This window comes from Notolabrus celidotus, chromosome 20, assembly GCF_009762535.1.
Source record: "Notolabrus celidotus isolate fNotCel1 chromosome 20, fNotCel1.pri, whole genome shotgun sequence".
Lineage (NCBI taxonomy): Eukaryota > Metazoa > Chordata > Actinopteri > Labriformes > Labridae > Notolabrus > Notolabrus celidotus.
The window spans coordinates 12,756,907-13,024,013 of record NC_048291.1 but is presented as its reverse complement, the minus strand read 5'-3'; the positions used below and the strand labels follow the sequence as shown (position 1 = coordinate 13,024,013).

The following is a 267,107-nucleotide window of genomic DNA, read 5'->3' as shown; positions in this document are numbered from 1 at the left end:
TGGGCATTGATGTTTGCCAGGGGGTGAAAGCCCACCTCAGTACCTCTTTCGTCTGTGTCTAGCTTGACCGAGCCTTACGATGAGTCAGCACTTCCGATACGGCGCTACACAACAGTTTAGGGAAACAATAATAAGTTATTTTCTCCTATTTCTCTGCATAAAGACCAGATGACAAAAAAAAATATTGCCAGTCTCGCACATTGATGGGAATATACAGAATAGTTGATATAGGGATTTCTCCATGGCAGAGAGCAGCAGATCCCTTGTCTGTTTTGGTCATTGGTCAATCCTTTCCTCTACTGCCATCCTGTGACCAACTTTGTGAACTCCCTTCCATCTCTTCCTGACGTCTTTCTTTCTTGAGGTTTACCTTGTTTGCTCCCTTTCAAAGGCTGGGCGTGATCTCCAGGCACTGGACTCTCTGTTCACTCATCTGTTCCCGATTACCTGCCTCACTTAAGCTCTGGTCTTCTCCTCATAAGGTGCCAGGTTGTTTCTGTGTATGAATTGGTGTAGTCGGCTCACTTTCAGTGATTTTTTTCCTTAACCTGTGTTTTCTGTGGATTTTGCTGTTTAAGTTGTCACAATATTACAGGAGCAAATGTAATTTGTTTCTGAGAGTTTTTCAAATGAAACAGCTTCACTAAATCCAAACCGATCATATTTACAGACCGTATTTTTTTGCCACCATTCGGGATACACCCAACTTATATCAGGTTAACTGTGTCTGCAGCCACTCCCTTTGCAACACATTCTTCTCATCAGAACAACTGAAATAAAATCTCTCTCATGCAATGGTATATAATGACTTCCAACAAACTGGTTGATTAGCTTGTGAAAATCTCCCTCATCGGTTTAAATTCCATTCTTTATATGTGCCCTGACAAGAACTGACTGAACTCCTGTTGAGGGAAACAATGCACAGACAGGGATGATTGACACTTGAGGTCAAAGTAGGTCACCTGTAGAAAAAGGTAAAATATTAATTCTGCCTTTTTCCAGCTCAAGATGAAGAGGGATGAAGTTAACAGTCTATTGATAGTTAAAACAATCACTCACAAACTATTGTTTTAAAACAATTTTGAAGGAAAGAGTATGAACAGTAAGTTGTATTTATTATTTCATTTAAAAAACACAGGAACCACACAACAAAACCAGTAGATAAATGTAGTTTGTTATCATTTTTGATGTAAAGAAAGTAGAAGATATGGGGTGGAGCTATAATTTTATTATCAGCAATTGCTACTTTTAACAAATTAGATTTCAATTTGACATTTAGATTTAACATCTTGAGTTAACATTTAACATTTAGATTTAACATTTTGTATTCACAGAGACATTAGCTTTAATATATTCAAATCCAGAAGTAATGCTCTAACTGTGATATGAAAAAGTTAATTTCAAACCATGTTTTTAAACATTTAAGAGCTAGATTTGAAAAAATGTTGCTGTTATTTTCAGTAAGTTCAACTCTACAATGTGCGTCTCAGAAGGAGGAAGTGCAAAAATGAATTTCAAACATTACAATTGTTGTATTTTGCTGTAATATGAGAAATTAAACAATTTTTTAATTATAAACAACACAACCAAGTTCACCTTATAATGAATATGATCTATAGTTGATCAATAGGCAAATTTATTTATTTTAATGTAGAAGGCTTAATAGTAAAAAACACTTATTTTGATTGTTTTTACATCCAGACTGATCTCCTGAACTTATATGAACAGTTTACAAAAATCATTAATCCTAAACCGTGTCCTCACCAATGTACAAAATCATCCACCTCACACAAGACCATTACAGGTAACTATTTAGACGGACTAAGAGGAACCGTCTGCTGATGGTATCCAGCAGTTGTTTACTAACCCTGGCAGTTATCATCATCTACAGATCTCAGCATCATTGGTGACTGACAGCACAAAGCTCATGAAGTGAAGGTCTAAGTACCAGGCCCACAGCTGGTATCAGATCTAGGTCATCTTCTGTAACTCCAGGTGGAGGAGTGAACCGGAATCGCTGGAGGACAGAGGTGAAGAAGAGGAAGAGCTCCATCTTAGCCAGACCCTCTCCGAGACACATCCTGCGACCTGAAAAGAGAAGAAATGAAGATATTTGGAGGGATTTCAGCTGGGTCATGATGGGTACAAGATCTCACAACTCAACAGCAAAGGTGTACCTGCGGAAAATGGCATGAAGGCGTCTCGCTTCATAAATTTACCCTCCTCATCAAGAAAGTGGGAAGGGTTAAAAGTGTAGGGGGTTTTCCATTCACTCTCATCTTGGAGAACAGAAGTAAGCAGAGGAAACACAATAGTCCCCTGTAGAAATAAGCAGAAAGTAAGACTTCTGTATGAGATAAAGGTAGATGAACATTACAAAAATAATGTGGATAAGTACTGAAACATATGTGATCACCTGACCTTTTTGATAAAGTATCCCTGGAAGGTGATGTCTTGGCTGGTTTGGTGAGGTAAACTAGTGGGGACAATGTTGGCCAGTCTCTGTGTCTCATGTATGACAGCATCAATGTATGGCAGATTTTTCCGATCATCTACCCGGACCTCACGGCTTCCCATCTCCTTGCTCAGCTCCTCGTGGACCTTTTCTGGGAACACACAAAATGAACATTCATTTTCGGCATTTATTCAAATAGGATTTAAGAATCGACAGCAATGTTAGTGGCACAAATTTGGCATATTGTGGTTGGAGTTAAATAGAATTCAGTTGTTAAAAATGACAATTTAAGCTTACAGATACTAAAAATATTTTCTGGGGGCTTAAAATCATTCCATACCAAAAAGGATGCTGGCTTTTGAACTATGTGCTGAAAGGAAGCCGAGTGGTCCTTCTTCACTTTGGGGCATAGGGCTATGGGCCCACGATTTCCAAAAGGAATGTAAAATTTTGTTTGGTCAGACCACAGGACAGTTTCTATATACAGAGCCTGTCATGGCTGAGCTTCTTGGGGCTTGCAAAAAATCAACTGAAAGTCAGGTGGAGTTTTTAATGCATCTACATGGGTCTCATATAAGGGGTTGACAGATTTAGAGGACATATCTTATCTTGATATAAAAATATTGCTTTTATAGAAAAAGCAATGAGCGGAAATAACAGTCAAGGGGCTCTATAAAGGGTTAAGAGAAATAAAATGAAGAGACCGAGAGCAGAACCCTGAGTGATCCCAATTGTGAGAAAAACAAGGCTGGTGCACAAATTCTATCCATGTAGTTTGTCCTGGAACATGGAGATTTAACTTAAACTTAAACCTACATCCACATAAATATGGCTAATTTTGAAAAAGTGTTTTAAGATGAAAATTGCTGTCTATGTTAAGACCTCCTTAAAGACACAATGCTATTTGAACCCAACTTCAACTTTTAAACAATTGCCATTCAAGTATGACCTAACATCTGGGTCTATACAAGGCCAGCATCAATATCTAATAATACATATTCAATATCTAATAGCACATATAATCTGCTTTTTTGCTACCCTTTTTCCAATGTATCTTCCCGCACGTATGGTAAAAACATGAATTCACCAATCTTCTGGCTGTCCTTACGTTGTATGTGGGGATATTTGGCCATATACAGAAATGCCCATGACAGTGTGGTGGCTGTGGTATCAGTACCAGCAGCAAACAAGTTGGTGATTGTAAATATCAAGTTATTCTCATTGTAGAAGGAGTCCATATTGCAGGAGTCCTGAGAGAGAGAAATACAAATTACATCTATGGAATGTTCTTTTTTGATTAAACAAAAAAAAGCAGCTTTGATGTTGTCGCACCTCGTCTTTCTGCTTGCGAATCAGAAAACAGTCCACAAGCCCTCTGCATATTTGGAGGTTCAGTGTTTCTTTCAGAGTTTTGGTTATCTCTTTGACACTTTTAACAAGTGTCTCAGTATTTCTTAATATGTGCTGCCGGTTTTTGATCCAACAAAACAGCCTGGGAAACATGTTGAAAATCTGTAAAACAACAGTAAAAACTAGGGATGACAGAGATTCAAACAACAACCCAAATCAACTACACCATCTGGGACTTTTTTATTTTTCACTGGTATATGGGAAGGACCCAGCCACTTATTAACATTCTGCACTGCTGTACGAATTGATTTTAACACTTCACATTTTTCCCTGGAGCTCTGCATTTAGGCACCTTTGCTCTAATAAAGTTAGCACTAAAACAGCAACGATTTCCACAGAAAACAAGCGAAAAAAGGAGTACCTGGATTTGTGCGGTACCAACAACGCTTATGGTATCACAGGCGGTTTTTACCATGCATTGGAATCTGGGGTCGTCATATTCAAACCTGCTACCATACACTATGGAGGAAATGACATTCGATGTAGCATGATTCACCGGACGTGATGAATCAAAGGGTTTTCCTGTTAAACAGTAAGGAAGAGGAGATAAATGATTAAGACTTAAGTACAACACAATCAATTTAATGCAATGTTTTATGTATTTGTATACTTGAAATAAGCTAAAGCAAGTCTTTTAAATGACTGGGGTTTGGCCCACTCCGCTATATAAACGCCCTTTGGTATACAGTTGAATACCAAAGTTCAGGTTGAATAAAATCACAATAAAACATTATGGCTGACCTTAAGGTCAAGAAAGCTTTTTTTTGTACAGGAGAATGGGTGGATTGACCTTAAATATTAAGTCCATACCTTCATGATGTTCAAATACTTGGATCAGATGTTGGCATTCCTCTAAGATTCTTTCCTCAGCTATTCTTTTGCCCATCCCAAAATCTTTCAGGGTTGTCAGGGCAAAACGTCTCAACTCCTTCCATGATTCTCCGTTAGCAAACAAGATCCCTTTTAGACGTGACACAACATTTATTCACAAAGCTGCTTGTCATGTTATTTGCTAAAATAGTAAACTCATCAGGGAACTGACTTTGTGAAACAAAGTAGAAATTATAAGTTTGAACATGAAACAGAGATAGACATCTGTATTATGTCAAACTGATAGCAAAGACAATGTTAATTGTTGTTTAACTTTTGTTATAACAGCCAATGTGTAAAATTTGGTTTAATGCTGGTACTCAAGCTTTGAAAAAGAGGGACATACCATGGCCTTGATTCACATCATAGAATATGGGGAAGATGTGTCGCTCTCCAAACTCTTCTGCATATCCAACCAGAGCCTCTTTGACTGCCTTGTACCCGGCCAGGACCACCACTTTATTCGGTCCAATGTGCACCGTAAACACAGACCCATATTTCTTTGATAGCTAAATAAAGCCAATAAAGCACATTTCAACAAGCTACAACCATATGGGGTGCCGTTCGTAAAGTTTTGCACACTGAAAATAACAGCTACAGTTTTCCACATTTAGCTCCAAATCGTCATAAAAATGTAGAGTGAAAAAAGTCACTTTGTTATCACATTAAGAGGAATATTTTTGATCTTCCATCCATCCATTATCCTGACCGCTTATCCCATTGGGGGTCACGGGGGGCTGGAGCCTATCCCAGCTGGCTTCGGGCGGAAGGCAGGGTACACCCTGGACTGGTCGCCAACCTATCACAAGGCATATTTTTGATCTTCTTCACATTTAATTTTGTTGTGAAAAATATGTTAATTTAAAATCACTGTTAAATCCAAATGCTAAATCTAAATGTTAAATCTAAATGTTAAATATAAATATAAATGTTAAATATAAATGTTATATATAAATATAAATGTTAAATGTTAAAACTAAATGTTGATTGTTAAATGTACATGATTTTTTTTGTTGATTGTTAAATGTAAATGTAAAATTTTAAATGTTAAATATAATTGTTCAATTTTGCTCTGCGATCCTAAATATTTAGCTAACATGCAAATTCACACTGCTGCCTAGCGGAAATACCAAAATAAAAGCATAAAGAGATACAGACTTAGCACTAGCAACTTTGACTCCTACGGGTTATTAGACTGCCCGCTTTAAATGTTTTAAAGGCAGCTTTAGAGGATACAAAGAGATTTTAAAACGCTCAGAGACAGTACTGACCCAGTCTATGGTACGAACCATAGGTACGGACAAGCTAGTTGCTATTGCTAAGTCTATATCGCTTTATGAAGCTTTTATTTTGGTATTCCCATTAGTGTGAATTTGCATATTGGCTAAATATTTACATCAACAATCAACATTTAGTTTTAACATTGAACATTTATATTTATATTTAACATTTATATTTAACATTTAAAATTTAGATTTATATATATATAACATTTATATTTAACATTTATATTAAACATTTAACATTTATATTTATAGTTAACACATGGATTTAACATTGATTTTAACTTAAAATATTTTTCACAACAAAATTAAATGTGAAGAAGATCACAAATATTCCTCTTAATGATAAAAAAAAAGGAATTTAAAAATTCACTACATTTTTATGACGATTTGGAGCTAAATGTAGAGCTAAACTGTTATTTTCAGTGTGCACAACTTTACAAAGTGCGCCCCATACATTAGATTTGTTTTAGTTAATCCCTAAACTCACCTCACAGAGGGTTCTGTAGGGTCTCTTGAGGTCTAGCTGCAGCAGGTTGCCAAGCAGGGGAAGTGGTTTTGGTCCTGGAGGCTCTTTCCGCCCTTCATCTGAGTTTAAACTACCAGATAAAAGAACCCAGAGAAACAGCAGGAGAGCAGCAGCCCCCAGAACAGTGGTGGGACTGTAGAAGAGGAAGGAAACAAAATCCTCCAGAAGAGACATCGTTTCTGCTCTTGTGGATTTCCTCTATATGAATGAGCCTTGCTGCTTGAACACAGACGTGTTTACGCTTAAGCAAGCATTACCCCAAGTGGCCGTACAGCAGTAAGTATGGTGTTACCTGGGTGTTACTAACTGCCTCTCCTCCTAGCTCTGCATTGTTGTGACATGTAAGGTAAAAGAAGTAGGCCAAAAATGTGAGGCATAAGAACTGGTTGGGCCAGGGTTTGGTTCCTCACATTACAACAGGCAGCATTTTCTGGGATCAGGTACATTTGACTGTAGATTAAGATATAGGGCAAAAATGTGACTAAAACAAATTATTTATAAATGTCAATTGTACTGCAATTAAAAAGACCCTACTGTTTACTATTTTTATAGTAAATGTTTCCTTTAAAGCTCCTGTCAGGAACTTTTGGTTTGTGGCAATGTTGGCGCCCCCGTGGACAAAGTTGTATCCCTTCTCACTTTGCTTATTTAGCCCTGTACTGTAGATTTATACATAAAAAGTACTGTTTTATTTATTTCAAATGCCTTTTCTTTTTAAAGTCATTTGTATGACTCATTGGAAATCTGTAATGTGTAAAACATAAAAGGCCTGTTTCCGCAGTGTGCAGTTCCTCTCTACGACTGGCACCTACCCCCTGTCAGTAGTCTGAGACAATAAAATGTGGTTATAGAAATGATCATTCTCCTGTCTTGTTTGCTTTAATAGTTTATATGGAGACATCACCATCTATTTCAGTGTTTCACAACCAGCTAACAGGAGCTTTAAAGAACTGCAAAGGTGCGTCAGCCATCCTCCATGCACTGCAAATATAAAAAAGGTTCAAAAGGGAATTGTTGTTTCAGTTTTCTATTTCCATTTGGTTCATATTTTTTCCTGGTTGGTTTTAAGATTTTACCTTCTGTTTCTGCTTCTTTGTGCATAAATCTTCAATCGGTTTAGTACGGTGGCCCTGAGAGCTCACAGCACTGCGACTTAAGAAAACACATGCAAAAAGACAAAACACAAGCAAATTAAGAAAACATCTTCATCAATTTGACAACACATACGCAGCATTTAGAAAATGCGCTGCAAAGACCACAACACACACATTAGAAAAACGAGCTGCAAAGACTACAACACAACACATTAGAAAATCGCTGTGCAAAGACCACAACACAACACATTAGAAAAACGCAATGCAAAGACCACAACACAACACATTAGAAAAACGCAATGCAAAGACCACAACACAACACATTAGAAAAACGCAATGCAAAGACCACAACACAACACATTGGAAAAACGCGATGCAAAGACCACAACACAACACATTAGAAAAACGCAATGCAAAGACCACAACACAACACATTAGAAAACGCAATGCAAAGACCACAACACAACACATTAGAAAAACGCGATGCAAAGACCACAACACAACACATTAGAAAAATACAATGCAAAGACCGCAACACAACACATTAGAAAAATGCACTGCAAATAGACCACAACACAATGGAAATGTTTCCAGAGGACACTAAAAAGTGATGCACACGTCCGGACACACTTGTTGTTGACACAGATTTTGAGTCACAGCGCTATTAAGGTTCTCTTACCGTCAATGGTGTTGAGAAATTTGATAAAAAAGTAAGTGTTTTTTATTTATTTTATCATTTTCGGGACGTGTGCATCACTTTTAAGTGTCCTCTGGAAACACTTCCGTTGTGTTGCGGTCTCTTTGCATCGTGTTTTTCTAATGTGTTGTGTTGTGGTCTTTGCAGCGTGTTTTCTAAATGCTGCGCATGTGTTGTAAAATTGATGAACATGTTTTCTTAATTTGCTTGTGTTTTGTCTTTTTGCATGTGTTTTCTTAAGTTGCAGTGCTGTGAGCTCTCAGGGCCACCGTAGGTTAGCCTGTCAAACATATCTATCTCCCATTCTCTTTTCTTTTCACATTTATACATTGTTTAGTCTAGCTTTGCAATTAGATTTCACAATGTGTGAATATCTGCTCGCAGAAAAAAAACACACCATGCCCAGAGTTTTTGCTACCACTTGCATAGAGCATTATTTAATTTAAAAAGAAGAGCGATACATATACATTTGACAAGGTCAGTTCCATGGTATAGTACACATTTAGCCTGGTGTCGCCAGACCAATTCACCTGCAAGCAAAAGTTAATTAGCTGGCTGATGGATCTGGGGACGCCAGACTAGTATACATTCACAATGATGTAAATTTCCCTTTTTTTATATATGATACACTGTATTTCAGCATTAAATCAATCCTTCGATATCAGCAGCATGACCCTTTTCCATATTCCCGCAAACTATGTACCTGACAATGCAGTTGATTCAAGTCAAACATGTAATGCAACAAAAATTGTGCAAATAAACAGAACAAATGTAACAAAAGTCAAAATGAATGGTTTAGTCCTTTAAAGTTCAAAATGCAAGGCATCTGTGCCTTTCTGGAATGTCAGTCTCTTTTTTTCACACACATCTGGTGACATTGAGAAACTATATATCATAAGAAGCTGTAAAAAAAACAAACTGAGTGCTTTTTGCTTCATTTAAAACAGTAAATACATTCATGTCACTGCTGTGAAGTCCAGGGTGATTTTAAGAGAAGAAATGTGATATCACACTCAAATCAATGCTTAATCATCCAAGGTTATAACACTGATCTTTCACATGGATGACAAGAAGACAACTGAAGATATATTTCTTAATCAGTTTGGGTCAGTTAGATATTCAAAATATTCCTAAGGAGCACAAAGGTTTTTAGTCATTTAAACAGCAAGGAACAAACATTGCACTGATTAGTCTTCCTCTGAACAAGATAAACTGTTTCTGGGCTTTCTTATTACATTTCCCGGTGTTCCCTAAAGGAGCTGCTTTAGACTCTTAAGATGACACAGCAGTTACATTTCTCCACTGCACAAAACAATCTTTTAGTTTTATATTCATGGACTATCAGTCCTGTTTTAGTCTCGATTAAGTCAGGAATCATGTGCTGCCATACTTTCTGCATTTCTCACAAACATTCACAAGTGAAATGTGTGAAATGCATAGCTGCTAGAATACAAATGTACAAAAACACCTCATAAGTCATTGCAGTCTTTCTTTTCCAGGTCCAGATCAATCCCATGCAGTTTAAAACAACTTCAAAGTAAAGTTGTCTTGTTTTCCTGCACCAGCAGCAACATTGTAAAAGCATCCCTTCACTCACTTCCATGTAAACTGTAATGGCTGGATAATCCACATGGAAACACACTGCCGTAACTTATTTAGCAGAAAAATTGAACAATTGGCTCACATCATCTGAAATATGGAGGCTTAATTATTTTACCAAGACTGGACTGTACTTGAGGATTATTCCTCAGCGAGGACGGCTGTTTTGTTTTTGCTAGCGGCTTTCTGATCTCTCAGCATCATGCACTCAGCAAATCGTATTTTACACATGCATTCATTAATGTGCCCAAAACAGTCTTTGAATGAGTAAATGTTCTGCTCTGGCCTGAATGAGTAAGTGGTTTTTAGTACCATGAAAACATCACATTATTTACATCTGGCAACAACATTAAGAGGCTCCTAACCAGGCATTTTCGTTCAGGGCAATAAAAAGAAACAAGAACCCTCATTAAGTTAGATAAGGCGCAAAGGTGTGCAACGATTTCATAAACGTATCAAATGGAGTGGTTCATTCTCTAGTGATGAGATTTAGAATCACAAAAAAGCACAAATTCTTGGAAACAAAATCAAGTTATGAAATAAAATCATAAATAACAAAAAAAGACAAGCAGTTCACACAAAAGTGCACACGCAAATAAACCCTGTCACACAGCTCAGAGTAGTGAGAGTATCTAATGAGTGCTGTCATTGTCTTAGCGCTCACTATAAAGGTGCTAAGTTCAGCATTCATTACTTGGTATAATCAACATCCCCATGTCATAATCATGTTTCTCTGACTTTCTCAACACACAACACTAACAACGGCATGAACGTCCTGACAAAGACACAGCGACGTGATACAGTAGTAGAAATGCTGAAGTTTGTTTTTTGGCGACTGGCCCAGTCTGAGTGTGTGTATATAAGTGTGTTTGTGTGTGTAAGTGTGTGTTTGTGGTCAAGGTAAAAATGGAGCTGGAGCTGGAGAGAATGGTCCTCCAGTCTGTGTGCACGGCTGCTGTGACTGAGGCGAGTCACAGAGGTCCTACGTGCACACTCCGTAGAAAATGGACGATGGATGTACTGATTCCTCGCTCCACTTACTTCCTCCCACTCTCTGTGCAGTGCTGGAACTGAGCGAAGCTGAGGAACACCTGCTCCAGTGAATCTGGCTTACACAGTAGTCTTCAATGCGGTATTTCTCTTTGGCTGCCTCTAAAGTGCCAAACACCTGGGAAGGAGCAGAGAACAGAGAGGAAGAAATAAGAACATGTTTAAAAATAAGTTTCTGTGGAAACTTAATGTAATGAGATGAAAAAGGCTAGACTCAAACACACCTCCATTACCAACTCTATCACTAACACCATTGTACCATTTGTCCCTTGCTGCTATGCATCTATTTTCCCCTAGAGGGGGCTCTAACACAGCACAAGTGTAGAAATGTAACTATGAAGCTGAATCTATAATGTTACCTGGGCCCAGGTTAGTGCTTTGTCAGTCAAATGATAGTGTACCATTCCCTGATGCTCATCCTTCAGTTGACTTCCTGCAGTAGGATACAAATCCACATGGTTATACTTTATTTACTGTTTTAAAGTTTAGTACATGCAGGAAAGCCCGTCCAAATGCTAAGCACAAAAAACATCTGAAATCTGTCACTTCTGACCTGGAAAGGTGCTTTCAATAAAGTCTTTAAATAGCAGGAGGTCGCTGTCCTCCAGCTCAGCCTCCATGTGTACTTTAGCCAGCAGCGTGTAACCACTGCCGAACTTGCTCTTTAGGTGTTGTGGACTCCCGAGGCACTTGAACTGACCATTGACCATCACTGCCAGCCTGGTGCACAGGGCCTCACACTCCTCCATACTGGTGAGGGAACAAATCAGAGAAACAGGTTAAGCAGCTTTTTAAAGTGAAACCCTGTGGGTCAAGATGTTTTAGGACCTTTACTAGTAATCAAATGAACTAGATTTTAAAAAGTCTTATTTATGACTCAGAGGGAGAGGGAGAGCTACAGAAGTATGGGTAGAAGAATACATTTGACATGTACCAATTACTTGTAAATAATTAAAACTGAACAGGAAGTGTGTAATATCATTGCATATTACATTACTTTATTACCATTAATGATGCATGAGTGAGAGTGTTTTTCTGTACTAAGAAAGTTATCTTTTGAGTTTTATAAGGTGGTCAGGAGAACAGGGTGAAACAACAAATTATTTGCAAAAAACTTAGATAAGAGTTTACTTTAATAAACCCTTAAAAGACATCCAATTCCTAAATGGGTCCATTCCAACCAGCTATAGCAGTAAAGGGGAAGCATAAGCAGAAACGCATCTGTTTTAACAGGTAATTAATTAAAACAGTATCAGCCACAGGGGTCTTTTTATGGCACTATGAGTACTTTTTTTGTGATACTTTGAGTATATTTTGCCAAAGCACGATATATATTATATTGAATATAGGTCTTTGATAAAATTAATTTCCCTGTGTATCAGGGAGGATCTAAATACAAAAAATATGTGGTTCAGAAATGTCACTGAGTCCGGTACAAGGTAGCAGAAATTAAAATACTGAAATACTGAAGGACCAGGGCTTTTAAAAGACTGTGCCACCCCGGCCCCCTAATAAATACTATGAAACTCACCTATGAGAAGTGATGATTATAGCCTTTCCAGACTCTCTTGTGCGTGTAACAGCATCCCACAGCAGCCTCCGGGCCACAGGGTCCATCCCTGTTGAAGGCTCATCCAGGAAGATGACGGGAGGTCCACCAATCAGAGCCATGCCTGCACTCAGCTTCCGCTTATTACCCCCACTGCATAAGATAATTGAAGAAATAACGTAACAACACTTGCCAGACAAAATGTGCTGATTTGTTAATTCCATTAGAGGAGTCTACACACCTGTAGCTGCGGACAAGTTTGTCAGCATGAGGCTCCAGCAGCAGTGACCTCAGCACATTTTCCACACAACCAGACACGTACTTCTCTGGTATCCCTCGGAGTCTGGCATACATACACAGAGTTTCTCTTCCTGTCATGTGATCCAACACAGCGTCAAACTGAGGGCAGTAACCAATGCGCTGCTGCACCTGCAATCCAGAGATAAGATTCAGCTAACTTCTATCCAAATGTCATCTACTGACATCAAATTATCTTTGAATAGCAGGAGTGTCATTTCCTTTTTCCCCTTCTCCTACCTTTTTAATGTCCCTCAAGATACTGTATCCATCAATGTAGGCATCCCCAGAGGTAACGCTCTCATCACCTGTCAGCATCTTAAAGGTTGTAGTCTTGCCTGCTCCATTGAAGCCCAGGAGGCCGAAACACTCTCCTTTCCCTACAGCTAGAGAAAGCCTGTCAACAGCCAGGAGATTCTGCCCGCTGCTGTACACCTAAGAAGAAGTGATAACACTGAGTCTGGGAGACATTGTTATATCTCTGACAGACATGCACATATCAAAACTGAGGCAGGGTTTTAAATCTAATGCACAAGGGGAAAAAGATGGTCGTGTGCTACACACCTTGCTGAGCTCCTGCATTACGAGCGGGCTACCAACCATGGACTCTACCATCGGCTGGCACTCCAGGACCCTCTTCCTCTCTTCCGCTACATCCCTGTCCTCTGGAAGCATTGCTGCATCCTGTATTAAAGGTAACTGAACAAAGACTCACACACATTAATGAGGGAAAAGTGGAAGACATTGGTCACTAGTCTCAGAAGTTGGGATTGATATGACGCATTCAAATTTCACTAAGTGTTTCATAAATTGATTGGAGCCAAAAATCCCTTTGACAAGATTTATGAGCTTATGAATACAGAGACTTATTCTATTCTACAGTTTTAATACATCATAACATCTTTTTAATACTTTCCCAGTGAGACATCAGACATGCTGCAAGGTAATATTGGATGAAACTGGGGACCCTCCATGTACAAACAACAAACCACAAATACTCTTCCTTTACCTGTTTCCCTCTTCGGCCCAGAGAGGTGAGGAGTCGCCGCAGAGTGCGGACACACTGCAGCTCGATGACGAACAGTAGAATGATGTAGACTACACCTTGAACTGAGAAGGCCACGAGGAAACGTCCTACACCAGGCTCTGACATGGAGAAGTAGTTTTTCTGGTACGTGATGTCTACAATAAAACAAAACACACAGAGATGTGTTGAGAAAATTAAAGGGAACATACACAGAACTAAAGACAAGAAATCTGGTAAGTTCATTGGTGCTTATTTTAGTGTTTCACAAGACAAGGAAACTGGATTATGAAAACACTTTCACAAAAAACTTGAGTCTAAAAAACTAAATTAGCAGCTTCGACCCATCATTAATCATTGCTATCACTATAGAAACAAACCAGTTCATGGTTCTATAAGTAATACTGTCAACCATTATATGACTCAGTATTACAAGTGTATCTCGTACATCATGGAGCCATCATGAATTTACATTCAGTAGATAGAAAACCACTTCTGAAACTCTGTTGTGCACCCACCCAAAGGAAGAAGAAATGGCCTCCTCTTTCTTAAAGGATCTCTTTAGCTAGCACTTACTTAAGTACTTGCAGAAATCCTCAGTGAGTTTACTGGTGCTGCAAAAGGAGATAAATTGGTAGTTCTGGTAGAACTGGCTGAAGGACATGCCAAGGCAGTAGTTAGGGAAGATCAGGAACACCTTATCCAGCAGACGCGACAGGTCCTGCAGGTTCAACTCTGGGAAAGGAATTAATAAGACAGTCATTAAAAACATTTTCCCCACATAGAAATGAGAACTATAATTTATACTGGAGCCTTTCAACCACCATGTCATCTTTCTGTTATATTAGGATTGATTTGACTTTTATGTATGAAAACTCTTCATTTATCAGGAAGTTGACATTTTAGTTAAACAAGGGTCAGTCTGAAAGCAAGGAGGTGGCAGTCTCATTCTACCTGGGATTGTCATGATGGAGACAGCCAGAAAGGTGGCCGTGCCAGAGATCACGTTGAAGATGGTGAGGCGTGTGTAGGCAGTAGCTGCGGTGGAGAAGAAGAAGCTGAGCAGGTACATGAGCGGCACGACAGCCCAGCCATACAGCAGCAGCAACAACAACACATCCACCAGATGGTTGTTGTCCACAAAGGCCTTCACTCCGAACGCTTTAAATACCACCTAAGAGCAAAGAAGAAGTGAGATTGTAAAATGTTTTTTTACAACAGCTGTTCAGAGTCAGTTTCTTATTCTAGCAGGTGATATTGGGTGTTTTACTGACCAGCATGAGGAGACAGGGCATGAGGAAGTTGACAAGGTCCCACAGAAGCGCGGAAAACCAGAAGTTAGACAGGTAGACTCCGCTGACCTGCTGCACATGCTTAGACTTTATGGCAGACTCTGTTACGAGCAGCAGGGCAAAGGTGCTTGACAAAGATGCCATACCATACATCAGGTTGATGGCCACAACGAAGCCGGTCTTTCCCCTAAAGATGGAGGAAAAGAGAGTTACACACTACTGAACCTCTGCAGAATCACGCTTTACTTTCCTTCATCTGCCCCTTTTCTTATCCTCCTATTAATCAATTATAACCAAGCCAGTTTACAAGGTTACTAAAGATTACCTCCAAGCATTCCTGCCCCTTTTTCAAGCAGTAATTGCACCATATAAAATTCATAATCACATATATTTTCTCTCTCTCCTGTTCATGCTAACTCTTCTTACTCTGTGAGCTGACTCTTTGCAGATTCAGTCAGGTTGCGTGGCATTGGGTAATTTCCAGTCTCGATGGAAGCATTTGGCCCTGCTATAAGTTTGAAAAGTGCATTGTCCACCATCATGAGGGCCGTAGCTGGAGTATGGTAGCCTTCATTGTTGAAGTAGGCTGTAGCCTCTGGATATTGGTTCCTGCTTCCACGGAAAGCAGCACCCACCACACAGCGCTCATTAAAGCTGCCGCCTTCTTTCTCTGCCTGAGTCAAGATGTAATCTGCGAAGTCTGATGGAGAGCGGAAGAAACCAGGCATATGATGAGTAAATACTCAGCTAACAAGCATAGCCGAGCCTCTGTCTCTGTCATTGTACCTACCTGTGAGGTTGACGAGCTGGCCCAGCTGGGCAGAGAGTTGTGAGCTGTATGTTTTTGCCAAGGCAGCAGCCAGGGGACCCGGCTCAGACTGCAGAGCCACAGGGACCTTCGTGGTACCGTATCGGCTGAGGGCCAGCCTCAGAAAAGGAGCGTTCTCATGATCAGGAATGGTGCGTGCAACAACTAAGGCCACAACAGTGAAGACCAAAGGCACCAGGAACTGAGCTACCATCACCTTCCAGTTTCTCCAGCTGTACAGCGCCCTCTTGAGGAACATGGCATAGAACTGCTGCAGGTGAAGTCTGGCCTGATAGGAGAGAACAGGGAAATTAAAATGTGATGAATGATTTGCAGAAATCCTTCATCAGGATTAGTTTGCTTTCTGCTCATCTTACTCCTATGTTCAGCTTGATGTTGGAGCAGTCCTCTGAGATGAGAGTGCCGCTATCTGTGAAGTCAGTGACATCAGTCATGCCGCTGATGCTGCTTGCATCATCTGTGGTCCAGTCGTGGGAGCGTCTCTCATGCTGGTACTGCAGAGCAGGCAGCTGGATTGCCTGGATGTCCAAACTAGAATCCACCAACTTTCCAACCCTAAACACACAAATTCAAATCTTGTAATCAACCAAATAACAGGGAATATGTACCTCTAATAACAGCAACTCATAATAAAAGGAAATAGATCTTTAAGAATTAATTTGTATGATGAGAGTCTACTTTCTTTCCTTTCAGCAGCTCAGTGAGGAAAAAGAAAGACAAGGCTAATAGTTAAATAAGCTCTTTTGGGCCTTACAATTCCTAATCAGGAAGACAACACCAGCTTATCAATGCTCTAACATTGAGAGGATCATCCAAGTATCAGATACCCTCATCTCATCACCAGACACATTGTGCATTTCTGAGCCTGGATGTATTTTTTTTATAAGTCCATCAGTGTATTCTTTCAATGTTTCTTTCTGGAGGAATAAAAAAAACAAACCTATTAGTAAAGTATGCATGTAAGATTTTAGGAAAAGTAGGTGTTTCATCAATATTTGTACACCTGAGACTCCTAAAGTGTGCTTTTTTTAATGTTTAACTGCAGAAACATGATTTTTAAACTGTTGATTATTGGATGTTTGAGCCTCTGGAGAAGAAGATCTTACAGTTTGTTTTTATTTCTACAAAGAAATCCAGAATTTAATATTTGAAGGGAGCAGTGTTACTATCCAACTGATAAGTTGTTTATTTGGCAGCAAAATACAAAGTGCCAGAAGGGAGCCAAACTACCAAATGTTCAAACAGCAGTTCTTCTTGGTGTCGTGTCTGATGTTTGGTGACTTGTGTTTATGGCCAGAAAACACTGGTGGACTCTCAGTATGACTTGTAAATAATGAGACAAGCATTCTTGGCAGTCCTAATTACGGTACTATACACTCATGCTAGTTGAAGCAGTGTGCATTGATAGGGATCAACTGAGATGTGTGAGCAAAGGCAACATGTCAGTCATGGCAATGGCTACATTAAAAGAAAAGAAAGTTGCTTGTTTGAACTCTTATCTATGGTAAGCAGAATGTCCTAAACAGTTGTATGACAGAGTTTCTGTAACAGTCATTTTCGAAACAAAGCACTATTTGAAATCCACTACATTTAGCTTTATAGTGTGTCCTCTTATATGGCATATACACCAATCAGCCACAATGTTATGACCATATATATATATAAAATACTGCATAGGTGTGCTACAGAGTCCCATAGACAGCAAACTGTGATGCACTCAAGCATCAACCTCTGGTTACAAATGTTCAAGTACATTCAACTGAAGTTCCTTGAGTGTCCACTTGAGGCTGACTGCAAAAGCCAAAGAATTCCTACTAAGTCCAATGTTAAAATGCTTTTTTATTTTTAAAGAGGAATTAAACATGTTTCCAGCTCAGTTGATAAACAGCAATGGATATTAGGGGTGCAACAATATGTGTATCTGTATCGAACAGTTCGATACAGTGGTCACGGTTCGGTACGCCCTATGAACCGAACAATACGCAAGTTTATATGTATTTCATCAACTTCTGACGAGGCGCTCTGTGCTGAAAGTTCACTGGATCTGCACTGATTCTTCCGGGCTGCATTGTCGAGCGCAGGTCCACTGAACTGAGAGCTCCTCCCACATTCATTCAGTCAAAGCTGGTCACGTTTGTTTTAACTGTGCTTCATCTGGAAATATATATTTCACCATACGACGGTGTGCTTGGTTCATATGTTCATGTATGTGTGTGTGAGCGCGTGCCCGTACGAGAGGGACCCACAAGTGGTTGCAGAGCAGAGTTGTCCCGTGGTCCTGTAGTGATGCTAGACTGGGTAATGTGTTTTTAAAGTGCGTATATGCATTACTTGCGGTCTTATACTGCATGCTGTGTAAGACTTCAGCCTGATACCGGACAGCGTTTTCTCTGCCGTTATATCAGAAGCACACCCGCCGGGTCCTGCCCCCCCTTGGAAGTCAAAGCAGAAGTGATTTAAGGTTACCTCTCCCATAGATCAGGTCTATACCTTGTTCTTTTATTTGACAGAATAAATAGCCTTCTGTTATTTATCTTATTTACATGACGGGATGTCATTTCTGTCTCTACATGGTCGCACGTGCACAATTCTCCTCTGCTCTCTGTATCGCGCACAGCAGATGCCCATACATGGGCACCCCTAATGGATATGGAGCTGCTATATTTATTGATACTGAACAGGGGGGGAATTTTTATAATCCAACAAGGTGATACAGGGGTTAAGAGTTCTGCATAAATAAGCATAATTAGGGACACGGCTGAGTTGACCAAAAGGTGGTGCATTGTAGCTGTTTGCCAGGAGCCTAAAAAATCACCTCAGCTTCACCTCTTTGCCTGTGTTTAGGTTGATCCAAAGTTTGGTTGAGTCAGCATTTCCATTACTGGGCATGTTGTCTTTAGGCTTCAAAAGATCTCTTCATTCCCATGTCAAATTTATTCACATCCTGACGCTTCCCCATTTTTCCAGCTTCCAACACATCAACGTCAAGGACAACACATTCACTTGCTGCATAACATATCCCAATTAATAACGAGTGCTTCTGCATTGAGGTATGAGTGTTACTCACTTGACCTGTTAGTGGTCATTATCTTCTACATGATAAGTGTATTGTATAATTTCACTGGCTTAAAATCAAATCCAAAATTTGAGTCATACCCAGAGTCAAATCCTGCTGGTATGGAAACAATTGAAATTACAACCTGAATCATCCATGTCGTCTGCTGCCTACCTGAGGAAAACCTCTTCCATTGTAGTTACTGAAGCTCCGTAGCTGGCAATGCCAAGCTCCTCTCTGTTCATCTCCAGCTCAGCGAATAGTAGCTCAAACCTGAGAGAAAACGCAAAGAGCAAAAAAAAATCATAAAATGAATCATATATTGTGCCTGAAGCTATACTTGATAACATAACAGTAGTAAGTGCCACTGTTTGTGAGAGGTATGATATTGATTTTCAGTGCTAAAAAACAACAAACTGGGTGAAAGGAGAGATGGCTATTATAAAAACATTTTTAAGGAGGAGAGAAATTAAAAGGTCAAAGTGAAGAGATGGATAATTCTACTAAATTCAAAAAGAAATATTCCAGTGTTTGAATATTTCACTAATGAAAAGATGAGTTTAACAGACCCATAGAGAGAAGAGCCAAACATTGACATAATTACTAAAGGTTGATGTCAGATATTCTTCATTTCTTAATCCATTTTGCAACTTTCTACCCCACGAACCCCTTTCACACAGATTATTGTTATTATATACTCTTCAGCAGCAGTCCTTTCAAACTAGCAATCTTTCACCCACTTCACACATTCCACTGTCAGTGTGAGTGTACCATGAACAAAGACCAGGCTGACTCACTTGCTGGTGCTTTCTTTAGGCAAGATGTAAGCGAGCTCGGCCCCAGCGCTGCTCTCCAGTGTGGCATTAGGAACATACATGTGAACAAGGCGGGTGATCTCAGACACGTTACAAAGAGCATCTTTCACAATCACCATGTGGTAGCCAGCACCTGAGGATCAGAGGAAATGACTCATTGTAACAATGGAGTATGTTTCCACCTTTAATTATACTGTGTAGGGAGACTTACTCTTAAGTTAGCATAGAGAATGGTTGATTTTTAATGACTATATTTCTGGAGATTCTGCAGCTGTTTTTCTTCACCATATTTCACTCACCATATTTGTTTTTAAGGAAGAGTGGTGACCCGCAGCACTGCAGCTCCCCCCCTGCCATGATGGCGATGCGGTCGCCAAGAAGGTCGGCCTCGTCCATAAAGTGTGTGGTGAGCAGGATGGTGCGGCCACGTTTCTCCCCTTGTAGAAGGTCCCATGTGGCACGACGAGCCGATGGGTCCATACCTGAAGTGGGCTCATCTAACATCACAACCTGAGGATAGATAGAGCAAGGATGAGACGTGGAAGAAAGATGGGACAAATCAAGTGATTTTTAACAACTCTCATCAACTTCATTACCTTGGAGTCACCAATGAGGGCAATGCCTATGGAGAGTTTTCTCTTCATGCCCCCAGAGAGAGTCTTGGAGCGAGCATTTCTCTTGTCTTCCAAGTTCAGGATTCGGATGGTCCGGTCCACCTCATCTGGGATCTTCTCTTTAGAGAAGCCTTTCAGCTACATAGCAAACAGATAACACACACATTTACACCAAACTGTTCCCCAAACTAAAAAGAAATGGCTGCATCTATCTGCCTTTGTGTATTTTGAGATAATCCTCTAAGTATTTAGTGTAGAATCATGTAGGTACCTGTGTGTAGAAGAGAAGGTGTTCTCTGACAGTAAGATTATCAAACAGTACATCATGCTGGGGACAGAGTCCCAGACTGCGGCGGATCAGAGCCATATCCTGACAGATGTCATAGCCGTTAATATAAGCTCTGCCACTGGTTGGGGGGAACAGACCTGCAGACAAAAACACAAAGGCTCTCACTTGAGGTAGGAGTATTTGAGTGGTAGTATGTTTGATAGGGTGGAGGTGTAAACTGGCTTGCATGTGTCAAGGTGTGTTTAAGCTGGTCACCTGTCAACATGGACAGTGTTGTAGTCTTCCCTGCACCATTGTGCCCAAGCAGCACTGCAATCTGCCCCTCAAACATGTTCAGAGTAAGATCCCGCACAGCCTGCCGGGTCTTGTTGCCCAGTCTGAACTCCTGTCGAGCAGATGATCCCATACATTTCAATTCACTACAGGACCAAAGTATTCATGGGAGTAAAGTGACCTATTTGTTTGTGTACTCTCATTTTAGGACACTAACACAATCTGTGCCGTTGTACAGCACTAGGACATGTTGACCCTCTGGGTCATGGTGTCTATTTTTCTGCTCACCTTAGCAAGATGTTTTATCTTGATCCCAGAGACTAGCCCAGCTGGTTCTTCCTCGATAAACTCCCCTTTAAGAGCCTTTTCAGCATCTTCCTCTTCTTCCTTCTCATTTACCAAAGCCATGCGAGGACTGCTGCACCAGTATGAAGGCTGAGGAGGAGAGGATGTAGACAGAGTGAGTGACGCACTGAGCTAGGAAGTGCAGTAAGGTGTATTTTGTCGGTAAAAACTTTTGATAGATATTTGCAAAACAACAAGCCATATATCATAACGTCATATATTGCACGCAGAGTATATTTCTCACGCTTCACTTAAATGCTGAGTTGTAACAGGATGCAGCAAGGGAAGCAGAGGAACACAATCATTCATTAATACACAAGAAAAAGAAAGTGAGCAGATTATCATTGTTCTTACGCACTTTACTAAGACGGTGATTGTTTCCTGACCTCCTTGCACTTCCTGAGGACCAGAGTCAAAACTCACTTTCTACGTTGCAGCAATAGCTTCACACACCCACACACGCAAACACAGACACATAATAGATGAATGTGCGTCAATATCTAAACCACACCCTGCTGACAGACTAAGAATTCTGGGACTGGGAAATGGGTTTGCATGCATTTATTTTCGTATGTGAATGAAGGCACGTCACTTATTGCTCATGGTCAGTTGTTAGAAAGAGAAAGTTTATTTTTGTTGGCTTGACAGACTCAGACGCTTCCTGTTATTGAAGCTCGCCGAACCCAAGGCCGTCCTCTGGCCAAAAAACTGTGACCTTGCATTCACAATCCCCTTCACTATCAGAACCACTGTCGCTGAATGCAGCTGTTTCTTCAGATGTATGCAACTTTAATTTTACCAGAGACAACCAGAGATATTTCAGCGTAGCTCTGTGCAGAGCACCACCCACTGGCAGTGTTTGTTGACATGTTAATAGGTCTCAAACTGTATACCACAATGTAAAAGCTGCGTCAGACCCTGCATTTCCTGGAATAAGTCATTTGAGTTTGTTCATGCATTTAAATAAACGCAATTTGCAGTGTTTATGTTTGAAAGCTGTTAAGCTTTTTTCATTATTTAGCACAACATCCCTTATGTGAGTTAGTGAGCAAGTTTGTGTCATGCCTAAGATGAAACGACACTATCATATCTGTGTCTGCATCTTGAACTAATTAAACAGTCTAATAACTCAGTACAGTTTTAGATTATGAATAACAAACACCATTTTTGCTCTAAAGTTTCACAACATAATATAAGTAGCAGTGGGAATGCTTCTGAAATTATGTTTATGGACCAAGTAATGACAGTAAAATTGAAGAAATTTGACAATATTTCTTGGCTATACAAAATATAATGAATATATTTTGCTTTCGGTGAGGAGTTTTATGCAGTTATATAGCTTGAAATTGACAGTGATGCCTCTTTATGACCTACAAAAGCAAACAAGATCATCAGCAACGAGGCTGATCATTTCTACATTGTAAACTTTTATCAGAGAGCTCAACACATACCGCTCATTTAGTTTTCATTTGAAGCAGTGGCTCATAAGCAACCAAATCTGTTAGCACTAAACCTACATTCCCCTGCTACTGCCACCCTGTGTCAGCCATCTGTGGATTTGTCCTGTGTTTTTTTAACTTACTGTTGCTTCCATGCTTGAGTTGTCTATTTGTTGTGTGCATCTGTTGCTTCATTTGAATTGTATGCTGTAAGTTTAATGATTGATATTCACTGTCTGATGCAAATGTGTACAGCACTGTTAAATGTTGTCCTGTTGTGTCTGCATTTGTCTTCCTTAACATTTCCTTATTACTGCTTCCTGATTGTCTTGCTCCATGTATTTGATGTCCATGGCCACTTTCTCAAAGACTGTCATGTCATCTCCTTATGTAGCTCTTAGTCATTTTTAATGGTTTTATTTGTACTTTTCAGTTTTTTTTTGTGTGTGTTTTGGTTTCTCCTCTCCTTTTTTAAATTTTTTTATTTAACAATACTTTATTTGTATTTTTTTTGTTTAATCTTGATCATTTTAGGGAGCCCTTTTAACATCTGGCAAGGGACTACGGATATAAACTAGCCTTTTGGCTAATTCTGGCATATTTACAAAAATGTTAATTAAAATGCATGGTCCTATTAAATGAAAAATAAATCAATAAACAAATATTTAATACCTGAAACCGCTGCAAGGGGGTAGGTGGCAGACCAGACAATCAACAGCAAACTGAAATCTTTTTTTTTTACTTTTCCACAGAAATACTCACAGTGAGTGGAATTTTTGGATTTTCAAAGATAGCAGGGTGGGACTTTTTGTCAGAAAACATGGAATACACATGTCCTGTACCATACATGTCTAAGTCATGTAGACTTAGACATGTATGGTACAGGACTGAATCAGCCAAGTGAGATAGGTACCACTTTTTCCAAAGGGGGCGCCAAAATCAACACAAACACAAAGATCTTCACAGTTGTGCCACTGAAATATTGCAGTATTGAACTCTGACAATATATCAGTTTTTTAGCAGATTATAACAGACAAAAAAACACTTTCAGGTAAAATTAAAAAAAAAAAGTGATATCGATAACCAACCTGTGGATTTGCCAATATTTAAGTGAAACACAACTTCACAGTTTGTTTTGTTTACTACTTTTTTAAGATTCAAGGACCTTTATGACACCGCAGAAAAGACTTAAGGCACAATGGGAAGGAAGCAAGTTTTCAGAAAACATTCACTCAGTATATCGAAAGTAAATGTGACAAATACCAGCACAAAGAAGTAGGATGGTAAAGGCACTCCGTACTCCCCAGGAAAAACTGCCTCCATGTACCAGGCGACCAACCCATAGAGTACAGCGTCAAACAGCAGCAAGCCCAACACCTGGGCCATGGAGAAGTCATCATCCACTGTCACAGAGTCAAACATGTTGGACCACTGGATACCCGTACCTACAGAGAGGAGAGGAAGGAAGAGAGAAATTCACCTTGATTTTTTTAACAGCCAAACAGTTAAAGTAAAAGACTGTAGATGAAAAAACTTCCTTTCACAACAACCTCTTACCTTTGCCTTCAAACATTCCCATTAGCTGCGCTCCCATGGCCATGGCCACGTTGGATATGAGACAAGCAGACACCTTTTGGGCATGGCTCAGCAGATCGTAGCGTGGCCAGAGGAACAAATACGGCAGGTAGCTCATGAAGTAGATGAAGCCACCTGCTGCTGCTGCCACATTGGCTAAAGGAAGGTAAAGAAGAGAGAATTGTAGGCTCAGGGAAGGTTTGAAAATAGCCACACTTCATAGCCTTAAATAACAAACTGACAGAAAAATGAAGTGCAATGACAGCTCTTGTCATGCGGTTATAGTAGCTGAAAGTGCCCTGCATTCATTGACCTATGGAACAGCTAACAGTACATTTCGTTGTAATGAGAACATTTTTTTCCAGCAAGACCCATTTCTCTGATTGACAGAGAAAGAGTGTGAGTGCTGTTCACATGAAGCATGAAGGAGGACAATTGAAAGACGAGGGAGAAATTGGGAGGAGGAGGACTGTGAATGAGGTAAAAGAAAGACTTTCAGGGCTGTTATTTTTCTAATTCAGAGCAGCATGACAAGAACCCTCAAAAGAGCACTTGTGGCAGACAATGTGACATTTTGAGCACACGGGGAACATGCATTGATTAAGTGCTATCACAAGTATCCAGGGAGCCTGGTGGAATAATACTGCACAAGAGAAACACTCTGTCTTTCAAAATTGACCAGAAAGGACACCGTAGGATCCTCTCTATGAGTTCACTATATTTTCTTTGGACGCCTTCTTCATAGCCTACTTCCTCCATCTTCACATGGAGTTCATTATTTAACCATCCTTCTGTTTAGCAATGTTATATTCATGTACATGGGAGCTGAGAGTCTTGTTTCAACAGTCTTGTTTCTTCCGCTTGTGTTTTTAGCAGGTTCAGCAGCAGTTGACGCAATTCTAATGGCAAGTTGGGTTGTAAAATGTTACAGCTTGGATAATAATTAATAGACCCAAACAGGCCAAGCTGAGGGTGGCCAGAAGGAAAAAGGATAACAGTGCAGGTTGAACCTTATTTAACGATGCCTTAAGAACTATCTGTGCAGGTGACAAAGCAAACTAGGTTACTCAGAGGAGAGGCTATTAATATGAATAATGCAAAGAGCAATTCAGCACCACATAGTGAACAAATAAACGTCTAAATATCTGCTCTTTAACAGAGCCTCTGAGGATGTAGGCTTTTAAGCTTTAAATGTTACCAATCATAATCAGTTAATGTTTGCTATGATTTTCAGCAGAACATAAATTACTGCATGCCTGGCATATAAGTGTTATGTGCATTTCCTCTGCAAAAGGCTGCATTAGACTGAGACGGAGGAGGACAGAAGTCAGAATTAGGAAGTTCTGAATAAAAGAGAGAGAATGAAAGAGAGGAAGATACTGTAAAAAAAGAGGTGGATTTTAATACTACTCTATAACATTTATTTTGTTATTGAGTATAATAGAGCATTCTTTAACATCATGTGGCTAAAGACAGAAAGAGCTCAGGGCCACTTAATTCACAAAATGTGCTACCTTTTAACCTGAAACATTCATCTTCACTGAGAGGAGGCACCTCACAAACACCAGCAGTCTGAATAGATGTATGAATCAGTAAGTGCTGGACTAAGATAGATCAACGCATACTGTGTTTTGTTAATTTTAAGAACTCCCCTGCTTGTGAAGAAAAACATGGTTTTAAAAGCTGCTTTTCCGCTTTGGTGCAGCTCAGAGGAGAGCAAAGTAAACAGCAGGAATTTTGACCTCAGAGGCAAACAGAGTGGTATGAAGGTTCAACTGACACCACAGAAAGCACAACACAAAGCTGAAAAACTGACAGACATAGTTGTTCAGGTACAAAAAAAAGAGTGGGCTGAAACAGAAACACACACCTCGTGAGAAGAAGGTACTGATCATGAAGCTGAAGTTGATGGTGGCCACAGCAAAGACAAGCAGGAAGACAAAGACCAGCGTGGGGTCACTGTAGGACAGTACTGCTCCGTTCGGGCTTACCTGAAACAACATTTTATTGTCAAGCAGTTGTTCAGTGATGTCACTGCTTTATGAAAAACAAGTTTTATTGTTTTTATAATAAAACAGAAGTGCTGTTTCCTATTTCATCATTTTCTCTTCAGCTAATATCTGCAAAATCATAAAGTGCTGCCAATCATGGCTTAGAGTACACATTCTTCTGCTAAACAAGTGTATAGTGCAGGTTTCACTGCTGTGTTGTAGATAATGACATTGTGTTACAGTTTCCTTATCCCAGAAGCAGCTTAAAGCATTACGTGCTGGAATGTGGCTTATTTAACAATGATTTAGTCAAATAAACGTACATGGATACACAGGAGCAGAGTGACCAAAAAGACTGAAATGGAGAGGAAGAGGAAGAACATGAGGAACCAGGCGCTCCAGTGTAGCCAGTTGCTGAGACCCATCATCCTCATGTACTCCTGAAATGCACAAAAAAAAATTCAGATTAAGGAAATGATTATTCCTAGCTCAAAGAACAGCCCACATAGAGACACCTTCACACACCTTGAGCTTCCTTTCCTTCTCTTGCACCACAGCTCGAACTATGTTGAGTGCGGTGTAGGTGAAACTGAGCACCAGTAGTAAAGGCAGTTGGTTCTGAATAGCCAGGATGAAGACGTCATATATAAAAGCAGGGTAAGGAAACCGGGACAGGACCACTCTGATCTGTCGCAGTAGGGGGGAAGCAGTGGTCCTGTTGTAGGAGATCATGATGGCTCGGTCTACTGCATGCTGGACAGCTAGAAACCCCTCTCGATAGTAACCTTTACAGATGAAAAAGAATATTTAAATTCAAGCAGGTCTGCATAATAAATTGCAACTTCATGGTTAAAGCGATGTGAGCATTCACAGTTAACACACAAAACATGAAGAACAGAAGAAAGAGTTTCTCAGTTTTGCTTTCATGCATTCTTTGATATTTGTTTACTTATCCCTGTATGTGTCGTTACTCCAATAATGAATAAGTGGTGCTGTCGAGGGCCCTCGGATGTGGAGCAGCCTTCTAACCTCAATCAGGTCTGCTCTCTCTGCAGACTCCTTCAAGTCTCACCTCAACACATACTTTATATGTTAGAGTCTGAGTCTCCTATTCTGAATTGGATGTGTGTTTTCCATTTCACACTCTGTTTTCAGTGCTGTTTGTTCGGTCTCATTTTCTATTTTATCACTTTGGCTTTTATGCATTGTTTATTCCATCGATCATCTCTTTGGTCATCACACATTGCATTTTTGCTCTCATATCATGTAGGCCTAAATATCAACACTTGTATCAGCATTAATAAAAATCTAAAAGTGACTAAAGGGAAAAACCCCACTCTCTAAATCAGAGGTTCCCAAACTTTTCAGCCAGTGACCCCCCAAAATACAGGACTCGCAAGCCCCACTGTCCCTCGAAGTGATTAATTGTGGCTTCATTTAGCTGGTCTGCAGAAACTTTTCCTACCTATATGAGCATGTTCAATGCTCAATCCTGGACCCTGTGGAGGTAGTGGCTGACAGGAGAATTATGGCCAAGCTGTTGTCTTCGATGAACATTTTATTTCTATATATTCTTGTTGAAAATCTTATACTGTTTCCCCCTTTTTGTTTGCTGCTGTAGCTCCATGAATTTCCCCATTGTGGGACGAATAAAGGAGTATCTTATCTTATCTTATCTTATCTTATGTGGCTGTGTTTCCTGTGCTGTTATGGATTAACCTACTGCTACTGATGCTTTTGATAAATAACTGGTCAGTAACCCTAAACTTAGGAGTCATCTGGCAACAAAGAAAGGCAGAATACTCATTACAATTTCTATTTTCAAGGTTTTATTTCAAACTAGCTACTATTTTTTCTATAATTTTTTACTATAATGAGTAAAATGTACTACTTTCAGATAACTTTAAAAAAAAAAAAAACATTCTGGGGGACATCTCACAACCCCCCATTTGTGTTTTGCGACCCCCCAGGGGGTCCCGACCAACACATTTTGGGAACCCCTGCTCTAGATAACCTTTTCAGCAAAGTTCTTCTGACTCCTCTCTAAAACTTCTAAAGAGGCCTAGAGAAACTGATGTGGAGCAGCAGGCTTTACTAATTATGAATGTGGAAGTTGGAAATCCATATTCAGTAGACTGTTAAAGCTTCAATTATGCTGTGAGGACGACTTTATCTTTTGAAGCACGCCTCCTCTTTGTCTTGCTATAGATGCTTCAACTTTGGAACCTCATTATGAAGGGACAGATCAGGTCGATTGGGGACACCAGAACCGTGTCTTATCTAATACTGGATCCCTCATCATCACATAATTTAAACTTGACAAGCAGAGGGTCAAAAGTGAAGACAAAGTTAACAGTATCTGATGCCACCATAACACTGCCTGACACCTCACAAAAACCCAACAAAGGATGCGAGGGCAGAAGGCATTATGCTGCTGCCAAAACTAGATTACACAGATCAAGCCCAAGATGCGTAGGGCAATTGTTGCCATGGAAACAGCCTGAAGAGAGGCCTCACGCTTGGGACTTGTGTGAAAATAAGTGCTTTTCATCAATCATACACTCTCTATGTGGCTTTTTATGGACCAATGCGGACAGCTCCACCAGGAAATGTTTTGATTTGAAGGACCATAAAAGCACCAGAAATAAATGAGATAGAAAGCTTTGAGGGGATCAAAGCTCGGGGACGAGGAGGGTCAGATCCAAAGAGTGTGGGAGTTCTCACCAGGTGTGCCCCCTTCCTTATCGTACTGCTCCCTCGGCCCTGGCAGCTGAAAGAGGGGGAAGAGGCTGAGAGTGTGCCAGTCCAGGTCACTGTTGGGGTTCAGCTCCGACTTCTCCTTGGGCGGGGCGTTGCGTGGGGTGAAAGTGAAACGCAGGTGGTATCTCACCTGTTCAAAATAGTGCAGCAATGGAACAAAGTTAATCCGGAGGAGTCTGGAGGTGTGAACCTGACCCACATCTGAGAGGTGTCTTTATCAATTCAGCTTCAAAGTATCAGTTGTGTAGTCTGTGGAACAAACCAACAAAGCAGTGAATTTGCCCATATGCTTTACATTGAATCAAAGAACTAGGCAGGTTTTTTTAAATTAGATACACCATAAGTAGATTTATGCTTCTCATATAAAACTTTCTGGGCCTCCTGTTGCTATTTTATATTTTATAAGCCAATCAGGGGGGCTCTAATATTTTTGTCTTTACTTCAGGGGAAGTGTTGCGCCATCCATGTTTTCATACAGTCTATAGTTGAGACCAAACCATTATCACTTTAATTGCCTACAGAAAGGCATTCTTTTGATGCAGTAGCTCAAATGAGGATTTTATACCAAAGAGAGGAAAAACCAAAAATTAAGGAAATGAGAAAACAAACATCCTCTGTTTCTTCATATCATATCTGTCAGGTGCCATGTTTCTGACAACAAGGAGAATTTAACTGATTTGAGAGAGACTGAGAGAGACAAGCAATCAGAATAGGACTGAGTAGAAATTTGGTTCGATGTATGAGCAGAGAAGATGATTCAGCCAAACATTTGGGAATATATTTCTCATTCTCTCTGCTGTGAGATGTCTGAAGCTTTCAAGTCAGTATAGTGTGTAAGACTTTCATTCACACCCAGACACAGCTGTCTCTCAAGGGATCGAACTGTTAAAACATGAATCCATCCATCCCTTGTCTGGAAGAAAAGCTTCACTACCAAATGTTATAGTTATATTGTAATATTGTGTTTTGTTTACTTAGCTTAAGACTCACTCAGATCACACCATGACAATGACAAACTGTTTTTCAGTGAGTGCCTGAACCTGTAATACTGGTAACACGTACCATACATGCAAACTTAGTATTCATTTCTCTTTTTGCTAAGCTCGGTTTAACAGAGGCAGAATGTTGGAATGTGCTTTGCAACTCTGGTGCAAGAATAAACCATTCATCTGCTATATTGTGTGACAGTGTATGTATTCAGCATCTCACCTTAGCAGGCAGGGGTTCATCATCATGGGTGAACGGGTGCTCGAACACCACAGCTGCGAGTATCTTTCCTGACAGAGGGTCGTTTCTCACAAAGTCCTCAAACTGCTCCTCTGTTTCAAAGCCACGTACTGGGAAACACACACATACACACAAACACACACATAAATTACATTATGTGTGGTGTGGTATTCATCTCACGTACATCTGTTTTCAGGGCTGTCTCACTGCCCAGCCTTGGTGCTCCTTTTGCTCACCAACTGCCAGGAAGTTCAACGTGCTAGAAGCTTACTGAATCAGATATTATATTATCAATGCAACAAGTCAAACCTGAATACACCTATCTGTATGCACTTTTTGAAACAGATGCTCCATCACAAAGGGAAGAGATGAACAGAAGAACACACAAAAGATGTCACAGCAGCAACAATATCACAGACAGCTTGAGAAAACCGGAGCCGTCTAAATGAACCTTAATGAAAACACAGAGAAGAACAATGAAAGATAAAACAGTTCAGGTCTATTCACTGTTGATTAAAAAATCCCACTTCTGCAAAACTGGATTTCTTAAAGCAACATTTTATGACCCTTATCAGGCAGACATGAAGGTATTCTGAGTCTGGCAAACAACGCCAGTTTTGCACACTGGTGTAAAGGGTAAAGCTGGGTCAGGCTCATAAAGTAAACAAAAGCATGGAAACACACAGAGGGCAGGGAAGGAGATCAACCAGCTTCCTAACACCAACATGGAGCACTTTTCCTGCATACTTCTAAATTAGTTAGCAGTTTAATGCTGTGTTAATGCAGAAATTCTATCCCTGCAGTTAGTGTCAAAGGGGTTACCTAAGGATGCATGTTGATGTTAGAAGAAAAGGGATTATAAACATTTGAAATCATTCATCCTAGTTAAAACGGTGATTGTTTTAAAATAGCAGTCAAGTAATGGACTAATGGTTCAAGTTACAGATAACACAAGTTATCTCAGGGCACTGAAAAAGCAGTTCCTGAGGCAAAGTCATTCCTTGCTCTCTCCTATCGTTTCCTTCTCTTTTCACTGTCCTATCCTCTAAAAGAAGGTATAAAAGCCCCAAATACACTAAAAAAAGGTGGAAATAAAGAGCATGTTCAGACCTTATGCTTTACTACTCAATTCTATCATTATTTTCATTGTATTTGTATTCATATCTTATTAATTCCTTCCTTCTATTAATATTATTTGATATTCTTATTCTTATTGTGTATAGGAGCAACTGTAATGACTGAATCCCCCCCCCGGGATAAATAAAGTATTTCTGCTTCTGATTCTGTATGTAGCTTCAATGAGTTCATTTTACGATTGTGGTTAAATTTGGGCTGAACTGCACGACCATGACCCCACCCTTTTACATCCCCAACGACAAACACTTTAAAGTGAATACCTGCAGCTTCAGACAATAAAGGCTGGGAGCCATGGGTTTGATTGCGAGCCGTATAATGAACCTGGTTATACAATAGCTCGAGATTCTCAGATTGGACTTTTATAAGCTCATTTATTGAGCTCTATGGTGACCATTGAAGGGTTACTGTGCTTAACAGCAGGCGTATATGTGTACTGCTGTACTACAAAGACAACACAGCATCTAAAACTTGTTTAGCAGCCAACATTTGAGATTACACAACCTAAGCCCTCTTATTTCACAATTCACTATTTCACAATTCACTATATGAAACATAAATAGGCAGTTTCAACACCAAATGCCATCACACCAAACACCCACCCAATTTGTTGCCTTTTTCATCCCAGGGTTGTTTAACTGTGTATGACTATGACATTTGAAATACCAAAGGGGCTTTATCTCTACCGCTACAGAATCCATTATTTCAGTCAGAACACTGAGGTCACATTCTTTGTTGTCTTTCGTGTGCATGACATACTAAAACTCTGCCTCGTTCATCCCCCTCCACCTTTCCCTCCCAGCGTTGAGGCCAGCTAAATTATTCATTAACAGCTGAGCTGAGATCTCACAAGGCAAGACAACCTGCAGTCACACATTCTGGTCTTCTTACTGCTCCATTCTTGCCTTCAGTCTCACAGTGCTGCGATTCATCTATCCTGCCGACTGACTCTCAGCGTACAAGCAAATATGTAAACACACCGTTTACACACCTCTCAGCCACACTGCATCGGGTTTATTTGGATAACTCTTCCTGCAGAGGTGTGTGTGTGTGTGTGTTTCAGTGAATGAAACAGACTTTTGTGTAAGAGCTTTCTTTTTTTTCTCCTATCTAAACTCCAGGCTGATACAGTCTGACACCAGAGTAGGGTGTGGCCTGTTTGCTCTTCTGAGAGATGTTTCAAGAAGAACCAGTATTCCCTGTGGTGTCCAAGTTTACCCCTGGCACTGAGGCTGTAGTATTTGTTTGACTGGTTATAATGGCCCATCTAAGAGCTGGACTCGGGTTGTAAGCATTAAGCTTTCCACCAAATGGATCCGGATTTTTAATGCTTACATCAGGAGCTGATCACAGACATTTGTAGGATTTAAAGTGAAATGAAATTAGCAGTAAACACTCTTTCCTAATTCGCTGTACAACTTAATGTGCATGTGTAGTGTATTTTCTACAATCTCAAACTATTTCTCCATAAACTCATAAAGGCAGACAGATGGTTGATTACACTTTAGAAAATGTGCTTGACAGTTAAAGTCTAAGAGCAGTGTCCTACTTAAAAAGCTACTATGTTTGCATCAGCATTTTTTCACATTCACTTCAATGACCTGTTACCCACCTGAGGAGAGGAACAGGCTGCCTCGCACATACTCGGCCACCTGACGCACCACACTGGAGTTACCTGGCACATAGGCCAGCTGTAAGAGTTGGTGGGGCATCCTTGGGGGCAGTCTGTCCACAGAGTAGCTCTCGTAGACGGTTGCATTTGGGTAGTCCTTGAAGGGAACTTTTTGACGTAGGACGATGAGGATGCCGGAAAATAGCAGAGGCAGTAGTATCTCCACCAGAGTGACCAGAATCTGTCGTTTCTGGAGGGCAGAAAGAGATCATCTGTCATTTAGATTAAACTTCTAGGGAAACTAGAGAGAGTACTTGTGAATTGAGATGACTTAACCTTGATGAAAATGAATCAATGCTGTCGTAAATTAGCAATTTACAAGAAGAATCCTGATAGGCTCCTCAAGCTATTATAGATTGACTGAGAGGCATCTAATTTCAAAAGACTCAGTATCCTTTGAATATACTTACTACAAGTAATTTTCAACCCAGATGGGTCCTGGGCATCAGTCTATCATTATTACACTACCCAGAATTGAAAGTACTTGATTTGACAGACAGCTGAAACACAGCATAATTCATGTGATGTCCTCCTCATGTTGAGGGATTGGAGTATGAAGTGACTTGGACAGGTCCATAGTCGATCTCAAAGAGCCTCCCCCCCTTCATCACAGAACCAAAGGAATACTTTAGAGGAATTAGCCACCAATAGATGTATTCCCTGTGCGTCCATGTTTTTAAATGTGTTATAATGAGAAAATAAGTTTCATCTTATGACCAAATCTGAACAAAAGTGTTTTTGTCCAAGACTGCTTATTACCCCGAATACCACTCGGGTATTAACCCAGTTATATAACTTTGATCACATATTACCCAAATGAAATAACAGTATTAGAAGCATGCGCTATTTAATTTAAATAAACTCCCCCTGCTTGCTAACTTACTTCTCACTGCCAAACTTTACCAGCAGAGTTCTAATCAAAGAAAAATTCTGGATGAGTTCTGAATATAGACTCAGCTTTTTTATTGAAAATCCGACTAGAACAGAGGCACTACAATTCAGGCTAACGAAATAACCAATATGGTAGCTGATGATCTAATTTTACTACATGGATCATGAAGAGGCACCAATAGAAGAGTGACACAATTTCAAAATCAGTTAAAACTCATGCAGTGCCTTTAAACAAATCCTCTGAAGTCCACTGAAAGAGTACAATGCAATGATCTTGAAAAACATAAATAAATTGTAAGAGTGGTGACGTTTATTAGGCAGGCAGTTTGGACTTGGCGCTGTTGTGTAAAGAGTTGTTCTTTATTCATTTAATGAGTGTTACAGCCTGATGTTATTGCCTCAATAAACTGGACAGTCAGGGCAGCCATGGCAACTTTGAACCCGTGGGACAATGTCCATGCGGACTCATGTGACATGCAGGAAGAAGACAGTGTAGGCAACTTGATGCAACACTTCAATGAGGAACAAAAGTCTTTAACATGCGCAGACAGATTATAATTAAACTTAAGCTGTCATCATTTATTTGGTCACTTACATGATGTGGCTTCTTATGTTGAGGACATGAACAGTTTGGCTGAATAGATTTCAGAACTATATTTCCTTTTACATGATTCCCTGTACATAATGACACCCCTACAATAGCTATTGATCTTCTAAATTAATTGTATAAAAATGACAAGATAATGATAACATTCACCAGGATGATTATTTCTAAAGGGGTCCAGTTTTCCATGAGGATACAGAAAGAAACAAACAACAGAAAAGCCCAGAAACACAAGGACTTTGCCAACTGCTGCTTCTTTACAGCAATTTTTACAAGCCGTATGATGTCAGTGCTTTGCTACAGAGGGTAAAACGTAGCAATACATCACATTTGGAAATTGAGTTTAAGTGATAAATATGCAGACTGTGTTAGTGTTCTGCGGCCAAGTTGGCCCAGCAACACCAAGACAGTATTTTCCCCTGCCTGGTCTTAATGGAGTCTCTGTAGTCTCTGGACAAGCAGCAGCAGTGATTGGATAAAGAATATTGGACTGACTGCCACAAACCAGGCGTGCTCTGAATCTGATAGCAGATCTTTTACCTGAATAGTTGCAGGATTGTGCAACCATCAACTGATATCAAAGTTCAAAACTGTGCAGGCTGCCATGCGGTGCAATGCAATACCATGGTCTGAATTAAAAAAAACATATCTTTCCTATCTTTTGTAAACTGAAGTCACTGAAGTTGAAAATGTTATTTTACATGGAGAACATAATAGTGAAAGCCTTTCGGCGAACTGTTACTGTACGATGCCTTGTCTTTCTAGGAGGTTCTGAGTTATGATAAAGTGTATTAACCAGTCTGACATGTTTACCAAGTAACGAGGAAGTTGAAAAAAAAAAACCTATCAGGAATCTGAAAGTGATTCAAGAAAGAATATAATGAGGAAAAATCTATTTACTTGTTTTCCTTCATTTTATGTTGTATACATTAATAGTACATAACCTTAATTCTCTTCTATTAGGGATGCGCAATGTTAATACTGTAATAATTTGTATCAACAGATAAAGTCTGAAAGGTTAATTAATGGTATCAGCAATATGAAAGTTTCCACTAATATGTATGGGCAAAAAAAACTCTTTTAACAGTACCAATGTACATCTCAAGAATCGTCACTCTGAACAGCACAAAGAGTTTCTGAAAAGTAGAAACAAAAAAGTGTTCGCACCAGCGAAAACCTGTCAGCACCCTCTACTTCAGTCATTACACGGAGCTAGAAATATAACAGCGATATAATATAACAGCATGTTTCTGAGTGTCTATGTTTGAAAACGAATACATGTGTCAAGTATGGTTGAATCAAAGGCTTGTTTTTGTATGTTTCTGAAACTAAGACTGTCACAATAAGAGTAACAGGTCAATTCTAGTACAAGAGAGACTTGGTGGATTTTACAATGGAAACACAAAGGTCTGTAAAATGTATTGGTATCACAAAATCCTATATCCTAGACCACTAACTTTTATATTCTGGTACATGTGTTGTATTTCTCCTCTATTTCAGTGTTGTTGTTTTTCACAAGTAGTTTAACTGTGTATATAAAGGTATGCACTGCATACAGAACGTGGGTGGCTGCACTCAGATTCAATAAATATACAGTATATAATATATAAATATGCTGAATGTACTTATTCATTTATTATTACAGAAAAAGTATCATTTCTTACAAGTTACATCTGTTAAGAATGTGAATCTTTACGTTGTCAATACAAATTCTGATTGTATTAGTGACTAATTTGTGACAATAATTACAGAACAATACAGCAACTAAAGACACCAGCAGTGATTTCCACTTCAGATAGCCATATAAGGCTGGGAAAGCATGTGACAGTAGTGTTGTCCTATCTGGAACCTGTGACACAACAACACAGCAGCCATGCGGTATATTATTGACATCAATAACTTTCAAAGCAGCTGGGTAACATCATAAGCAGCTAAAAACAAAATGTTAGTCAGTTTGCTGTATTTATGGTGTCCCATTAGACAATAACTTAACAAGCACTGTCATACCGGTGCCTGCTCTGTAAACATTATGAACATCCACAGTTTTAAACAATATCAGCACCTAATAAGGAATCATACATGCTTGGTGAAGGTTAATATCCCTCTAACTCACCTGCTGAAGATAGTTTTTCCACACCAGTAATCTGAATTGTCGCACGATAGCCATTTTGATCAGTACACAGAACACAGTCCAGTCAGCCCTTTACAGTGGCTGGAAATAGGAAAGAAGAATAACAATGTTAGTTTAATGTTGAAGCTTTGTGTAGAATTGTCTTTCTGAAAAGTTTATACAGTCTGTCTGAGGTTAGTTGTGTCATTGAAAAGTTGTGATCCCCTGAAAGGTTTCAGCTCTTGGTTTCTATTTGGCAGAAACCCCATACCACAAGAAAACGAGAAGTGAAATCGAGCAACATGCTGTATCATTATCATTTTTTATTAGTAACCAGAAGTTTTGAGCAATGAGGAAAATTTACAGAAAAAAAATATACGAATGGAGTAGAGGAAAGTCTCACCATCACTCTTGGACAAGGGGGTGATATCGGCTTGCAAATTACTTTAGTGGGAAAAGAAAACCCCAGGCAAATGAGCATGAGATTAAAAAAAAACAGGTCAATGCCATCCACATGATGAACCAGTTGGATAAGCCAATGGATTTCATTTATTTTTTGTTAAATAGGGAATGTTGTATGGAGACATTTATGGGTGATAAAGCCGCTTTATAAACTTGCATGGAAACAGAATATGACATTATCATTCTTTTAGGGTTATATCTTTTATTTTGCTTGTCATGCATTTTAATGTTTCTTTTATTTACTCGTCGTCATTGTAAATGAGGGCTTGCCCTCAATGATTTTCGAGTTTAAATAAAGAGAAATATATTATTTAATTGACACGGACCTCTACAGATACAGTCATATGAAAATTGGGTACAGTCCACAGATAAAGTCAATGAATATGAACAATCAATACACTTTTAAAGCAACAGTAGGCATGTTTGTCTCAGAGCAGTTGCATTTCCCAGCACATAAGTTCATAACGCTGGCACTGCCTGCCTCACACTAGTGTCATTCATGTCTGATTAGCTTTCATACTAAACTGTGGATGAAACGGACTTATCATTCGTCTATTTATATCCTGAAGGCAACTTAATATACAAACAATAACTCTTCTGCTAGCTTGTAAGAAAAACAAAAATAAAACACACGCCAGCCATTAAGGGACGTGAACCTTTTCCTTATTACTAAGAACTGCCTTGCTCTTCTCTGATTGGTCCAACGCGGCATTCTGAACCTTCTGATTGGACAGTTAAGCTGCCCGTCAATCCCCAAGGATTCTGATGAATGCTAATGATGAAGCTGATGGAGAAAGCTAGGTATTCCTGAAATATAATGTGCACACTCATCGAAATTGTTTCAATTTACACACCATCTAACATAAAATGTCTCCATCGAAGTAACTTCCGTGTGATGTATGACAACATTTTGACAAATTACCTCAGGAAAAAGCAGGTTTCGTCATATGAACTTCACGAACGGTGGTCCCTCTTCCTGGGTGGTGAAAACAATTCCTCCTTTTTTTGTATCAAACTAACAACATAACCATCACATCGGGGCTTGTTCTCCCTTCGCCAACACTGTCAAGATTCGGTTAGCATTTGTGAAGCTAAGGACGTCTGCTGCCAGCCTGGTTTCGTCCACCTCCAGTGTGCTGCCTTCCTCTAGCTAGGCGATGACATTGCAGCAGCAGCAGCCCGATAAGCCCGAGAATTCATCGTGCAAAACGCAACGACAACCGTCAACAAAACATCTCACGTGACCTCAGTGGGGCAGAGTGTCACGTGATCTCAACAGCTGGGCTTTGGGGCTTTTTATGCTTTTTTGGCACAGTCTGATGAAAATAACAAATTAAGCATTACTTCTGAGCGGTGGTTCATTTACACGTAGTCTTTATGACATCTATCATGTGTATTGCTCTTTCACATTATTTCCGACACTTCTGTGTTGTAGTCTTTGCCCTCAGGGTTGTGTTATTTTTCTTTCTTTTTTTTAAAAAAACATTTTATTAATTTTCAAGGTGAAACAATAGCTCAGTACAGCTTGATTCGATTTGATTTGATGTATTTATTTCGAACATGTAAAAGTAAAATAGAAAACAAACAAACATTCAAGTAAAAAATAAGAAATAGTTATACAAAAACCCTAAATCAATCAGTTCCATTAGCAAGCACTGAAACATTTGACCTTACATGTGCAAAAAGGAGTAGGAAGAAGTTAAAACTTATCTAATCCTACCCCTTTATTCACTTTTTTTCTGGCATTATACGAGAGCATTCCCACAAAACAAATCTTCATCTCCTATCTTTATATTTACACCTACACTTACAAAAGCAAACCCCTCATGATTCTCAACACTTGTCTTCCTCCTTGTACCTCATGAAACTTACTTCTTTATACCCCTTCCTGAACTGGATTATGTTCTGACATTGCTGTAGCTCCATGTTGAGTCTGTTCCAAAGTTTTACACCACAGATTCTTATTATTTAGAAGATTCAGAGGTTTCTCCCATTTTCTTTTACAAAGATGAGCTCTTCCTCCAATACAGTATCTCAACTTATCTAAATTGACAACATCAGATATCAGAGATTTTCACAATATAATAGATGGAGATTCATCTCCCACCCATTTTGTCATTATAGCCTTCTTTGCCAACATTAAAAGAAATTGAATTATTTCATTTTACTCATTCAAAAAGTCTGGTACACTTCCAAGTAGGCACAAAAGTGGTCTAGGAGGCAAATTTTGCCCTATCACCGTACTTATTTCGTCACATACTGACTTCCAGAATAATTGAATCTTTTCACACTCCCAGAGACAGTGTATTCTAGTTCCAGTATATGTTTTGCACTTGGGACAGATTGGGGAGGCTCCTGCTATAAATGTACTGTAAATATATCAAGAGATATAAACATAATGTAATATATTGTATTGCATTTCCCTATATCTATTGCATATTGAAATCCTGGAGGGCGTTATTTTTCATTTTGAGGGGTAAATACTCTAACATTTTAGTTTATTTCTTAAACCAAAATGCACAGCGACAGTTGGACCATGGGCCAGAATACAGAGCTTAATATACTGTCCCATGAATTATTGAGAAATGTTTCATTGTGTAAGTTTGCCTATATTTCCAAAGGTAATGGTTGTGTTATTACTCTAGGTATACATGTAAAATTGTGTGAAATTCTTTAGCACCTAGGCTTCATTAAAAAAAAAAAAAAAAGGGGGGGGGGGGGGGGTAAAGCAAAATAAAATAAAAGGAGCCATAATTAAAAAAAAGCAATAGCTATATTTGAGAAAGTGTGTATATAATAATATTTATTGCACTTGTGTGTTTCCTTGTATGTAGTTGTGCTTATCCTGCTCTTGTTATTTTGTTTGTTTGTTTGTATCCCCATTATCTTCAGCTCAGCAGCAACTGTTTTTCCTTGGGACTTTATAAGGTCCCTATTATCAGGCTGGTTTTGGTTCCAACCCTGCGGCTTAACTGAGTCTTTTAATTATCGAATATAATCAAAAGACTCAATTTGAACTCTCCAAATGTCCAGTTTCTACAGTAGCATCTGTGTCTAAAAGGAAAGTTCAAACAATTAATTATTTTCACACTCTAGAAATCTTCCTGCAGTGCTATAGGACATTCTGAACATTTTCTTCTATGGCTAATAATGATTGACTCCTCATAACAAGTGCACTTCTCTCTTAGTATAAATTAGTCACCATTGTTGGCAATGTGGGCAAGTCCTGTATATCTCTTTGTCGACATATGAGGGTTTTATGTGTATCCCTCAAATAACAATGCCCTTCTAAAAAATACTATTATTGAACATTAACTAATGATAAATCTAATAGATCAAATATTGAGACTGCATGTCGTGGTTGCAAATCGTAAATGTTACTCAAAGTAAAAACAAGATTACTTATTTTGGTAAAGAGTACAGCCTAAAAATTGAAGTGTGCGTAGGGGTGATGTGGTCACCAAAGCACCACAAAAACGAAACTAGCATGATGGCTTGTTTTATTTAAACTCAGTACAAAATTACATATTCACATAACAGGTCTATTTAGAAAACACTGCACTTTAGAAAAAATGACATTTCACAAAGAAAACTGCCTTTTTGGAATGAAGCTAAAACAATTTCAAGTAGAAGTGGCATGTTTCTTAGTCTCTCCATTTATACATATAATACTATGTACATTTATATAAAAAACCCCCCACAAAACACAGGTGATAACCAGCATGGTGTAACAGTTTTAAATGTGAAATTACTGACAGTCACAGTCATTGTATACCCTCTGTACTGAATTCCAAACCCCATCCAGGGATTATTTTCCTTTAGTGTCTAAACTTCCCTTTAAATCTTAAGAAGGAAAAGCAAATCCATTCAAAAATACTTAAGCATTGATTGTGCTAGCATGAAATTGTTAAACTGTATTGAATGGCCCTCCTTCTGTGATGATAAAAGTGCTAGACCTAATTAAGAGAGGAAAAGTTGGTATAGTTTGATTTAGTGACTGTGCCTGGATGAAAGGAGTTTTTTTTTAAATGATACTCAGCCAGCCTGGGATTCTTTTTAGTACCATTATCAGCTCATTTAAAAGTCTTTCTGCTGCTCCTGGTGAGATTAGTGTGCTAGAGGTGTTTTATGTCAAATTGATAAGAAATAAACACCCTAAGTGTTGGGAGTATGTAATACTGCAGACACATTTCACAGCTCTTTTCTATTCCATCAGATGCTCTTGAAAACACAACCAGCACCACAGTACCTTTGGCAAACACTTGGAACTAAGGACAAACTGAACACAAGGAGATCAATACAATCATATGTTTTCAGGCTTCAGATGCAGATACTTCCATCAACTATATGACAGCAGTCACTGATGACTTTCACCATATACAAGAGAGGTTCTTGTAAAAACAGTGCTTAACAGAAACTATGATAACCAAGTAAATCACAATAACACAACAGCTCTGTTCAAAAGTATTTCCAAAATATGATTTTAACAATGAACACTTTAACAAAACAACCTCATGAAGTTTTGTTTCTTTATCAACTCTCTAATATCATCTGAGATAGGTTGTTGTAAAAAGGCAGAAAAAAGAACCCAGAAATTGAACCATGGTCCTGAGGGAAGTCCGGTCATGTTCCAGTGGTTTCATATCTGACAGTGAGTCTGTGCTTATTGGAGGTATTTTAATTCATATTTATTTTCCCTTACTTTTTTTTTTTAAGCTCAAAGTCTCAGAATCTTTTGGCAATTGGTGGTTCAGTGCAGAGTGACAGGAGTGAGGAACAGCATCAAGAACAAAGTGCTGGAGGACAACAGCTGAGCAGGTGGTCTGTGAGCAGCCTGAAGGTGGTCTCTGTCTATAGGCTCAAAAACCCTGCGTTGGCAGAATCCTCGTCTCCTTCTCTTCCTACTTCACCTCCACTATGAGCTGCCGAGTTCTTCCTCTTCACTTGTTTGCTGGAGGTGCCCCGGGGCCTCTGCATGGGCACCAGAAGGCGGAAGCCTGGCTGGGCACTGGCGGAGGCTGCACCCAGGGTAGTGGTAAAGGTCTCAAATGTGCAAGGCATGAGGGAGGAGGAGCACGTGGACGAGGGACTGACACTCTGGATGGAAGAGTATCCTGAAGTGTGGAGATCTGAAGGGATGGAAACTGGATCCTGACCTTGTCCATCCTTGCTCGCATCTTTTTCTGCTTCACAGAAGCTGTCTTCATCACTGGACAGGGCTCTGCAGTGCTCCAGTCTTTTGTCCTCATCAGTCAGCGGGGACAGTTTGATGGAGATCATGGAAGCTATTGAAAAACAAGGAGGTGTAATAGTTTCATTAAGGAGTCGGCCACGTTTGGCAAAGTTTACAGAAAATGCAGACCCTAACTAACTCTGTACATCTACCATCATCAATCTACATTTGTTCATGATAGTAAGTCTGCATAATATGAAGGCCTAGTACTGATTTATTATGCGAGATATTGAAACTGCTGAGTCATCTCTAGCCACATAATTTCCTACTGGAAGAGTGACTCATGCATTATTCTCCTCTATATATAGATTACTTCATTTATATGCTTGAGACTCTGCTTAGAATCGGACCGGACTCACGATCAACACTCACCATCACCATCTTTCTCCCCCTCGCTCTCCTCCTCCTGGTCCCCCTCATAACCTGAGCAGGATGTGTCCAGGCTCCAGTCCATGATATCCCCAAGGAGCATCTCCTCCTGGTTGGAGAGCTCTGCTGTGGGTGTGGCCACGAAACTGGCTCTGTGGGCTTGCATGGCGTCATCCCGTCTCCTAAGGAGAAAGTGGAAAATCAGTGAGTTATGGTGAGTCACCGGAGCGTCTCACAGATGGCATAAACAAACGGCTCCTGAGCAGGACTGTTCACAAGTCACGGAGCACAGGAGAGGCAGAACTGATAGGAACCGCTAAATGAGCTCATTTTATTTCATTGATATTACATTTCATTCTAAATTAAAGCAAACACTTTTGGAAAGCACTAAAAAGAATAACAATAAAATAAATATACCAGCCAAATTACCGACCAGTACTGATGATGCTTCTCTTCAAAAAAGGCTGTTGATGTAAATACTGCAGCCCTGATTTCAGAGCAACCCTTGTACCAAAAATGGTGCATGCTCAGATTATGCAAAGTTAATGATGATATTGGATTAAACTATAAAACAGTGGCCCATTGCCTTCAGAAAGCATGAAACAGCACTCAACAGGAATTATATTAATAGTAAAACCACATCAATCACTTCATTGTGGCTAATTAAATGTTTAGGACCACCAGCAGTCGAAATAAAATAATTCAGTATACCTTTATTTACGCATAATGTGATTTTATAAATACTTGCTTCATATTCAAACATTTCTGTACAGTCATGCTCAGTTTTTAATGTCACACAGAGCTAAGTTTGATGTAATGTGGCTATTTTTGTGGACTAGCTTACCTCTTGCTGGTGCTTGATGGAGAGGCGAGGAAGGTGTGGATGTCTGCTGGTTGACTGGTGGGACTGGGAGGTTCCATCTGAGGCTCCACCTCAGGAATCTCCAAGATCTGACACAACTCTGTGTAGTCCATCACCTTTTGAATGACATCAAATAATATCAGTGACAAGTTACAAAGATTGACACTTTTCCCCAAAGCTTGCTATAAAAATTGAAAAATCAGGTACCCTTTCTTTGCTGATGCTCTGGTAGGCCTCGTCTTCAAACCGCTGTTTAACTCCAGTGAGAGACACATGCCTGTAATCTTTGGGAACATCTTGACTGAAACTGAGAGAGAGAGAGAGACGAGAGAGAGAGGAGAGAGACAGAGAGAGAGAAGAGAGAGAGAGAGAGGAGAGAGAGAGGAAGAGAGAGAGGAGAGGAGAGAGGAGAGAGAGAAACGAGAGAGAGAGAGAGAGAGAGAGGAGAGAGAGAGAGAGAGAGAGAGAGAGAGAGAGAGAGAGTTACTAGAGAGAGAGAGAGAGAGAGAGAGAAAAGAGAGAGAGAGAGAGAGAGAAGAGAGAGAGAGAGAGAGAGAAATGTAAAGAAATGCGAAAACACTTAAGACAGCTATCAAACCAGAAACACAGAAACCAACATGACCCAACACTATTACATGAATACTCTGAACACCTTCAACAGTACAAACAGACCATCAGACAAAAGAAATCCCACTACACCAACAAAACACTGGAGGAGATTGAAAATGCAGTAGATCAGGGTCAGTTCTGGAACATGTTGAACAGTTTAGAGACCACAAAGCCTCAACAATTAGCAATACAAGATGGAGATATCTGGGAAAAACATTTTCATGACCTCTACAAAAGTATCCCACCTGAAGATCTAAACATTAATCAAACTGAAATTAAAACAAAATTAGACAACCTTGAATCAGCCATCAAGAATAACCAAAACCCATTAGATTACCCAATTACACAGAAAGAGCTAACGGACAAACTGAAAACTCTTCAAATTCAAAAAGGCTCATGGCACAGATTGCATCAAGAATGAGATGCTGAAGAACAGTACTCCTGAATTTCAAACTGCAATTATTAAACTGTTCAACATGGTGCTGACTGCAGGCTGCTTTCCTGATGTCTGGAACCAGGGGCTGATCACCCCCATCTATAAAGGTGGTAATAAAACAGACCCCAATAACTACAGAGGGATCTATGTCAACAGCAACCTGGGAAAAATATTCTGTAGTATCCTAAACTCCAGGATACAAGCTTTTGTTGAAGAAAAATATACTTAGTAAATGTCAAATTGGCTTTCTCCCAAATCACCGAACATCTGATCATATATACACCTTACACACTTTAATTGACCAACACGTCCACCAAAAAAAGGGGGGAAAAATATTTGCTTGCTTCATTGACTTTAAAAAAGCCTTCGATTCCATTTGGCATGAAGGACTTGTCTTCAAAATCCTTCAAAGTGGAATAGGTGGTAAGGTTTATGATCTTATTAAATATATGTACGAGCACAACCAATGTGCAGTGAAAATCAACAATCAGAGAACAGAATATTTCACTCAAGGGCGTGGTGTGAAGCAAGGATGCTGTTTAAGTCCCAAATTATTCAATCTGTATATAAATGAACTTGCAGAGCAGCTGGATGGTTCAGCAGCTCCAGGCCTCACACTCTTAGACACAGAAGTTAGATACCTGCTTTATGCAGATGACCTTATTCTGTTGTCTCCAACCAGAGATGGTCTCCAGCATAACCTGACCATCCTGGAACAATACTGCCAGAACTGGGCATTGGAGGTCAATTTTAGGAAGACACAAATAATGATCTTTCAAAAAAAGCCCAGATGTCTTGAAAATAAATATATTTTGACTCTGAATAACACTCAAATTTTAATTCAAGATTAACATTCCAATTAGAATCTGGACAAAAATATTTGATAGTGTAATTGTACCTATAGCTCTGTATGGAAGTGAGATCTGGGGCCCCCTCAGTAGACTGGAGCATGGCTCATGGGACAAACACCCAATAGAAGCTCTCCATACTGAATTCTGTAGAAGAATCCTAAATGTTCAAAGAAAAACTCCAAATAACGCCTGCCGAGCAGAACTGGGACGTTTCCCATTACTATTAAACATTCAGAAACGGGCAATCAAATTTTGGACCCATCTAAATTTAAGCCCAAAAGACTCACTTCAATATAAAGCACTAAAAACCCAAGAGCTGAACCCTGAAAACTGTCCCCTTAGTCAGCTGGTGAGGAAGCTAATCAGCCAGACTCCAATCAGCACTGATCCAAAACACAACCAAATTAAACTCATCATGAAGCACTCCAAAGATCTGTACTTAGATCACTGGAGAAACGAAACAAAGACCCAAAGTAGAATGAATTGTTATTTGACCCTAAACCGTGATTATAAATTATCTGAATATCTGTACAGTGTCAGAGATACAAAACAAAGATGTATCCTGACCAAATATAGGCTGAGTGACCACCAGCTGGCTATAGAGACAGGGAGACACAGACAGACATGGCTGCCCAGAGAGGAGTGTCTATGTGCTCACTGCTCTACAGGGGACATAGAGACAGAGATGCACTTCCTCCTCCACTGCAGCAAGTTCTCTTTTCTAAGAGATGCCTTCTACAGGGAAATTACTAAAATGGTACCAAACTTCCCAACATTGACCCCAGAAGAGAAACTGTCAGTTATCCTGGGGGAAGGGTCAGCAGCTCCTCTGGCTGCTAAATATGTGTCTGCCTGTCACAGCCTGAGGGACGCACCATCCCATGGTGTTTGATTTTGGGTGGAGGTTTTGTGAGCGTGCCGCATCGGGTGAGGACATTGAGATATGCTGTATAGGTGACACCATCGTTCATTAATGCATATAAAATATGTAACATATGGTTGATATGTATGTGATGAATATAATATGTAATGAATATGGTGTGTGATTAATGTATATATGGTGAGTGTAGTGTGTTGTGAATATATATAATGTACTGTATGAATTTATGTGCTTTGGCAATAATATCTCGTTGTTCATGCCAATAAAGCCAAATTGAATTGAATTGAGGGGGGGGGGGGGGGGGGGGGGGGGAAGAGAGAGAGAGAGAGATGAGAGAGGAGAGAGAGAGAGAGAGAGAGATAAGAAAATGACTGACTTTGATCCACTTTTCCTGGCTACATCCTTCTAATCAACTCTTGTGGACAAATCCTGTTACATGTCCATTTGAGAATTACAGTTTATCGATACAATGCTCACCTATCAAAGTGACTCACCCTGAGGCACATTTCCGTGACTCAGCTGGTGATTCACTGATCACACACGCACGCACGCACGCACGCACGCACGCACGCACGCACGCACGCACGCACGCACGCACGCACGCACGCACGCACACCCCCTACTCCCCAAGATCTACAGCTTGAAAGCATCCTTCATTCTTTTATGACTCTGCAGCTGTCTCTGCGCTTCACGTTTGTAATGTCTAGTGACCAAGAAAATGGATGACCATAAAGTAGAGAGTCTTATATCTAATTAATGGGGCTACGAGCATGCTGGAAGCAGCCAGACACGTCACCGATCAATTGTTATCATTTCTTTTCATAAGCGGAAGCACAGACAGGCAAAAAAATCCTGTGTGAGCCAAGGTAAAGAAAGCAATTTGAAAATGGGCTGGAGCGTTTTCAGGGGCATTTTATAAAGTAAGAGTAGAAATACATTTGTGCTCCCCTTTATGAATTCAAGCGATGAAGCACTGCTGTAAAGTTCATATTACTGGAATAAAGAAAAAGAGGATCCCTGTTATTTGAACAAGATTGGCTATTTTTCTTTTCTTTTTTTTTTTAACATATTGGTGTCATTAGTACGCTCAGGACAAACTGTTAATGATGCAATACTTTAGCCATCACATGCCTTCTGAAAAATGAAAAAGTGAAGCTAAGAAAGGGTTAAATAATGTGAATGCAGTACAATTTTTATAATTCCATCCAAACCCGCTGTAAAACTAACAGCTGTAGAACATACACTACCAGTCAATTGTTTGGAAAGACCTTCTCATTCAAGGGTTTGTATTTATTTTAATTATTTTCAACACTGTAGATTAATACTGAAGGCAATCAAATCAGAATATTTTTCATATTTCAGATTCTGTGAAGTAGCCCCCTTTTCCCTTCATGATAGCTTTGCACACTCTTGGCATTCTCTCAGTCTGCTTCATGAAGTGGTCTCCAAAAATGGTTTCTAATTAACATGAGCCTTGTTAAGAGTCATTTGTAGCATGACTTGCCTTCTTAATGTGTTTGAGACCATCAGTTGTGTTGTTCAGAGGTAGGGTTATTACACAATGGATCGCCCTATTTGACTACTGTTGTAATCCAGATTATGGCAAAACCATAGTATTTCATAGTTTTGATGTCTTCAGTATTAATCTACAATGTGGAAAATAATTAAAATAAATAAGAAACATTGATGAGAAGGTGTGTCCAAACGTTTTGACTGGTAGTGTATGTTGGATTATGTTATTGTTATTCCACTGGTTTCCTGCTTGAGGTAGGGACACTTGCATAGTTGTCAATGGTAATCAAAGGGTCACGAGATGATGAAGTCAGGAAACAAAAGAACAGGAACCGATCAATGAGGTGTGTTAACCCTTACATCTCCTTTATCTATTTAACATGCTAGATAGTCTTTTCTCTAATGGTAGAATCAGAGTGGACTTTGGATTGTACAAAGGCTCACAAAAACGCAATCAGTAGGTAAAACACGCCTTTTGTTGTTGTAATCAAATTTTGGACAAAACATCAATTTTCTTCGTCCTTTGAAAGAAGGAAACAATACATAGAAAGCAATGCAAAACGCAAAGAATGCCTAACAACTGTGCTTGGCAACCATATGAATGGGCTTTTGTACAGCCTGTAGGGTTAAAAATAGAATAGGTTTGATCTGCAGGGGGTTATAGATATTAAAAGCCTTTACAGTACAAAACTTCACTTCAGGAATAATGTGTTTCACAAGTGCCTGTGGATATGTAATTTACGACAGAAATGCAGAGTAGAAGTCAGAACTCCCAGTGGTGTGCAGAGATCGGGTTGCTCTTAAAACGCCTGTGATTTCTGTCAACACTCGTCGGCCTACAGAAATAGAACAAATGTTCAAGATGGATAATTTGAAGGTTATGTGGGGAACTGAAATGAGTAACAATCTAAGATGAATACTGCACAAATCAGAATCCTTCTCTTTTACGAACCGGGCAAATCAAACATGTTGCTAGAGAAGGGCCCACACAATCTGCACTCACTGAAAGGATGAACAGTCCAGAGCCTCTCTTTGTGGATGCACCACTTCAAAAACCAATTTTTTTTGAAGTGATGACATTCATCACAGGTAAAAACTTGCCTTGCAGAGGTCACAGCAAATGAAGTATTTATTAAGGAACCAAGTGGAATTTGCCTTTCAAGAGCTCACACAAGATCATGATAACCTATGTGATTCTATACCCTCTTAGATGCACATGGAGATGGAGAGAGACCCTGAGACAATGTGCACAAAAAAAGGCTTACCACTTGACATAGAGCAGCACAGAAAGGGAGACAAGGTCCCTGCTTAGAGAAGCGGTGTAGGGACCAACTGGCTGGGCCAAAGCGGAGCTGCAGAGAGAGAGACCGCCACGCATAAATTAAGGTGAACGTAAACTCAACACTCCATTATTTGAAAGGAGTTTTGTGAACTATGTGTGTGCAAGTAAGTGTTATTACCCATAGTGATGTAGAGCTCGAGTAAGCAGCAGTGCAGCGCAGGCCAGCTTGGCAGGCGGGGGTGAAGAAAGAGCAGAGTTAGTAGAGCAGTGACAGCTCACAGAATTGTAGCTGAAGAGGTGAAGTGGTCCGCCCTCTCCAGAGGGAGCAGAGACAGCAGACCTCCCCATAGTCAGCAGTGTGGGGCTCTGATGGGAGAGCAGATGCAGGTGAGTATTCTTATTCCAACAAAACCAATATTTGCTCCTAAATTTTAAACGTCTGTATATGAGATGTTTGCTGTGCTGACCTTGATCTTTCCCTCCAGCACAGAGACAACCTCTCCCATCATCGAACCAGGTCTTCATATTTGTAGGTGTTGTCTGTGAGCCATACTGCCTCACGTATTGTCAGGATTTCTTTACTGATATATCTGTAAACAAATTCAAATTGTCCTAAAAGTTCAAAATATAGCATTTTTACTACATCACTATTTTTGTTTCATCAAAACAGACCGCATAAAATTTCTCTTCACGACAAGCCATTAAATACTTTAACCTCTCAAGCAGAGATTTAAAGTCTTTCCACACTCAAAGCTGGTTTCTCGCATTTTCATCAAAACAGAAAACACATGCAAATTCACAGAGTTTGCAGGAGTGCATTCTCACCGTGTACAAACAACCATGCAGGGCAATGCCCAATAACTGGAGGCGAGCTTGGGTGACGGGAGCGCAGAGCCAGGTATCGGTCACCACAACCTACGGTCACATGCAGCGTCAGGCTGGAGAAGTCCTTCATGGTGGTCACCCTCCACAAGCCAGTCCACCAGGATGTACCTGAAGAGGCAAGCAAAAATACATTATTATAATAATTATGTGCATTAAAGAAAGGTAGTAGTTGATCAAAATCAGTGTCTCAAAAGCACAGCTGTACCATGCATTTGCTAAAAAAAAAACAAAATCTTACAGGTTATAACTTTGAAGACCCAGATAGGGATAGGGACCGAAAATTTAAAAGCTATTATCTCTGTGCAGCACACCAGTTTTCTGCCGTGAAACTATGTTAAATTGCTTTGCTCTGCATCAAACAAAATATATTAAAATTTAAACGGCCGAATCTTTGAATCTGCCTGATGGAGATATATGTACCGAGCCCTACAGGGCACACATTAGCTTGATTCTGTGAGCAGTACACAGGTGCTCTTCCTCAATTTGATCAGCTTTTCAGTCATGTGATTACAGACGACAAACCTAATGAGTCATCCTCATGACTAAAGCGGGATCACTTGTCTTTAAAAATAGTATTCACCAATAATGCATGCAATATCATTGGGGACTTTCTGTTCCAGTCTACCTCATGGTGTCCTTGATACCACGTCTGAGGATGCCCTGAGTGCAGTGACGTGATGCTGGGTTGCAGCTGAAGAGCTGAGCCACTAAATCAGAGCAAGCTTTTGACTCCAAACCAAGTGGATTCCCACTGCTGCACACTTTTGCCAGGGAGAGCTGAGAAAGAAAGATTGAAAGACTCAATGAAAAAATACAAACTGGCTTGTGTTTCAAGTAAACTGACAGTTTTTCTCAGCTGGGTTACATTATAAAAGATGGAAGTAAAGAATACGTTTAATTCGCTTCTATGGTTAAAGAGCTTGGGATTCAGGAGAGTCATATTTGTTTTGCTTCTGCGTTGCACAACAGTAAATCTTTCAAAGCAGTAAACAAAAACTGTAAGTCACAAACTGTCAAGCCTGCTTGAAGTGCTAGAATAAAAAATATCCAGCTGTGAACAGATGGAGGAGTGGGGGGAAAAAAACAGAAATGAAACAACAAATCAAGCAACACGAAAAGCTGTCTCACATCCTTTCATTTTGATTGACCCGCTGAGGGAAATAAACCTGCAGGCTGAATACCAAGGTAATCATGAGACTGAAAATGCACTGGAACACGTCAAAATCCACTGCTGGGTCTATATAGTGGCAATTATAGGCTTTCAGTCACACACACCTGTGCCTCCCAGCATCCTTTGCCAGCATAGTCCCTGAGGGTTCGCATACACTGGAGGTACCTGCCTGGATCTGCCATCTGAAGTTCAATGAAGAAAAGAAAGAATTACTCGTTTCATGCTTTTTAGAGTATATTTGACTCACAAAGTATTTCCCTATAGATTTTACATTTCTATAAATAACCTCTATTAAATGGTGCGTAATCTTCACTAAACAAACAGAAACTTGTGATTGTGCTACATATGGAGGGTATGTTCAGTTGCACGTATAGTTGACATACAAGAAAAGCTAGAAAACTGAATGAAAGACTCAGACTCACAGCTGCTTTCCGGTTGTGCTCCCACAGCAGGTAGGAGCTCTGCAGACAACCCGCCTGTGAAGACTCTTTGAGCATAGATATCGCCTCGGAGCGCTTCTCATCCCCCTAGAAAAAGTGAAACAATTCCATGAGTGAACTATGAAGTGAGTCAAACATTGTCTCATCACAAAAATAAAATGCTGACACACACATCAACTCTCTACTAACAGTGTAAAATTAATATGAGGAGGAAACAACAGTTGCCCCATCTTGAAAAGCCCTTGTGCCAGCAGAACAGAGCTGTTCACTTTTTGATTGGGCCAACAGAAACTGGGCAAACCACGCCCAAGCAGGGTAAGTCTCAGTTTCACACTCACTTCAAATAGCTGCAAAACTCTGGCCAAACAGTGCAACAATGGTCCTCTCTTCTCCTGCAGATGAAAAGAGAAAACTCAATTGTTGTACAAAATCTTCCTTATAAACATTGTATTTTCATCAGAACTTTCTTCAATTTCTACATAATAATCCACATACTCATTATTAAGTTTTTCTGTTTCATGTGCCTTGTTTAATTAAGCTTAATTTAAATCTATGACAGCAAACATCTTGAATCTAACAACATGGACACAGTGTTTACAGGCTGGTAACTTAAGTAGGAACAGTTTTTTTACCTTACCATTACACACAAGTGGTATTCCTTTACAGTACCTAATCTTACATAGTTATTAAGAATGGAAAAGACCCATTGTGAGAGTGACACCTACCGCGTTGGTGACACACTCAGCCTTTAGACGGTCAAACACCACAGCCTTGCAACAGCTGCCAGTGGGTGACCATGGCGGACGAATGAACACCCAGATGAAGGGATTTGTCGAAGGAGAGTGAAGGCTCTCTGCAAGGCTGAAAAAGTGTGATGCTTTCCGACCACACACATCAGCTCGCCCCTCGTCGCTCAACAATGCTGGAAAAGAGAAACAAAGCACAGGTTTATTAGTTAAAGCATGGATGCTCTTTGAGATAGATTTCACATATACTTCAACAGAACCAGCAAACACACATAAACATAGGTTAACTTACGTCCTTCATTGTACAAATAAGCAATCCCTAGCTTGACAGCAGCTTCAAAGTTCCCTTTTTCAGCAGCTCTGAAAACAGAAGTGTTTTAGGTAAAAACTCAGAAGAAGAAAACCAATATTGGTGAAACACGTTCTTTTTTATCACAGAAGTGACTCTACCTCTCAAAGAGCCATAAGGTGCTGGGGGATGGCCAAGTGTCTCTGAAACTGACCCTGGCCCATACACTGGAGTGGTTGTCAACAATGTCCCGCAGCTGGGAGTGAACCTGTAACAGTCACCAAGTAAATCAGTGCATTAACCAATCAGAGATATCTAATCAAACCAATCAAAAGGTTACAGAGGGCCTGAGCCAGAACAAATCTGAATGGCACATACATGCTAAAGGTTTCGTATTAGTGTTACAGTGTGTTTACTCACTGCTCTGACAGACAGCAGGTCCTCTGCAGAGAGGCACTGGAACACGCAGAGGAGGACCTCCTCAGGTAGAGACAGCAAGGTTAGGGGTGGGACCCGCTTACGGACCCGCTTACGAGCTGGAACCGAGTAGCATTTTGAACAACGGCAGTGGACTACTGAAAGAAAATTCAAGTTTAAAGTTAGACATTTAACATGTCAATATGAAGTCTGCCACTCTTTGGATTTGGTTCCCTTCTTCAGTGCAGGACACAGCTCAGACACTAAGAGTGCACACTCACACAAAACCCAAAAGCATTTCCCATCTTAGTGCAGGGTGCACAAACTAATTCTCACATTGATGCCAAACAAATATTCACACTTCACTTCAAGCAGGCAGGTGGCCACTAATAACGTTAGCTGGTAAGACATATTAAAGCAAAGGGTATGGCTCCATATTCAAAACTTCTAACGTAAGGAATCTCCAGGAGGTCTGGTCAAACCCTCTATTAGCGCGTGAAAACTTTTGAATTCAGGAGAATTCGTAAACTATTTGAGAAAGGACTAACATTGCATCATCAAGCATCATTACCTATTTTATATCAATGATGAACTCATAGCTTCACTGAAAAGTCAGACTGGGTGAGCGCCCAAATTTCCCTCCCGGTACTAATACAACTAATGTAACGTTACAACAAGGTTTCCTGAAGTTTTAAAGTCTATTTAAGTTTTTTAAAATCACCACAGATGTGTACACTGACCTGAGGAGACGGGTTTTATACAGATCATCGACCAATTTTAAATACAGTAATGGCCCATAGTAAAGTAGCCATGGCTACCCTGGTTAACGTTTGTGTTGGCCAGGAGCTAGCCAGTTAGCGGTGCTAACTCTTAATAATTGCCGTCATTTAACCCACAATAAAACGATAGTCTTACTTTAATACATGCCATGGTTTCAAGGAAAGGTTTAAGATCATTTAAGTTACTTACCGCCCGCTTTCATTGCAAGTGAAGTGATATCTCCCCAAACAGCGATGCTTGTAGCTTCAACACTAGGCAGGTATTTAAACGTTGCAATATAAGCTGATATAAACATACAAATGTACAGACTATTTCGGCAGTAATTAAGGTACACAGTGTTATAATACTGCTCTCTTCCCCTGTTATGCTGCAGTAGATGACTAATATCTTTACAAGTTGTTGGCTCTTGCCTGGATTCAAATTCAAGCACGCGTCTTCCCTTGGATAGGCCCGCCCCAAAGCTGCTCTAGGACCGCCCGCGTTCACCGTTTAAACTCTCTTTACGATCTGATTGGCCAGAGGAGAGGAAGCCCACCTCTCAGATAGGAGCCATTTGATTGGCTAGTGCAAAGTAGGGTTGCAACTATTGGTCCGATTTTAAAAACAGTAAAAGTTTAGAAGATCATTGGACAATGTGACGCTATTTCGAAGTACGCGCTCGGCTGTGAGTGGATATGATTGGTTGACCTGATTATGAAGAAAGTTTACAGACCCTCCTTTTTCCGGTAGATTGTGGGAATGTAGTGAGGGAGAAGACCCCGTTTAAAGGTACCAGTTTAAAGGGATAGGCGCCCTGTCAGATGAATAAACTGTAGTTTGTATCATGTTAGTAGTAACAGATTGCTTAATTCAACAATTTTCCCCGATGTATTGGCTGTAAGTGTGAAGTTATAAATATACAATGGTAAGAAAATATCTAAATGAATATACCTTTTGTTTATAAGCAATCGAAGACACAATTTGTATAATACAAAAACCTCAAAATGTCTTGACGTCAGTGCCCTTATCTTGCTGTCTGTCCAGAAGCAACAGAAAATTATATAAATATTTACTCAGTAATCTGCATATTATACGTTATTAAAAATACTACAATTAGAACCAATACGACTCATTTTGCTTTATCCACTTTTTATTTATGAATGTTAAATAATTTTCCTTTTTTTTTTGGTTTTTCGTTTATTGGTTAGCAATGATAATTGTGCCTGACAATCAATATTTGTATTTATTCATTTGATGTGTGATTCAAACTGTAGTATCTATCAGGGTTCCCACTCTTTTCCAGAGATCATTTTCTAGGACATTTCCAGGACATTTTCAGTGATGATCAAGCTGGTATGACAGTCTAAAACGAGTTTCTTAGTTAGTTCCTAAATAGTCTAATATGTTCCTCTCAGTGGAAGTCTACACTGAAAGACATGCAGTCTATGGCTATCCATGAAATCATCTCTTACATGCTTAAAAATTATGGCAAATTAATTATAGAACAATGCAACCACAGATGTACAGCACTTTATTAGTGCCACCAAGTAACAGTGATGGCCAACTCTCATCTCAGCTTTCTCTTTTCTCAAAAAATATAAAATTAGCTAAGTAAAAAACTAAAGAGCCAGCAAAAGACTCTGGAAGTCTCTGCCTTACTGAAATAAATAAATATTAATAATCAGAGGATCAGTGCATAAATTGACCTAAATAGAACTGAATGACAAAAATGGCCACAAATGTTGAATGGGGATGTGTTTTTTTTTTTAACCTCGTCAGGTCGCACGCAGTCATGTTTGAATAATTTTCCAGGACAATCTGTGATTTTCCTGGACATTTTACTTTTTCTCCCATTTTCCAGGTGTTTTCAAGTACTGGAAAACTGGTCAACTGTATTTTCAGGTTTTGTAGGTTTCCCGGACGCTTGGGAACCCTGATCTAGGAACCTCAGGAAATCAGTCAGCAAAATCCAGAAAATGCAATGTCAGTCACAAAGCAAAAATATGATGCTTTAACTGCAAAATAATAAAATGTAACGATAAATGCTAAATTTCTAAATGTATATATTTGCATATTGCATTTGTTACACATCAACCTTTTATTGAAAACAAATGTCCAAAGGTCTGTCTGCATTGCTTCTATAATAATATATATTTTTTGAAGTATAGTTGTGATATTGTGCTTTGGCACATCAGTATTTGCAGACTGAGCCACAGGATACAATACTCGGGGAGTGCATATCTGTTTGCTACACTGGTTTAGTTAATCACTTCAATCAATAGAGGCCACAGGTAAACACTTCGATCTAAAGGTTAAGCACAAATAATGCCATTTTGATTACCAGGGTTTTCTTGTATTCCTTATTTTGAAGCACAATAGGAAATCATTATGTCAGTTGCCTTGTTCTTTTTCACATCACACATGCACACACAAGTATGCACACTCAATAATGTCTGTGGGGCTGAGCAGAGAGATGCCAGTGAAAAAAAAACTGGTTCAGAGCCTGTCACTGCTGCCTCTGAGAAAATTACATAATGATTAAGATAATTGTTTAGGGTTCCCATTGTGAGTAAAATGACTTCTCATCTGGCTGAATAGTGCCTCTTGATTACTGGTCCTTTGAGGAGAGTCATAAAGGCGTAGAGTGCACTACCAATACTGTTTGTTCCTTTCAGACTCCCTATTGATCTGCACATCACCTGCTCATCCAATCTCATCATCAACAACAAAAGCTCGTGTTGCCTCTACTTCTCCATGGCTGTCTTTAAAATTAGAAGAAAATGCTATTGTACTTTTATTTTCTATGATTGCATACATCTAAAAACCGTTAAGCAGGTGAGTTCAGAAGAACTCAAAAAAAAATTATCTTCTATAACTTCACGACTTGTGTAATGTTGAATTTAGAAAATGTATTTCTGCTTTTTTATGTTTTCACTTGGGCTTCTAATTTAAGCTGCATTTTATATTGCAGGTGTTGTATGATCTAATTATGTTGTAGCTTGGTAACCTCAGAGCGTGCAAGGGCCTGATCCACCCTCAATTGGATGCAGTCCCTGTTTCCATAGAAACTTAAACCCATTGCAACCATTTTCTCGGTTAAACACAAAGTGACCAGTAATGGCTGGGGAAAAGCTATCTGTTTGTGCGTTTAACCTTGATTGCAAATGATAACAGAAAAAAAAACCTTTTACAATGCCACCTGTGCCATCCTAGTTTCTAATTATTTTCAAGTGTCCATTATTTTTTAGTATAACTTCACTAGTATTATAAAGACACTGTCTCCCAGAGGAAGAAAATACAATTGATCAGAGAGGTAGATGGTGAAGGCTGACATTTGTTGACTGACATTTGAGGGACAGGAGAAGACAATTCAGAGAAGATGGGCAGAAAGAGTACAGCTGACCGATTGGAATTAGGAAAAAAAAAAAAGCCTTTGCCTGTTAATATACAGTTAACAGTTTTTCCTATTCCTGCTCCAGAAACAATGAATGAAAAATCTTTTTTTCAGTTTGTACGTCAGTTTGTGTAATTGCTATAGTGCTAAGTCTGTGGGGTATTTAATTCTAAGGCTCCTCGTCACATTTGTTTGTATTCTAATACCTAGGGAGACTGAGTTTAATCTTATTTGCATGTAATTCAGTTTGTCTGACTGGGCATGTGTGATTATTTTCTACACCTGTCTCAAAAACAGCCGTCATGTCTGAAGCAGAATTTAAATATAACTCCATCCTCAAACAAAGATATCATCTGGAGCTAACAGCAGGCAGAATCTGATTAAATATTCATGCAGTTGATCAAGAATCAAGACATAGGTATGTTTGGCTCAAAACCAAATGTTTTAATGTCACATTATGCAGTCCTTTGCATCTATCTGGCTTTGCAATGTTACACTGATATCAGGTTTGGATGGCTGTATACATAGGTTTGATGCAAAGTCCTGGATGGGTTGCTCCCATCTGGTTTCCTGTAATCTGCCCTGACCCCAGCATCCAACAGACAGCCTCCACTCCATCTGCACTTTGCCCCTGTTGGCCTCCCCACCCTTTATACTAGCGTAAGCACTGTCTACTCCACACCCACAGCAGATTCCCAGTGACCACAGTGACCACAGACTGCAGTTATGAAATATGCTGATGCTTATGAAATACAAAATACACTCTTGTTGATCTAAGCAGTTTTATCACTCACCCACACATATCTTTATATCATTAACACACAGCGTTTTCAACACTCTGAGGGTGGTATGCCTGTTTTATTATTTACCAGCAGAGGGTGTTGTTTTTTCTGGTTGATTACTTAGCATAATATTTTCATATAAAAAAAATCTCACTTGCATCTGGCACTATTTGGGAAATTTGTCAACGAAGAACAGTTTTTATTATCTATATAAATATTTAAGCTCAGTGACAGAAATGCAATGTTCAAAATAGATAGTGTAGGCAATGTTCTCCATGCAAACCCCTCTCCTACGTTTTCCCTATTTAGTATTAAGTCCAGATACCCTTTCACATCTATCAGAATACATCTTATTGCCCCTTTACTGTTTGGATAGCTCTGAATGTTGTCTCAAAGCAAAATACATGAAGCTATGTTTTATAAACACCTGGTGAGTGAGTGACTTGAGCTACAAACCAAATCATTACAGGTCAATGTGCTCACTTACCATTTATTTTACAACAATCAAACTTTACATTTCAGTAGAAATATACAGTCGAAATATAAAATTATTATATTTACAGCACCAAATATTAAAGGGCACACAATACACATATGTAGTGTCGCTCATGGGAAAAACACACAGCATACAGCAGACAGCATGGCTATCTACTTGGTTAGGGACACATTTCCCCTGCAGCACAGAGAGGTAGACTTTCCCCTTAATTTTTTCACAAGGCAGAAGAGAAATCTATTTTCATGTCTTACAAACAAAAATCTGGTCACCTGTTATCCATTTATAGTGTCAACACAGTGGCACGATATAGCTTGAAATCTGGCAAAAACAACTATGTAACCACAAGGTACTACATAATAAATGAGTACTATGGGTGTGAAATGGCATTGACACACAAGCCAAAGTTCAGGGCAGAGTAAAATGTGTGGATGTTGTAATTGTTGTAACTTTCTCTTGACTGGATCATGTTGGTTCAGTTTTTGTCAGCTAGTAAAGGTTCAGAGAAAACTAACTTCAATCTGTTAACTTGGCATTTTCACTGCCGCTGCCAGTAATGCATGACATCCCCCAAGAATAATGCTGCTTTGTTGAGGATGGCTGATCCCAATCTAGCTGCAGGCACAGCTCCCCAGTTGCACATCAAACTGGAACCAATGACTTTCCAGCTTGCTTTTGTCTTCCACCATTACCTCCTCATTTCCCCCAAACTTCACTTTGCTTAAACTATCAACCTTTGGCAGGCATTCATAATGTGACAGAAGATGTAAATGTAATGTTAACTGCAAAAATGTTTAAGAAAGAGCTGATCCATTGCTTGTCTATTAAAGCAGGCAAGCAGGTGTAGGCTTGAAATTAGCAGGCTGGCCCTTAGGACAGTCTTTGGCACTGTGTGTTAGCTGCTACTTCTAGATGCATAGACACATTTTACTCAGCAACAATGGTCACTAATCAGGTAACCGTAATCAATAAAACAGTGATCAATGATAGCGCTCAAGGGTAAAGGACTGCTACTAAACTGCCCTTCACATGGAGACAAAAGCTCTGGACTCCTTTACATATCTATACATTCTGTACAAGCACTTACTCCTCCAACGATTTGCAGCTCTGTCTGGTGTTACATTCAGTGACAGATATTTAAGACAAGAGTAAAAAGTCATTGTGTGTCTCCTCCTGTGAGACCACACACCAACAGAAAGCACCTATACACAGACGTAGAGCCGTTGCGCAGCTCCATTCATTAATTCTCTCAGAAAGCATAAGTGTGGGAAAGGGAAACCCCGGAGCCACTTAGAGCACAAACCTTAGTCACTATTCATGAGAGAATGGCCTTGTACCCTATTTTTAACCCGACAAAGGGATTTGCCATTCACGCTGCGTCAATATTCTTTCCACTATGAGAGCAAAAATAATCTACGTTCTTTGGCACGGATGGATAACGACAAATGCCTGGACTAAGTGTGTGTGTGTCCCAACTTGTGTGTCAAATAGCCGTACACACTCTCTCAAAGGCTTTATGAAAATTAGGGAAATAAGTAGGAGCAAGTCAGAAATTGGAGGATGAAGGATAGTGTTTTGGATGGATGAGGACAGTCTTGGTGGGGTTAAGAGCGAGAGAAAACAAGGGGGAAATTCTTAGGGGTTCAAATGGAAATGGGGGAATGCAACAGAGCCTTTTTCCATGAGTGCTTGCTCAAGGCACAAAGCGGGAGGGGCCCTAGGGGAGCAGGATCAGTCAAAGTGTCCCTGCAGTGGCATGACCCTCATGCAGTGTCCTTCAATAATCCTGGCCTGCCCCATGGTGCCCCACAAAGACACTAGGCTTGATGTAAATGCTCGCATAACGACAGAAGGGCAATCAGTCAGAAAGTCAGTGCCCCCCTTCTTTGAAATGTGAAGATGAAGCTACAGAAGGCCTTTCAGAGCTTGACTAAAAGTCTCTCATGCTTGGCATGGACATTTCCAAATGTGCAAATCGTTTGTTCCTCAGTAGTGAAGTCCCAGATCCAACAATCTTGCAGTTCACCAGAATCTTCACATGTGTACAGACAACACTGTCCATTTCCCCAACAGGTCCTTTACCCCCTCCACTTCATCATCCACACAGATGCCAGTGAGATCCTGTTGGACTCAAGTTCCACTCTCCCATTGCGTAAAAAAAGCCCCCAACACATTGCTGCGGTGTCACAGGACGAGTGAATGACGCTGGCCGCTGACGTGGGTGAGCCGCTCTTTCGGATGGGTATCGAGTTGCCGTCTTTGGCCCACTTCTGGCCTCTTGGAGAGTCACCTGTCCTGGCAGAAGGAATGCTGTGACTGACGTGCCTAGTGACGCCAGCATTGACTCCAGCAGCAGCTCCGCATAGCGTGTTAGGTGTCTGTGCAGGCTTCCACTGGGGCATATGTGACTGAGGACTGCAAGGGCCATGTATCCATGCGTGTAAATATGCATGCAGTGCGCAGCGCATATTTGTGCGTCTCCTTGGAAGTTGTTTTGACACTGGACACCTGCTGTCTGATGATAAAAGAGTGAGAGGCGTTAGTGATCCCTCCTTGCCAATCCAAATGGTCCAAAGCTTACAGACTAAACAGATCCTTGGAGTCCTGTCTGTCCTTCCACTCTATGATTTCTCAGCCCAAGTTCTTCCAGGTATGAGCTGAGGCAAACTCTGTGATAAAGAATAGAGGGGATTTGGCAGTGGGAGGTGAAGTGGCAGCTTCTTTAGCTCACCCTGAGCTCCCACCCCAGGTATGTATCTGCTACCAAGTTCCTTTCATAGTTTTCTCCACGCACTTCAGAGGGGGCACTGTTCAGAGTTGAACGATCCCCCCTCTTTCTTTTTCCTTCTCTTTTTCTTGTGGACAGTCCAGCAGGCAGTGGCCATCAGCAACAGCAAAAGACCCATGACAAGCAGAACCACTGACACCACTTTAGTCTGAGGCAGGTCGTTATAGGTGTAGGTCACCCCCGTTCCTGCTACGCCAATCACCAGGGAGATGATTCCAAAAGGAAAGATGCAGCGGTACCAGGACTTCTCCATGCCACCAGTGGCCTGAGACAGGCGCTCCAGAGAAGAGAGCACCTCAGGGACCTTAGCGCCACCAGCCTCCAAAGACTGACCCTCCTGTCCTGAGCTTGTCTGGGGCTGCGTTTGGCAAGCTAAGTGGCCAGTTGTACAGCCCATCCTTATGACGTGGGCTGGCAGATCCTGAAATGAGTTTGCAGTGTTCTCCCGTTGGTTTGTGTTCGTTGTCAGCTGGAGCCTAGAGAAACAGAGAGAAATAGAGAAAGGCAGAAAAAGAGAGGGAGGAGGTCTTGATGAGACTGGAGAAATAACAGGAGAAGGCTGTAGTATGAAGATGAAGGCTTCTAAATCAGCGTTGAAATCCACTCACACTTTCCCCTTCTCTGCCTCGCTCTCAGGCTCTTTCTCTGTACAGTGCTTGCTGGTTCTCTGGCAGCACATTGTATACTCTGCTGTGAGTAGTGGAGGGGGATATATAAAGGACCACTGGAAGGGGCGGAGCAAGGGAAGAAAATGGGGAAGTCTAAATGCTCTGATTGGTCTTTGTGTGTGTGACGTCAAACTTTGAAGCATGGAGAATAGGGATAGAGGAAGCTCGGGGAGGGGGAGGGGGAGGGGGAGGGGAGTGAACTGCTCCCTCTTTTCTCCATCTCCCCATCACTGCCTCTCAACTGCAGTCTTTTTTATTTTCCTGCAGAAAGCCTCCCCTTGGGAATACGTAAACCAATTGCTGACTGGAAATCAGAAGAGAGAGGGGAATCCCTCATCACATTAGACTGGAAAGCTTTTCCCACCATCCTCACCCTCTGCTCCAACAGCACAGATGTGTCACCTCCATGTGACAATTATACAGTAATGGTGTTTCTATTGCACACCATCCTTTTTTGTAGAGACATCAGCAGCTCACAGAAATCCACCGACCACCTACACACTCCATTTAAATGCATGCAGGCACCTGAGAACACTGATTTGTAGGAGGATATCAAATACACTGCACTCCTGTTATAAGAGTGTAAATACTGTCATGAGCATGCCCACACGTGACAGAAAGACACTCATGAAATCCAAAAAGCAGCCCCCACTCATTTCTCACCCACCCACCCACCCATCCACACACACACACACACACACACACACACACACACACACACACACACACACACACACACACACACACACACACACGCACACACACACACACACACACACACACACACACACACATACACACTGATGGTGCCCGTCCTTTCTGAATGGAATGCAACCTACTAGCAGTGAATCCCCCGCTTTAGTGCTCCCTCTCATCCATGAAAAGAAAAATCAATGCGGACAGCTCTCCTCCTCTAAACTTGCTAATATCACTCCCTCGCATCTTAAGAGCTAGGTGGACAATAAATGTGTGTGCACTGCTGAATATCTGTGTTTCTTCATCTGGAGGCGTTACAGGATGTACTATAGCGTTGTGTGTTGTGTTGTGTTACTCTGTACATCCAAGATTTTAAAAATTAAGCGGGAACTTTAGAAGAACCCATGCAGTGTGCAGTTGAACATCTTGGGAAATTTTAAAGCTAAATTTGATCATAAACTTTTGTGTATTGTATTGTACAAGTGTACTTAAGTATATCCGTGTCAATGCATCAGACTCAGCACAGGTCTACAATAATCTAAACCTTTGCAGGTATAAAAAAACAGCATGTTACTGTACCTTAACTTCTACAGGGAAGAACAGTGAGTAAGCAGCAACCACTAATATGTAATTATGGGTTAAAAAGAAACGTCCATGCATCTGTAAAAACCCAGCATGACTTCAGCTTAGCAACAGGTTCTCTCCTCATAATAAGGTAAAAGGATTGCTGCTCTTTCATTCTCACAAGGCACACATTATCATATTAAGAGATGCCTAATATTCCCTTTTAAAAATCAAACACGCCTCCCTCTCGACATGACAACTGCTTTGCAGCTTAGGGACTGTTATTTTTTGCCTACGCTGGAAAATAAAATCTGGGGGAGGAAGAATTAAAATTCTCTTATAGAGCTCAACATGCTAGATAAACAGAGTTTTAGACGAGAAAAGAGAGACAGGAAAGAATGTGTTAATAAGAGGTGGGGTCCAGGAGAAAAGAGATGTTAATAAGCAGTGAGTATTTAAAACAGAGAAGTGGATTCTTGGTAGCACTGTTTGGTTTCTGTGGATTTCCACTTGGACTCACAGTCTACTGTGGACTCTGGCTACAAAAGGTAAAAAAGAAAGAGTAAAACAAGTTCACAAGTAGAAAGGCATTTGTGCCGCAAAGAGAGGACTTTTCATCTCCCTGTGACACACAGCAATGCTGACATGGGAAAGAAAAAGCAGCCCGTCCATGGAAAGAAAAAAAAATCCTTGGATCTTCCATTATGTGACAAATAGAGGCGTGAGAAAAACGGTACAAAGGCGTGAGACCTGGTTAACCTGGGCAGGGCCAGGGCCATGTTGGTGGGAGTGGATGAAATCTGCCAGAGACGGTCAGAGCCAGGCAGCAGCTGATGTATGCAGGTCACAGGAAGGCTGAATTGCGTAGGCGACACTCCCACTGGGACGATTGTGTAGTGTTGACTTGATCTCAAGGATGCTCCCCTGCCTCCTCCTCCTCCCTTTACACACTCTAATCCAAGAGTGTATGAGAAAAGAAGCTTGCAGCACGCTTCTAATCTCACAGAGATGATATGCTTGAATAATAGAGATCTCTCAAACATTTGAGTGTTTTTCTGATTTAACCCCAGGGCATTTTCTCCAACCACTCTGCTCCTGTTGTTTTGTACACAGCTACCAATGTGAAGCTGAAATAGTCCTTCTATAACCCCTTCATTACTCTCCCAGGGGAACATGCCATTTCTAGCTTGAAGCATGCAAAGGGTCAGACTCCTATAGCATCATCTTTGTGACTCAGCCAGCTTTGGGTGCGCATGTCCCCACGTTTGTGTGGAGAAGAGGTTTGGTGCAGCAGGGATCAAACACCCACGTCCTGCTGTGTGAACCCAGCGCCACCTGTCGCCCAGTCTGGCAGAGTACGTGCCATCCGCACGTCATCTGTGGGCAAAGGCCTTTTAGGCTTCTCCAAGCCCTTCTACAACTCACATACGCTTTCACATCACATATATGTGACTTGGAAAAAAACAAGATTAACAGTTCCCTCTGATCACAGAGGCATATATCAGCCCCATACGTGTGATCTCTCATTCAGCGTATGCCAGATGATAAAAGCCCAGAGGGAATATCAAACACATCATATGGAGAAACAGCGTGCTAATGTATGGATTTTCCCTCTTTTTCCTTTACTTTTTTCTTCCTCATTCTTGTTTCATGTTAAGCCCACACACGCTACAATGAAACACTCACACTGTGAGCTTTCAGAACTTCTGATTTCACTGACAGCAGGAGGACACTGGTTCACATGGAGGACAAGCATGGATTCATAGCCTCCCTGCTGCTTCCAGTGAAAAACAGATTAAAAATATGACGAAACATTGCCTTTGTTCCTTAGAATCACTTAAAGCCACAGACAAGCAGCCACAAAAAACACTTATTGGTAACCATGACTTTTCATATTTGATGAAAAAGTCATGCTTCTTCATGTATTTTAACACCAACGATTTAACCCAACCAAAAATGTTTACATTTCCTCAAATTGATTTTCATTAGTCACCTGCTGCTGTTTACTGTGGTCACTTGTTCTGTTGGTTGAGTGCCACCTGTTGGTGAAGTCAGTGTTTTGAGAGCTTCAGACGTCAGGGTTGTTACAGCACAACTGTCATTTATCTGCAACAGATCATTAAACTAGTATAGAAATAAGAAAAGCTGTGGACACATTTACATATTTATGGGAAGGCTGACTGGAGTTACACACTTTTACTGTGTTATCACTTGAAATTGTGGGATTTTATGCAGATGTATGTCATTTATAAATGAATTGTCAGTGAAAACATGTCCCAAGATTTGGGTGAAAAGTTGGATTTTTAATTAATAAAAATGCAAACATTTTCTTAATTTCACAATTTTCACAGGAAACCATTTCACAAATATGTACCAACAGCATGCTACAGTCAGAATGGAGAAATGCTTGATCGACGTTTAAAAAATCCCACACAGGTTATTAGACAGTTTAAATAAATAGCATTCTGTCACAATAGCCACAGCATTCTGAAACAATTACTTATCACAAATTCATCTTGATTTGGATGAATAGAAACTAACCAGTTTATTCAATTCGCATATTCAGTCCATACTCAGTTTCCCTTTTATTGTTGTTGCTACTTTATTTATATTCATATTACTAATGTTGTTAATATCACCATTTACCTCCTTTATTACTTGGAATACATATTCTCTATTGAAATCATACAGAGATCTATTTTGAGGTGGGGTGGGTGTCTCCATACCTTCTTTTATTTATTATGTTGTTTGTTTTGCTCTATGATATGCCTTGTCCTATCTTATACAGCTGATATTTCATCGTGCAGCATATCTTTGAAAACAATAAAAATGAAATCCCACAAAATACACATACTCAGTTCAGATTAAATTTAAAGGTCTCTCAGAATTCACAATATTCATGTTGTGTTGAAGGTGACAGGGGGGTCGGAGACTGGGTTGGAGACTGCACAATGTTGCGCTGGATTGCATTTACTTAGAAGTGTTTGTAATATCTTATTTCTCTTCTCTGTGCAAATGGAAGCAGAAGCAGCACTTAGTAAACTGTAAGTAAACTAGTAAACTGGTGAATCAATGTCAGTCAGGCTCCGAGTCGAGCACTATTGAAGGGAAACGCTCCCCTCCCTCCCCCAGCAGGGAGTACATGTCTCTTAGCATGCTGATGTTTGGACATCCAGGCCCAGGTACTGTGGACAATAGCCGAGGGTTTATAGTGTCCAACAGACCCTGTCACATAGAAAAGTAGACTTAAGCACATCATTCCATTGTAGTCACAACTTTTTTTAAAGGAACAGTCACGCATTTAGGTATCTGCAACGGTTATTTCATCAGACAGTTAAAGCACACATCTCTTACCTGCTCTAGTTTAATGTCTTGTTGTAGCAGAGCAACTCTGATTCTCAGCTGCTCCAACTCTTTGAGCTCAGCCTCTGATGTGTAGGTTACAGTCAGGGGCAGGGGTGCAATTATCACATCTCCCAACACACCATTTGCCCCAGTGGGGCAAAGACAACCTCCCTCCGGCCTCCATCGATCCCATGCTTCCCACTCTGATGGAAAACGGTTATTTTTAGAGCGTGAGCGTGAGCTACCGTACCCTAAAACGTTTTCCTGCTCTGCTGCCTCAGCTTTAAATAGCTAGGACCTTGCCTAGCCACGTCAGGAAAGACAGCTTTAAACCCCATCGTCACAGGGCGGGGGATATGTCGAGGCAAAGGAAAGTACTGATCTGGCACTGAGGTGTCACTGCAGCTCTGTTTTCATTTTCCATGCGCTGAGACGGAGAGGCTGCATTAGCTCGTTAGCGCGCCACATTCATCACAATCATTTTTAAAATGCTGTTAAAACTCAACAAACAATTTATTCCCATCTGAAAAGCAACGTACTCTGAAATGAAACACTTGTTGAGCTGTGGATGTGAGAAGTAAGATGGGATGTAACTGTCATAAAAATGTGAAGACTGGGAACGGGGCTACAAAAGACCGGATTGTTTTCTCTCACACTGGATTTAGCAACATACTTGAGCTGCACTGGAGCTAGAAGTGGTAAACATAAACAAAACGCTCTACTGTCATTTGAGTGGTTTGAATGGAAAATCTCTAGGCATTCAGTTTCATTATAATTCTATCATTGGAGGCAATGGAAATAATACCCTGTTACATACTGTAGGTACTAAGTGAGTGATACCTCGACACCCAGACATCTTAATTCAAACACGGCTGAGTCCAAAATGGGGTCGTGATTTCTCACATGGTATCTTCTTCATAAAGCAAGTCTTAACTGCTGAATAGAAACCATTTCATTATGTAATTATTATTACTTTCTTTGCTTATTACCACATATAATTTTTTCATTTGTCTAGTCGAAAATTGTTTACAACTCAAAGTAAAGTTATGGTGAAGCTGGGTACCTTTTTTTGTTTGGTCTGCACAATTGTGGAGCTCTGCTGCTGTCATCTGCATCTGTTCCTGAGGAAGACTGGAGACATACTTCTTTCTCTTATCACCTGTTTTCAAATAGACAACAAAAAAAACATTGACAACATTTTCACAGGAGATTAGGGATTGGAATGGATAGCCGGTTCCAGATGAGGCACTATTCCAACTAGTTCACACCATCAACAGTGTTTGCCATGATGCTTAATGGTTTCCTTATCCATGCCCTACACTTAGTTCCGTGTGCCTTGCAAAACAATGACCTGACGCATCGCGAGAGGCAGTCAGCGCAACAACAACCAAGGAGTCGAGGAAGTAATCATGGTGGACAGGTGACAGAAGTTGTCGAAAGTGTGGCTTTACTCAAATTGTTTGTGCCTGTTGCTGTCCTATTTCAAGCAAGGGTGGAAACCATAGACTGTATAAATAATGGACGTAGTATCTGTGACGTCACCCATCTGTTTCTGAAGCGCTGTTTTGAAGCCAATCGTCGGCAGGAGCCATATTGGAAATGTTGAATGTAAAGAGGCAGGCCTTTAGCCTCCTAGCCAACAGCTACAGTGTTCCCGCCTGTCAACCAAGTCAGCTCTGCCTCTCATAATGGAAAACTCGTAATCATAATATCTTCGAAATTGCTGTGTACAGTGTGTGCCGATCGAGAAATAATCGAGAAATAAGCAATCCAAACTACAGTACTACATTTATGTACCAGCCTGTAAACATGTTTATATTTGTTGTAAAGATCGGCTTTTTTGAATTTGTGTGTATGTGGTTTCCGGTACTTCCAGAGCCAACCTCAAGCGGACACTCCATGAACTGCAGTTTTTAACACTTCCGCATTGGCTCCAATTCTCGCGGCCGGAGGTTGCCACTTGGCGGAAACACCAGCAACGAGTTGAACCACTTGTCAACACAGTATGGCATTCAATATCAGGAATGCCATGTGTTTGACGCTCTACAGAAGTTTTCAATAGCTGTTGAAATTACGACAACCAAACATGCATTTAGGTGAAAGTCACAAGTTAACAGGGTCAACTCTTTAGATTGAAACACCGGTCAACAAGTGCTCCCTCATCTCAGCAGAGCAGTGGAGATACATATATCCTAACCTATGTTAATATTAGCACAAAGCTTGAATGCTGTGCAAATCCACATGAACTGATGAGGGACTCCATAATGAATTGGTATCAATAAAATTGTATCAAGTCCCATCCCTACTGGAGATAAGTGCAAATTAGTCTCATATCTGCATTCATTATGATGACTGTTCATTCAGCATCTTGACATAGAGAAAGGTTGAACATTCATAAACATTCAAAATAACTCTCACAAAGTCACTCCCTACCAACACCACGTGAAGATTCCTCCCAAACTATCATTTGCACACCCACACACTTGTTTCATCAATCTTCTTCTTTCTTCAAAATTCCCCCAGTCCTAAATGTATGTTATTGTGTCATGGGTATTTACCCAAATCTGTTGTTGCTGCTTCAGGGGTCTGTTTGGCCTGAATCTCCTTCATATAGCATTGCTGGGTCAGTTCAAGCCCTTGGTGTGTCAGTCTGTTGAGCCGAGCCCTGGTCTGATCTGGGCAGCTGCGTGGCCAGTCCTCGGGGAACTAGAGAGAGGTCAGAAAGACAGGGTCAAGGACAGCATGCTGGGTACAAGACTGTGAAAAATGAAAGTGTGACAATTGAAATTTTTTCATAGTTGGGCAATGGAAATCAGTGGAAAGCCTTCTCCAAATTCAACATTACACAGCATGGAAAACATGTGTGAGGCTTTCCAATGGGCTTTACTAGGAAAAGGAAGGATACCGTAGCTCTCATTCTCTCCATGAAGTGACTCCTCCCAGGCACAGGTTTCCTCTGTACAGCTGTAACTTTGTCCCACAACCTAAAGATAATGTAGAAAATGAAACTCAGTGCTCAAAGAGACGCTTTAGAATCAGTTGCAGAGTTAACAGACTCCTTTAAGCCACCTGTTTTGTTTGCCCCGTAGGGACTTCCACTTTGCAGCTTGATCACAAGCTATCCTACAAAAGAAGCAAAAGTACAAAGAAAGATTACAACGGTACAGAAAACAAAAGTGTGTCAATAAACATTTCTGTGAAACAAAAAAGAAAACAAAAGTGCAAAGTATGGTTTTTGTCATGGTCATACCAATTCTGTGGTGGCATCCTGGGAGTTATAGACTCCCCTGTATGTGAAACAGACACTGTGTCATTTGAAGAGGGAGTGGACATGGCTTCAGCTTGCCAATGTTGCTGCCACTCAGCACGTTGCTTATAGTTTGTTTTTTATAGGGGAGAGACGAAGTATTTAACTGACCCTGACAAAGAGAGCCAGACGCTGTGGCACCTTGCTGCAATTGCCTCGATGCCTTGCTTGTGGACAGTGACATGCCAGGCTTTTTGTACTCTTTCCTGTCAAGACTGGCAGATTTAGAGGTTGATCTGGTGGTTTGATTTACTTTGGAGGCTGCAGATGTCTGCTTTCTCTCCTTAAATGTGACAACAGTAGTGGCTGGTTCCTTTAGATGTGCGGGTACTTGGTTTCTGTTGGAGTCCTTTTTAGACGATCCAGTGCCAGTGCGGACCTGAAGGGCTTTTTCCAGGGCTCTCTCCAGCAATTCTATGTCTTCTCTCTCCCCTGGTGAGGTATCTGTGTCTGAAGATAGCAGTGTGCAAAAATGCAGTTACATCCTTGATACTTCGATATTTAGCATTTAACTTGAATGTTCCTTCAGAAACATCATCCCCAGGCCACATTAGCACACAGACTTAAACAAGACAGTAGGAAGAACACTCCCAATTCATTTACAACATTCAGAAGTAGTACAACTAAAAAAGACCTGGGAGGCATCAAACAAAAAAAGGTGAACTACTAAAAAAGGAGAAGTCAGATTATTGCATTTCTGTTCTTATCGCTATACCCATAGCTGCATTATCCGAAAAAAACACCCACAAATTAAACTTGTTAATACTTATTTGTTTACCAGGAGCAACATCCTCTGCACAGACTGACTCCTCCATGTTTGGTTGTGGTGTTCTGCAAAGAATACATGTCACATGAATAAACTTTAAAATAACCAAGAGCATCACAATTACACAAAAAGTGACACAGTAATGTTTAATAATACATTCATTTTCAAAATCTGTGAAATTTTCATTTATAAATTTAAGTTGCACTATTGTATTAAAGTGCAGTGGGATTTTTCATTTTCCTGCTAATGAAGACCAAGTTCTACAATCAAGATACATTCTGCCATTGAATGAAAGAACATGCTGTCTGTTTTTGAGGCTAATGTTATTTGTGCCATGCATGTGATCATACATTTTCCTGTGCTGGAAAATGAAAATTATATTTAAATAGCACCTCACATAAAGGTCCTGCAACTTTGGTAACTAAGAAATGCTAACAAAAAGGCACTGCTGGGATTCGAACCCAGGATCTCCTGTTTACTAGACAGGCGCTTTAACCAACTAAGCCACAGCGCCGGATGGGGGCCATGTGGTACTGATACACAACTTAATCATACGGATTTAAAGCACGGCATAGCCCAAAAACAAGTTTTCAAGCAAATTTATGTGACAGCAAATACTAGCAGTATGTAATAATTCATTTCTCGTGTAGTTCTTGGTCCATAACATGTAACAATATCCCATTAACAAGACACGATTGACCCAAATGAATAATGATAACTTCACCGTAGAAACAGCCTCAACAGCTCGTGTACAGTACTTACAGGGTCTGCAATAACTCTCTGTAGAGTTGAATGGTGTTATTGATCTTCGCTTGTTCGGCTTTGCAGAACTTGATACTTTGCTCGACTACAGACAGCAGGGACATGCTTACGTGTGGTGCTGGAAGTCGCACCGCCATTACAACTTCTAACATGCAGTACAACTCGTGTTATAAACAATTAGTTAACGTGAACATAAGTTTAAAACGATGACAATTTTCCACAAATACGCAGTGAGTTGAGCTGGTTGGCATATTCGTTTTAAAATATCCTTTTCGTGCTGACCCGCGAAACACAATTTAACGGATGCGGAAGTCACATTTCCCCTTTCTGGTAAAAATAAAATAAAAAGGTCACTGTAGAGCAGTGACGTGAGGGTATACGTGAATTTAGCATCGAACAGAAACACGTCTAAAATGGGTCAGCAAAGTACTACCGTATCTGATGAGTTAATTAGCTTAACAAGATTGAAAATGTTTTAACTTATCACCACTGCAGTTCTTACTTCTCGCGAGAATTGTCATCGCTACCAAGGACGCTGCTTTCCTGCTTCATGTTGCCACCATGGACTGTGCTATATTTACACATTATGCACAACATGGCCTAAAGAAAAAACAGATTAAGCCGTTAAATCTTATTAAATGTCATCAAGTATAATTTTAAAATCCTTTATAAACATGCACTTATGAGAGAAAGGAATCACTAAACCTTGACGTGATAATCAGATTAAAAGGAAAGAAAAAGGGCTTAGTTTTTTTGTTCTGTAGCCTTTGTGTATCTACTAAAGAGAGACTGTGAAACATTTGAGAGTAAATGTTTCATAGCCTTTGTGTATTTCCCTCTTTCTTAACCTAATTATTTTTTGGCTATGTTTGCTACCAGGAAAAGCCAATACCCAGCATGTTGTGCACATGAGTTTAGTTTCCATACAGTAGGTCAGAGCCTCCTGTTGTCTATGCGCAGGCAAAAGAATGGCATCAGATATGCCTTTGTTGTGCCATTATCTGGAGTGACATCAAGCAGCAATGCGATAGATTCCATAACATTTATCAGTTTTATTCTGAATTTTCTATAATGTGTGACCTAACTGTAACCTCTGTTTTCATGTTTATTAAGAGACAAATGGAAGAATTTATGATTATTTTACATGAAATGTCTCACAACTTTGTTATGAAGCACAGTTGTGATGAAGAACATGATGATGATTATATTACCTTCCGCTGTGCCAGATCCCAGATATTGTGCAGTAGCTTACTGGTACATCAAACTGGAACAATACCCCATCAATAATATTAATACATCAATTTTTGTGCTGTACATGTTTTGTCCCAGATTAGATAGGGCCAAACTATGTTTGCAGGAATCCAGTAATAGCTATTATGAGGATCAGTTATTTAAACTGCTTTGTCTATACCTGAGATAGGTGTAGCATTTTATCAGTAAGTAATGATACCTAGGATAGCTACAAAGGAACCATTTCAACTATTTTCTTACTGTCAAAAGCCTGAATATCTTTTTTCAACATGACAATCTGCTTTTGAATTAGTCTTGCTTATCTGAGTCTGGATGGCCTCACTTTTATTGGAACATTTTCTTTTCTTTTCTATTTTCATCTAAAATTAATCTGATTCATAAACCTTCAACACTCCAGACAATTTGACGTGCAGCAGAAAGCCAAAGTGGAACAAATTACATAAACAATCTTGCAGTCCATTGTAATGCGAATTAGACACAGGTGATATTGCTTTGTTCCAACTGTATAACAGGCTAAAAAAAATTTCTTTTTGATAGTTATTTTGAATTCTTATCGATGTAAAACAGATATGGAGATTTGTTCTGAGGTTATTTGAGCAACAATTTCCATTGTGCTGAGCTGTTGCGAAGACTGCTGACCTCATGCTGCATTTCTTTTAACGTGAGTTTATTCAAGCTTTACCTTTAATAGTTGACATTTGTCAAGGCCTTGATAATTCTGAATCACACAAGGGTACCCTCAACATATCAGAATACTAAACAAAACAAAATGCCTGCATAATGAAGTAAAAAGATAATTTGCTGAGCATGTATCTCAATTCTGAAGTGTCGTTTTAATCTCTTAAATGTAAAATAAGAAACCAAGACGAATAAACTGAGTTTGCCTTGTTCCGTCTGAGTTTTTTTTTACCATAGCCCCCCCCCCCCCCCCCCCCCCCCCCCTTTATTATTGAACAGCACTGATGCCACAGAAGCATCTCCAAAAACATTTTAATGTAATGGCAACAGCTTGCTGGCACCATTGGAGACAAGTGAATCATCATGTTAGCTCACCCCCCTCAATCAGCCTCCTGTGGCTTAGTAGCAGAGCAAGAGGAGGTACTCAGCTGCCCCGCCAACCAAGCATCTGACACTGCAGTAGGCTGCCAGACAATAATGACAGGCTCTGACAGTCACACATACACACACATGCAATTTCCCTCTCTCCATATGCATACACAGACAGACAAATTCGTCACACGCAGAGATCAAACAGGCTGACAAATACATCCTAAAAACAATCATACACTGATGGATAAATCTGCTCATGTCCAAACAACCATCTCATACGCATTTCATAAACAACACGCATGAATCACGCGGCAAAAACACCTGCAAAAATCATGACAAACTCCTGTTTAAGCATTTACTGCAATTGCACAGCTTTTTCTGTAAACATTGTAGACTGTCAGCCTGTTTTAAATCAGATGCTTAACACCTCACTTTGTCTGCACTGTCATCTTTCAATGACAAATTGGTATTAATAAAATCGTATTAAGTCCCATCCCTATCCAGGAGATTAGTACTAATTAGTCTCATATCTGCATTTAATGTAACGGTTCAAAATTTCAGCTGTTCATTCAGCATCTTGAGCCGGACTGGCATAGAGAAAGGTTCAACATTCATAAAACATTCAAAATAACTCTCATAAAGTCACTCCCTGCCAACACCTCATGCATATTCCTTACACCAATCATATTTCATGACCTTAAGATTACAAGTAGCTTAAACTTGTTATTAATTGGCTTAAAAATCACAAAAAATTGCAAGTATATGTTGTGTATGAGCCTTGTGTTGACAGATGTGTCTGCTGAGGTTTCCATGAGCAACAGAGTCTGTCCGTTAGAGCTTCAGATTTGTTGATGTTGTGCTCAGGTAGCCCTGTGGAAAGGAGATTAGTGAGGGCAGACTGACCCTGGGTCACTTTATATTCCTCTAAAAAGGACCAGGTTGCCACAATAATGACATGATTATCCTGAATCAAACATAATTGCACAGTTTTGTTTGGTGCTTGAAAAAGAGCAACACATTTCCAGTAATTCCAGGGAGGCCGTAAAGAGCAGGAGGTGGTCATTTTATGGGATAACAAAGAGTAAGACAAATGATCACAGAGTAAATATTAAGGCTTTAAGACTTTAAGATTACATTTCTGAGATAAAATCGATGTTCAAAATTTAACACAAAAAAACAAAATTATGGATTCCCTTTCGAGAATATGAAGGGCAAAACACAACATTACAGAAAACACATTACAGAAAACACAAGAACAATTAAGAAAACAAAATAACATTTTTACAAAAAAAGACGACATTACAGAAAACACAAGAACAATTCGGAAAACACAACATTTCACAAAACAGGACATTACAGAAAACACAACATCATGTCGCCTATCCTCAACACCACAGGGCTGCTTCAATTAACTTACCTTTGTAGGTCTTTTCATTAAACCCAGGATCCTTACATAGAAAGGCAGCAGTTATATCCACAACACCACAGAGCTGCCTGACAGTGATTGCATTTTTCGGTCTTTTCATTCCACCAATTTGTTTTAGTTGTTTAAAAGAATAGCTCAACCACATTGAGGAAACTGTTTTGTTTTAATCTCACATTTGAAGCCACTAGTGGGATTTGAACCCCACCCCCTGAAACTGTTTCTTTTTCATCTCACATTTGAAGCTCCTATAATAATAATAATTCATAGGATTTATATAGCGCTTTTCTTAATACTCAAAGTCGCTATGGGATTTGAACTCGAACCATCAGACTGTACAGCAACAGTCATGTTTTGTGACATGAGGGGAGTTCAGTCAAAGCTGAGGAAATGTGTGTGCTGAGATCTATAATTGTGTATTCAAACGGTTTTGCTGGATTTACCTGCTCTGATGGAAGGTCACCCATGATTTGCTTACACTTCCTTGCTCTGGCTTTTCTGCATGTCACACAGCTGTCAAGAACTTTTTGGGCCAATCTCTGGACTCTCACTACCCAGGCCTTTTCCCTCATCCGTAACAGCGTTCCGGCTATTTCCTCATGGTTTGAGCTGTGGGCCTCCTAAGCAAGAAGTGTGGATATCCATGACTCGTAAGGTAGGATTGGTACTGCTGTTTTGTCCTCATTGAAGATCTGAATCCTTCCTCCACATACCAAGACCCCTGATTTATTCTCCTTATACACAGCATGTGAACCGAAGAGTGGAGAATATCATTGTGGTAACTATCAGCCTGGAGGGAAGGATATGACTCTGATTGAGGAGAAAGAGCTGAAAATCATTAAATGAGGCCTTACCTATGTGCAGGCAGATGCTCACAGTAACACTCCACATTGGGACACAAAAAAATCCTTGGATTGTGGATCCAACCTCTTTCCAAAAAAACAGCATTGGAGTAGAGGCCACTTTCCTTAGGACTTGAAATTCTACTCCATTCCATTCCGTTCCATTCTACTCCATTCCATTCCGTTCCATTCTACTCCATTCCATTCAATTCCACTCCATTCCACTCCATTCCACTCCATTCCATTCCCTTACACTCCATTCCATTTAATTCCACTCCATTCCATTCCCTTCCACTCCATTCCATTTAATTCCACTCCACTCCACTCCATTCCATTCCATCCCGTTTCATTCTAATCCATTCCATTCCTTTCCATTCCATTCCGTTTCATTCTAATCCATTTCATTCCTTTCCATTCCATTCCTTTCCATTCCATTCCGTTTCATTCTAATCCATTCCATTCCGTTTCATTCTAATCCTTTCCATTCCTTTCCATTCCAATGCATTCCACTCCATTCCACTCCATTCCACTCCATTCCACTCCATTCCACTCCATTCCAATGTATTACACTCCATTACACTCAATTCCGTTCCATTCCATTCCATTTCATTCTAATCCATTCCATTTCTTTCCATCCCAATGCATTGCACTCCATTCCATTCCATTCCATTCCACTCCATTCCATTCCAATCCATTCAACCACATTCCATTCCATTCTAGTCTACTCCATTCCATTCCATTCCAATCTATTCTACTCCATTCGAGTCCATTCTGTTCCATTCCAATCTATTATACTCCATTCCATTATATCTCATTCTACTCCATTCTATTCCATTCCAATCTATTCTACTCCATTCCATTCAATTCAATTCTACTCCATTCTATTCCAATCCAATCCATTCTACTCAATTCCATTCCATTCTATTCCAATCCATTCCACTCCATTCTATTCTATTCTATTCTACTCCATTCTATTCCATCCATTCCATTCTATTCCAATCAATTCCATTTTGTTCCATTTCATTCAATTCTACTCCAATGAATTCTACTCCGTTCCATTTAATTCCATTCCATTCTACTCCATTCCACTCTACTCCATTCCATTCCATTCTACTCCATTCCAATGCATTCCACTCCACTCCATTCCATTCCACTCCATTCCATTCCATTCCATTCCTTTCCTTTCCATTCTATTCCATTCCAATCTATTCAATTCATTTCTATTCCATTCTACACCATTCCATTCCATTCTACTGCATTCAGTTCCGTTCCATTCCATTCCATTCTACTCCATTCCATTCTACTCAATTCCATTCCCTTCCATTCCATTCTACTCAATTCCATTCAATTGTACTCTATTCCATTCCATTCCATTCTACTCCATTCCATTCTGTTCTACTCCATTCAATTCCAGTCTTCTACTCCATTCCATTCTATTCCATTCCATTCTACTCAATTCCATTCTACTTCATTCCATTCCATTCTGCTCCGTTCCATTCCATTCTACTCCATTCCATTCCATTAGTAGCATTTTTGTGTGTTGATATCACTGATATCGTTGATATCGAGGATATCTGGTATATCAGTGATACAAACGATATCAAGTGCAAAAACGCTTATACATTGCTGTCTACTCGTCAACTAGAAAGGGTTCAACATTCAACTTGTTAACTAGTTTAACTAGACCTTACTAGTGCAGGAAACTGACCCTTGATATCAAAGATATTGAATAAATGCTCAAACGGCTTTCCATAATTGTTGTTTGATATGCGTCAACTACCTCCTGACTACTTCACCCACTTCACCACTGTCTTCTCAGCACTTCCTGTGGGGAAACATCTGACTAACTGCATGTGTATTCAAATGGTGTCAGAATAATCGGAAAATATCGACACTGATCGGAAAAAAGGGTGAAGGGGGCAAGGAGTTGAAAAAACAAGAAAAGCCAGAGAAAATGCTGGAACCTGACTTGCTGAGTTGGAAGGATTTACATTATGTGACACTTAAACATGGAGTGCTGAGGTTAATGTTGGCTTGTTGATATGTAATTAAATTATTATTACTACTAATTACTGATGTTAGGTTATTTTCTCCATAAGTCATTGATTGAAAATTATTCTGTCAATTTTCCAATACTTATCTTAATATGCCAATAATAATTCTTAACAATTGTATTTGTCATAATATAATATAAGTTGTATTACAGAAGAGGATTAGGGCCACTGGGGGAAAAAACAAGGTCAAATTTGTATTATTATTACTATTATTCTTCTGAGAAAAAAAGTCAGAATTCTGAGATTAAAGTCAGAATTCTGACTTTTTTCTCAGAATAATAATAATTCAAAAAAATTTGACCTTAATATTTTTTTCAGTGGCCCTAGTCCTCTTCCGTATTCCTTGAATTAGATAAGATCAGTTCTGAGAAACAAAAGACAACACGTTTCAGCAGAGTCCTAATTGTTTTAAAGAAGTCGGAATAACAACTCTTGAAATGGAACGATCCGAGGGCACTTGAATGCAGCATGCGAGAAGCCGATTGGGGGCGGAGTTGTACGTGCAGCTCTGTCCTCGTCCTATGATTGTTTGTAGTTAACAAGCACAGCAGCGGACTGAAGGTTTGTCTTGTCAACATAATACCAAAGCTTTGTATCCCGTGAAGGTGAACTAGCTAGAAGAATAAACGTGTTGACCCTACAACGTACTGTACTGCTGCTCGCCAAATGTTAGGTTTGTTAGCTTGTTGAAATGCTAGCTAGCTATTAGCAAACTCAGCTAGTTAGCGTTATCCAGCAAAGTTAGCTCTTGTTGTCAAAGTGTTGCTCCCAGCAAGTTTAATGGTGCTAAACAGTCTATGGGTGCTAATGACAGATGTAGTAAGCAGTTGGTTTATTCGTCTCCCGATGAGAGGTCAATTATTGATCAGAGTGTTACATTGAAGGGAATTGTATCCCCTTAAACAACATCCTCTATCAATCTTCCAGTTACTTTATCGGACTCCTGGTAAACGCCAGAAGGCCTGTGATTTGTTGTTGCAGGTGCTTTTTGTTTGGCTGCGTCTGTGCACCGCTGACAGCAGGCAGGCCATCTCTTGTCTGGTTGTATCAGCTTTCAATCTCACGTTGCCCATCTTCTCTTCGCAACAAACCAGGTCGAAGTCTTCAATGAGCTGTAATAACACGAAGAAGTCATCTTACCTTTGACCATCATCTCAGGGACAACAACTACACTGAATAAGAGAGTGGTGATATCAGCTTCCCCTTTTCCAGACCTCTGCTGTTTCTTGGGTAAGGCTAAATAGGAGCTATACACTGCTTGCTTACCTGTAATGTGTTGCTAGAAGTATAAAACTATCATAACATCATTAGAGGAATTTTAAATGACTGCTGTATTTTGAATGGTTGAATAATGCAGAGACTAAATTGATGACTTTGAAAGCCAACAAACTCTGACACATTATATTCTGCAATGGACTCTCTTTCACACTATACAAGTTATATACACTTGTCCTCAGAATTATTCATACCCTTGTTAATTTTGTGATTTTTTTATTTTTGTGATGAAACTAATGCATTTTTTTCAAGTTTGTTTATGAATTATATGTGACCAACAAGTGAAAGAATGACAACAATACACAGTTCATGAACAACTTCATTTCATGGGTATTTTATTGATGGATTACCAAAAAATGCTATGTTCAAAATTATTCATACCCCTGACAATATCTCAACAAAATGTCCCAAATGTGTTAATCTTTGTCCTAAAGTTATTTCATGATGTCACAATGGAATAAATACCTTTTTTGTTGACAAAATGTTAAACAATGATAAAAAAAAATTAGCATCTTTCCAGAAGAGTATAAATAGAGGAAGAGTGTTTTGGTCATACTCAATTTTTGGTCATCATGGTCAAGAAGAAGGAGCTCAGTGAGGACCTGCGTCAATGTCTCGTGTGTGTCCACAGTAAAGGAAAGGGTTACAAGGCCATTTCAAAGCAGTTTGATGTCCCTGTGGCAACAGTCCCGAGCATAATCAACAAGCACAAGAGGTTTAACACTGTTAAAAACCTCAGCGGGCGTGGCAGGAAGCGTAAGGTGTCCCCCAAACTTGCCAGAAAAATATGTCGAGAGGTCAACAACAACCCCCGGACCACAACTAAGACCCTAATGGAAACGCTTGACCAGGCAGGGACGAAGGTGTCACGGTCCACCTTCGAGCGAGTCTTGCACAGAGGAGGTCTCCATGGACGTAGGCCTCGGAAGACACCGCTGCTCAGGAAAAAACATGTGGAGGCTCACCTGGCCTTTGCTAGAGGTCATCTGAAGCAAGATCCTAACTTTTGGTCAACCATCCTGTGGTCTGATGAGACAAAGTTGGAGTTATTTGGCCATATGGATGCCCAATATGTCTGGAGGAAGAAAGGAGAGGCATACAAGCCGAAGAACACTGTCCCCACCATCAAGCATGGTGGTGGAAGCATAATGTTATGGGGATGCTTCTCTTCCAGTGGCACAGGGAACTTTGTCAAGGTCCAAGGAATCATGAAAAAGGAGGATTACATCAGGATCCTTGATGAAAACGTGAAGGAATCTGCTGAGAAACTCCAGCTCGGCCACAACTGGACGTACCAGCATGACAATGATCCTAAACACACTGCCAAGTTAGTGAAGAAATGGTTCAAGGACAATGATGTCAACGTCCTAGAATGGCCAAGTCAGAGTCCTGACCTGAATCTGATCGAGAACTTGTGGCGAGACTTGAAGACCAGAGTGATGGCTAGGAAACCGACCAACCTGACCCAGCTTGAGGCCTTTGCCAATGAAGAGTGGGCCAACATTCCACAGAAGACATGCAGGAAGCTTGTGGACACGTACAAGGCTATGCTATTGACTATTAAAGAAAGACATTTGATTAGGGTATGAATAATTTTGAACATAGCATTTTTTGGTAATCCATCAATAAAATACCCATGAAATGAAGATGTTCTTGAATTGTATATTGTTGTCATTCTTTCACTTGTTGGTCACATATAATTCATAAACAAACTTGAAAAAAATGCATTAGTTTCATCACAAAAATAAAAAATCACAAGGGTATGAATAATTCTGAGGACAAGTGTATATGATATGATTATAAACCATAGTATACATGACACTCCTGTGTGTGATAAGGTTGTTGTACAGCCACTAGAAACACAGGGGACACTGAAGCCTGACATTGTTCCCTTGTTCAATTACCAATATGAAGAAAGAAGATAAGTTATCAGCTCAAATGACACCTTTATACAGCTGTTAAAGATATAGGTAATAGACATGGATCTTTCAAGGCTAAGCAACATACATGTGATTTGGTGAATCTCAAGTATGACTCATGGTCTACAATGTAAATATAAAACCCACTGTGATGTCTCTCACTGACTCTAGGCCAACCTTGCTGACCAACAGGAACAAAAATGTCAGCAGAGAAGATAGAGACAACAGCCACTGTGTCCAATGGATCTGGGCCTGTGTATGTGGAAAAAGAAGAAAAACTCAGGTAACTCTTCCAACATCACTATCTTGATGTTAATCTTGTTTTTGTGGTTCAGGTGAGCACACTTTTTTTCCTTCTCAGTCCTGAGGATCTGTCAGAGATGCTGGCAGCAGGGACGAAAGAGGTTCATGAGAAGGCTGAGAACACCCAGTTTGTGAAAGATTTTCTCAGGGGACGTATCCGAAAAGAGCTCTTCAAGGTCAGTCTGCAGTTAAGGAATACATATTAAACAATTCACTGTTGCATACAATTACAATAGGTACCTGGAAAAAGGAGCAGAGCATGTTATTTTCATCTTCTCATTCTTGTTTTTTCAGCTTGGTGCTGTTGCTCTCTATTATACTTATGCCGCCATGGAGGAGGAGATTGAAAGAAACAAAGACCACCCCCACTTTGCCCCTCTGTATTTTCCCACAGAGCTGCACCGCCATGAGGCCCTGGCTCGTGACCTCGAGTACTTTTACGGCCCTGACTGGCAGAGCCAGGTTAAATGCTCCCAGGCCACCCAGCAGTATGTGGACCGTATTCATCAGGTCGGGCAAGAGGACCCAGTGCTTCTGGTAGCCCATGCCTACACCCGCTACATGGGGGACCTTTCAGGGGGCCAGGTGCTGAAAAAAGTGGCCCAGAGAGCCTTGAAGCTGCCGCCCACAGGCGAGGGCCTGGAGTTCTATCAGTTTGATGCCATTCATAGTGCCAAAGCATTTAAGCAGCTGTACCGCAGTCGGATGAACGAGCTTGAACTGGACACGGAAACAAGGAAGAAGCTGGTGGACGAGGCTGTCAAGGCTTTTCATTTCAACATGGAGGTAAGATTCCAGAGGTAATATTAAAGGTCTGTTGTACTGAGGGCTAACACATCTGGGGAAAGAGGTTTGTACATTGACTTGATAAAGGTTTGAGCATTATGATACTGTATAATGGTCTGACAATAGGAATGTGTCTCATGGAATACCCTTTGTGCTATCATCAATGGGTGTGCTAATGAACCCTTGTGAACAATGTGAAACATCACAGCCCCTGTGATTTGGATCAAAAGTGTGAGATTTTAGTCATCAACTTTGCTTGATTGGCCAGGAAAGGACATAACTGTCTGGTTGCACAATACAGTAACAATATCCAGGACACTGACTAAGTGACGACTTGATTTCCTCTTGTGTTCTGTTTTTAGGTGTTTGATGAGCTAGAGGAGATGGGTAAATCCATCAAGGAGGAGGTTTTGGATGCTGGTATGCCTGTCCATGGAGAAATGGGCGGAGACATCAACAAGTGTCCCTACTATAATGCCAAAATGGGTATGCTTTTACTCTGCAATTATAATAAACTAAGAGATAAGCAATTTTAATCTTATGGTGGAAGTTTTAAGTGTTTGCATTTTCTGCCGGTTTTGTGTCACAGCTGCATCCGGTGGATCAGCATACGCCTGTCAGCTCGCCATGGCTGTACTCCGACACCCAACGGGACAGGTCCTGTTTGCCACATGGTTTGCTGCTCTGGCCGGATTGGCTGCTTGGTATCTGATGTGATTCAGCTGTCACTGTGTCACCCTGCTGCTGTAAGAGAGAGGGGGGAAGAAGAAGAATGTAGAGGAAAGGACAGCAAAGAGGCTAAAAAGTCCCTCAAACTGTGCACGTAATCTCATAATTTCACACAAACTTTCTGAAGGGGTCCAAGTTTATTGTTGTCACACGTTTGTTAATAAGCGTAGCTATAAGGACAGATAATAAACAATGGAATTACAATGAAATTATCGATAGGACCATAAGGTTTTCAATTCGTCCATCCAGCCATCCAGCCATCCACCTAGCCAACCATCCGTCCATCCAGCCATCCAGCTTTACATTATCACAAGTACTCCCCATGGTCACTTCAGTTTTCTACCTCCTTTTCTCTGTCCTTCCATTTTTCACCTTCTTCAGCAGTTTGCTGATTTTGCCACTGAGGTTCACCGAGTGAATAGCTAATAAGTTGTGAAATAACATTAACTGCCAGATTGACACAGCTAGGTGACTTTCAGATTTTCTCCATGCATCAACTACAAAATCACCAAATCCATCAGTATTCAAACAAGTTAACTTAGAGCTCTGATCATCTATGTTGAAATTCTTCAAATACTATGCGCATGTTATGCATGGGTACAATAGCACAGTGAATTATTGCTGGGCAGACTGCTGTGTTCATTTTTAATAAGGCCTTGGTGTTTTGACATAAAACATCTCAATCTTAGCAGCAACAAGAGGTAATATATGAGGTAAAATGCAAAGTGGTTTCTCGTAATTTTGAACTTAGGAAGTGTCTCCATTAAACTGTAACATAGAACGCATTGTGAAATACAGTGCGGTGCACTTTAGGATGTCAAGTGTTTCCGAAAAACGGTGTCCCTGTGTACAGTGAAACGGGGAAGGAGTTAATTGCTTTCTTTTTTTTCTGAATATAGCACACCTACACTTAAACAAGTGTATGATTTATTACACATCCTTTAGATAGCTGTGAATATACAGGATATATAAATCTCTACAGATGCATGTTAAGTTACTCAGAATTATGTGATATGGCGTCTTGTGCTCCTTAAAAACTGCCTGTTTTTGGTTCAAATGTACAGCTTAATTTTCCATGATAAATGCAGGGGCCTATATCAGGACTAAACAGAGGTGATGCAGCTATTGTAAAAGGAAAATATGTTTTATAATATTGATTATTTGTCCACATGGAGGCTAAATGAGCCTTAGTATTTTTAGTTTACTCTGAACTACTTCAGGTAAGGTAGTTTGTGTTTAGGTTGATCCTTCCTGTATCCACTTGTTATGGATAAACCAGTATGCATCATAACTAAATCTACTTTTCATGCTGTATGTTGGAAAAATGTTCTCAGTAGTGCACAATGCTGTTTTAACAAAGACATGGAGGAATACTTTTTGCTGTGTGAGCTGTATGCAGTGCATTTGCACTGATTGAAGTTTAATATTTATCCTAACACGGTTATGAAAACTAACTTTGCTTTATCTTTCCAAGCAGTTTGTTTTGTTTTTTTCTTTTTGGTTTGTTGGACACAAAATACTAAAGGAAACCTACTGAGAGCAACATGTCGTCCAGGTCCCTGTGCTTTTTGTATTTACACGACAAATTCATACAAAAATGGATGTACAGTATTCTTTTATTCGCAAGATTTCTGTTGGACTTGCAGCTGCAGTGCGGCTGCTAGATCACAGCTGTGACAGCCGGAGAGATGATGTTTGGAGTTAAGAGTCTCAGGGTCAGATGGCAATACAATGTATTGAATATAGAAGACTGATACAGGGGCGGTCCTAATATACTCCTGTTGTTCATTGTCTATGTGCTGTTACATGTTTTTAGTGCCAGAGGCGTGTGTTAAAATTCTAGTGTTTTTTGTCATATGAAGGGACCCTTACTTGAATCCCATAAGTTCAGGTACCTTTAATTATTGAGTAAACCTAAAACCCAAGTGAATGAACCCTTGACTAATCCATGTTGATTTTTGATGGTTTTGCAATTTCATTAACTTAGTTCCTAATCTCTTTGTTTATTGAAGCTGAGAACAGCCATGCTTGTAATTACTTTTTTAAACATGCTGTTACCTCCAGATCACAAGTAAACAAATTTGTTTCTCAAGATTACAAGGCTTTTTTCCCCCGCTTGATTGCAGGCTATTCTATTTTGTTAAATGGAGAAAAACAAATGCTTGATTTCTTGAGGTAATGAGACAATTCATCCCCAGAAAATGGCTTCAACCTTCTAAAGATCACAGGATGAATAAGAACTTTAAATAGTGTCTGGTTCAAGTGATCACATCAGATTTAAAACAGTTGGAGAGGATTCATAACTAAACAGTGATTCAGTCATGCATTGATCATTAATGTGTACTCCTTAATCCAACATGTTTAGCTTGAATCTGTTGCTACAGTTGTTTTATGCATGCTGGCATGGCATTTGATCCCTGATAAACACAAGTAGCAGGACAAACTTGTCTCTTGTAATGATGGCTTGATATTTTTGATAAACGTTAAAAAGCTTATTTTAGAATAGTTCGCTTCTGATCTTGAGATAATGGCAAAGAAAATAATAGCAAGCATGGCCATTTTCCGCCACTTTATAGTTTCTTTATTCAACTGGGCAAAGCTTTATTAGTGACTGAGTAGTTTGCCTTCATAGAGTCAGAGAAAAATCAGGACTATGCTGTGTTGTCTATATTGAAATAAAATATTTTTTCCTGCTCATGCTGAAATAAATGTGATTCATTTTGACTGGTGTTTTTTAATCACTATACAATTCCAAACAGTTGTTTTTCTCTTAGTCATGTGTACTAGCATTCTTCTATCAGGTGGTTGCCATTTATTGTCTTGAATGACAAATATTGAATGCAGTACCATGCAAGTTATAACTAACTTTCATGCTCCACTTTGGGTATACCTTCTTTTTACATCACCATTTGTTTGGTTCTGGAGTTTGTACCCAATTAGCTGCAAACCACTAAAAGTCCCATAAGCCTCAGCCATATCTTGTACCATCATAATGAGCAAATTTGACTTAACTTGCACACCAAATTAAGATTAGAAAGACAACCAGCTATCTAAGGCCTCTGTGCAGAGTTTTCAAATGGCTTTCAAACAGGTTGAAAATGAATACCACTAACTTCCAATGAGACCATCAGCAACAAGATTTAGACTTTTTACATTGTCACTTATAATGCCAGAAACCGAGGGGGTAGATGTTGGACCAGATGACTGATAGGGCACAGAATAAACAGCCTTTCTTGAAATTTTCAACAGCAAATATTCACCAAAGTGATAAACTGTTACTGCTGCGCTGGGTGTTGATGGAACCAAGGCATGAACAGAAGCGATCTGATTGGTGGGGATGCAGGACTGAAAAACTATACTCAAATGTAAAATGTGAAAGATTCCTCAGATCAGTACATTCTGTGTTGATTTGAAGCAGACACTCTAGGTTATGGAAAATTCAATGACTAATGCGTTAGCGTCTTCTTTTACTCTGTGAATGTGCAGCATTTGTCAACAGAGCTGTAAGTCAATCATCTTTATAACATCACATAACTCATCAAAATTTAAACTTCTAAGAAAAATGTACACTTGCACATGAATCAGCATGATATGAACTAACTACAGAGAGGAGAAAGCAAATCTAAGAAAAAAATTGACGTGTACATTTTCATTTTATAGTTTGATCCATGTCCCATCTGTTGTGGAGGAGGAGGCAGGCTTTAAGATCTATACCACAGCCAATCACCAGGGGGAGCTCTAGCAGCTGACGGCAGCATCTTGATATTACTGTAGCTGTGTAGCTGACTTCAACTCTCCAGTAGAGAATCAAAATGTTCAGTACTTGGTTGAAGAAAAATATAAAAAGGATAGAAGATGAAAGTGATTAAAATAAAATAATGCTAATAGATTAATTTTGAGTTAAAAAGTAATCTTATACAAAAGCTCTGGGGCAAAAAAATTCGACCTTTGTGGGTGTTGAATGTTTGAATTTAGTTGACTGCATTTTTCTTTTTAGGTTGCTGAAGGTGAAAAACAATTAGCATAAATACTTCAAGTACCAGATGGAGGAGAAGCGATTTGTTTTTTGTTCAGAGATTTACATAGAAACAAAGTTATTTCCCAGACCATAGCTTTATTATAGATCTACAGTATACCTTTTGTATGACACATTGATAAAGCCATTTTATCCACAGCTGACTATGTACAAATGTAATGAAGGTGCATAATGCAAAGGGCTAAAAGAGGAACAGGTATCAGTGTTTGCCATTCAGGAGAGACTCACTATCCTCTACAGACACAGCTTTTCACTGTCCTACACCTAAACTGAAAGGTTAATGTGTACTTTGAAGATGTTGAACTTTTTGGGACTGTCATTGTGAGGGACATTCTAGCATTACTGGAAGGAAAAACCAAAGCATACAGAACAAAGGGAGGATTAATAACAAGGGGTTCATTTAATCCCAAATAAAGCGTTGGACTATATCTGTAGACTTTATTAATACAATAATTTATGAGTGGTTTATGTTGTTCAGAAAACCACCTCGCACCAACTGCTACGTTCCATGAAAAGTCTCTGTTTCCTCCATTGAAGTTTGACGGAGAGGTGATTGGCACACTGGAACATCCTCTTGTATGTGGGTTCCCAGGGATAGGTTATCTTCTGCCTTTCTGCAGGTCTGGGTAGGTAGATAGGTCCTTACTGATGCCCCAGAACCTCTGTAGGCCTCCTCCAACACCAAATAATCCCAAACCACCTGTCTCTTTAAGTGGTGGCTCTTGTTCTCCTCTGTCCTCCCTACTGCTTGCTGATCTACTAAAGAAGCGTCTCAGTTCCAGGATGACCTTTTACCTGAAGAGTAAGGAGAAAGGAAGCTTTTTAATTAAAAAGGAAACTCGTGGCACACACATTTTTAAATCAGGCTGCCAACCCTAAACAACATACAAAAAGGAGCAGACCAGATGATTGGGGAACTTGAGTGTAAGGGAGTAACTTCTGAATCTCTATGTGACTATCTCTGCAGGGTGTCAGTCCAGCCAACGAGGCAGGTGTATTTCTACTTTCTTTAGCAGTAGCATTTACCATGCTCTTTACAGGGCAGGAGGATGTAGTGCTGGGCGATATGGCCTAAAATAAATCAAAACTTAACCCGTTTAGGATTAATGAACAATAATATGTATTTTTTTGTTGTTTGTTTTTGCCCTCATAGTTCATTGACAAGGTTGACTTCTTATCTCTGCGATTTCAAAACAATTGAAGTAAACACACAGATTAATTATTTATCAAGGATGTGATTGGCATCAGACACAAATGCAAGTTTATATTTGGATCCCTACATTGAAGAACACCAGAAGCACCTGGTGCTAAATTACATTGTAACCTTTCTCACACCTTTTCCTCACCCCTGCAGCACTCCATGCTTCTGTTTTATGAGTTAAATGTTAATAACTCAAAACCCATCACATATTACCATATAAGCCATAAGTTGGTAACTTTATGTCCAAGGACTCACCCCAAATGAACCAAATGATCTCTGGAAACTTCTCAGTGAACGTTGTTACTTTAAGGGGTGGGTCTTGTGCTCTATATGATGTGCTCCATTTGTCTATTTTTATGATGCCCTACTCCTGAGCCAATCATTCAGAGAACTTATAAACACATACTGACAGGGGAAGAAGCATTGGAGGTTTAGAATGACAGCCACAAACCAGAAAATAAAAAGTGATCTGAAAAAGACTTCATTGGTGAAGAACAAAGACAGAAAAAGTGGGACATGTGAAATGAATCAATACTAGTCCTACCTGGTTTGTGGCTGTCATGAAGAACTAAACAATCCCTTTAATTTGGAGAAGAAACCCCCCTCTTGTTTCAACTCTCCTTTAGTCTTGTCATGCTCCCCTTGCCCTGTCTCAAACCGCTTACCACTGCTGCCCCCACCTGGACAGAGACGAACACAGCATCAACTGGGCGTACTATGAGGCACAACTTTCCTTTACTAAAATCCCATCTCAGTATATCAGAGGTGTAGATTGAGCACAGCAAGAAGGCTACAGGGAAAGGAAGTGACTGCGTCCTCTTACCTGTGGTGGTGGCAGTGATCCCATTCACCGTCCCCTCCACGTCTGTCTCGTCCTCAGCGTAGCTCATAAGCAGACTCTTTTGTCTGTCTGTGAGTGTCCTGCACATGGAAGCAATGTATTGTGATGTTTGTGTTTGATTGAATGGTATTAAGCCAGAAGTTTCTTGAATGTGTCAAAAAGGACAAAACACTGGAGCAAAACACAACAACCATGTGCGTTTGTGAGATCTTACTTGGGTATTTTTATTTTCACATGGACATAATGGTCTCCGAAGCCATAGCCAGTGACACGAGCGATTCCTTTCCCGGCCAGACGTATCCTCTGGTCTGTCTGGATGCCTGCAGGGATCTGAAGACAGGAAATTCCAGTCATTTCTCACTTAGTTTGTATTTGAAATGTTTCCTGTAAAAGGTGAGGCCTGAGAATTCACATGTTGACGTACTGATAGGTTAACTGTTTCATAAAGGCCCTGTGTCCTGGCTGTGCCTCCCAGGATGGCTTGTGCCACAGAGATTAAAAGGTCAGAGTGGATGTCTGCACCGTCCCTCCTGTACAGTGGACTTTTCTGGACCTGGAAACAGAAAAAAATGACAATCATTTCCGCAAGGTGTGTGAAAAAAAGAACAACTCCACAGTTTGTCAGAACACGCTTAACATGCTCAGTCAGTTCAGTGTTTTTCGCGAGCCTAGACGAAGACACTAAACAAGACATTGGAATTATAAGAGCTCTGAGAGGAACATGCACTCCATTCACTTCCATAAGTACTAATATTATGAGCTGATGTAGGTACTCACCCTGAATGTGATGAAGACCTCCTTTTTACCAACTGGCATTCTAACTGTCTGACCATCCTCCACGCCTTGAAGCAAAAACAAACAACAGTTAGGTGATAATCATTTACAACAACAACAACAACAAAGTCTAAAACCATGGCACTGTTTCAGACAGGTCCCATCTCTAGTTCAGACAGATATTTCTTACTCTATTCAGGCTAAGCAGAACACAGCTGCTCATGTAATGCAGGGTTGATGTGAGCATTGCTAAGGAAAAATCCTACTGATTGTACTGGCTGAAGAGTAGTTCATGTTGTGTAAAAATGCAAAGAAGTATATCATCTTAATTTTATAACATGAAAAACATTCATTTCAAACTAGCTGTTTGGCCCAGCAGTATTCAGCTACTTTACATCTAGCTGCTCTAATTGGTTACAGCCTTCAGATGCATTTTTGTCATTGATTGTTGATACTGTCCTTAGATATCAGAAATGAGCTGAGAGGTTTCAGCAATATCTTCATTTTTGGATTGTAGCATGATTTAATCCTCAGAAGTTTTACTTTTCTTTCTGTGTCACTCTAATGTTTCCCAGAGGCCGTAAATCTACAGATCTAACTACAGTGAAGAATCAAAGGCAACCTATTCTTCCAACAGGCACGTATCATAAACAGTTCTTATTTTGACTGTGTGAGGTTTTAGGCAATAGAGAGGCAACAAGTTCAGGGAAAACTGTAAATTCACCCTAAAGAGCGCTAAAATGACTGAAATGCTCATTTATAGTAGTCAGAAAAACACTTCCTTGCTAGTAAACAATGCCACAGACAGTTCAGTGACACTAACCCGCAGGTACAGGAACCATCACGGGCTTCCTCTGCTTGGTCTGTCCTGAGCCGCGGCAGGAGTGACATGGGGAGGAGATGACTGTGCCTTTGCCACTACAGCGACGACACGTGGAGCGCATCACAAATGGGCCTGTGTTCACCGTCTCCTGCAGGAAGGGAGGATGAAGTGCAGAGTACAAATGATCAGCACGTAACAAAACAGAGACTGGGGATGATACCAAAACTTGTTTGTCTCGTTGGTACATTGTTTAAGTGAATTGTTTTGAGCTTGTATCAGAAGACGGATGCTGTACAAAGCAAACATCCACTCTGCCTGAGGAGCCTTTCATTTTAGAAGTTTAAAGGTTTTACAGCTAAGCTTTGAAATGTTGGGTTATCAAAACAAGCAAATAACAAAATTAGGCTATACATTTATCATACATCATAAGTCATACAGTGTTAAGACAAATCAGCTGGTTCTAGGAATTTTAGTGATGACATTTCAACCAGAAAAGTCACATAAACATTCACCATACAGTAATGAGACATGTCAAAAAAAAGAAAGCTGTTTGGCCTGCACATTATTATTTTCCTGCAACATAATTCACAATTGAATCCATAATTACTGCTGTATATCTTAACAAAAGATTCTTGATTCTTCACATATGATACCAAAACTTTTGACATCATTAAGTTCTAGTCGCTTACAGGCCCCAGTCACATAGTTTTAAATCTCAGCGATTTTGCAAAGATTGAAACCTAGAAGCATCAAATCTCTCAACACAAATAGAAAGAAATCTACAAGGCTTCATCTGCCCAGCCCCAACTCATAAACAAATTAATGTAAGGCAGTGTGTCAAAGCTCTTACCATGCCGGAGCCATTGCAATAGTGGCAGTGCTGCACCTTGGTACCTGGCTCGTGGCCTTTACCATCACACCGCTGGCAGGCTGCTTCTATATTGACAGACATCTCTTTGTTGACCCCCTTGGCTGCTTGAGTGAAGGTCAGCTCCATGATGTACTGTGTCGGAGAAAAGATGATAAAGGAAATTCAAATGCGGCTCAATAGAAATTGCCAAATGAGAACCAAAAGAGTGCACCACTTACCTCCTGTGGCTGATCAAATATGGCATTAAAGTCTCCAAAGCCTCTTCCTCCAGAGAACTCTCCAAAGATCTTGCGGAAGAGCTCTTCTGGGTCTACATTATGGGCCTGTCCAGACCAGTACTGCTGCCCTCCACCTGCCTGACCAGCGTCAAAGCCTGCTGAGCCATAAGTATCATACTGCTTCCTCTTCACTTCATCACTAAGGATCTGAGAGAAACATAGAACAAAGTATTCTTCAGGTAATTTCACTGCAACCAGAAGTGTCAAAGAAAACACATAGAGGGACACATCAATGGAAGTTTCAATTATTGCAGATACAACACCTCATAAGCTTCAGCCAGCTGAGCAAATTTTTCCTTGGCTTGAGGGTCATCTTTGTTGGTGTCAGGGTGATACTTTTTGGCCATCTGAGGAACAGCAAACACAAACACACTGTTAGCTGCTGTGATGATTGGTTATCGGAGAGCATATCCTAGCTGTTGGGCAGGAGTAGACCTGGTAGTAGGCTTTCTTGATCTCTTTCTGGGTTGCTGCACGAGGTACACCCAGGACCTGGTAGAAGTCCTGCTTGCTGCTAGCAGGGGCACTTGTGTGAAAGGACAGTGTGCTGATGGCATGTGGCGATTTGATACCTGACAAGTGTAAAAACAGGGTACAGGGGTAAGTAAACACAGTGAGAACAGTAGTTATGAGTCATGCAGGTATCACAGGATAACTTTCTGAACTGTTAGGTTATAAATCCAGCTGCTTGTCAACAGCAAACCTGTCTTTGTTTTACATGTTTTGCAGAATTAACATGTTTTTCGAAACCAGCATATATCAGGTTGAGTATTCGATCTGAAAGAAGGTTCTAGAAACAACGCTAGATGTTGTGTACCTGCAAGACAAGCTGTGAACAATAAGCAAGTGGCCAACCAGTAGCATCAAAATCGTTGTTGACAACAAAACAAGCTAAATAATAGAGTTGTCTGTGGGCTGAGGAATAATATTCTTGTAACACCGGGGTCTTCCCTTTGGAAGTTCTACTTTATGGCTGCAAACTTGTTAGCCAAACTGATTGCATCACATTTTTACCAGTCTCTGCAAGCAGAGCCGCAACGGGGTTGTGTTAGAAAGTGACGGTATCTTTAAAGGTGACTTGATCCCTTATTTGGCTATGATACAGTAGTTGTCTTTTATCGAATTACCCCAGTAGAGCTGAAATTACAACTAATGACGCCTAGCTTAGCCTAGCCTAGGCCATATGGGATACACCACCTCACCTGACAGCCCTCTCAATGTCAACCCTTTCCCTGCTCCGTCACACATCATGTTCCCTCCCCGCCACAGCTTCTCCGCTCCCAGTGACGAGAAACCGCGAACACCTCCATGGCCGGCGCCAATAACAGCACCGGGGGCCCTGCGTTGTCCAGAAGACACGATAACTGTAATCCAGCGTGAGGAACAGCGGGCTGCAGAGGACGCCATCATTCCTCCACTGGAAGCTACAGCGAACTCACTGCGCATGTGCGCGTGACGGAATGGGCGTCACTGAAGACGATCCAAGATTATTTGTTTGGGTCAAGATGATGCTATCCGAAGAAAAAAAGAGTTGGAAAATCTTCAACTAAATGCTATTGATTTATCTAACCAACACAAAATTGACATTTACAGAAAAATATAACGCCTAGCTAAAAATATTTAACTATCAGTGTTTTTGCAATTGTCTGTATTCAAAGTCAGTTTACACTCTACCATTTTAATCTCATATGTAATGAAGGACTTTGTGTGGTCTGCTCTTGAAAAGTGCTATATAAATACACTTAACGTACTACATTGCTGAGCAAATGAGCATCAGAAATGTAAACTAAAATACAGGGTGCGCATGTTTTAAAACCCAGGATAGCGCGCGGTGGGCCTGTGCCTTTTACAATATTCTCTCCTCGCAATCGGACAGCTCGGTGGAGCAAAGCGAGCGAACATCGCACGGCCAAATTGAACTGTCAGCTGTAGCAAGACTCCTCTCTCTGCAAAGTACCAACCAACTCGACAGGGACCCGGAAGGCACGAAAGTCAATCTGAGAGGGCAGCATGAATCGCTTTAAGACCTCCAAATTCAAAAACACCACTCCGAAAATTGCCAAGAAAGATGTGAGTAGCTACCGAGCGTCTGCCAGTATCTCTAGCAAGAATCAGCTTCAGATATTAGCTATGCTACTTAGCTGTGTTTGGGGAACGCCTGGCTGCAAGGGATGTTGAACTTCCTGCATCTGGAAGCCTGAATAGTAATAAGTGAACTACGCGAAAATCTGAATCCACACACTCAGTATTCACACTAACTATGGTATTGTTGTAAAACTGACAGCCATGTGGATGAAGAGAGCTGCTAGCACACATTGGATGTTATAGTGACGCCCATCATCATGCTATTATATCATAGCTAACTGAGTTTTTCTATTTCTTCTTAATAATCATGTGGTGTATTGCACATTTTCCCACAGCTGTTTTCCTCAAAGATTTGCAGTTTGCAATAAGTCGGTATGACAATCATGATGTCTCCTGTATTTAAGTGATAGTGGTCCTGCAGGCTGCAATAGACGACATGTCTGGACGGCACTGCAGTGTCTAGCATACAAATCTGTCATTTTTCTCCCCCTCTGGACCCATCTGTTAGAAGTTGCAACGCCTGCAGCCCTTCTTGCTGAGATGGATTATGTAACCCCCCTACTTAGTTTTTACTGAGGCAAGAAAATGCCAGGCATGTGCAGGGATACTGGATGTTATTGGTGTCTCTACAATCTCTGCAATAGATCTGAGACAGCAGGTGGTGCTTTGCTGCTGTGAATGTTAACAGACCAGTGAATGTGTGGTAGTGTGGCTGGAGTCATGTGATGGAAGGAACTGTCATGTCAGACTTTCTTTAAGGGAGAAAATGGGGTGAGAAGCAGGGAGTAAAAGAGAGGAGGGCTCATAGAAAGAAGATATGTGGGTGATGATCTCTAATCGGAAAGTTTGAGTGTTTATGGATTGAGTAGTCAGTCAGGGATTAATATAACCAGCTCTATTTGGCCCCTGGACTGAGTTTTTTTTGGGCACCAAAGCTCTTTTTGAGCATGGATTAACAGCAGAAGGTATTCAGACTGACTCCTTAAACCTGGGAAATATGCTTAGATACAGAAACTGCAGGATAGACCTCAGACATGATGGTCCAAATGGATTTGTTGAGGGAAGAGAAGCCTTTTGTGATATAATGAGCATCCCAGGGAGGGGGATAAGAAGTCCCTGTTTGAAGTCTTAGTGAGATATTGTTTGAGAGAAAAATACAAAGTAGAAGAGGCTCCCATACATATATCCTATGGTGGAGTTAGTGTCTGATAATACTGGGGGTAATAATTCAAAGTACAACCTTGTGGCTGAATCAGAAAAAATCAAGTGTAAGTGGTGGGTGTGAGCTGTCATTTTTGCAAATATATGCAGATGCACATGTAGTAAGTGAGACTTTCAAAAATGGATGCATGCTTTGGAGGGTGCTTTGAAGTGCATGGTTGCATAAAAAAGCCAGCATTGCTGTTAAGTGTCCTCTGTGGCTCCATGGTTGGCCTGTCTCAGTTTGTGTCCCACAGTTTTCAGAGGAGAAGCAGTGCAGCAGTATGTTGCACAGTCTGTCCTCTTGCTGCGCTCGCCTTGTTAATGTTATGAAAGAGGTTTTTAAGAGTGTCCGCTGTGCAACGCAGGGAGCCCTTCCACTTCCTCCACAATTTGCTCATTCAGAAGCACTTATGTGTGTGAGCTCTGAGTAAGATTCTTCCTGTTTATAACCCTGCTGAGTTATTAAGTTATTTAATGTGCTCCCTCTTAACATGCTGATAGGAACTAGACTAACTTTATTTCCATTTACTTTTGTGTAGATCTGTCAAGTTATAGTCAGTTATCAAGGTTCATGAATGATAATATGTTACAATACTCCATACATGGTTTCTTATCCCTCACGTGTGCTCTCCATGTCTTTAAATCCAGGGTTGGATCAACAATGTGCGAGCTGGGTCTTTCTCCTGCCAGGGGAACCACATCAAAGCGAGCTCCAAGATGGTTGTCTTCAACACTGAGCAGGCTGGTAAGGCTGTAAAAAAGAGTCTCATCTGTTTTGATTATATTGAAGGTACAGTGTGTGCAGTTTGAGAAAAGCCACTCCTCTTTGCTGGTTTCTAGATTAATCATACGTTAGTTGGAGTCAGCATTTCGAAGGAGGCCACCACCTTTGGCCTTTAAAATGCCTCCTTAGAACCAGTGGGTAACATCACTTAGACTACGTCTGCTTTTTAAGAGTCTAAAGATTAAACTGCCCTTGGTTTTTATATTAATTAAAACTACAGAGAAAAACACTCAAGCTAGTGGATTATAAAAAGAGTGATAGAACGGCAAAGAGGAGTGCAAGTGACCAGCTCAGATGCATTACATATTTTTCATCAGTATGAGATGGTTGATGTATTTTGTCCGTTGATATTTTTCTTCTGTATGAAATTATTTGAACTATTTACTTTAATGTGTATATACAAAGTGTTTTTTTGTTCATGAAACGTACAACGTATAGACAAAACCAAATACAGACAAAAGTTTTTGGAGAAAATGATATCACTTGATAGATTTATTCTCAGTGCACGTTCAGAGAGCAGAATGATAAAAGAAACTTTGTCTTCCTGTTTCTGCAGGTGGAGGTATGCTGGGACTTTCCTCAGTCAGACCTGGTCCTGATGGTCAGTGGACAGTCACCCAGCTCTCCTGCCATTCAGGTACTTTTCCTTGGTTGCTTTAGCACTTCCTCAGTCTCTTCATTCATTCCCTTGTCACCTTCTCTCTTGCATATGGCACCACTCCAACCTTTAAATACACCCTGGTGTCTTTAAATGTAACGTCAGAAATGCAAGTATGTTTTGATCAGAAATGAAACTACACTTTGACTGGGATCTCATTCTTGTTTTCCACTCCCCTCTGTTAGATCTGGTGACTGATATGGACTTCTCTCCTTTCGATGAAAGTCTCCTGGTCACGTGCTCCAGCGATGAAACGGTGAGCTCTTTCATTGCCCCCTATCATTTTCTAATGTATTCCCTTTATAACTTTGCTTGCTCTTTCTCTTTATTGATCTTTTTTTTTCTTATTTCTCTACACTTATATAAGTCATCTCAGGCTTTATTCATGGCCCAGTTTTTCATACGATATGAACCTGCTGTTTTTTTTTATGTTATTTGAACCTTTTGATGACTCCTTTGTTTCAGCACATTATCCTCAGCCACAGGTGCCTTAGATTACTGGAATCTGCTGAGTTTGGCCCAGCATCTTCAGACTCAGCAGCTTGGTTCACCTCCACAACCTGTGTTAAAACACAAATATTGACACACACACACACACACACAGACCAGAGTGGTCTGCGTGGTCTGCAGCGCCTGGAATGTGCAGCACACGTTCAATTCATCTCATCTGTAGCCAACAGGGCATTTTGTTTCACATACTCAGCTGTGCTGAAAATGCAAATTAGAGTTGAAATGAGTGAACCTGTGAAATATGATCAAGAGAATGTATTTTTACTGACTTAAATGATCTCATTAGATTTAGCAACGCCAGCTTGCTTGTCTGATGTGGCTTCAAAGAACAGCTGTGACAGCAGACAGTTCGTAACTATTTCTTTAAATCTTCAAAGGAGCTGAAATTCACTGCTGAGATTGTAGGAGTAGCTCAGACAAAGTAGGAAGTAAGACTGGCTGAATTTTAAGGTGTAGTAAAGTAATCAGGATATTTCCCTCTGTGTGTGTGCACAGGTGAAGCTGTGGCGTTTGTGTGATCCAGAGCTGCAGCAGACCACAAGTCCAGAGCTGACCCTGCAGCCAGGTCATGGCAGGGTGGAGCTCGTGCTCTTCCACCCCACCTCTTCTGGTTTGCTGGCTGTCGGAGCCAACAAGTCCCCTCTGATTTGGGACAGCAGCCGGCAGGATGCACCTCTGGCAGGTAGCTACTGGAGCCCTACATGTGCAAACACATCTGTTTGCTGCACAGTTAACATTAAGACACTGAAATTAATTTTTTCTGAGTCTTGGTTGTACATCATGCACTGTCTGTTACATCTAACATTTCAGTCTCTGTCAGTTAGTCTGCAGTATTTTTTTGTTGTGGTCGTTTTGTGTCATGAGTTTATAAATCTGGAGTTGAGTGTTTCTTTTTGTTTCCGTCGGGGTCTGTCTCACTGACACTGCCTACGTTTTACAGCCCTGTGGCTCTGCCTATGTGCCGGAGCAGCAGAGGTAATGTTTTGGTTTGCAGTCCTGGTCCCCGTCTGCCGACTGGGCCCCGAATGTAATCACTATCCTCTGGCATCACCCCCCCCCCCCCCCCCCCCCCCCCCCCCCACCATCACATACACTTTGCCCCCCCGTCAAAAAGCCTGTGACAGCTGGCCTGGCTGCTATTCACTGCTGATCCAACTTTTCATGCGCTGTGCCCCCACACACCAGCTTCCATCTCCCCTCTTCCTCATTCACATGTGGCTGAGGAACAGTTTTTTTGAACGAGAAACATGTGCGATTAAGTGAGTGTGTGTTTGAGTTTTGGTTTGAGTTCATGTCTTGTGTGTAACTGTCTTAACAAGTACACCTTTCTTGTTTTTTCACCTGTTTGGTGTCAAACTGAAAAATTCACACAAACTATGCTGTGCTAACTTCTGGCACTGCAGCCAAGTATGTCATGCTCTTCATTTCTCTTATTCATTGTTGGTTGTAAATCCTACATACTTTGTACTCTGTGTGTTTTCTGTCTTCTGTCTGCTTAAATTATGGCTTTATCTCTCCCCTCCATTTCCCCTTCCACTGTTTTCTAACCTGTTCCCTGTCTTGTCTTGTCTTTACATGTGCCGTCACTATGTGTTCATTCTGTGTTGCATCGTTTCCTCTTTTTTTGAACCTTTTCAAGATGTCCCTGCCTAACTGTTCGGCATCTCAAGTTCTTTCTTTCTCTAACCCCTCTCTCTAAATGATATGTGTGTCTGCAGTTCTGGAGCAGCACAGCGACCAGCTGCAGAGTCTGAGCTGGAAACAGGACGGTTCCCTGCTGGCTTCCTCCTGCAAGGTGATGAAAACTTTACACTGCACCCTAGATATACACTGCAATCACGTGCATCGCTCTGCGGTTAATTTTCAAGCAGGAGAGAGTGAAAATTCTGTTCCTCTTTTACAATTTTGTTACTCTATTGAGCAAGATTTGAGTGCTGTAGTTACAAAAAGTGACCACTAGATGTAGCTAGCGTCTCACAATTAGCGCAGCACGCCCCACATTGGAAGCTTCTGCACCTTATTTGTTTAAATGGGATTTAATTCATAAAAACGTCAACTACAGTAATGTGCATAAAAAGGACAGGGATCACATCGCACATTGGAATAAGATTTAGTGAACAGATCTTTAGAGGGACAAAAGAACAACCTCGGAAAGTCCTCTGACATAGATAACAACCGGTTTGTTTTGAAGCAGTAAAAGTGATGACGAAGAAAGAAGTGTTGGCCACAGCTGATGATGGTTTTTGCTCAACGCAGTTCAAACTGTATTCACTTGTTGATTAAGTCACCATCAGGAGCAGAAGGCTGTTTGTGACAGACAAATCTCTGAGCGGTTTTGTTTTGCTTGACCTCACCGGACCCCTGACCCGATGCCCCTTTCAACCTGCATGTCTTCTTGCGCAAATCTAATCAGGAAATAATGACAACCTTTCATTGGACGCACATTAATGCATCCATTGATTCTTTGGTATGCTTTTATTGGTTGTAGTATCTTAAACTTGGCATCTGTCATCACTGTTTCATTTTGAAAGCCAAACAAAGGACAGGGGATGCCATTCTTACAGCTGTCAAGCCATTGCTAGACAGCTGTATGCACGGCATCTACTTTGTATATTTCATGGAGCAATGTTTTTTGTATTTTTCCCGTCAAATAAACAAATAAAAAGATCATTAAGTTGATGCTGTATAATGAAGTAGGCCCAGACAGGAGGAAGTCATATGGATCCATGCCATTGGGAAATAATCCATCAGCTTGAAGGCCTTTCCATTAGGTTGTTAATATTTTTATGTTGTAGGAGGAAGGGTGGTGTTGTGGCTTTATGAGGCGGGGGTAGAGAGAGTTTGGTTTTATGATGGAATTGTTTCATGAATGTATTTGAGCTACAGGAAGAGCTGGAGGTGCTTTTATTGCTGTAGGTTAACACACTCCATCTCTATGAATTTGTCTTTCTAAGGCAATATATATGGACAGGCTGATGCGAAAGTGAGGCTGAGGCCCCCAGCGTATACTTTAGACAATGCATGAAGAGCCCACTCACGCTTAAATAAACTTTGACACCAAAATCTACCTCATGTTCATATGTAGCAGGCATGATTGTCAGTCAAATCCCCTCTGTTTGTCTTTGCCATGACAGGTAACAAATTACTCCACCAATCACAGTCCACGTACCAGCCCTGACATTCACCATGACAGGATAATCATCCTCAGCAGAGCTACCTCCCCTGCCATCAGTTTAAATGTAGCTTAAAAGAACAAGGCACCTGAAAAGAAAGGGAGCATCGAGGGAATTTGAGCCAAGATCAGAGCCAGGGGGCCTCTGGGGTTCTTGCCCTGCTGGTCTCTGGTGTCATTTAACCCAAAAGGCCCCCCTCAATATTTCCAATCCAACTTATTAAAGCAAATAGGGCCCGCCAACATGTGGGTCCAATCCCCCCGGCAATCCCATAGGGTAAACATTGGTGCACATGGCTGAGGGGGGAAGATGAAGGGGAGACCACCACCCCCAAGAGCAGGAATCATGACAGGCCTCGTTTGGAGGCAGAGAGATGTATATTTATGACACACTTGGAGGGAGAAAGGCACCATTCATTTTAAGCAAAACCACTCAGGTAGTATGCACAGAGATGGAGGAAGCCTGTGTTTATCCACACGATGGACAGGATAGGGTGGTACGCCAGTCAGAAATGAGGTGCCATTAGATTTATGGTCTGTGAGTCTACCTTGAATTTTGAGTTACATTGTGGCTTACTCTGTACTGTTTTAACCCTGGACTACCACCTTTGACTTTATTTTCCACGGTGAGAAGAGTGACACAGATGAGGGAATCCCGCAGCTTCAGACTACCAATCACAACAGGCTGTGTCACTGGTAACCGTGGGAGACTGGGAGGCTGGCAGCGCGGTGTGTTTGCTGATGTGTGAGGGGAGAGAGAGTCCCAGTGGTTGAAGAGTCCCAGCGACCGTGTGTGTGTTTGCATACATGTGAAAGTTGTGTGCAGCAAACTCTCAGAGAAAACTCATTAACAGCAGCTTGAGAGTGAAGCTCCGTCACTTTGATTAAACAGCTGCTGCCTCAGCACACACACACATACAAACACAAATACACAAACGCACACATGGCTCTCCTGGCCCTCCATCTGTGCGTTTATGAGTCGAGGTGGTGTGTGTGTATGTGTGTTTGTATTAGTTATTGTCATTGGCTTTTGTGTGTGTTTTTGTGTGTGGTGGACACATCTGTCTGAGCAGCCCATCATCTCTGTGTTTGCACTGACAGATAGTTTCCTCCCTCATGTTGTTGTTTGACCAACAAAACTTTGGTTGAAATATGCCAGAGAATGAAAAGTGGTCACACAGAAGCAAACACAAACTCTACTGAACAAGAGGTAGAGAAAAAGAGCTGTAAAAAAGACTGGCCAGAGCAGAAGAACTGATTTAACATCTTTACTGAAGTTTAAACTCGGCACAATTTCAAATGTTCTCTTTTCTTATAGCAAAATTTAGCCTTATGAAGTTCACTCGTACCAGCTGTTTCTGTGCTACAACAACTATACCTAATGTTGTTTATGGGAGACTATAAAATTTAAGTCTTTTCAAGTACAAATAGAATACAAGAACAGTAAAATACAACAATCCTTTACTTTGCTCCAATTCCCAATTTAGTTGGCATAGCTATGTTTTAGAGTAGAACCTGCAGATATGTGTTAAAATGTTGGAGGTAGAAGCTAAAGTTTGTAAAAAAAAAAGAATACTCAGATAAAGTACAGATAGGGTTGCAAAATTCAGAGAATTTTCAAAGTTGGAAACTTTCCATGGGAAATAAAGGGAATTTATTGGAATAAACCAGGAATTTACTGAATTGAAGGTTGGCTCTTAATAGGGAACTTAAATATAGTTGGGGAAAATATATTTTATCATAATCCTGACTAAAACAACCAGATTTCACGCAAGTGATGTTGAATATCTATGCTATTCCTCAATCACATGCACAAAGCACACGGCTTACTGCAGGGCTATTGAGACCACGCCCCCTACATGCACTGTGCATTCCTCCATCACATGCACAGATTTTGGATGGATGTCTGCTTATAACAAAACAATATTTATGCTTGGATATGATTCCTTTTCATTGAATTACCCTCAATTCCCATTAATTCCCATGGAAAGTTTCCAATTCTGAATATTTCCAAAATTCCCCAGCTTAACTTCCCATGGAAATTTACTGGAAATGTTCCACCCCTTTGCAACCCTAAGTACAGATCAATCAAACAATCAATCTTTAACTGAAGTATAGTAATCAAATATTTGTACTGTTACTTTCCCCCACTGGTCACACATATATTTGTATAGAAGAGAAGAGAGTAGAGAATAACTTTATTTTCTACTTTTTACATGCAAGAGGCAGAAATTTGTCTTGACCTGTGTGTGAAAATATATGCCACCAATGTCCAGTAGCTAAGTGTGTGTTTTAGGGCTTCCTTATTGATTCATTTTCTGATTTTTAAAAAATAAAATGGACTAGTCGCAAATAAAATGTCCCCAAAATTGTAAAGAAAACAACAATCACAATCAGTGTTGCCTGAAGATCAAGGTGACACACTTAGATTTATAATATGTTTTGTCACTCTACCGAAATATATTGAATTTTCTCTTACAAAACTGAAAAATATTCACATGTAAGAAGCTAAAATTGAAAACTTTAAACATTTTTTAGAACAGACATTGAGTTGTCTGCACAAAATAATTAACTTGTCAACACAAGATCATAATGTGCCTGAACAAGATAAGTTGCCTGCACAAGATAATCAACTTTTTAGCACAAGAGAATTAACAATTGAGCAAAATTGCAAAAATGTGACTTTTTTCTCAAATGGTAGGCAAATAAGTCATTGTACAATAATAGAATAATTGTCAAAGTTGAAGTGTTTATGGCCAGGGACCTCAGGCTGCTAGAAGTTAAGCACCTTGAAAAAGATGTGTCATTTAGATGATGTTCAGCTTTCGAGCTGCAACAATTGGTTATAAAGTTCATCAGTTGTGAAGGGAAGTCAACTTTGCACAACAAAATAGTCTGAAAAAATCTGACATCACCCTTTGCAACGTAACAATTTGATGCTTTGTCACAAGTGAAAGTTAAGTTTATATCCTGATTCATGAATTCACCAGGAAAAATCAGCACATTGATCAGAAATGAATGCTTGCAGGTCAGAGGTACTTCCTAGCTAGATACAGGCGTTTTGAGAGCAGGTGTGCTTCGTCCACTGATTTGTGATTCCAAAGCCTGTGTCTCTGTGTGAGTATGTGGGTGTGTTTTTCTTGATCTGGCACTTGAGCCTTTGGCTTAGGCCCAGGTCACAGAGGCCTGAAGATGGAGCCTGTAGGGCATCATACTCGTGGGTGGGCCACACAGGGCTCTTGGGGAAATCCTTCTGTTTGCTATTTAGGCGCTTCAACAGTAAATAAATGCCCTCTTTGATTGCTTCGGAAAGCAGAACGAAGAGGAGCTGAAGCTCTGATTAATCAGCAGATTTACCCTATCATTATATAAAGCTGGTACATATGGCTGGAAGTTTAACAGTGCCTCTTTATGTGTGTGAGCTTGACTGTGTCACTGTCAGACTCCTGATTCCCTTTGACATGTAAATATGTGTGTTCAGTGTGTGTGTGTGCAGCTCTGTCTAAGTCCTCGTACTTATTACCTGCTATCAGCCCTGTGTGTCTGCTGTGATCACAGTCACATAGCCGTATTGAGTGACACGGCTGCAGACACGCATGTCCCGGTCACAGCCTGATCCCATTAGGCCCCATTTCCTCTCAATCATGCTGGAGCCTCTCTGATTGGCTGCTGTGACTGATGTCTAACGCGTGTTTGGGCTGAGCGGTGTCAGGACACGAGGCCACTGAGAGGTCACTGGATTGCATTTACTACAGATGAATCAGTGAGATCAGGTTGATAAAGAATTTCAGAGAGTTTGTGTTATTCTTCATGTGAGTCATGGTGAGGTAGAGGGACCTGTGATTCATGTTTTTAATAACTGGCTTTCATAATTCAGTCCTCCATTTGAGATTCTTTTTGGAGAAATTCAAGCTGACTGGGGGACCTTTAATTATTTCCCTCTTTCTGTGAGAACTTGAAATCTCCACCTTGCAGATGCTCTTTGATCCCCTATCTTTACTCTCCTAAATTTAATTCCCACATTTTTGTCACTAAGTTTTAGATGATATCTGCATACATAAAAGGTTATAAGACACATCTAACTTAAATTATTGCAGTCTAATGAAACTGTCCAGCAATTAATTCTACTTCATAAGAGCAGAGGCGGATCCAGAGGGGTTTCATGGGCCTGACATCTGATTGGCCCACCCTAAAAATCCTAAGCTATGAGTGGCTATTGTCCTTGTCAAAGGCAGGACTTATGTTAAAATCAATGTGGAAAAAAAAGAAATCTGAAATGTTGCCTGTCTGTTGGGTGTAAAGTTCAAAATGATTCCCATGACTATAACATAGTTTAGATTCTTCATTATTAGTATTAAAATTAGATACTGGGATTGAACGGGTAAATAAATGTATGTTTGTGAGCATGCACACAAATTTCATGCAACCCTGGCATAGGTCAGTGCCCCAGTTGGACCACCTTAGTCAAACAATAAGACTCTGTCCCTGCATAAAGGTTATAATGTTTCTCTTTTCTATCTTGCATTAAAACCTCATCTTCTCATCTTTCTAGGACAAGATGTTGCGAGTATTTGACCCTAGAGCCCAGCTGAAACCGGTTCAGGTAAGTCTTCTTAATTAAACCCCTTTACACAGCCCAACTAACAAAATATATAAAATGGCTCCACACCTCTCCATTGCCCATTTCTGTTTTATTTTACTTTCCATGCTACATCTGGTGCTAAACATGTTGACAGAAACCCCATTTGCTAACCACTGGCCACTCTCAGGGATTCATCTACTTCAGATTTATGCATAAGCAACATTTGCTGAGGTTTCTGCTCTTCTTTTCCCACGGGTGCCATCCCACACTGAGCCAGTGCGACCATGAACCTCTCTGCTTGCAGCACTCCTTTCTTTTGGAGATCTTTTACCAATGACAACCAGGTCTGGAGCCCCAGGACCCTGTCAGATTCAGAAGAAATAAAGTGGATTGGGAGAAAAAAAAAACGTTGTGGGAAGATGGAGATGTAGAGTAGGGGTTGGGGGGTTAAGGCGGCAAGTCCATCACTTTTCAGTGGTGGACCTCCCAGGATGTTTTAATTACTGATGTGTGCCTGAAGGCAAAAGGCTCTTGCATTTGTAAAAAAAAGAGATCCTGCAAAAACACTACATGCCACAGCAGATTAAATATTAGGCCACAAAAATACCTGCAAGGCACATCACCCTGTATGGAAATCCAACGAAGGAGGACTGCATATTTGTGTGCTCATTGCTCCATGTCTCTGCATACTTTTGCTCGTGAATGTGTTGCTCAGTGTGTTCTCTTTGAAACTTTTGACACCTTTGTGAAAGGAGTACTGTTTCTCAGGTATGTGATGTCACTGACTCTGACACGGACAGAGACAGCAGCGAAAAAAGGAACGTGCAGATTATTTTCTTTGTGGCACGCTTAGAACTGTATGCTTCCTTCACAATGCAGAGTGTAAGTGCGGTGCTTGCGTGTCTGTGTTTGCTCAAGTAACGTGAGCTCAGACGGCTGGCTCCTCTCCCATGTTTGAACCTGGGTGTTTACATCAGGTGCATTAGTGTTGAAGTCCCTTTCAACACACTGCTTTTCAGCAGGTTTGAATTTTTTTTTCCAATGCAGCCTGTCTCTCTCTCTCACTGTACATTCAATGCTGGCATGAAGTACAGGTTTCAGATTGCACAAGTAAATACAGTTCAATGTCCTTGGCCACACCATGAAGTTTCTCCTAATAGACTGAAGTAATTCAACTAAAACTGCTCTGATGTTACATGTTAATCATATTTTGCAACTTGTGTCTCATTAGTTTAGACTGAATCAGCATTTGAGAGAGATCAGATGTCTGTCTGAAACAGATGAATAAATTATTAGAATCATAGATTGTATAAAACCACAGACAGAAAAACAGCTACTTCAAGTGAAGTCAAAACGTTTATAGCTCCCCCTGGTGGCTGGTTTCAGATTAGGTCATAAAGTCTTTCCCCACCATTACTACAGTTTGAACATGGGTCAAACAAGAAGATTAAAATACAAATCGAATTTGTATCAACAAGCTTTCTTTTAAAGGTGACATATGCAAAATCGACTTTTTAATGGTTCTCTACCTGAAATATGTTTCCCTGGCATGCCTACAAACCCCCCGAAAATGAAAAAAAAAACATTCTGCCCCTGTTTTGATTTCTCCACCTTTCTGTAAATGTGTGCTGAAACGAGCCGTTTCAGTTTTCAGTGTTTTTCATACGTCACAATGCCATCCGGTCTGTAACCGAAGTCAGAGTTGGAACTTGTTCAGCCCATAGACTGTATAAAATACAACTTAACTGCTCCATTTTTCATTACCTGCACACGTGTGCTAACAAGGAGCTTAGGATGGAGGCATGCTAGTTGTTAAACACAAATGTCGGTTTTACTCCCCACGTCTGCAGATTTGAAGATCTAGTGGATGATTTTTATTTTTGGTGGAAAAGTGCTAGCGCTAGTTAGCATAGCCACATAGCTACATGTTCGTAGCTGTGTATCAAGACACGTCGACATACTGACAAATAAAACAACAAGAAACACTAAATCTGTGACCAATCGTTCAGAAAGGTCCTGCTGCCTTTCTGGCAGAGGTCGGTTTTACTCCCCATGTCTGCAGATTTGAAGATCTAGTGGGTGATTTTTTATTTTTCATGGAAAAGTGCTAGCGCTAGTTAGCATAGCAACACAGCTACATGTTCGTAGCTGTGTATCAAGACACACGATGACATACTGACAAATAAAACAACAAGAAACACAAAATCTGTGACCAATCGTTCGGAAAGGTCCTGCTGCAGGCGGCTCTCCGTCAGGATCAGATTCTGGATCAAATTCAGAGGGTTGAAGTAAAGCGGGTCTGTGAGCAGCCGTGTATATTCAGCCAACATGTAAACATTAGATCAACGTGCTGGAGAGCCGAGGCCACATCCACTTCCTGAGGGGGCGTGGTCAGAGAGCTCATTCTCATTTAAAGGCACAGAAACAGAAAACAGCCTGTTCTGAGCAGGGCTGAAAAAGAGGGGTTTACAGGCATACCAAATCTGATTTCAAAGTGGTTTTTTGAGCAATAAAATTTAAAGACATGTTTTGGGGACCTCTTAGACCAATATATTTTGATGAAAAAGAGCATAATATGTCACCTTTAAAATCATGCTGATTTATGTGCAAGTGTTCACTCTTGGAAAGGTTGAGTTGTAATGACTTGTTTGGTGCTAATAAGATAGTTGATTGACAGCCCTGTTGACAAATGTGGATCCTGCAGCATTCTTTATTGGATTAGCAGAGTAGAGGAAGTGAAAAGAAGTCATTGAACTTTCCATAACTGTGAGTGTCTGCTTTAAACCAACACAAGAGTCTCTTACTCACCTCAGGGATCTATCAACTTTTGTCCTTAAATTAAAGGCGGGTTTTGGTGAGCAGTAGGGGTGAAACGTCCGTCCCATGGCTCTACCATCCAGATCACTTCTGATCATGTCGTGGCTCCACCAGCACGAAATGTTAGCTTAGCGCCCATCAACGTTGTGTTTTGGCTTCACCTCTCGCAATTGGAGGAGAGAGAGGCGGGCTGTCCGTGTTAAAATCAACAAGGTAAAGAGAAATGATAATATCTGAAAAAATTCTGATGTATAATAAAATAAAAAGGGGTTAAAAGTAGAAAAAAGTGTCCAGTCCTCCATTATCAGTTTTCAGTATTAAGCAGTATAGACAGGGTTTTAATGTTCACTTAATCTCTCTTCTATACAGTTCCACTTCTTTCTGCCAACAAGAATACTAATCTGCATCAGGATTGTCACTTTGAATATGGATTACAGTTAAATAAAGGCGTCCCTCTTTCTTTTCATCCCTCTCATCAATATCCTCACCATAGAGGGCCTGAGTCAGCTGCTGTCCTCCTCTGCACATGGCTTCCCCACCTCAAACCAAAGAGTTGGGACTCAGATCAAACACATCAAAAGGGTTGCTCTTCCCTATTTGGTTTTGAGTTCTCTTGCTTTCTTGTTCTCTCTCTCTCCTATCTCATTGAAATAACCAGAGCTCCTGCTTTGAGAGGCTGCAGTCTGAAAGCAGAGTGGGCTGAGCGTCACACTGACGGCTTTCAGATGTTAGACTCTCTCTTTCTCTCTCTCTAAAAAACTGGAGAGCTGCTGGTGCTCCTCTTATCACCATCTGCTGAGGGAGGGTTTAATAAGCAAATGATGAATCCTAACACAAGATGAGGCCAGTAATTTGGACGTGAAGCATTCATTTCTACACAGAGCCACAAAACAATATCCAGTGCCATAAAACATGACATAACACAACAGTTCACATTGTTGCAGCGGTTACAAGGAGATTCCACAGATTCGTGTGTTTATGCCTCATGTGAGGGCAAAGTGAACCGCTGCGGCTCTACCCACTTTGCATTTTCATCAGTTTTGTGTTGTAAATGTGATGGGATTGCATGAAAATCCCAGTGTTGCCACCAACTAAACTGAGAGGGACAAAGATGTGTCCAAGTTCTGTGAAATGAAACCTTTCCTAGGTCTGTTTGACCTCTTACATCCTTGGGGATGTCTCAATGAAGCTGCAGATCATTAGAGTGAGGCTTTGTATATTTCTTTGAGTCTTGAGGGTTGCCTTCAATCAGAATTTACCGATTTTATTTCAAAACAGTCACTCTGAGACAAAGAGTGTAATATCTACTTTCACATTTAATATGTACCTTTATTTATTGCAAGGGTTGTTTTCATTTAAAAAAATTCTTGACTGCAAATGTCAAAGTTTACCTTTATAAATCTTTGGTTAAGTTACAGTCAGAGCAGTGATGGCCCCAATTTTGGGGCTGGATTCTACAAAGTCGGAAATTTGGACTAAACATTCCTGTATTGCTTTAAGGCTTTTTCCACACACAGTCAGGCAGAAACCCAAACTGACAGGATATGGAGAAGAAAGTTTATCCATTTTTAAAATCATCTCTATTGCCTTGATCCCTGCTAAAGCCAATCTTTTTTTCTGGCAGGACTGCTAGCATCATGTAACCACTCCCTGATCTTTTTTGTAATTGCATTCAGGGTGGTTGTAGGTTGGTTTTAGACTGCTTGATTTCAAACAAGTGGTATTTTAGTTATCCAGAACCAGATGAATATGATTTGATCAAATCATCCCTTTTATAGAAGAGAAGGATCAGAGTATGCAATCAAGACTCCTGAAAATAGACCCCTCCTCTACCACTGATGTTTACACTTTGTTAACTGGCTTGGAAAGGCTGCCTGCCCCATGATCTTGGAAGCTTCTGCTTCACAAATTGAGCACCTAACCATAGCCTAGATTACTAAAGCTATGTTCAGACTGCAGGCAAAAGTGGCCCAAATCCGATTGTTTTGGGGTCAAGTGACCCGGTCAGATTTTTTAGAGGCAGTGTGAACACTCAAATCTGGCCCAAATCAGATTTTTTCAAATCAGATTTAGACCACACATATGTGGTCCTGAATCAGATACAGATCTGACTGTTTTCAATGCGACCTCAGTGTGAATGGCCAAGGCGGATTTGATGCTTTCACACCGCTTTATAGCGACACACATCACAATTCTGCACGGCGGTAGCCTTGCAAAAATGGAGGATAGCAAACGATGGAGCAATTCAATGGAGGGACAGCAAGGTCATCTTGTCATCACGTCTCTTTTTCTTTATACTTGACCTCCTTTGCACCTGGTCATTCATTCTCCGGCTCCCACTGCACAAAAACTTTGTAACAAAGGCGAAAATGATGACTTCCTCCATGTTTACGTTTCTGAAACAGCTGCATGTGACGTCATTGTTACAGTTCTTTTGCGCATGCGGGGCAGTTCGGAGCCGCAAACAGTTCACACTGGAATCGGATACAGGTCACATTATAGATGGTAATGTGAACAGGCAAACAATAAATTGGATCTGAGCAAAAAATTGGAATTGAGCATTAAGCCTTGCAGTGTGAACGTAGCCTTAGTGTTCAGGTGCTGCATACTACAAAGGATGCATTTCAATACCAATTGCATCATAGCAGTGCAACTATGTTGTCCTGTTGCAAGGCTCTATTAAATAATGTGTCTTTCTTATCATCAGATGCATCCTATGTTGCCCAACCTATACAGAGACTTGATGCGTGACAATTCAAACCAGATGGCAAACTCAACCACTTGAAGAAGTACATTTTTATAACGTTATTGTTTTATTCAAAATGAATCACATTGCTTCAAAACTCATTTTAAAGATATAAAGGGAGCCTTGAAATGTCAAAACAATTGGTAAAGTTAGTGATATTAGTTATGTTACCTCTTGCTAGCAAGCAGGAGTGGGGCTTTGTGAAGGCAGGGTAAGGGTGGGAAGCTGTTACACGATACAAACAGGAAGTCAGTGCAGGCTACAAAAAATGCATCCCTCAAGCCTGTATATTGTTCAAAGGATCCTGGTCCTGTTCAGGCACCATGGGTTACCTGCATAGCCCCTACCCTTCCAGTCTCTGAGCTGGTACACAGCTTCTGTGGGTTCACTGTTTCCAGCTATGGCAGCGTCTTTGTCGACTGGTGCAGGCTCATCCCTGTGGCTAGCACTAACTGTTTTCTCCTCTAGCCAGGTGGGGTAAATTTAGTCCCTAATTACAGCCCTGCCCATGCTGTATTTATGGGAAATAAGACCGTGCAGGGTAATTAAGGTCTTGGACAGAGGCAGCACTATATGCTGCATCTGTAATCAGTGCAAGTGTGTATGGACGTGCACTAGCATACAGAGGGTTGTACTTGGGTAGTTGGCAACATGGGGCAAGAGTGTGTCCGTACTTGTGGCATCCTCTCTCTGCCTGTCCCATCAGATCGGAGCAAAATCTTTTTGTTGTTGTTCTGGTATGTATTTTTTTGCTCTGTTAATTCTTCTTTCTGTCTGAGATTTTTAAAGGGGACTTCATCAAACATTGACCAATATTTTGAATTTTTCAACACAGGTTCGTTTGTGTCAGAGTTGCAGAATTGAAGATTTAAAAAAGCACCTGGAAAAGACCAATGGGGAAGCTGTGGTTAAAAAAAGTGTTATGTAGTTGTTTTATTAGTGTAGCAAAACTCTTCAAATAACCAAGAATGAACCAAAAATGAAAAGCTCTGAATTTTAGTGTAAGGATAGTAACGTGGTGAGTCATCGAGCACCAAAGAAAAAATGATGTGTATCATTAAAGCTGATTTTTCTTGGTTTTGCTGTTCTGGGTTCTGCCCTCCCTGCTATTACATCCCTATACTGGCCTCTTGGTTTCAGATGAGTTCTCTTTGCATCTCTGTGCAGTTATAGGCCTACGCCCTGCTTTCCTCCTCTGCACTTAATACACACAATGAGAACAAGCACACTCACTGACCTGATCTGAAGGAGGATAAGGTGCTCTGTGGATGCAGCAACATGTGCCTCAACAGGCATTTGCATCTCTTTTCCTCCTATACCTGAGATCTTTTCCCAATCTGAGTGCTGAGTGTGTTATTCTGCATGTGAGTTTGTGTGTCTGCCTGTGTGTATACCATGTGCTCTTCAAATTACAGTGCTGAAAATACCCCTCATAGTTTTGGGCCTGTGCTGGCCATAGAGCTGTCGATCTGTGGTCGCTGGAAGAGGAGGGAGACAGGAAAAGGGAATAGTTTGCTGGACTTGGGGGCCAGATTCCTCTTTTTCAGCTCGAGCTTCTGCTGCCTCGGGTGAAATTAGAGAGGACCACGAGCTGGAATGGGTTTGGACTTGAAGAGGGAACGCTGGGCAGAGCCAAGGAAAAGCAAAGTGGTTTCTGGTATAGGTGGCTGAGAGCATACCATCTTTTAAATCCTTCCATAAATTAGACTTGATGAACTCCCTGGAAGGTGTTTGTCTATCTCCATCCTTGTATTTCTCATTACTGACACAAAAACTGTTCTTGTTTGTCTTTGTTAACGAAGTATCTTTAAATATTTGTGTGTGTGTTTTGGAAGTAGGGGGCAGTTGAATGAGTGTATCCTTACTCAGATTTCTCATTACAGACAGGATAAACCACCAGCGGGCATGATGGGCTTAGTATGTGTGTGTGGACTCTGGCAGGCAGCACAATGAGGCTCTTTGACTGTAGCAGCAGACTGTAGTTTGTATCACAGATGTGGACCCAGAGGGAGGTAGAAAACATTCAGAGAAATTATTTGAAAAGAAAGAACTTAAATGTGCTGTCTGTGCCTCTGTGTTCTATTCTGGTTCTGATCGTGTGTGTATGTGCAATATTAAAGGGGCTGACCTGAAGTGAGACCTGCCTTTCCGTCACAGCCCACACTGATGAGTAGGAGTAGGTGACTCAAAATTCGATACCCAGTTTTCAGCCCATGACAATAATACCCTGAGAAAACAATACTGCAATAATGAACATATTGTAAGACAATCATGTAACAATGCATCAAAATATCTGAGTAATTGAAGACTACGATATGTCCTAAAAAAGTCAAAGTGCTTTGATTTATATATTTCCTCGCTGCACTTTTATTTAGTTTTACTGAGATGAACCAATGTACACGTTTTCAGTCTGTAGATTAAATGTATAGAACTATAGATAACATGCAAAATTAGTGTAAGTAATGCACATTTGTTTCGAATAAAAGGGTCTTTTAAAAGAACACATTTTGATGCATAACTGACTTTTGTATGTAAACCTGTTTCCATGTTTTGCTTCACCCTTAAAACATCAAACAACAAACTCATCGTGATGTTAACCTGTATGACTATACCTGTAACAGCTACAGTTGCAAATAACTACAGCCGGGTCATCATTTCCATTTCGCTGAAGCTGAGAGTATCTGCAATATAAGCACTGCTGTAGGTCTTGTGCATAACACAAGCTTATAGCATGTAGGAAGTTGGTAATTGTCTCGTAGTTCTCCATGGCTCTTAAAGAAGACCAAAGTGTAACATTTTCTGCAGACTGGAGTGCATCCTCCACCTTTCCTCCCGCCTCAGCATAAAGAGCTGGAATAGCTTTTTCTTTCTTTTTAATTTTGAAAGAGGATTGAACATCTGTCTGACATTATGTTCCTGTCTCCTTCTGCTATTTTGCTGCTGTCTTCAACTTCTGTTCACACCACCATCATGTCAGTAGTGCCAATACAGGGAGTCATGAAGAAGTGAAGCGGTGATGTAAACTGATGGGGAAATATGTTTAGAGTGCTGTATTTTCAATCAAAAGATTCATACTTTAACTCACGCTATCAAGAGCTGTTTCCTACATGTCATAATGACAACATTTTGCTGTATTTAAATATTGTCCCACCTTTACTTATGAGGCAAGTTAAGTCCATTTCTATGTTTATTTGCTTTTGTTTTTTCAGCTCTGTGGAGTTATGTTATTAAGTTTGGGTCTACAGAAAACATACTCAACACAGTATCAAGGGAAAACTGAGAAAATACAATGTATGTATGCAAGTCTGCTAAGAGCTTCCATAGTGATTCAGTGAGCTGAGTGTTTTTTTTAATAAATTTAAAGGATATTATAGTACCTCCTCAGTGAAGTGATGTGACCATATTTCTTATTCTATTTAATTAAAAACACACATGCATTAATAGTATAATCAATAATTTGTTCCAAGCTTTCGGTTAAGCACCAAACCAGTCCCTATAAAGGTAAGAGCCAGAGGTTGAGCTCTAAGACACTTGATCCTGAAATAGCTACGAACAGTATCATATCAACTTTTAATCAGATGTGATTACAGATCTGTGATTCCTTTCTCAGGCCCCAAAACGCTCATGATTCATTTGACCGACAAATCATTTCTTCTCACAGAACGTCAGCACGTGCCAGAGAATGAGATTTTGTTACTTCCCTCAAACTGAGGCATGTTTAGAGTTTGGAGAATGTGTATTATTAACACCACACAGATCCGGAGTCGACATTGTGAAATATAATGTCTACAAAGATCGGGAGCTCGTTCCAAGAATATGTCAGAGCGATACTCAGCTCCAAATTCCAGCAACACAAGCTGCACAATTTGACTTAAAACTGAGCCCACCGTGCTTCTCTTTTTTAAAAAACCTATGAAAATACTGTATTTACAGAGGATTGACTGATGTCACTTCTCCACCAGAACAACCCCCCAAAGTCGGACTCAGTGACAAAACATCACGTTACGATTGCTGACTTCATTAGGGGGAATGACAAAAAATGGGAGTTGGATGAACAGATATCAGCTTGAATTAAGGGCTGTAGCCTCTGAACATGGGCCTCGTGCTCAAGCCAAACCAGCGCCCCTTGAGCTTCTTACTAATTTGGTCATTTCATAGGTGTCAATCCTTCCAAGGTGCTGTGTGAAGCTTCCTGTCAACAGTCCCCAGGACAAGACTAATAGAAAACATTAAACAGGGTTCCCACCCGTCCTGGAAAACCTGGAAGACAGTTGACCAGTTTTCCAGTACTGGAAAACACCTGGAAAATGGGAGAAAAAGTCAAATGTCCTGGAAAATCAGATATAGTCCTGGAAAATTATTCCAACATGGCTGCGTGCGACCTGACCCGATTAACAAAACACATCCCCATTCATTGAATGTTGAGTGCACGCTGTGCAGGAAAAGACAGCGACACTGCACAACTTTTTTCACATCTTTTCTCCTTCGTTTCATAATCATGCATTCACAGAAAACGGGGGTGTATTGTCTAGTTTTATTGTTTCTCACAATTTTCTCTGCAGGCTGAGAGCTCAATTACTGTACTCCAGCTCAGTTGTTCTCAAAGTGGGGTCCTGAGACCACTGGGGGTCCGCGAACTATAGCATGGGGGTCCGTGAAATAATTTGAATACATTTCTAAAAAATTATAAAATTGTGCTGTGTCATTACAAAACAGCATATACACCATTGTTATGATACCATTTGGTGGCTCGAAGGGATATGTGAGTCTTGCTACTGTTAATTTTCTGAAAGCATTTAAGATTAATTACTTGAAAAGTATAAATGCTGTCATGTTGAGTCCACAAGGAATGAAAAGACCCTCTGTTTTAAAGTATAAGTATATAAGTGGTATTTACTTGATTCAAATTGAAGTGTTATCTGTTTATCACTATGGTACAGGTCTGAAGTATTTACATTGATACGTTTTACAATACAAATAGTTCCAAGGGAAACTAAGAGTGCAAATGGTAGTAAGCATGTGCTTTAGTGATGGGAAGTTCGTCTCTTTTCAGAGAGCTGGCTCTTTTAACTCAGCTCCCGAAGAAGAGTTGGCTCTTTCGACTCCCGAACGGCTCCTAATTTAGGATCTTTTGTAGCCATATATTTTACCTTAACTTTGAAAAAACGAATGGTTTGTGTTGAAAACCCTTTTACGTACAGTGTTTTTATGAGCAGCATTATAATTGACCAATTTGGTGCATTTACTCTGTTACAAAACCATATCATATCAAGGATATGATTAGGATTAGGGTTAGGGTTGTGATTAGGGTTAGGGTTAGGGTTGTGATTAGGGTTAGGGTTAGGGTTAGGGTTGTGATTAGGGTTAGGGTTAGGATTAGGGTTAAGATTAGGGTTAGGGTTAGGGTTAGGGTTGTGATTAGGGTTAGGGTTAGGGTTAGGGTTGTGATTAGGGTTAGGGTTAGGATTAGGGTTAAGATTAGGTTTAGGGTTAGGGTTAGGGTTGTGATTAGGGTTAGGGTTAGGATTAGGGTTAAGATTAGGGTTAGGGTTAGGGTTGTGATTAGGGTAAGGGTTAGGATTAGGGTTAAGATTAGGGTTAGGTTTAGGTTTAGGGTTAGGGTTGTGATTGGGGTTAGGGTTAGGGTTAGGGTTAGGGTTAGGGTTAGGGTTGTGATTAGGGTTAGGGTTAGGATTAGGGTTAGGGTTATGATTAGAGTTAGGGTTAGGGTTGTGATTAGGGTTAGGGTTAGGATTAGGGTTAGGGTTAGGATTAGGGTTAGGGTTAGGGTTAGGGTTAGGGTTGTGATTAGGGTTAGGGTTAGGATTAGGGTTAAGATTAGGGTTAGGTTTAGGTTTAGGGTTAGGGTTGTGATTGGGGTTAGGGTTAGGGTTAGGGTTGTGATTAGGGTTAGGGTTAGAATTAGGGTTAAGATTAGGGTTAGGGTTAGGGTTAGGGTTGTGATTAGGGTTAGGATTAGGGTTAAGATTAGGGTTAGGTTTAGGTTTAGGGTTAGGGTTGTGATTGGGGTTAGGGTTAGGGTTAGGGTTAGGGTTAGGGTTGTGATTAGGGTTAGGGTTAGGGTTGTGATTAGGGTTAGGGTTAGGCTTAGGGTTGTGATTAGGGTTAGGGTTAGGATTAGGGTTAAGATTAGGGTTAGGGTTAGGGTTGTGATTAGGGTTAGGGTTAGTATTAGGGTTAAGATTAGGGTTAGGTTTAGGTTTAGGGTTAGTGTTGTGATTGGGGTTAGGGTTAGGGTTGTGATTAGGGTTAGGGTTAGGGTTAGGGTTGTGATTAGGGTTAGGGTTAGGATTAGGGTTAGGGTTAGGGTTAGGGTTAGGGTTGTGATTAGGGTTAGGGTTAGGATTAGGGTTGTGATTATGGTTAGGGTTAGGGTTAGGATTAGGGTTAGGGTTATGATTAGAGTTAGGGTTAGGGTTAGGGTTAGGATTAGGGTTGTGATTGGGGTTAGGGTTAGGGTTAGGGTTGTGATTGGGGTTAGGGTTAGGGTTGTGATTAGGGTTAGGGTTAGGGTTAGGGTTGTGATTAGGGTTAGGGTTAGGGTTAGGATTAGGGTTAGGGTTAGGGTTAGGGTTAGGTTTGTGATTAGGGTTAGGGTTAGGATTAGGGTTAAGATTAGGGTTAGGTTTAGGTTTAGGGTTAGGGTTGTGATTGGGGTTAGGGTTAGGGTTAGGGTTAGAATGGGTTAGGGTTAGGGTTAGGGTTGTGATTAGGGTTAGGGTTAGGGTTGTGATTAGGGTTAGGGTTAGGGTTAGGGTTGTGATTAGGGTTAGGGTTAGGATTAGGGTTAAGATTAGGGTTAGGATTAGGGTTAAGATTAGGGTTGTGATTAGGGTTAGGGTTAGGATTAGGGTTAAGATTAGGGTTAGGGTTAGGGTTGTGATTAGGGTTAGGGTTAGGATTAGGGTTAAGATTAGGGTTAGGTTTAGGTTTAGGGTTAGGGTTGTGATTGGGGTTAGGGTTAGGGTTGTGATTAGGGTTAGGGTTAGGATTAGGGTTAGGGTTATGATTAGAGTTAGGGTTAGGGTTGTGATTAGGGTTAGGGTTAGGGTTAGGGTTAGGGTTGTGATTAGGGTTAGGGTTAGGATTAGGGTTAAGATTAGGGTTAGGTTTAGGTTTAGGGTTAGGGTTAGGGTTGTGATTGGGGTTAGGGTTAGGGTTAGGGTTGTGATTAGGGTTAGGGTTAGAATTAGGGTTAAGATTAGGGTTAGGGTTAGGGTTAGGGTTAGGGTTGTGATTAGGGTTAGGGTTAGGATTAGGGTTAAGATTAGGGTTAGGTTTAGGTTTAGGGTTAGGGTTGTGATTGGGGTTAGGGTTAGGGTTGTGATTAGGGTTAGGGTTAGGGTTGTGATTAGGGTTAGGGTTAGGCTTAGGGTTGTGATTAGGGTTAGGGTTAGGATTAGGGTTAAGATTAGGGTTAGGGTTAGGGTTGTGATTAGGGTTAGGGTTAGTATTAGGGTTAAGATTAGGGTTAGGTTTAGGTTTAGGGTTAGTGTTGTGATTGGGGTTAGGGTTAGGGTTAGTGTTGTGATTAGGGTTAGGGTTAGGGTTAGGGTTGTGATTAGGGTTAGGGTTAGGATTAGGGTTAGGGTTAGGATTAGGGTTAGGGTTAGGGTTAGGGTTAGGGTTGTGATTAGGGTTAGGGTTAGGATTAGGGTTGTGATTATGGTTAGGGTTAGGGTTAGGATTAGGGTTAGGGTTATGATTAGAGTTAGGGTTAGGGTTAGGGTTAGGATTAGGGTTGTGATTGGGGTTAGGGTTAGGGTTAGGATTAGGGTTAGGGTTAGGATTAGGGTTAGGTTTAGGGTTAGGGTTGTGATTGGGGTTAGGGTTAGGGTTAGGGTTGTGATTATGGTTAGGGTTAGGATTAGGGTTAGGTTTAGGGTTAGGGTTGTGATTGGGGTTAGGGTTAGGGTTGTGATTATGGTTAGGGTTAGGATTAGGGTTAGGGTTATGATTAGAGTTAGGGTTAGGGTTAGGGTTGTGATTAGGGTTAGGGTTAGGGTTAGGATTAGGGTTAGGGTTAGGGTTAGGGTTAGGTTTGTGATTAGGGTTAGGGTTAGGATTAGGGTTAAGATTAGGGTTATGGTTATGATTAGGGTTAGGGTTAGGGTTGTGATTAGGGTTAGGGTTAGGATTAGGGTTAAGATTAGGGTTAGGGTTATGATTAGGGTTAGGGTTAGAATCAGAACTAAACTTAAGCAAACAGAACCAGAATCAAACTCAAGCAAACCCAACCAGAACTTAACCAGACCCAAACCAGAACCGAACCAGAACCGTACCAGAACCGAACCAGAACAGAACCAGAACCGTACCAGAACTGCACCAGAACAGAACCAGAACCCGAACCGAACCGAAACAGAACCGAACCAAAACCAGAACAGAACTGTACCAGAATCGAACTCAAGCAAACAGAACCAGAACCAAACTCAAGGAAATCCAATCAGAACTGAACCTGACCCGAACCAGAACCGAACCAGAAATTATTCAGCACCGAACCAGAAATGTTCCAGTACTGAAACAGAACAGAGCAGAACCAAAACCAGAACTGAACTTAAGCAAAGAGAACCAGAACCAAACTCAAGCAAACCGAACCAGACCCAAACCAGAACCGAACCAGAACCGAACCAGAACCGAACCAGAACCGAACCAGAACTGAACCAGAACCGTATCAGATCTGAACCAGAACTGAAACAGAACCGAACCGAAACAGAACCGAACCAAAACCAGAACAGAACCGTACCAGAACCGAACTCAAGCAAACAGAACCAGAACCAAACTCAAGGAAATCCAACCAGAACTGAACCCGACCCGAACCAGAACCGAACCAGAAATTATTCAGCACCGAACCAGAAATTATCCAGTACTGAAACAGAACAGAACCAGAACCAAACTCAAGCAAACAGAACCAGAACCAGAACTAAACTTAAGCAAAGAGAACCAGAACCAAAATCAAGCAAACCGAACCAGACCCGAACCAGACCCGAACCAGAACCGAACCAGACCCGAACCAGAACCGAACCAGAACCGTATCAGAACCGAACCAGAACTGAACCAGAACCGTACCAGAACAGAACCAGAACCGAACCAGAACCGAACCAGAACCGAACCGAAACAGAACCAGAAAAGAACAGAATCCAACCGAACCAGAACCGAACTCAAGCAAACAGTACCAGAACCAAACTCAAGCAAACCCAACCAGAACCAAACTCAAGCAAACCCAACCAGAACCGAACCAGACCCAAACCAGAACCGAACCAGAACAGAACCAGAACTAAACCAGAACCGAACCAGAACTGAACCAGAACCGAACCAGAACCAGAACCAGAACCGAGCCAGTAATTTTCCAGTACCGAACCAGAAATGTTCCAGTATCGAAACAGAACAGAACCAAAACCAGAACCAAACTCTAGCAAACAGAACCAGAACCACAACCAAACTGAAGCAAACAGAGCCAGAACCAGAACCAAACTGGAGCAAACAGAACCAGAACCAGAACCAAACTGGAGCAAACAGAACCAGAACCAAACTCATGCAAACAGAACCAAACTGGAGCAAACATTATTAATGTCCTCAGGTTGGCATTGAGAAAAATCAGATGCCTCAGCTTGGATGGGCTGATCTGATTTCTCGTCTCAGTGAGTATTTGCCCGGTCTTCAAGAAGACTCTGATGTAGCCAGGATACACAGCCTCCCCTCCATCACCTGAATCCTATATCCTCACATATCCTCAATCTCTGATTGACCTTCAAATACAGAGTGTGTATTTACACCGGTGCGATTTTTTCAGAGTTTAGCGTAACTCAAATAAAAAAACGTGACATTTGCTTTGTTTTATATCGACCACTTAGCAGGATGAATATCATGATTAAGCAGGTATATTTTGAGTTTGAGTTGAGTTGAGAAACATTTGCGGCCATTTTTGTCATTCAGTTCTATTTAGGTCATTATTGCACTGATCCTCTGATCATTATTATTATTTAATTGTTTCAGTAAGGCAGCTTCCTGATTCCTTTGCTGGTTCTTTGTTTTTTTTCTTAGCTCATTTTATATTTTTTGAGAAAAGGGAAAGCTGAGATGTTGCCCATCATTGTTACTTGGTTGCACTAATAAAGTGAAGTGCTGTACATCTGTGGTTGCATTATTCTATTATCAATTTGCCATATTTTTTAAGAATGTAAGAGATGATTTCATTGATAGCCATAGACTACATGTCTTTCAATGTAGAGAGGAACATATTAGACTATTTAGGAACTAAATCAGGAACTAAATTTAGACTGTCATACCAGCTTGATCATCAATGAAAATGTCCTGGAAATGTCCTGGAAAATGATCTCTGGAAAAGAGTGGGAACCCTGATTAAAGTACCAGGTGACATCACTGTCTCTCTCCTTGACTCTCCACAGCAGACATTAATGTAACGTGCATATCTTTATGAGAGGCGAAAAGAAGTCAGAATTTGTCCACCTGTGAATGAGAACAGTGAGTGTTGTGGTGGCTGTGATGGAGGGTGGAGCAGACAGACACAGCACATAGAGGACTTTAGCAGCAAAGAAAGAAATTCCAGCAACTTCCTGCACATTGTGCTAAAGTGTTGACATGTTTTTAAGTTATTTAGAGTGCAACCCCAGTGAAACAAACAGAAATAGCTTCTTATTTTTCTGTTTCTGCACTCTGTTTTCTTTACCTGCACTCTCTCTCTTTACTTAATCCTTATGTTGATCAACCTCTGCTGCTCTCTCTCTCTTTCTCTTTCACTTGTGGCAGCTTTGGCTTGAAAATATGAGTGTAGATTTGTTATTTTCATTCACTTCAGTGCTTTTCAAAACTGTGAAATGTAAAAAATAACGGAGATTGTATCGTTTTAAAGCATGTGGTATTAAAAAGTATTGAAGTATCAAAAGTTTGGATAACCTTAATGTGACGTCACAAGCCTTACCTCTAAAGCCAGTGCATCTCATTGTGAAGAACAAAACACCTGCCGAAAAATATGCCTTCACTTGTTTAAAGGCCAAGCTGCCAATCAGCAGGTTGATCCCCATTTGACCAATATAATCCTTCTGACCTTTGACCTTTTAGTGGCTGATAATAATATACCTCTATGTCACCTCCCATTAGTCTGAACGTGGCTTGATGTTTCAACCATTGTTTATTCATGTGTTCAAACACCTCAGATGAGTTCATTCCGCAGGTTTGCTTTTTCTTTAACACATCTGTCTTTTCGTCCCTCTCTCCTGTGGTTTGTCTCTCTCGATATACTCACTCTACCCCAAACACCCTGATACATGCCGCCTTGTGCCTCCACCCCTCTCCACCCAACCCTGCTGGGTTCAGGACCTGGTAAAAGCCATTAGTTAACTCAGCCCAGATGTTGTGCCCCGACTCTCTCCTTGTCTTCTGTCTTTCTTCTCCTCTCCCTCCATCCCTCAGCTCCCTGTGTTACTGGCTGCCCTCACTGCCAGTGTTAGTTATAGTTGTAGTGAATTTTGGCAGAGCAGATAGAAGTCTTTCCTAATGAGGGAACAGGATTTTTGCAGTTCTGGACAGCTCAGCAAAACAGTGGCATAAAATCTGGATAATCCATAATTTCATTCTATGGAGCCTATCTGGAATACAATTACAGATGCCAAAATTTCTATGATTTAACTCCCTTAGGTGCTTATTTTCACTGTAAACTAAGAGATAATCTAGCCTTAAGTTTGGGTTAGTGTCATGTTTAAATTACGTTTTGTGTGTGTGGGTTCAAACAGAATGATGAGTTAATAATGAATGTTGGTCAGTCTGGTTGCTGGAAAATAAGCTGAGGGGGTCAAGAAGTGCAGCATTGAATGGGAAGGGGATTTGGAGGAAGAGATTTGAAGTTTAAAGGGGTTTTAGCTGCTTTGGCAAACACAGCATTTGTCTTGTGTTAGTGTGTGTGTGTTTGTGGGTGTGAGCGCTGCGAGTTTTCTTTTGCAGAGGAAAGAGGTAAGAGCGGGTGCCAGCTGGCTGTGATGGAGCTCTTTGCTCACATGTGTGTGTTGTTTGTGAGCGGAGGCCTCATTAGTGTGCTGGCTGCTCTGGGACTGTTAGTTTCCAACTAATTAAGGCTCTATACGCACACATGTGGGTGACACCTGGAGCCAGAAATGGATGTCGATTAGCTCTTTTTCCAGCTGATTATAGAAAGAAGAAGAATTGTCCTGGGAATAAGTGTCTTCTTTACCTCCCAGACATGCCTTGTACAAATTCCAGCTCTCAGATTTAAGAGATAATAAGCTGAGCGTATGAAGCTGAGAAACAAGATTAAATAATGACATAATCATGTACTTGATAAATGAGATCAGTTCTCATGGGAATCAACTGTTTTAAGAACTGTGTCATCCTTTTTAATTGGGAGAAAAAGCTGATTGATTCAGGAATTAATCACAACATTGACATCAGCAAGTTTCAACATCTCACAGCCCCTCGGTGACTCTGACTCAGTGTGTCTTCTTTTTCCCCTCTCCCCTATTCAGGATCTACAATGTGGCTTCAATCGACCTCTGCACAGCTTTGCTAATGTTATCCACTTTATTTTACACAACAAATGATTCTGTGTCTTTGCTTTAAACTTGGCAAAAGCCACTCGCTCCTGGAGGTATGAGAGCAGCAGGGGGAATTCATTACTTTCTGTTTTTCTTTTTGCAGCCCGAGCAGCAGAATGAGGTGTGAATTGGCTTGTTGTTGATCTGCAGTAACCTGTGTTGTTTTGCAAATGATCAATTTAGGTGGTTTAAATGTTAAGTGTGTGGTTTTGTTGGCCTACATGTTTGCTGGTTGCAAACATAGTTAGTGGGTGAATGGACGGGCACAGGAGAAACACAGGAGGTCTTGTCTCTTTCTGAACTGGTTCTTCCTCTATGACAACATGCTCACTACATGATCCTGCTACATACCTAGTAAATCAAGTTAACAGGAAACACTTATTCTGAAATGGCTTTATTGATTCAAAGTGAACTAACTTAGTTGTTACAGTCAATTGAAGGTACAACTCCGGTAAGTGACGGATGGTTACTGCTTGAACACAACATATGACTGGCATTTCAGGCCTCAGAAACAAAATAGTAATGTATTTCATAGTAATTCTGGTGCCGACTAATGAGGATGAACATTTTTTTAGTTATATTTATCAACCATTACTTTTTTAAAAATCTCAGTTAACTTATATTCTGAAAAGGACTCATGATAGGTGCTAATGATTATATTTATGACCCAGTCCTGCATTTTATAACATGAAAGTTTAAAGAAACATAGGCGCCGTTAGCCTGGCGGTTTGAGCGTGTACATCATATACAGAGGCTATAGTCCTCATCGCAGCTGTCGCAGGTTCGCCGCCGGGCCTCGACTTTCCCCCGCTCTCTACTCCCCACATTTTCTGCTTCTCTTCAGCTGTCAGATAAAGGCAAAAATGCACAAAAAATAACTTAGAATAAATAAAAATGTTATGAAGGAAAGGAGCCATCATCATGTTTGTATCTCACAAGAGTGTTCTTTTTCTAAATACCCCTTAATGTATAAATTTGAGTTCAAGGAATACAACTTACAGTTTAGACAGTGTAATAATTCCTCCATGTAGTCTTTATGGAGGGGGTTGATTTATGAGAATACACTCACTGTACCTACAGCAGCTATTAAAAAAAGGGACACAGGTGTTCATACCTGTAATAGTGCTGGATGCTTTCCTCTTGAAGGCCAAAGAAGGTATTCAAAATGAGATCATAACAAGAACTGACTTAAGCACCCTCTGAAATAAGTTTCACACATGTCTTATAACCACCACATCCTACTCCAACAAAATCCCACTCAGGTCATCTTTTACTAATTGAGCTTCTTAAGACAACAGGTTCTGCTGCAATTTGTGGTTTCATGCAAGAGCTAAAGAGAAGTTCTCCTTGATTGAAGCTGTGTAGTGTTATGGTAAAGTTAGTGTTAGAGGACGTGCAGCAGTGTGAGCAGCGGCAGGAGATTGAGCTGTTTGTTTGCACAGTGAAGATGAGGTCATTAATCAAGCTGTCAGTCAGATTCTTCAGTGTTCTGCTGCTTCACAAAGTATGCCACAGGTCAACACTTCAACTGTGGGCACTGGAATGATGGAGTGAAAAAGATATAAGCATCAGCGCCAGAGAGAACATTTGATGTCATTGCACACTTATAACCCTTTAGGCGAACACCTGCTGCTGCAATTATAATCTCATTTAACTTGTTTTACTTCCTTTCGATAATTTTGCGAGGATATGAATAATAAAGTTATTGATGTAAATGCAGGAAAGATCCAATATCGTACTCTGATTAATGCAAACAAATAGGTTTTAAAGAGGATTGCAAAATAGAGGAAAAGCCTCCAGTGTTGACATAGGGTAAAGGATTCCATGATTATACACATGACATGCCTTCACCACATGTGCCTCCTGAGCAAATCCCACTCTACACAATCCCTGCCTCTATACAAACGCGTGGGGGTACTTTGAAGATGTGAAGCCTCTGTGATGTGGTTTCAGGGAGGGAGTAGACCCAGCTAACTGTATCCACGGCAGCTATGAAAGAGCTTTAAGTGACAACAGGCACCGGAGGGCTGGGTCAGGCTAAAGACATTCAGGGGCTTCATGGTGTCTCCAGCAGTGTGGGTTTGATTCCCTGCGTGTGGTGTGCTCCCGCTCTGTCCAACACATCCTCTCTTCATAGGAAACCCTCCCAAAGAATCATCTCTTTGTTTTGACAGAGCAGGTCTGGCGTGCAGATTTTCATCAACCCAGGGTGTCAGAGTTTTTGGCTGCCGTCAGCAGCATCATTTCTTCTCTCTGTCATTACTGCCCTGTCCTGCCCCATGGATCTCTGTTTTGATGAAAGGACCAAGCCACTGTGTGCAACTCTAGAATACTCATTGCTGGAACCTCGACCACAATAACCATTGAGAACCCCCCAGATCACCAAACATGCACTTTAAATCTCCTTTGGCTCCCTTGTGCTTCTTTTGGACCGAAATACTGATTCGGCATTTCAATCATCCCGTTAATCATGTCAGTTCCAGGAACCAATTAGCTCTGTGTGGTGCTCTGATCCAAGACCAGCCTCTGCTACCTAGGGTTGTGTTCCCAGGGGGAGGCCCAGGCCAATGTAGGCACAGTGTAGTTAATGCCAGTCCCCTCATAGTGTGGAGTGACTGGGTCCAATTGGTTGTCCCCCTGGCCCCAGAGAGGGGTGACCGCAGCCCAGGCTGGCAGGGTTCGCTGGCTGGATCTCAGACTGCGGCCACACAGCCCAATTAGCACCGTGGCTGAATAATCGCAGTTTCTCTACCACTCCAGTGTTTCATTACATTTAGAAGGGCAGTTAAATGTATTTGTTCTCCTTGCCTGGACCAAAAATCACAATGCAAGTCTGCCTTACTGAACCCAAAATGTAGTTTAAAAAACATCAAGATGGAGTTGGGTTAAGAATTGGAATGAAATATTGATTCAAGATTTATGACTCTCCTAATGATATTTCACAACACTTTGGGATTATGGGATTATTTACCTCCCATAGTTCCATTCTTGAAATAGTTTTGCTGGATATTTTTTCTGGATGCTTAGGGAGTCTGGAAATATTTCTTCCGTTAAGTGCAGATGACCTCTTCCCGTCAGTAACCATCCAAAACAAGCGAAATAAAAACAGTTATTCTTGGATCTTTTTCGCCAATGATTGTTAGATAGAAAGCAACCTGTGCTTGCTCAGGCTGGATAATGGTTTTCAAATCTGCTTAGATTCCTTTATGGATGCAAATGCTGGATAAGATTACTTTCTCATCACTGAAAGGCCATGGGCAGGATGTACAGTAGTTCCAATGTGTGGCTTTTCTTTCTGCCTTTGGCTGTTTCACTTACCTGCATGGATCATGCCACCTAACACAAATTCAAAAAAGTGAATGAAAGTGAAGTGTTATTTCATTGAAGCTCTTTCATTGGGGCGATCTGGAAATATATTAATTGAATTACTAATGTAAGAATAGAGTCTGAAGCAAACAGATGACTACAGCAGCAGTGAAGGTACGTATAGTAACCCAGTGCCAGCTGCTGAAAGCCTAAACTTGTGAGAATGTGAGGCCTCCTGAGCGGCAGCTACCAGAGCACTTACATACAACGTCCACTTCCCCGGCCTGTATTTTTAGCCACTCGTCAAACCACACTTCATATACTCAAACCAGTACAGAATCAACCTCCTCTCCTGTGCCGTAGTTCTTTTTTTAACCATTTGCTCTATGTTTTGCCTTTTCTTCCATCAACATTCCCTTTTCCTCACTCCAGTTAACCGCTATCCTAAAGGGGAACCAATCTATCGTTAGCCCCCTTTTTCATCTACCTCTTTCCCCCTCTTTGATTTATTTTTCCATAGGGCAGAATGATTTGTGGGAATAATGTTTTTCCTGCCCTCTGAAAACACAGGGTGACGTCTTTGTGGCTGGCAGTCAATGGTGATCAGTCTCTGGAAAAGTCTCCATGATGCACTGTGCTGAAGTCATTTTGGCCAGAGCCATGTAATTGCTGATACACATGATTATTTCGTGATACTGCAGAGCTGAAACCAATTGTTCGTTTTCAGGTCATCTTAATAATCAGATATTTGCATGTGGAATCTAGAGGTGAAGGATGAGATTTTGGTGTTGCAACTCCCTGGTTTCTATTTGTAGTAATTGAAGTATTGATCAGTCATAGAGAATTCTTTGGTTGGATGCTATCCAGTGCCCCCAGAGTCTAAGCATCAACAGATTGTGGTGAATAGGTTCCAAGATTGATAAATAGTTGGCTTAGATAAAATTGTTTGCTAACTCTATTGATAATGGATTAAATGTTACAGACAAAAAAAAATGAAATTTTCTTGTTCCAGCTCATTAAACTGCACATTTTATTTGCTTCTCTTACTCATACATACTAATACAATGATGTCTTCAGGCTGTTTGTGAGGCAGAGGTGAAAAAACCTAAAAAAATAGTTACAAAGGTCCAGGTCTAGCTGTTCCAAATAATGTTGGGCTAGTCAAAACGTAAACTGGCAGCCCTGACAGTAGGCAGCCTGGAGGCTACTAAAATTGGATTAGTTCCTCAAACCCCTGATACCCTCAGTGTAGGGTTCATTTAAACAAACAGATGTACAAGTAATAAGAGGGCATTCTGGGGATCCTCACCGAGCATCTAACACTAGCTTGATTCCCTTCATTTTGGTGAATACTCATCATTTGTGATGCAAGTGTTATTATGTAAGGAAAACACACATTTTTGGTAAGTAACTTGCAAAATAATGATTGCTACTCCTGCATGAAACTCACATTCAAGTAAGATTTAATATGATCATTTTCAAATTGTAATACTAAGTAGTTGAATGTAACCAAACATATATATTTGATCCATAGGAAGAGCATTTATGAAGAAACTATACCATGCTTTATCCAGTAGAAGGGCATCCAGAGGGAACCTTTTTTATTAAAATGAATCCCTTGTAAAGGAATCCAGAGAATCCTTTTTTTATTCAATCCACTGGAGGTGTGTTTATTAGGATGCTTCTTACGTTTCAACCATTGGAATGACATCTGGCATTGCATTTTACTACATTTTATCTACTGGAGGGGCATCCAGCGGACACATGTTACGTGTCATCTATTGAAAGAGCATGTATGAGGGAACTTTATCATGTTTTAACCACTGGCTGGGCATCCAGAGGGCACTTGATTATGTTTTACCTACTAGAAAGGCATCTGTGGGGGCATTTTATCATTATTTTCCACTGAAAGGGCTTGTTAACGGGCAATTTAAGGTGTTTTATCACTACAAGGGCATCACAGAGGGCACCCAGAGAGTGACACTTTCCCTGTGCATCATTGTTAGAGTACACACATTCAACAGAAAAAAGCTTAAACTGTTCGAAGACGTCCCTAAGGTTGACTTCAGATCTATTGTAGACCAGCAGTGATTGAGAAATGATTGCTTTTGTTAACAGTTACAGTCACAGCCTCTTTTCACTGTCTGTAGAAATACACGTTTTATTAGCAGGTACAATTTTTCTCCTGGATATGTTGTGATTTCATTTTGTAACTGTTCAAGTGTTCCTGACAACATTGCACCTGCCACCTTTATAATAAAGGCAACACAGGATATATGATATATAGGACAAAGCAGTATTTGTGGAGTGTGTGGGATGAAATTGAGGAAATCCCCCCTGATCCCTGAAGATTTATGTGCTCTATGTGTAAAACCAAAGGTGCAGTTTTCCCTTTTTTCCATCATTCATCTCTTTATTCTCGATCTATCTCAGCGTCATATCTTTATCCCTCCACACTTTTTCCCATGAAGGCTAAGAAGAAGACTGTAGGAGGGATAGAAGGGAAAAAACAAAACAAACAATCCTCTCATGGAAAAGACTTCTGGATATCCCATTCTAGTCGGATACTATATTTAACCGAGGATCAGTTCAGTTTGTATCACTCATGCCTCCCTCAGGGATGCAGGTCTTGCCTGGTGTCTGTAGCTGTGCTCATTGTCCTCTTGGCTCACTGTTCTGCACATCGTTTTTTACTTGCTGACACAAAGGAAATGAGTCGGGGGAAAGAATGACTGCAGGCAAGGCAAATATGAAAAACGGATGATTGCAGTAACAGCCTGTGAGGTGAATCAGTCAGGCTTCGCAGAATTTTTGCGGTTAAATTCTAATTTAATGTGTTTTTTTAATCTGTGTGCTGCTTAAAAACTTGGAAAATAACACATACTGTGGAGGTTACTAGTACCCTCCAGTGTTAAAGGAGTCATTTCTAAGATTTATGCTATTACAGCTCCACCTAAGGATTTGCTCCACGGTGTCACCTCCTTCAATAACACTCCCTGCCCATTTTCTGACCTTGCACATTGATTTTTCGATTCAGGAAAGGGAAAAGGAGAGGAAGGAGCAGTATGGAAAAAAAAAACAGCCTGTGGCTTCTGTACTTCTTGAGAAATGAGCAAAATGTAAAATGGTTCTAATTAGCAGAGAAAACGTGGCGGTAGGCAGCAGAGGAAATGAAAGAATAAAATGGCTTGTTTGATTTCTATCTTCTACACACCAAGTTCTCTTCCTCATTTCCTCCCCTTCTGCCTCGTTTCTTGAAGCTTCTCTACTTTCAGAGTCACTTTCAAAATAGTGAATCCTGACTCATAAACACAACCTAAATGGGCCATGAAGACAGCACAGAATGAAGAAAACCAAGTTATTTCTGAAGAGTAATTAGCCGTGGATAAAAGACTGAGAGAGAGTCTGTTTTAGAGGTGATGAAAGATGCAAAGCAATGGTTATTGATTAGAGGAGGGGAAATTAGAGGAAAGGAATGATGATTCTGGGAGAGGAGTGGAAGGGCATAGAGGGGATAAACGAGGGGCAGGTTGAGGAGATGAGTGACTGCAGCTGCAGATATACACAGTTATTCTTTGTTGTATCAAACTCTGCACAGAAAAGGACAAGAACCAATGAGATGGTGAACAGATCCTCTGTTATCATAAAACTGGTTTACAACAAGTCAGGAAACAAACTGCAGAGTGAAAAGTATTTAAGTTGAGTCTCTTAACTAACTGTTAAACCAGTTACAATATATTTTTGTGTCTAAGTTTGAAGAAGAAACCTTTATCTTGTTTTGTTTAAGTAATGGTTGGAGGTTTTGGAAATAGGTGTACTCAATTTTCATGTAAGAATATGAATTCCACTCTCAAGTTTGTACGAGATTAGCAGCTGGTTAGCCCAGATAACTGGATACATTCTGGCCCTGTCGATTCAGACCGTTGTATTTTTTACAGTTATTTTTCCACAAACTACAGTATGTCCAGAACTCAGCTGCCCGGTTACTCACTCACTCCCGTTCCAGAGCCCACATCAAACTCTGACTCACTTCAATCATTTAAAAACCCCCTCAAGACCTACCTGTTCAAAATAGCATACAATAGAGGTAGGACACAGCTTCATAATGCTTAATCTGTGGGCAAAAACTGTGAATCAGCACATTGTTGTCTGGTCTGCACACAGTTGTCACTGGTATAGCAAGCGCTAGTTAACTTCTTCCATTTAGTTTCATTCACAAGTCTGTGGTGATTTATACACTCCAAGAACAGTGCTCTGGTGATGCGGTCGCCCGCTGACTGCCCTCATTTTTTTTTTAACAAAGCAAACTTTAAAAATACATGTTTTATTTGATGATGAACCTTTTGCATACCGAAAGGCAAGAGAGAATGCCTGTTTAAGAAGCAAAGATGATAAACTGTAATATTTGTATGATTAAATGATTTGGGGAGAGCTCACAGTGCTTTTCAGGGTTTTTTCCCCATTCCTTTGGGTGGCCCTGACTCAGTTAAGGCTATTTTCAAACATAAATATGAGCAAAAACACTATGTCTTCCACCACACCAAATATATTTTCAATATTTATACGGTACCACTATTTAGCTGATACGCAGAGAGGTGAAAAGTCAAACAGAAAGAGAGTCAGTAAAGAAAAGAAGATGCAGAAATTGTGATAGTTCCCATATGTGCAAAGAGACACCTGATATCCATCCCAGTGGGTGAATCAACATTCTCTTCTAGCGACACAGATGTGTAGTCCGTCTGTTGAAATGCGGTTAGTTAAGTAGCTGAGGGAGAAGAACTGACTGAGATGGAGCGATACTCAATTGTTGATATTGGGACAGGATGTTTAATAGACTTATAAATCCATGATTGGTCAGACTGCTGACTGGCACTTTCTTGTGTCTACATCTCTGAATGGTGATTAACCTCAGCATAAAGCCAGCCATTTGAGTTTAATTGGCTTTATCATGGCTGCAGCAGCGCTTTCATTCCTGCTTTTTTCTTCTTCTTAAACTTTCCTCCTTTAAAGTTGTCAGACTTTTACTTTACTATATGGCAGTCTGGAAAATATTTTCCCACATCTTCAAGCACACACCTGTGTTGGTAATATCTGTTTCCCAGATGTGATGTCATCCCCTCTGCTTCCTTTCTCGGGAGTGTGAGCCAGTGGTTAAACAGGTGAAACTGATTCCTTTCACCTCCTGTGTGATTTTTGTCCAGTCATGAGCCGTTTCCTATTCTCTCTGTCCTTCTGTTTGAATACCATCAATGTGTATCCTTTGTTCAGCTGCTAAGAAAAACATTTATCTTGTTTTTCTTCTTTTTTTTTCAACCGCCCCCTGCTTTTCTTTTCATTTTGATGAGTGTCACGATCAATTTGTAGCATGCCGGTGAGGTTCAGCTGGAGAAAGAGGGAAGTTTTAGGTGAATGGGATTTGACTTAAATTTACGACTGCAGAGGAGAGATACTGTTTGGCAACCTTTAGGTACGCACACACAAGGTCCAGATGTTGTGTCCTCTGGCTGCCCCAGGGTGTTAGTAGTAATGTAGCTCTCTGCCGGCTGAGTTACTCTTCCTTAAGCTGAAACACAGCTTACTGGGAAAAAGGTAAGCAGAGGCCTAGCACAGGCTCCTAATCCTCACTTGCACTTCTATCGGTCCAGCAGTCAAGCTCTGATGACATCTTTGTCAAGAGGCTCAAAGCTGCACGTGCCTTCATATCCTGGTGGACATGACATCATGGCGGTCTGATCTATGGAGCATGTATAGCTGTCTGCCCTCAGCCTTGGAGCTGGTTGGCTCAGTCAGTGTAGTGAGAGCCTGAGGGATGCTGTAATGGCAAAAGTAAGCCTGACTGCTCCAGAGTCGGTTCACAGAGAGGTGATATATTTTTAGTGGGGATTTTATTGATCCCATGAAGGAGAGAATTGTGTATTTGTCTTTTTCACTCCATACTCGGGGCTAAAGGCAGGATAACAATGGGTGCCTTTTAAGCTTCTGTTTGGAGACCTTATTGCTGTTTTAGCAATGCTACCTGCATGGCTAAGTTTCGCAATGTTGGCCCATCCATCCACCACCTTACTGAAACATTTCACAAACTATTAGAAAGTTTGCTATGAGTTCATGTTATATAAGACATTTATGGTCCCCAGAAAACCACTTCAGCCTCCCTAAGCTGACACTCCCACTGCGCTGATGGACTGGCTTCTTTCAAATGTGAGAGAAAGTGGTAATTTTTCATGCTGGGTCTTGCAGGTTCATCTATAAGGCTGTGTTTCAGCTCATTACAGAGACGCTCTGATGTTGTATTTGGACATCTTACATCCCTCTGACATCTCATCTGGAGCTCAGCAGCAGAACAGCAGAACTGAATGTGGCAAAATAAGCGACGATGCAGAAACTGTTCTGTTTAATCGTCCATGTAAGATGAACACATTAGAATCACTAGCCAGAAAATGAATCAGATACTTGTTGCTCCTGGAAGTACTTCTAGTGTTAAACAGACTGAGCAGATTAAAATAGGCCAAGCTCAGCTTGTTCCTAGTTTGGTCAGAGGACCATCTCCGCACTGTCTTGCCCCTGGAAGGAAATCAGTGCCGGAGAAGAACCGCTCAGTGACGATGAACTCTCTTTGTGTCTTGTTTATATCATCCTGGCTATAGCCTCTCTCATTCCCCCACTCCTTTTCTGATCTATCACTTTTCTAGAGGTCTTCGTTTACTCTGGTCCTCTCTCATACATCTGGCCTGTTTTCTAACTCACTCACTTGCAAAGACTTATCAAGGCAAGTTTGAGTTTAGTAACTTGCACAAGGCATTCTTTCTAACTGCCAGCTGAAAAATGATCTTGAGTCATAAGCTAAGTGTTTATTCAATCCAGGACTTATTATCAACTCTGTCGGTTCCTTGGTAGCATAACTTCAGAAATGTGTTTAGGAGAAAGGTCAGTATAGTGCTTTCTAATCCCTCTTAGTGACTACAGCTATTTAAGAGCACACACCAGGAGCCAGAAAACATCTGTAGTGCATACACACGTTTGTCAGGTACAGTGCTGTTATGTACAAAGACATATCATCCCTGAGAGAGGTGCAGAGGTGCAGATCGGAGAATTTCCTTTTTAAGGCTTTGATTTAATGTTGGCATGTGTGGTGTCATGTCCTCTCGTAGCTGCTAACAGTAAACCTGCCTTGAACACCCACTGTGGCCTATAAGCACACTTTCAGCACTCTTCTATGCAGGGACTTACATTGTAATCCACTTTCCAGACAGGGATGGTTTCAGCACAGGAGTCTTGGCCTTTGCTTTCATGGAAGAGACAAACAATTTAGGAAAAAAGTCTCTATTTTAGGAAAGGAAGATTTACTGTATGTCTATTTAATCTCTGTCGATGCATACACACACTCTACTGACATGCACTCTTTTTATATCTCCTCTTTATCTCCTCTGAGGGATTTTGGACCTTCTGTTCAATGTCAACTTATACCCCTGTTAAATAAGTGCTACCGTCTGTACCAAGTGTACTTCTGTAACGATACCACACTGGTTTTGGTCCTTTTGATACATCATGTAATTAACTTCACGCTTCCTCCTCAGTCCTCACTCAGCGGCTCAGCTTTCCTTTAAAGCTTAAGTTACCAGATTGCATTTAATTTTATTTCAGGAGGAACTTCCGTTTTTGAAGGCAAGTCAAGGCAACTTTATTTGTATAGTGCATTTAATACATGAGAGCAACTCAATGTGCTTTACATTAAAACATTAAAGGCATTGGAAACATTCAGACAAGCATAAAAGAGCATAATTAAAATGACAAATATAATGAAACATAGAAAATAAAAGGAAACTTTGAAATACATTAAAAATTAAGTTAAAATTTGCATTTAAAGTGAGTTAAAATAAGCTAAAATTGGAAGGCAGTGGCAAATAAAAAATAAAAATAATAATAAATTTATTTATATAGCACCTTTTAAAAACAAATGTTTACAAAGTGCTTTGACAAACAAAGCGTAGTTCACTAGCAGAGTAAACAAATTGAAAGAGGAGAAGATGTGATCAATACGAAACAAAATGCAACGCAAGAGTTTAAAGGGAATACACGTCAATTAAACAGTATGGAGTGGTGTGACAATGGACCAGTAAATCATTTTTGAGAGGTTTTTCAGGGTAAATACATAAAAATAAATAAATACAAATAAATAAAAATGGAGAAGTAAATAAAAGCAATAAAATAAGTTTTCAGAGTAAAAGGATGACATGACATCGGGAAAATTAGAAAAGGTGCAAATGATGAATTAGGAGCATTAGAATGATAAAGAAAAATTAGAATAATAATTTAAAACAATAAATATTCAAATAAAATTTAAGACAATGAATTAGTTGGATAAAAACTAAAATTAGTAATAAAATAGAGGTAAAGGCGGTTAGAAATATAATCACATAAAAGCTAGTTTGTAAAATGTGTTTAAGAAGAGATTTAAAAGATGTCACTGACTCTGCGTGCCTTATCTCCTCAGGGAGGTCGTTCCAAAGTCGAGGAGCTCTGATTGAGCAAGCACGATCCCCTTTGGATTGAGCCTCGACTTTGGAATGACCAAAAATGCTCCAACCGAGGATCTAAGGTCCGCGAGATGGCTCATAATTTATAAGCATTTCTGCAATGTATCCCGGGGCGAGACCCATACTAGCTTTAAAAGTGGTCAGTAAAATCTTAAAATCTATTCTAAAATGCACAGGAAGCCAGTGGAGAAAAGCAAGGACAGGAGTGATGTGATGTCATCTGTTAAAACCAGTTAGAAGGTCTTAGTCTTGGACTTAAAAGAAGTGAGAGTTGGAGTGGACCTACAGCTTTTTTAGGACTCGAGCAGCAGCATTCTGTATGAGCTGCAGTCGTCTGATGGACTTTTTAGGGAGTCCTGTAAAGACACCATTACAGTAGTCTAGTCTGCTAAAGATAAATGCATGGACGAGTTTTTCTGCATCCTGCTGACACATAAGTCCTTAAATCCTTGATACATTCTTAAGGTGATAGTAGGCGGACTTTGTAATTGTCTTAATGTGGCTGCTGAAACTAAGGTCTGAGTCTATGACTACACCAAGGTTTCTGGCTTGGTTTGTACATTTCATTGTTTCAGATTGAAGCAGAGCAGTAACCTTTAACCTTTCCTCCTTGGCTCCAAAAACAATCATTTCAGTTTTTTCTTTGTTTAACTGAAGAAAATTCTGGCACATCCAAGCATTGATTTGTTCGATGCATCTACTCAGTGTTTGTATGGGACTATAATCCCCATTTAAGCAAAACATCTTTTGTTGAAATAGCTTTTTTGGTAATTAGTGACATATTACTATGACACAAAATTCTTGAATTCATAATTCATTTCACTCAAGCACGATAACATAGTTATCTATGCCACGTTCTGATAAATTAAGGTCAAGTTAAAATTACATTTCATTAAGCACTGGTTTTGTAGGGGACGCTGTAAATGTAGTGTGTCTGGTGAGCCGTTGGGGGGCTTAAAAACAAGTTCTACCCTGGGCCCACTTATGCCAGGGGAAGTCCTGAAAAGGCAGCAAAAATCCCTGGTTGGAAAAAAATAAACTGCTGATTGCTCCTGCTTTGTTTTGTTTCAACAGTTCCTTCAAAGACTTACATTTGGGAAAATGCCCAATTGAGCTTTGACTAAATTCATTTTGACTTTTTCAATTTTGTAAGCTAGCAACTTCAGCCCAAATGTCCCTTTGCTGCAACTAAACTGTTGCACAATGGCCTCAAAGACTTGATGCTTCTGCTTTTAGTTGCTGCCCCAAGTGGTTGCTGTTACGTGATGAGTCATCCTAAAATCAGTGCCTCATCGGTACATATTCAGACCGATAAGATGTAATTACAGTGCTCCGATGGGGAAGGGAGTGAGCTGTTAAATTCCTTAACATTGAAATCAACAAAACAAACAGCACCCTTATCCATCCCTCCAGAATGCCTATGCTGCACTGTCTTACATGTGTGTGTCATTTATGTCCGAGTTATACAGGAGTGAGAAGCACCCTGAAGAGGATTTCTTAAGAACAAGCCATGAAATGTTTGATTCGGATAGTTTAAAGAAATGCAAATAAGCAGATGCTCAATCTGTCCCTCTCAAGAGTCGATTCTCAAACCACCAGGTCTCTTGCATGTGGCGAGAGTGACGTCAGGAAGGAGAGAAGAAGAAGCTGGGTTTGAGTTAGGAAGATGGGGCCACATGTGTGTTTGCCTCCAAAGTGGAATGAATATTACTGTGCACATCCCTACTGGTCCAACCATTATCTTTGGTTATAGCTTGGCATGTGCCCATTGCACTATCAAACATGGGCCTGAGTTAATAGAGCTTTTAAGGCACAGAGCCCTGTAACCTTCCTTGTGTGCAAGGTTGCAACATGGCAGCTCAAGTTCTCATTTGCTTTCACAATTTGTCATCTGTGGCTATTTAACAGTGAGACAAGAACGAGGCAGCCCACTCAGCAGAGAGTTTGTGAGTGTTAAGCCCTTGAAAATAAGCCTCTGTCTTCTTAATTTGCTCACATGTCCGGCTAAGCTCCTCAGGGTTAGTGTGCCTATAAAAATGACAACAGTAATTTGGGGAGACAGAGTGTGCTGAGGGGCTGACTGCCGCTGCTCCATGGAAATTTCATGTTTGACCTCCATGGCTTATGGGAAAGCTGAGCGTAACTGTAGCATTACAGATACTAAGGAGTTCAAGGGGTCTGACTGTGGCTGTGAGACATTCAAAGCAGGTTGGATGTGTCAGATGAGCTCTAAATTACATGACTTTAGTGCTGTTTAAAGACCTCAAGCCAGCCTTTTGCATCTTATCTCTTCTTTTGTCCTCATCTTTGTAATTACAGCACATCCATAGCTTGATTCAACAGCAGCACACTGTTTCTGGTGCATTTACTAACTTACACAACACTTTTTGAAGACCACCCATCAGAGTGAGCGTGTTGTTACTGTTTTGACACATATTCCACATTTAAACAGCATCACCCTGTCTCATCACCATGAGTGCAGATGCAGTGTCACAGTTTGGTAATCCAAGCAGTGTAGGAGCAGAGGTCACCTTGTCTGTTACATCAACACAAACAAGCGCTCCTTTCATGGGACAAGTCCTGCTCTGTCCCACCACAGGGATGTGTCATGAAGCACCTGGGCAAAGAGCTGTCTGTCTTCTTTCTATGTCTGCATATCATTCACTCATCATCACCCCTCTCTTTATCTTGAGTTAGGTTATGTTGACAGTCTCATAATAGAGACATTGACTTATAGACGTAGAGATCAATTTATTATCTTAATTCTGTAGTCTTATTTAAAATCTTGTATTGTGTCCCACAGAGTGCCAAGAGCCTGCAGAACAACAAGGACTCAAGGATCCTGTGGGTCAAAGACGATCGTTTACTCACCGCCGGCTTCGATATGGTGAGACACTCTGAACTTGTCACATCTGTTGCATCATCTTGTGATTACTACTTTTTTTCACTTGTGTGTAATTAGAATGTAATTAATCCAGCACTTGTCTGACATGTAAACATGCTGCAGTATTCAGAGAGTGAGGTGACTTTAAATGTTTTTGTTACAATACTCAAATACTAATAATTTTGCAAGAAATTCTCATATTTTTCATGTTATTTTATTTGTATATCAAGACAAAGATCATTTGGCATTTCCTCTTTTAGTAGCATATATTTGCATACACAACTCATCTTATAAGGTGCCCTGTCACAACTTGTGAAAGAAGACATTTGAGGCACACAGTGATCATTGATCAACTTGTTGGCAGGATTTTAAAAGTGGAACAATGTTTGCTGGACTGAAATGACTCTCTTCTTACTAAAATGTTATCACTTGACCCTTAAAAAATATTTACAGTTAAACTTAAGACGTGTCAATATTCAGTTTCCAGGAAGTTGCATTACAGTGAGTAAGTGATTTCATGCACATCGCCCAATTTTTGCACCTTTTTCATGACCTAGCCATTCTTATAAACCCTGCAGCCTCTTTTCAAATTTGATAGATGACCCCATATTCCTCATGGTTGTGACATGTACATCACCAAACTTACTGATTCATATTCAAATCATTGATCCCCTTATGTCCTGCAATGTAAGGTAACTTATTGTGAATATTTATCCATAATTAAAAGTGTTAGCTGTCCACTAGGAACTTTCTGGTGACTTTACTAAGTCCTGACCAATTCTTACTCTAAAACTTCTGAAGCTATTTAGTATTCCTAACTCAAGGCATGCCATCATGTTGCATTATGTAGTTATCCTTCATGCCCATTTACTCTTTTTAAATTCAATTTTTTTACATTTATTTCTCGTCTCGACACTGAAATGTACTAAAAACAGCTGATGTTGATGCTCAATGTGTTACTCAAAAAAAGCCTCAACATGCCTGTAAAGATTCCTGTAAAGTCCTGCATTTGAGTCCACAACAATCACAGGGAAGGACAGCAAAATTTCTGGAGTGACTAAATATTCACTTGTGTACCAAAAATGCTGTGCAACATGATGCTTTCCTTCCAAAATGTCTGGATAAATGAAGTCACAGTTATGCATTACTGAACCTGTAAGTATGGCTGAGAAAGTGTTTATTTTTTATTGAGTGTAACATTCTGAAGAAATTTATTTTGAAAAGCATCTCTACAGCTGTTTGGACTCATACTGGAATACTGACACTGAAATATGAAAATCAGTCCAATAGAATGAGACATTTTTTCAAGTCTTTTCGTTTAAATCCTCCTATCTTCTATTTCATTTTTTGTGCTTTCATACCTTAACAGCATTTTCATGTGGTGTTGTTGTGTGTGTGTAGATGCGTAGCCGTGAGGCAAGGCTTTGGGACAGCAGGAACCTGAGCTCGTCCATCAGCTCTGTGACACTCAGCTCCTCCAGCGGGTGAGTACCTCTTTAATGTGCAGCGATTGACTTCCTAACAGTCACGACAAAGACTGTGTTGCTCTTTAATGTCCATCAGCATGACGGCGGTAGGTCTTGTGTTATAGTACAAAGTGGGATTGTGTGTGTGTATGTATAATTTGACACACTTAGCGTACAGTTTGTGTGTGTGTGGTATGTGGATGCTGGTGTGTGGTATTTACATAAAAGGTATAATGTATGGAGGGCCTCTGCACATTTTGGAACTTCCTTGTGGCTGTATGGCCGGACAGACATGCAGACCTCCCAGAGCTCTGACACTGTCCCTCCACATTCCTGCCATTTCCTGGGTGAGAGCCACACACAGAGACTCCTATCCTCTCTTTCAGTTGAAGAAAGTGTGTATATGTGTGTTCCCTTTTCCTCTATAACCACAACTGCTGCAAAGGGTCAGGCATCAGCAGCAGACACATCAACACTTCTCCCTTCTGCTCACTGCTGCTGCTGCTGCTGCCGCTGACCCGCTCCGTGTATTCCTCCAAACACGGCAGCTGAGGACTGGAGGAGAGCGGGAGTGTGGCCGGGTACCCAAAAAAAGAACAGAGTGGAAGGATGAAGGGAATAAGAGAAAAAGAGAGGGGGTGAGAGGGCGCCTTTGTGGGCTCCAGCTTGTGCATTTTAGTGCTTTCATAAGCAGGATAGTGAGCCAAGTCATTCCAAACTGGAGCAGACCAGACTCTGCCAGGCTATTGAGCATGGAATAAATAAGTGCTTTTATAAATGTTTCTTCAAAAAGTCAACAGGTAGTTTCACAGAGTGATACAGCTTTGCTTCATGTGTTGCATTTCTTTAAGCAGCACAGGTTCCACATCTTTTCCTCGGCCCAGGTATATACGAGTCTGTATGCGGCCATGTTTGGAGAAATTGAAAGTGTGAGGATACACAATGCTGGATTATGTAAAAAGCATGAACAGATTTTATTAGCCAGTAAAATAGGGAAGTGGTTTGTAAGGAATGCCATTGTTTTCCCCCTCCTCTTTGGAATCTGTTTGTGTTTATGTGTGTGTGTTTGTTTGAGAAGTTTAAGAGTTGACACAGCAGGGTCCTGAATAACAACCTCCACCCACCTCCCTCCCCCCTGCTCTCTTGTTCACCACTCATCCTCATTTCCTCCACTTCCTCCTTCATTTAAGATGGATAGATGCCTGTCCGATGGCCTCTTTGGAAACCATCACCTCGTTTAATGACAGTGTACTCTTCATGGAAATGCAGGATGCAAATGACGCCTCCTTTTTTCAGTCTGTAAAAAAAAATCAGGACAAAACACTTTCAGGAACTGTGTGTCAGCTAAAAACCACAGAAGATAGTGTTAATTGGTGAATTTTATTGGTGTCTGTCGTCGTAGACAGAGGAATGTAGAAGTTAACTCATAGTCTGTAGTGGTTGTTTTGTGGGTGTGATGATAATGGTGCAACTTAAAGAGAATGTACCAGCGCTGTGAGGATTTCTACTGAGTACTTCTGCTCATCTGGGAACAAGCTGTTTTCCTGATGACTTCTTACTCAACCACTGTCTGCTTTTCTGAGTGTCTGTCCACACTCTCTTGAATCAGCAGAAGAGCACACCATATTGGACTCATTTAATACATTTACTCAGCTTTGAATTTGCAAAAGGCCCTTTGGTTTCCTGCATTTCAAAATGAGCTAATTTGACAATCTGCAAACTTTCATCCCTCATAATTGCTTGGGTGTGTGCTGACCCATCTGCAGTATGTCCCGTATTAAATCACTTCAATCATGATATCATATGGCGGGATGGTTTGTCAGGGAGCTATCACTCTCAAGGCCACATCCCTCCAGATGCCTGGAGAGCAGCGCTGATATAAACCAGGTAGGCAATCAAAAGATGGATGGGACCTTGCCCTTTACTGCCATGCTGTTTTTTTCCCAGTCCTCCTCATTTCTCACATCTTCTTTGCCACAATATTGCCTTCACCTCTCTTGCCTTTTCATCTGTAATCTATCCTGAGGAGCCTGAAGAATATCAGTTTGTTTCTCTGTGTGTTTAAAATAAGCTTTGGCCTTGACCGAGGCCTTGTCTGAGCATTTGGCTCAAGCTGCTGTTACTCTGTTTTACCTTGTTAAGCATTCCGAACAAACAACAAGAAACAACAAGTGAGCATACTTAAAATGAAGCAGCTTATCACCGTTATATAGCTAATGTTATCAGGAAGCGGAAGACTAGACATGTGTTTTCTGCAGCTCATATGTGGCAAGTTTGTGGACAAATATTCACAAACTGGCCAGATAACTGGCCACCAGATATTTGTCTGGCTTTAAACATTCTGTTGTCTAGACAAAAAATGTCCTAAAGAAGAACTGTCTTCAGAGTCAGCAGATATTTGCTCTGTTGACTGACAGAGGCAATCTGCAAATAATGTGCCATGTTAGCATCTGATATTTATCTTTATTGTATCAATTTAATGCTGGCAGCCAGTTGCTTAACAACAGATTCAGAGTTTTAGACTAACTCTGATTTGTTTTAACGGTCAAATGAGAAAGAAAATGTCTGCATTTTGGGAATGTGACACTATTTCAAAGAAGGATCAGGAGCATGCAGTTGGTAGGACATGTTTCAGTGGCATTTTAAGAGAAGGGGTTTTACTGCAACTGAAAAAAGCTGATCAAAGCTCTTCAAAAAAATTAACAGAAACAAAGAAGTTAAAAATCCTTTTTTGGAATTAACTATCACCTAAATTGTTCTTTCAAACATCAGTATCAATGTCAGCCCTGATTTTCACAAATCAAAGTCGAGAACAAATCAGAATCTCGAGCTCCGGTTTGGCTTTAGTGTGATCCATGTGGCTATAGTCCTCAAAGCGGATGGCCTGCGTTTGATTCCAGCCTGCAGTTCTTTGCTGCATGACATCCCTCTCTCCCTGTCCAGTGTCCCACTTAACCCGCTGTCCTACCTCGCTGATTGAAGGCATAAAAGCCCAGAAAATAACCTAAAAAAAGAAAAATTTGCAAGATAATTTCCATTTAGAAAAAGAACTCGACACAGTCAGAATAAAATAACTGAACATAATATACAGAGGAGAGAAATAGCTTCAATAGATGAGTGAGATAATTAAAGAACCCTAGATTGACTACACTTGTTACAAAGTGTACAATTAAGAACCTTTGATAAAATTACTGAGGGGATCTGATTTCTTTTTTTTTGTTATTTTATTTAACCTCATTTGCTGTCTTCTTTTTTTTTTTTAAAGGACAACTGAATAGAGACTGGGTGGGAGAATTGGGGAGATGAAAGCAGCAGAAGGTCTTAAATGGGAGTTGAAACCAGCTACTGTGAAGAGCATTGCAGCCTCAGTTCATGTGCACACTAAACCCAGAGGCCAACCAGTGCCCCTGCTCTTCTAAACAACATCTTTTGTTGTCTTTGGTTTTGTATGACATTTATTGTAGTGTCGTCTGACGGTAAGCCCCCTTATGTGTAATTTATTTCCCTTTACTAAATAAAAAGAAGAACTAACAAGGCATCACGAATTAAATGAAAGGTCAAATATAACCTCTACTTCTTTTTGCGTCACATTTCAGCTGCAGCCATACACTTAATGAACATAAAGAGCTCAGAGAGGTAGTCTACAACAAACTCTGATAAGAGAAATGGCTGGCCTGTTTTTTAGGTAGTGGATAAGGTCAACATTTTGGCTACTTGTTTAGTTTACCTGATCTTTATTTATCTTTTTTATCATTGTATTTTAATGAAACTGAGGAAAGGCTCATGTCTGGGCCTCCTTCCACCAATGTTAGTCACTATTTAAACAGTATTTTGTGTTGTTTCTTAGACAAAGTCACCATACTTTGCCATCATTCAGCTTCAGTTCAGCACCAGGCTGTCCTCGATTTCCCTTTGTCCCTCTGAGTTTTAATTCCTTGTCTCTGGTTTGTTATCCTGGTTGGTTTTCTTGGGAGGATGATGTCTCAGTGCATTTCCCTTGTGTGACAAACAGCTATGAAAAAGACAAAATGCTGCAATCAAAAGGAACGTTGTCTCCATCTTTCTCCGCACTTGACAAATTGAAGCGTAACATTGTACATGAGCAGCTGAGGAAGCTTAAAGTCAAACATCCGTAGAGGGGCATTTCCTCCATGTCATTTTGTGCCCGAGGTGCACACAAAGATGGATTTCTTCTTTTTTCTTGTCTGTTTTTAATTAAACACGCCGCAGTAAACATGGTGTGTAATCGGAGCAGCGAGCTGGCTTGTATCAGGTTAGCTCTGCTCGTCCACAATATTCAGTAGGACTGTTTTCTTTGGAGTGTCACAACATGAGAGGCCCTGCAGCCTGAGCCAGTGAAACAGGGGTTGTGGGTAGAATATAATTTGGATGGAGAATAACGGAGGGGAAATGTTTATTTTTCGGTTGGGGTTGAAATTGAGAACGAAGAATTGAGGGGCTGAGGGTGAAGAGTCGGAGAGGGGTGCTTTTAACTCTGCAGAGGTTGCTATTACTGCATGCCGGTTTTCCATGCGAGCTGCAGATCTGGACACTGGAGAACAACATGTATCCCTGTTTACCACCCTTCCCTCCATACTCTCCCCTCTATAAACCTGAATTATAATAATGAGTTTAATTGAGCCTCTGAGCCAGCTGCAATCAGTTACCATTACAACAAGGTGCAATTGCAACCAGCTTGCTGTGCAAATGCTTGAGAGGGCACGATAGTAACCATTGCTTGCACACTTTTGCAGTTATCTGCAGACTCAGAATAACGGAGTCCTCCCACAGTGAAGGTCTTGATGATGCAATGCTAATAAATTAGCTTGCAATTGTTTTAAAAGCTGAGTCAGGATTCGGCATAACAAAAATGTAATTTCAGAAAATCTCCGGCTTCAACCCCTATGATTATCCTCTGTCACTTTAATGTTCTACTTATGAGTAGGGCTGGGTGCTGACGTCATGATACAATACATATAATGATACATGGGTCATGATTAAATATGCAACTCTTTAAACACTACAAATTTAATTTGCATATCAAGAACTGTCATTCTGAAAAGCACCAAAAGTAAGACTGAAAGCTTCAGTGAAAACCTGTCTGCAGCCTTTGCTTCAGTCATTCAAGAAAGCTAAGAAATATAACAGTGACCACCCAAAGACAAATCATTGAATTGACTGCTCTCATTAACTAGCCTTTCAGGGTGGTGGAGGGTTTCACAGGCTTATGATGTACTCAGAGCCTCACTAGGTTACTTCTCAAATGTAAAGCCTTATACCTGCAAGCTTTGTCATCAGTCATATAGAAGCTCTTTACTAATGCTAATCATATTAGCTCCACCATAGACTCTGGACGTTGAATGTAAGTCCTATAAACAATGAAAAAAAATGTGTAAATATCACTATCAGATAAAAATCTCAGCTTGTGGCCTGTAAAAAAATGCAGGTACAGAAAAAGTCTATAAAAATAAACCAACTCATTCCATTTACCATGAATAGTTACTAAAGCATAGGGTAGGGATTCTTTTGAAATATTACTCCTTATTTATCCCTTAAAATCTATATGTGGTGTAATCTGCCCACTGTCAGATAATTTTTGGATTTTTATTTGTGCCTTTGTAAAACTTGAAGGGATAAGGTAAGGGTGCTGGTTTGATTTAGTGGTCAACATTGTGCACCCCATGTATAGAAGCTGTAGTCCTCTCAAAGTGAGCAGCTTGGATTTGATTTCAACCTGTGGCCGCATTTCATTCCCCTTGCTATCTCCCAGTTTCCAACTCTATCAACTGTCCTATCCTCTCAGGACAGGCATAGAAGCCCCAAAATAAGAAACCCCAAAGGGACCAGGTGACATTGCTGTCTCTTTAATCCTCTCTTTGTCGGTCTGTAATATACAAAAATGTATTTTGTATCTCTTAATGAGACACAAATACAAACATTCTTGACAGAATGTTTGTATTTGCCGACCTGTGAATTTGAACAGCCTGTCTGTGCTGAGCTGTGAGAGCTGGAAGTGGAACAGAGGGCGGTGCAGAAAGACACACTAACGGGAAAGGATGAAGAGCAGCTGAATCCAAACAAAATCAGGCGTCTTCCTGCATGTTTGTGTGAAAGTTTTGAAGTTCTGTAAAGCAGAACATCTGTGAAACAACGCAAAAATAGCATCTTATTTCTCATATTCAGTGCTTTTTTTCATTAGTGGCACGATGATACTCACACTTTGCTCTCTTCCCCTTGCTAGTGGCAGCTTCAGGAGCTAGCCTACTATCTGAACAGCAATATCTACAGGCGTGGAGGTCTTTGAGAGAAATTAAAGGACACCTTTTATCTCTTCATGTGTCGATGGGAGAGGAAGGCAAAATCAGGATACTCAAGTAAAAGCAAGTATTGCTGTACTGCATTAATACTTTTTTGCACAGCCATGCTTATGGGGAAAAGACACATACATCTTCTATAGATGTTTTTTTTTTTTCGTGAGTCTGATTTAAAGAGATCGCTGTGACCCAGTGCCCACCAGTATCCATCCTGATGATTGCAGAGGACGTAAGCCAGTCCCCAGAGAGCTGACCCAACTGTTTTCCCAACTGAGTCAAGGGTTACACAAAGAGCTCCCCCTCTGAGACAGGCACTGCTGACAGACTGTTCTGTTAGCTGTAAAAGAGGGGTTTGCTGGGGAGTATCCCAGGTGTGTTTTGCGTACTCACACCCTCTTCTAACTGTCCACAATCTATTTCTGTGTGTTTTCTAACCAGGGTCGTGCCTGGGAGCAGGGCCCAGTCATTGGGTGTAATTGAGCCCAACTCTCTTTAATCAGATGGATTGAAGAGAGGCCTGTGCTCCAGAAGGGAACCAGTTTTTTACAGAACAGTCCCCCCTTTCTCCCAACCCCGGCCGGGTCGCTCTAAAATCAGTCCCAGATGAAGGCTTCCCTGTGGGGATTAGGTGCAGCTGCAGCACCGGGAGCCAAACCAGACCAGAAAAAAAAGCACAGAGAGTTTAGAATGATAGTTTGACCTTACTCCTTTTCTTATTTAACTCAGAGCTTTGGGTTTTTTTTTTTTTTTTTGGTCCACCTCAGACAGACAATCATGTTTAAAACAGAGGGAAATGCAAGACTCCACTGCAGTTGATCCTCAGGGTCAAGTCGACAGTTCAGCCGCTGCAACCCCCCCTCTCTAGGATGGCCTTGGGGGGAGGGTAAAGGGTAAAGATGTGACCGCACACGCTCTGTCAAAGAACCTGAACTCTGAGCCCTGACAGTCGAAAAATGGTGTCTGGAATCTGTTAGTCATTTGGGGTTTCAGTTGGTGATTCAGTGGAGGAGAGTGTTTGATCAGGAAAAGTAGGGAGGAAAAAGATGGAGGAGAGAGCCCTGAAATCCCCAGTCTTTGTTTCTTTTAGAGATTTCAACTCTTTGTAAGCTTTTATGGACTTTTCATGGAGGCTTATGTGGCAATCCCAACCTTCTTCACTCCATAACACCTCATTGAAGTCATCTGTTCCTCTTTCATGCCCTGTGATCAGCTAACACAGCAAATGTCCTACGATTCCTGGGTCATATTAACCTGTCAAAAATACAGCCGGTAACCTACAGTAAATCCCCTCTTTATCCTTATTTGGCCACCTATTAGACTTTCTGTCTGTTATTTATCCCCCACTCCTGTTTCTCTCTCTTCTTTGTCTTCATCCTGCATGGATGGAATGAAAAGAGGGAGCAGAGTTTTTAAGTTGCTGCTGTCTGGGATTCAAATTAAGTGTTTTTTTTAGGGCAACTCCTAATGGATCCTTTCAGAACTGGTAAAAACACATGGAAGTATGTGGAGCGTTTGGCAGGGGGATATTTAATATAATTCACAGAGGGTTTTGATTTCATCCCGCAGGTATGTGCGCAGCACTCCAGGGATCAGAGGGACCCTTTTGTGTGAACTCGCCACAGAAGGGAAAATAGAAAAATGTCTCTCCCTCCCTCACTCAGCCACCTCCTTCCTGCCTACCTCCCCTTCTCCTCTTCCATTCACCTTTTGTTTTCCTTTAAGGTATGGACTTAATGTCGAACGAGAGATGGTTTGTCAAAGGAAAGCTGCTCTGTGTTATGTGGCAGTTGAAATGGTCCTAATGCAGTTATGGTAATTGCACAAATGACTCAAACGGGATGGCTTTTTCTGGAACCTCACTCTAATCTGTCTCATCTTTAGAGTCTGAGACAGTGTCAGACTTCACTTTCCATCCTTCTTTAAAAACAGCAGTTAAGTTGCACTTGCAGCTGCAGATTTTTCTCTCTCCAACATCTGGAAAAACATCTTCCCTCTTTATAAAAAAATCCACTGGCAATAACATTTGGGATCTTTGCCCTACCAAAAATCCTTCACACTACTTTGGGCCATCCCAAGTCCATTTCAGCACTTTTCTCCCTCCTCAGTGGGGTACATAATCACAAACTAGGAGTTTGATAGAGACGTAAAGAAGACTGGGTTGGCAGTGCTAGATGTAGAGCTTAACTGGAAACAGAGTGGGACATTATTCTCAATACATCAATGAAATATGAGGACATAAACAAGCACACTGCTGCTGAGCATTAGTGCCGGGTTTCTTTTTCTGGAGGAGCTGCAAGGCCAGGTTGAAGGAGAAACTTGTTTTCTGGTTATCCTTTGAGTATCTGCTGTTTTTCAGATCTCCAGGTGTCTCAATAGCCATGTTTTCATTGATAATCAGAAACGTAGCCTGATCAGAATTAAAAAGCTTAATTCAAACAACTCAATCAGAAGACACTGGTCCAATCAAACCCATTGGGAAAGACATTTAATTTTCTGTTTGTTTTTCTGGTCAGTGAGCATGTAAACACTGGATCTGATTGTTTATTCCTGTTTGGGGTGAAGTTATTCTTTCTATGCAAGACTGCCCAACGTGACGTGATGAGTTTTTACTTTTTTGGCACACATTTTTACCTAAGACTTTAAAAGAACATCTCAACATGGCAAAGTCCAGAAACACCAAGATGTTGTTGGCGTAACGTGAAGATCCTCCTGCACGCTCCCCTTGTTTATCAATTGCACTAGAAGTATGTACGGCTGATCTTTCAGCTGAATTAGGAACAAAAGCAGGAACTAAAGTATTGATTTCTGTTTGCTAAATTATGTATATCCATTTTGAAAAATGAAATACTGACATCCAGAGTATTAAATGTAAAAGAGGTAGAGAATGAAACCTCTGGCGAACAGCAAGGGGACAAGCAGAGGAGCATTGTGTTGAGGTGTGCAGCAGCGGCAGCAGTGTTTATTTACAACACAGGTAGAAGTGACAGCTTTGTCTGCCACAATCAGCAGTTCAGACCAGCAGGACAGCTCTGCTCATCTCAAAATAGTTTTTTTTCTGATTATATGCTTGATGCATGTACATGCACGTCTTAATTGGATCACTTTATTTAGTGTCCATGCAAACACTGAAGTTGGAATCTCTCGTCTAAATGATTTAAATTGGGTTGAAGAAATACTGCAGATGTAAACATAACAAATTGTCGTTTTCTTGCTTTACATTTCCATAACTGTGTCACTTTAAACTTAATAAGTCTTTCTCTCTTTAACTTTCTCCTACACTTTCTTTCAACATATGCATCTGTTTTAAAAGACTAATGATTGTCCCTTTCACGAGAGTCAGGAACCGTGGCATGCCAGAGCTCCTGTTTTTAAATCATGCCGTGCTTTCTGGACACCAGTCCCCTCCTGGATCCCTGCCACTTTTCTCTGCTGTGGTAGAAGGAGCAATTTGAGCGATGGAGAGAAGTGTGTTTCCCATTAGTAGATGGTTTCCTCTGCCCTGCACCCCACCCACCCGCGCCCTGCAGACTGGCCTGCATGCTGCAGATTGGAAGCATGTCACTACACACCTCATAGTCGTACAGCGAATGATGAAGGCACGAAGGGAGTGATAGAGAGACGGTGATTTTGAAGCACACAGACAAGCAAGGGTTTCTCATGCCGACATAATTTATATGTGCTGACACACAGGAGAGGCGGAGATAGGCAGGCCTACTTAAATTTCACACAATGAGATAAGACTGAGATAAAACTTGTGGTTGTCTTTGCCTCTTTAGATTTGTTGAAGTCTATTTGATCAAATATTGGACTCCTTTTTATTAAACATAACCAATAAAACTGAACCAAAAATAGCTCTTAAAATTAAACACTATTGCCTGCTCATATATTGTTAAATGCATTTTTTTCATCTGAGCAGACTGAATGTTTCTGCTTCTCTCAGAAGTGACCACTGCTAAAGGCTATACCTCCCACATGTTTGTTTTAAGAGTTGGTATTTGTTGATTTTCCCTCCACTCTTAAACCTCCCCAACACTTTGGCACTGTTTATTTTGATCTTTGTTGAATCTGTCCTAAACGATTTGCTCCTGAAGTCTGGAGATTGTTGTGCTTGTTGTTTAAACTGTTGCTTTCCTTTTCTTTTCGAGAGACTTAAAAAAGGTTCTCATCCTGTGTTAAACTCTTGGGGGTCATGCTTGTGTAAGCTTCTCTTGAGCACAGTTTTGGCGCCATACCTTCATCCTGGAGAGCGTTGATTGGTTGAAATTTTGGAAAGGAGTTCAGCAGGGTCCTAACCTGTACCAAATAGCTAATTTTGACCCTTTTAGGATCTTTCAACCTCATTTCTGCCTCTTTTTCCTCATATTAGGAAACAACCATAGACCTCAGTACAAATGTTTCACCTAGAATCAACTCTAACCCCTATTCTGTTGTGCATAAGTCCATAATAATGATTGAATCTGAAGCACCTGACTGTGAACTCCATATAATCATTGTGTTATTTAGAGTTTATCCAAAAATAACAACAAAAAGAGTCGAAATACTTACAGATAATCATGACTGCCAAAATTGATGCTAAAGCTAATCTCTTCATATTTCAGCAAGTGACTTTGACCATGTGTGAATGGTCTGTGGAACATCAGCATAGCATGCATCAACATCTGGTTCAATCGCAAATCCAGACCAGCTTTCCTTGTGAGCAGGCTTTTCCTATTGTTTAATAGAGAGAGCAGACAAGGTGGATAGTCTGCTTGTGGTATTCTCTTTTATGATCATGTTTCCATGATAGAAACCAGTGATCCCGGCTCTGTCATCGGAAGACCTGCTGTCCGAAAAGGAAACTCTAAAAACAGAAGGAAATTCTTTTGTCATAGAGGCTCTCTGATTGGTCAGTGGCAGGTGGGCCATATGTGGTCCTGGCTGATGTCACTTCCCATGTGGGCCCTATTTGTCTGCCTACACTGTGGAAACATGTCAGCATCAGTGAGGCAGGAGTAATAAGCCACGCTTAGTTTAATGGGAAAAGTGCTGAGGCATGCTGCTGCCCACTGTGTCAATGTTTGTGTGAGTGTGTGAGCCTCATAAATGTCATAAGACTGGACACTTAATGCCTCTTCATGTTGATACTGATGTTCTAGAGGTGTAGACGCACAAGTGTATCGTTTGTAAAGTGTAAAAAGCATGAACAGGAGTCCATAACCTGTCAGATTTCTTTCGTCTTGATGACAACAAAGGCTGTTCCACACCTGCAAGCCCTCCCTGTTTTTCCCCTGCATGTTGAATGTGCCTCCACATAAGTGCTCTCAGCTTAAGCAAATCTAAAAAAAAAAAAAAAAAAAGAAAAACTAATCAAAATGTAATCGGTGGGAGAGTTGAAGGGGTGATGGTCGCCAGGAAATAATTTCCCCATTGTGCAGAGCCAGAAGAAGAAAAGGTGGAGGACCCTCGGGGGAAACACCAGTCGCTCTTTAGTCTGTGTGCTCTTGAGGAGACCTCTGTGGGCTTTCCTTCTCTAACAGCTGAATGTCGTCTTTTTAAAGCTAGCTAACATTATTTCAGCCAGGTCAATTAGTCAGTCCGTCATTGTATGGAAGCTTTGTGCAAGGTGGGCAGGGGGGAGGGGGCTGAGTGTTGGGGACAAGCAGGAGGTAGAGTCTTGTAAGCTGGGAGGGTAAGCCCTCTATTGTGTGTTTGCTATCTTTTGTCCAATACTTTCTGCCCTCTGGTCTCAAAAGAGGAAAACAGATTTCATCATGACTTATTTAGGATTTTTAGAAACTGGTTTTAAGTCAATTTAAGGTATCTTGAGTACTCATTAAGACTTATTCAGCATCTTAATATGCCATTTCATATTAGTAGCTGTTTAACTGTGATGTTAGGGAGAAAACTGTCCCACTGATGTTGTTGCTGCAACCACTGGTGCAGTTAAATACACCCGCACGGGTGATAGTGAAGGGATGGTGTGCATTAGATCCTTAGATTTTCCCGCCCAATACATCCGATTTAAAAGTCTGCTAAAAAGTGCTTCTTGTCCTGGGCCATTACCAGCCACCATAGAGGCGCTCTTCCAATACACCTTGCATGCTATTGTGAGTGTGGTTTTTTTTGCGTGCATGTGCTGAACGCACAGGTGTCTCTCACACAGCTGCCCAACAATAAGCTGGAGGGGCTGCATTCCTAGCCGCGAGCAGGATAGGAAAGTCTCACATACACACATATATGCATACTACATGCCCGATGTCATACCCACATGCATGCCTGGACAGATCTGCCATTTCTTTACCCCTTTTTCAGCACAGACAGACCATTGCCAAACAGCATTCATCATCACTCTGCTGGATTTGACAGGTGGAGTTACACAGACTTAACCATCCATGTCTTTCTCTAGCAATGCGTTCCACCGCCACATGTGATACTTTAATAAGATAGTACACTTTAAAACAAACAGTTTGGATTCCATGTTTTTCTGTTCTTTGTTCATCTCCAACTCACTTGCTCTTTGTTCAGCGCAATTTAACTAGTCTTGAAAACCTAAGTGAAACAATCGATGCACAATGTTTTTGTCTTGAGATATTTCTGCCTCCCAACTCTTCAGGGGTAGTTTCTATTTTCCTCCCAGGAACTACAAACTGAAAAACAGACATTGTAAAGATGATGTGCATTTTACAGTATCCTGCTGTCCTTTTTCCTTTACAGTGGGTCTTTGTAAGCCAGCTGTGTGGATCGGGTCTTAGTGTGAGGGTGAAAGAGCAGCTCCCTCACAAAGCACCTTCACCAAACATGTTTGACCAAAAGACCAGCCTGGAGAAAGGTTGAGGCCGGGTTACAGGAAAACATTTAAAGGACCACTTGTTCCTTTGCCAAAGGGACAAAGCTGCGTCTTTCACTCTGACCTGCCTGGGTGGTGTTCTCGGGGAGCAAACCTTTCATTGGCACTGGAGTGAAAAAACACAAACTTGATGAACGACTGGGGGTACAAGTTCGTACACACGTGCACTGGTGAGGTGGCCTGTATTGTTCTTAACTTTTTTTTCACACATCCTGGCCATCATGTGCCATCCACGGTCCACTGCTGCTGTGAAGCTGTGGAGACTCACAGCTGTGAGCTGGCCGTCTCTCCACCGTCTTCACGGTCAGTGGTGAGCTAGCTACTGTGCAAACTAACACACGAGCATAAACACATACAGCAAGTTCAGTCAGACATGTCGTCCAAACTTTTTCGCACATTCAACAGCAGTCTTTTGTAAACAGAGGTCATCACACTGTGAAGTGAGTGGTAAACATCTGACCTTCAGAAATGACTCTCACTGCTCTTTTCAGTGTTGGTGAGAGAATGAGGTTGTGTCTTGCTATGTCTGTTTGTGCAATACCTTTGAGTTGTGCTACAGTTTCTATAGGTATTTCACTCTCTGCCTACGCTCTCATTGAAAAGTTGTTGTTTCAAAGTATTTAAATTCTTTATTGCAGTTTCTCGTAAAGTATTACAGCTGATGTTGCTTCCATAGTCAGGCTGGAGATAACTTGTGATACTTGTATTTATGTTTTTATGCAACTGGTATCTGGTACTATGATTTTCCAGGACTAACACCATGTATAATCTGGCTTCGTTTTAAAGCAACATTTTTTCCAGTTTTACCCAGCATGCCCACCTATCCTTGTCTGGTGGATCTGTCAGGTGGTTCAAATACATTTCAACCCTGGACCTACCTGTCTAAAGAGAGACAGTGTTGATAACTGTAAAAAATATCTGTGCTTGTAGGCAGTGTTGAAATCTTACAGTGATGGAGACAGGTGAGATAGCTGGAATCATACAAATGGAGATAACGGCACACACTTTTGGACAGTCTGTGTCAGGTATTTCGTTCTCATTTACACATGAAGAAGCTGTGTGAAAAAAATTACATGAAGGGAGAAGTTTGAAATCCAGACTGATTGTTGGTAGCAGTAGCGAACATTTTCAAACCACCTTCATTTGTTTTATTTTATATAACACTTATTTAACCAGACTAGTCCCAGATTAGAGATTTCTTTCCCAAGGGAGACCTGTCCAAGAGTGACAGTAACACATAGTTTCAACAAAAAACAATCCAACTCATACAGGACAGATAACATTAGAATGATCAGCTAAATGATGTGCAGCCTTTCAAGGTAACTGAGGTTTTCAATTCAGAATCAGTCTCTATATTATTTTAGGTAAAAGGTGCAGAAACCCTCAAAACTTCCAAGAATTCATTGCAGACGTTTGGATCGACAAAGTCCAACAAATGAACGTTGTAAGTTCCATCCATCAAGACTAAAGAGAAAAAGAAGTAGTCCAGATTTTTGCCAAAAATTGATCTAGAAATGACCAATGTCTTAGATGGTGTACCTGAATCTCCTGTAAGTAATTCCCCCACATGACAGTGTACCCACACCTCCAGGTACTCTTAGTTTATCCAACAACCTCTTCCTGTGACATAAACTGTTGCCTTAAAACTCGCTCTTACGTCATTCTTGCTATAAAAACTGTTTAATTCACAACTATGCTTTTATTATCTCTTCAAAAAAAAAGCCTAGAAGCGTTATATCTCTTCCTTCTCTAGCCTTTATGCAACACTGTATCTTCTACAGCTTAACTATCATACAAAGTTCTTCTTTTACTCTTCCTCTCTGTGTTTTGACTATAATCAAGACAAGAATGCAAGCGAGGAAGCTGAAGTTGATCACCGCTGCCTGCCATATTTGAAGCAAAAGCTGAGACAGTACAGTCTTTGAATAACACGCATGACTATCTCCAAACCTTAAAATCCACAGTGATTGGAGTAAGCCCTGTAAAAATAGATGGAAAGGCTGGGATGCTTAGGGAGACAGATCAGTAAAGAAGGGGACAGAGTGAATACGGGCAGAAGGAGAGAGTAGGGAAGAATGTATTGGCTGCTGAGATATAGTTGGCACCACATACTCTGCTCCTGACCTTTTTAGTGGGTTTGTATAAATTATATCCCTTACGAGGGAAAATATGTGGTGGTTGAACTGGAGAGACCCCCCTTCCCTCTACACCCACCCTCTCTCTTCATCCCTGTCTGCAGTTATTTATTCTGTCTTCAGAGTGCTCCATCCATCTTTTAGACTCCTTTCTCTCTCTTCATGTCTCTATCGTTATCACTGCACTTAATATCCATTCCTTTGTTTCATGAAGTTGTTTCCCTTTTTGGTCGCACCATAATAACTCCTGTTTTATTTTGTCAATTCATCACCTCTGCCTCCTCTGTCGCCAACCTCTACTTTTGTGTCTTTATATCAGCCTCCCTCCCCTCTCCAACCTCCCCACAGTTATGCTATTTTCTGCTGTGCATGGAGGATACATTTAGCTTGTGGTTGCTTGGGAAGTGATGGCTACACTTCTTGGGAGGAGGGGTTGGGGGGGGGGTCTGGTGAATCGCTACCTTCTCTAAGCCACAGATGGCTCCTTGTGGGCTGATGCAGACTTTCCACTGGGGTGAACCCATCGACTTGGGGTGCTTACTGGGGTACTCAGCCGCCGTGCGCACACGCCTAGGCCACAGGCCGGGCTGGCAGGCACCCACACAGGCACGCGGCGTCAGCCTGCCCAGCGGGTGTCCCTGTTTATGTTTGTCTTGTGTGGTGGCTGGGCTCTCACTGGGCTGTAGTGACCATAGCACCACCCAGCCCAGCACACCACTCTCTCTCTTTTTGTCTCTCTCTGCCCTCTCCGACCCTGGACAGTTGTGGGCTGTAATTGGGTTTTGGCGTCCGTCACTGTATCTGGACAGGACAGATGTTGGCTGTGGGTGAGCTCAGGCCATACTTAAAGGACCGTACTGGTGGTTTTGCATGTTTTAGCTCATGAAATACAAATTGTGTATACTTAAGATTACTGCCTATCATTTTACGGAGGCATATCATCAATCATTTCGTTGCTTGATCAGTCCAGCATGAAAATGGACATGAGTAAGCTTGAAACTGGAGATAGCCGGACGTTTACAGTTACTTGTTAAAAGATACATTATTGGTAGGGATTTGAGATATGCAGAATTTCTGGCTCATCAAGGGAATATTTAACTATCATTAATATTCCAATAATACATTTTTCTAAGATAAAAACAACTAATAAAAGTTGTTTATTTACTCAACAAGCCCAAGATCCCCCATCTTTTGTTCTCCTCTCCACTAATCGTCATTTCAATCAAGTACAACAATAAGATAACTTAACTCAGCACACATTGTACAAGCAGCCCCTTGCATACAATTTTAAACCCCCATCTCCAGTCCCTGTTGTACCCTGGGCCATCTAAGATGGGGTGATTTCTCTTTGAATAACTCTTAAGTTTTCGTCATTATTTTCCTCATGTTTTTAGAGTTCTCTGATGTTCTAGGGAGTGAAACGGGGTGTGGAAATATATTGTTCATGTACAACTGTATTGCATTACATGTATTGCACTGGACAGTATTTGGGCAGTTGTTTGTATTTAGATAGATTCTTTGCTGTTCCCCTCGTCTTCAGCAGTCTGAAAGTTGTTTTGAAAATTTGTTAATTTTAAAAATGCTCAGTTTCAATTAAGGGTTGCAATTTTTCTCAAGCTAACCTCACAAAGTTGACTTCAAAGATTTCTAAACATCAAAATTGTCTTTGCAAAACTGTTGACTTCAGGTTTATAAAAGGACGTCTGTGTGTCTTTGTCTCAGTTTAGTCCCTGCTCCTCCGGATATGTAAACCGGCACCCTAATCACCAGACAACAGGCTGTAAAAATGAGCCTTATCCTGGTCTGTTACTCATTCTCAGGTTCACTAGTAATCAGCTTCCAGACACTTGTGACTGTCCAGACCCTCCCTACGGACAGGATTAGCAGATCAACATGTTGTGTATTTGAGTGCAATGACTGGTTTCCAAACACAGCCCTCCCTCTGAGTGTTGTTAGGAACAAACAGGTGTTTGTTAGTTGGAAGTATGAAGGTCCATTCCTGTAGAGTTAAAGTTCACATGCAGGGGTCAGAGGTCAGGTGGCCTCAGCCCTGTGGCAAAAGGGTGATTGAGGCGGCCATTATGATCTGCCAGTGAACACTTATGTTTAGGCTGGATGTTGATGTGTGTTTTGGGGAAGTGAAATTAGTTCGACTGATTTGGATTTTTCGTTACATTCACACACAAATGCACATACACACTTTAAGGCGTTAGTAAAAACTCCTGTAGCTACTAGTCAATCCCTTTCTTTTTCGTTGCATACCTTTTCGTTATATTTATGCTATTTTTGTGATACAGCCCGTATAGCTTACTTGTAGTATCAAATCTGTTCATGTGTTTAGGGTTTGCCAGAGTATCTAAGTGATATACATAAATCATGCTGTCTGCAGCAGACACACCATGAGCCCATGCTGTGATGAAAAGGATTACAGACACATAATCCGTGCCTGTCGCCACCTTCCACTCACCACACTCGAAAAGCACACACAGACAGTGTTCTTATGGAGTAGAAATAATTTACAACCACAAGTACAAAAAAGTTTAGGTTGAAAAAAGTGCGAATACAACATATCAAATGTTGAGCCATGGGCACGTACGCATCCCCTTACCATGATGTTGGCCATGGACTGTGAAATGCATTCCCAGTGATTCTGAATCATGGTTATATAAATGTTTTCTATTTGCACTGTACAGTTTTAACCTGCATTTCTGAATACAGCAACAAACTCTATTCACAGACAATGGTTTTTGGTCGTGATTTCGAGCCCATGCAGTGAATTCCACTGCAGAGTCATGCCCTATTTAAATGTTGAGCTACACACACACCCTGATTGTAAATCCCAATTCCAAATAAATAATCAACCTGAGCATCTCTCTAAATCCAGACTATGTAGTATACCTTCTGTATTTGCATTGGTGTTGGTAGAACATCTTTTTTGGCTTTTAACTTCTCTGAACCTGTTACATGCCCCCCAGCATTTCAGCATAGCTGAGCTAAGGTTTGAGATTACCCAGCAGCTCTCGCTACAAACAATGTGGAATCTATTGTGTATACACAGCATCCACGATGTTAGTAGAGTTTGAAAGTTAGTTCAGGATGTGTACACAGCAGTGTGTGATGAATGTCTGCTGGTGTGTTAGGTGAGGATTTATCACAGGCTGAAGCGCTTGACCCCCTGAGGAGGCCTTGGCTGTGTTGGTCTGAGTCACAGTGCTCCTTGAAGTTATGGGCAGTACACTCCTGCTGATTTGTTTGTGCTGCTGGCTTTGACTCTTAAACGTTGCTGTAAGTTTGGGAAAATGAGAGATTGAGTAATAAAAAGACGACTGGAGTGGGAGAGAAAGAGGAAAGAGTAGACCCTGATATCCCAAACAAGACATTTTTGCTAAGTTTTTGCCTCCTTTAAAAAAAATAAAAAATAAAAAAAAAAGCATTTCAAATTCACAAAATTTTCACTGTCATAAGTTTATTGAAAAGAAGGAGTTTCAGGTTTGTAATTTTGTTTCTGTTTATGTCAAAATACTCTCAGGCTAAGCTCAGCATTATTTCCAAAGTATGCTGCAGATGCCACATATGGCCTTTATTTAAATATTTAGATCATTATTAAAAATGGTATTTACAGCTGCGGTTTTAAGAGTTTTTTTCCATTTTGTAATATCTAGCAAGAGAGCCAATTCTACAACAGCAGGGAGCTGCTCAAATTTAATAGGCAGAAATGAAGCCTTAATAGCATACCAGACTCAGCAAGCATTCCTGACCTGAAATCAGTCCTGCAGTGTATTTCACTTCTTATCACAAACAAACTCACATCCTTTCTATAGTTGAAGCTGAAATAATGCGTGTGCAGATCAAATGTTTGCTATCCTGATCTGGCCGAATAAAATAAAGTGTGAGTAATGTTGTTGTGATCAGTCCCCCCCAACACACACACACACACACACACAATGTGTACACGTGTTACCCCTTACAGTGACTTTATTAGATTACAAACCCCATGGTCATTTTAATGCGTCACTGTATCCTGTCATCTGGCGTTAGGGATGGTTTCTGCTCTCTTTCAAACACGTACACATAATTTATCTTGGTGGGTTGCTTTGCAGTCATTATTATGGATTACTTTCAACACGTTTTATTACACACACACACAGCAGGTTTTCATTAAGTATCTGCTGGAAGAGAGACACGGCAGTTCACTGACAGGGTAAAAATTATACTTTGTTATCACTGTATAACTACCTAGCTTTCTTAGGAAATATCCAGCACTGTTAAATACTTAATTCTGATTGGTCAAAACCCCAAAAGAAGTGATATTTAATTATCGATAGAAAAACAATGCTAGGGTCAGCCTGATCACATGTCATATTAAATCCTTTTAGTGTCTGAAACCACTGGTGGGGGGTAGGTAATAAACAAAGTGATTAACTGAACTCTGGTGATGCAGCCTTTTCCCATGTTCCACTGCAAAGATTCTTGATAAGTGGGTCTAGGCCGTAGCATACACGTTATGTATGTATGCGTATACGCTTCTGTAAAATGTAGCTACGCATTAAAACTACTAAGATTAGTACAAAAACAAATGTACAAAAAGTTCCCCCACTTTCTGCCTTCACTGATTCAGCAGCAATGCATTCTATCTCCTCTGTGGTCTCCACTTTTTCTTCTTTACAGTTATTGTAGTACGGTCAACTGCTGCTCAGCATTTAACAGCTCAAACTCCTATTTGCTTAGATTCAGTCTCCATGGTTTCCTGTCCACAAACAAGCAGAGAATGGGAAGGAGTTAGATACGAGCGATATAGAAATCATACTGCCAAAGAAAAGAAAAAAAAAAAGAGAAATCATACTGCCAACTAGCGGAAACAGCTTTGGAGTGAGTATGAAGGATATTTGGCCTGGAAAAGTGGTGCATTAACTGTCATATAGTCAATTTTGGATGATATTTGATATGAATTGAACAACAAGAAAACTGCAACAATGGGATGATTCTCTGTCAACTCAGAGATGATGACAGCTCTCTGTCTCTGTCACTTGTCTTGTTGTCCTGTTTCGATTGTCTGGAGATGGTTCTGGTTGGAGGTGTTGAGGTTTTGGAACCACAACAAAAGAGAGAGCGCTGTCTGAAGCATGAGGCATGCCAGACGCTTGTGACAACTCTAACCATTGGTGACAATCACTGGAAATCACCACTGTTGTTGTTTTTTTTAGATTGAACCCCTCACTTTTGTCTGGTGTTTTTAACCACTAGCTCCATGAACAGCTGCTCAGAACTTCAACACCTCTTCATCACAGCTGTTTTTAGACAAGGGTCATGTGAGGTTAGCAACCTTGCTCTGGGCATCTAGACCTCTGTCACTCATCTGGAGTGCAAGCTGCTGCAGAATTACCACTCATGCCAAGAAATTATGTCATCCATCCAGTAAAATGAGAGAGGGCTTTAAGGTACTTTTACTTTTGTTTACTGTACAACAACTGACTCTGATTAGCTTATATGATAGCTACATGTTTGAGCTGTGAGCTTCATCTGTCTTCAGCTTATTTGGATTCAACAATCTCCTCTAGCATTCTTGATTTTGGAAGACATGTGCAAGTATGTTTCCCCCTCTTGCACTCTTTTCACCCTCCATGACCTCTCCTCAGTCCACTATTCCCTTTCCATGCTCTTATTCAACACACTATCACTCATCTGCTTTTGTTTTTCTGAATGAATGAATTATCCCACCCCCTCCTTTGAATCAAGATACACTCTTGGGTTACTTTCCAGGGGTGACAGGCGGTTCTGTTTTGATGCTTTTTAATTGCACCGCTGTCTGTTTGACACATGCACACACACAATATCTGAAATCTACTGATGTCTACTTGAGTGGCTCTCAGATGTAATAATTGGAGACGGATTAGCCTCTCAGTGCATTTGCTGAGCCTTAACTCTGAAAATGTTCCTCCACCTCCCTCTCCCTTCATATTTCATCATCTCTTCACTCTGTAATTATTGCCATCCTCTCCCTCTTATCTCACAACAGCTTGAATCCTGGCCCTCTGTATCTGGTTTCCACATTTATGTTAAGAATTTTGCCCTCAATATTCTAAATATGTGAAGAAGCAACTTTTTTTTTATTTTTTAAAGTTATATTTTTGGGCTTTTACATCATTATTGATAGAGGAGACAGTGGATAGGGTAGGAAAGTGAGAGAGAGGGGGAATGACATGTGGGAGTCGAACCCGGGCCTCAAGCTATATGGGCGTGCAACTTAACCATTAGGCTAAATCCGCACCTTTGAAGAAGCTACTTTAAAAAATCCCAAGATTAGCTGTGGACTTTTTTCAGCACAAACTAAATGTATTAACAACATGGCTTGTCAACCGAAGCTACATAAAGGGCTACAATGAAGTATCAGAATGACAATAAAATGTCCTTATAGGGAAAGTGGGAGGATAAGTGCTGAGAGGCATATACTGAAATAATTTGAAGAAGTTTTTCTAAAACTGTGCGGATGTCAGTTAAGACGCCTACAGAGATCACTGTTCATAGATGAGATTACACAGCACCTAGCACAATGTCCATTGTTCCACATATGCAGGTAATCTACAGATTTGGATCTCCTTCAATCAACTGCAGTTCATGTTAGGATATCTAAGCTCCAAAAAGAATAACAATTTGTAGACAACAAACATTTGAACAATTTTAATAGCAAGTAAAAATAGAATGAAATAAATAAATAGCATTGAGATCAGGCTGAAATTATTGGCATTTTTAATGAATTAAAGTACGGATGACCTACTTATTTATAACTATCGAATTCTATAATGCATAACTTGCTTGCCTGTTACACATCAGTTATAAAATGATAATAAGTAGTTGGTCTTTGTGTTCTACAGAGGGGGAAATAATAATTGTAAAGAACACATTCAGAAAGAACAACCTCAGAAGTTCAAAAATATCTGCACAAAGAAAATCATACCACCATTTGTTTTTATATCTAATAATCTACCAGACAGCACGTGAAATAAATTGCATGTGTGCCTGATAATACATGCTGCCAAGAACTAACCAATGTTATATTCTTCCTTTTTCTTTCTTGCTCTCTCACTTCTCATCTCTCCCCTCGTTTATTTTGATCGAGCAGCATCTGGGCCATCTGCTGGCACAGAACTGCAGCTCCACTGCATAAGAAGAAGCAGTGGCACACCACCCTTCATCTGTTATTAGTTCTCCAGAAAGATTTAGAGGGAGGGAAGGCGGGATGTGGAGTAGGAGAGCTGGAGTTAGTACTATAGGGAAACAAGCAGAGGGCCAAAAACTGGAGCCAGAGAGGACCAGGTTCCAAAAACAAAGTGGTGCTCGGCTCCTCTTTTTCTTCTCAACTGTTTGACTCTGGTTCTGATAATGCTTTATTAAAACACTCTAGGTGCTGGTTGATTTCTGAATGAATGCAGCTTAACAGCAATTTAATTTCACGCACACGGCTGCAGAGTGTTGGCTGAGTTTGGAGACATTGTATGAGGTTACTGCGAGGTCAGCTGTACTGAGGGAGCAGTAGTACGATTTGGAAGACGGAAAAAATAGGCAAAAAAGACAGAAAAAGTCATTTGAGTAAAAAACTGAGAGGTGCAAAGGAAAAACAAACTGCACTTTCTGCCAACTGACCCGCTCCTTTAACACATTGTCCTTGGCTGCCTTCACGCAGCCCTGAAATTGGAAACAAATTAGAAACGAAAATAGAGAGTGTGGGGGGAAACAGAAACAACGAGAGAAAGAAGGGATTGAAATAGTGGAGCAAACATTTGTCCAAAAGTAATTCCATGTGGAATTTTCTGCTTGATAATTGTGAAAAAGGTCCCTTGAAACTACAATAGAGCCCATTCAGCAGCAAAGGCAGAGTGTGAGCGTCAAAGTTGGCTCCCATCCAGGAACCGGGTTTCTCTTAAAGCCAGGCGAAGAAAAGAAGGACTGTTTTATGGAAGGAAAGGAGAGAAACAGACACACATGGGTGCACACACATACTGTACTACCTCTATTACCCCTCTTATTCTTTTATCCCCATACATGAACATTTGCAGATGCCTGGCCAGAGAGATGGACAGAAACATGCATGCATTCTTTCAGCAGGCATTACTCTTATCTGACATCATCTATGTGTTCTATTCATCCTTGTACCTGAAGGTCCTATAGTAGGCACACATGGTTGCAATTAAGCCCCATCTATTTTACTATGCATCTCTCCTTTTTTATATTGGTGTTATAGAGGCTAAAACCAGCTAAACACCTATGATACATACATGTAAAAAAAATCAGCACACGTGGAGGTTTAAAATGAGGAGGGAGGAAAAATAAGTTAAAGCCTATTGACCTCCAGGGGGTGCATTTTTTCTCCTGTTATTTTACAGGGAAGTTTGCTTTCTCTCTCTCTCTCTCTCTCTCTCTCTTCTCTCTCTCTCTCTCTCTCTCTGTCTCTCTCTCTCTCTCTCTCTCTCTCTCTCTCTCTCTCTCTCTCTCTCTCTGTCTCTCTCTCTCTCTCTCTCTCTCTCTCTCTCTCTCTCTCTCTCTCTCTCTCTCTCTCTCTCTCAGTAATTGATATAATAGGGCCTGCATGACAAGAGTAGTGCTGTTTTATGTGTTTGATTTGTTGTGGGGACCTTGCACAGCAGCTCCAAGCTATGGGCTAGGGTATTTGTGTTTTTGTTGGTAGGCGTTGGTGTGTGTGCGTGCATGTAGCATCAATCCCCTACCAGCATCCTACCTATAAACACATGGGTGGTCAGCCTGTTTATTGTGTGGGATGGCAAACAATTCTCACCTATTAGGCTTGGATGAGTGAGTCATTCAGAAGGGTTAAATCCCCTTACAACCATTACATGAGTGTTTTTAATCATGAACTTTGTTTCCATTTTGCCTCCAGCTAAATGCTGGGAAGGAAGAATTCCAAGACATCTCGCCACTGAAAATATGCGTTTAATGGACTTGTTAGAACATTTCTGGACAGTGGCACACAGTTGAATACAGTGCAGAGAGTTTAATGATTTTGCCTAAAAGTTGAACTTTATTTGTAGGACAATCACATGAAGGGACTGAACATTTTCAGCCAGGCTGGAGGCCTGGCCGTAGGGATGGCATGTTGACCTGTTAGTTGAAATTTTACAACCAACATGTAAAAACATTGTGCTTTAAAGCAGGGTGTTGGCATTTTCATTGTGAGCATCTCAGCATGATTATACCTGTGCTTGTACCTTACTCTCTCTCTTTTCTCTTTCCTGGACCCCCTTCCTGCAGTCCCTGAACTTTCCTTGTTGATTGACAGCATCAAAGAGAGGGAAGTGAATAACAATCACATACCCCCTCCTCCTTTCCTTGTCAGTTTAATCCTTCCTCTCTCAGGAGATAAAAACTACAAAAAAGACAAATTGGCTGATTTCACTTTTGGATATTCATTTAATGATAATATCACTTCTGACTTGCACAAATAAGTTCACAGAAATACAAAAAAACAATGAATAAAAAAAGAAAAAGGCTTCCCAAAACAGGGAAATATTCACAATCACACTGAAAATACTTTTGGTCATCTTCAATGTATCATATTTTACAAACATATATTCCAGTTGCATTGCTTGATTGTTCTTATTGTGTGGGAACTCAAGGCATTCTGTTAGTATGAAACAGTTAATTTTGTGCTAGGCAGGTATCTTTACAGACACTTACAGGTGAGTCTTTGGTGTGTTTGTCTATAAGAAGAGTTGTTTGGGGCTTTCTGTACATCTTGGCATGTGGGCACATAGAGAGGGTAACTGATAGTAACTTGATGTCTGCAGGTCTTTGCACAAGACAGAACATGTACTTGCATTATCACTGCAGTTGACAGCTCTACAGGCATACGCACACTTACACAAACACACTCACAAACACACACAATCACACAAAGTTACTTTGAGTCCTTCTTTGCCCCATGTTCACAGATTTGGATCTCAGCGCTCTGTTTCTTCATAACAGCTTTCCCACTTTGCAAATCTCATTACTGTCCACTCGACGGTATTAAATAAAGTTTTTGTTGCCCTGTGCTCAAACTTTTACACAGTCTGGCTAAGCTAAATTGAGCAAAACTGCTCACTGCTTCTTTGCTAGGGGGAAACTGCACAGCATTATGATGAGTAGGCTTCTTCTACTCAAGGAAAACAATTCACAGCCACCATTAGCTTTGCTTGTTGTGGATCAGACCTTGTGGTATGTAGTAAGTAATTTGTGGTTGATGGATATGACTGAGATCCTCTTGCAGGACATATGAATAATAAATAAACTGAAGATCTCTTTCGATGTGACATAATCTAAGGAGTGCTCATTGAAATTAAGGCAAGCCCAAAACTGGCAGAATCTGAAACAGCACTGAAACAGAAGGGGTTCAGTCAACTGCTTCCCTCCGTACCTTTTGTAATCCTGCTTACCGTCCCCCTTTGTGATGGTAAAGACGGCTGAGGGCTTCAGAATCGAGAGCGGGGGATTTAGTCTTGAGTCTGTCCAGACTCACATCTACTTAGACTGTCTGACATTCTGAGCACAAAGCCCTTTGATTGACTTTGCTGGTACCGAATGAGTTTTAATCTTCAAAGATTTTAATCAGCTGTTTTGTCTGTTAGTCACAAGAAGTTGGGGAGGAGAGTATAGAGGGCTGTTAACACTCACAATGTTGCATATTAAAAAAATAACAGTGACACAAGTATAAAAAGCATACGTAGAAAAGAAAAAAGTCACATGTTGTAGAGCCAAATAAAGCAATACAAGTACCAAATATTTTCTCTGCACAACTTCATTTGGTGTCTTTAAAGGTCATTCACAGCAAGCACTGATCCCTTTGGGGTAGTATTGAAGAGTAACAACATGCAGCAAAAAACTATTACTGATGTTAGTTAGGCTTTGTGATGGGGAAAGTCAGCACAACCTCAAATCAAGTGAGGTGACAATGTCCCTTTGCCCCAGGTTCCAACCAATGACACTCCATCAGTCCCCATATCATTTCATGGTAGGTGAATAGTGTCCAGTCCTGCTATGCAATTAGGAGATATCATTGATGTAGGATGCGTAAAGCTGATGGAGAAGAAGCATATCCATTGCTTCTTAAAGTCAAAGCACAAGTTCTTAACCTTGTTTAATGTCTACTTAGACAACCAGAGTGCAATAAGTTAAATAAATGTCCAGATTTTTCTTTGCTTTTTCTGGCCGATCCTTTAGACCTGACTTTTCAAGACAAGGTGTCAAAAGTAGGAAGGCTTATGTGAAGACATATTGTTATTTGATGTGCAGTGATCTTGTAGTAGCAAGACCTCATATTCCAGGTTGCCGTTCTGAACAGCAGGTTCAGGGATCATAATTTGTGGCTGTTTTTGAGGCAATGCCCCATTGTCTAAGCCGGTCTTAACTCCATCTAACTCTAGATGAGAGGGCTCACAGTCTAGGTCCAGGTGACCCATGGCCCTTTTTCTGCGAAGATGGCAAACCACCCCCACTACTATTGCTATCAGTACCAGAAATGACAAGATAGCAATTGCAGGTACCAGCATAGTGGTCAGCTTGTGATCGCCGTCAAACTGTGCACCGGGAGGCTTGACATCTTCAGCTATCGTTTGAGCCTCAGTGCAGACACTGTCTACACCACTGGGAGCACCTAGTGGACTGGCACACACACTGTAGGTGGAGTTGGGCTTCAGACCTCTTAGTCTGTACTCTGGGAAGGATGCTGGCAGGCTTAGTTGAATTGGCCTGCGGTCTGGACCAGAGAGATTTCGGTAGGTAAGGCGAATTCCACGGATGTAAGGTCGCAACTCAATGTAGCGGTGGAGGTCCAGCAGGATGGAGGTGGTGCTTGCTTGATGTGAGCAGATATCTGGTGCATCTACAGTCACAGTTGCCGTTGGGTTCTTAACCTCAGGTGGTGAATGGGGATGGTTTTGGTTTTCACAATAAAATCCAGAAGTGCCATGTGGGCAGGTACAATCCACCTGACCATGCTGGTCCAAACGACAAGTACCCCCATTCAGACATGTGTGAGGGGGACAGAAATGCTGTTCCTCATCCGTGTCTATCCTGCTGCTGCTACTGGGGGATGCAGGAACAGGTGGCAGAGGGTAGTCATCGTCTTCGTCAGTGGGGCTGTCACTGGGTACTGGAACAGCTCTAGAAGTGCTTGGTGAGGTAGTGACAGGAACAGGCTGAGTAGTAGTTGTTTTGACGGTACTGGTGGTGACTGTAGTTGTGGTGGGACATCCAAAATCCCTATGCTCCAGTCTTTCCAACACTTTTCCTGCATGAATAGGTGGGAAATGGCAGCGAGTCTCCTCTGTTCTCTCCAGAGTGATGCTCTGGGCTCTAAGCCATCTTGGGAACCATGACAAGGTGCAGAGGCAGTTGAAAGGGTTCTCTGCAACTGTGAGTTTTCTGAGGTGGGGGAAGAGCTGGGGGAACTCTTCAGGGAGGCCCTGAAGACTGAGACTGCTAATATCAAATTCTTGAAGCTCTCCAAGATTCTGCAGGTCCTGAACCTTTAGAGGACCCATAGGGTTCCCAGCCAAGCTGAGGTGGATCAGCCCCGGGGTCTCCTTTAAAACTGATGGGAAGGACTCAAGTTGGTTTCCAGAGATGTCCAATTCGTGGAGGTTCAGTAGGCTGCCTATGAGCTCCTTATCCAGAGTGGTCAGTCCCACACCACCTAATTTCAGGGACTCCAAATTTGGGGTCTTGAGGTCTGAAGGACCCAAGGTTGGTAAGACATTAAAGCGAAGATCCAGAAGCAGCAGTCGGGGCATTGAGAGAGCAGGCAGGGATGTCAACCTGTTGCCCTGTAGTTTGAGTTCCAGCAGGTGGTCCAAGCCAATAAAGGCATCAGGATGGATGTCCTCAATATAATTACTATACAAATAAAGACGCTCAAGCAGCGCCATCCCATGAAAACATTCCTCTGAAATGTGGGTGATCTGGTTTGATGACAAGTCCAGGTTTCTCAATGAGGTCAAAGGTTCAAACCCCCTTTCTGGAAGCTCAGTCAGTTTGTTTTGACTCAAGTCCAGCATTTCCAGGTTCTCCATACCATCAAAGTCCTCAGTTTTCAGACCCTCAATGCCATTGGCAAAGAGGTAAAGGCTTCTCGTTGATGACGACACTCCCTTGGGAATGGTGGAGGATCGTCTCTGGTAACATAGGATGGATTCTGGTGTGGAACAAGTGCAGCCCTCTGGGCAGCCACTAGACAAAGTGCCCTCTGGAAGGATGATGAAGAGCAGAAAGGGCATCAGGGGAGTGAGAAAGACCTTCATGGTGCTGACCCTTTCTCTCTCCATGCTCAGCCTGAAATGAGAGAACATACAAACTGTCAATGAACTGCATGATCATTCAGAACAATAAGGATAATGCTGGCAGATTTTACCATGCATTGGCCTAATATTGCTTTTCTCTGTCACGTTAGAGCCGTTGAGTTTAGGAACATACAGCTGTATCTGTCACACCGAGAAGTTAACGCATGCAGCACAATGTTGTATTTCTATTACAAAGCATATTTTCTCCCCGTATAGTTGAGTTTCCAAACCACTGTGTCACTGTGTGGTTCTTTATTGTGCTTCATGAAGGGAGATTATTATCAAAGGTTTAACAATGCATAGCCAGAGATCAAAAGCAGTCTTTTGTCACAAGGTCTCTTAAACAATAGGGCTATAGTTGTGACCTCAGACTTCAGAGCTTTTCTGCCATATTTGGGGGGTGGGGAATGTTGGCATAGTGGCGTCCTAGCACAGTTTTCTAGCTAAAGTAATGCCAGTCTCCCTGCAACGATCTGTGTAATAGATAGTACTGTTGGATGACAGGACCATTACATCCTTCTCTGGCCTTACTACAGATGGGTATGTATGTGTTTGAATGTGCGTGTGCACGTGCACAGGCACACATGTATGTAATATTATGTGTGCTGCTGTTTGTAAACAGAAAGGTTTGTAATTGTAAGCCGCCCACCCACACCGCTGTTTACTTCACTGCTATTTACTGCACTACACACACTCTGTGGTTGCAGTGGGGTCACAGTCGACTATTTTCCTCACATTTATGACAGACTCTGTAGACTCTGAAACACAAAGGCACACAGTGGCAATCAACAAAACCAGCTTTGTTTTGTTTCTGAAATCAAAGTGAAAACATGAGATGACTGGAAGATCACTGAAACAGTAGAAACACTCTGCACACGCCCTCTGATTGATTCACCATAAACACTGCTTTTACCATTTAAATAAAGCCGGACTATTTGTCTGCCATGCTGCACATTGCCAGGCATCTGTAGATCATTTGCTTTGTGGCCTTCTAAACTTGGAGGTGAGCTTCACCAGCAGCCCATAGCTGCTCCCCTGACTATAGCTGTAATATAAACAAGAAAAACACATTATATGTTATTTTTCAGACTGACAGCTAGTTGTATGTGCCAATAGGCTGACTGTCCATAAAACTGTAAGAAGAATTAAAAACTACACAGAAACCCTTCAGAAAGAAGATCTGGAGCCCTTTGCTCTGGTATCAAAGCCTTACACAACAAATCTGTCTGATGGTCATCACAATGCTTGAAAGGGCTGAAGTGATGCGGAAGGATGTTGGAATAGAGAGGGAGAGAAGAGATATAGAAGATACCAGTTTCTGAAATGAGCCTCTTTGGCAGTTCATCTTCCACTGCTATCAAGTGAGATGACCTTGGGAGACGAGGCAAAATCTCTTGACTGTCTTTCTTTAGACAACTCCTCAATATTTCATCCCTCTTTTCTTATCAACTTGAAAAACCCTGGTTCAATTCACTCAAACACACTCCTGTCCTGCAATTACTTTTGTTAGTCTCAAAGTTTTTTTTTGAGTCAGGGCCAAGAGTTTCAGCATCTCCATAAACTTGCATGCATTGCTTGTCGACTTCATTATTAAAGGTAGCTTGTTTGAGGGCCTTAAATGGTGCCGTTGTTGGTGTCTGCATTGCCCAAATTCCAAAATGAGTCGCCAGCTATGTGTGACTTACAGTTTTACAGAGTACATTCTGTTCTTGCATTGCTTACCAAGGGTTGTTGCCTATTGCACCAGAAATGCCCCAAAAAATGCTTTTGACTTTTATCTTTCAAAGGTTCTTTTCTATCTTGAAGCTTTATTCCTTTTTCTGCAGTGACAGTGTTTTTCTTGTAAACTATGAGTTGGAGAAGTCAGCTGAAGCACAGTAGATCTATCAGAATCTTTGAATCATGTTTTGGTCAGCGGTAATACTTGCCGTGAAATTAAGCAGTTTCTGTTTTGCTGTTCTAGATTCTCAAATGTTCAAATGCTACTAAAATCTACTCTAGCCAAGTGCATGATTATGCAGCATCAGAGCTGCTGCCAGCTACTACATTTCTTCACATTCTCTACATAAAATGTAGGATTCATTTACTTTTTTCCTTTTACTCATAAACATGAAAATAAATCTCTCAAATATCAGAGCTTGGAGAGGAAATCAAAGATTTTGAACGGTACATTTGAGTGGACGAGGAAGAGACAGTTTCATCTCATCACACCACAGCAATGGCATTTTTTCCCCTTCTCTTTCAGCATACTTTTTATTCTGCTGCTCCCTGAAATTGCAACTTTGTTATTATTTCTTCTCCTGTACATAAACCAAAAGCAGGCATGGCATTTGCTTTGACCCCACTACCACCATGTTCCTCTGTTTCATCCTGATACCTCTTTCAGAAATGGCAGGAATGCTGCTCTGTGCAGGCAGAAGCCAATAACAACGACTTTGCTCGAACTTTGAGACTTGATCGAACAAAGCAGTTCACCAGTTTTCATAGTTAGCACCTGCTGACAGAGTAGAAAAACTACAAAAACTTAAGCAACTGTGCAGAAAAGTTAGACCTACTTATTACTGCAGTTGTTAATGGAAAATCTGGCCCAGAATCAGTGATAACATCTGATGGAGATAGCTTTTTTTCGGCTACGGCTGACTGGGCAGCAGAGGTGAAGGGTTGCAGTTATCCCATCATTTACACAATGTGCCTGAGGGAGTTCACTTTAACAGGTGAGTAATTATATGTATGGAGGAATAATGAATGCTCTGGTTATGACTCAGGGCTAGTCGAATGTAAAAAGTAATTGTGAAATAAAAGTTCTGATTGTGTTGATAAATAAAAACTGAAGTCATAAGCTTGTTGCATGCGCTCACCACATGGCTCAGAAACAATGAAAGTGCAGGAAAAAGGACAGGAGTGTTGCTACTCTGCTGCATTTGGCGTGCAAAACAACAGGGAAAAAAAGGGATTTACAGAAGACAACAGAAGATGAAGAGGGGATAGAGAGAATTACGCTACAGCTGGAGTGTATGCAGATGGTCTCAGGTTTTCAAATCATGGCTGTGTGTGGGGTGCTGCTCTTCAAATTCAGTGCAGGATACTGCATGCCTGTGTGCCACTGTGAGGGTGTGCACACATACTTAATGTGTAAGGGGGGCTGTACAGAACAAACACTACATGCACTTTAGTGTTTGTCTGAGAAAAGTATCAAATGTATCTAAAGATGTTAAAAAATTCCAATCTCATTCCTTCAGGGGATGGAGGATCTTGACTTTGGCACATTTGATCCGGTCCAGAGACGAGTATGGGGGTCCAGTGCCAGAATGAACAACAACATCAAGGCAGGAATGAGAGGAGAGCGAGCAACACAGATAAAACTGGGGATATTTTTCTTAGAAACTCAACGTGGTGATTCCACCGTAGCTCCCGAGGCAGAATGTTTATTTGAGTGTGCCTCATTCCAAAGTGGGACAAGCACATCTGATAACCCAGAGGAGGAGAAACTCTGGCGGAGGTGGATGGGGAGCGGTTTGCAGCAGATCAAAGATAAACCAAAGCTTGATAGTTTAGATTCCCCTGTTTTCTTTCATTTTGGATACGAGTGACTTGTGCAGGTATTATCAGTGCACCTGATAAGGCATGCTTGTGGCGTCACTATAATGAGGATCCACTGTGGTGCTGGTTCCTGGCTGTGCAGTTTTAATTTAAGCATTTTGAACTGAGTGCAGGTGGAGGGCTTGTAGAGAGATAGTAGAAAGACAAGCTTGTCATCGTGTGCTAGAAAAAAAGCCCCCTCCCCTCCTGTCTACCTCCTTCTCTCTTGAGTTGTAATTTCCTTTTCACTCCCCTGTGCGCTTGTTGAGACATTCCTGAGACAGGCAGCAGCTGAGTTTAAAGAAGTGAGCTTGTCTGTCTCATTGGCTTGGCATTTGGAGATTAACAAGGAGTCTTTCTTGGTTGTAAACAGATGATGGATTCAAATTGAGGTGCTTCTTATATGAATGAGGGATAAAAAATATTTGCGTGTGGATCAGTTATGCAACAATAGTTCCTACATCTGTGTTTTCTTTTTGGTTCAGTCTGGATTTTTGGGTTGTAGTAGAATAAAACGTGTTGGCTGATGAATACGAGGAATAACCTCAGGGCAAGAATCTGTAAGAAAAAATACAAAGAAAAAATGCATGAGAACATATTTGCGCAACACCAAGAGAAACACATGGTTAGACCCTTGAAGAGAGAAATTAAAGAGGCAAAAAGAAGAAAAGCATTTTACCCTCTCCCTCAACTCCCTTATCCCACTCTCTCTGTCTTTTCAACAAGGAGGAGGAAAAGAAAACACAAGCAGGGGAACAGTGGAGACAAAAGCAGGTTTCTGTCAGCAGGGGCACCGGGGTGGAGAGGTGGATAAGGCCCCGGCTTTGGGAGGGTGAAGTGGGCTCCGGCAATTAAATCCCAGCAGGCCAAGCGTCAAGAGCTCTTATCTTCGAAGCTGAAGGCCAACACTGAGGGGCAATGAAGGGTACCAGAGGGGGTCGAAAATTGCACTGTGTGTATGTGTGCAGAGTAGTCTCAGGTCAATGTGCACTAGCATAATTCAGCGGACCGGACTGGAGACTTACAGGGGGGCACCAGGCCAAGTCACAGTAAGGGGATAAGGCTGTGCTCTACAGAGTTCATAGTCCCATTAAAGAGGCCCCTTCTCTTTTTATCTATTAGAGAAACAATGCTTATGGTATGTGAATAAGAGTATGATCTACAGTGTTATAGGTCAAGGGTTCAGTTCACTAAGGTGCACTACTAAAGCAGCTTCTGGTATAGATTTACTACAGTAGCAGAGGGACATGACTTCACCTTCACTGAAGATTATAACTTACTCACTGCTCCAAAACAATGCTCCTGGCGAAAGCTGACGCATGCCCTCTGACCCAGCATTTTTCCCACCCCTCTATATGTTGCCCCTTTTTCATCTCTGTCCCAAGAGAAGAGAAAAGACTACTCCTCTGTACACACAGACACACTCCCTTCCCATCCCTTTCTACAGTCAGTCTTTGCCACAGCTGGACCCTGTTAGCCACAATCCAGCAGAGTTATCTGACAACATGACAAAAGGGTCAAGAGAGAATCAGAAAGGGGAAGCAAGAATATCTCAGGTTGTACTTCAGAAGAGAGCCTGTTGTGCTGACACTGGAGACGTGAAGTAAAACTATGAGTTAAGAAATGTCAGCTATGTTATTGTAAGTCTATCGGTACGCATGTTATGCTGTGAAGTATGTTTTTATTGCAAGAGCTGGAGTGGCTCTTATGTAGTGTGTTACCGCTGGTTGTACCTGTTATATGCAGGATACCTTAAGCATGCAGAATATGTATGGATCAAAATGTAAGGCATGTTTAGAGATGGAAACATGAGGAGTACAAAAGCAACATTTTACAGTTGCATGATCCTTTTTTTTCAGGTTTATCCATCTCAGGGCTCATACGGTGCTTAGAGTTTTGGCAGACAAGAGGGAACTTTATTTTGCTGAATTTCAAAAACGTCATAAAATTTGATGTAATCCTTACAGAGAAGAAAAATGAAACTGATTTTCATAAAACTTAAAATAAATCTGATCATACAAAAGAAGCTAATGGCTGTATCTTTTGTAACATTGCCATGGAAAGCCAGGCAGCAACTGTCTTTCTTTGAGATCTCAGATGCTCAAATTTGACAATGAACTGATAACATGTCCGGAGATCAAAGCTCAGCTGTTTGTTGTTGCAACATTTCAATAAAGAACTGATATTCAAAACCCTGCTCATCTAGCGCTGCACTTGAATCACGATCACTCACGCAGACAGAACCCAAACAAGAAAGATGAGGACATGTGAAATGAAAATGAGATGATAGTTTTACTACGTCTGTCACTGACAATACTCATCATGAAGCCACAGTATCGTCGCTATGCTTTGAGGTGGTATGAAGGAGGATTAGGGGCTGCAGCACTTAATGAATGTGCTGCACAAACAAAGCTTTCCAACAGATTTCAGCCTGACCACAAAAAAGCCTGAAATGCATCCATTGTGCATCAGCTCTGCCAAGACTGACTGATGTCAAAGGTTTATTAAACAACCATTTAACCCACACACAGCTTCTTGATGGTTCCACAATTAAGGTCACTTTCATTTTTTTGTGACTTCTCTGAGTCAACGGTGTTACCCTCCTACATTATGAAGATAAAAATTAGTTGCGAAGCACATTATTATTGGTGTGAAACGTCGCCTTGTTCATGGCAGGATTTACGGCTAGCATGGACAGTATGAAGTATTTCCCTTAGAGCCTGCAGCTGCAGGACTTGAAAGAGAACATAACACACAGTCCAGGGGTGACTGAGAGGGTAGTTAAACTGGAATAGTAAACTCACAAAAACATTGTATATTTGCTTCACTATAGGAGGGAATCAGAGCTGTGGTTACATTTGTGTTTCCGTCTACTTTCATGTGGCAAAGAATATGTTTGATTTTAAAATTTCAAGAATAGAAGAGAGGGGAAACGAAACATAAAAGCCAAAAGATCATACCAGATAGCATCAGTCCAAAGGACAACAATCTCCATGAAGCACTGAGGCAGAGAGCAACTCCTTGAGGTCATAGGTCAGACTCTGGATTAGTGTTTCCACTGTTGCTCAGTATTCTGTGTCCTCTGTTGTAACTGTGATCTACACAACACAGATAACAGGCCTTGTTTGACATGGGCACACACCGAGCTCTGGTTACACACACACACACACACACACACACACACACACGAGTACACCTGAAGCTGCTGGTCCTGGTCTCCACAACAGGTGCTTTCTCTGCTCCTCCAGGGCAGCATGAAACCCAAAACCCTCTGGAGTGTGTCTGAGTGAATGATGCGACCAGCACCAGAGTTCCAGATTTAACTTCCTCTGGGCTCCTTTTTAAAGCACAGCGCAGGCGGAGAGGGGAGAGAGCAGGTAGTGGTGGGCGGACAGGCGGACCAAAACTTGGACTCTGCAACAGCATGTCTGCAATCTCCCTCTGTGTCCTCAAAAGTTTAGAGCATGGAGGTCAGACACAAGAGTTCCAAAAGGAAATGCGCACCATTTCCTTTTGTTTTATTGCTGAAGGATATGACTGATGGTGCTGTAGATGCTAGACTTGATTTTGTTTTCATAAAGGCACACATAAGGGAGACACAGGATGCGCTGGCTGCGTTTGAATCTCTCTTCTTCTCTTCTCTCCCTCACTTAAAACACAATGTGCTATTGTCTTCCTCTATCATAAATGCCCCAACACTGACATGTGTCTTTTATCGCTGCACCCTGCCCTGTGACCTCTCAGGGCGGATAGTCATCACAGGTCACAGCCACAGTTCTTTCAAAATCGTATCTGTCTGAGATCTTCACCACAGGAGTCTTGTGTTACATGAAAACAAAGAATTTCAGTGAACCACAGACAACCTGTGCTTTCATGTGTTTCTTATTTCTCTGCAGTGTTTGCACTTTTCTCCTCTTCTTGTACATAACACCTTTGTTTGCTCCTCACCCTGTAGCTGACCCAAACAGTGTGACCTACTGCTCTGTCAAGTCTATCTTTGACCTGAAAGTCGCAGCTTTGTGGCACAGAAACATTACCAACTACCTTTCTAACTCTCTCTCTCTCTTTCCGACTCTTTTTTTCTTTATTTATCTTCTTTTTTTCAACCAAGCACACAACAGAGAAAACACACAAGTGCAGTAGTCATACTCTCATGAATCCCAACAGACTACCTCACCAGAAAAAACAGCAAATATGACATACCAGTGACACAAAGCTGGACTCTCTCCAGGTCTTGGCTTGTGCAATCATATCCTGTGCCTGACTATCAACACCTCCTCCCAGAATCAAAACTCGATTGTACTGTCTGTCTCACTCACTGACCCCCGGGAGCAGCAGTGTTGTCCAAAGCTCTGTTGTCCTCGCAGGGCCATCCACAGTGAACTGGTCTGAGGTAGCGCAGGAGCGTTTCAGAAAGACCTGTGCTCTTGAGAGTCTTGAAAACACCTGAGAGTACCTGTCTTGAGCGGGGACAGGGAAATGTTTGTGCTGTGTGTGTGTGTGTGTGTGTGTGTGTGTGTGTGTGTGTGTGTGTGTGTGTGTGTGTGTGTGTGTGTGTGTGTGTGTGTGTGTGTGTGTGTGTGTGTGTGTGTGTGTGTGTGTATATGTGTGTGTGTTTGCGGTTAGAAGTGGCTGGATGGACCAGTTTTATCAGTAAGCCACAAGCTCTAAGTAATGTGCACACTCCGACACTCTGCATACCCCTCTGACAATCATTCCAGCTCCAACATGACTGCACAGATATGCTGTCACCTGGCCTTCCTGATTTTTACCTTATATGAAACAGAATATATTTCATTCAGTGAGCTCAGAAATATGCTCCCTGACATTACTGATGAAACATTTCGCATTGTCAGGATGCTTCTAATGCTGCTACAGTCGACCAAAGTGTGCAGGGAGCAGAGAAAGCAACCCACAAGTTCTGGCTTAAGCATGCTATCCTTACTTTCTTTGTATAAAAGATCAAGCAAGGACCACACTCTGTGCAAAGTTTGATGTTGACACAGTTTGTGCCCTAGTCCTTTGTTGCAACAGCACTGTGTAAGAGTTCAAATTGAAGCTCAGTTAAATTAAAGGGTGTGTATGAGTCAGGCAGCAGGCAGGCACACTGACTGACTGTAAGAGCGACCGACGAGCAGGCTGATCATCCCTCTTAAACAAACATTGTCACACGTACTGGCTGAGGAAACTCTTGCACATTATCCGGCTACCTGTCTGCTCATCTGTCTGAACATGTGAATCATCTTTCCATTTATTCTTTGATCATAAAGTGTTTACTCATCTGATTTATGCAGGTCTTGATGGATTCTACACAATAGACTGACTGCATTTCTCTCACAGCACTGATATTAAATGTTCACAAATTCAGGTATGAACACAAGCATTTTGTACAGAAGATAGTGGTTCACACAGGTGACACTCGTGTTCGATACATGGCTCAAATATTCCTTATTTCACAGTCTTGGACTTTCCTTCCTCAGGTTTGTTCATGTTGCCAGCAAGAGTATGACAGGAATCTGACAAATGCATATCTCCTCCACCTGCCACAACAGCCCCTGCAGCGACTCGTGGCAACTATGTAGTTGTCAAAGTATTAATTAGGGCTGGGGGCTTTGTGAGAGCTCGGGGCTACAGTGATGGAACGGTAAACAGAAACCTAGGGCAGCACTAGTGCTAACAGGTAAACATCACATTGTTTACCTTACATGCAGCTCAGCTTAGAAGCGTGTCGATTTGGAAAGGACGGATGCAAACTCAAACCTCATTAGGATACGGAAGTTTCAACTCCACTGTGTTCAAGAATAACTTTTTAGTCAGCCCACATTTTCAATCTGTTCCTTCATGTTACAGCAATAAAAGGCTACATAGCTAGATCTTTCTCTCAGTGAAAGAGTAGTTCTGAGCAGTATCAGCTTTTGAAGGTAGCCTGATACTACCAAACATGTTGTATTGGTGTTTAGAAGTTTGCCTCTCTATGCACTGATCTTTGTACAATAAGCCCCCCAAAAATCACCTGGTTTTAGGTACAATTACATGAAGAACCTTGTAGTGCCAGTAGAGAATGTAAAGTAAGTTAAAGCCAACATAATGTTCAACAAAAAAGGAAAGAGAGTGAAAGGAAGTATTTCAAATTTGAGTTCATCATAGCACCTCCTCTGTGAAGAAGATTTAGCTGCCGTTAATGTCATTAAAAAATGCAAAGGTTGACAGCTGTGTCCGGTAGGGGAAGGAAGAAAGACATTTACAATGACTAACAAATGAGTGATTAATTGTTGGTTGTTTGCATATACTCATCACAAGTTTGCTATTCAGTGTTGTCATGGCTGAAATATGGTGTGAAATACAGGTTGAGTCGCGTTAGTTATGTCGTCAGTGACTGTTAGACTGTTTGTGCAACGACACAAGTGGAACTTTACTCATTTTTTTTCTACAACACAACCTTCGTTTAACGTCAGGCACTGTGCAGTGCTACCTGTTTTTCAGGCCCCCATCCCCATGCCCCCTCCTTTTCCGTTACCGTTTGTGATTTTTCTAGTCATTCTGCCTTGAGGCATTTTTTCTCTGATTAAAAAACACCACAGACATGTGCCACACACACTCAAGATGAATGTGAAATGGAGATCACTGGTGCTGATTAGGATGTCACAGAGGAATTTATTGTGAAACTTCTGCCAGGGCTGAGGAGGCTGGCTGGCAAAGCAGCAGTCAGACAGCACAGTTCCCCGCCCCTGACACTGACATGACTCTCCTCCATGGCCTCGGGTGCCCTGTGTTTACCTCCTGAGTTCATAACCACATAACTAAAAAGTTTTCATGTGTCTCCTGCAACACACGTCAAAATCGATTAATTATCTGTTTTGTGACCTTTGCTGCTGACCAGCTATGGATGTTGTCGTCCTAAACTCTCAAATATGAATAAAAGGATCCCGAGGGCCAACGTTAGTCTTCAATGCCTTGTTTGATTAGTAAAATGAGCTGCACATTCTGTTCAAACAAGTGAGACCTACCGTCTCAGAAAAAGCAAAGACATCAGTCAGCAACAGTCTATTAAGACATCAACAACGGACCTCAGTACCACAATTTGCCTGCAGCAGGTGTGTACAACCACAAGATTCCTCATATCCAGCGCAAACCAGAGCGAGAGGGGAAAGAGGAGGAGGGTAGTGACAGAGGGGAAGGTATAAAAAAGTGAGTCTGTGACATCTTTTTTCCTTTGGGTTGTGAGTTCACGAGGAAGAGGTATGGTCGGACCAGCTATTCAATTAACTGCCTTGAAACCCTGCACATTAGTATCTCCCTATTGTCAAAGCATGATCAGGATCTGGCCGAAGAGGATGTTCCATTAAAAATATACACAATCATACAAATAAGTGCACATTAAAATTTCACCTTGTGCCTAACTTTTTAATCACTTGTTTCTCCAAGCTCAAGCTTTAACCGAACAGCATATGTATGCATTACATTTTTTGCTGACCGGGATTGTCTAACTTTCTTTTCAAATTCAAGAAGATAGGACAGTGGATCATTAAGGAAACTAAGAAGAGAGATTGGGGATGGCATGTGGCAAAGGGACATAGATCATACACAAATCAACACTGCCGCCTTCAATGACCACAGCCTCTGTAAATTGGGCGCGCATTTAAACTGCCAAGCAAAACCGGCGCCTCAGGATCCACCTTTTTTCTGACAGTTGTAAACAGCTTTTGGTTTTTGTCCATTCCAGCACTGTAGGAAATGTATAAGCAGACTTGTTCAACTTGTTGCTAGAGTTGCATAATGCATTACATAGATTGGATTATAATTTGCTCCATTGTTATGATGTAGTAATTTGTCTGAAGTTTACAGGATTTGGAAGTACTGCCCTACATCGACTCAGAACAATAGTTTACTCAGACGGAAATTAATTCACACCTGATGCAAGCAAGATTTAGTCTGGATGCTTAAGTTGTTTCCTGATTTCAAATCAGATCCCCCTTCTACTGTACCCGCACCAGGCATTCATACCTTTATAATGTCTTTATAGCTCATATTGTGCTAACTATCTGTGTTAAGTGTGCAGCCTTAGTGTCATTACAAGAGATAAGAGAACAGTGCATCCGGTAAACAGGATATACTGTTATACTGTCATGTGCAGAGAACCTGAGATGACCTGACTGGCTGCCACAGAGACAGGCAGGGGATGAATGATGCTTTGTTATTGTAGCGGCAAGTAGCAATTTGTCTAAATAAAGAACCATTTGTTTGCTCTCACATCCGTTCATACACGTCATGAGGTGAGTACTGTAGATTCCTGAGCTGACCTGTAAGACACCGAACAATGCATACCTGTGTGTTTGCTTACACATGTGTGATCTGCCAGTTTTGTAACAGTAGACTTAGTGTATAAGAACATCACAGAGCAGCACCTTTGTTTGCTCTTAGTGTTTGCTTTTACATAGAAATATTAACATTATTAACTGATTATTGTGTGGTGTCAGGGAGTTAATGAGCAACTCACTTAGCTGAGGGGGGAGGTTTAGTTTTCACCATCATGGCGAATAGTCCAATACACACAGCTACAGGTTGCATTGATGGGGAAACCAGACTGACATTTGGCTTTGATTCAAAGCCCCGTCACATGCACATGCTCAGATTTTACTACACATCTAAATATATACATTAGGTGTGGTAGAGACGTGCACTCAGCACTCAGGGAAAAAAAAGGCAGGTAAAGCACACAGGATGTCAGAGTGGGCTGTAATTCTTCACAGTGTGTTACAGCTTTGATGTTGAAACTGCAGGATTAAGGCAGAAACAGAGCCGCTGTGTGCGCTGACATTGAAGAACTGCCTGCATAGAAAATAATTTACAGCGAGCAGACACACCAAGCACAAAGTCTTGAACCCGAGGTACACATGCACGTGTAATGGCGGAAAAATGAACCCTGTAATAAGAGGTCTAGACCACTGCTGATCTATTTTCCTTATTCTCTGTTTTCCCTGAGGACGACTGGGCTTCAGAGAGAGTTGGAGGAGCTGTAAGGCAATTAGTGAGAATGGCGGTGTGCGTCCAGAGGCCTGAGGCTATGGACTTGTCCTGTGTGTGTGTGTGTGTGTGTGTGTGTGTGTGTGTGTGTGTGTGTGTGTGTGTGTGTGTGTGTGTGTGTGTGTGTGTGTGTGTGTGTGAGTGTGAGTGTGTGTGCCTTTACAAGCCAACACAGTCCATGTCACAGCTCATTGACGACCAGCACAACGGTGGGATAAGGCAGGACAGAAGGTGAGGGGTCAGGAGGGGTGTGTAAAGTAGAAGTTAGATCAGAGTGACAGTTTTTAGCAGTGACACAACCATTACTGAACTCCAGCACACACTGACAGATCATTACTGTAAGACTTTTTGTTTCAAAACATAGTTCTGGGACTGTGTCTCTTAACACCAGGACGAAAGTTGAAGTGAAGAAAAAGCCTTTTTATTCTTTGAAGCTCCTGTGAGGAACTTGGACTTTGGTGCCACCTTAACAAACAGGGTTTGCTGATTTGCAAATGTGTGTCATATTTTTTAACAATAAATTAATCCTGCTTTATTTTAACAGTCAAATGTATCACTTATTTTCAATCTATGTTTTTTAAAAGGCTGTTACAGTAGTGTGCTGCTTGTCTGAGTTTTACCCCAGGTCAGCAATTAGATCAATCAAAGCAACTACAGTAAAATACAGAATATAAAATGCACCAGTGTATAAGATGTAGTCTGTTTTTGTGGGTTCTCCAAGAAGGAAAAAGGTTTAAACTATGTTCCTATGTGAAGACTTCAAGTTTTTATGCCGATGTGTAGCTTTTTCTGGTATCATCTGTTTTTGCCATCCTGCTAGATACCCATGCGGTAGTTTAGCCTAAGGTAGGGTTCATAGATGTAGGGTATGGACAGACGCCCTGTCCTCAACCAACTTGCAAAGACTGTCAGCACATTCTCCACTGGTCACTAGTTTTCTTAATTTGCTTTGTGTCAAGTATGCTTTTTCATAGTCCCTTGCTTTTTCAAGTTCCTTCTTCTAATGTAAAGTACTGAAACACAGTAGAATTTGCCTACCTCTCATATACAGGTAAATTTAAAAAAAGGTATTAGAAGTGAGTCTTATACACACAATTTCACTGTATTCAATTGCGCTGCTGGTCTCCTTAGCTTTTTTTTTTTTTTTTTTACTTTACTTTACTTGCTGCAATAATCCCCAAAACTTCAAGAAAGTTATCAAAATTGAAAATGAAAAAGAATGATAAAGTTAAACATATTTTTTAAATATTATAGCCACAAAGTTCAAGAAAAAAGAACATTGTGTTTTCCCTTCTCTTAACATAATTTTTCTGCTTGAAATCATCTCTTTCAAAGTAAAGGTAGATAAAATCGACATGATGACTTTTAAAAAGATCTCCTTCAAACCAAGAAATCCATAACTTTATATTAAAGCACACTTGTTAAGCTCTGTGGCAGGACTGGAGCAAGCATTTGTGCTGCTATAGGCGATAAGCAAATACCAACTACAAACGCTGATAGTCAATAGCAAAGCAAGTGTGCTTAAATAGTCAATCAAACTATGTCTGGGTCAACATACAAGCATTTTGCAACTCCTTATACAAATATCTAATATTAAAGGAATAAGTATGTATAACTTCAATGACCTGGACAGTACAAAAGGGGAAACACGTACAGCTATGATAAAGAAACTTGCACCCATGTGACTCCTCACTCCCTCTCTCCTGATTCCAACTCAACCCACTGACCAGTTCCTAAAAAAAGGCATGAAAAAGCCCCAAAAAAATCTAAAAAGACATTTAACATGACGGCAACAAGCCTCTTACATACAGTACATTTGCAGGGTTACTTGAACTGTGCTGTCTACATTCCCCACCTCAACTCCACAACTTGAGCAATCAGACAGGCTCCGTAAACTCCAACTGCCCTGTATTCTCTCTTTCCCCTCAGTCTGTAACCTTACACAGCCTCACTGTATCTGTTAAACGCAGAGTGTGTGTTGAGAAAGCGGCTCTTGTTCTCCTGCCAGTCTTGTTAAGAGGCTCAGAGTTGTGTGAAAGGACCCCATTGAGGAGGCAGGGTGTTACGGTTAACACAATAAGGACCGCCAGCACTGTGTGGTTTGGGCTTCCGGATGCAGATATTCAAAGGAGCATATTATTATGATACGTGTCAAAATTATACCAATGCTGATGTCATTTATCTCACAGCAAACAAAACCCTGATGTTAACAGAATGTTTGTTTTATAGTATTATAGGCTACATCTTATTCCCAATGACACTGATTACTAATAAAACTGTCAGCTTTAATTTCATGCTTCTACTCACCCAAAGCAGACACGTCCTCTTCTACTCTCGCTCCACTTTCAGTACTTCTTTCCCTGGAAAAAAAAACACAACAGTTGTACCTGTTAGCTACTTTATTTTGAAATCGAGCCCCCTGTCATGTATTGTTAATGACCCGCAAGCAAAACAGGAAGTGTTTTTTGTTCTGCTGGTAATTGGTTGGATTCCAGCTGTGTGTGGGAGCGTGCTGAGCGCCGGCAGGCCGTGTGGCAGCAACAAGAGAATGACAGAGCGGGAGAGGAAGAATGCAGGCCGACCACTCTCCTCTCTCTCAGCTCCTTGTCCTGTGGTATCAGTCCATCAGCTGTGAGGCGCGAGTGTGTGTAGAGTTGACTTAAGCATACAGTCGCAGCTTTATTAAACCCCTGTACTGAACGTTGTTGTGTTAATGGCGTAGTTACTGGTTTGATGTGGAAAAGTTTATGAGTTTCACCCTCTTGAGCTGATTATGAATGAGGTGTTGCCTCATGATGACATTAATACAGACATTTTCCAGTATTATAAGTATTTCAAAGATTCTCACTCTTTGTTTCACTTCCAGACCTTTTTTTAGTTAGACTTTATTTACGTTTTTAAAGCTCCATTAAGTAACTTTTGGTTCGTATCAATTTTGGCGCCCTCTATAGACAAATCAGTCTTTGCTGGTTTTGTCTTGTACTTGTGTTATGTTTCCTTACAAACATGATCATTCTGCCCTTTTGTAACAGTCAAATGTATCACTCACTGAGAATTTTCATATTGAGCATGAGAACAAAGGCTGCATGAGCAGCTGTTAATCATTTGGTCTGACACCTACCCCCGCCACTGGTTTCAAAATTAAAATTAGTTATATAGAACTAACCGCTGTTCTTGTTGATGGTCTTGCTTGCATTTTAAGGTCATGAAGAGGAAGGATACTCATTTCAGTCTCTTTCATAATAAGCTAAAAACTCCTCACAGGAGCTTTAAGTTTAAGGCCAATAACAGCTTTTATTTTCTGAAACAGCATTAGTGTTGTTGTTCTGATTAGCGTCTCATTATGGATCACCATGAATGATTTGTGCAGCCTTCATCTGTTTGTTGCTTTTCATAAAAACACTATTAGCTCATGTCAACTTTTATGTCTGAGCGTGGTTATGGGATAGTCATTGTGAGTCAGTTTTGGGAAACCCAACAACAAAGTGACCGCTTGATAGATTTCTTATTAGTGGGCTGCATGTAGCCAAGTTCAGCTTCTATGTTTCTCTGTGATGGTGAATTTTCTTTGTTTTCATTTAGTTGATTTAAAGCATGGTCACAAAAACAAACTCTCATGGCTTATTAGTTAAGAAGCACAGAAGTTTCCTTCATTCCTCCAGCACAGACCGATGTGTAACTTTACACCAATTCACTGCGCTCACTCTTCCTGTACGTTTCCACTGAGCTGTGTTTTCGAGCCAGACTTCATATACCTGAGTTATGAGTCAACAATGTGTGGAGGTGAAAAACCTAACATGCATTCCTTGATTGTGCAACACCTGACACCTCTTTTCACTTTGCATTTGTCATCTCTTGGTCACCCTGCAGCAGCATACATACACACACTCACAAACAGAGTGTTGTGTTTACATCTGAAAATAACCTGTCACAGACAGTCCGGGCTCGGTTTGGCTCTCTGACATGCTGTGAGGCCTTCACTGCACTGTGCATGCATGTGTTTATTTGTCTTTCGGAGTGTTTTTCACACTGCTGCACAGAGACTGTTGATTACCCGGTGAATGTTCTTTTTCTTTGCATGCATTTCACTGGATCTGTGCAGAACAATAATGCTTGCTGGCTGGTGTTGCTGCTAAAAGTGTGGAAACTCTTACAAATGTGCTGTTCTGTTTTCCGAGGTCTCGGTGTCTTCTTGTCAGACCATCCGTTAGCTTTCAAAGTCGACTTTGACACTCAAAATAGACTCACATCATCTTTACCACCAGGCCTCATGCCTGACTGAATAACCTTTACAAAAGACAAGTCTGTGGACTACAAAATTAGCTGACTCACGGCCTTTAACTCGTGTGCATCCAAATCAGTGGTTGTATCTTGTAGCTGCATTCTCCTTTTTTAAAAGTTTACATTTATTCTCTTTGAAGGAGATATTTTTGTAATTTCCATTTTTAGAGGACTGATACTTTCCAGCATTTCTGCCCACTGTAATTTTCTGTCCGTCTCTGTATTCATCTGTTTAACATAAATATCGCCTCACTCTTCGCCCTCTCTCTTCTCTTTTTCTCTCTGGGTCACTCCCTTTTGGCTTCCCCATCTGGTTTTATCTCAAAGCACAACTAGGCTTTGCAGTCTGGCATTTTTGTTAGTGCCTCTTTGTAGTGGTGTCATCTGAAGCATCTAACAATTTGTTCAAATTATAGCTCAAAACATAAATCTAGATCCTAAACCTTCAGGGAGGGTTGTATGGGAAACGGAACAAAGCGTCATGTTTTGCTACAGGTGTGTGAGCTGCTGTGCTTGACATTTATTGTGACACATGCTTTTTGCATACTGAATACATACACCAGTGACAAGCCGTGACTTGTGGCACTGTCGCAACCACTCTGCTGTTGATTAGATCGTTGAGTGATTGGAGTCAGGCTGATACACCGTGGCATTCGGATGCACGCATGCAGGTATTTGCACGTACACATGCACGGATTTTCTCTCTCAGGCTGCCTCCCGCTTTTTCATGGTGCTGAGGAGCAGCAGATAACGACACTATTCAGGTCCTGCGCAGTGACAGAAATAGACTTTAAGCAAAAGGGGACCAGAGGATTTCAACATGCTGCATAATGCTGAAGAGTGCCTCAGCGTGTACGTGTTGTCTGGTACGTACGATGTGACTGCATGAGAGTGTTTGAATGTCGCCACTTTCTGTAAAGGACAAGGTCTTAGACACACACATATGCACACACACACTGACCCTCAGGCACAAACCCTTTAAAAGATTGCAAATTTGCTACACCATCTTATCATTTAATCCATATTTAGTAAAACATTAGGAGTTAATGTTCATCAGGGGTTTAATATTTGGCCGTGTTATCAATGTGAGATCTATCTTTTCCACTTCTGGTTTTGGTCAAACAATAAAAGCATGTGTGCGTGTGTTTGTGTGTGTTTGTGTGTTTTTGCCTCGCTCTTGCAAGATCTGGTTCAAGGCTCATTTCCTAATTACAGTGCCGGCCAGAGGTAATTACAACCTTAGATTAAGAGACGTTTCTCTCTTTTTTTTACGACCCCACTGAAATGCAGCAATTTGTGGTGGCTTTCTGGGATGAACATCCTCCCTCTCATCCTCTCTCTCACTCTCTCTCTCTCTCTCTCTCTCTCTCTCTCTCTCTCTCTCTCTCTCTCTCTCTCTCTCTCTCTCTCTCTCTCTCTCTCTCTCTCTCTCTCTAGTTTTCCATCTGTCTCCCCCTCTGCTCCTCTCCTCAAATGCTTCCCTGGAGTTGTTTTCAGGAATTTGTGGCTTTTTTGCAGATATTTGGGGTTTAATTGAATGTAAAGCTGGAGTGTTCAGTGTCTTTATTCCATCTTTAAATCAGACGATTATCTGCTTCATAAATGGACAAATCACACGAGCATGTGTGTTTGTGTCTGAATGTGGACATGGGAGGACAGCAGTTATTTGGGGTTTGAGCTCAAGCTGGGGCTCTCCAAAGCCTTCAGATCCCTTCACATGTGTGTGTATATTTATGCAAGGTTTTGAAGTGGTTCTTCTGAACGCATCATTTGGCTGCATCGGCAAGCTCTTCTTCAATTTAGCTTGGCAGGCGTACGGGCTGGGGTTTGCCTGCACATACCGTTGGGTCAGCATTGATGTGTGGGACTGAGGCCTTTGAAGCCAGGGATTTTATTTCATACCCTTCTTGGAGAGAGAAGCTCTAGCTCCAGGTTTTAAACTCAAGAACGCACCTCATTGCTTTTCTGTCTGTGCAGCACCTGAGGAGGAACCTTTGATTCTGGTGGAGGAAGAATGTGCACATCTTCTCCCCTCACTCTTTTTGCTAATCATGATGAGCCCCACTCTCACGTGGCCTTGAGAAAAACAAACACACACACACACACACACACACACACACACACACACACACACACACACACACACACACACACACACACACACACACACACACACACTTATTCCAGCTTTCTGCCCTGTCAACTCCCTTCTCTCTGCCTGCTGTGTGACTGATCCACTCTCGCCTTCCTCCTCTACCTCCACCTCCTCTTCTCCCTTCCCCAGGCCTCCTCGTCTTGCCACCTGACTTTTAACCCTCTAATCCCTCAGATGCAGAGGGTAAGATACCTCAGGCTCTGCCCCTAATTGGCATAAAACAGAGCTAGCTTTGGTTTTAAAAAATAAACTCCTGTTGGATGTCGTACAGACTCACAATGGACCATCAGGGCTCTATGACACAGATAACGAAATCCTGGCCTGACACCAAATCTGTGTTGGGTTGTTCTGTTTTCAAAATAATGACACAGTGGTCTGTGCTTAATTGTTTAAATTGGGTTTTATGACAGCAGGCTCATCTTCTTAGTCATGCAGACTGACCTCTAAGGGCAAGAAATATCCTATAATCCTCTCATCGTGCATATGAGTCTCACTTACTGCTCACATCAGCATGCACAATTGCACAGGAAAGTGCTCTCATGTTATGCAACCAATACTTCCAACAAACTGTGACTCCAATTTTACATTACGGGTGAAGAAATACCCTGATTATTCTTTTTTCTTCCCTTTCTTCCCATCACAAACATATTTTACCTCTTAATCCTAAAACTTAATGAGCATGTCAGGGATTGTACAAACACAACAGTCTCTGTGCAGAGCAGCAGCAGAATGCACTCTTTATTCCACAGCTCCACTCAGAACAGAAATACACTGGCACTCTCTTGTACTGTAAGTGTAACAATCTGTGCAGCCCACATTAGTGACGGATAATTGGCCTCCCCGTGGCTGCTCTGCTGTGTCTCGTAGCCTAATACAAACCAATTACAACCATTATACACTGTCAATGACACAGTAGCTTCTCCTGTAGCATAATGACAGCCTGTGAGGAAACACATGGGGAGGAAACAAGCGGAACACCGGTGTAGGGGTTAATAGCGGGGCTATTGTAGCAGTTTACACTGCCTGTTTTGCCCCCAGGAGAGATTAGGCGACTTTCTGTGCCTGTTTGTGGGACTGAGTAAAAGGTAATCTGGCTGAGAGCTGGGGGGATTGTAGTCAGAAGACTGTTCTTATATGAATTAAGCATCTAAGGCAAAAGGCACATGCAGAATTTTTCAACCTGGCTGGATTGGGATCAGTGATTCCAAGCTGGATGTCGGGTTTACGGTTGTCTTAGAGGAGCAATGATTAAATCTAAATGATTAAATCTTCTCACATTTTGTATTCAGTGTTAACGCAGCAGCAGAGTCTTTACGTGGACTTTTTGGTTCATTTCTGCTGGTTCTGACCAAGCAAAGCAGACTAACACTTAAATTATGGTTGTACAAGTTTTAAAACACACCTTCCATCCCTTTAAGAGAATCAAAATCTATATCCACACAATATTAGGAAATATAAGATGATAATCTATTGTTTCTGACCTCACTTTTTGGAGCAGAGGTTGTTGTGAGCATGTTTAGTCCTGTCATTTTATTAGATGTTAGTTTATTGCTGGTGCAGGTCACTCACTCAGAGATTTAATCTTTCAGGAATTTGACCTCATCCTTCAATGCGCTGCTGCTCACATGCTAAAGGAAACTAATTTCTCCCTAATTCTTCATGTGCCCTCTCCCCATATCTGATCCAGTCTTTGATTTGTCTTTCTAATGCATTGCGGCACCTTCAGGGGAAAATTCAAATGATGGAATTGCTTAAATTTAAATCCAGCTCTGGATTTAAAATCAATGGTTCGATCAGATGTTGATATTTGTCCCAACTGTAGAATTTGAAATCTTGTGCAAAGGTTGGCTGGCACAAATCACGTTTGTAACTTGATTAATACTCAATTGCAAAGCTGAGTGGTTTGCTCATCTGGATTATTTGGCAGCCTTATTCATTCCTCAAGATTTGTTTTGGGTGTCAGCACGCATAAACCACATCAAGTCAACCCATCGCTGATAGTCATGCTTTCACTGCAACTTGCCATACCAAAACGATCCCTTAATTTCTCCACAGCCTGATGCGATCAACCACAACTGCAAAATGCATGCCATACTATTCTGAATGCTGATTTTATGACACCACATATCACCATGGACAACATCAGCGCCTCTTTTCTCCATGTATAATGCAGTGAGATAATCTGGCTCGGACCTCATGCTGCTAAAACACAAAATGTTTTGACTGTGCATTGTCTGACCCAAGCGCCCTGTCCCTTGCGTCCTGTTGAACTCTTTGTTGTGGGACGTTCCCCTGTGTGGCTCCAAAAACAGCTGTCCTCTGCGGTGACCACGACTCGGTGCGGTCTAGACACTCGGCGCGGCCCCTGCATGCTGCACGGCGTCCTGCGGTCCAGCACCAACCCGCCTCATTACCGCTCTGACGGCTCCCTCTGCTACGCGCGCACGGCTCGCATTTTACGCGTATCCCAAATACAGATGAACTGTGTGTTATTGTCATGGTTCCCTGATCTGAAGCGCCAACAAAACCTGTTGCACCCAACACGAGTTCATACTGATTACTAATTCCTACAGCAAAGAACTAAAACTTAGTTTTGCATTTTGAAGGACGCTAATGCATTAACAGATGTGACACTAATTCATTAACAAAGTGCACTAAATGCATTACCAGACGTAATGATGCAATTCTCTACGACTTCATATTTCAGAGAAGAACGTTTTCAGTTTTTCTGACGAAATGTGATACTATGGCTTTTATTTAAGGAGAAACTTGATGTAAAGTTTTTGTTTGTTTGTTTGTTTGTTTTTTTTAAATCTGTTTCACTGTGCAGGTCAAGTTTTACGATGTTCACAAAGTTTATCTTATTCCAACCATACGCATTTGTCAACATAAGCCTGTTTACGCGTCTTTACGCATTCCTTGCCCAAAGCGCCACAGCCCCAAAGGTTTGAAATGTTTATCTTTATTTATTTCAAAGCAGGAGACTCTTACCCTTTGCTTCGGAGAAGAGGAATGGTGAGCGCAGTCGCGCTTGTGTCTTTATCCAAGCGGAGCAGTTCACCGATATTACTCCAGTCCTCGTAGTTTTCCGTGTGTGCGCTCCTTCTGTCAAAACAGTTTCTGTGAACGTATTAAACTTAACAAACGGTCTTCATCAAATCCTTGGAGAGCTACACCAACCTCCACGTCGAGGAATGTGCTCAAGTGCCGACTCCCTGGACAAAAAGCGCTTTATTGGTGAGCACAGAGGAGAGTTTAAGCGGAGGAATGGGAGGGGCGAGGAGAGGCGAGGCGAGGCGCACCGCAGCGGAGCGGAGCGGAGCGCGCTCCTGCACATACAGCATACAGAGAACAGCGAGAAAACTCACCTTGCCGCTTGGCTGAGTGCAAGGAGAGAAAATCCAGCCTCCTTTCAGTTCGCTTAATGTTAATGCTTACCTGCACGACCTGTTTTAGCAGGAAACATTACAAGTGTCTGGTTTTTACTGGCTGCATGTCATTTTAGATAACTGCTTCTGTATTGACACCTTGCTTTGTTTAGTTCCTGTGCATACAATTGGCTCCAGCGTTGTGTTCATAGACCCTTGGACCGATCTAATACTTGGGATAGATCACAAATCAAACTGGTTATTCAAAATCTTTTAAAATGAAAAGCATATTTTTTTCATTACTTTGTGCCAGATCACAACAACAGTATCTTCACACCTTCTATAAGGAGCAGGTTTAGAGTTACTATTCTTTTATTGAGTACATGATCCAGTAAACCTTTGTGTTTAAAAAATATTCATGATTAATGAGAAGGAGATGCCAGTAAAGTTGTTTGAAGGATTTATGTATATATCAATTAATCTGATCTTCATTGGCTTATGGAATAAAGCCTCCACTGTGGACATGCTGTGTGTATGAGCACACATTCACAGAGCCATCTTCAAGCTGAGAATGTTATTGAATACTTCCTAACGCAAGTGACAAACTACCCGTCGGCAGCTGGCAGCCTATTTCAACGTCAGGTCCAAACAAGGTACAGTAAGGGGATAGCTCCCAGGAACTGTGTCACCTCCTATGTGTGCTTTTAGCCACATGTCGCAGACTCAACCTGAACACTCGAGCCCCTTGTGTGCACTGCTCAGTTTGAGCTGAAGAACTTCTGTTCACTCCCCTTGTTTACTAGAATAAATTGTTGGAAATTAGTAAAACTAGGTCCTTCTTCTCCAAGACAACAAAAATATCTCTCTGTGGCATCTGAGGCCGTTGCACGTGTCTTCTGAAGCAACTCCAGTATCCTCAGGACAAGGGATATTTGAGTTCCCTATGTCCAGACACTTTTTGGCACAGTTTACTTTTTGACTCCACAAAGTCTGATTGACCCCTCCTGCTCGTTTTCCTTCTGCTCCTACTGTAGGAGATACTACATGAAACACACACTTGCATACACACAGGCAGTGTACCATCTGCAAGGCATTACAGTAAATTGCAGGAATAGAGAAATGATTTCACGCATGTCCTGCAGGGTCCAGATGTGTCTCCTCAGTTTTACACGTTAAGGAGAAATAAAAAGGAGTGAGAGATATAAATCTCACCCTGTTGCACTTTATCCCACATGTATGAGGCTCACAAAATCATTGCTTAAGCTCTGTCGCTGCTTCCCCCCCAAATCTACCTCCTCACTCTCTGCCTAAATAAACACAATACTCAGTGTCCAAACCACCGCACCAGTGCTGAGCTTATCCAGGTAAAACTGAGCACAAGTTATTTTTCTAAGCCGGTCAGCTTGTGTGTATTGGACAGTGAGGAGGACGGGCGTCTCCAGAGCTCAGGTGCCCAAGGACCCAACCTGGAAACTGGCAACTGTGTGTTGTTTTTCCAGCAGGAGCTCATTCTATGCTCAGATTTTACTGTAAACTTCACAGAAAAAAACAAAAAACCTGTAAAATCAAAGTTAGTGTGAGCTGAATTTTGCAACAACTGGATATCAAATTAAAAAAGCTTTCAAATTAAAAAGTAAATCCATTTGAAAGTACAGTGGGGTATTACAAAAATCACCATGGAGTAATACATATGTTCACTTCATCAACAATCAAGGACACAAAGGTCCCCAGGTTATATAAGAATCGATAGTCTCCCGACCAGCTTGGATCATAACTCTACAGGATATGCCGTATACACAATAAAATGTTTCAAACTTCACATATGCTGAAGACAGCTAACATCATGCTGAGTAAATAAACACAGTACTCTACTCTTTAAATGAGTGAGAAAATGCATTAAAACACTTTATCCAACTATCCATATAACACCATTTACACTGTTACATCCATTTTTATCAAGTTTGAAGTCTTGACCGCTCCACTCTGCAGTTAAATGACCATATTTCCAACAGAACAGTGGCAGGCACTCGCTCAGCGTTGTAAATCACAGCCCAGTGGCTGTAACAGCATGACTGCATGTGCCGTCAGCACGTTGGGCTCCTGATCACAGTGACTCAGTAAAAGATGGTGAGGCAGCACACAGCCTGCTCTATAACGCTGCCCAGGGGAACCAGTAAAACCCTGCCTGCTTACAGTTTATGGTTGAGGGCTTGTAGCCACACAGCAGCAGGAGGAGGTGACAGGGATTACTTTTCCTTCTCTACTGTCCTTCACATATTTTTTACCCATAACTTTTCTTGATTTGTACTTTCTGGTTTTGCTTCTTTTCTGTACAGATTAGTCATTCTAAAATATTTCATTAACCTTCAGACATTGATCACTATCTTTTTTCTTCATCTTCATTAGCCCCGTTCCCCCTTCACTTGTTCCTGCTTTACTTTTTTTCACATTTTTTTCATCTTTCCTGACCTCATCAGTCCTCAACTTATTTGAAGCTTGTCTTTGCATAAAACTTAAGTACACCACTGCAGACTTTATTGTATGCATGATCTAACTAAACAGAAATTCACTTATTCTGTCCTTCTGAAAGTTTCATTCATTTATTTTTAACAGTCCAGTTTGCAGATACATGAATATTTAGCGATATCTAGCAGTCAGATTCTAGGTTGAAACGCTCCCTTGCTTATTCCTCCCATTGGTAAAGTCCCAGAAGTGACTGTGGCCTTGAGGACAAGAAGCTGCTGTAATACAAAATAGGTATGATCCTCCATTTGTCATTTTTACAATCAAGAATGTCCATATACAAAATATTTTTCCTCCTCCTCCTACTCTTCTTCTTTCAGTCATTGCATTTTTGGTGGCCACTCACTAAATACCAAAACACAGATGACCCTTACTAGTTTGTCCATTCTGTGCTCCTGTAGAAACATGGTGGTGCTAGATGGCAGCCTCCATGGAAGCAGTCCCGCTCCTATGTAGATGAAACAAAATTATATTTATATTCAGGAGATTGTAATCACTAATGTAATCATAATAATGAATATTAAATTCCATATTTATCAAGACTGTTCTGCTAAATGCAGCTAAATATGACACACTGTACCTTTAAGTGGATGTCTTTTTTTTTATCACACAACAGTCATGGGTGTTCAACTTTGCTCTGGATTATTTTGTCTGTGCTTGCTATGTTGTGTGCTATATATGGGAGCACAGACTTAATATTTACTTAAAGCATAATGCTTTTGGATTGTGCCACACCTGAAGATAAAACCATATTACCTTCTAATAACGGTGAAGTTGTGTTGAAAAGAAGTGAGGATCTTTGAGGATAAACACTGAAAATCCCTAGAATTACATCTGTGGATCCATTCAGAAACATGAGCGCACATCTTGGTTTGAGGTGATCTTTTTTTATTGTTTACAACATGCCTGTGGGTTTTTACATTAGGGAAAACAAGGACCTGGTCAGTTCAGCAAACAACAAACAAGGGCAGCGTCCCTGTGGAAACACAAGGAAGAGTCAGTGAAAATCAGAGCACATTTAAGTGAAACAGTTCACCACAAAATGAATTTTACTTCCTCCAAACACTGTCACTTTTGTCAACAACATGCCGGCCTTCTTTTGAAACATTTAAATGTTTTTCACAGGTCAATAAAAAAAACAAAAACGTCGTCCAAATTTTGGCTTGTGATGTACAATCTGTAGCCAAATATGGCCCTTTTTTCCAAAGTGTTTGTCATTATGCGCCATTTTTCTTCAGCAACAAAGCTGTGGTCCTGTTTACTGGAAGGGGACAAGTTGCTGCTGTGGGGTGCAAAATAATTTCTAGAGCTCAATTTGGAAAGATGTTTTGCATGTTCTTGCTCTAAACAGTATCCAGATTTGGAAAAAATGAGGCAGAGTTTGAGGTTTATGTGTGGTGTTGAAGAAAGTGATTACATTTTAGTATTGTGGTTGGTTGTTTCTTTAGCATGACTTTTTACACAAAGGGTAAAGGAATGTACAGCATTAGTCATATTTGTAATGTTCAGCTCTGAATGCAATTAAAGAGCATAAACACAGAGTGCTGCTTTCCCATTAGGCAAGCCTGGGAATAATCGTCCTGGGTCCCAACTCAACCCCAGCTCATTATTCCCCTCAGCCTCTCTCTGTCCTTAAGAGGCTGAGGTTGGACTGAACTCTTTGTTAGCGCTTAGCATATCTGTATATGTATTGGTATTGGTGTTCATGTGTGTTTTGTGCACATGCATGCAATCCCCCTCTGTCTACAACTACGTCTCTGCCGTCACACGTAAATTCACTCTGACGGCTGTATGTGTGGGCTACCGTGAGACAGGACCCGGTTGCCTTTCTTCAAAACATCCATGGGAAGGAGAAGAAGAAGAAGAAACCTGGAAAGAGAGAGGGGGGAAGGAGGCAAAGAACATCCATGGTTAATTAGAGGCTGCTATGGGAACCTGGATGTGACAAAAGAAATATGGCAGATAAAGCAGGAGGATAATGTGTGTGTTCAAAGCAGAAGTTGTCACTGTTAGTGTGAGAACAAACACACAGTGCCATCATCGAATATAGTGCATCAGATAAAAGACAAATGTTGACTCTTCCCACCTGTCCTGTCTTGCCAGCTTTTACCCATAAGTCAATCAGTTGCTCATAAATCTGTCTCCTGTAGAGGAACCATTCAAATATAACAATTTCAAAACAAGTGGATATTTTATTGTCCTGTTTGCTCACCCAAAGAGGCTCATGGGAGGATGTAGCTGTATTCATTTTTCCCTGAGTTTTACCCATCAGTCCCCTTTCCACAGAAGTCGGGATTAGATGAGAACACAGAAGGAAGTATTTGGGGTAATTCACATAGACTGTATAATAAATGGACATAGTATCCATGACGTCACCCATCTGTTATTCCGAAGATAAGAACGTTGAAGATGTCTGCAAGTTAGGTCACTTATAGGTAGCGTTAAAAGAAAACTGAGATCAATGTGTAGGTCTCTGTTGTAATCATTACACTGTGGCTCATGACAATGTGAGTCATGTGACTAATTTTCTCATAGGCAAAACTTTATGTGTGTATCACAACCAACTTTGGAACATTATGGGGGCTCCTAAAAACTGTTCTGGAGTGCTTATGTTAATGAGGTTGCTGTGTCTTAAATTTAAGTCACATTTGAGAGTGAAGCAGGGCTCAGTGGTACTCACCCAAAATATCATTTGACCTGTGTTAGTCAGCCTGTCATAACATGAAAAATCCCTGGCTCCTGTATGTCGCTTTGTTTATTGTTTTGTTTTTGTGCTTTTTATTATTATCATGATTTTAGGCTTATTTTGTCATTCCCCTGTGGCATTGAGCCCTAATAGGAGCAAGCTGAGAGCCTCATGACACAGCTCTTGACAGAAAGACCTCAAGAATCTGTGAACCAAACTTTTAATGATTGCAGGAGTTTGTTTCACGCAGAGGAGGGCGAGACAGTGAACACACAGAGTCCTGGAGAGGTCAGACCTTAGTTCACTTTGAGGTTTACTATGCTGTTGACTCTGCACACGCTGGCACTTCTCATTAAGGAGGGAGAGTGAAACAGACAGCACAGCTGGGCTGTGCATGCCTCAGAGCTGGACAAGCCATTAGTGAACTTTTTATTGTTGAAAGGATGAAGAATCCAACATGGAAACAATCCTCGGTTTACCAACTTCTATTATCAGGCTGATTGAGAACATGTTCCACTGAGCAACTACGATTTGTATTTGTCATAACTGCTCAGCCTTAGATACATGACGGTGCCTCATCAGCTATGGGATCCTGCTGTTGTGTATTATTGCAGTGAAGATTGGTTGTCAGCTCTCTCTTGAGGTAAAAGTGAGGGATTTCTTCTTATCGCATGGGCTCTGATAAGAGTGATAGAAGAGAGAGAGGAGAGGGCTAAAGGAGAAGGGATCCAAGAGGTTGGGTTTAGGAGGGAGTGTGTGAGCCCCCCCCCCCCCCCCCCCCCCCTTACTCAGGGGTCGGGCAGCAGTGACAGTTTCCCATGATCGCCTTTAACCAAGATGAGACTTTTTCTCTTTCACTCCTTTTATAATTTTTTGATATTCCTCCATTGTTTTTTGCTTCTTTATGTCTCCTTTTTAAAACTTTCACAGTATTGATAAAGTCTCCCTTTGCACTTGAATGTGTTTGTGTGCTTGTTGCAGCTTCAGTTTGTCCTTCATAATGCAAAGTTACACATTTCCAGATATAAGAAGACTTTGTACATTCATGTGCACAGTTTCTCTTTAGATCACCTTTAATCTTAGCCTAAGACTTACACATACAGTGTTAGCGAGTCTGTGACATCACAAGTATTTAGGCCTATCAGACACAACATATAAAACACAAATCTGCATTTAAAACAGGATCATTTGAATGTCTGTCCAGGAGGAAGAATCATTAAAAAAGGAGATCATCAGTATTTTGGATCAGGTTTATTGTTCCAATCGGGCTTGAATGATTTCTGACATCAATGTCTCTGTGCATATTTGCAGAGAAGGGTGTTACTGTATTTTGCAGGCTAGCAGCCAGTGCCCATGAGTTTCCAACAGTAAATCTTGCAGAATCCATATCAATCAAACCTTAGTTTAAAAAAAAAGTGAGTTTGAAAAGAGAAGAGAATGAGACAAAATAAGGCAAATATCTTCTTCCTCATCACAAACTTTCTTCTTCCTTTCCTCACAGTCTTGCTCTCAGCCTGCACTCCGGTGTCAGGTATTGAGTAGCAGCAGCATGCCTGCGGTTTAGTGCAAAGTGGCTACAGCTTAGCTACACTATGTTCACTATGACTGCACTTCTGTATTAGAAATATGACAGAAACTCTATCAGAGGGATGAGAGAAACTATGCACAGCAGCAAGGTTGAATCAGGTCAGACTGGTGCTGCAGACGAGTAATCAGCATGTTGTGGCATAACAGGACAAGCCTTGCGGCAAGTATTGTTTACAAGCATTCATTTGCTCTGACACTTGTTGTTTGCATATTACTTGTTACTTTGCCATTTTTCCCATCGTTAAAGAATTCACACGGTTAAACACTTTTTAGTGCAGATGTAGCCTGTTCATTCCTACACTGTATACTTGAATGCTCATTAGAACACAAAGCAGAGTAAAGACTTTAGGTCAGATTGATTGTATCCAGTTTGCTGGTGCATGGAAAGGTTTGGTCAGTGACTCTGCAGAGTGATCAGTCACTGGGTCACATGATGTGGTTGGAGCATGACAGCCTGTGTGGAGGCACAATACTGAGGTCTTCCTCAAAGAGTAGAAAAAAACACTTATTCAAAAACAAACAAAAGATACATAAACTCACAGCTGCACAGCTCCATTGCTCCTGAACGACCTCTCATGCACACGCAGTACTCCAGGTATTCTCTCCCACTGACTTATTTCCTGTTTTTCAAACTACCTTCTACCGTCAAGCTTACTGTGTGGTCTTGCCTCGATTGATTGTTTCCAAACTAATGTGGCGCTCTCCATTCCTCCACTTATTCATCCAAGTTTTATGTCCTATAATTCTGTCTCTCCGTGTGTTGTGAGGATACCACAACGTCTCTGTTTAAAGACAATCATTGAGTGATTTGGCTCTAAAATGACCTGGCTGGTTAAATAAAGGAGGTTAAACAAAAATAAACACACAGGCTCATGTGGGCACAGATAACAAGTCTTCATTTAGATCATTTGACAAGACGTATGAGGAGGTCTTGACTTTAAGAGAGGTTTAAAAGAAGTTGAATGAAGAAAAGACAAGGCAGCCCAATGCATCTTGTTTTTCTAGCCTACTTTTTTTCAGTCAGCTTTATCGTCCAGAGAAGTGTACATCTTCTGTACTAACAAGTTGCCTCGTCATGCGGCGGTGGAAGGACCTGAGCTGAGGCTGGATGTGGGCTTGTAATTGCTGGTCAGCACTGTTTATTGTTAAGAGTTGGTGGCTGCATCGACAAAACTGAAAGTATCTGTTCCTGTGAAATGCATAAGCTTATACTTTCCCTTAACGCTTTTATTTACAATGTAAAGTTTATACGCTTGAAGGTTTGAGGCATTGTATGACTGGAATACCAAACTCTGCATTAGCGATGGTTACTCTGCATGGGTGGTCACAAACTGTGGTTTCTTTCTACACAAGAAAATGAATGTTTGCTGGTATTGAGGGGGAGTGTTAGAAAAAAGTAGCAGCAGAAGGAGTTGATCTCCGTGTACCAGTTTCAGCCCCTCAAGGTCATCAGTCAAGGCTGCGGTGTCCTCTGTAACAATCCCTGACTTTCTCTTTCTCTCCCTCCTGTCCAAAACTCTTTCAGATGAAGCACGATTAAACTCCAAGCTTACACACACACACTCACACACAGGTATGAAGACAGGTATGATATGTGAGAGTGATCTTATCTCTTACTTCTCTCCGTTTTCCCTCTACATTCTCTCCTCCTCCCCCTGTCTTCCACCATCACTCTTACGGTAAATCTGCTCTGTTCTGTGAGAGTTTTATTGGTTTTGCACTGTACGTATCCTCACTATGGTCATTAAAGCAGATGATTTAGTGTGGGTGCGTTAGACCAGCTCATAGTTAAACAGAGAGTTTTGTGTGTAGCCTGTCCACCCAGGACAAAAGGGGAAGGGTGAGGCAAAGGGCTGAGGCCATGTTCAGGTTGAGGGCATATTGATGAGATAATTTAGAGGTTGTTAAAACAATGGTTCAGTTTGGTTGTATAAAGTACTTGTCAATAGTTATATAATTTTTTCCATATCAAAACAGGTATGCGTGTATTTTTGCATCAAAGTTTGACATCATCTTTAGTAACTAGTGCCTTAGATTATCTGACGGACACAGCATTGGTTCAGAGTTTGTTATTTTAGCTCAGAGTATTTTTGATAAAGTAAACATATCGTGTGCTCTTTAGTTTGATTTTATTTTTGTCTCAGTGCGCTGCAGGCGGAGGAACATACACTACCTCTCAAAAGTTTGGAAACACCTTCTCATTCAAGGGTTTTTATTTATTTAATTATTTAAAAACTGTAGATTATTACTTAAGGCATCACAACTATGAAAGAACATATATGGAATTATTTAATTAACAAAAAAGTGTTAAACAAACCAGAATATGTTTTATATTTTAGATTCCTTAAAGTAGCCCCCTTTTTCCTTCATGACAGCTTTGCACACTCTGGTATTCTCTCAATCTGCTTCATTAGGTTGTCTCCTTGAATGGTTTCTAATTAACATGAACCTTGTCAAGAGTTAATTTGTAGAATTACTTGCCTTCTTAATGTGTTTGAGACCATCAGTTGTGTTGTTTAGAGGTAGGGTTAGCACACAATAGCCCTATTTGACTACTGTTGTAATCCATATTATGGCAAAACCAGATTAATTCATAGTTTCGATGTCTTCATTCTTAATCCACAATGTGGAAAATAATTAAAATAAATAAAAACAATTGAATGAGAAGGTGTGTCCAAACTTTTGACTGGTAGCGTATATGCCGCATACGAGAACAGTGCAAAAACAAATCGGCTTTCTGATCGAAAAGCAAAATGCTGGAAAATGTCTAAATAAAGCGTTTACTTACTTTAAGATAAGTGTAAGTGTAGAGGCACTAAAATTCAATACAATTCAGTACAGAGAAGCAGCCTGTGTCTGATCATGTCATTTAATTATGTAGGTCATGAAGAGGCATCAGTGTAAAAGTGAGACTGTTTCAAAATCAGTTAAAAAGTCCTTGCAGTGACTTTAAACTTTGGAAGTATTATGAAAACTAAAAAAAATAGCATGAAGTCCTCCATGTTTTTGTATGTGGAGCTGCTATTCCAACCAGCAGCCGATTTGTGTCACTTCTGAGGGGTGTAGAGCTAGTGTTAGAAGTTAGTGGATAATTTTTTAGTGTCCCTGAAAAAAAACTGCGTTAAGGTGCGCTCCGTCAGCACTATGGTTTTATGCGACCCCCAGAGGACAAATTTGAAATAGTAGTTTCTTTTATTGAAAAATTGCAGTTAATGTCTTCTCTGTAATTTTATTCCGCGGGCCGGATTGGAACCTCTGGCGGGCCAGTTTTGGTCCACGGGCTGCATGTTTGACATCCCTGATCTATGGTCTTACAACTCCTGCTGAGATTGTGTAAACCTTCATTTTACTTGTGGAAATGACTTGAGCTGAAAGTCACACCAAATGTGGTTTTGCCAAGACTGCAGTTGTCACTGGAAAACAATCCTGGTTTGTTTCCAAGAGTTAAAAATACAAGATTGTAATCCAGGAGTGGAATTTTGGCTTGTGAGATATGAGAGATCATTTGAGGGGATAAAGAGTGATAAAGTGTAAGCTTTGGAATGACCTGAAAGAGCAAGTTTGGACACATAGTCGCAGCCGGCAAGGTGTGTGTCACAGAGAGATGAGTCAGATCACTTGGAGACCTACAGGCTGGCAGACACAGAGGGAGTGATAAACTCTGTTAACAGACCCTGATAAAGCAGTTCTGGAAGACACCACAGAGTCAAAACATGTGCGAGGGTCGATCGATGAAAAGTTCTGTTGAACGCCTCAAGAATGTTTTTGCAACTCTACTCGAGCAGAGATGGAAAAAAAGACAGTCCGAAGATTGTTCTAGGGTTTATGTTTCTCTCTTTATTTTTCTCGTTCCCTCTCTTGAGTCGACCCTCTCACTCATATGCACACACGTACTCAGGCTTGAAGGAAAAACAAATATTAAACAGTTGTGTTTTTTTGTCCGTAAATTGCTGGGTTTTATGGTTCTCGCATATCCAATAATTCTGTCTTGGCAGTCTATGAAGGAAAGTCATACAAACTCAGTCATACGTGTTAAAGCAAGTATGGCCTGCGAATGGCTTGGATGGGTCATCAATGTGAGCTTTAATAAGAGGTTAAGAACCGTCACTGTTTGAGGTTAGTCAATGTCGATCTTGGAAACAAATCTGTATCGATATACGTGCAGCTCTTTCTAAAGTCACAGTTCAGGTTTGGCGTCCTCAAAATCCTCAGGCTCTTGTCTCGTTCTGTTTCTGACTTGGACCACAATCTGTTTAGCTGCTTTTAACAGGGCAGTAAGTCATTCATCCAACTTGTTTTTGGTGGACTGTTTTTTTTTTCAGCGTGTGCATGTATGATCAGCAACAATTTGGACCTGCAGCTTTTCCACAGTTGGAAAATTTGACAACAGTCTATCTAAAACTGACATTATCTTCCATTTATTCAGTGTGGCGAATCAATTCAAAGTCAAAGCCAAACATCTTTTCTTTGAAGTTATAGCTCTGGTATGCAGATAATCACTGTGCAGCTCATGATATGAAGAGCATGAGATTTCTATTTTGCGGTTTGCTCACTGAATATAAATGGATTTATATGGAGGTATTTCAAGGTTGGATGCTGACACAGATTCCCAGTACGCATTTAATCATTTGAATTATGTAATATCATAAAAGCTTTTTCCATTAGTGCTGTTATGGTTACATTGAATCATCAAAGGTCTAATTGTTAAGTTTTATAGTCAGGATTTCTAATCTTGGCTTGATGTTATTTCTTTAAAAAAAAACATTGGATTCTAGCTTGCATGTGAATAAAGGCTGTAATGATGCTGCTAATGAAACTAAACAGCAAAAAAGGAAAAGTCCGACATGTTTTCCTTCTACATTTTTGAAAAAGAAGCTAGGATTGTAATCAATGCAAAAGTCACAGAAAAACAGGGATCTTTTGGCAACTCTGTGTTTCTTAAAGCAAGATTCTTGAGGCAGTTTGTTTACTATGAATCAAAGAAGCATCTAGACCTTCATGGCTTGTATCAGTGTAAAACTTTCTGAATATATCTTTATTTATTTACTAGATTTGGCTGTTTGATGTACATTTGTGAAGTATGAGGATATAAAAGATTATCTATAGTGAGTAGGTGGTTGGGAAATAGTATCCAGACAGGATTAGTCAAGACTTTGACACGAAGCATAGGGTTTTTTTTCTCACCTCAAAGAAATTCTATTTCACATAACCACTATCTAACTATCAGTATCCCGATTATTACCTGGCTACAAACTAAAGATACAAACAAGTTGACACTTAGTGTGGGTTCCACTGAACGAAGCCATAGTTTTGACGCTCTCAAAATCTCCCAAAAAATCCACTCGACAACTTGATGAAAAGTTCAACTGTTTACTTGAGCAAACATAATAGAACAGTACAGAAAGGTGTCAATTATTATTATAAAGAATAAAAGAGCTTCAGAGAGAGCTTCAGAGAGAGGTCAAAAAACTGTGTGGCTCCACTCTATCTGCTTGTCTAACTGCCCATTAATTCGAAAACGAAACTTAACAAAGGGGCGGAGTTACTGCATGCTTTAGCCACCCTTCCAACACATGACAATCTATATCACACATCCACATACCATTTCAATATTATGAGAATTACTTACATCACTATGAACTTTAACTATTTATCAACCTTATATTCGTAGATATTTATCTTAATCCTTATAAATGAACTATTTATGCATATTATTATTTGTACATGAACTTGAATTATTATAACACCATGAATTGTATTTAGGCTCCTACATTACCGGCCCCTAATTGTTATCAATGACCAGGTAACAATTACTCAAACAATATCGTTAAAGAGCCTAAATTATATGTAACTTAAACTTAAATGTCAACAAAATCTTCCTTTTGTCCATTGTCCTGTTGAGACACTTTAGATAAGATCCAGTCCACCATTATAATTGTCCATGGAGAAACAGGATTTCTGCTCACTTATCCTCAGATTCTTGCAAAAGGCAAAGCTTTGTTATAGGACGACAAAGCTCGTTAGACTTAGTCTTGACCTTAACCTGGTGCACAAAACCCTTTTTGTCAGGCAGAGTTTCAACGATTCTCCCAAGTGGCCATGAATTTCTGGGTGAAGTGTCGTCCACAATTAACACCACGTCTCCAACACAGAAATTTCTTCCAGGGGTACACCACCGATGACGTTCTTGCAGCTGCGTCAGGTACTCCTTGCACCAACGTTTCCAGAAGATGTCTGCAAGATACTGGACTTGTTTCCACCTGCGGTTTGCATACTGGTCGTCCTTGCTGAAAACTCCTGGTGGTAACTCTGGTTGTACCTTGAGTAACAACAGGTGGTTGGGCGCTAAGGCCTCTAAATCGTTAAGGTCTGATGAAGCCTTGGTGATGGGCCTGCTGTTTATGATAGCCTCAGCTTCACACAGCAAGGTATGAAGACCTTCTTCATCAAGAACCTGTTCCTTCACTGTGACGTTCAGTATCTTTCTCACCGAACGAATTAGCCGCTCCCAGCTACCTCCATGGTGAGAACCTGCCGGAGGATTGAAGTGCCACTGAATCCCTTTTGTGTTGCAAGGCATCTGTGATCTTGCTGGTGTTCCATTCTTTGATTGATTTCTTCAACTCAGTTTCAGCCGATCTGAAGTTGGTTCTGTTATCTGAGTACATCTCTTTGACTTGTCCTCTTCGAGCAAGGAATCTTCTGATCGCATTGAGGCATGCATCAGTGTCAAGTGAGGATGCAAGCTCGAGGTGTACAGCTCGTATGGCGAGACATGTAAAGATGACACCATACCTCTTAACATTTCCTCTTCCTCTTTTCACCAGGAATGGGCCAAAGTAATCAACGCCAACTCTCGTGAATGGAGGATCGTCAGGCATGACTCTGCATCTTGGTAAATCCGCCATAAGCTGCTTGCCAGCAGTTGCGTGTAGCCTTTTACAAACAACGCACCTAGACAAGAACTTTCTGATTGCTCCGTTAGCTCCTGGAACCCAGAATCTTTGACGCAGTTGAGCCAATATGTGATTCCTCCCAGCGTGAGCTATGATGTCATGAATGTGACTCAGCACAAGCTTTGTGACATGCGAGTCCTTTGGCAGAATGGCTGGCTGCTTGTACTCATCTGGCATCGCCACACGACTCAACCTGCCACCAACCCTCATGACCCCCTCCTGAAGTACAGGGTTCAGCTTGTAGAGTGAGCTGCCTTTCTTCACCCTTTGGTGTTCCTTGAGCATTGCCAAGTCTTCCTTGAATCCTTGACTTTGACAATACTTGACAATTTCATTTTCCGCTTCTTTCAAATCTTCACAGTTCAGGTGTGCTCCTTTGAAAGCTTCCTTTAACTGATTCACTCTGCTGTCTTGGTTCAACACACTAATGTCTTTCTTCTTTGCTATCAGTTCTTTCAGCACATTTTTCAGTTTCAGAAACCAGGCGACAGCACGTTTGAGCTTCATCCATGATGAGTAATGGGTCATCAGCTGTTCCATTAGGTCTTTAGGCTGTTGCACCTGAATGACATGGGCCTGAATGACTCTTTTGACCTCAGGGTCATCTCCTTCCAGCATTCCGGGATCTGGATTCTTTGGCCACTGGTCTTGTTCTCTGAGTAAGAAGCTTGGCCCTGAAAACCAGCTTTCATTCTTCAAGAATGCTTCTGCAGTCTGTCCTCTCGAAACATGATCAGCGGGATTCAGAGTGGTATTGACATATCTCCACTGAGAAGTCAGAGAGTGATCCAAGATTGCTGAGATTCTATTAGCAACAAAAGTCTTGAATCTTGTGCTTTCACTGTTCAAGTACTTCAGGACGGCTGTGCTATCCGTCCAAAAGATTGAGTCATGAAGTTCTAATTCAAGTTCTTTCTTCAGAAGCTTATCCATCTTGATAGCAACTGTGGCCGCAGTAAGTTCCATTCTTGGTATAGTCGGGGACTTCAAAGGCGCGACCCTAGCCTTCGCCATCACCAGGGTGGATTGAACTTCACCACTTGCAGAGTGCAGCAGTAGATAGCTTGTTGTGCCGAAGGCATCTTCGCTTGCATCAGCGAAATGATGCAGCTGCGCAAGGACTGGTCTACCAAACTGCTTTGATTTAACACATCTGTCAACTCCAAAATTCTCCAACTGCTTCAGACCTGACATCCATCTTCTCCAGCTCTCCATGACATCATCAGGTAGTTCTTTATCCCAGTTATATTTTTGCCTGCATAAATCCTGCAGAATTCTTTTGGCAGGAAGTATCACTGGAGCGAGAAAGCCCAACGGGTCGAAGATGGAACTGACAAGAGAAAGCAGCCCTCTCCTAGTGTGTGGTCGATCCTTGATGTTGATCTTGAACTTGAATCGATCTGATTCAGCATACCAATGGATTCCCAATGCCCTCTCCATCGGCAAGTTGACCTCATCCAAATTCAAATCTTGGAATCCTTGAGCTCTTTCCTCTTCAGGGATTGATTTGAGCAACTTCCTGCTGTTGCTTGACCATTTCGTGAGACGGAATCCCCCTTTTTCCAACATGCTCCTCAAGTCAGTGCAAAGGGTTATTGCTGTGTCTTCATCTGTAGTTGACTTAAGACAGTCATCTACGTAAAAATTTCTCTTGACTGTTTTTGCAGCTTCCTGTCCAAATTCACCTTCAAAATCTGTTGCACATTGCTGCAATGCAAAAGTTGCAACACTTGGTGATGATGCTGCACCAAAGATGTGTACCAACATCTTATGTTCAACAAGCTCCTGATTGTAATTCCCTTCAGGCCACCAGAGAAATCTGAAGAGATCTGTGTCTTCGTTTCTGACTCTTATCTGGTGGAACATAGCCTCTACATCAGCCATAACAGCCACTTCCTCTTGACGGAACCTCAAGAGGACTCCTACCAGCAGCGAGCTTGTTAGGTCTGGTCCCTGCAGGAGTTGTTGGTTCAGCGATGTTCCCTGAAAGCTAGCTCCACAGTCAAAGACAATGCACAGTTTTTGCTTAACAGGATGTCTGACTCCGTGATGAGGCAGATACCATGTTCGTCCTTCAGTTGGCTTGTGAACAGCACTGTCAAGTTGCACTGCATAGCCTTTCTTCAGAATATCCTCCATGAATGCTGCGTATTCTGCATGAAACTCACCATCTCTGCAGAATCTTTTCCGTAGGTTCAATGCACGTTGCTCTGCAACTGTTTTGTTGTTTGGCATATGCCCTGAATTGCTCTTCATCGGAAGGCAAACACTGTAATGTCCATCCAGAAGTGCTATTGATTGAGACACCATTTTGATAAACTGGTGATCATCCTTGGACATTTCAATGTCTTCACTTTGTCCAGCATCAGGAAAATCCTGCTTGAACTGAAGTTGCCAGAGCTCCTCTAACCTGTTTACTGAGATGCGATTTGCTGTAACTTCCGTCACTTTGTTTGTCTCAGTTGTTACATTCCCACCTCTCAGCGGCCCGTTTACCGTCCAGCCCAAAATTGTTCTCACAGCGAATGGTCCATCATCCACGCTGTTGACCACTTGCAGTGGCTCCATCGCCTTGGGAACATTTGCTCCAATGAGCAATCCAACATCTGCTTCGATAACGGGAATGTGCACCTCTTGAAGGTGAGGCAAGCTGTTAATATCCTCTTGGCGGGGAATATTATCCTTGGTCACAGGGATGGCGCTTTGTGTATACACCTCGGAAAGTTCAACAAACTCATTGCCATCCAAGCTACAGATTTCCAGTCAAGTAATGATGCTTGTATCCACAACAGCTTCATTTCCCATGGTTCTCAATGAGATGTTTGTGTTCCGTCCATGCATGTTCAGTTGGCTTATCAGTGACTCTGTAACAAAGGTAGCTGAGCTTCCTGGGTCCAGAAATGCGTACGTAGTCACTAACTTGGTTCCCTTTTGTGCCTTGACACACACTGGAATGATTGAAAGAACACAGTCTTCCTTACCGGCCCCAGTGACACACAAAGTTTCCTTAGTTTGTACAAGAGCACTTGATACAGACTGTTGTTCAGTATTTTCCTTTGTTGTTTCTTCGTATGAGTCCTTGTGCAGCAGTGAGGGATGCTGACCGGAGCATTCATGACACTGAACCTTTTCCTTACAGCTGCTACTCATGTGACCATGCTTCAAACATGCGAAACACAGACCTTTGCTTCTCAAAAAGTCAATCTTTTCTTTGTGTAGCTTGCTCTTGAGTTTTCTGCAGCTAGCGAGGCTGTGTTGCTCTCCTTTGCAATAAACGCAAGGCTTGCTGTAAGCATCCACTGTGAAAAACTTTGTTCTTGCTGTTGATTGTTTGTTGTTTTCCACATTTACTTTGTTTCCCGTTTGGGGAGAAACAATAGTAGTTTTGAACACCTTCTTAGGTTTGAATGCCTCCACTGGTTTCAGTTTCTGACGAACTAAGTCTCTTGAACCTGTAGTGGTTTCTCCTACACTTAGTACTGATTTAAGGAATATTTAATTGGTTTCAAAATTATTTATATACACAGATAAAAAAAAATTGTCCTCCAAATAGTGCCCTTAGCATAGTAGTGGTTTTTTTGTCAGTGGTATTCTTATCAGCTTAGTTGTTGGTCAAATCAATATTAGATTTAATGCTTCATTTCAAATTAAAGCCTTAGAAGCCTGCTGTGCTATGATGAATCACATTAAAATTAACATTTTCGTACACGTTAAGGACAAATCATTAGCGTTTTACAGTTATGTATGTTTTCTTCAATTTGGTAGATGTCACTGACTCAACTCCTTGTGTGTTTAAACACAGCCATTAACGAAAATTCCCTCAGTATCCCTCACGATGATATTGAGGCTAACATTTTGTCATTTTGTCAACAGGACAAGGGGAAATCATAAACTTAATAAATACGCTGGACTCCTTTCCATGGATTGATTTGATATGACATGTGTGATCTGGTTGTCCTTGGTGTCGTTTTTGCTATTTAGAATGAAAAACAGTTGTTATGGCGTTTTTACAAATACGAATCAAGTATTTAACACAGCTGGGTGATGAGTAAGAAAGCCAGGAAATAATTTTAAATAATCCATCAGCTACTAGTTGATAGTTCAAAACAGGTTGCTCTTTTCTCACTTCCTCCAAACATGTGTGCTTCTGTCTGTGTTTAGCACTTAAAATACATCTGTGTTGAGAAACAGACTTTTCTCCGGTGGTCTAACAGCATAGAAGGTCGTTGCAGTCTTGACCCTCACCTTTTCTCTCTGCGTCGTCTGTGCCGTTACTTCCTCTCTGTTCTCCTTTCTAAAGGCATTTTAGGCTGCTGATCAGTTCCCAGGCCCCCGCCGACAGGTCATTTAATGGTCATCTAGCCTGGGCCCTTGATGCTGAACCCAGGGGTTAATGCGGAACGCATCTCTTCCTGAGCCTAACAGTCGTCAACAAGCAGACATCAGCACTTCAGAGACACACCGTTACATTGCAGACACAATCCAAAAATCAGACATATGCCAGTTTGTCAGCATCCTCACAGCTGTCTTCCTTTTTTTCTTTTTGGATTTATGTTTCTCAGTGGTACTTGCACAACCTTACCTCCACTTCAGCATCATGCCCACCCACATCCAACAACTAACCAAACCCCCACTACAATCCCTCTTTAACGCTCTGGTTGTCGAGAGTCTTTATGACCTGAAACCTGGCTGCTTTATGGCTCAGCCTGTCTGGACCAGTTTATTACGCATTTATAGGCTGTAGTGGTGCTTTTTGACATGAATGTATGTTTTTTAACATGAGCCTCTATCTTGATGGTAGCATTGTGAATATTTAATTGTTCTTAGATATTATCTGTCTGTGATTGTGTTTTTCATTTTCCCCATCAACATTATACAAAACATCTGTGTGTCCATCGTGTGGTCCGACAGCGTGTGTGTTAAGTTGTCCTGACATTTCCCAGAAGTGTCTCTTACATCGTGAGATTGTTTTTCATGCAAATTCTTGATGTTTTGCATTGATCTGATACGTGGCTGACATTGACGGTCTGTCTTGTTGCGGGTTAAATGTTTCCCTCAGCAAAGAGCGACAAAGTGAAAGTTATACAGCACTGATTTGACGTGCCTGTGTCAATGTGAAGATGAAGCTGTACTGATGACAAGTTGGACAAGTTATGAAGTGTTATCCTCTTTCAGGAGGAGAGGAGGAGAATTACGTCTGAAGCTGTTGCGTTTTTTCACTTTGGCATCATTGCATGTGGTTGTATGTGGAATTGGGTAGTGTGTGGGGTGCCAGAGGGGTCACTCTAGACCTGTTGACATGGAATTTAGTTAGTTTAATTAAATCCTGAGCATGGGTGTATGCACATGTGTGTGTGCCGGTTGTCAGGGGCCAGTGGACGGGGACTGGTGAAGCGAAGAGAGAGGGTAGAGCAGCAGCTTGGCAGCCTATCTGAGAGGCTCGTCACTGGGGCTAAGACTCAGCCACAGCTGGCCCCCTCCACCAACAATCCTGGCTTTTCTTCCCCTCTCAGGAACGCACTGCGTCAACTCTAATTCTCTTCTAATGAACTGGCTACTGAAGGTAGCTAGGCAAGCATACCCAGCACCTTTATTAAATACTTACACACACACACACACACACACACACACACACACACACACACACACACACACACACACACACACACACACACACACACACACACACACACACACACACAAACATCAGCAGCAGCAGCAGCAGAACACAGAGACTTAAACACAGCAGAGAAAGTATGTTGCACATAAGTACATTTCAATGCTCAGTGGGGGAGTTTGCAGCTTGACTTAGAAGCCTGCTGAGGGTCCTTGAACTCATCATGACAAAAAGGTGCATCCAGGAACCCCTCAAACAGAGTCGCTTTTAGCTGTTAAGTCCATATAAGAACCCACAGTACTCTCAGTGTGTGCCTTTTCTCTTCATCATTTAATTCAACCCATAGAATTAAGGATCAGCTCTTCTGCAGGGTGTTTCATAAGACTTACGGCTATCTGGAACTTGATCATATCAAGACTCTTTGAACCAAGACTAATTGAACCATCTGGATAAGAAACTATTCTGTCTAATTTACACTAACAGAGATGTCATTACTATGGTTGTGCATTTTAGTCAACTTAATGGTTAAACATAGTCACTCTTGCTAGTTGGCAACAGAACTACTAGTTGGTTAAACAAAAGATTAGTTTTTTAAAAATTGTATCAAAATGCTGGTCATATGTTGTGTCTAAGCTGTAGCACAGACTCCCAACATTAGCAGGGGCTATTGTGCCGGTTAATGGCCCTACCATAATGCTATAGTGCTCCACTACCCAGATGTAAACAGGCATCTTAGCATACATGTATTTTCACCCCCAAAAGGAAGTTTGGAATGCAAAACTAACAATTTATATCCCTCTTGAATCTTTATTTTAATTAACACTGTCAATTTCAACTTAGAAAGAGGTTTACAAAATGATTTTTAAAATACAGTAAAGAGAAGAAGAGAGAGAGAGAGAGAGAGAGAGAGAGAGAGAGAGAGAGAGAGAGAGAGAGAGAGAGAGAGAGAGAGAGAGAGAGAGAGAGAGAGAGAGAGAGAGAGAGAGAGAGAGAGAGAGAGAGACGCATGTGAATAAAATTACCCCAGACAGTTTTAAATGAAGAAAGTCAAATGAATTTGCAATGCAGCTTTCAACCATTGTGAGCAGAAACCTGATATTTGAGTTGCCCTCAGTGTGACCCTGTGGTTTAGATTCTGTGGTTCCTGCCTTGGAGCTCTGATGCTGCTAATGAAAACATTTGTACACAATGAGACACACACAAGTGCAGAGTTTTAATCCATCTGTGATTATTGTGAGTTTACAAAGGTGACAAAGCTCATCAGCTGTGATATACTGTTTATTTACTAGCTTTTGCCACAATTTGGTCTTTTCGTTTTTTGTTGGATTGTTGATCCTGAAAGCTTGAAAGAACTGATTGTTGCCAAACTATGTGTTTGCTTTTTTTCAAGAGGTCTTTCCAAAATCCTCTGAAATATTCACTTATCTGTCCCTCATGGAAAGTCTTTCTTTTTTTATTTCACATATTTGCAGAACACTAGAAACCAACCCAGGATTTATCATCCTGGAGACAGTTTTACAAGTCCAGTGTTGTTCAGTCATGACTCCTATTTAATCACTAGTGGATTATTCCACATCAGTCCTTCCATTGTCAGGGTAATGCTTACATCCATGGGCATGCAGCGAAAGTGTGAGTAAAACCTGTGTCTAACTCCCTTACACAAGAGTAATAACACTGAAACAGAAACAGTGTGTTCTGTCACAGTGAACAATAAAGACAGGAAGAGATCTTGGTTATCAAAAGAATAAACATATTCTGCAGGTCATATGAACTGTCATCATCAGACAGTGATTAAGGGAATAACTCAATGAAAAGCATGTGCTTATATGGTCTTGCTTTGAAATGGGAGACACAGCTGTTTAGTTACAGCTGACTGTTCATCATACCACATATTTTCACTCATTAATTTTATACTACAGCAGATCAAACAAATGAGTCAACTGCTGCTGATGGTGTGCATGAGTGGAAGCAAAAGTGAAGGCTCATAATGTTATTGGAAATGAATTTATTGTATTAAAATAATTCAATTAGAATGTATAAAGCATAACAGCAGGTTGTTTCTCCACAATTATTGGAAGCATTGTCATTCATTTTATGCAGACTTTGATCATCTAAAGAGGATAAATCCAAAGGCTGTTTATGATCCACAGATTTTTATCTAGTGCCAAAGAAGTAAGAAGTTTTATGTTTTAAGTAGGGCAGTCAAACAATTGATATTTCAATCTCAAGTAATCCCATTTAATCAAATGTTTAAAATTCCATTATTTTGTGTTTCAGATTTTTTTTTAAATCCATATTAACAATGAAAATGTTGTGGGAGTTTTTTCATCACGTGCCTTTTTTGTCCCTTTTGGCACACCACAGTAAAGCAGCTCTGACCATAGCCGTGACACAAAATAATGACACCAACATGCTTTTGAATGGTAACGCTAAAAGTCTGGCTTCACAGGCTCAGGCTGCACAATGGCTGCGCCCAGGAGCGGGATTTTTTGGCTTCAGAACCGTACAACGGGAAGAGGCGGAGCAACGCTGTCCATTTTTATTTACAGTCTATGGTTGCCACCCATTCAGCAAGTAACTTCTTTGATTTAGTTTCAACCACAGGTCTGTGGTGATTTGCACACTCAAAAAGCTCTTCTAGTTTTTGGGATGAGATTACCCACTGACATCAGCTGCACTTGGATGCTTGGCTCTAGGAGGTATCTAAAGCTCAAAGTCCACATTGCTTTTAACTCATCAGCTTTGCTGTCACAGGCGGCAGCAGGAAGCAGAAGACGCTGCAGCAGCTACAGTATGCCGAAAGGGAAAAAACAGCAGTACATTTTTTAAAAAGGTGTCAATTTTGTACCTTAATGGCATTGAGATGAATGCATGTTGTGATGGCAGCCCTAGATTCAACTGAAGTTTCTGGACAACTATTGGATAGATGCCAAAGTTTTCTGAAAATACACCGTCTTAACATTTATATACTCTAAAAAAGAATAGAAACAACCTTTACTTTGTTAAACCTGTGTCATGATATGGACAGAGAGTAATACTTTGGTAGGAACTAAATAATAGCAAAATAGTGCTAGCAAGCACATTTTTAGAATGCTAATGTGCTAGGATAGGCTAGTGGGCATGGTAAATGTTGTGTCTGCAAAACAATGCATTTATTTATTGTCATTATAAGCGTATTCATATAAGCATTTAGCTCCAAGCACCCCTTGTGCTAAGGTGCTACAGTCTTACAGTAGTTGTGTTTTTTATTGCTATGAAAAGTTGAAAAAAACAATAGCGCAATATCTGAAGGAGTAAAAAAGCCTAAGTATTCACATTCACAACAAATATTTGTATAAGCCAGTTTCTGATAAATTGAATTATAAGGAGTCTGACGGAAGCACTCTGTTACAAATTATGAACAATACTAAGAACATTCAACCAAAGATAATACTACTGTAACACACTGATTTTCAACAGCAACAAAAAAAGATAAGAGATTTCACTGTCCTCTAGATGTGATGTCCAAGGGGGTGTGACAAAAGTGTGTGGACCTATTGGAATGACTGCGGTAACTAATGCGAGCTCTCACACTTTAACTCTAATATCAGTGACCCAAGGCCTCCCGACAACACAGCCACTGTTCTGTGTCCCCATGACTCTGTGTGATTATCCAAATATTTTTTATGGCCTCGGCAGCTCCAGTTGCAGTCTGGAGCTCCGGCAGCCAGCAGAAGGTGGCAGGGACAGTTTGACAAGCTGCAGGCTCACAGTCTCTGCAGACAGGAGGGCTGATAAAGTGGACGGTTCACAGTTCAGCAGACCCTTCACACTCAGTGATAATGCAGCACTACTTAGACACTCCCACTGACTGGGATGACATAGGAGCTGATAGAGGGCTCAGAATCAACAGTGCATCAAGCTGTGCTTTTTGTATCTGACCAAAACACAGCACTTTGGTGAGACTGTATTGCTGGGGTTCAAACCCCTCGCTTTCAGTTTGGGATTGTGATTGTGACAACTAAGAGATCTAAATGATTGTGTTTGCACAAAGCTTTCAAGTTAGTTTTATTTATATCACCAAAAATGAATTGTTTTACTTTGTTGTCTTAACAACATGCAAAAAACTCAAAATAATTTGACCCTCAATTCATATCATATTCATATCATAATTTGACCCTCAATTCATATATTTTAAATGCATGATGGTCTAACATGCGGCAGTGTCTAGATGGAAAATCCAAAAGTATGAGGCAGTTAATTGCAGAAAAAAAATCTTGACTGCTGAAAAAAGTGGTTTATGTGGGTTGTTTTATAGCTGCCTCTTTTCATAGAATAACTATGAGAGATCCTGTTTAAGCAAAAATAAACTTCTAAATTGAAGAAGCAGACAACCAGCTGATTCGTTTTAGTTTCATATTCCCAAAAGGCGTCCTGTCTCTTTCTTCTAGACAGCTCCTACCTGTCACCTGTCGCTTATTTTGCTGTCTCATGTGTTTTTAGAAGTGAGGCAGGCTGAGCTAAAGGCCATGATCTCACCGAACAGAGAAAGGCCCCCTTTGACTGATACTGATCTGGTCACAGCTCGACCCATAACCTTATACCTCTGCAGGCTGCTTTCATTAGCTCCACCTATATACTGTATATAATACACTATTGTGTGCTAGTCTGATCCTATCGGTGCATCTGGAAGTACCTATATGTGCTCATGGAAGCATGACTTTGAATATTTGTCATGCTTGTAAGCTCAAACATGTATGTGTGCAATGGTTTCTCATGGTACAGTATGTCTCTGCATGTGGATGAGTTTCTAGGAGGAATTTTAGTAGGATTTTACTACCTGCTTCTGGACATTTTTGCTTAATTGAATTCCACCTTCAGCTTTAGATGTCCAATAAAACACAGAAACACAGTATTTCTGTATCTCTCTGTCATCCACGTAACCATTCTGGCCCTCCATTAGACAGTTATTCCACTGATTAACACTATCTCTGGCATTATCAAACGACAACACATTCTCATAATCATAATATATCTGGTCTGACTCGGACCCTTTCATACTCATACCCAGAGTAGCAGTAATATACCTGTCATATCTGCTGGTGCTGAAGGCTGCTGTCACAGGCAGAAGGTCATTTTCTAATGTGTGTTTGAGTCTGTGTGAGAGAGCGATGGCAGATGAGGCAGGTGGTGTGTTTTCTCTGCGCTCTCTGTTTTGTGTATGCTCCAGATAGTAGCAGAGTGCCAGTGACGGACTGAAACCAGGGGGGTTTATTGATGCATCAGGCAGTGCGGTTGAAAGAGCTGAGAAAGGTGTTGAGATGATAGAGGGTGCAGAGAGGCCTGAGAGTGTGAGACTTGGCTGTTACTCTGTGAAATAAGATATCTCAAGTATATGTTTTTTTAGTTATTGAATGTCGTACAGCTTTTTAAGACCTTTTTGTTTCCTCTAAGATCGTTCAGGTGCCAGCAGAGTTACATTTTTGAGGGGCTAAATGTGCTCCAAAACTCCCAAAACGTTCCTTCATGCATCAGCTGTCGTAAAATTTACATCTCATAAAGGTCAGGGACATGGGTATTTCAAAATTACTCCTTGGCAGACCATTTAGATTTAATAAAACCTACACCAGGCTGTACCTTTCACTGCTGTGCACAAAATTTGAACTGCAGAGGTTTTATGTCCTGAACTAAGAACTGGCTTGTCTTACCCAAACCCAAAACTCTACAGGGAGTCTGCTATTTAGATATAGCTTTGAAACCATATTGTATTTTTGGCCATTTACAAGAGTGATACTTAAATAAACTTCCCCCTAGCCATTCATCAAACTCACATCAAACTTAGTCAGTTTAAAGAAAACACCTTATCCATAAAATATTAAGATTTTGTCCAATTTCAGTGCTCAGAATTTGGATGTTTTGCCTTTAGAACAGAAAGTTGTTATAACTCTCATACACAGTGTTCAATCCGCCTGTAATTTCCTGTTGATAAGAAACGTTTTCTTTACAAATATTCATTCCTTTATTTGTCATAAAGCCACCTACTATGAAAGCATGGGTGGGATTTTTTTACTGCGGTGCCCTAACTGGTGCACTGATTTATGCACAGGTGGCATGAAGTATGTGTGCATACACACAAACGAATAACATATTGACCCTTGCTATCTCTGCTAATGCTTTAACTACTAACATTATGCATCTAAAATATGTCATAATGGTGTGTTATATGTAATTGTTTACAGTTAAAAAATAAATCAAAATGGCAGCACATTAACCTTTTATGCTTATTTCTTTAAGGACTTTAGAAGTAGATGTATGTCTGAGGTCACAGGTCAAAGAAGTAACAGCAGGAAATGTGCTACATTGAAATGCAAAGAAATTCACTTGCTGCCCAATACAACACAGTCCAAATAGTTGATTTTAGTATTGTCAGCAGTGTTTTGGTCTGGCACCAGTCAGATTTAAGGGTTCCAAACTTGTGAAAGTATCACTTTTGATAATACTGAGACAACGCACCATATTTTGGCAACACAACCAGACATGCAAAAGATGTAATAGCCACTTAAGTGGTGCTTGATAATGTGAATGCCTTTCTTTATTTTCTCATCACCTTTAATTAGACATTTAGCATTACAACAGAATCACTTAATGACTAATTAGCTTGTGTGTGGATAAACCTGTTTGAGTCATACAACCCAGCACTGAAACAGACTTGTATCTGAATCAGAGTGTCAGGCTGGGTTTAGTGCTACTCACACTTTTGTTTACAGACTCTCCTCTAAGAGCATGAATGAGTCCTGTAATAGTTTGTCTTTTCATTCATAATCAGCTCATGTGATCCAGATCTGCACAACAGGCCTGCTGGCTGCAACAATCAACCCCTGCTTACTGGTAACTGTGTGCTTGTATTAATGCAAGTGCACATACATCAATAAGCCGCATCATTAGGACATGTATTTACTTGTGCAATTATGTGTGTAAATATGCAGGAGCATGTGTGCATGTGTTTTCCTGTGTGGGAAAATTGACTTGTAGTGAGGTGGAGCATGAAAGCGATAGTAAACAGAGGCCATTATCAGTGATAAAGCTCGGCTCCGACAATGTAACTGATTTGTTGTACTCATACTGTAAGAAAAACAGAGATAAGCTCACAGAGAAAGTGAAGGCAATTTGGGGGAAATGGTCATGGATTGGAAAAAAACAGCGGGGTGCAAGGTTGTGGTGTTGTTGAATGGGAGAGGAAATAGTGGGAGAGGGAGGGAGAGAAAGACAGGCATCAAGAGGGGTGTGGGAATGAAGGTGTTTAGGGACTCCCTGCAGACTGACTCTGACATGGGAACACAAAGTCGATCCTAACAAACCGTGGCCGCCTCTGCTGACTTCACAGACCAGAGATAGAGGGAGGGAGAGAGGGATAAGAAAGAGAAGAGGAGGTACAGTTATGGGACAGGTTTATTTTTGTAATACATGAAAGACAAATGGGCCAGGTAGATGAATATGACAACCCAGAGGAGGCAGTACAATTTGTAAAATGGGGAAAGAGGGCATCCTTAACACAAGAGTACTTTGTTGTATATTTACAAGAATTGACTCGTAACCTTATGAGAGTAAAGCTGATATTTCAGTCCTAATTACAGGTTACAATGAATCTTTGCAAATAATATATAGGAGGATATCAGAAGAGCAGCTAGCCATCTGTACTGAAATGATGAACATGGATCATCTTGTGAAGTCAAACTCAACAGATTAGCAATTGCAGGAGCATGCTCAGGCTGCCAATCAGACTGCACTTCCTCGGATTGGATCTGTTTGTTTTTTGCAGAGTCTTGATTCTTATAATACGAGGCTGATGGCCTTAAAGATTGAGTATTCGATTGAATATTCTGTTTTTTATCAAATCTATTCGAAAGTATAACCTCACAACATGCTCCTTGTTTATCATTTTAATGCAGGCTGCTCTCTGATCCTCCCCTTTAAAATAACATTTAGGTGAACATAGACTAAATTTATGACTTTATTCTAGTAAATGTGTGACTTTTTTCTTTTTTCACTTTATTCTTGTAAAATTCTGACTTAACTCTCATAAATTTACGACTTGGTTCTTGAAATCTCTATTTTTCCCCCTCCTTAACCCAGACCTTATCCTCCATCATGAGTCTTGGATCTGTTGGTCTTGTTTCCTTTTGGTGGTCAGAATCAGTATTAACTTCAGTCTGTTTCATATCCAGTTAAAAAGCCCTCACAGTAGCTTAAGTTACCTATCTTTTCAATACATCTGTTCTTACACTTCAAATTGTGGGAAAACAATAAATGAGACCTTTAGCCCACGTATGCAAAGTAACATTTGATTTTTCCAGACCATTTCCACTTGGCAGATCAGTTTACCAAAATATGTTACGCCTTTGACTCATGACCCGCTTTCACTGGGTTATCCATCTGCTGGTTCTGCAAAACTGCCAAGCACAAAATTACTTTGATAAATAAATAAATAAGACAAATTTACAAGAAAATGAAACAGATTTTTGGTCAACATCTGTGTACACAACAAAAGGATGTTAGTAATTAAAACCACAGACTTGTGGCAGCTAGTTTTCACTGAACGGTGATCCAGAGATTGTGTGGGTTCCTTTGTCAAAATGTGGAAACCTTCTTGTGCTACAAATTCCAACAAACACACTGCTGACACACAGACACACTCTCCTCCCCTGTCAGTCTCACACATGTACACAAACCATCGCGTGTCAATCTCCGCTGTTCCTTAAGATACCCAAACGAAGTCTGTCATTATATTGTCATACTTGGAGCATTACATCACCAGTCTGTCATTCTCAGCCGATGTTGCGGTCGTTCTCTAGAATAGTATCATTACACAAGGTCATCATCATAAACCAATCACTGAAACGGCCTTTCCACTTCAGTAGGCCTATCTGCGGCCTGTGATGTGAAGTGGTTAGATCAGCCAGCACTCGCTCCATTTTTTTTCTGTCTGGAGAAAAAAAAAGCGCAGCATGTTGACTCTGACGTGCTCTCATTGATGAAGAGACAGACCACAATATGAAAGAGCGTAAAGAGGTGGAAGAATTGGGACAAGTTGGCAGCTGTGTTTGTGTTCGTGAAAGAATGCCACTGCCTAAGCCATGATTTCCTGTTTGGTTTGTTTACAACAGCCGACTGTACTTTCCCCATTGAGTTAAAGCTCATTCAGTTTCCTAATTCCTCAATCTTCTTACCTCAAATCATGAGAGAAGGCAGGTGACTGGGGCCTTGTTCAAGCCTGCGTGGGTGGAGGTCTGAGGGTCAAAGCGAATATTTTGTTATAACAGTAATAAGTTTCACAAGCTAAATGCTCTAATTCTGTTGTTGCAGTTTACAATTGGGAGCATTTGGTGTCATTCTTTGTCTGTGTGATTGTGAACAGAATATCTTTGCTTTTTATTTTAAGATAAATCCTCATTCTACCTCTGGCTTTTAGAAACAATTTCCGTTCCCTATGTTAACTACAATCTGATCATATCAGGCATCAGTGTAATGAAATGTTAGTCTTTGACAATGATGGATGTTTTTATCATCCATTTGACAACATATCTACTCTGTCACTCAGTCCTTGTTTGTGTTCTATGCTATTTTTCTTTGATAGTAATCTTATTTTGGCCTTTATTTAGCAGATTGAAAGCACTAAGGAGTATGAATTATTGAATGTAACTGTGTATTTGTTTGACTTAACATATTCAACATAGTTGGATGGAGTTTTTTAAACTATTCTAATCTGCAGAATCAGCAGAGGAATGGAAATACAGCTTGTTTTTACAAACCAATTTTACCTTAAATCAAGTTGACTGCTCCATCTAGTGGCTGCTTTGTAAAACTAAAACTATAGAACATTTTGAATGAATATTTTATAATATGTTAACTCTGTCACTTTGTTGTTTTTGAGCATGATTTTAATCTCTTTTGTTTTTATGTCCCTCTCTTGTCTCTTTACTTTCAGGTCGATGATTCCTCTTTTTGATAATGACACTGGTCTGCTTATTCTGGCTGGCATGGTAAGATTTAGGTTTAATTATTTTGTAAGGAGATAATAAGATATTTAAACGTAAAAAGTTCAGTCTAGTTGTGCTGAAGATGAAACCTAATTATGTTCTTTCTTGCACAGGGAGACACCGTGGTCGATTGCTTTGAGGTGTCTACCTCTGAGCCTTTCCTCTCACAAGGTAAAGCTTGGTCATCTGTAATCTCTCTGTTCAGATTGTTATAGTTCCCTCCTTTTCTCATCACTCTCTTTAATCTTACTCTCCAAAGTGAGCCACTGTCTGACGGACGCTTCAACACGTGGGGTTGCCTTGGTACCAAAGTTTGCGTTGGATGTCTTTTCCTGTGAAGTGATGCGTGTTCTCCAGCTGACAGACAGCTGCATTGTGCCAATCAGCTATCAAGTCCCTCGCAAGGTGCATACATGAGCAGGGATACTGACATGTAAAAGTGTAGATTCATGAAGATGGAAGGTAAATGCATTTGTGTCGTCATATTTTAATGCATGTGTATTTTATATTTCCAGCATTCAAGCCATGAGTTTCATGATGATCTCTACCCTGACACAGTGGGTACAACTCCAGCCATGTCTGCTGAGGAGTGGTGGCAGGGAGGGAACAAGCAGGTGAAGTTATTACTCCACTCTAAACAAGTTTTTCTGATCTTGTGTAGTACAGGCATCTAAAAGAAAATTCACTCTCACAACCGACAACTCATCCTTTTTTCTTTCACAGGTAGAAAAAGTGAGTCTGGATCCAGCCAAGCAGCCCAAAACAAAGGCTTCACCAACAAAACAGACACCTGCAAAGAAGGAGCTGACCAGTGGGGGGAGCAAGGAGGTGAAAGACCTTTCTGTTATATATGTTTGTGACCAACAAGGGTCCACTGAAATAATGGAACTACTGCTTTCTTATGAGGCTTCTATTCTGTCATGTGAAGAGACATTCTTCTACTCTACAGGACACGGCACGTGGCTGCTCCACCTCCAGCAGTCCTTTGAGCACTCCCAGCAGCAGTGCTGCCCCATCCCGCTCTCCCTCTACCACCTCTGGCCTCTCCTCAGGCTTCCTCCCAAGTCCTAGTCCCAGCCAGAGTGCCAAAGCCATCCGGAGCATGCTGGGTACAGACACACAAACACCTAAAATGACCTAAGTATGTTCATTATATAATAAATGTTCCTGTTTTAACAAAGATAGATCTGTGATACAGGGCCGACCTCCAAGTACCGTCACATCCAGGGTTCAGTGATGCATCGGGACACTCACATCACCAACGTGCAAGGCCTCAACTTGACGACACCTGGAGAGTGTGACGGCTTCTCTGTCAACCGCCAACGTGTGGCGGTGCCACTTGCCATCTCTGGGGGTCAGGTTGCTGTTTTTGAGGTATGACAATAACAAATTAAATTCAACATCCTGTGGAGACTTTTTAACTGGTCATGGAACAGACTCAGTGTAACACTGGTGACTCTTTACAACCTACAGAAGCATCAACAGAGTTTGAGTATCTCTGTGTAGTTTGATGTATTTTTGGAAGCCTTACAGTGAGTTACAAGATAGAAGAGCCAGTTACAAGGAAGGAGCACATATTTTTCTTTGTGCATGTACAGGACCAAATCAGGAAACTTAACTATCCCTTTTCTTGCCAAATTTGACACTGATGAAAGTTTCTCTCTGTTGTTTTGAAAACTCTTTATGTTGTGTTGAGTCTCCTTTTTCTCTTATAATTCAGTTACTTGTACAATAAGCTAGTAGAGTATGTGTGTGAGTGACGACTTCCATTCCTCTCCACAGCGCTCTCAGCCAGGTAAACTACCACACACAGCTCTGCCCACCATCCAGAACTCTGTCAACGTGGTCGACTTCTCTTGGGACCCCTTTGACACACATCGGCTAGCTGTTGGTGAGTGAACACAAGTAGTGTATATTTGTAGGCATTTGTAGCTGTATCTGGTTTATGCATGAGTGTGATATGATGTGCATACATCTGTCTCTTTGTCCACGCTAGCTGGTGATGATGCAAAGATCCGGGTGTGGCAGGTACCAGAGGGAGGGCTGACAGAGACCCTGACTGAGCCTGAGCTCATCTTGCAAGGTAGGATCAGGATCCACATCCTGAAACCAGTTTTCGACAACAAAGTAAAACTCAAGTTGTTTGACAGCCACTGTGATCCCTCTGTAGGCCACACAGAGAAGATTTACTCCATCAAGTTCCACCCTCAGGCCAGTGGACTGCTGGTGTCTTCATCCTACGATCTCTCAGTCAGACTGTGGAACCTGGAGAGCGGAGATCAAGTCATGCTCCTCACTGGACACGAGGACCAGGTGTGACAAAGATCTATTCTTAATCAACAATCTGGATGACTACTTACAATAAGAAAAACATTGATGTGGGTCATTTAACAGCAGTGTTGACTTGCTTTCTTGCTCGTACTAGAGTTAATACATCAACTGTGCTTTGCTGAGACTCTGTGCTTTCTTCTTCTTCTTGTTTGTTTTGTTGTGTTTAGATTTTTGCCATGGCATGGAGCCCTGATGGGAAGCTTCTAGCCACAGTCTGCAAAGATGGCAAAGTTCGCATTTATGACCCCCGCAAGTCCACCGCGCCAGCTCAGGTACATGTGACACATTAGACCATCAGGACATCAATCAATACAGAATGACAGTCTCTCCTGTGTGTTGTAAAAATACTAAGTCATACACACATATTAAACCGCACTTTAATCTATATACACATTATGCTTTTTATATCATTACACTCAGTTCCTTTAAAGTCAGGGCTATGTTTTTTTAAAGAAAATAATGAAGTATATTAAAGTTATTTTTGTTCTAATAATATTAAATTATTTTATAAAAGCAAAAAAAAATCAGTTGACAGTGTTAATAGAGAGAAAGCAGGTCCTTTTTGTTCAAAGTGTTTAATTACATTTCTAAACCCCCATTACAAACTTGCTGTTTTCTGTCTTCTAGGAAGGCCCAGGCCCTGATGGCCACAGGGGAGCTCGTGTTGTGTGGGTGTGTGACGGCAAGTACCTGTTGGTGTCAGGATTTGACAGGTACTAAACACGGCTCAGACTTCTTCAAGTAGGCTGAGTGCTCAAATCAATCAGAGGAGGAAAAATAACTAAAATATTCTAATCAAGTAAAAGTGCAGTTACTTTGATGAAATTTTACCCCAAATTATGTAAAAGCATATTTATATAAGTTATTGTTGAAGTTTAAACAACAAGACACCTATAATGTTTGGAGAGATTTGTTGAGGTTGGATAGTTTTGTTGCATCTTCTTTTTTAGTGAGGCACTTTATAGACATTCCCCCTGCATTGAGTCACAGCCTGCTGTTCAAAGTGTTCACTGTAAATAGTCCAGTTCTAGGATGACTTGTATTGATAAAAATCAGGTTGTGGCCCGCTGTCCACCTTACTTTAGTTGTCAGTTTTACAAAAGCAACATTATAGAATGTATTTCCAACTTTACAAGAGTATTTCTTGTTGTGATTTCAGCACAAGCTTGCATGTTCTCTTCTTCATGCTAGCTACATATTAGTTCACCTGACCATCAGGCGGTAGACGTCAACCAATCAGGTGGCCGCCACGCATTTGATGGAAAGCTTGTATCATTTTCCTTTACACTTTTTTAACTAAGTAACAGTGAAATGTTAAATGTTAAGAAATATGATACTTCCCACGGAAATCACTGAAGTAAAAGTGCTGATCATAGGAACTACTCAAAAAACTACACTGAAAATCTACTAAATGATGTGACTGAATGTGAGTGATTGTAGTTAGTTACCTTCCACCCCTGGATATCATGTTTGACCCCACCTGAATTTAAATCATCAAATACACTAAAAATCTGAGCAGCAGTTGGTTGAACAAAGAAAAAGTTTATAGCTGACTCTGTTGTTGTCCTTTTATAGCCGCAGTGAGAGAGGACTCTACCTTTACACTGCCGACTCCCTGTCTTCTGGAGCACTGGCAACCACTTTTCTGGACCTCTCCCCCTCTACACTCATCCCTTTCTACGACCCTGACACCAGTGTGGTCATCCTCACTGGAAAAGTAAGCAAATGAAATAACTGAATGTGCATCACTCAAAAAAAAAAATGAGAAGAACAGATATTTAAATAGCTCCCTTTTGAAACTCTACAAAGTCTTACTTTCAAGTTAGATTTGAACAAAGGTGTATAACAAAAAGATAATGAGATGTTCTTGTGTTTCATTTGTTTTTCAGGGTGATACCAGAGTCCACATCTTTGAGGTGGCCCCTGAAGATCCATACTTCATTGAGTGCAGCAGTTTTAATTCTCCTGAGCCACATAAGGTACTGAGCCGAACTCTCTCACTGTCATTCATTTCCTCGTTTACATTGGATAATTATTCTCTGTACATCTACTTACATAGAACAAGCCAGTGGTCCACAGAACTTTGTGCCTTAAAAACTGTGCTCTCTTTCTGTCTTTAATTCTGTCATTTGTTTGTTTGTTTGTTTGTTTGTTTGTTTGTTTGTTTGTTTGTTTGTTTGTCTGTCTGTTTGTTTGTTTTCTCTCAACTCTGACACTTCCTGGTTGTCTCCTGTCTGCAGGGCTTGGGTTTTCTTCCCAAGACAGAGTGCAATGTGCGGGATGTAGAGGTAGCTGTGGCCCTCATGCTTACCAAAACAACCATAATGCCGGTGGCCTTCAGAGTACCAAGAGTCAAGGTGAGCTGACTACACCACCTAGTGGACACAAAATAACACTGCATACCTGTTTTGATCAATTCCAATAAACAACTTCATTTGTCTCATCTTTGGTCTACAGAAAGAGTTTTTCCAGGATGACGTGTTCCCAAACACGGCAGTCTGCTGGGAACCGACTTTGACTGCGTCTGCTTGGCTGTCTGGCATCAACAGCCAAAACAAGAAGATGAGCCTCAAGCCCAAAGACATGACGCCAGGTACAGACACAGATAACAGTGCAGCCAACTACAAGTCAGTTATGGATAAATCCTGGAGTTTGTCTTAACTGATGTTGTTTATGTCTTGTATTTCAGTGAGTGAGGCGCCTAAAGAGGCACCAGTAAGGAAATACCTACCCTCATCTGTTTACCTGGAAGAGAAGACTGATGAGCAGAAAAAAGAGGAGGTGTGTTTTATCATCCAGGAAATCTCACCTGGACTATTTACAGATCTAAGGCACATGAATACTCCCATGTACGGCCAGTAGCTTCTATGTTTGAGTGATATGTAGTAACACTCAATTTGTGTGTGTGTAAACCAGCTCCTCAGTGCCATGGTGGCTAAGCTGGGAAACATGGACGACCCTCTGCCACAGGAGTCCTTCGAGGGGGTAGATGAGGACGAGTGGGTGAGTGAATATTTAGGATACTGTGTAAATTAAAATCTGCAGTATTCTTTTGTTTGACAACTGTTGAAGCTGATGTGAGGAGCTTTCAGTTTGTATCTATGTTGGTGCCCCCTGTGGGCAAGATGTAAATCTTATCACTGAACTAATCTTGTTAAGTACATATGTACATAGTATTTTCTGTCAAAAAATCTCATTCTCCTTTTTTTCTAACAGCCAAATGTGTCAATCATTGTGAATACTTGCTGTGTAAATGTAAAGAAAGGCTGTTTCTTGAGCATGCTGTTGATCGACTGTTCTGATACCTGCCCCTTGCAGCAGTTAAAACTTGCAATAAAGAAATTGTCAGTCTTGTTGCTGTTCGCTTTTGTAGGTTAAAAAGAGACATCACTGGCTATTTCAATATGTTTCATAACCACAATATAAACTCCTCACAGGGTCTTTAATGTCATTCTTTAAAAAAATTGTTAATTTAGTAAGACTTCACATTTTTAAGGATATACTTTAAGGTATCGATTCAACTTTTTTGGCTTTGTTTAGCTAAGTTCTTTAATGTTTGGGTTCAGTCAGGTTTTTTTCTTCTATCAAACTATAACTTCATTATGATGTAATGACTTCACATTATCAGAATATCCTCACAATAAGATTCAACTCAAAGCCTATGGTTACGTTTTCACTAACTGTGACTGTTATATCCCCCAGGATGACTAAAGAGGAAGCCATCTTGCCTCAGTTTAATCCTGGTGCCAAAAACGGAGAGGAAATGACAAATCAAGTGTCAGGTTTTTGTGCTGCGGTCTGTGTCAGCAAGGCAGCGCAGCTCACCACTCACTCAAAGAATATTGTACAATGTGATCATTTAAACAACTCCTGGGAAAAAAATCTCAAATACTGGAACACCTAATGATATCATATGTATCACTTTATCTGTTAGGGTTTGAAAAATCGAATGTCATGTTGTCTAAGTGGTGTTCATGGTATTGGACTGCATGGAATTTGATATTTGATTATTTTCAGCTGTAATTTGTGGTATTATGAGGAATCATTGTGGGATACAGCCAACATTGTAGATTGCGAAAATTGGTGCAGACTGTTACTGTTATTTACAAAATCCAACTGACAGGATCATGCAACAATCAATTTAGATACTATTTATACAATCATATATTCCAGGTATCACCTTTCTGAGCTGGTGCAAGTTTAATTAAACAGCAGGCAATCATAGCAATAATACTTCTGGTTTATGTCACCTTAACAGTTATACTTCAAATACTTAATTAAATAACTGGATTTTAGCTTCTCTGTACATATGTGGTTTAAGTGTGATAATACACTCTAAAGTGTCCCGATATAAAAGAATAATGGCTTCCTCATATCTCAGTCTGTTATTTCTGATCTCAAGATACTATGTTGTGTATTATTACAAAGTTGTTATCTGTGTACACACTTACCTCCACAGTTGACCACTGCTTGCTTTTTTCCATTTGTCAGCCGTATGAGCACTCTCAGTCACTATGTGTCTTTAAAAGATGGTGAACAAACTGTTAATACTCTCACTGAACATCATGCATCTGATAAGAAATTAAGTCTTCCTGTTTGGTCAGGTATTCACACAAAAACACACATAAGCCTTCAGCAGCAAAAACCGCACTGAGGATACAACAGGGTCACCAGTGTTCATGTTTTTAAATGAACTGGAATTTCTTATTAAAAAAGTAATCCGTTTTCTTTTCATTGTTCACCACTGCTGAAATAAATTACAACCTAACATGATATTGCGCTACTGTATTTGTACAAGTTGGATTGATGAATGTTGTATGATCCAGTAGTCTTATAATAGTCTTATGATTAAGGGTTAATGAATTGTCGCTGATGAAAGCCAAACCACCTTCTTAGTGGACTTTTTTTTTATTGGGGCCTTTATATATCAGAAATTATTGTTTCCTTTCTTTTCTTGTCGGCGGGGGCAGTTGTACTTTGGATCACGGTGGTTTTCAGACTGTTAGGGAACATTCTTCACTTGAATTAGCTATTTTGTTCTTATCTTATGTTAAGTGGTGGTAGGTAAGCATGGCTTCAAAAGAAAATAACAGAGTAGTATTAAGGTTTTTCATACAACAGCATTAAAAACCCTCAATGCTGCCATAACAGGGTTACAGCAGTCTCGCCAATAATCTAGGCTTGAAGTTAGTTTACAATCTCTGATGAACTGAGGTGAATCATTGATTCAGCCATGCATGGTCGTGCACATCAGGTTGTAAACAATAACCTGCAGGTGTCAATTTTTTGTGTTATATACTGAATGTGCTTATGATTCCTCAATGCTATTCCATTCTAATGTTTGAACCGGATTAGCTTGCCTTCCATTGTGTCAAAAAGACCTCCTTTTTATACAGTGAGTAAAACATTGTTTTTTGCTGTCTTACTTGAGTAACGGTTTGTGGATTTTTTTCAATATTGTCTTTCAATAAACACCTTTTGAAATCATTTACTTGTCCTTTTGTCATTAGGTCACCATAATAACCACTGCAAGTCAAAATCATTTATTGAAAGAGCCCATAGTCTAAGTTGGTTTCTAACTTTCCTTGTGTTATGGTCTCTTTGGAAAGTACAAAATGGTTATAGTTAATTTAAAGCTGCTGTTAATCATCTGTTCAGAGAGGGGGACTTCGAATGTCAACACTATCCCTCCCAAGCAGATTTCCTCTTAGCCCCCCAACACAGATTGGGGTGTGCAGTCATGACAGCGCCGGACTCATAACCAATCGGAGGATGTAGTAGGGGCCGCCCCTTAACCAATCAGAAATTGTAATGTAAGTTACACCTTAGTGTATGTGGGAGATTGATTGCAAGAGACTGGACAAGATTCACATTCACGCTTTTACTGTTTGTACTTAATTTGTTGACAGACCATGTCATTGCAATACAGAAAGAAAAAGACAGCACTGTAGAGCACAAAGAAAAAACAAAAAAATTTAAGTAGAAATGTGAACATAGGGGAAACTGTACTGTACATGCAGTGCTGGAGGATTTATAGTGCAGTGCAGTCTTCCTACACCTCCTGATGTTCCTGTCTGATGGGCCTTCGTTAGAAAAAGTCAAGATTCATCTGGGAGCAATTTACCAGCTCAGGAAAGATTTAGAAAAAACAGTCTAATGGAAATGAACAGAAATATGACTGACATATTCTGACAACATGTTTAACCATTTTGCATGTGAATACTTATGCGATGAACTAATGCCTAAATGTTGTGGAGGGTGAGACTATTTAACATAGACCCATTCTAATACATTTTGATCAACATGACATCAGCACTTGATAATGTAGGAAACAGCAGAGCAATTGTACATAATCATCACTGAGAAAAACTGTAATTTTAAAGATAAATCACAAAATCATAAAGTTGCATGAACTTATCTGTAAGTAAAGCCTGTTCAGCACTACTTAGATTAAGATATACTTTATTTGATCCCCCATTTGGGGAGATTGTTTTGTTACAGCAGCTTACAACACAAGACAGGGGAATACAACAATGTATTTACATAGAAAAAAATATAATAACAATAAAGATAGTAATGATAAAGGTAAAATAAAATAGAATATGGCAAATATTACAGATATATACACAATATGTACACTTCTATCTGATGAATAGATAGTGGTGTAAGTTATTGCACAGATCAAATTTCACCAGGTTATTAAGAAAACATACACAGTATGAGAAATATCAGTGCGATTCAGATGTGAGATTGACAGAATAGTTTGTCATTGTGAATCATAAACTGTGACCCGGGAAGACAGAGACACATTTCCAAGTCACACAGTAACTGCCATGTAGTGAAATGAAGATATATTCATAACAGAATATTCCTTCAAATATATTTACTGATCCAGTTGCTTGAAAATAAAGATGCAAATAATAAACATTTTTGGCTTTTACTGTCTTTCATAGTCCTAACAGCTCAGAAGTACGTTTTGCAGGCTTACTAAGGGGGAAAAAGTGCAGTATGGCCTCCTTTCCAGCAGATGTCAGTATCACAAATCTCACCGTCCACCTGGTTCATCTTGAATTTTAAACTCGCGATTCTTCCATGAACTTTGACCCGCAAGTAACCTTCAATTAGTTTACATGTGAGGAAAACATAAGGCTCACACTTTGCGACGGACTTGTTTATAGTTTTACACAATGGTAAGAATTTAATTTATAATGGACTGGTTTGTATTTCCAGATACAATACTGATAATTTGTGCTAGGTAGCATTAGCATGAGTACGTTAGCTACCTTTTTGATAACACCGTTACATAAGACAGCTGCCTCATCTTCATCAGGATCCTGTGAAATTAAGTGATTTACTAAATTTGTATTCGTGGTTTGATAGGTTTGTTATGTACATACGCTGTTATTGTGTTAAAAGCTGTTATAAATGTTCATTACATCCATACAGTAAGACAATCATTCCACCTCAGACTGATCATGGATTCTTAGATTTCACCTTTATTTTGCAATGTCACTCACCCAAACGTGGCCAAACAGCTACTCCTCAAATGACAGTTGTACGTGATTCAATTCATGCAATGCATTCTTCATGTTGCATCTCTTCTCTGCAGGCTAAATATCTTGCACAAATCATTGTGATGGGAGCACAGGTAGTGGGACGTGCCTTTGCTCGTGCTTTACAGCAAGAATATGCAGGTATGACTCGTCAGTTTCCAGTGTTATTGACAATTCCAGCTTAGATGGTAGCTAAAATAGCAATCAGGAGGCAAATATAAGAGTGGATTGCTGCAATGGCTGGGTGACATGTCTGAAGTCTTGATGATGCTATTGGCACAAAGGGTTTCTATCATGGTGTGATAAATGTATGCAACATCACAAGTTTCATGATCTAACTGAGACCAAACAGGGAATAATAATGTTTCAATTGTATGCAATCTACCAGAAATGAGATGAAATTATACTATCAGACAAGAGACATTTATAGAACATTGCTATTATGTGTGGTCCAGGTTTGTTTTCCATGTATTATGATAACTGATAGAGCAGTACCAAGTGAATGTAAAATAGTTTTTGCTTCCACATTAATCTTATTGTCTGAAGAAACTAAATTGTAGATATTTGTGTATGTGCGTGTGTGTTTGTTGCTTTCTCTAACAGCCAGTCAAGCGGCGGCGAAGGCCAGGAGCCGTGCAGGTCAGCAATCTGCTGCAGCCTCTAGCATCACTGGGATGAGCCTGCAAGAGGCGCAGCAAATCCTCAATGTCTCCACACTTAGTCCTGAAGAGATCCAGAAGGTACTAACATACTCTTATAGAGAGTGTTTTCATGGACAGAGTGTTTCAGCTGCAGAACTAAGAAGCCTTTTTGTTATGGGGCCATAGCAAACCTGTTTTAAATATCCAGGATGTTATATGCTGTCACTTACAGTGGGGCAAAAAAGTATTTAGTCAGCCACTGATTTTGCAAGTTCTCCCACTTAGAAAGATGAGAGAGGTCTGTAATTTTCATCAGAGGTACACTTCAACTATGAGAGACAAAATGCGGAAAAAAAATCCAGGAAATCACATTGTAGGATTTTTAAATAATTTATTTGTAAATTATGGTGGAAAATAAGTATTTGGTCACCCACAAACAAGCAAGATTTCTGGCTCTCACAGACCTGTAACTTCTTCTTTTTAAAAGCTCTTCTGTCCTTCACTCGTTACCTGTACTAATGGCACCTGTTTGAACTCGTTATCTGTATAAAAGACACCTGTCCAAAGCCTCAAATAGTCAGACTCAGGCTGGGAAGAGTGAATCTATAATAGGCAAGCAGGTTGGTGTGAATAAATCAACTTTGGGAGCAATTGTAAGAAAATGGAAGACATACAAGACCATTGATAATCTCCCTCGATCCGGGGCCCCACGCAAGATCTCATCCCGTGGGGTCTAAATGATCATGAGAACGGTGAGCAAAAATCCCAGAACTACATGGAGGGACCTGATGAATGACCTGTAGAGAGCTGGGACCAAGGTAACAAAGGCTACCATCAGTAACACACTACGCCGAGAGGGACTCAAATCCTGCAGCGCCAGGCGTGTCCCCCTGCTTAAGCCAGTACATGTCCAGGCCCGTCTGAAGTTTGCCAGAGAGCATATGGATGACCCAGAAGAGGATTGGGAGAATATCATGTGGTCAGATGAATCCAAAATAGAACTTTTTGGTAAAAACTCAACTCGTCGTGTTTGGAGGAAGAAGAATGCTGAGTTGCATCCCAAGAACACCATACCTACTGTGAAGCATGGGGGTGGAAACCTCATGCTTTGGGGCTGTTTTTCTGCAAAGGGGACAGGACGACTGATCCGTGTTAAGGGAAGAATGAACGGGCCATGTATCGTGAGATTTTAAGCCAAAACCTCCTTCCATCAGTGAGAGCTGGAACGTGAAAGATGGAACGTGAAAGATGGAACGTGGCTGGGTTTTCCAGCATGACAATGATCCCAAACACACCGCTTGGGCAACGAAGGAGTGGCTTCGTAAAAAGCATTTCAAGGTCCTGGAGTGGCCTAGCCAGTCTCCAGACCTCAACCCCATAGAAAATTTGTGGAGGGAGTTGAAAGTCCGTGTTGCTCAGCGACAGCCCCAAAACATCACTGCTCTAGAGGAGATCTGCATGGAGGAATGGGCCAAAATACCAGCTACAGTGTGTGCAAACCTGGTGAAGACTTACAGGAAACGTTTGACCTCTGTCATTGCCAACAAAGGTTATGTTACAAAGTATTGAGTTGAACTTTTGTTATTGACCAAATACTTATTTTCCACCATAATTTACAAATAAATTCTTTAAAAATCCTGCAATGTGATTTCCTGGATTTATTTTCCACATTTTGTCTCTCATAGTTGAAGTGTACCTCTGATGAAAATTACAGACCTCTCTCATCTTTCTAAGTGGGAGAACTTGCAAAATCAGTGGCTGACTAAATACTTTTTTTCCCCACTGTACATGTGCTACAGAAACCTATAATGTGCTGCTTTGTGTGCTGGAGTGGAGACCTTGACTTTGATTACTACTTTAAACTTCCCTTACTGTGAATGTCATTATTACCAACTGTGGCAAAGACAGACATATAATAAAGACTTGATACTTGAAACAAATGCTCTGCTGTAGTATTGATCATGAAACCTGTCAGTGTATCACTATGCTGCTGTTTATCACTAACATTGAAGTTTTTATCTCTTACAGAGCTATGAGCATCTTTTTAAAGTCAATGACAAGTCAGTGGGCGGTTCATTGTACCTGCAATCAAAAGTGAGTAATCTAAAATTTGGAGGACATTTGCAAGATGTTTCTCTTTGTTGTTCTTTTAGCTGCATGTAATACAGTTACACTGGTTTTATAAGGATTAGAGAGGACATTTTTTACAGAGTGAACAGTTGGGGGAACTTTATACTCATCTTTTAGCAGAAAAGCTACTATCATTTTATTGGCCAGTATTACAAGAATAGATTTAAGTTTGTGGGGAAAAATCTGAATAATATATCAATTGAATACACTCTCATTTTAGGGTATGAATACGTTATTTTGTTTCTCAATTGTCAAAGTAAGGCTGTACTATGTCAATCTAAATTTAAGTTTCAGCAAGTTAGAAGACACAAACTGTACATCCCAAGACTGTGCCATTAACTGTTTTGTAACATCTCTGAGGAATTTGAAGTCTTCTAGTGTAATGTTTTATGTTTGAATGTTTTGTAGCATAGTATAAGATCATGATAAGTTCCTGGTATTGGAGCATGTGCAACTTGGAAAAATGATACACATCCATGCTTTTAGTCACTCTGTGTTCTTGTTGTGCTCATTTCATCAGAATCAGCTTTATCAGCTTTATTCGCCAAGTATGCTTGAACACACAAGGAATTTGACTTTGGTAAACTGTGCTCTCTTTGTACAAGGCATAAGAATAGGAATAAGAATAAGAACTACAATAAAAAATAAAATGAAAATATAATAACAATAACCTTAGCTATAAATTCATGCAAACAATGAACTGTTGTCTTTGTATCTGTGTTAAATATCAAATAATAATCATGTGATTCTCTGTGTGTCTGGGAGGAATTGACTCCGTGATCTGGATTCAGTTTGAAATCTGTTACCAATTTCATCCATCATCCTTTCACCTCTGAATAACCTCAGTGTGATGAATTATCAAGTGTCTTCCTTTCCTCTCAGCCATCATTAATGTTATTCAATTATTTTCTTTTTGTTTGTGATGCAGGTTGTGAGGGCTAAAGAACGTCTAGACGAGGAACTAAGTATCCAGTCACAAGATACGCAGCCATCAGAGAAAAACACAGAAACATGAAAACAATGCCAACCCCTTCTTTTCCTCTCCCCATCCTTTGTAAATTATAACCCAATAAAAGCCTTTTCTCTATCCTAGAGTTTGATATTTTTTGGACAATGGGTCCAAATGTAAGAGGAATAAGCAGTAGTATAAAACTGTGGCTTTATTGTATGTTTTCCAGATAATACCGAGTCTGATGTTATATGATATTTGTAATTAAGGTAAGTTTTCAGCTCCTGTAGAACAGCAGACACTCAATACACCATTTGGAGCTGAAGCTTGTAGACTATTAATCAGAGTTGTATGATTTTTTTGTTTTGTGTTGTTTTGAAAGTTAAATTCTGGGCTTTTGTGCCTTTATTGAGAGGTAGGACAGTGCACAGAAATGCGGAAAGGGTCTGCAAGTAGAAATCAAACCCAGGCCCTTCCTCTTTGGGGATTACAGACTGCGTACATGGGGCGTGCAACAAGCAAAACCTATGTCCAGATATGATTTTTTTATTCAGGTGTAGCTGTTTGTCACCAACAGAGCAAGCTGTTATATGGCTATGTATTTGTTCATTTCCATAAGTTGTAACAGCATTTTTAGAGTGAGACAAAAATGAAAACACAAGATTTATCAAATACAACTTTATTAAACATTTTCTTTTCATTGACATTATCATCAATATCGTAATAAAATTCCTCTAAAACAGGAGAACACCGCTATGTTGTACCAATTGGAGACTTTTACAACTCTAAAATTCTGCATGTTCAACCACAGAACATGATGCCAGGAAAAATATATTTTCTTATAATCCTTTTTTCATATAGTGTATAACTTCTATATCTTACCCTATAATAAAAAGGCACTTGGAAAAATTAAAATACTGACAATATCTCACAAATGTGCAAAAACAACTTGGAACAGGCCTTGTATGGCCTTAGTCTTATCATTAACCCTTTGTGCAACACTGTGGCACTTCAGTCAATGGCACCCCTTTACATTGACACTGAACTAGCTAGCTAACACGAATTCTGTGCCCAGGATTTCAATTCCACTTTTCATAGCTTTAGGTGAGTGTTGTTTTAAAATCTCCAGGATCAAGTACCGTTTCATAAGATTAAAAATATAAGACTTTAAATTCAGCAATTTTAGCATCTGAGAATGATTTATACAATTATTCTTGGTTCCCGAAACAAGTGATGTATAATCACATATGCAGAGAAAGGATGTGGCAACATCCCAATATCTGCACACGCTATGAGGGGAACAAAAGTGCGTTTTTTTTTTTTACAGACTGAGCTCAAAGGGTTAATGGATCATACAGCTTATTTAATATGGAAAAGTTGTGGACCCTGACAGGATCCGTGTCATATTTTTCAGCTTTCTGCTGTTGTGCTGAGTTTTGTCCCCTGTTCAACCTGCAGAGGAGAGACGTACAGACAGGGAGGGGGAGGAGGAGAGCCGCTGCATCTGTGGGTTTCACTGTTGCCACGGAAACCATGTCTAGCCTACTTAACACCTGTTTCTAATGACATCACAGGCCAGGATGGTCCACTCAGAGCAGGAGATTCTCTTCAATACCCAGCCTGAACCCAGAGAAAGGGACAGTTGTGTGTGTGTGTGTGTGTGTGTGTGTGTGTGTGTGTGTGTGTGTGTGTGTGTGTGTGTGTGTGTGTGTGTGTGTGTGTGTGTGTGTGTGTGTTGAGGGGGGAGGGAGTGTTTCAGATACTAATGACTAAGAATTACTGAGGCAGAAACATACATATGAAGTTCATTCTGCATTGCATCCTATGACACAGAGCTCCTCCTCAGACATGGGAGGGTTGTTTGTGTTTACTGTGGTGCAGCTTGTTAGTTTGCCTGTTTGCTGAATCTCTGGAAAAATGCTTTGTGGCCGGAAGGAGGGGGAGTTGAGCCTTTTGGGTTTAATCTATAAAAAAGAAAAAAAAAAGAAAAACAGAGGGCAGACAGAGTTCAGTGGCCTAGTTTTCTTCAGGCTGGTATGCCTGTGACTGGCTGCCACATTGGGCGCAGCAGAGCCAGTGACTTCAGAGCTGAAAGACCAATTGGCGGGTAGGTGGCCAGATGGAAGGCGGCCGCACAGCGCAGCTCTCTTCTGCCTCTTTTCCTATGCTGGCACACAGCCTCTCCTCTCATCTCTGCATATCCCCCTATCCATTCATTAACTCATCCAGGCAATCCTTTTTCTTCTTGCTATCACTCTCTCCCAATGCTCCCTGCCAATTCACAATCCAATGATATTTCCTCGTGGTTTTTCTTTACTTGACTGTTGGAAAGAGTCAGAACAAAGATAAAGAGAAACCTCATATAGCCTGAGACACTTTTTAGGTGAGGACACTTATCAGACATGTTTCTTATTCATCCTCTATGCACGAGTGTGAATGTCATGTAGGAATGTAATGTCATTTGGTCGACTGAATCATCCTGTCATTAATTTATCTACAGAGCAGTGGTTTCCAACTTTTGTCATATTGTTGTGAGCAATTAAACCAAACTTAATTTATTCTTCATCAAATCATTTCTTATCAAATCATTTTGGGTGTTTTTCTGGCTTGAATGGAAAAAAAATCCAGTTTTACAAGCAACAAGACTGAAAGTTACCAAGAGCTTAGACAATGCTAGAAACGCTGTGAAGCAGTAATAGAAACAGAATACTACCAGGATTGAAAGAAAATGTTAATAGCCGATGGTTGGAAGGTAATATTTACTTGGATGAATATTTTAATGGCGAGGTTGTCTCTGCTTACTATTGATTATTGACGGGGGTGTTAATAGTTTAGCTGTTATTTGGTTGTATAAAAAGTGTTGGATATTTTTCACCTGATAATGCTGCCAGATGAAAAGTTAAGTGGGGCACTAAAGTTGTACCTGAGCATTGGTGTCTGTAAAAGTTGATGAAAAATTTGCACAGATATATAAATGGTCAACTTGTGGTGCAGCTGTCGATATATACAGAATAAAATAGTCATTTGGATTTATCCGCTGGACACATTGATGTACAAAACGTCATGGCAATTTAATTGAGCACCATGACATTGCCATTGCCATCTATTGAGCTAGGATTGTGCAGAGCTTAGAGGTAAAAACTGTAAAGTGGCCCAGGTATCTTAAAAGATTACCTTATCTGAAAAAAATATTTTAATCTGTTATTATAAAAATGATTTGGGTAGAAATGTTTTCTTGTTGTCCATGTGCAAGGCTAGGCTTATATTCATAAATATAATGGACTTTAAAAAAAAACAATATTCACTAATTCAATTATAAAATGAAAATGTAATTCATTACATTCTAGTACTAAAGATATTAAAGCCATCAAAACTGTATGACCTACAAAGGTGCTATATAAATAAACTTTATTATTATTATTATCATTAAAGACCTGTTTTTAATTCTAAGTTTATATGTACCCCTTTTATTGTTACTTTATTTTGTTTGTGTTCATAATTTATATTATCCATAAATGATTGTTAAATAAAGTTCTGGGTAAAGTAACAAGCAGACCTGAATATGTGTGAGACAGATATCCAGCGTCCTGAAGAGTCTGACAGGAAGGGAGAATGAAATTTAACTCCTGTTATTTTAGTTCTCCTAATTCCTTGATCATCCACACCTGTACTAATCACACACCTGCCCTTGATTAGGTAGTTAGTCAACCCTGGTTATGGTTCAACTCTTTTTTCGTTTTTTCTGTTTCCCTTCTAGATAGTCAGTGTTGATTCGATTTGCTGCATCACTTGCCGCTTTTTCCCTGTCCTATTTTGTGGGGGAGAATTTTTCCTATTCTCTGAATGGATTTGCTCTTGCAGACTAAACTTTCAAATTGCATATTAGATTCTGCCTCAGTAACATAACACTTTTCCTCTTTCTAATATTGTGGTAATCTGCGTGTATCTCAACAAAATAATCCCAGATCCCCCAAATTGGAAACCACTGCCCTACGAAGCTGACCAAATCTCTGCCATGTTATCTCCTCCTCATCCCCCCTTATAAAGACTCATCCTCAACAGCAGAAAGCTGAGTGCAGAGCAGCCGTCTCAGAACACAAGAAGCAACTTCAACATCAGAAAAAATGTCTCGTCTGAACAACAGCATCAACAACAAATAAGAAGACAATATAAACAGCAATAACTGATTATTCCTAAGACTGGAGCATGGAAAAGTAGGACCCACAAAATAAGCAGATGGGTAGAGGAGAGATAGAGGGAATAGAAGAGAAAGGCGTGTAGTGTGTGTGACAGTCTCTTGAGGGAATGTTCCTTGTGTTGATAACCCTCTCTTGCACCCTGACCTCTCCTCTGTGCAGTCAACATCATGCATGCATTAGCGTTGAGCAACACAAGCTTAGAGGGACCCTGCAGCAAATTGCAGAAAAATGAAATAAGAGCAAAATACTTACGAAGGATCATTGAGTTGGCAGTAATGTTGCGTAGAACATGTAAGAAATAAAGTGTGTGGCAAGTGCATCTTGACTGCTTTATCGAACCTTGTTTTCCCAGGTGTCAAATGAGTCTTTTTTTTTTTGCCCCTTTGGACAGAGTAACATGAGGCAGTTTGGAATAGTGTGGCTTCCTAGTCAGTCCAGCTGTAAGCGGCAAAGAGTGCATCACACCACCCCCCTCTTTGCCACAACACATTCATCCCTCTTTTCCCTCTCAAAGTATTTTCTGCACTGCATTAGACTTGTTGAACTTGGGGAAAAACTTCAACCCACATGGCTAAGTTGGGCTTCAACTGGATGACCACCTGGTTTTCACAGCTGACTTTGGGTCAGGTCACTTTTTTAAACACAAGACACTAGTGTTTATCACCACAGTGGCCCTTTCATGCACAAACTGGTTGTATTGATTCAGTTACGGGAAAGCAGTTGGACAATCCAAGAGTAAAACAGTGTGAGTTCTGTATATGGTAAGCAGGATGATGTGTATCGTGTTGTACCAGAGGGGGGAGCTATGTGCACCCTTGCCTTAAAATTCACCTAAGTTAAAGGAGAGAGGATTTGTCATTGCCAGGTGATGTAACACCATTTGTCTGTGTGAAGTCCTCAGTTTGCTCTGTGCCCCCAAAAAAGCCCCTAGCACACATTCTTGTTGGTCACCCTCCCCAAACTGGGGACAGATTGTCATAAGTGCTCCCTGCCAGTTTATGTTACACTGGAGGAGCTGAGAGGTTAGCAGCAGGTTTGAGGTTTCATTACTATAACCAGTTGACACTTAAGAGTGTTCTGTTTACTGAACTGTCTCAGAGCTGAGAAGCTAAGACAGTTGGAGTTCACTTGCTTTGGTATGGCAAGCCTGTCTGAATCATATTAATCACAGCGGCCTGTGAAAAATAGGTCATAGTTTTAAAAATCAACCATGGAGAATCTTCCTATTACGTGCACGTTAGCCTAGCGGTGAGAGCGTCATTTAGTTTCATGGTGTGTCTATCTCACTACTAAGCTAGAGGCACACTGTCATTGAAGTACAGGTAGCATATAAATACTATATCATTGAAGACTTTTGTGAGAACACAGAGCACTAAGACCTTCATGGTCCTTGTCCACAGAACCAGCAAAAAGGAATGAGTGAAGTACAAAACATGAGAGCAAAGAGGAGCCTAATGTCAGGCCTTGTGATAGAAATACAGGACCATATAAGGTCTTGAACAGAGTTCTTGGGCCCCGAGTTTTGTTTCCCATCAAACAAGAGGCTTGCGTTGTATACTTAGTTCTTGTGAGGTGTAATGTTAGCTATAATTTTGCTGATTAAGATTGTTTCTCTATAGATTTCCACTTTTCCAACCACTCTCTGAAATGCGTTGCCTGGATTTGATTGTGCGAGCCGATCCTCATCACCTTTAACCATCTATATCCCCTCTATGGCATTTATCCTGTCATCCCAACCCCCTGAGCTCTTCTGGAATGTGTCTGTATGTGTGTCTGTTCATGTGTGAACATGTGTGCGGGTGTGTGTGTGTATCAGTTGACCACAGCTGGCTTAAGCACCACGGTGCCTGGAGGGATGACCACCCAGGACAGAGGATCATGAGACCCTCCTGTGGAGAGGTTAAGGACCCCACCAGTCACCTCGTTCTTGGCCTCATCCCCTCGGCCCTTCTTTCCATGGTGGCTGTGGACCCTTCGCTCAGATGAGGCCCCCATCATGGGAACCATGGACAGGCCGAGGGCCGAGGAGGGGAATGCTGGGGAGAGCAAAGGGGACTTGGCTAGGCCCAGTGGAGATCCGTTGAAGGACAGGATGGACGTGCCCCCCAGGCTGCCTGGAGGTGAGCTGGGACAACCCAGTGTGCTGAGGTCCAGGGGACGAGGACTGAGGGGAGACATAGCCAGACCACCAGCAAGACCTTGCAGAGCATGGCCTCCCAGGAGAGCAGCCGCTGCCCCTGGGATGATAATGTGGGCTGCACTGACATAGGACAGCTCTGAATCCTTTCCCACCTCACTGGCTAGCCCTCCACTCTGACTACCTCTAAGCAGAGAGCCGACCCCACCTGGGGAGCCCTGCTCTTGGGCCACAAAGTGCCCATGGGCCTTGATGTGCTTGCGGAGAGAGCTGGGGTCTGTGTAGCGCTTCAGGCAGCCCACCATCTTGCAGTAGTAGGGCTTGTCCACATAGTGTGTGCGTGTATGCTTGAAGCGGTCGCTGGAGTTGGAGTACCGCTTGTTGCATCCCTCGTATGGACAAATGTAGGGCTTTTCACCTGCAGAGAGAAGGAATGATCAAAGAGTTGAGATTTTCTTTGCATTGGAAAATGTACTTTCTAAAATGAATACATACTCTGGCTTTAGAGTTGACCTGCAAGACATGCATTTCTTGTTATTTCAAGGCTTTGTGATTCTTAATTTCACAGCCACTGACCTGTGTGAGATCTGTTGTGTATCTTGAGGTTCTCTAGGCGTGAGAAGCTTTTGTTACAGGTGGGACAGCGATGGGGCTTCTCATTAGTGTGGGTGCGAATGTGGATGAGCATCTTGTACCTGCAGTCCCGACAATTGAAAATAAAAGGTTAATACAGCAGAGTCCTCTTTAATGCTTCCCTTACATGTACCCTTCATAAAGTGCCTGAGGGTATGATTTTCTCACCTAGCATTGAAACCCCTCCCTTTGCGGGCACAGCCCTCCCAATGACAGCAGTACCCAGAATCCTTTTCAGGTTTCACATGAAAGTCATTGACATGATCCACCAGGTCTTGCAGGGAGTCAAAGAGCAGATGGCACTGAAGGAGGGAAAACATTAAGTATTTTGATTGTAATGTTGTGATGATAGGAGGATCTTTAACAAGGTTTTATATTTTCTGGGTCTTACCTTTTTCCAGTGGCAGGCCAGTTGTTCGTCTGCTGAGAGGTCAGGAGAGGCTCTCTTGTCGCTTGTCTGGCCAATGAACATGGATGACGGCAAGTGAAGTCCTGCACCAGCTCCGATTGGCACGAAAAACTGAAAGGCCTGTGAGATTTGAGAATTCTGATCAACAAAAAAAGACAAACAGAAAGTAGAGCCACAGGGTTACCCATCCAATGCACATAAATACATGAATAAGATTTGCTTTGATTCATGTTTGCTGTCATGTTCTGCATGGAAATACAGATTAGCGTGCTGAAGATAATGTGCCTGGTCCGAGGAAAACAAAGAGGAAACATGAAAATACAACTGTAGATGAATTCCAGTCAATTTACAGGTAATATCTGCCCGTTGTGGATATGGGGCTCCACACCTCACTCTTACATACTCACAATTGTCACTATTTACTCAATCACATTCATTTACTTAATCATATTATATCATATTAATTTTACTCATATAGCCAAATATACTAATCATCACGAGTGTTTAGATACAAATATAGTGTGTACTGAAACCATGCAGCTTGGCACCACGGAGAACTGAGACCTGTACAGTATTGAGGCCTCTGTCACCCTGAACATCTGAGAGAGTGGAAAAGTACTGAGAACCAAAGAACGCCATGACTGCATGTCTGATAGCGGAAAACCATAACAACAAGAAGGACCTGAAGGTCGTAGTCACAACGACATATCAAAAGTAAGACGTAATGTAGCCAAAAACAGGAACCAGGGCCTTGGGAGAATTCCATGCATCAGCAGACATAGGTTCAGTATCCCAGGAATTAAGGGGGGCAGGTGGCAGACCACACGTAGCTGATGTGCATTGGTGAATGATGAGAGAACGTTATCCTTGAGGGTAGACAGGAATGTGTGTGCGCTAACTTTCACGTTTCAGGACAACTTCTCAGGCCTTGAGGAGTATGATGGGAGTCAGAACGAGGAGGACGTGGACGCGCCTCGGGCCAATGAGGGGGAGGCAACGCCCTCAAATTATGCACAATTCAAATTCATCCTATGTGTTAATAAATACTGGGTCAGGGAAAAAGTAGTCAGTTCAGACTTCGCGAACTGAACAGCACTGTTGTTGATCAGGGACACGATAGTCAGACCCAGAGCTCTGTACACTTTGCAATTTCTACTGGTGTTTAGAATAAAGCTGATTTTTGAAACTTCAATACCTCCTCCTATTTTCTTCATCAAACGAACACGCGAGGACCAGGCATTCAGAGAGGTCCTCCAACACCGTGAAGCATGAATAATTGACACACAAGTCTTCCTTTTTGTCAATGGAGTGCAGAACTGCTGATCTCATCTTTCTTTCAAAATTCCACTTCTATTTCTTTTATCTCTCGTAGCCCCCTGCTGAGTGCTAGAAACCTCCCTACATCCCTGAGCTCGGCGTGAGAGCTGTAAGAGTCACTAAACTGCTGCTGGGGCTCAAAGAGGTAATACAACGGCTCACACACACTCTCAAACACACACATTGTAATGGAGCTCATGCAGAAAACAGAAAGGAGTTATGATAAAAAGCAGAATTTAGAACCATTGAGATGTAAGTCTAAGCTGCCTTGCCGGAGTATGGAGGCACAGAGATAGAAAGTAAGGGTGTAAATGGATCACAAAATTGTGACTGTCTCCTCATCTTCAGCTATGTCAGAAATGTGTATCTGACAAATTTCATAAAATGAGACCAATCCCCTGCGCTTGGCTCTGCCTCTACATGCAAAACTATGTAAGCGGCTTTGTGAGATGCTGTAGGCGAGTGAACATGTGAGTGTGAATGTGTGCAGCTGTTCTTCTATAAGAAGTGCTTACTTTTTTGTGTGCATCCACAGTGTATGACAGTGTACCATAACAGGGTCAGCAGCTATCTAGGACTTTGTTAGGGTGTGGGGGGGGGGGCTAAATGGTCCCAGCCAGCATCTCTTTATTCAATTGGGATGGAATTGAATTAGACGGCGTGAGGTCTGCATGGCTGTACCTTGACTTAAATCCGATTACATATGTGCCAAACACTCACACACACGCACACTTGCAGGCACACACGCCATGCCAGTGAGGCCATTGAGTGCAGACAGAGGCACTTGTTGGGGACACAAGAGGTGTTTGATAAGAGTCCCCCCCCCTCTCTCACACACACACACACACACACACACACACACACACACACGCACACACACACACACACACACACACACACACACACACACACACACACACACACACACACACACACACACACACACGCACACACACACACACACACACAGGCCTCTCACCCTGTGCATAGTCTGATTCCCTTATGGAGAATTTGACACAACCCTATGTTGTTCCTGATTTGCTGACCCCAGCAGGCTGAGTCACTCTCTGCTGAGGACAGGGGAGGGTTGGCCAGTTAGAGAGACTGCTATTCTTTCAATGTTTCATGGATGGTGATTGAGAAAGTATGAAAAAGAAAAAAGGCTGGTAATCATGGGCAACATGAGATCTGGTAAAGCTGAAGTAGAACACCTGATGTGGAGTGACGGTTTGTGCAGGTGTGTTTGAGTGTGTGTTTGAACCCAGTCCCACTCACCCCTGAGGGGATGTAGTTGCCGTTCGTCATTTCTGGAGAGCTAGGCGTGTGCCGAGACGAGGGAGACATACTCAGGTCCACTGCAGGGGGAGTTGGGGTGTCTGTTCGATCATGTGGGACCACCTGCACACCTGAGAAAACACAAACATACGAATCAACACGGTGACCCTGACCCTGACATGGAGACACTGGTCTCACTGTGCCCCATTTTCTCATACATACTTGTTTTTTTTTAACGCCAGACGCAGGGCTATGTTGGTCAGTCAGTTAATCCACCGATTTAAATCCCTTAACAACTATTGAATAACCTGCAGAATATGTACAATCTTGCACTGTACACAGAGGATGATCCCTTGTGGCTTTATTTAGCCCAACTGGTAGATGGAATTTAAAAAAAAAAAGTGTAACTATTCTTGTCCTCCTGAAAAAATTAATCAAATAAACTTTTAGAATAATAAAAGTTTTCATCTAGGTATATTTCATCGGGTTACATTTAATTGCTTTTAATTATTTCATGTGTCATCAAGTACCTTCAATCCACAGTCTCAACTGTGCTATCGATTTAGTGCTTTTAGGCAAATGATAAGTACTTTTTAACACTGTACCTACTAAACATCAACATGTTGTATATTGGAATGCTACTACTATGCTGAAGTATAGCCTAACAGAGTCTTTGCTGCTGCTTCATTACCTACCTGTGTGTGGAGATGCTGGTGAGGCGGGCTCAATGACAGCAGTGCCATCATCTGCCATGCGGAGCTGGCGAGCTCGCTTGGGGTGCAGTGGAGAAAGCGGGGGCGAGCGTGCCCCCCTGTCCCGCCCATTAGCCCTTCGAGGGAGCTTCAGGTCCAGGGGTTCATCCAGGGACAGCATGACCGCGACCCGCTGACCTCCCACCTGCACAAACAGCCAAAGAGGGGCAGTGTTAAGATGAGAGGGGCCAAAGAAAAAAGCTTGGTTCTCTCTTAACAACACTTACAATGAGAAGCCACATTCTAAGGTTAAAAAGTGACAAACTGCAGAATTTTCACACCTGCAACATTTCCCATGTGAAAGTTGTTGAAAGTATCTCACATTCCACAACCCCACTGGGTGAGAAATACTCGGCCCAACAATGGAAAACTGTCCACAATCGTAAACTGAAACACTGAGTAAGCCAAAGAAAAATAAACACACACACACACACATACACACACACAGACACACACACACACACACACACACACACACACACACACACACACACACACACACACACACACACACACACACACACACACACACAGTTAAAAGATCTTTGTGACCCCCTCCTCTTTTTCCACACTGACCTTTGCTCACAGTCTCTTCCTGAGGAATGTCTACAATCCAATCCATATGGTCACCTTAACCACCAGCCCTGCTTCACCCCAACCCAAAGCCAGTCACTGATCCTTGCATCCCATCACATCACCTCCACCCCCATAGTCTGCACCTTGGGACCCCATGGACCTTCGAGACCCCACTGGCAGCCCCCCAGGCCTTCAGGACCAGCTGCAATGCTGCACACTCCTCCTCCCTTCTCTAAACACACTGACCTCTGGACTCCGCCTCAGGGCTGTGGGCAGGACACTACAGCTAGTTGTCATTTTCAGTTCCAGACTGAACTACCTAGAGGAGGGAAATAAGAATATTTGGTCCTGTATCTAAGTAGAGTTTTCAGGTTTCTGTACTCTTCTTGAGTATTTATTTTCTTTCATTCCCACACATTCTGTTCTTTGTGGTCCTTGCATTTGTACAGCTTGTTAATTTAGCTTTAATGCATTTGATGGAATTTATTGATCCTATTTTTGGACCAATGTGTGCCCCCTTCCAATCATGAAGAGGGGTTTCAAAGTAAATGGAGGAGACATTAACTTCTTTCTACATTGACCAAAGTCAATACTTTTAGTTTATAAGCCTGGTAGTAATACTCTGAGGTAGTTTGTTTTGCATTTGGTAGGAAAACCCTTTAGAGGACTAATTTTACTTCTATTTCGTGAGTTCATTTCAGAGCCTGTACTGTTTCACCTCAAACTATTGTACCCAAGGCTACTGCTTAACCCTACTCCAAAATGAAATCAGGGGTTAGAATAGCAAAAAAAAAACTGCAGTTCCTTAAGTGTCCACTGGAGGGTAGCTGCAAAAGCCAAGGAATCCCCATTAGATCCTATTGTAAATACCAGCTTCTACAGCAAATTTAAACATGGTTCATGGTTAAAAAATCTGTTTGGATTATACAAACATTAGAGGTTAAGGACATTATTATTGGATTACAAAATTATTTTACCCAGTTTACAAGGGGTGAACTTTTTTAAAACAAATTGGGTTGGATGTGAGGTGTTTGGATCACTCCATTACTAACAAACAGCATGATGGATATTGATAACTTTCTCGTGCTGGACTCCAGCAGCAACAGCTACTACTACTCGTCTCATCACTATCACCACTCCCTCTGTCTCTTGTTCTCCTCTATCCCTCTTTCCAGACCTAACTTGGTCGAGGCAGATGGTTGTCTAACATGAGTCTGATTCTGCTTGAGGTTTCTGCCTGTTAAAAGGAAGTTTTTCCTCGGGGTGAAAGTCTGACTGATTACCACCTCTTTGCCTGTTTCTGGGTTGATAAAAAATTGGGTTGAGTCAGCATTTCCAATATGGCACCCACCACTGAAACCAATGGGTGACGTCGCTAAGACTATGTTTGCGTTTTATACAGTCTATGGTTGAACTATGCAAAGTTTACGGCATATATCTATATAACAAATACCTTGATGAACCCTGTCAGGCACTATACATGTTAAATCATGTTAAAAGCATTAGCAACAACCATGAAATAATGTTAATGGTGAACAAAGCCCCTTTCAGAATTTTTTTTTTTTTTAATACACACATTCTCACAAGTCAGATTCTTTCAGTGAATATATGAATGAAGGTGGAGACTATTGTTCTTAATCCAGCAGGTACTGCTTCCCACATACAGGCGGTGCTAGTACTGTATTGCTGGTTTATTGCCAAGCTCTCCATTCAGCACAATGTGTTAGGGTTCACTGCTCCTTCTCACCAGTTACTCACACACATAAACACACACACATAAACACATACACACACACACACACACACACACACACACACACACACACACACACACACACACACACACACACACGCACGCACACACACACACACACACACACACACACATCAATACTTTAAGGACACACATGCAAAAGTAATAAATCAAACTGTAATTTCAACAACTTTACTCTTCCTCTCTCCCTCACACACATACAGACACACTCATAGGAGCCGTGGTGGGTAGTGAATGGTGGGCTTTGAGAGTAACTGGCCAGGGGCCACATGAGAAGCTCTTGTGTCTGGGAAGCACGGAGCAAAGAGGTCACCAGGTTCACCAGCCCTGCCAGAGAAGGCCACCAGCTCACACATACATACACACTGAGCCAGAGGGGGTGTACTGGGGGTGTAGAGACTCAATCAGCCATAGATAAGACGATGATACACACATGTACTGATGAGAGCAGAGGAACATAGTGTATAAACATGCACACAGAGCAGCATTATGGCATTATCAGTGAGATCTTTCTGTCTTGATGCATATATACACTGATGCTCCTCACATGCACAGAAAGACACATTGTGGGACAAATAACCACCGTTTTTTTTTATCTGATTAAAGACTAAACTGAAAGGCACATGACACACCAGTCCCTCTTGATGGGTAGTATAGAATGGCTTAACACTGAAATGTCAGCAGTAATAAATACAAAGAGCAGGAAAACCCCACAGATGTATCTTCTTCGAAAGACATTTCAACAAATTGCAGTAACTCACTTATAAAAGTAACTACATCCCCATTAAAGGTTTCAAATTACATTAATACCATGCTAAGAAAGGATCTTTCGGGGCTCGGTATCATATGGAGGAGTGATAAAGCAACCAATTACTAATCATTGCAAACATTACATGAGGCATTAGACAAAAGCAAAACCTCTGCTTTAAATTTAATGTCCTTAAGTATTTTTAAGTGCTCATAAAAAGAGTGCACCAAGTTAATCTGTTTTAACTACTCATTGATTTTTATATTTATAACTAAATACATGTATAGGTGGTTGAATGCATGTGAGTAGGTGTTGAATGGTATGCTTTAGAAGACAGCATTTAATGCAAACAAAGTGCTATTACAACAAAGGCAATTTATCCTACTACACATAAGCTGTGTCTCAATTCAGAGGAAGGATCCTTTGAAGGATCCAGCCTTCATAGCCTGGTTGACCATTCAGGCTCAATTAAAATAAGATGGTCTGGTCAACAGAGAATTCCCTGTTTGTGTCACTAGCTGTTACTGCCCCTTACCCTTGCATAAAATTACATTTTGCATCTTTCTACTCCTTGTGTTCGAACTGAAACGGGAAAAAAAGCATTCAGTTTATCTGCCCCCTCTGCTTGGAATGCCCTCCAATCTGAACTGAAACTGTCAGCATTTGTTTCATTAGAAGCTTTCCACTCTATCTTAAGAAAACGACCAAGGAAATCCTTCGAGCAGTGCCTGTGTTCTTAAATTGTTACTGTAGAATAACTTCTGCACTTTATTTTGTCAAATTGCTTGTATTTTATATTTTAATGTTTGTTGTCGTTATCTGTCTGTTTTGTTTACTATGACGTATGTTGTTGCCTCTCTTGGCCAGGTCACCCTTGTGAAAGAGGTCTCAATCTCAATTGGTCTTTTATCTGGTTAAATAAAGGTTAAAAAAAAAAAAAAATCACAAAGTCAACCCCTGTTGCCTAGTAACAGGTAGCTAAATGGCTAACTAGCTAACACAGAAAGCATATTGTAACTTAACCTAGAGAACTATCATTTTAAAGATTTTTTAATGTTCCAATGAGTCTTCTTTTAACATTTGTATTGCTCACTATTTATTTGAGTTGAAACTAGCACTGTTGCAGTACACCAGTATTGACAATAACCTAACCTTTTATATATACATATATATATATTTATATATATATATATATATATATATATATATATATATATAAAATGCATGTTTCTTGAGACGTCAGTCATCAGCCTTATCGCTTCGGTGCAATGCCTCAGCTCCATTTAGTTCACTGTGTCAGCACCAAGCGGCAACCTCCGGTCTAAAAATATGAGTCTAGTTCGGAAGTGCTAAAAACTGCAGTTCATTCAGGATCTGCTTGAGGCTGGCTCCAGAAGTACCAGAAACCACATACACAGCAATTCAAAAAAGCCGATCTTTACAGCAGAAATAAACATGTTTACAGCCTGGTTCAAAAGACAAGTGTAGTCTGAATATTCTCGATTGGCACACACTGTACGGGGGGTGAGTTTTTTGAGATTACGAGTTCTCCAATGTGAGGCACAGCTGACTTGATCGACAGGCAGGGACACTGTAGCTGTTGGCTAGGAGGCTCAAAGCCCGCCTCTTTACATCACAACAGCAGTAATATGGCTCCCGCCGACGATTGGCCTCAAAACAGCGCTTCAGAAACAGATGGGTGACGTCATGGATGCTACGTCAATATTTTATACAGTCTATGGTCAGCACCTATAAAGGCATATTATGGCTTCACGTCTCACAGATGGAGCAGCATCAGTCTGCAGTGTCCATATCAATATACTGTTAATGATCCTACATTATAGCACAATCGACATCAATGGTAAATCCCTCTTTTCTTACACAGGGGAGTTGCTTTTATACTTTCTTATATGTGCCTCCAATTTCATTGAGTTTGCTAAATGTATCAACTTACACCAATGTAAACAGCTAAAAAACATATAACCACATCAATACTTTGACACATAATACATTGAATATTTTCCACCAGTTTAACCTGGGTTAGCTGTGTAAAAATAAAGGAGGAGTTTTATTGTTATTTGCTTAGATGGTCTTTTTGGCCATAGAGTGTGTTATGTGGGCACACACAGCCATTAGCTGTTAAAATAAACATGTTCAGAACGGTAGGAATGGAAGTGATATGAGCTGCGGTTAATACCACGTCTTTTCTCCCTCCCTCTCTCTTGTTTTCCTCTGGACTAACTTGCTGTTACTCCTACCACACAGAGTGCCAAGAGTTTTGACTTTATTGTTTGGCTAAAATAGCAGAAAATCTCCTGTCATCCACTTTAACTGAGTAAAGCCCCTTTACCCCAAGGCACAGACCAGGAATCAGCTTAACCTTTTTTTTACAATCCTTCTCTCATCCATCCAAACAGAAACCTGGCCTTCCATCAGTGCTATAATCCCTGCTATAAAGCCCAAGGAACAGATATAGAACTTTTGGATCCATATATAACTCTGGAATATAAATCAATTTGGCACCTTAAATCACATGATCCTCCATCTCTCACAGTGAGAGATGCAGAGAGACACTAAAGGGGGTCTCCATGCACAAGAGCTCTTCTCAGAGAGCTCCTCCATGTGCAAATCATTACTTATCTCCATAATGGGCAGTTAAGCTCATCTTTTTCAATTTATTAAGCCTCTATAGCTAACTCCCTGCTCCAAACAACAGTTTGTCTCATGAAAAATGTCCTTTCACCCATATTATAAGGAGTACTGATGATATCATTCAGCTTGTTGCATGCTGGAAAAGGGGAAATGGCAATTTAAAAAAGCAGTTTCCTGCAATGAGGTACCATTTTACCAAGTACTCAATCTTAATTCTAATCTTTTATCCTTTAATTACAAACATGGCTGCACATATTTCAGTTGTCTTCAGTGCAGGGAACTTGTTGAAGTTACATGAAGTTACGTTATCATCTCCTTTAACATGGAGCAGAAACTCTCTGTGGTTAAGCTTTACCTGCAATCATTTAAAAAAAACGTTTTAATCCTTCCATTCAATTTTGAAGCATAAGTGGCAAAATACAGTCAATCACTTGTCCCAGCGAATGAAAGTATGTTCTTTTCGGGTTTGTTTAGGACACTGTCAGACAGACCAAGCGATTACTAAGATATAAAAATGGAATCTGATGTATGATGGGAATCACGTCACATTTTTACACATTTTTAGACAAGAAAAACAGTGAATGTAAAAAGTAATTGTTGGATGTTAACAATTATTTCAGCTCTTTAATATATTAAAACCTCTTCTGAAATACTTCACAAGGGATGCTGGTTTCACTCCCTTAATAGAGCAGGCATCCTATGTATAGATGCTGCAGTTCTCGTTGCACCGGTCATTTTTATTGGCAGACAATTTTGATGGTAAAAACTCCTCGGAGGATCATACTTTTCATGCATCACAGGAGCTTCTTGCCCTTGAATGCCACCGTTACTTCACCTGAGAGAGGGGTGAGCAAGGGAGCATGTCAATCTATAATCTGACTGCTAGATAATGCTAAATACTACCATCTCTACACATTGTACCTTTAAATACCACAAATTTACAAACTTTGTGTTAAGGTAGTGATGTTAATTTTGTGTTTCTGCTTTCCATATTGTGCCTATGGTGATCTATTTCTAACACGTACTTTTTCAGAAAACTGAATAAACCACCTTGATGAAGATGTCCGGTGAAGAAAGTGGGTTGTCTGTAAGAAGACTTTTATGTTCTAACTTTAATAGTGATTGAAAACGCGATAAAAAGGTTCTGCATTAAGGCTCGGACTTGTCTGCACTTCAGTGTGTATTCGCTTTCAAATAACTTTCTGCAAAGAAACAGAGATGATGGACAAAAATGTAATTCTCTTGAAACCATCCAAGACTTCTGAGATGCCCTGCAGGCCTTTAATATCTACACTACCCACTCCACCCGAGGCGACCTACACCGCACTAAAGTGTTTCCAGTGGAGTCGGCCAGTGTACCTCCTGCTGAATCAGTCCCCCATGCTGAATTTTACCTCAGCCCACCCTCATGATTCTGTCTTGATGGAGAAACATCAGAGACTTGCTCATGAAGTGACCCACAGAGTGTGTTTCTTGGACTGAAGTTATGGGATCTCGACTTCATCCTCCTAACAGCCATGGTCACTGAGAGAGGGCTTATGAGAAATGTGAGACAAAGAGGAGGGATGACTTAGAGAAGAAATGATACAGAGAAGGTTGGAGTGTGGTGTGTGTGTGTGTGTGTGTGTGTGTGTGCCTGCGTGATAAACGTGTGTGTGTGTAAGGCTCGGTGGCGGATGGCTGTGAAGTTTGTGGAAGGAGTGTTGGCTGGCCCCCATGCAGACTTCCTTGCTCAGGCGTGGGGTCGACGGTCTCTCTGAAAGACGGCATTGTCCCCTCTCTGGGCCCTCTCTCTCTCTCGCAGAGTAAACAGCAGCTGAGCGGGCGAGAGAGTGAGAGAGAAAGAGGAGAGGAGAGGAGGGATGACCAAAGGGGCCACAGTGAGGATATACAAGGGTGAGGATGAAGGGAGGAGGAAGTGGAGGAGGAAGAGGAATCCTGAAAGAGGGGTTTGTGTGTCCTCTTTAGCAGGCCCCCGTCATCTATACCCCTGTGTGACCCTTTCCTGCTCAAGACCAAAATTCACGCCCACTGCTTTAGGACACCATCCTTTGAAGAGGTATGGGTGTATGTGTTGGAGGGTGTGGGAGTGGGTTGACGCAGGTCAAAGGAGGGCTACGTGATTCAACACCTCAAGGCTCACATGGATCAGCGCTGACCTTTTACTCCGCTTCAACCGATTGATCTTTAGCCTGATCTGATCTGAGGAGGATCGGGTTAGTCCACTGAGTTCGATGGTGCAGAAATGTGAGCCAGCAACACGAATCAGAGTATATTAAAACTGTGCGGAATAAGACGATTTTCTTAAAAAGGAATTAAATAGTCCCGTGTAATATTTTGTTTTCTGAGAGGGTTTCAGAGAGCGAAAGAATGTGTGTGTGTGTGTATGTGTGTATATGTGTGTGTGCGTACACGTCTTGTGTGACCCCCTCTGAGGTTGGCTGTAACTTAATCTCCCTCCTGCTGTGACCCTGGGAGGTGGTCTGTAGGAGGCAAGCCATCTCTCCCTGGGGCTCTTTGCTCTCTCTATGTTTCACTCTCACACACAACAGCACTCTCTCTTACACACACACCAAGAGACAGAGAAAGAAAGTGGTGGGAACTTCTCAAAAGAAATGAAAACTTAAAATGACACTGCAATAAAATATACTTGCAAGAGTGGCTATTTGCTGCAGATGTGATGATAAAAATCCCAATTAATAATACAGTTATAATACTTATCAGTTAAAATTAACTAACATTACCTGCTGCTATTTGATTAGAAGAATTTGATTTGATTGAAACCCAGCAACATGACCCAAAATGACTCATTTTTTTATGAAACAGCTCACAAGTGGTTTTATTTTTGCCTGCGTCTTGTCAGATGGATGTTTTCCTTGTTGTGTACAAGGACAGTGTAGAGGCACAGGGTATTTGACTGTCAACATATCAGCAGCAGGGAGAATAATGGTAGAAAGTTTTAAAGACAAGCTGATCCAACAAATTCACAATTATCCACATCTTTAACATGTGTCATTGCCCCTGCACAGTGAAAAACGTGTCTGTCAAATTAGCTAGTATAGATAAGTTTAATTTAAGATGTCCATGACGAAACCTGCCTTAGCCAGCTCCAGGCCACTGCAACCCAGAATTAACATTGACCTCTACAAGTTCTGCCATGTCTCTCGTTTACGTCCAACAAATCTGGTTGTTGCATATGGCCAGAGCTCTCTCGCCTGCCCCCTCGAGGTATCCTCCAGTAAGATACATATTGCACAGCCATATATGTGTACAATTACAATCATGATGCAATGAGTTGTGTACATGAACCTATGGTGTACAGCGAGGGTATCACCTGCCTCACAATGAAAACAGCTGTCATGATGTGGTGCTACTCCATGACATTATTAAACTACATATTTTGTTATTGTTCTGAAAGGGGAAAAACTTAGGCAATAATGTTACCCACTGTGGCTTTAAATTGAGTGGGACCAATTATCACTCAGACAATGGAAAATGTCAACGTTACATAGCAAGGAAATGACAAATATTCTGTCATTTTATATGGCGAAATGTTCTCCATTACACAGCTTATCCCCAAAAGAACATGGATAAGTTGATTTAACATCTTTCAATATGCATTCTTGTTTAAGGTTGGTTATTATTCTTTAACATCAAAATTCAAGTGTCCTTTACAAAAATAATTGTAAGCTCTAGTTTTATGTTAAAATATGAGTATCAATGAAAATACTTTCAAGATGTACTCAAATATCAATATGTGAGACAGAAATCTATTATCAGTCAGGCTGCAGTAGGAAAAGGTTTCAATAACAATCAAGGATGAATATCAGTATGGGTTGCTAAGTGCTTAATTTTCTCTTTGACCTTAATGCCTCTTCCCTCATTAGCTCATCTCAACCTCAGATGTGGAAATGTATTCATTTTTTTTGTCCTGCTATCTTATTGCTGCAGTCCAACACTTCAGCAACCACAGCTCTGTTTGGTGAACAGGTTTCCATCAGGCTTCATGCCGAAGCAGTGATGTGTAAAGACCTGCAGCTGCAGCACAGGTCATGTCTAGACCTGCTGGTTTTTCCATGCACCAGGTGGGCAGGACAGGGTCAAAGGTGACTCTCCGAGGGGTGGGAGTGGTGTGACCTCTGAACCCTTACAGTTGGGTAATACTTCTGTAACCAGGGCTGATAAACAACTCAGAGGAATTAGCAATTCGGTGTGTTAGGATATACCTACACATCACTGTCTGAATAATCTGATTTAAGTGATCAAAGCACTTGCAAATTTTAAACTAAAAAGATTTGCAGTTTATCTTAATCGCCAGGTTTATATAGACTCGTATCAAAGTCAGATAAGATTAGTCAGAGAAGGATGGCTCAGTAGGTTTTGCACATTTTCACAGATCATGACATAGACAATAAAACTAAGTTGGGACAGGTAATTAGCAATTTTACTATATTTGTTACTGATTTGGAGACGTGAGAAAACAGGCCCAAACATGGTCATTTCTTCTTCGTTCCCTCTTCTGTCACAGCTAACGTTTCTTGAGGTAATAGCCAGGAGTGAACCCACCTCCGCTGACACATACGCACCAGAGCCACAGTACACCCTCCACCCCTCACCCCTGATGGAACAGACAAACACACACAGCTGAGATATTTTTTTTCCCAGTCTGCCTCTGTCCTCCTCAGCCAGCCACCTCCTCAGACAGGAAACCTCAGTTTCCACTCCTCCTCCTTCTCCTCCTCCTCCTGCTCTGGGCCTTACATTCCCTCATTCTCTTTAGCCCTTTACCCATTGCTTTTGTTTTTCTGTTACATTCACCAATATTTGAACTCTTTCAGTTTATTTTTCCTCTCTCACTTTCTCCTGCAGCCCTCCCTGGTTTATTAATTACCAAATGATTTACCTAGTTCACACCAATTATTCAAACAAATGAATGTCAGAAAAATATTTTTTCAGGGTTTTCTTTTACTGACAATATACATATATTTTCTTTCCCTCTGATGCAAAAAGCTACGCAGGATTGTACACAAAGTTATGTAATAGCAGCATGCATGAAGCCGTTTGGGATGGGCTACTGAGGAAGAAGCCAGTTGCTGGAGCGCTGGAGTGAAGAAGGCTGCAATACAGACGCAGATGGACACGTGCTTTCAAATGCTTCAACGTAGCACAGGACTTCCTCTTGTTCTACTAGGATCTGAAAAGGGAACAAGACTATATCGCCAGTAATTTAAATGCAAATTTAAAGATCAAATGGAAGAGTAAGGGAGGTTGGGAAAAATCTGATAAGATGGAAAGAAAGGAGTGAGATCAGGAAGGAAAAAGTAGAAGGATAGACAGATTGAAGGCGGGAGAGAGTGCAATAGGAAGCTTCTCAACGAGCTACCGATGGCCTCCAGCCAGAGCGTTCAGACACTGAAGAATTCCAGGCAGAGGGCAGGCAGGCAGGGAGGGATGGTGCCAGGAGGGAGGGAGGGGGGGAAGGAGGCACAGAACGAGGAGGGCGGGGCCCACTTGTGGTTTGTTGTCAAAGAGAACTCTTACATGAGAAAAGAAGGGCACGCGCTAACATTGATCTCTCTAATGTTGTTGTCAAGCATCAGCTGTTGAACCACTTTGTGTTCCTTTGTTTTGAATTACAGAACGTTGGGCTGAACAGTTTTAGTCAGGGGGAGTTTTGACCGTATATCCATTCTGGAATGTGATTTTTCAAAATCTGAATTTAAAGACAAAAAAGAAATAAGTTGTGGCCATCAGAGAAGGACTTTTAGGTATCTGAAAATAAGCTGTGTGATTCCATGCAACCAGAGCTCTAACAGAGAAATTAATCATTACCAATCAACTGATAGAAAATTATTCTGAGGAATTTTTGGCTGGTTATCAAGCAGACTAAAATTAATTCTGCTGTTTCTACATGACTTGAAAAAACAATGAGACAATCAGAAAGAAGACTGATTATTTCTCTGTTGATCATTTTAATGCCCGAGAAGCTGCTGGGGGAAAGGTGCCAGATGAAGCACCCTGCATGTACAGGTCAAGATCAGCAAAGTGTTAAATGCACCACTTTGTCTTCAGGGGCTCATAAAAATCAACACAAACCTACAGTTCCTCACAGGACCTCCTTGTTATCGAAGGTCAGCATCTTTTCTGGAATTTCATTGACGGAAGGGGTGAGTAAGGGAGCGGATTAGTCTTGATATCACTAAGTATTCTCATTTCTACACACTGTACATTTAAACAGCAGAATATGAGAAGATTGTCGACATTTCTGGAATTTATAATGGTCTTGCATTGAAGCCCTTAATGCATACTTGCATAAAATATACATCTTAAAACTACAACACCTGTAGACTGTAGACCGTCATAGACTTAAGCAAAAAAAAAAATCAATCAATAAATAAAGAAGAAGATCAGGCTTAATCCATCAGTGAATGGGAAATGGAGTGAGTGATGTAATATTTTAATATGAGAAAAAAACACTCCGGACACACCAGACAACAGAACAGCAATTTCACTTAGTCTGGCATATAGTGAGATTAGGCTACAAAATGATCTATAAACAGCCATCTGACTGAGATTTCACATTGTGTCAGAGAGCATTACTGGCTGCTAAACCCAGGATTATTGCACGGCACAGTGACCTGACTCGACTTTTGCTTGGTCGGGTGGGGGATTGACGGAGAATGACGTTTGGATTTCAAGGGAAGCCTGCATTGTCAGATCTATAAAATAATGCTTGCCTTTTGGGAATGCAAATTTGACTTAATCTTTCAAATGTCATAAAAATCTTACCCCAGGTACACAGTTGTGCAAATCACATGGGCTTTCTTTTTTAATCCTGTTATTCATTTGACTATGATACAGGGCACACAAATCATTTAAAAATCTGCTCTGAAATCATTTGAAGTTTGACAGAACACATGAAAAGTTAAGCAGCAGGTATAGAAGGGAGACAGCAGATGCATGTTGGCATGCAGCTAGGAAATTTCTCCAGAGCCACAGTCAATTTGTTAAACTCCCTAGAAGCTGCTATATGACATGAACAGGACAAGAATAAAGGCACACGTGCAGGACCATGTGTTTTGAGTCACTGGATATTTTTTCTCCCACTTAGTCTAATTCAAAATCAGACGGGATACATACGTTTTTAATCAACAAGAACAGTTTTAATCTATACTGTGGTATCAGGTCAGCAATCGGGGTGAACAGATAATCTCTTCCAGGGTCAATGACTCAGAGTGTTGAAGCTGTAAAGCGACCCAACACTAATGCTTGAGGCACTTCACACAACAGTACTGTAGGCTTTGAAGAGTGGTGAGTAATCTTACAATAGAGTGGGGCATTTCACAACATAACAGTTTCATAGCAGAGCAAAAGGAGGCAGGAACCAATGAACACAGCAGGAGGCATACCTCCATCCGTGAAAAGAGAGGAGAAGAGAGGAGTAAAAGTATGTGTTTGTCTTTGCACTCCAGAGATTTGATCGACATCCCCACCCTTTCTACTTTGACCTCCCACTAACTCTGCTGGGTCTCTCTACCTCCTTCAGTCCACCGAACACCTCCTCCGATCCTCATCCCTCCTCCGCCATCTTTCTTTCTATCCCCTGTCTACTTCCTCCTCACTTCCTCAGGCTCAACCTCCATCCTCTTTCATCACTCTTTCCTCTTCATCTTCTTCATCAACCCTTCTTATGCCTCCTTCTCTCTCTCTTCTCTGTGCTTTTCTCTCTCCCCCTCTCTTCAGTCCATTCCTGTGGCCTCTCCCCACAGGCAGTGATGCAATCCTCCGACTCCTGCGCGCAATCACAGGGTCTGGAGTCGGCTCACCAGCCAAGCAGGGGCGTCACCACACCACGCTCAGTAGGAAAGCAACAGGAGAGGAAAGAAAAGAGGTGGGGGGAAGAAAGAAAAGAAGGAATGAAGCCAGTGAGAGAGGGAAGAAAAACAGTCTGAGGCTATTGGAGCTTGTGGTGGTGGTGGGTGATAGAGGAAAAGTGCTGTGATAAAAGTGAACAGCTCTGTTTTACAGTTTGGTAACAATCAAAACTGAACTTGGGGTAAGCATTTCTTTGTGGTGAGATGTGTTCGTATTAATCTGATGGAACTTGTGAATGAATCTGTTTATGGAGGATCAAACACACAACATCCCAGCTCAACGTCCTCCCATCAGCCCACTAACCAGCTGTGTCCGTTTTGATAGGGCTGCTGGATGAGGCCTCTGTTTCGGAAGTGATGGTGCTTTGCTACACCCACACTCAATGCTGTCATTCCAGCTGACTCACACCAGCATTAGCATTATTCTTAATGCTTGACTGCCGCTATAAAATTCAAGTATGGGGGTTACATGGTCTGGTGTTTTAACATTTTCTCCACTGGTAGATGCTTTTCCACCAAATTAAAAAAGAAAAAAAAATCTGGTTCTCCATCTTCTTTCACATGTCAGGACTGTAAGCATACTGTACCATAGGTATGCAGTGGTAAGCTAAGCTGTTTTGCATCCATGCAAAGTGTGATCTTATCAGACAGAATGCACTCAAGACACGAAAGATTTAAAGGCGTGATTTTAAAGCAAACACACTCACATGAGACACACCCTTGCTTGCTGGCTCTGTAGAAGCAGACCTCCCCTAAAGGCAGCAGAAATGACCACAAGGTCAGGTTAGGAATGCAAAGGCAGTGGCACCTGCCTAAATCTTTAAAATACCAGCTTGTCCCAGCACACACACAAACAAAAAGTTGCTGGTGGCCACTCCCCAAAACTCTGGGCAGCTTTAAGCCCTTAAAATGACTTAAGCTCCAAATGAGGCATACAGGTGTGCAGCTCGGAATTTTTGAATGGATAGAAGTATGCGACTTAGCTTCATGATCCTTCTAAACACAAAACTGAGCATGCAGAGCAGCTGCGGTTAAACCCAACAGGGGATGTATGTTGTATTGCCTCACTGGCAAAAGCCCAGCTCCGGTTCTGAGCCACTGGGTAGGAGGGAATGGGAGGATGTCCAGAAATCTCTTTTTCTTTTTCTCCACCCTCTCCCACATGCAGTAAAAGGCAGATTAATAGGGGTGACATGGGTATGGAAACTGTGGTACGATAAGCAGCAAACCCAGGCTGTGTTCAGTTTCTAAGCCAATGTGGTCCACGCTCCCAATGACAACTTCAAGGATAGTTGAAAGAAGGTAGGAGTAACATAATAAATTCATACATATACATTCAGACTGTACAGCCTCCTATATACAGCCATACACATACACCAGCAGTGCACAGCATGCTGGCTGTGTTGTGGAGTTCAGACCAGTTCAGAGTGCTGTGGTACCGCTCCAGCTTTGGGAGGGGTGTGCCTGTCTCACAGTCATTTCCTGGACGGGAATATTATGGCACAACACGCCTGAGAAACAAACCCCTTTCGTCTTTGCATACTGACCCCAGCCTCTTTCATTTGCCTGCAACTCAATAAGCCAGCGGCACATAGTGAACTCTCTGGGAAGCAAGTCTCCTTATTCAATAGCCAAGGTAATATGATCCCAACAACAGCTTTATGCAACACAGCCTCCGGGAGGCTGTGGGCAAAGCATGAGGTGGGGCAGGTTGGTGGGTGCTCTCTTTATCCATTGTCGATCATGTCCTAGCTTTTCTTATTCTTCACCCCAGAATTCCTGAATAGCCCCTCCCTGTCCCTGGTGAGGTCTGGGTGACACCTGTGCACCAGCCATGCAGCACAGGACACAGCCAAGTAAAGAGGTGGCCCACACAGAGCCAGATGTGCTCTGGACAGGGAGGGTCTCCATTAGTGTGTGTTTGTTAGCTGTATGTGTGTATAAGAATGTTTATGTACTGAGAGAAGGAACAGGGCAGGGGCTTAGCTTCCAAAACCAAAGGGGAAGAAAACAGGAAGAAGGAGAAATACAAAACAGCAGCGAGCAATTAGCAGACAAAGTGACGTGATGTGTGTTTGTGTGCATGAAGCAGAGCCAGCTCCTGCTTCCTTAAATTTGGGCGTGCCCCCCATACTGTCTCCTATATACCTCCATGTGGGCCCTTCTGCCTCCCTCCACAGTGATCTCACATATACGGACACACAAAGCTTGTGTTGTCTTTTCCTTGTGAGGCTGTGCCAACTTAACGGCAGCCCTGTGTTCTCCATTCTCGCATGGAGCGCCTGTTTTCTCTGAGTAACCCTCCACCCTGTGCCCCCCCCCCCCCCCCCCCCCCCCCCCCCCTCCCACTATGGCTGGCAATAAGACAAGGTCAATATGACAGTCTTTTCTCTCTTTATCTCCCTCCCTCTCCTTTTCTCTCTGTGTTCCTGTGTTCTAGCTCAACTAAGTGACAGGCTCCACCCTACAGCTTTTATCTTTTTGCGGCTCCATCCAAGAGAGAGACGCAGAAAAAAAGAGAGCAGAGAGACAGATGCAAAGGGACAGATGGAGGGCGACTGAGATGGCGACAGACAGAGTTGAGCATAATGCTGTAAAATGGAGAAGCACTCAACTCTTGATTTAAATTTGCTGGCACGTCCAGTGTGCGCGATCTGTCGGAATGAAGCTTCAGAAAGATCTGGAGCTGGTTCCTCTTTTTCATTTGGCAAAACTCACTGCAAAGCAAGGGCTAATAAATGTGCTTTGGACAAATGCAAATGTACAATATCTATCTGCAGCTTGGAAAGAATGAGTCGAACAGAGGATCTCAATTAATACAGAAGGTCGGGGCAGTATTCCTGCTCCTACAAACTCTTCTGTCCTGAATCAATACTGACATTTAAAATCAATTAAGAAATAGTCATCACTCTCATGGTGACTGACAGTCATTCAGAGCTGGGAAACAACGAGCAAGGACACCCAGAAGCATCAGTTAAAGACAGGTTTGAAGATAGCGAATGCTCATTATTCAAGGTTAAGTCAATCAGTATGCCTTCTCACAACCAAATAAAGTGTAGCAGCATGATAGAAGAAGACACGGTCAGAATAAGTCTTAGTTCACCACATGTAATCTCAGACTTATGACATATCCATATACATAAGGCTTACACGTAAGAAAAAAACAACCACACTACACATGTGGTGAATTAGTGCTGGCAAAGTTTCTACAACATCACAGAAAAGGTAAACACTTAAGCAGCCAAACTTTCCCCCCACTCTCTCCCTGTTTTACTGCATGGATAAGACGGAGAAGGTCTTATATAATGTAAGCGTCACATATGAGGCTGGGGGCTCATGGAAAGTGGGAGACGAAAGACGCAATGAGGGAGGGATGAAGGGGAACAGAAGCAGAAGAGGAGATGTAGTCCCAGAGAGTCAAGGATGGAGAGGAGGAGGGGAAGGGGGGTTGAAGGGGGCAAAGTCTGGAAGCTAGCTGACAGGACTGGATATGCCCAGACAGGGAGCCAGGCCCAGGCCCAGACATGAGAGCCTTATGTGAGTTTCAGAAATGCCTCACCCGTCTCTCCTTTAACTCCTTCTTTAAATAAAAAACAACACACCATCGATCCCTCTCCCCTGTCTATTCCTCCCCAGCATGTTTTCCCTCATCCTCAACCCCTCTTATCCAACTCCTCCCTTTCTTTTCTCTTCAAACGAGCAAACACACACACATACGTCAGTACTGAGCTGTTGTAGTTCTATTGAGTGTAGACTGGGGAATTCAGGGTGTTGGCCAAGCAAGTAAATAATAATACAAACCAGCTGTGTCTTTACTTAAACTGAATTGCTGTGAGCATATTACTGTACAACTCACAGCTCCTTGAAATGAGACCCTAGACATGTAAAAGCTCCAACTGGATCCAAGTTTTGAATTATTTATAAGTGAAATATTGGAGTATGTTGGCAGATATGAACCCAAACAGTCTTTCCTTTATTCCCTCCGCTCCTTCTGTGACAGCCTCTTTACATTGCTGTTATTCTTTCAAGTCTTGGCTTTACTCCTGTGTTCTTTCTTTAACTTTTCCTCATCAAGTGTGCCCTGCCCCAGACACGGTCTGCGTATTGTCTGCAGGGCTCTGCAAGCTGAAATTCTCTCACGATAGAAATAGTTAGCAGAAAGAGCAAACAGCATTAAAAAGAATGAGAAGAGGTAGGGTGGGGTATAGTTGGAGTGAGGCACTGAGTTGTCTGTGTTTATTTTGGAAATGCAGGCCTGCAGACTTGCAGCAGAGGAACTGACCCCTAAACTTCACCAAGGCAGATACTTGCAGGAAGAGCTTGAGTCCTGTGCTCATTTAGGGAGTCCCACACAGGTGATTTAAACAAGGATAGACCATATATATTCTCGTAGGGGGCATTTTAACCTACACTAGGGACTCAGGAATGGTCTGCTTCAGGAGGAAACAGTGAGGCCCGGAGGTGATTAGTGGTTACAGTTTAACTGGAGAAAAATGCACGGCCCCTGAGCCCAGCCAGCCAGGGAGCAGGGCGGTATGCACCGGTCCCCTTCAGTTAGCAAACTGGGGTGAGTCAAAATCTGTAACCGCTTCATCTATTCTTAACATACAGATCCAAGAGCCTGGCTGTCACTCAGCATGGACACATCACACTGTAGCACTCCAGAGTATGAATGTGTCACTTCCACTGCTGCACACATGGCAATGATTAGTGATAATATTCTTCATGAAATAAAAAGTACACAGCCGGAATGTAATGATATGAGTGGAGGGAGTCTTTTACAAGTTGGGCCATTATATCAGTGCTGTTCTTAGTTAGATTCTAACAATTCATAACAATGTGTGTCAACATGTACCCCTCACAATTTCCACCTGTGCACCTCACAAAAGATCTGCAAAATAACAAAGAATTTGCCAAAAACTATCTTGAAGTAGTTTGCAAAAGCAGGTGGATATTGAACCCCGAATACTGATTGTAGAAGAGATTGGTTCAAAGGCAAATCATTGACATCGCTCCAGAATTTGAGAAACAGTGGTGTATTTGGGATTAAGTAAATCTAGCCAACTATGGGCAAGACTGCAACAACACATGGGTTTTTCTGTTTTGCTACATCATACTTCTCCTCTGGTATTTTAAAGGTCAATCTAAGGTCATGAGCTGGGATGTGTACTTGTGTACACAGCCCCCCCTTAAGCAGACCACATTTCATTGGTAAGCAGCCTTAATGGATAAGCCCACCACTGTTTGATTTAAAATGTGATTAACTGCTTCAGGGTTCCCCCTTGATAGTGTAACCAGAGAGGGAGTATCATATCTGTCATAGGAACCTATAATAAAGTGGCTCTTATCCCCATGGAGATAAATTTAAGTGTGTATCAGGTGCCTTGTCTTCCCTGCATGCTGCCTCATTCACTGACCACTATTATCCTCTGTCCCCTGCTGCTCAGTTGCCTTTCAGCTTGACTGTAATCCCCAGCAGCGATGAAACCCCACTGTGATATCAATTCAGACTCTCAAACTGGCTCTCCAAGGGTAGATTGTGCCACTTATATCCCACCCACTTACTGAAAGCGGCCCTACTCCTCCAAGTTTTTTCCTTGAGTGGCAGGCATATTTTAGCAACCCTGCAGCAGCCAAAAAAAAGAAACGTACTCCTGTGATCCTGGATTTCAGAACTTCTTTGTTGCATCATGCACACAAAGCAAGAATCAAGTGACCTCTTCCCTCTTTGAATCAAATGTGGTACACTTTTATTATCCTGGTTTAAGGCATTAAGTACAAGTGCACTGTGGGTTCCCGCCATCCCTCAACCACATGCCTAGTGGTTGCTCTCTGACGCAGGAATAAGCCATTAGGGTCCACCTTTTCCACCATTAAAGCAGCTGCTTTTCCTTCAGTTTGGGACTTCATGGGCATGATGTCACACAGTTGTGGTCATGTGGTGCAAAATCTCAAGTCACAGGGAAATTTAAGGAGATGAGGTGACAAGAATGCCTGTGATGTGATTTCAGTGATCAGCATGGGAAGCTTTTATGCTTTACCCACTTCTTGGGAACTAGTTGCAGCAGGTGAAGCAAGTTGGTGTCAAAACTGTGCACAAGCTGTTGCTCCCTGCAGCTGTCTTCAAGTCCACATCTGGCCAAGCATGTAGTCAGGATGAGAAAATGTACAGCTAAAAAAGGCTGCGTACACAAAACACATCCTGTGAGTGTGGAATGCCACCACAGGGCTGCACAGCTGGACCCCAGCAGACATCTGGCTTTATGGTGGAGCTGAGAGCCTTTTCTTTGCAGCGACTGAGTGCTGTGTAAGACAATCTCTACATAATAACAAGTGCGCGGATGGTGATGGATGCCTCTCTGTCTGGCCCCTGTCTTTCTGTCAGATAGATTTTATGGTTGACCTCAAGCTGAACTGATCATCAGCTGATTGAATAAACAATGCAGGCGGTGGATGTGGGGAGCACCTGTGCTCACAGTTCAGAGAGGGGTTATGGATTAAATAGCGGGGGCCTGGAAGAGGGAGGAAGGAAAGAGAGTCAAAGTCCTCCCTCCGCTCAAAGCCGGTGCAGCCTCTCTCACTGCCCCCCTTCTCCACATACTTTGAGAGAGGTCCAGTGGGAGCATGGCCAGACCTCCTCCAGTCTCCTATGATATCTGTGTGACAGCATGACACTCTCATGCACCCAAATGTCATATTGTTCAAACTGTACCACTCACAGTCACCTCTGAAATGTACAGACATCTTACTCTGACCCGAAATACAACTGCAGCCCCCTGAGTGTGCCTCGATGTGCATTGCGGCCTAATGCTTTTTAATGATCAGGCCTTATTCCACTCCAGCACAGGGGCTTGTTAGGTCTGCCTTGGCAGGGCTCTGCTCTTTCCCCTGGCATCTTCTGGAACAATGGGCCCATGGGAGGCAGCCAATGGGGAGAAGGTCCTTCCCAAACTGAGTCCCAGTGTGCGCACAATTAGGCTTAGGGACAGTGGAATTGCTTAATTGGAGGAAAATAGCTCTTTATCCAGGCCTCTGTGCCTGTGCTCATCCTTGCCCCCTGCGCTACATACTTGGCCCCAACTCCCTTAGAGCCGGTCAAAACAAAATGTATTATGAAATGGCAAGACAAAGATGTCACTGGTTCCAACAGTTCCTCAGTAAATGAACCATGCTGAGGAGAGTTATTAAGCATACATATTTCATGGTTGGCTGTGGACATGCAGCGCTGATAGTTGCATTAAATGTACACATAATTACATATTTGGCCTGCATGTGGGATCATGTCAAGCGTGATAAGCATGTTTTTGATGGGTGTTTACCTCACATGGTCACATATTAGCCATCTCTTTGTTTACCAATACTTGTTTATCAAGTGACACAGCAGCCTGTACGTTGAACTCTTTATCAGATGTTGTGGCAGAATATCAGACAGCTCAACGCGGACCTGCATCTTGCACAACCGCTGGCTGCGCTGTGACAAACGTCCCTGAATAGAGCAGGATTTGTGATTCTGCTCCAAATATGTCTCACGGGGTTGAGGAGGGCGAGGATGCAGACACGCGGAAACTGTCGCTCCAGTATGGAAATGGGTAACCTTAAATGGCTGTCTGCGTAAATGGCACAAACGCCGGTGAAGGCACGTCCGCCACTGCCCGGCCTTGAGAGTGACAGTGTGGGGAGTCCAGGCTGCAGGGTCTGGACTGGACGCACCGCTGGAGAGAGACTCTGAAAAATAGGTCACTACCCTGTTTGAACTCGTGCGATTTTTCACATTCAAGCCGCGCACTCTGGCCAACGTGGACACATGACAGCAGACACAACCTAAAGGACTGACATGAAAGATGATGATGCTTTCTTACCTTAAAGGCGAAAATGCCGTGGATATGGCGGAGATATCTCCGACTTGGCCCCCCTCTTCCCGGTGCAAACTTCGCACGCAAAGTCCTATATGGCTCAAGCGGCGTCGGTGTCAAATGACTCCTCGTCGATTTGTCTCTTTTTCTTTGATAAAAACAAAACACTGAGCGTCTTAAAAAAATATGTCTAGGTGTCTAGAGAGGCGGTCTGTTCCCAGACCATTGTCAGGAATAATTCTAAGCATGGAAAATCAAACATGAGCTCAAACGCAGCGTATGTGACAGCTGGTTGTTTAAATAGAGACTAATCTAAGGAATGACAGCCTTGTCTGTTTCCGTAGGATGATGGATTCTGCATGTTATCATGCTACGGGAAACCCGTCAAAAAGTGTAAACACCCAGATCCGTAGCCTGAAGTGTTCCCGCTGAGGAAAAACGAAGACCACTGGCTGTGTAGTGCATCAAAAAGGCAAATGTAATTTCTTCCAATTCAAAGCGCATCGCGTAATGGCAACGCTCGTCAAGTGGGGGTTTCCTATGGGTGGTCGTGGTTCTCCTGGCGGGGTGGGAGGGCGGTCCGAACCAGAGGGATGGCACGAACTGGTGGGTCGGGTAGATAGGGCGGGTTGGCGACGGGGTGTGGGATAGAAGGGGAGGTTCGTCTCCTTTCTCTTCGGTGCTTTTCCAGATACCGAGGTGGGGCTTTTTGCTTTCTTTTCTATTTTTTTTCAGCTTTCCCCGTGACTCTCCTGCTGCTTTTTTCTTGTTCTGCGCACTCGAGGACACGCCGAGTGTTGAGGGTAGTCTCCCCACCACCGTCTGAAGCGCACAGACAGCCGCCCGGAGCCCAGCCAGCCCGTCAGGACCAGCTCGGAGTCTGCCAGCTCAGCGCATGCTTACTGCTCCGCCCCTCCACCATGGGCAGTCCCCGGCTTCTCTCCAAACTCTCCCCTCTCTATCCCCCTCTCTCTGTCCTCATGGCCATCTCTCCCTGTCGTTGGTTCCCTCCGTCAACAAGCCTCTAAGGAAAACTATTTTAGTTATTGTTTGCTTCTCTGTAGTTTTGTGTATCTCTGTTTTCATGCTGCCAGAAACCCACCTGTCATACAAATCAATGAAAACAGTCCTACATTGAATTCTGACTCCCCCAAAGCCCATGATTTTGCAAAAATAATGAAAAACATAGGCCTACATTCCCCACAGTATAAATCATTATGATCAAAACTTACAACCACCAGTCTCTGGAAAGACGAGAAGACAGAAGACGTCATTGTTTAAGACAAAATAAATCATAAAGTCAGAAGAAATTTTCCCTGTGAAATTCTCATTGTTTTGTTCTGGCACAGTGCAAAGAAAAGAAATATAAAAATGTTGGCTGTCTCAGTTGCCATGAAATACTTTTTGCTTTTTTTAATTGCAAATGTTTGGACTTGCCAGTCAGTTAGACATTTCTGCATGATGCAGGCAAAAAGTAGACAACGAAGTAAGGGCTCCTCTATTCTTTTTCACTTCAACTTCTTTTTTTCTTTATTTACCCATGCTGTCATTTTTTCAGGTCAGGTCAGGCCCTGGTCTT

The 267,107-nt window shown here is 41.1% G+C and overlaps 10 protein-coding genes, 1 long non-coding RNA gene and 1 other non-coding gene across 22 annotated transcripts; 2 read left to right on the top strand and 10 right to left on the bottom strand.

Moving 5' to 3' along the window:
• Positions 1 to 1,148: 1,148 nt before the first annotated feature.
• LOC117831755 (cytochrome P450 2K1-like) lies at positions 1,149 to 6,899 on the bottom strand. Its single transcript, XM_034710570.1, has 9 exons — positions 6,509 to 6,899; positions 5,082 to 5,244; positions 4,676 to 4,825; positions 4,227 to 4,387; positions 3,788 to 3,967; positions 3,564 to 3,705; positions 2,422 to 2,606; positions 2,178 to 2,319; positions 1,149 to 2,088 (listed from the first exon to the last, which is right to left on the bottom strand). The coding sequence occupies exons 1-9, from the start codon at positions 6,719 to 6,721 to the stop codon at positions 1,901 to 1,903; spliced, it is 1,524 nt and encodes a 507-aa protein (XP_034566461.1). The 5' UTR covers positions 6,722 to 6,899; the 3' UTR covers positions 1,149 to 1,900.
• A 511-nt stretch (positions 6,900 to 7,410) lies between these two features.
• Positions 7,411 to 38,490, bottom strand: abca3b (ATP-binding cassette, sub-family A (ABC1), member 3b). The gene is given in 34 exon segments (XM_034710568.1): positions 7,411 to 7,528; positions 7,624 to 7,699; positions 10,979 to 11,042; positions 11,045 to 11,105; positions 11,347 to 11,420; positions 11,541 to 11,737; positions 12,519 to 12,689; positions 12,778 to 12,965; positions 13,074 to 13,268; positions 13,398 to 13,532; positions 13,843 to 14,015; positions 14,434 to 14,592; positions 14,812 to 15,031; positions 15,132 to 15,336; positions 15,576 to 15,849; positions 15,940 to 16,246; positions 16,335 to 16,533; positions 19,208 to 19,306; positions 19,831 to 19,981; positions 20,148 to 20,358; positions 20,445 to 20,600; positions 20,734 to 20,888; positions 21,007 to 21,136; positions 21,313 to 21,459; positions 24,072 to 24,253; positions 24,366 to 24,539; positions 26,254 to 26,374; positions 26,698 to 26,814; positions 26,900 to 27,159; positions 29,099 to 29,264; positions 30,344 to 30,471; positions 33,108 to 33,357; positions 36,776 to 36,874; positions 38,157 to 38,490. Coding segments are annotated over 33 exon segments (5,217 nt in total). The 5' UTR covers positions 36,830 to 36,874; positions 38,157 to 38,490; the 3' UTR covers positions 7,411 to 7,510.
• A 2,227-nt stretch (positions 38,491 to 40,717) lies between these two features.
• Positions 40,718 to 54,474, bottom strand: ccnf (cyclin F). Its single transcript, XM_034712062.1, is given in 22 exon segments — positions 40,718 to 42,519; positions 42,840 to 43,018; positions 43,681 to 43,814; positions 43,906 to 44,005; positions 49,252 to 49,312; positions 49,315 to 49,339; positions 49,449 to 49,634; positions 49,736 to 49,779; positions 49,782 to 49,858; positions 50,094 to 50,113; positions 50,115 to 50,150; positions 50,152 to 50,232; positions 50,234 to 50,261; positions 50,779 to 50,930; positions 51,429 to 51,506; positions 51,747 to 51,851; positions 52,103 to 52,156; positions 52,490 to 52,686; positions 52,803 to 52,870; positions 52,961 to 53,067; positions 53,220 to 53,371; positions 54,186 to 54,474. Coding segments are annotated over 22 exon segments (2,424 nt in total). The 5' UTR covers positions 54,292 to 54,474; the 3' UTR covers positions 40,718 to 42,085.
• Positions 54,475 to 58,625: 4,151 nt separating this feature from the next.
• LOC117832810 lies at positions 58,626 to 62,114 on the bottom strand. Its single transcript, XM_034712092.1, has 2 exons — positions 62,041 to 62,114; positions 58,626 to 61,908 (listed from the first exon to the last, which is right to left on the bottom strand). The coding sequence occupies exons 1-2, from the start codon at positions 62,109 to 62,111 to the stop codon at positions 61,440 to 61,442; spliced, it is 540 nt and encodes a 179-aa protein (XP_034567983.1). The 5' UTR covers positions 62,112 to 62,114; the 3' UTR covers positions 58,626 to 61,439.
• Positions 62,115 to 65,642: 3,528 nt separating this feature from the next.
• On the bottom strand, positions 65,643 to 72,058 carry LOC117832809. The gene is given in 10 exon segments (XM_034712091.1): positions 65,643 to 66,585; positions 66,715 to 66,908; positions 67,769 to 67,864; positions 69,264 to 69,411; positions 69,611 to 69,689; positions 69,775 to 69,828; positions 69,956 to 70,049; positions 70,052 to 70,462; positions 70,791 to 70,843; positions 71,541 to 72,058. Coding segments are annotated over 10 exon segments (1,431 nt in total). The 5' UTR covers positions 71,693 to 72,058; the 3' UTR covers positions 65,643 to 66,435.
• Positions 71,219 to 71,292, bottom strand: trnat-agu. The gene has a single exon. It is a non-coding gene; the product is annotated as a tRNA-Thr (tRNA).
• Positions 72,059 to 78,612: 6,554 nt separating the features above from the next.
• Positions 78,613 to 85,896, top strand: hmox2b (heme oxygenase 2b). 5 transcript variants are annotated; one of them, XM_034710891.1, is made up of 7 exons: positions 78,613 to 78,721; positions 79,255 to 79,390; positions 81,547 to 81,637; positions 81,716 to 81,833; positions 81,952 to 82,443; positions 82,806 to 82,929; positions 83,033 to 85,896. In XM_034710891.1, the coding sequence occupies exons 3-7, from the start codon at positions 81,555 to 81,557 to the stop codon at positions 83,158 to 83,160; spliced, it is 945 nt and encodes a 314-aa protein (XP_034566782.1). In that variant the 5' UTR covers positions 78,613 to 78,721; positions 79,255 to 79,390; positions 81,547 to 81,554; the 3' UTR covers positions 83,161 to 85,896. The 5 variants fall into 5 exon arrangements, with proteins under 5 accessions (XP_034566782.1, XP_034566778.1, XP_034566780.1 ...); XM_034710887.1 differs by having other exon boundaries at positions 81,526 to 81,637; XM_034710889.1 differs by having other exon boundaries at positions 78,621 to 78,721; positions 79,142 to 79,390; positions 81,526 to 81,637.
• Positions 85,897 to 87,266: 1,370 nt separating this feature from the next.
• On the bottom strand, positions 87,267 to 93,457 carry dnaja3a (DnaJ heat shock protein family (Hsp40) member A3a). Of its 2 annotated transcripts, XM_034710881.1 has the most exons (12): positions 93,199 to 93,457; positions 92,432 to 92,568; positions 92,260 to 92,343; positions 91,937 to 92,143; positions 91,698 to 91,850; positions 90,848 to 90,995; positions 90,028 to 90,092; positions 89,675 to 89,803; positions 89,465 to 89,580; positions 89,233 to 89,330; positions 88,954 to 89,089; positions 87,267 to 88,003 (listed from the first exon to the last, which is right to left on the bottom strand). In XM_034710881.1, exons 1-11 carry the CDS (start codon positions 93,440 to 93,442, stop codon positions 88,968 to 88,970), a joined length of 1,503 nt encoding a protein of 500 aa, XP_034566772.1. In that variant the 5' UTR covers positions 93,443 to 93,457; the 3' UTR covers positions 87,267 to 88,003; positions 88,954 to 88,967. The 2 variants fall into 2 exon arrangements, with proteins under 2 accessions (XP_034566772.1, XP_034566773.1); XM_034710882.1 differs by lacking the exon at positions 88,954 to 89,089.
• A 396-nt stretch (positions 93,458 to 93,853) lies between these two features.
• On the top strand, positions 93,854 to 233,467 carry LOC117831964 (mitochondrial import inner membrane translocase subunit TIM16-like). 3 transcript variants are annotated; one of them, XM_034710877.1, is made up of 31 exons: positions 93,889 to 94,066; positions 95,933 to 96,029; positions 96,625 to 96,705; positions 96,912 to 96,982; positions 97,732 to 97,918; positions 98,955 to 99,031; positions 104,961 to 105,011; positions 137,784 to 137,867; positions 139,266 to 139,348; positions 219,674 to 219,728; positions 219,839 to 219,896; positions 219,985 to 220,130; positions 220,241 to 220,339; positions 220,449 to 220,553; positions 220,675 to 220,834; positions 220,924 to 221,099; positions 221,508 to 221,616; positions 221,722 to 221,808; positions 221,896 to 222,038; positions 222,224 to 222,328; positions 222,684 to 222,769; positions 223,632 to 223,773; positions 223,946 to 224,035; positions 224,297 to 224,413; positions 224,514 to 224,649; positions 224,746 to 224,837; positions 224,973 to 225,059; positions 229,666 to 229,750; positions 230,213 to 230,349; positions 232,279 to 232,344; positions 233,309 to 233,467. In XM_034710877.1, the coding sequence occupies exons 1-31, from the start codon at positions 94,007 to 94,009 to the stop codon at positions 233,393 to 233,395; spliced, it is 3,159 nt and encodes a 1,052-aa protein (XP_034566768.1). In that variant the 5' UTR covers positions 93,889 to 94,006; the 3' UTR covers positions 233,396 to 233,467. The 3 variants fall into 3 exon arrangements, with proteins under 3 accessions (XP_034566766.1, XP_034566768.1, XP_034566767.1); XM_034710875.1 differs by lacking the exons at positions 229,666 to 229,750; positions 230,213 to 230,349; positions 232,279 to 232,344; positions 233,309 to 233,467 and adding an exon at positions 225,759 to 227,543 and having other exon boundaries at positions 93,854 to 94,066; XM_034710876.1 differs by lacking the exons at positions 93,889 to 94,066; positions 95,933 to 96,029; positions 96,625 to 96,705; ... (22 more) ...; positions 224,746 to 224,837; positions 224,973 to 225,059 and adding an exon at positions 229,119 to 229,246.
• On the bottom strand, positions 164,009 to 190,192 carry vasnb (vasorin b). 3 transcript variants are annotated; one of them, XM_034710879.1, is made up of 3 exons: positions 189,964 to 190,192; positions 182,844 to 182,896; positions 164,009 to 167,925 (listed from the first exon to the last, which is right to left on the bottom strand). In XM_034710879.1, exon 3 carries the CDS (start codon positions 167,916 to 167,918, stop codon positions 165,840 to 165,842), a length of 2,079 nt encoding a protein of 692 aa, XP_034566770.1. In that variant the 5' UTR covers positions 167,919 to 167,925; positions 182,844 to 182,896; positions 189,964 to 190,192; the 3' UTR covers positions 164,009 to 165,839. The 3 variants fall into 3 exon arrangements, with proteins under 3 accessions (XP_034566770.1, XP_034566769.1, XP_034566771.1); XM_034710878.1 differs by lacking the exons at positions 182,844 to 182,896; positions 189,964 to 190,192 and adding an exon at positions 174,473 to 174,561; XM_034710880.1 differs by lacking the exons at positions 182,844 to 182,896; positions 189,964 to 190,192 and adding an exon at positions 168,005 to 168,038.
• Positions 193,735 to 197,780, bottom strand: LOC117831971. Its single transcript, XR_004635115.1, has 3 exons — positions 197,677 to 197,780; positions 194,668 to 194,732; positions 193,735 to 193,839 (listed from the first exon to the last, which is right to left on the bottom strand). It is a non-coding gene; the product is annotated as an uncharacterized LOC117831971 (long non-coding RNA).
• Positions 233,468 to 233,992: 525 nt separating the features above from the next.
• glis2b (GLIS family zinc finger 2b) lies at positions 233,993 to 266,500 on the bottom strand. Of its 2 annotated transcripts, XM_034710883.1 has the most exons (8): positions 265,535 to 265,621; positions 243,995 to 244,196; positions 243,300 to 243,430; positions 240,690 to 240,845; positions 240,467 to 240,600; positions 240,242 to 240,360; positions 236,886 to 240,083; positions 233,993 to 235,650 (listed from the first exon to the last, which is right to left on the bottom strand). In XM_034710883.1, exons 2-7 carry the CDS (start codon positions 244,170 to 244,172, stop codon positions 239,341 to 239,343), a joined length of 1,461 nt encoding a protein of 486 aa, XP_034566774.1. In that variant the 5' UTR covers positions 244,173 to 244,196; positions 265,535 to 265,621; the 3' UTR covers positions 233,993 to 235,650; positions 236,886 to 239,340. The 2 variants fall into 2 exon arrangements, with proteins under 2 accessions (XP_034566774.1, XP_034566776.1); XM_034710885.1 differs by having other exon boundaries at positions 233,993 to 240,083; positions 240,690 to 240,827; positions 265,535 to 266,500.
• Positions 266,501 to 267,107: the final 607 nt, after the last annotated feature.

Coding starts and splice junctions, on each gene's coding strand:
- LOC117832810 (XM_034712092.1), bottom strand. CDS start 62,111: ATGTGCTGCCAGAGAACCAGCAAGCACTGTACAGAGAAAGAGCCTGAG. Junction 61,909..62,040: donor GAGGCAGAGAAGGGGAAAGT/GTGAGTGGATTT, acceptor CTGTTTCTCTAG/GCTCCAGCTGACAACGAACA.
- vasnb (XM_034710878.1), bottom strand. CDS start 174,543: ATGACCTCAAGGAGTTGCTCTCTGCCTCAGTGCTTCATGGAGATTGTT. Junction 167,926..174,472: donor CTTTGGACTGATGCTATCTG/GTATGATCTTTT, acceptor CTCTCATTTCAG/GCTGAGCATGGAGAGAGAAA.
- hmox2b (XM_034710891.1), top strand. CDS start 81,555: ATGTCAGCAGAGAAGATAGAGACAACAGCCACTGTGTCCAATGGATCT. Junction 82,444..82,805: donor CTTTTCATTTCAACATGGAG/GTAAGATTCCAG, acceptor TTCTGTTTTTAG/GTGTTTGATGAGCTAGAGGA. Junction 82,930..83,032: donor CTACTATAATGCCAAAATGG/GTATGCTTTTAC, acceptor TTTGTGTCACAG/CTGCATCCGGTGGATCAGCA.
- dnaja3a (XM_034710881.1), bottom strand. CDS start 93,442: ATGCGCAGTGAGTTCGCTGTAGCTTCCAGTGGAGGAATGATGGCGTCC. Junction 89,804..90,027: donor AGGTCTTCATCACATTCAGG/GTGAGTACCTAC, acceptor TTCTGTTTCCAG/GTCCAGAAAAGTCCACTGTA. Junction 89,331..89,464: donor GTGAAAATAAAAATACCCAA/GTAAGATCTCAC, acceptor TTCCATGTGCAG/GACACTCACAGACAGACAAA.
- LOC117831964 (XM_034710877.1), top strand. CDS start 94,007: ATGAATCGCTTTAAGACCTCCAAATTCAAAAACACCACTCCGAAAATT. Junction 96,706..96,911: donor CCAGCTCTCCTGCCATTCAG/GTACTTTTCCTT, acceptor CCCCTCTGTTAG/ATCTGGTGACTGATATGGAC. Junction 232,345..233,308: donor CATTGTACCTGCAATCAAAA/GTGAGTAATCTA, acceptor TTTGTGATGCAG/GTTGTGAGGGCTAAAGAACG.
- glis2b (XM_034710883.1), bottom strand. CDS start 244,172: ATGCTGTCCCTGGATGAACCCCTGGACCTGAAGCTCCCTCGAAGGGCT. Junction 240,846..243,299: donor GCAACTACATCCCCTCAGGG/GTGAGTGGGACT, acceptor TTTGTTGATCAG/AATTCTCAAATCTCACAGGC. Junction 240,601..240,689: donor TGGCCTGCCACTGGAAAAAG/GTAAGACCCAGA, acceptor TCCCTCCTTCAG/TGCCATCTGCTCTTTGACTC.
- LOC117831755 (XM_034710570.1), bottom strand. CDS start 6,721: ATGTCTCTTCTGGAGGATTTTGTTTCCTTCCTCTTCTACAGTCCCACC. Junction 4,388..4,675: donor AGTATTTGAACATCATGAAG/GTATGGACTTAA, acceptor ACTGTTTAACAG/GAAAACCCTTTGATTCATCA. Junction 2,607..3,563: donor CAAATATCCCCACATACAAC/GTAAGGACAGCC, acceptor GTGTGTTCCCAG/AAAAGGTCCACGAGGAGCTG.